Source organism: Lissotriton vulgaris, chromosome 11 (assembly GCF_964263255.1).
Source record: "Lissotriton vulgaris chromosome 11, aLisVul1.2, whole genome shotgun sequence".
NCBI lineage: Eukaryota > Metazoa > Chordata > Amphibia > Caudata > Salamandridae > Lissotriton > Lissotriton vulgaris.
This window is the reverse complement of record NC_141699.1, coordinates 1,063,392,231-1,063,680,588: the sequence shown is the minus strand read 5'-3', so window position 1 is coordinate 1,063,680,588 and position 288,358 is coordinate 1,063,392,231. Positions and strand designations below refer to the sequence as shown.

General features: G+C 44.4%; 1 protein-coding gene across 2 annotated transcripts; it reads left to right on the top strand.

Annotated features, from left to right (window-relative positions):
* Positions 1–118,130: 118,130 nt before the first annotated feature.
* Positions 118,131–270,968, top strand: LOC147684077 (dehydrogenase/reductase SDR family member 4-like). 2 transcript variants are annotated; one of them, XM_086944944.1, is made up of 9 exons: positions 118,131–118,321; positions 130,434–130,613; positions 174,096–174,273; positions 193,155–193,256; positions 216,779–216,849; positions 217,274–217,325; positions 238,255–238,389; positions 253,320–253,375; positions 270,088–270,968. In XM_086944944.1, the coding sequence occupies exons 2-9, from the start codon at positions 130,438–130,440 to the stop codon at positions 270,200–270,202; spliced, it is 885 nt and encodes a 294-aa protein (XP_086801070.1). In that variant the 5' UTR covers positions 118,131–118,321; positions 130,434–130,437; the 3' UTR covers positions 270,203–270,968. The 2 variants fall into 2 exon arrangements, with proteins under 2 accessions (XP_086801070.1, XP_086801071.1); XM_086944945.1 differs by lacking the exon at positions 193,155–193,256.
* The last annotated feature ends 17,390 nt before the right edge of the window (positions 270,969–288,358 follow it).

Below are 288,358 nucleotides of genomic sequence, written 5' to 3'. Positions count from 1 at the left end.
GCATGGATCTGCTCCGGGGTCAGGGCAGGGTCTAGACAGGGAGCAAAGGAATAGGGAACCGGGTGACTGTCTCCGACCAGGACAGGACGGGGTCCCTCCCATTTCTTCAGATGGTTCACGTGGTAGATCTGGGCCGTATCTTTAGTGGGGTCGAGCTCGATCTCATAAGTGACTGGGGTCACCTGCCGTAGGACGGCGTAGGGTCCTTGCCACTGTCCGAGGAGTTTGTGGTCGGATGAGGGCATCATTAGGAGGACCAGGTCTCCAACGGAAAATGTCCTAGTTTTGGTGCCCTTATCGTACTGCCTTTTCTGGTTGTCTTGCGCTTTTTCCAGGTTTTGTTTAACTATGTCTCGGATCTGGGCTAGATGGGTCTTCAAGTTGTTGACATACTCAGGCAAAGGGCGGGTGCGGTCTGGGTCAGCCTCCCAGGCTTCCTGTGCCATCTCCAGCAGGGTACGAGGGGGCCTTCCATATAGCAACTCGTATGGGGAGTAGCCAGTACTGCTCTGGGGTTTACACCGGATGGCAAAAAGAGCCAGCGGGAGGAGCTCCTCCCACCGCTTAGCCTCCAGTCCCAACATCTTCTTTAGGGTCTGCTTTAAGGTGGCATTGTAGCGTTCGACCAAGCCGTCTGTCTGGGGGTGGTAGGCTGAAGTTCTGATTTGCTTGATCCCTAGCCTTGAGCAGACTTGCTTCATCAGGGCAGAAACGAAGGGTGTGCCCTGATCCGTAAGGATCTCACGGGGGAAGCCTACACGGGAAAATAGAGTGATAAGCGCCTTGGCGATGTTTTGGGCTGTGGGCTGGCGTAGCGGAAAGGCTTCCGGGAAGCGCGTGGCATAGTCCACGATGACAAGGGCGTATCGGCAACCACTGCGGGAGGGCAATAGGGGCCCTATAATGTCCATTCCCACCCGACTGAATGGTATGTCTATGAGAGGTAAGGGACACAGGGGTACCCTGGGAGGTCTGTACCGACTGTTCTTTTGACAAATAGCGCACTCACGGCAATAGGTTTTTATGTGCTGATGTATACCTGGCCAATAAAAACGGTCAAGGACGGTTTGGCTGGGGGCGTGGCTAGCCGAGCAGCGAGATGGCCGCTCTCTGAGTGAGCTCCGCCGGCTACTACGATTAATCCTTACATGATCCTGTTCCTGGCGACTGCAGACCCCCATTCCTTCGAGGTTCTGCTCCTAAGACCCGGGTGATCCTCCAGCCCGAGTTTGGAGCGCGGGGGCGGCTGTCCTCGGAAGCGGGACCGGACTCCATTCTCGCCGGCCGGCGGGCCGGTCCTGTCCCCAACCGGAAGTGCCTATTACTGGGAGCCGCGAGACACTGTGAGCCGCGGCTGCAAAGGCCCCAGCAGATCGAGCAAATATTACGGAGGAAGCTTGTCACGCCACTACCAAAGGCACTGCCGGAGGCGTCTTGCAGCTGTTCCCCCACTGCAGCCGACGACGATTCCACCTGGCGTGAGGCTACGGGGAGATAGCGGAGACCGGCGCGGCTAGGTAGGAGCTACCGCGCCGCAGAGGAGTGATCCTGCGTCCGCCGGAGGCGGCGCTGACATAAGTGGAGCCCGGTGGGGGACGGAGAAGACGCGCCTGCACCATCTGCAACATTGCGGTGACTGGAGCGGAGGTGAGCGGGTGCTACGGCGGAGCCGGGGTTTTTAAAGGTGGAACATACAGTTGAATAGATGCGCCTGGCCCTCCCACTGCTCTAAGACTCGGCAAGGCTCAGCACCACACGCTTGGAGGGACACCTTGCCGCCCTGATCCCCTGGAACCCTTGAGCTGCACTTTCTCAGAGGTGCGGGTGGGTCCCCAACTACACTGCAGGCGCCCGCCATTTTGAACCACGAGAAGGCCCTGGCCGCGCGCGGCAGCCTGAGACCCTCGCTGGGCACCAAGAGCAGTCCTTGAAGCGGATTACATTCCATGCTGAGTTGGCATAGTCACGTCTAGCGCGCACTGGCACCGCCTGGGCAGCCACGAGCAAGCAGGGCACTTGGTAGCTGTGGCGCAGTAAGGTGCTGCCCCATTACGTGACCGGTGGATTACTCTAATCGCGAAGATGGGGAAAAATGACGCCAAACAATCCAAACTGAGCTTTGACAATAGAAAACCACCGAAGACCACGACGATGGAGTCGGATGGGGGCGCAGCGTCATCGCAAGGTGATGCCCCGGACATAGATTTTGGGGCCCTCATCATGGAGGTGAGAACCAGCTTGAAGAGCATAGATGCCAAGCTTGATAATATGGCGGCGCAACTCGAAACCGTGAAGACGAAAGTGGACACCCACGAGAAGAGGCTGGACTGTCTCGAAAATAGACAAACTGAATGTTGTGAATTCCAGCAACAGGCCAAGAGACACATCACGACGCTGGAGCGGGAAATTGACAACTTGCGCGCCAAATCGGACGATTTGGAAGCACGTTCCAGAAGATCCAACGTTCGCATTACGGGCGTTCCAGAAACTACAAACACAGGGAAGATGGAATCGTTTGTGTCAAACCTCCTCCATGAACTGTTCGATCCGGATCTGTCCCCGGTTTTCACGGTGGAGAGGGCGCACAGATCCCTTGGGAAAAAGCCCCCGGTGGGCGCCCCACCGCGCCCAATTCTGGCTAAACTGCTCAACTACCAGGATAGAGACGTCATTCTACGCTTGGCGAGAGAGAAGGGTAAAATCACGCATCAGGGAAATCACATTTCCTTCTACCCGGATTTCACCCCCCTGGTGCAAGCGGCCCGTAAGGAATTCCTACCAGCAAAGAAGATCCTACTGCAAGCTGGAGTGCCCTACTCTCTCCTATACCCGGCGAAGTTGAAAGTTCATCACGAAAACACCTCTCACTTCTTCACTGACGCCAAATCTGCCCTCAAGTTCGCCAAACACATATGTGCTGGAGCCAGGAGAAAATCGCCAAGACTTGAGGAAGCCTCGGAGCAACTCAGTGACAATGACTGAAACCTCTACAACGCTTACCCTGCACGGTGGCCAATATACTTTTTGCATTGGGGTTGGAAGGCCTAGACAGGTCTCTCGCAAAGGTATGCTCCTACTGAACTGACTCATTTGGGGTAAGTCATTGAGTCGCCTTTGCGCTCACTTCTGCTGCAGCCTCCGCGCCTCCGCTGGGACATTGGTTGCCTTTGGCACTTGTGGATTACGGGGTGGGGGACACTGTCAGGACCCAGGAACTGGAAAGTTTGACTGTAGCCACCCCGTGTACACGGGGGTGTTTGCCGAGCGCACCACGCCTCATGGGGTGCCTCCCTTTGTTGTTGATGTTGGGGTACTTCCACGCATTGCGTGAATGCTTCTGGGATATGTCACAACCTAATTGGGGGGTTGTTGAGGGAGGGGGGTGGATGGGGGATATTCAAAAGTTGCGAGTTTCTGTTTGTATTTGGTGCAATGTACTACTACACATGCCTATGTATTTGCGTGCTGAGTCTGCAACTATGGCGTCTGGGTGCCTGAGGGGCCTTAAAGGGCGGGGATATGTGGTGGGGGCTGGTTACAGTCGAGTACTTTAATGGGAGGTATCAAACTCTGGACTTGGAACATTAGGGGCCTTGGGGACTTCAAGAAGGCCCGTTTACTGCATGGAATGTTGTCCAGACACAATGTAGATGTATGCTTCCTTCAAGAAACCCATCTGAATGTCGCCCCCTCAGCTCGATTGAAAAATTCCAGATGGGCGCATGTTTATTCTTCCATCTATTCAAATTATGCGAGGGGAGTCGCCATACTCATTCGTAGAGGGTTGGATTGGCGGGAGTACTCCCAGGTGCGGGATGAGGAGGGTAGATATGTCCTGCTTCATGGGTCATTACAGGGGCGACCTATTGTCCTAGCTGCAATCTATGGCCCCAATGTGGACGATCCTGATTTTTTCAGAAATGTTTGGGCGAAAATTGTGTTACTGGACTGTCAGTCGGTTGTGTTGGGAGGGGACTTCAACATTGTGTTGAATGATGACATGGATCGCAGAGGCGTAAGCAGGCCGCAGCACACTAGAGCGCGTCAGGCGATATCTGATATCATGAGTGAGGGACTGCTGTCTGATGTGTGGCGAGCTAGAAACCCGGGAGCAAAATTGGGGACCTGTTACACCTACCATAAGGATGCATGGTCGCGGCTAGACTTCTGGTTGGTGTCTCCCGAAGTTGCGACATGGGTATCGAATGTTGATATCATGGCTAGATCATTGTCAGACCATGCTCCATGTATGTTGGAATTGCACCCCCCAGGAGCTACACATAGGGCATTCCAATGGCGCCTGCCTCCACACGTGCTCACAGACCCTGTGTTCGTAGAAGAGATAAGAGAAGACATCAATAACTACTTTGCTGAGAATGCTGGGTCTGCCACATCTGAGGCTATTGTGTGGGATGCCTTTAAGGCTGTCATCAGGGGTCAATGTATAGCACGCAAAGCAGGGGTACTGCGTACCATAAGGGATGAGTTAGCTAAAATTGAGGGGGAACTGAAAGCCCTAGATGTTGCGTTTAGTTCTGACCCGTCGTTGGAGACTGCGGGCGCTCTAAAAACCAAATTGCTGGCCTTTAACGAGGAGGCGGAGCGGGAGGTGAGGTTTCTAGGGAAACAAGCAGAAGTGCGCAGGTATGGGGAAGGAGATAGACCAAGCAGGACCCTTGCCAGACTGATTGCTCCCCGCGCACAATCAAATTATATACACACTATTTATGATACCACCGGACGCCTAGTGATAGGCCAGGAGGCATTGTTGGGCGCCTTCGCAGACTTCTATGCTACCCTGTACACCTCACGACAACCCACTACACCGGCATCACTGCGAGACTTTCTTGACTCCATAGCACTCGTATGGTTCAACAACAACCATAGACAATACATGGACCTCACTGTCACAGTACAAGACATCGCCCAGGTGATTAAGAGTATGCCGGCCAATAAAGCTCCTGGCCCAGATGGCCTGACCACCTCCTTCTATAAAACATACGTTACTGAACTAGCGCCGAGACTACACTCTGTATTTGTCGAGGCTCTCGAATCGAATTCCCTTCCAGACTCCATGCGTGAAGCTCTAATTATCACACTCCTCAAGCCGGATAAAGATGAACAGCAGCTGGACTCCTATAGGCCCCTGTCCCTTATAAATGTTGATGCTAAGATATACGCGAAAGTCATCGCAGATAGGTTACAGCCGATGTTGCCTATGATAGCGCTCCCAGATCAATCAGGCTTCATCCCTGGCCGCGCGACATCACATAATCTCAGAACGATCTTTTCGGTCCTTCATTATTTACACCCGTCAGTACAGGCGGCGGTGGTGTTTCTGGACGCCACCAAAGCCTTCGACTCATTAGAGTGGCCCTACCTCTTCAGTGTATTAAGGCGGATGGGCTTCAGTCAGAACTTCATGACCCTGATAAAGCTCCTTTACATGGAACCAAGAGCCCGGGTGAGCGTTAATGGTCTCGTCTCCAAGCCATTCAGTATTTCACGAGGCACTAGGCAGGGCTGTCCTCTGTCACCGCTCCTTTTTGCGATTGCGATGGAGCCGCTGGCGGCCAGAGTCAGACAACACCACACCGCCAGGGGCATCGGATTTAGTGCTAGAAGCTTACTAATCTCGCTATACGCGGACGATGTCACCTTGTACGTCCTGAATCCTAAAGATAACCTGAGCCCGCTACTCCAGGAATTGGTACGATTTGAGGGCCTGGCGGGGATATCCATTAACTGGACGAAGTCAGTGGCCTTCCCCCTGACGGAGAGCACTGAACGCCCTACCCCTGACTACCCCCTCAGATGGGAAACGGAAGCTGTCAAATATTTGGGCATCTGGATCAGTCGAGATGTGCAGGAGTTGTGGTCGTTGAATTTCGGTAGGGCGGTGGACTGGTTGGAGGGGAAGGTCGAGGTCTGGAATAGACTACCGCTGTCCCTGGTCGCGAGAATTGCATTGGCTAAAATGGTGGTCCTCCCCAAATTCTTGTACTTGTTCGTCAACGTGCCGCTGCCTATGACAGCGTACTTCCACGCCCGGGTCCGCTCACTGCTGCTTAAACTGGTGTGGGCTGGAGGTCAGGCCAGAGTCTCCTGGGACCTACTCACGCTTCCGCTACGACAAGGGGGCCTGGGTGCCCCAGATTTGAAGCTCTACGCACTCTGTGCGCAAGCCCAGTTCCTGCATTTCTGGGCATTCCCTACACCTTACCAGCCACATGTAGCGGTGGAACTAGCCGTGGTCGCCCCCTTGCCATTACGAGTGGCATTGTATGGTAAAGTTACATGCCCGTCGCGTGAGGTGGACACAGTGGAAATGGTCCGCTGGTCCTGGCGCGAACTTCAGAGGCGAGCCGGTCTCTCCCTGCTTTATGCGCCAGCTGTCCCCCTGAGGGGCAATCCGATGCTGCCTTGTCTGACAACAAGAGGTGACGTCCTCACTATCCTTGGGAATCGGCTTCTCACCTTTGCTGACTTATATCCAGATGGCACTTTTTTCGAGATGCCTGCCGATGGAGTCGACCAGCCCTGCACATTTACTGACAAATTGCTATATCATTCCCTTAGGGAGTCTTGCAAGAAGATAGGGCCGTGCTTCCCGGAGGAGCCCTGCACACTTGCCGCCCTCCAAAACTTGCTTTCACGGCCTTCCCCCAAAAAGCTGGTGTCCAGGTTATATAATTGCATGCAGGAACAGGCCCCAGTGACAGTGGCCACGGCCAAAACCGCTTGGACTACGGACCTGGGGGACGAGCTGCCGGACGACGCATGGGAGTATTGCTGTACGCAACTCACAGCCCTGTCCCCAAATTATCGTCTGCGGCTCATCCACTTCAAATTCCTACACAGATATTACCGCACTCCAACACTATTACACCGAATGGGCATCCGTGAGGATGCCTCTTGCTGGAGATGTGGAGGTGAAGAAGCGTCCTTTATCCATATGGCCTGGAACTGCCCCAAGTTGACTACATACTGGTCAGAGGTCTTCACGGCCATTAATCAAATCACCCGAAGGAAGGACTCACCGTCCCCACTGCTGGGTCTGCTGGGGTATGTTAAGGACACTGAGCCCTGCGACAGGAAACTGCATGCATTACTCCTTTTATATGCCAAGCGACAGATCGCACTGCAATGGGGCAGACCGGCCCCCCCCTCTCTTGAGAGCTGGATCAGAGACGTGACTTACGGCCACACGCAATTGACACGTTATTGGGAGACCATGCCCACCGCTTCCAGACCCACTGACATATGGGGCCCGTTTATACAGTGGACCACAGCACGCACGAGCTCAGACACCCCAGGTACCTCACGTGATACGAGTGTTTCAGACGACATGGGCTGAAGGTGCGCAATGCGTAAGTTAATTATGGTGGTCCCGCAGTCCCGCGCTAACACTGACAAGCCCTGCCCGGACGCACGCTATGCGACTGCTGCCCACACTGACCCGGATCGAGTCCCTGGCCCCCCGCGCCCCACTGGCAATCCTGTGTCCTAGTCTTTGACCCTGCCCCCCTCCCCCCCCCCCCGCCCACCCGCCCCTCGCCTATACGTGAACAGACAAGATGACTTTACACTCTCGCCCTGGATATAGCTGGCCCTTTATCTGCATGACCTGAGGCTGGCCCATGTGACCTTTTTGTGGACTGACATGTTGTATGGATGTTTTTTCCATGTACTTGCACCTCTGTTTGTAGTTTTTGGTTTGGCTTGTTGGGGGGTTCTGTTGGGAGAAAAATGGTGCTGACAGACACATCCTTTTCATGAACCGCTGTTGCGGGTGGTTAACCGCTACTTGCTTAGGGGCGGCCTCATTGATTTTCAATATCTTTCAAATGTCGGCGGCACTGTGCGAAAAGTAAGACCGTTTACTTGCTGAAGTTGTACTGCATACACTCAAGATTTTATTGTATTTCATGCTTACATCTGTATGTTTCACCCGGCTGGGTGATGGACTCTAATCTGTTTCTCAGAAATCTCTGTATGTACTTCCTGATAGCGGCCTGCCTCCGGGTTGTTGGCGTGACGCAGTGTGCATCTTCTCTTTCATTTGTTCAAAATAAATGTCTTACACCAAAAAAAAAAAAAAAAAAAAAAAAAGGACGGTTTGGCTAGTCTTTTTATCCCCAAAATGTCCTCCCAATAGGTGGCTGTGGGCCAGGAAAAGGACTTTGTCTCTAAAGGGGCTAGGAATCAACAATTGAGGGTTTTGTTGTGGGCCCCCCTTTCTGTATAGCAAACCCCTTTTCTTAAAGAAATAAGGACCTACTTGTGTAGGGTCTTCGTTTTCCAGGGCCCTTCCCCAGGCTTCCTGTAGGAGCGGATCCTCCTGTTGAGCCCCGCGGAACTCCTGGTCCGTCTGCCATGGGTGTTCGTCCACCTCAACTGGATATGCAGCGGCGTATGACATCTTCTCCTGTCTTTTCTGTCTCCTGCTTTTGTGGGGTTTCGGTTCCGCCGAGCTTCCGGTCGGAGTCTGAGGGTAGGGGACCTCCTTCCACCACTGGGCCAGGGAGTCCGTTGTGTCCTGGAGTAACGTCGGGAGACCTGGGTAATCGCTCCCCAGGATAGCCTGTTCCGGCAAGGCTGGTATGAGTCCAACCGTGAGGTCGGTTCCTGTATCTCCGGGATGCTGCACCCGAACCCTCGTGGTGGGATACCGTTTCGTGTCGCCGTGCACGCACTGAATGGCCACTGCCCCTGTTGGGGTCTTCTGGTGGAGACCCAAGTCCTGTGGACGAAGGAGGCTTTGACGGCACCCTGAGTCTGCGAGGGCCAAAACTTCCTGTCCGTCTATGTGCACGGGACAATGAAACAGAGGGGGAGCAGCCCCGGGGGTGTTGCAGACATAGTTCCGTACCATTCCGATTTCCATCGGTACTTCCTTTTGGGGACACATACGCGCTATGTGGCCGTAGTTCCCACAATGATAGCATTGCGGTCCAGGGTTGGGTGGACGGTGTAGGATCGGGGAGGGCAAGAGAGGAGCAGGTTCTTGTCTTCGGGGTTGAGGTGGCCTGGGGAATCGGTTGGTGTTGGAGGGGTGTGGCCTGTGGTTGGCTTCATCCTTACCACGTTGTAGGTCTTGAGCCCGTCCATACGCACAGGCAATTTCGACAGCGGTCTCCAGGGTGAGCCGGGTGTGTTGCCGTACCCACCTCTGGGTGGCGGGATGAAGGGAGTTTAGGAACTGTTCCAGACATATTTTTTCGATGATGTCCTCTTTTGTGGAAGCCTCTGGTTTAAGCCACCGGTTGACAAGATCTCTGATCCGGAAGGACAGCGCTCGAGGATTTTCTTGGGGCCCTTCCTTGGTCTGTCTGAGCTTCATCCTATATGTATCATCGTCTACGCCCAGACGTTCAAGGATGCACTTCTTTATGTCCGGATACGGGGTGGTGCCTTGGATGTTGGCCTGCTGGTATGCGGCCTGTAGGTCTCCTGTAAGTAGGGGACCCAAATACTGGCCCCATCGATCCACAGGCCAGTTAGCTGCTTGGGACAATCTCTCAAAATTGGTAAAAAAGTAATCGGGGTCCTCACCGGGGACATATTTCTGTAACACCACGGACGGTAGAGAGGTCATGGGTCTGGGTTGTCCCAGGACATCAGTCAATTTCCCCAAAGCTTGTTCCTGCACTGTTCCATGTCCTTTCAGGACATCATGGAGCTGACTCCTGTCGTCTTCGGCAGTTTTCAAGAATTGTTCCATGAGTTTGCTGAGCTGCTCCTGGGACTCGGCCATCCTCTTCATAACGGCCTCCATGCTACCGGCTGATCCCACTTCTGACACCAGATGTGGTCGTGGGGTGCCCGCGGGCCGGTAAATCAGGCGAGGAGGCCGGAGATAGTGTGCTATAGTTAGGGTAGTTTATTCACAGTATAACAGTCATACAAGATGTGACGACAGGGGCTCCTGATGTTCGGATCCGGCGTCTCTGGTATGTAGCTCTCTTCGGAGGGTTCTTTGCCGGGTAGTATGTTGTTGTGGGACGTGGAGAGACCTCGGAGGGCAAGAAGAGAGAAAAGGACCGTTAGTCCGAACCGCGATTCGGCAAATATGCCACTACCAACACCGGGAGGTGAAAGGGCGGAGAGAGAGCTGGTGAGGGAAAGAGGGAAGGGGGAAGAGGGGCGATAGGCCAGGACCAAGATAGCGAATCCGCAAGGGTGTTCGGGACGTGATGGGGAATCGGGCCGTGCACGGTGATAAATGCTATACAATTCGTTACAGTGTTAACTCTAAGTGCTTTGTGCCTACAAAGATAGAGATTATTTACAATATATACAGAGAGCACCTAACGCGCTCCAGGGGCGGTTTACAGGTACTCACGCGGTCTGCCGTAGCTCTCCAGGTGAGCTACGGCCGCTCTTCAGCTTCCTCCTTAAGGGTTCCACCACTCCTCCGACCACTCGTCTGCTTCGGTTGGCTCCTCTCCTCTGTCTCCAGCCTGAGTATCCTGCCACGATTCTCCGACCCTGCTTCCAATATCCGGGATGCTTTTCACTGGTTCCGACGCTCTTTCCGTGGCGGGACTTCCGGGTTCACCGCGTAGTGCTTCCGGCGTTTGCACGTCCGTGATTGGCTCCTGTATTGAAGAGAGAGGTGGGGAACTGTGGGTCAATGTTATTTTTCCGGCTCGGGGGCGGACCCGAGGGATCGGCTGGCCAGAGTTCGTGTGGACGTCCCCGGGATGAGGTAAAGAGCCAGGGGGAAAGAATCCTGGGGGGGGGGGAAGATGCCGGGACTCCGTCACACTTTCTTTCTTCATATAGATGCTCCTTCCAAACGAACAAGGAGGAAGGAGCTGGCTAGAGCGGCCCGGCAACGGAGGATCGATGCCACTGTGGCCGAATATCGGCGGCTGGTGGCCCTGGAGGACGAAGAAAGTGTGCAGTCGACCACAACAACGTCGTCTGCATCGGCCTCCGTGCCCCCACGGGCTGCCACCCAGCACAGTGGTCCACCCAGACTGAGCCGGGCTGCCAAAGCCAAACGCCACCGCCGAGCAGCAAGGACAACAGCTTCCTCTCACAGCCGTTGCACCTGCAAGGCAGTGAAGGCACGCCTGCGCCGCAGTACCCTGATGGCGTCCCGCCTTCAGCAGGAGCTCCACCACTTTTCAAATGTGTTGGAGGGGCTCCGCTTAGAGCACGCCTTGCTCCGCCAGGAGCATGATGCCCTGGCCCACAAAGTAGACAGCATCCACCCACAGTGTCCCTTGCCCCTTTTTTAGAGACTTTTGGGGGGTGGGAATTGGGAGTTGGGTTTTTGGGGACTTTTGAAGGACAATCGTTGGGGTTAGGGAGGGTTTTGCAGGAGATTATTTTGTTAGGGATATAAATATACTTTTTCAAACTTTATCTGAGCATACCTGTTTTTTACTGCTTGCCTGGTGGGTGGGGGTTTAACAGTGACTTTGTTTTCCTGAAAGTTTAGTTCCATTTTCTTCCTTTAAGTGTAAATGCCCAAATGTTTTCAACACTAAGTGCCTCTCACAGAGTAAGTGAAGTGAATTCAAGAGTCCTAGGACTTTAGTAGTACTACCGTCAGTCTCTCGTCTCTCCTCCTAATACTCCATTATACCCCCAAACCACCAAACGCTTATCTTACCTGTAATTTGTTTTTGAAAGTAGGGCTAGACCCAGGGCTGGCTCCACGGGAAACAGCGAATAAGGTTGGCAATCTTGGTCGGATAAAATTTCCTCATAGCGGTGGTACTAGTGGTGTGACACAGTGGCAGTTGCATGCCTATGAAAAAAAAGAAAATTAAATCTGGTTTGTCCTCCTGAGCAATTCAACGGTACAATAGAGAATATAGCAGGTGACAGAAGTACACTAGAACAGTGCCACATTGTAGCCTAACAAATGGTAAAGTATAACTACTAATTCGGTTGAAGTTCTTTGATATTAGCCATGGGTCTTTGTCAAGCAGAGTAAGAATATATCCTCGGATTTCTTCACCAGCCTGTTGCTATCACCTTATCCTCCCCCGCAAGTGTGTGGATTTATTGCTGTAATTTAGTCACACATCAATCAAAACCACACAGCCCGGGGGAAGAGGGTTAGGGTTTGAAAAATGGATGGGTACGGGGGTTTTTGGGAAAGGTTTTGGGAGACAAGAAAAAATAGCACAGCATGGACAAACAATTGTGAACATAAACAAATCTTTGGGTACAAACCTATCCATCAATCTTTGAAAGTGCATGCACTACTGCATGCATGTCAGTGAAAAGTAAGTAGTACTTTCGACAACTGTGGAAGAAAGAATGCGACAGTACAGGGCGTGTGTGGAATTATTGATAACTATATTCAACATAAGGTCTCTGTAGCCAGATACCTGAGAGCCTTGCTGGTCACTATAAATCCATTCACAACACTCAATGGGGTTGGTCTGGAAGGTATAGTAGATAGAAAAGGAAAAATTGCTCTTTTTCTAGGTGTCCCCTCACTCACCAGGGTTGCCCCTTGGTGACATGCTTCATCATTGGGGCCATCCCAGTCCTCTACGGGCTGGGGCGTGCTGCGACTTGCGAATTACGTAGGAGCACTTACAAATGACTATGTGTGGTGCAGATGTGATAGTGGAGTGGACTAAGTGATGTGTTAAGGGATCAATTTAGAAGCAGAGAGAGATCCAAGAAATGCAGTCACAGTCAGAGAAAAAGGCAAGGGATACTGTATCTGTATGTTGTTGTAGTTGTCCTGTTGAAAGTGGTAAGTAAGTTGCCTGCAGAAAAAAAATCCTCTTATTAGCGGCACTCCTCCATTGCAGCCGACGCTTCGTCCATCGATGTTGGTCACCAGAAGACACCCTGTAAAAAAAGCACAGCATGGACAAACAATTGAACATAAACAAATCTTTGGGTACAAACCTATCCATCAATCTTTGAAAGTGCATGCACTACTGCATGCATGTCAGTGAAAAGTAAGTAGTACATTCGACAACTGTGGAAGAAAGAATGCGACAGTACAGGGCGTGTGTGGAAATATTGATAACTATATTCAACATAAGGTCTCTGTAGCCAGATACCTGAGAGCCTTGCTGGTCACTATAAATCCATTCACAACACTCAATGGGGTTGGTCTGGAAGGTATAGTAGATAGAAAAGGAGAAAGTGCTTTTTTTCTAGGTGTCCCCTCACTCACCAGGGTTGCCCCTTGGTGACATGCTTCATCATTGGGGCCATCCCAGTCCTCTACGGGCTGGGGCGTGCTGCGACTTGCGAATTACGTAGGAGCACTAACAAATGACTATGTGTGGTGCAGATGTGATAGTGGAGTGGACTAAGTGATGTGTTAAGGGATCAATTTAGAAGCAGAGAGAGATCCAAGAAATGCAATCACAGTCAGAGAAAAACACTAAGGATACTGTATCTGTATGTTGTTGTAGTTGTCCTGTTGAATTTGGTAAGTAAATTGCATCCAGAAAAAAATTCCTCTCATTAGCGGCACTCCTCCATTGCAGCTGAGGCTTCGTCCATCAATGTTGGTGACCAGAAGACACCCTGTCCACTGCCTGCCTGATGCTGATTTGTGGCTCGCTAATGTGAAGCCTGACTCCATCCTTTTTTCCCCATTGCAGAGACTGAAACCCGGCCTGTAATTATTCAACGAAAAACAGGAAGTGATATAATATTACAACACCACTGATAAATAAATATAAGGTATGTAGGCTGTGGAGTGCAAAAAGTCACACTTTGATTTTCCTAGTAGACAGTACAATATTTTTGAAAGTGCGTACTCCGTCTGAGTCACCTTTTGAAGGATAAATAAGTAGGGGCAAATTAATGTAGCGGATCTTTCCCCTCAAGCTAGGTGTACTGTAAACTGTGTTTTAGAACAAAATTAGATCTTCCCAGCAGTGCTCCGACCCAGACCCTTACTAAAGCCAGTCGCAAAAATGTAGAAGACCCCCAATCAAATCTCAAAAAACGAGGCCTAGCAGAAAACTGGTGACAAAACTTACTTTGAAAGTAAAAGTAGGCCGAAGTACCCCCTTACTAATTACCCCTTACCAACCGTGGATTGCATTCAAACCACTTGCAAGCAACCAAGCAAAAGTATCCATAGCCAGCATCGCTCCAAGACTCGAAAACCCCCCCACCCAAACACATGCAATAGAAATACTGCTAACCCTAACGAACCCTAAGTTAAGATTAGTGGCAAAGGCTTTCTTTAACTATGCCAAATCCCCCCTTTCCCACCATGGATTTTCTTCAAATGACTTGCAACCAAAATTACACATTCTCACGAGTGCTCTAAGACCCCAGAACTCAGTTGCAAAAATCTAGAACACCCCGAAAGACATGCAATCCTGCTGCTAGGGCTAACCCTAACAAACCCTAAGTTACAAAAAGTGCCAAAAGGCTTTTCCGCGACGATTTTGTCCCAACCACTTCTACCCGGTATTAGACTTTCCCAGGAATGCCCCAAGACCCGCCAACCCACCCGCCAAGAAGCATAACACCCCCAAACAGGCCAAAAGCAAAATCTCATACTTGCAATATTTCTCGGCCTTCGGTCCAAACGCGCTGCGCAGCTAGGCCATAAGTCGGGGTTGCCACCACGGATTTCCTGAAAAGCAAATGCAATCAAGATTAGAGTGTCCCAGCAGTGATCCCAGACCTCGAAACTCACCCACAAACACCAGGAAGCCCCAAAAACAGGCCCCCGAAAACGCTACATTGAGCAAAATGTCAGAAATAGCACAAAAAAAAAACGACGTGGATTTTGTCCCAACCACTTTTACCCGGTATTAGACCTTCCCAGGAATGCCCCAAGACCAGCCAACCCACCCGCCAAGAAGCATAACACCCCCAAACAGGCCAAAAGCAAAATGTCATACTTGCAATATTTCTCGGCCTTCGGTCCAAACGCGCTGCGCAGCTAGGCCATAAGTCGGGGTTGCCACCACGGATTTCCTGAAAAGCAAATGCAATCAAGATTAGAGTGTCCCAGCAGTGCTCCCAGACCCCGAAACTCACCCACAAACACCAGGAAGCCCCACAAACAGGCCCCCGAAAACGCTACATTGAGCAAAATGTCAGAAATAGCAAAAAAAAAATCGGCCTGGATTTTGTCCCAACCACTTCTACCCGGTATTAGACCTTCCCAGGAATGCCCCAAGACCCGCCAACCCACCCGCCAAGAAGCATACCACCCCCAAACAGGCCAAAAGCAAAATCTCATCCTTGCAATATTTCTCGGCCTTCGGTCCAAACGCACTGCGTAGCTAGGCCATAAGTCGGGGTTGCCACCACGGATTTCCTGAAAAGCAAATGCAATCAAGATTAGAGTGTCCCAGCAGTGCTCCCAGACCCCGAAACTCACCCACAAACACCAGGAAGCCCCACAAACAGGCCCCCGAAAACGCTACATTGAGCAAAATGTCAGAAATAGCACCAAAAAAAAATTGGCCTGGATTTTGTCCCAACCACTTCTACCCGGTATTAGACCTTCCCAGGAATGCCCCAAGACCCGCCAACCCACCCGCCAAGAAGCATAACACCCCCAAACAGGCCAAAAGCAAAATCTCATACTTGCAATATTTCTTGGCCTTCGGTCCAAACGCGCTGTGTAGCTAGGCCATAAGTCGGGGTTGCCACCACGGATTTCCTGAAAAGCAAATGCAATCAAGATAAGAGTGTCCCTGCAGTGCTCCCAGACCCCGAAACTCACCCACAAACACCAGGAAGCCCCACAAACAGGCCCCCGAAAACTCTACATTGAGCAAAATGTCAGAAATAGCACACAAAAAAAATCGGCCTGGATTTTGTCCCAACCACTTCTACCCGGTATTAGACCTTCCCAGGAATGCCCCAAGACCCGCCAACCCACCCGCCAAGAAGCATAACACCCCCAAACAGGCAAAAAGCAAAATCTCATACTTGCAATATTTCTCGGCCTTCGGTCCAAACGCGCTGTGTAGCTAGGCCATAAGTCAGGGTTGCCACCACGGATTTCCTGAAAAGCAAATGCAATCAAGATTAGAGTGTCCCAGCAGTGCTCCCAGACCCCGAAACTCACCCACAAACACCAGGAAGCCCCACAAACAGGCCCCCGAAAACGCTACATTGAGCAAAATGTCAGAAATAGCAAAAAAAAATCGGCCTGGATTTTGTCCCAACCACTTCTACCCGGTATTAGACCTTCCCAGGAATGCCCCAAGACCCGCCAACTCACCCGCCAAGAAGCATAACACCCCCAAACAGGCCAAAAGCAAAATCTCATACTTGCAATATTTCTCAGCCTTCGGTCCAAACGCGCTGTGTAGCTAGGCCATAAGTCGGGGTTGCCACTACGGATTTCCTGAAAAGCGAATGCAATCAAGATAAGAGTGTCCCAGCAGTGCTCCCAGACCCCGAAACTCACCCACAAACACCAGAAAGCCCCACAAACAGGCCCCCGAAAACGCTACATTGAGCAAAATGTCAGAAATAGCACAAACAAAAATCGGCCTGGATTTTGTCCCAACCACTTCTACCCGGTATTAGACCTTCCCAGGAATGCCCCAAGACCCGCCAACCAACCCGCCAAGAAGCATAACACCCCCAAACAGGCCAAAAGCAAAATCTCATACTTGCAATATTTCTCGGCCTTCGGTCCAAACGCGCTGCGTAGCTAGGCCATAAGTCGGGGTTGCCACCACGGATTTCCTGAAAAGCAAATGCAATCAAGATTAGAGTGTCCCAGCAGTGCTCTCAGACCCTGAAACTCACCCACAAACACCAGGAAGCCCCACAAACAGGCCCCCGAAAACGCTACATTGAGCAAAATGTCAGAAATAGCAAAAATAAAATCGGCCTGGATTTTGTCCCAACCACTTCTACCCGGTATTAGACCTTCCCAGGAATGCCCCAAGACCCGCCAACCCACCCGCCAAGAAGCATAACACCCCCAAACAGGCCAAAAGCAAAATCTCATACTTGCAATATTTCTCGGCCTTCGGTCCAAACGCGCTGCGTAGCTAGGTCATAAGTCGGGGTTGCCACCACGGATTTCCTGAAAAGCAAATGCAATCAAGATTAGAGTGTCCCAGCAGTGCTCCCAGACCCCGAAACTCACCCACAAACAGACGGAACCCCCCCTAAGAGCACCTCAAAGGCAAGCAAGTCAGCAAAAACACTAAAAAATTTGCGCCTCGGATTTGGTCCAAACCACTTTTATCCGGTATTAGAGCTTCCCAACAATGGTCCCAGAGCCGTCAACTCACCTGCAAAGAGGTAGAACAACACCCCCACAAGTGCTGAGTCTTTCTTCATTGGGCGTAAACCAGCCCTCTGGTTTGATGGAAATAGGAGTCTGAAGGAGGAGGATAGAGGAGCATGTTCTTCTGAACTTGTGAACCTGAGGAATGCAGACTGCGGCAACTTCAAATCAATTAGCAAACCAGTGAAGACAGTTCTGCTGATGGGCTTGTTTTTGTGATTATCTGATTAAAGTTTGAAATATATTAACTGTGCACAACAAAGAAAGACAGACACACAGGAATAAAAGCGAATAAGGACGAAAAAGAAAGTTATTGATTCGTTGTCTCATTTTTTAGGGCTCGGTATCACGGTCCAGGAATGAGAATAAGGCTTCGTCATCATACTCTGCGAATTCAGGCAGGGTGAGCTCAGTGTCACCTGACAGAATAGAAATTCCCTCATCTATGTTGCTGGCCACCTCGTCTTCATCCGGCGCGATTTCTCGTACTCTGAAATCTGGTGGTATGAGGTGCTGATTCATCTTGCTCATTGTTAACCTCTCCACATTTTTGGGCGAGAGGCGGCTCCGTTTGGGAGTTACAATGCCACCAGCAGCACTGAAAACACGTTCAGAAGACACACTTGCGAGTGGGCAAGACAAGTAGTTTAAAGCCAGGTTGGTGAGCTGTGGCCACAATTCTTTTTTCCCATGCCAATACGCCAATGGGTCAGAATTAACATAGACCTCTGTTGAGTCATTCAGATAGTCCTTCACCATCGACTCAAGGTCCTCATCCAAGGTTCCTCCACTTTGCTTAGCTCTTGCTGTGCCTCTGACCTTTTGAGAACCAAACCCACGCAGAGCTAGCCAATCCTCTTCAGCCTCCAATGTTTCTGATGTGTCTGGTGCAGATGATCCGGTTGCCGGTGTCTTTAACGGCTGAGAGGTCACTTGTGCCACAGCCACAGGTGCAGAAGTGGATTGTTTTGACTGGGGATGGCCTGCTGATGTACTGCCATTTCCTTCAATTTTCAGCCGTTCTCTTTCAAACCTCTTGGCTGACAAGGCTAGCCAATGTTTGTACTTTGGAACATGTTCATCATCAAAAGGAAAGAATGCTTGGCCTGCCAGCGCCTTTTTGTAGCGTGGATCCAGAATAGTAGCACAAATGTAATGCTCTTCTGAGTGGATCGTTTTAAGACGTTCATCACCTTGTAGGAGCTCTAATAATTTCTCAGCCAGAACAAAAGAGTCTTGGTTTTTTACACCTTTTTCAAACACAGAACACACCTCCTTCAGTTGGTCCTCCAGCATGTACAACAATGGGATAGCTTTTCCCAAATTACAGTCCTCCTTGCTGACTGCACGCGTGAAGAACTCAAAAGGACGAAGCATGCGTGTCAGGCTTTGAACTATGTTCCATTGCGCCGCACCCATCCTCAGGTCATCCTGAGCTGTACCCTCTGTTAAGAAATATTGATCGAGTACCGTATACTGCTCATACAGACGCTCAAGCATGTAGAAGGTTGAGTTCCAACGTGTTACCACCTCCTGGATGAGTGCTTTCACTGGCATTTTACGTTGATATAGCAGGCTCCTCAGCTGCTTCCGGGCCTTAAAAGAATGGCTGAAATGGTTGCACATTTTTCGGCAGGTGTCCAATACTCTGTACGCTGCACTGCCTTTATTACCCAAGAATTTTTGGACAACCAGGTTTATACAGTGCGCCAAACACGGCACTCTGAAATAGTTACCCTGCCTCATGGCCTTAACTATATTGGCGCCATTGTCCGTGGAAACATAACCAACCTGGCGTTTTAGTGGGGACAGCCAGTTAAGGACCTTTGTGTTAAAGACATCCAAAATGTTTTCTGCTGTGTGACGTTTCTCCAAACCAAACATGGCTAGTGTTGCATGTTTCCGAGCAGCTTTAAAAACAATGTCCGTGTCAACACCTGCGTTTAGCTTTGCTTTAGCCCCTGAAAAAGAGACCCAGTGTGCAGTGATGCACATGTAATCAGCGCCTGCGCCACTGGTCCACATGTCTGTTGTCAGATGTATAGTGTGAACAGCACTCTTCTGCAAAGCTGCCCCAGTCACCTTCAGAACATCTTCATGTAGTGCTGGAACCGCAACTCGGGCAAAATAGAACCGGCTAGGAACCTTCCATTTAGGGCAGAGCGCTGCCACTAATTCTAGAAAACCAACCCCTTCTACAAAAGAAAAAGGGAGAAGGTCCAGAGCTAGCATTTTAGCCAGCTTAGTGTTATACAGACGCGTCAGTGGGTGGTTGCGTTCATATTGCGCTTCTGTAAACAACATCTTTTTAATGTTGCCCTGGACCAAGGATTTACGGGATGATGATGATGATATCTTCGACCCAGTTACGCTCGCTGATGAACTTTTCCGCATTGATGTCTCACTCTCTCCCACACTCTTAGTGTGGCTCACGTGGGGTGTGCTGCTGACAGGGGTACTGGGTGTAAGTGAAGTGTTTGAATCGTCTTCTTCCTCCTCGTCATCATCAGATGAAAAATCAACGTTTTCATTACGTGCAATTCGGGCTTCATTGACCGCCTCTAGGTGCGCAAACCATTGGACAGTGTGCGTTCTCCTAAGATGACCTCTCTGGCCTCCGGTACCATAGTTGGTACCAAACTTACCACGACTAACTCGAAGCTTATAAATGCTACAAATGGCTACGTTTTCCATTCTTGGGCAAACACTAAAGAAGTCCCAAACTGGAGACTTGAAATGTCTTTGGGAGTTGGAGGAGGCGGCGATACTGGTGGTGGTACTGCTGCTAATGCCAGATGAAGTGGAGGATGTGGATTGCCAAACTTCAGTACGTTTTGCACTTTCACCACCACGAATTGAGGTCGAGGTGGATGGACGTTCCTTCTTGCGAGGAAGAAATATGGAAGCGGTAGGTGTTGGTGTACTAGTTAACTCCAAATCTAATGATTGTTGTGTTTCCATTTCCATTGCCTCCTCGTCGACATCATCATCACGCTCAGCAGCTTCTCGGGATAGGGTCAAAATGTCTCTTTGCTGCATGCCCGCTGGGGCTGCAGTGACCTTTATGATGACTGGATCGTCGTCGTGAAGGGCTTCATCAGCAGCAGTATGCGTCACTTCTTGTTGAGCCTCATCACACTCCATAGGTATGAGTTTTTCGACGACCTTCCTTTTACGCTTAGGTATCTTTGTCAGATCATGGTGTGCCTCACTCTCAGGCTGCCGTGGTGGTACCCATTCGTCATCCAGATCATCAGAAGTCGGTGGGCTTGAAGAAGATGTAGACACCAACCTTGATCTTTTCCTTGCTAGGGATGTGGAAGACAATGAATAATCATCAGGAGGAGTGGCTTCCAATAATACCTCGGCTTGATTGTCGATTTCCTGATGTGCCCCTACTTTGGGAGGGACAACTATTGTGGGAACTTGTTGTGACCCTCCATGCACCTCTACTTGCGCATCTCCTTGTGCTGCCTCTCCTTTCACATGTACTTGGCCTTGTACTACTTGCACATGTTGTTGTTGCGGCTGTGGTTGTTCAACACTTGTCAGATGAGTTACAACAACCTGTGTTGATTCAGGGACATTGCTGCTACTTTCTTGCGATGAGCCAACATCACTGGTCGATGGTGATTGGAGAAGTACACTGACTGCCTCTGAAGCACTCAAGGGCTTTCACTTAAGTTGGCGTGGTGGTGGAGGCACTGAACCCAATGGAGCGGGGGTGCTGCTCCCAGCTTGGTCCCCAGCAGATCCTGCTGCTGCAGGCGTACTTTTTTTTTTGCTCCCAAAAAACGTGGCGGTTGGCACACCAGCCTCCTTGGTAACTTGCTTCTTCTGCTCCTTACTAGCAACTTTCTTGCTAGAGGAGCTACGGACACCTTTTTTTGGGGCCATCTTCTTCAGAGCAGGTCAGACAGCAGGCCGCAGTTGCACGAATTGTAGAGTTGTCTGAGGCCAGATGTGACGTCGCGTGACGTTATGCTGCACACACACACCGCTGCAGGACTTCTTCCTGGCACTGGTGGTTCTCTTGAGTCTTGTGCACCTAAAAACAATGGAAGACAGAGGAACATCAGTTCAGTTATACACCCCAAAAAACGAAAATCACTGAAAAATCAGCACAATCCCATTCCATCCATGCCCTCCATGATGTTTAAGTTCAAGACACCCCACAGAAAGACTAGGCCCATGCTAGACTCAAATACCCCTGGTGAAAAGGCCACAAGTACAGCCCCAAAAAACAAAAATCACTGAAAAATCAGCACAATCCCAATCCATCCATGCCCTCCATGATGTTTAAGTTGAAGACAACCCACAGAAAGACTCAGTCCACCCACCACTGAGTACCCCTGAGCAAAAGGCCCCAAAACAGCCTAAAAATCGAAAATTCCAACATTTTAGTTGCAGCAGCTGTAATGCCCCAAACAAACTTACTTGTAAAATTTCTAATCCAACAGTGATCCAAAGAAAGTCAAAAAGGCCTCAAATCCAAATATCCAGCAGCATCCACAAAAAGTAATCCTTCCAGCTCCAGATCCAAATGAATAGTGACCAGGCTGGGAGGAGCCTGCTGGACAGGAACAGGAAGTTGAAGACTGTGGGGCACTTCCTTCCTCCCACCCCTCTCCCCCCTCCCCAAAATGGACTCCTCGCTAAAAAAGTGCAGGCAAATGTCAACCTAAGGAGTTATTCAGATAAAAATCATCATTTCAAGAAGGTTTATGCTGCTTGCTGGTGGATTTCTTGTGCAGAATTGCAAATTTTATATTTTTGCTTGTGCGAGATTGTTGCTGCTCGCCGCATCTCAAATCTCGCAATTGCGAAGTACCGCGAGACGTGATCTCGCCGTACTCGCGTTGACAAACTCTCGCTGTGCAAGTTGGCAAGCCGCGATGACGTAATCGCGCTCGCCAAATTCCCGCGGGATCACACAGCAAGATCCAAAATGGCGCAGCACTCGCAAAATATCGAGAAAAACAACTCGGCAAACGATGATAAACGCCGCGCGCCGCAAAAATTGTATCACCAACGCCGCGCGCTGCAAAAAAAATCCGCTGCGTGCGAATTTGCGGATTTTGCAGGAAATTCACAAATCTCGCGGATTGCGAATTTACCGAAAATCCGCAAAATCCGCGAGCGTAACGGATTTTCCGCCCATGCTTAGTATAGATATTGAATCTTATTAATTTCAATTTAAGGAAGAAACATTATTTCTGAACAAAATCCCTTGTAGGCACCTTGTACTTGATATTATTAATATTGCCCAAGCCTCCAAGGGTTTATTGGGTTCCCCCACTTTATTATTGCACAAATTATTTCAAGTGCTAATGCTGATTGATCCCAAAACTCAGTAGGTATGAGGTTTAATTGCTTAAACTTAATTGATGATGAAGCAGAAAAATAATCGATACAAGCAGCAGTTTTATGTCTAGCTGATAAACAAGTATATTCTTTTTTGCAAGCTGAAAGCAGTCGCTAACACAGCTATTGCCTATTAGCAAGCCTGGATGTGCGATTAAAAATGTTGCGCTAAGCGTATTATCACCAGAACCTAACGCCTGCTCAGACCAAGACTTAACCTGTTTATCCAATGGGAGGTGGATATTCAGGTTAAGTCCCCTTTAGCATTAATGCCTGAATGCCGCTGGATTTCCAGCAATATTCACGCATTGAGCCGCAATCGCCGGATATTTTATCGCATTAGAGAACTTAGCATATCTCGGCGATAATATCCAGCGATAGGCAGCGATAAAAATAAATGCGCCAAGCGCATTTAGTGATAATTATTGCTATTTGTTGCTAATATGCCCCTTAGATCTATGACATTGGAGAAAAAATGCTGGGAGTATCTCGTTAACTCTCATGAGCCCTCCAAATAACACTTCCTCTTGGGATGGTATCAAACGCATTTTAAAATCCCCCAATATTAATATCATACAATTGGGGATAAACTACATCTCTTAGTTTGAGCTCCATCATAAACTTTTTCTCTTGAGTTTATATATAGAATGACAACTATCATGTCCTAACATCTTCTCTATTGTTATGCAGATGGGTCTTAGTAGCATGTCACCGCTTGCTTTTCAAAGGAACCTAGGTGATATTTTTTGCGATGTGGATGGATATTAAGGTAATGAAGCCCCCTGAGTCACGCCCAGAGCTATTCTGTGTTGAGTCTAAATTAATTTGACTGAAACCTGGGAACACAAATTTTTCCCACAAGGTTGAGTGATGTATTGGAATAAAAACCATACGACGAATGCGAAGAAAGCAATTGGTGTTTTGTATAATTTCCTAAATATTCACTGACAAAAGCAATAGTCTTGAATTTGAGGTATTGACTAAGTATAACAAGCATTGATAATGCATCGGTTTCACCTATGCAATACTGTCAGCTACTTCGGAATCCTGCTGGTTCGTTTTACTGGATTGCTAACAGCATTCCGCAACCTTCGAGGTGTTAAATCCAATCTCCTGCAGCACAAGAGCTAAAAGGCTCATTTGGGCAGACCAAGGTCAAGCTCCTAACAGAAGCTATTTTTGTCTAAACAAGAAAGCAAAATATTTGCTAAAATCAGCATACTGAGCGGAAATTACATTATGTGGTAAACCTCCTATCTGGGCTTTTAGCCATGGTGGTGCGTAGTTCCAGGAGCCAGGCAACCAGTAAACTGTCGCCATCTGCTGCAGGAAGAGTTAATAAACAAACGCCCCCAACTCCAGTTTAATTTGAGTAGGTGTTACATCAATATTAACAAAACTGTACCAAACTTCACATCTAGGGCCCCATTAGGATGACGGGCGGACTTTGTCCGCCCGCCACCCTATCGGTATTCTGGACCACCCGCCATAAGGGCGGGGGTCCCTTTGGGGGAATTAGGATGTGCCCGCCACAGTGGCGGGCACATCCTTCATTTTTAGCATTGTGGCGGGCGGTGCACTCTGCACCACCCACCACAATGCAAAAAATGCATATTTGCATTTGCATATACAAAGCGGCAGGCACCGCGCTGTGCCTGCCGCTTTGTATATGCAAATGAAGGGGGGGTACCATAGGTACCCCCCCTGTGCACCCCCACCTCAGCCTTCACCATGGGGGCCCGCAGGGGCCCCCAATAGCAACGACCGCATGCCTTTCATTGGCAGGATCGCCGCCGCGGAAAGGCACCTATACACACGCATGCTAATATGGCTGGCGGTGTCTGATAGACACCGCCACCATATGAACCCTTTTCCGCCCCGGCCGCAAGGCGACCGGGGCGGAAAAGTGGCGGGCGGTGTTTGCCTCCGCTGCGGTCCCCCCCGCCATTGTAATGTGGCGGGGGGAAAAGGTTGGCGGGCGGGCATTTCTGTCGGGCGGATCGCCACCGCCACCATAGCGGTGGCGATCCGCCCGACATCATAATGGAGCCCCTAGTCTTAACAAGTGTTACTTGTACTGGAATGTTACTCATTTGAAAATATTTTCTCTTTACGAAAGGAACAATTGGTACGTTGTAGCAGAGAAGAACACCCATATGAATGCAGGATGCCAAAGGGACTTCTCAGAAATGTATTTACTTAAATTGACTAACTAACTATCTCCTCTCTCCACTGACCAGGTTTGCCAATGTATAGGAGCAGGAAACAATAGCGTGTGATTAACCCGAGTAAACATTCCTAACACAAGCATTGGTAATGCATAGGTTTCCCCTATGTTATGAATAAAGAGCTGTTTTCATCAATCATCGTCCCAGAGAAGGAAAGAGACAGTTAACACAGGAGTGGAGAGGATGTGGTGCAGTGGCCAGAGCTGCTGGCTGGAGCGCTCAGGATCCTGCTTCGTGTCTCGGCGGTGCCATGCAACATCCTGTGATTCTATGCAAACCACTTAATCTCTTCAGGTGATCAATTGTTGTATAAATATGCTGCGTTAGTAAAAGGCAAAACTTTATGAAAATTTTGTTCCACCAAAGCAGTCAATTCAAGGATGAATAAAATATTCAAGCAAAGGGCGTGGAAAACAACCAAAAAAAGTGTTAGGTGGGCATGATGAGGAGCACTTACGAGAGGGATCTACCACTCCACAAAGACGAAAAGAAGATAAATGAAGACGGGAGTAGGAAACAGAGCAGAATGGCCAGGATGGCAGAGGGAAGAAGGAATCATGGGTTGCATGAGATTTAATAGAAAAATCAATTCATGGAAGACCATCACTAAGAAACCATTTTACCTATACCGTGTTATGTAAATTTGTAGGCAGAATGGCAGAAACCAATTCTCAGCATATCTTTTTTTTTCAAATTAACTTTTGCATTCTTATTTTTTGAGGTGTAAATGTAATGGTTGCAGGTCTTACTTTAGTAATGAATGCTGATTATGGAAGACTTGAAAGGTGAGACAATTTGTGTTTATTATTTTTTTTGCACTGTTTACTCCACTACAGTGGGTGTTACTACACCACTTTGTTGTGGTTTAAAAAAAAGAATGTGGCACAAGCTTTCTACAGCATGCAATCTCACCTGCAAGACGCGCTCTTCTTCTCGAGGGATCTTCTGTGATGTCCATGTCTCAAGCTGCTGGTAGATGCCTCTCATCTTGGACGCGCCGTGAGCATACGGTGCCACGCAGATGACATGCCGCCATTTTTAGGTTGGCTGCCTTCATTTTTTTCTTCAATATTCCAACCACGTTGCAACGCTAGTGCGACGTTTGTTTTCACGAACATGTGAAGCATTTCTCATGCTCTGGTAGCACTAGAATCCTACAATCTCTGAACTGTTGGTTAAACGCATGTAGGTCAGTGGACAATGTCTTGAGTTCCGGTGGTGAGTGGCAGTTTGGCTTTGTTCTTCTCTTCGGCTGCTGTCTGGTAACAAAATCGAAATTGATTGGTTGCCATTCTACTCACACTGGTCCTCTCTGTGAAGTTTGTCTGCTTTTGTTCTAAGTAAGTGACACACTATCTTTGTGACAAGCTCACCTTGTACTTTCACTGCCTGTGTTAATGGGGATTTGGCACGCCTGATGTTGTAAGCCACTTTTGCCAATGTTTTTTTGTCTATAGCTGCCTTAATGTCCATTGGTGCTCTGAGTAAGTGGGGGGTGAGAAATGTTTTGGTGGTGAGTCCACCCACTGTCTAGTAGGTCTAGGTCTTGCCTTGCGTGAGGTGTTTATGACTGTGCGTTGTGTGCTACATTTTCTGAGTTTAACTGTGTTAGTGGGAATGTTTTGGGTTTAAAGATACCCTGTGATCGTGTCCAGAGATGGCCAGCACTAATCTGCACCCACCTGGTGAAACACTCTAATGACTTTGCAAGTGTACTCGCTTGTCGGACTGCATCAACCATGATGCTTAGGGGCGACTCTGCTGGGAGGTGAAGCAGTGTGCTCCCACACCTACCTTCTACTTAAAGGCTGCCCTCGAGCCATTGTGGGCTGACGAGCTCGTGGAGAGGCACCTGCGCGCCTGGAGAGATACTACGTTCCAAGGATACGGCAGCCTGCTCAGCAACCCCAAATCATTTTGCCTAATCTCTGCTGAAGACGGATAATAATCCAGAAACACGTGTCCAGAGATGGCCAGCACTAATCTGCACCCACCTGGTGAAACACTCTAATGACTTTGCAAGTGTACTCGCTTGTCGGACTGCATCAACCATGATGCTTAGGGGCGACTCTGCTGGGAGGTGAAGCAGTGTGCTCCCACACTTACCTTCTACTTAAAGGCTGCCCTCGAGCCATTGTGGGCTGACGAGCTCGTGGAGAGGCACCTGCGCGCCTGGAGAGATACTACGTTCCAAGGATACGGCAGCCTGCTCAGCAACCCCAAATCATTTTGCCTAATCTCTGCTGACGACGGATAATAATCCAGAAACACGTGTCCAGAGATGGCCAGCACTAATCTGCACCCACCTGGTGAAACACTCTAATGACTTTGCAAGTGTACTCGCTTGTCGGACTGCATCAACCATGATGCTTAGGGGCGACTCTGCTGGGAGGTGAAGCAGTGTGCTCCCACACCTACCTTCTCTTAAAGGCTGCCCTCCAGCCATTGTGGGCTGACGAGCTCGTGGAGAGGCACCTGCGCGCCTGGAGAGATACTACGTTCCAAGGATACGGCAGCCTGCTCAGCAACCCCAAATCATTTTGCCTAATCTCTGCTGAAGACGGATAATAATCCAGAAACACGTGTCCAGAGATGGCCAGCACTAATCTGCACCCACCTGGTGAAACACTCTAATGACTTTGCAAGTGTACTCGCTTGTCGGACTGCATCAACCATGATGCTTAGGGGCGACTCTGCTGGGAGGTGAAGCAGTGTGCTCCCACACCTACCTTCTACTTAAAGGCTGCCCTCGAGCCATTGTGGGCTGACGAGCTCGTGGAGAGGCACCTGCGCGCCTGGAGAGATACTACGTTCCAAGGATACGGCAGCCTGCTCAGCAACCCCAAATCATTTTGCCTAATCTCTGCTGAAGACGGATAATAATCCAGAAACACGTGTCCAGAGATGGCCAGCACTAATCTGCACCCACCTGGTGAAACACTCTAATGACTTTGCAAGTGTACTCGCTTGTCGGACTGCATCAACCATGATGCTTAGGGGCGACTCTGCTGGGAGGTGAAGCAGTGTGCTCCCACACCTACCTTCTACCCTGTGATTGTGTTGGGTCTAAAGATACCCTGTTATGGTATGGGTTGAGTCAAACCCTGCCGCGAGTTGTGTAATTGCAGTAGAGGGTTTGGAAGTCCGTGGTCCTGCTGTTAGGGTTGTGCCTTGAGTGTGAGGCGTGGTGGTGTTAGATATCCACTGTTTAGGGGTAGTGATGATATCCTCTGTGTATGTGCAGTAGAGGCTTGGAAGGCCCTGGTCCTGCTGTTAGTATTGTGCCTTGAGTGTGTGGCGAAGTGGTGTTAGATATCCTCTGTTTAGGGGTTGTGATGACACCCTGTGTGTATGTGCAGTAGAGGGTTGGAAGTCCCTGGTCCTGCTATTAGTGTTGTGCCTTGAGTGTGAGGCGAGGTGGTTTTGAATATCCACTGTTTGGGGGTTGTGATGATACCTTGTGTGTACGAGCAGTAGAGGGTTTGAAGTCCCTGGTCCTGCTGTTAGTGTCCTGTGCGTAGTTTTGCCTTGGTGTGAGGCAATGTTGGCACCTTGTGGTAGTGAGGTGGTGTGGTACCCGCTGTTTGAGGGGGGAGATATTCTCCGTGCTAAGTTGTGTATGGAGTGTGAGTTAACGTGGGTGAGCACCCACTGTATTAAAGAATGGAACACTTTTACTTGTGTTTTTCCTATTTTCCTTGATTGGATGTGCATGTAATTTCAGATGAAATTATAGGACATGTTGAATGTATGTCTTATCATCTTACATACATTTGATTTTCTATAATCATTATAAGGGGGAGATGTGTTATAATCAACTTGTTGGTTAATGCACCCTCCCTATTGTACTCTGCCTTGCTGCTCAGACAATGGAGAGGTCATCGGAATGTCCTGATGGGGCTTACATTATGGATCTTACCATCATACTGTAACCTACAACTGAAGTAATATTATGAATAAATATATAACCTTTATCTACAAGACTGATCCATGAACCATTAAAACCCCTCACAAAGCCTATACTCCCCTCATCCCTGAACCACACAAACCCTCACCACCTCTAAACAACACCCAACCCTGACCCCCCAAAACCCTCTTCTCAGCACTAAACTCCACCCATCCCTGCATCCTAAATGCCTTTTTTCTAGCCCTAACTCCACCCATCTCTGCACCCTACAAGCCCTCACCACCATAAACTCTAACCATTACTTGATCCTAAAATTCTTTCTGCCCATAAACTCTACCCATTCCCAACCCCCGGATCCCCGAGCATGCCAACACCCCACCCATTCTGGAACCCTAAAACATTTTCACCACCCCTAAACTATGCCAACTATACCAATCATAGCACCGGCCCTAAACTATGTCCATCCATGATCCCTGAAACCCCCCTAAACCCGCACACTCCACCCATTCTGGATCCTAAAAATCCCTTACCAACCCAAAACCCCACTCTTCCATAAACCCTAAAATCTCTTCATCACCCCTAAAATACACCTGAATTAAATGTCATTTTTGATTTTTCTTTAAAATTATCTTTCCTTTAGAATTTTTCCTTTAATTTTCAATGTATTTGTATTTTTATAAAATAGCTTTGCTTTAACATTGTTTGATTTGGTGTCTTCCGATGTGATTTCTTTTTTGTTTTGTTTTCCCATCAATACACATACACCAAGGAAGAAGATATGTTAAATGAGATGGGGGAAAACTTAGGCAGAGATTCGAGCGTCCGGTGCTCCACCCCAAGAGGGAAAGCAACAAGGGGAAAGCACTGACGTTTTGAGAATGACGTTTACTTTCAAAATTTCAAGAAAACAATTTTATAGACAGGCAAACAATGCTGTAAACAAATTTCAAAAGCACAGTTTAATAATTAACATCACATGCAATGAACTTATATGTGTTGTTATTCGTCACTTTTTCACTCTTAATCTCCCTTTTTCATCACTTTGGTAAGGTATTAAAATACTGCAGTGATTTGACGCAACACACTTGGCTGATGTGCAAAGTCAGTGCAAATGACTTTCAGGTACATGCATCAAGGTAGGATTTTGCGAGTCCTTAATTGTGATAATTAAGGAATCGCAATTAAGGACTCTCAAAAGCCTATGCAAGTAGGAATCGCTGTAAAAATAGTGAATCCTACACATTCCTTATTTGCGAGTTGCAAATTGCGACTCGCAAATAAGCAATGGCTTCCCATTCATTCCTATGGGCCTACAGGCCCATAGGAATGAATGGGAAGACATTCTCAATTTGCGATTCTCAATTAGAGTATTGCAAATTGAGAATGCAATTTCAAGGGTGCCAGGGTGTCAAAAGGACACCCTGATGCACCCCTGAAATCTGCATATGGGTACATCTTGCACCCACACATGCCCCAAGGGCATGTGTGTGTAAAATGGAACTTTGAAAAATGCACTTTAGTGCATTTTTCAAAGTTTTTGCAAATTACCATGAAGTTCAACTTCATGGTAATTTGCTTCCCCTATTAGCAAAATCGCTAATTTTTTTACTTTAATGCATTGCATTTAAGGAATCTCAATTTGAGATTCCTTAAATCTAATCACAATTTAAGTAATCACAATTTAGAGATTACTTAAATTGCAATTTTTGCATTTAGGATGATGCATCGCAAATGCAAAAATACCGGTCGCAAAGGGGCAGATTCTGAGAATTTGCCCGTTTGCGACCGTTTTTTTTTTTGATGCATGTGCCTGTTTGTGAATAAAAAGTTTCATTTCACAATGTACAAAGTGGAAAGTTAGAAATGTAGCCACAGTCAGCCGATGTCTTCACTGTGCCTATTTCTGCGAAAGAGCACCACAAAAGCTCTGAAATGTACAGAACAAAGCAAAGTCAGCACTGTGATAACAAGAACAGTTTTCATTAGGCCTACAAGGTGCAACAAGCATTTGCAAAGCCAACATGTTTTTGCCTATGTGAGATCTATTGGCTTTGACAATATTTTTTTTCCATGATGCACTGTAATGAGAGCTGCTATGCAACATGGGTTGAATTTAAATTTTAAAGTGCTATGATGTGGTCGCGTTGACTCTGTTACAGCACAATTTATTACCTATGCTAGACATCACACACATACACTTTCACTATGTTGCAAAGGTGAGCGTGTGGCACTTGAGGCACAGGGTCAGACTGATTTGCATATGGCCATGTTTGAACTGGGGTGGCAGAGTGGGCTAAATAACAGTGATGGATTAAACCCAGATCAGTTGACTGGGGTGAGTGCTTGTATTGTCAACGCTCCGTCCATCATTTCCTTTGATTTTTCTTTGTTCGCCATAAGTTGGCAGGGTATGCTCAGACGTGAGTCCCTTGCTTACTTTGCCACTGGATTCAAGCAAGCCGGGCTGAAGACGGCTGAAATGCCAGAAACCGGTCCTCGGTAGCTTGTTTCCAGTCCAGGGAAGGCATGGCTTGGCAGTTCGGGCTGGACTGTTCCCATGAGGCACAGGGTCAGACTGATTTGCATATGGCCATGTTTGAACTGGGGTGGCAGAGTGGGCTAAAGAACAGTGATGGATTAAACCCAGATCAGTTGACTGGGGGTGAGTGTTTGTATTGTCAACGCTCCGTCCATCATTTCCTTTGGTTTGTCTTTGAGCGTGTGGCACTATGCAGCCAAATTTTGTGCTGGCACTAGGACAAGAGCGGAAGAGTGCTTTATCTTAGTGGAAATGGCACTTTTGTACCCTCTCCCACTCATGCAATGCCGCTCAGCAATTTTGGTCGCTGGCCTGAGTAGCATGTGGTTTTAGTTAATGTACGCCTTTAAGTCTTAACACCCTCGGTACAGGTGGCACGTTTGAGTCCTCATTTTCCTCTAGATGATTCTGTTTATGTCCTGTTGGGGCCGTACCGAGCAGTAAGTCCTCTGGGCTGCAGAAGAAGTTACTCACTGCCAATGTCGGTCAACCCACCACTGTTGTGCCTTAGGGTCTTATTACGAGTTTGGCACCCGACCACCAAAGGACTGCATCAGCCCCCGCCAGCAGCACACGGAGCAGGGGGTCCAAAGACTGCCGTATTACAAATTTAGAACTGTTACTGCTAACAAATATATGGTTGAATGTGTGTGCATTTTGACTGCAGAGGTGTCAGATGCACACATATGCATGATATATGTAGAAAAATATTTATCAAAAAGAGGACAAAGTTCCTAGATCATCCGGCAATCCTCAAAAAAGATCTCCGATAAAGTGACCCTTCGGGGGACCCGTAGGGAATTGCAGCGCCGGCCCTACGAGGAGCAAACGCCCGATGATGAAGCATGACACCCCCCGGGGTGTGTGAGGGCAGCAGAGGATGTAGAATTATTTTCCCCCTCACATTAGGACATTTCCAAACCTAGGATTACTTTAGTCTACCTTTTTTCTTAATCTCTCTGTGTTTTTAAATATGGGTGACTGTTAGCACCCCGATTCATGGGTGACTTTTGCACCCTTGTTAGTGACTTTTTGCACCTTGATACATGGGTGACTTTTGCACCCTTGTTGGTGACTGTTTGCACCTTGAACTATGGGTGACCTTTGCACCCTGATCTAGGAACTTTGTCCTCTTTTTGATAAATAGATTTATATTAGGAGCATGGACACTGGACCTTTATAGCTCCTTGGTCCCCCTTCTTTGTTTAACATATGTAGAAAAATACCATATACCGATAACCGGGTTTCAGCCCATATGTGGGCTGAATCTCTGACAGAATATCGACGGACATAATATCGATCTACAAAACATCGACCCTGGAATATCAAAGGCAAGTGTATCGACACCCTACCTACAACATGGAAAGTACAAAATATCGAAACCAAAATATCGATGTTAAAAATATCGTAATTAAAAATATTGTTTTTTTCTGTAAAAAAAAGAAGTAAAAATAAAGTAAACAATTTTAATAATATTTAAAATTAATAAATAATACATATTGAATAATAAAACTTTAAAAATAAACATAACATATAATATATACTTACTTAATAATACATTTTATTAATTATTTTAATTATAAATGATTAAAATATACAATAAATTACAAAAATATATACACATAAAATAATAACATAAATAAAAATAAACAATTATATTTAATAAATTACAAAAATTGAATATACTTTGAATATTTTTAAACTTAATTAAATACAACAGTATCTAAAATAATACAAAAAATATTAAATACATAAATAAAAAAAACTACTATTTAAAGTCCAAAAAAAACTACAGTAATGAAAACATTGGATAGCGTAGAATGTAAAATTACTATTCCCACTCCAGAAAATTAAAAGGTAGGGAAAGCGTTTAATAGCGTAGGGGTAAAAATTACTATTCCCACTCCAGAGAGTGCAACAGTAGGAAAAACGTTGGATAGCATAGGGGTAAAAATTACTATTCACCCTCCAGAGAGTGCAACAGCAGCAAAAGCGTTGGCTAGCGTAAGTGTAAAAATTACTATTACCCCTCCAGAGAGTGCAACAGTAGGGAAAGCGTTGGATAGCGACGGGGTAAAAACTAACAGTACAACAGTAGGGAAAGCGTTGGATAGCATAAGGGTAAAAATTACTATTCCCCCTCCAGAGAGTGCAACAGTAGGGAAAGCGTTGGATAGCGAAGGGGTAAAAATTACTATTCCCACTCCAGAGAGTGCAACAGTAGGGAAAGCGTTGGATAGCGAAGGGGTAAAAATTACTATTCCAACTCCAGAGTATGTAACAGTAAGGAAAGCGTTGGATAGTGTAGGGGTAAAAATTACTGTTCCCACTCCAGAGAGTGCAGCAGTAGGGAAAGCGTTGGATAGCGTAGGGGTAAAAATTACTATTCCCACTCCAGAGAGTGCAACAGTAGGAAAAGCGTTGGACAGCGGGTGGGTAAAAATTACTATTCCAACTCCATAGAGTGAAACAGTAGGGAAAACGTTGGTTAGAGAAGGGGGAAATATTACTATTCCTACTCCAGAAAGTGCAACAGTAGGGAAAGCGTTGCATAGCATAGGGGTAAAAATTGCTATTCCAACTCCAGAGGGTGCAACAGTAGTGAAAGCGTTGGATAGCATAGGGGTAAAAATTACTATTCCAACTCCAGAGGGTGTAACAGTAGGGAAAGCGCTGGATAGCGTAGGGGTAAAAATTACTATTCCAACTCCAAAGGGTGCAACATTAGGGAAAGCGTTGGATAGCGTATAATTTAAATATAACATACTTATAAATAATTTTTATAATTAAAATAATAGATGAATAAATTTAAAAATCAATTACATTTGAATAATTAACAATAAATTAACATCAAATACCAATAAATATGAATTAATAAATATTACTCACCAAATAATAAATATTAAACAATAAAATAATTTTCATTACAAATTTTTTTTATTTAAAATTAATTCACATTTAAAAATTATTAAACAATAACATTATTTTTATACCAAGTAATACTTTTTATAAAATATTGATTACCAATGAATTACAAATATTTTCCAATTAATAAGAAATAATAACCAATTAAAAATATTAATTGCCATTTAACAACATTATTTACCAATTAAGTAATTTATTACCAATTACAAAAATTATTTCCCAATTACAAACATGAATTACCAATTAAAAAAATTAAATAACAATTAAAAACAGTAATTACCAATTAAAAAAATAAATTATCAATTTAAATAATTCATTGCCAATTAATAATTAATTATAAATAAAATATTTATCCATAACAAAAAAATGATAAATCATTAATTAATTACAAATAAATTACTTCCCACCCAATTCCCCTATAAACCCACAACCCGCTTCAGAAATAAAAACAAAAAATAATTAAAAATATTTTTTATTTTTTATTTTTATTATTTATTTAAAGAGTTTTATATAGCGCTGGCTAGACCCGGAAGTATCGGAGCGCTTTACATGAGAAACAAAAATGTAACAGAAAAAGTTCAACAATAACAATTAATTTATTTTTATTTTTAATATTTGTTTAAAGAGTTTTATATAGCGCTGGCTAGACCCGGAAGTATCGGAGCGCTTTACATGAGAAACAAAAATGTAACAGAAAAAGTTCAACAATAACACAATAAATCCTAAAAATTAGGCAATACAATAAGGAGGGGAGAGAAAGGAGAGAGAAAAGTAGTGAAGGGGGCAGGGGAGGTGAGAGAGGGAGGATAAGGGAAGAGACAATACGAAGTGACGGAAAGAAGTCTGTCTAAAGACCGACAAGGTAGGTGAAAACCAAGGAGGGAATCCACGGCCCATCTCACCTATAGCTAAACCAGGTAGCTCCATCGTGCATCAGACAAAAAAGTTCAGTCTCAATACATTGAGAGAGGGGAGAAGGAGAGACATAAATAGAGGGAGGATGCGGTAGGAGACGACAGAAGGGACGAAAGGAAGTGCAAAAATGTGGTATAACAGTATAACAGAAAAAGATCAACAATTACACATTACGTTAAACCATCAGCAATACATTAGGAGAGGAGCGGGAGGAGAGAGAAAAGAAGTGGGGGATAGGTGAAGTGAGAACGTGAGAATAAGGGAAGAGACTACCGTAGAGACGAGAGGAAGTCTGTCTAAAGATCGACTGGGCAGGTGATGACCAAGGAGGGAATCCACGGTCCATCTCCCCTATAGCTAAACCAGGTAGCTCCATCGGGCATCAGACAAAGTAGATTGGTCTCAAGTGTCGAGGGAAGAGGTTTGCAGAAAAACAGGATGGGAGGGTGAAACGGCAGAAAGACTAAGGAAAATCTGCCCAAAGACCGGCTGGGTAGGTAACGGTTGAGGGGGAAGTCCTAAAACCCATCTCCTTTATAGCTATCAGGTAGCTCCACCGGGCTATGGCCAAATAGCTAGGTCTCAAAGGGAAACATTTAAATAACATGGAGGGCAAAATAAATGGAGCGTAGAAAGTAGGGAACAGCGAAGGTGAGAAAGGGAGGATGTGGGAAGAGACAACAAGGAGAGACGAAATGAAATCTGTCTAAAGGCCAACTGGGTAGGTGACGACCAAGGAGCGAATCCGCGGCCCAGCTCCTCTATAGCTAAACCATGTAGCTCCATTGGGCATCAGACAAAATAGTTCAGTCTCATTACACTGAGAGAGGAGAGAAGTAGAGATATAAATCGAGGGAGGAAGCGGGAAGAGACGACAGGAGAGATGAAAGGAAGTCTGGCTAAAGACCAACTGGGTAGGTGACGTCCATGGAGAGAATCCCCGACCTGTCTCTCCTAGAGCTAAACCAAGTAGCTCCATCGGCATCAGACAAAATAGCTAGCTCTCAAATGGTGCGGGAAATTCACAGGTAAACAAGGTGGGGACTAGGGCAAGGACAGGTGAGGGCAAAGGTTTTATGTAGCGCTGGCTAGACCCGGGGATATCAGAGCGCTTTACATGAGGTTCCACAAATTACAAAATTACATCAGTTACGATTTACATCAGTTGCTAGACACAAATTACAAGAGCATAGAAGACGAGATGAGTGAAGTGTGGATGGGAAGGGGGTAAGGGTAATGGGGTAGGAGGGAGGTACGGTAGAGAGACAAAGGAAAGTCTATTTAAATTACTTCCCACCCTATTCCCCTATAAACCCACAACCCGATACGGTAAAAAAAATAACATTTACTTAAAAATAACATTATTAATATATAATAATAATACACATATAATTTAAAAAAAATTAAATACTCAACAAAAACATATTACACATACATAATTAAATACATTAAAATAATACAAATATCGATATTAGTAACATCGAAATTAGTTACATAGATATATATGCTATTGATATTACTAACTTCCATATTACCTACATCGATATAAATAAATTCGATATTACTTACCTAAGGGTCGATATTCTGTCCAACGATATTCTTGACATCGAAATTCTGTACCTTCGATATTTCCAACTCGATATTTGTGTAGGTCGACAATTAGGAATTAATATTTAGACTGTGTACCATGTGGGCTGTATTGGCAATGGGTATATGGTATGAAAAGGACTCAACTGTATAGTGCTGCAAAAAGGGTCATAATCCTCGGTGTGAAGATCTTGCTGTGAAGGGGGGCCTGGAGAAAGGGTTCTACATCGAAATCTGCCTGGAAGAAGAAGAAAGGGGTGAGTGCACACCCCAAATCCTTTGTCACAGCCACTTTGAAGCAGGCGGTTGAACAGCAGCATTCCGCTGGTGGAACTGGCAACTTGTAATATGGACGGCTGTGCAGCTCCTCTGTACTGCCCTATGGCGGTTGCCTTTCCCCGACTATGAACCCAGCAATTGCCTGTCTACTTGCAGTCTCAGCGATTCAGCAGCAGTCTTCTCAAAGCCGATCTGCCAGACTAGTAATACTGCGGTCAGACCGCCAAGCTCCGGCGCTCGGACCGCCACTGCAGATACAGTGGTCCATGGGACCACCAAACTTGCAATAAGGCCCTTGGTCTGTGGAGCGAATGGTGCAAGCACAGGTGCTGCCCAGGCAGTGGTGGTCTTGAAGGTTTGGAGGGATGCGGCCATCTATACACGTAAAAAAAATTGCAGCCCGTGCCTGACTAACAGTGCTCACAGAAAGACGGTGCAGCCCGACCAGACATATGATAAATTGACAGCCCCCTGCATGTCTCCTTTGGGGGCTGCAGCTAGCCATTAGTCTGCTGGACCACGGAGGAAGTTAAGCACAGGCTGTGCCAGTTAGCGCTCCCATCTGGCCTCAGTCGGTGGAGCCCACAGCACTGGCACAGGTGAGGAGCCGGTTGTAAGGGTCTCAAAGGTTTGTGGTAATGTGCCCCAGTAAGGACTCAGTCAGGTCAATGGTAGTCACCGGAGTTGTGGTTCCAGTCAGACTGGCTGGATGTGCGGCACCCATAGGGCTACGCGGATCACAATAGTTGCATCCTCCATTTGGGCCAATGATGGTCATAGTACTTGTAGCCCCTGCCCGGGACTATGATGATCACAGGAGTTGCAGACCTTGTCCAATCTACAATGACCACGCCATTACAGCCCCCAACTGCACCTTCGATAATCATGGCCGTTGCAACCCCGGACCTGGCTGATGAAGATCACAACTGTTGCAGTTCCCGCCAGTATATGTGCATCTTGGATAAAGAATAAGTTTAATGTACATTTGGAAAAGCAAAAAAGGTTTGGCTTGTGTCTCGTCTTCTGTAGTGGTTGCAGCTCCAGATGACGGCTCTTTATACATAGAGCTCTAAGGTAGTATGGATGTTAGAATTTCAATTACATAGTAAAATTGACTTTAACATCCTTGTTGTCATAAGTCAACATCGCAATAACTTCATGGATGATCCCTACATGATCTTTCAAATATGTTGGCCCTTGGTCCTAGAGTTCCAGCTGGTATAAGGTGCTGGTGGATGACACGTTTCCACCATATTTTAAGGCACGAACCGCAGTTGAGTGTCCAACTACCTCATGGATCACTTTACAGCACCAGCAAATTCTAACCAAAGACAGACAAAATGATTGTGAATTCACTAAAATAAACAGGTTCTCTTTATTTTCCAAGTAGCAATTTGTTGGCTTATTGCATTTTAGTAAATTGCTAATCTGTGACCAAAACCTAACTACGTAGGTTTCAAAGGCAATGGGTTAGTGAATTGCTAAAATTCACTATTTTGGCAAATTCGTAAAGCTATTGGTTCATAAGGCCCTTGGTCTGTGGAGCTAATGGTGCAAGCACTGGTGCTGCCCAGGCAGTGGTGGTCTTGAAGGTTTGGAGGGATGCGGCCATCTATACACGTAAAAAAAATTGCAGCCTGTGCCTCACTAAACAGTGCTCACAAAACGTCGGTGCAGCCCGACCAGACATATGATAAATTGGCAGCCCCCTGCATTTTTCTTTGGGGGCTGCAGCTAGCCATTAGTCTGCTGGACCACGGAGGAAGTTAAGCACAGGCTGTGTCAGTTAGCGCGCCCTTCTGGCCTCAGTTCTGGCCATCTTCAGCTACGTGACACAGATGTCCTAGAGCCAAGAAATCACAGTTCCACTTGAAATAATTATGCCTTCTGCCCCCCATGCTTGTCAGAAGATGAAGCAACAATCACCTTTCTCTTATTGCTTGTCACGTTTGCAAGTGACATAAGCAGAGGTTCACTCCTGTGACTATTAGGGTAATTTCTTGCATTCTGTAGGTAGCGAGATAAGTGCCCTTAAACTGTGACCTGAGTGTCACAAGGTCGAGTAAATCGCTGAAATTCACTATTTTGGAAATTCATAAAGTATTGGTTCCTCAGGCCCACCATCTTCACCTATATGACATGGATGTCATAGAACAAGAAAACACAGTTCTATTTTAGGTTTAAAGTATTTTATTCAGCATGACACACCAAGACAAATACACAATGCACAGTTCTATTTTAAAGAATAATTCCATCGGCCTCCCAGTCTTGTCAGAAGATGGAGCAACAATCACATGTCTCTTATCACTTGTCCACGTGTGCATGTGACATAAGCAGAGAATCACTCCAGTGACTATTTGGTCTCGGCTAAAGGTTGCCCTCTGGGTCATTTCTTGCATTCTCTAGGTAGTGAGATAAGTGTTCGCCAGGATATTTAACTGTGACCTGAGTGTCACAAGGTTGAGTCTTAAGATGATCCACTCACCCTTCAGAGATTGTTATTTACCCTCGACACGCCTATTAAATAGTGAGTCTAGAAAAATAAAATTGCCTGTAGTGATTTAAAACAATCTAATTTGTATAAAGAGGCAAAATAAAATAAGTACTCAATATTGACATGTATTAATAGAAACCCGATGTTTCTTCTTAGGCTTTCTTATTGCCATCTCTACTGCAAACACCTCAGATTTACTTCTAAATTCAGTAAAAAAAAGTGAGCATAAAGGTATATAAAATGTGCTAAAATTGTTGCATGACATTGTAGAACTATTCATTTGTTGTTCTTTGTACGTTATGGAAACCTATTAAGGAAGAGGTTTGCGGAAAGTGCATTTGTTGATTAAAAGCAGAAAAAGTGTTCAGGCAGATATTGCAAAAATGTTCACCCGCGTGAGTAATCCATAGCAAAGTAGAACATGGGTAGCTGCAGATGATGGGCCTCATTTATGAGGTCTTCCTAATGTGCTGCCCTATGTCAATGTGAAAGGGCAGCAATGCACCATGTTTGTGCCTCTCTATCATTTCCCCCTGCCCGGGTGCACTATTTTCTGCTTAGTGCCAATGTAGGCACCCTTGCACCATAGTGCAAGTGGGCCTCTGTTGCAGAGCAGGATTGTTTTTTTGCAAGAAGGGGCACGCTCCGGCACCCAAAGAAAACCTGAGAGGCATTTTCCTCTTTCCATGTGTGCTGGAGAATGCAGCACTCATAGAAAAAGGAAATAACTAGGAGAAACAAAAATATTTCTTTCTGCTCTGGTGAGGAGTAAGGTTTTGGCGCTGCCCCAGGTTTATTTGATCAAGTGAATCTGGGTCAGCGTTAAAATCCATGGGTGCTGAGTGGGAAAACTCAGTGCAATGCACATGGAACGCCTTCCTTTTGCAGACTAAGGCAAGGCAACAACTTGTACTGCTTCGTGTTACTCCGTATCTATAAGGCCATGCAAACCCACACTGAGTGGCTTTGGGTCGCCTCATAGATTTGATTGAGAGGACTGCGCCACTGGAGGTTCAAAAAAAGTGACGCTCTGGTGGTCTAAGAGTCTGATAAATAAGCCCCTGTGTTCCTTTCCCAAAGAAGGGGGATCTTGCACTACTGATGGGTATGCCCAGGTGTGGGCCCATGCTCACTGGTCCACTGAAATCAAGCCGCACCTGGCTAATAATCCCCTAATAAGGGCAAAACCGGTTCTGGGAAGCTTATATTCCGGTTCAGGGAGGACATGACCTGGCAGTTCTGGGTGGACTGTTCCCATGAGAATTAGGGTCAAGTCTGATTTTCGCATGGCTGAGTCCAAACTGAGGTTGCCTGGTGGGCCAAAAATAAATGTTTGGGATTCAGCTTTGAACAATCGCCATTGGTTGAGGTTTATTCAAGGATCCATCTTTTTGGTTTTTCATGCTTGTATGTTTGTATATCAGTTTGCACATGAATTCTGTAAATGTCTTACTCAGTCTGCATATTTGTGCAAATGTCAATCTGGGTTCTCTTATTAAACAAGGAGCAGATCTGTTGGATTTGCCAGTGCTTATTGTTGGGGTGAATAAGTGTCTCACATGGTGATGGTCGCGCACCCCTTCCCTGAGCAGCCCGACTGTAATGATTTGTAGATCCCGTATGTTGATTTGTTGTTGTAATGGACGAGCACAGACCATGCATGTGTGCCATTTCATAGCCATGTCTCACTAACTGTGGTGCTTTTGAACTGGGAAGGGTGCCTAAAGCACTATACTCATAGTGGAGAAAGGCTATAGCCTTTACCCGTAGTTAAGCAGCACATGTGCGGTGGTGGCAGCATACCCTGCAGTGACCAGGAAAGGAAGCAAGGCTTTCTTACATGTGTCACTAGAGTAAACCTACAAGCTGACTCGATTAAAGTTCAGCTTTGGTGAGCTTCCCTTGAGTAATGATGTAATACACATATCACTGTGCCTGACATCCAGGTGTAAACCTCCAGCCAGTCCCTTGGCCTGTGTTGCTGGCTGTTTAGGCCGGGGCGTAGCTCGTGGAGTTTCACTATGTGGTTTTCCGCGGAGTTATCGACTAACTCCATCAGATTCCGCGGAGTTCTGCGAGAGGGTGGAGCATTTTTTCTACTACATGATATGTTTTGTCAAAGACGAGGTGGCTGAGGTATAATGTTTAGGATGCCTATTCGACACTTTGTTATGAATTATATAGTTAATAGCAGTTTATTTTTAAAGACGCTCTTATATTTTATATTTCATGTCACTTTCTTTGGATGAGTTGTGCAAATTTATCCGTGCTTTCAACAGAATTTCGTGTTTCATAGCAATTGCATAAAAGTGAGCAGTGCATAGACTTCCTTGCCTGTTACTATCTGTATAAAGGGAGATTTAGCCACCCTCTATTTGAAGATACATAACGTTTTACCAGTAGCATATATTGCTATTTATATAACGCTTCTTTATTTTACTTATAAAGTCCAAAGACCACATGAAAAGCATGAATAACAGACCATCAGCGAGAATCAATACCCACTTGTTCCTTTTCACATTCGAGGTGTAAGGAGAGATTAAGCCACTAGATGGCGCCATTCCATTATTAATGCAGGCTGGTCCTTGTGAAGGATATAACTGCTAAGGATTGATGACGTTGTGTTTCTGAAAACTGCTTTCACAATTAATTCGAATGGCACTAAACAAAGCCAAGCACACTTCTTGCGTCTATATCGGGCGAACTTCCGTTCAGCAGTGCCTGTCATGGCGGTCACAAAAGAGCAAGTGTTCGTTCGAACGGAAAGCGGTCATTTTACATGGTTTGATGCAACATGGCCCGGAGCTCTAAAGTCAGAAGATACGACAACCTCAGGTGTGGGGATTTGGTTGTAACCTACTGATAATGCTATTGCACATCATAAACGTCTACTTTGATGTTATTGATGCACAGATATATGCACACCGGCACCACCATCCCAGTGCTTCTCAAATGCCCACCCTTATGGCGCCTCTTTTTCCCACCCTTATGGCGCCTCTTTTTCCCACCCTCATGGTGCCTCACATGCCCACTCTCATAGCGCCTCATATTCACACCCTCACGGCGCCTCGCATGTCCAACCTCATAGTGCATCATATTCCCACCCTCACGGGGCCTCGCATGCCCGCACTCATAGCACCTCATATTCCCACCTCATATTCCCACCCTCACGGCACCTTGCATGTCCACCCTCATAGCGCCTCATATTCCCACTCTCACGGCGCCTCGCATCCCCACCCTCATAGTGCCTCATATTCCCACTCTCACGGCGCGTCGCATGCCCACCCTCATAGCGCCCTGCAGGTGAGAGCCAGGCAGCCTCTTTTAACAGTGCAGCCTTAGTTTCCAGCTAAGGGGTGCAAGCCCCTCGCTGCATCCTGACATTTCAGGACTGAGCGATGAGGGTACATCGCGCTGCCCGTACTGTGAGACTCGAGCTCTCCGCTGTTTATTCTTTGCTTAAAAAAACAAAAAAACTAGAATTTAAAGTTAAGTGTCTATGCCTGTGTGTATTTCTGTCTGAGTATGCACTTTGAAGTTTGGAGGTGGGGGGTCTGACTGAACCGATGCTCCCCGACTTTGTGGCTACTCGGGTGGCTGAGACTCAGCCTCGCAGGTAGAGTCAAGTATGTTTGCCTTTTTCCACATCCTTCTTAATGGGTTGACCCCCCCCCCTCCCCCATGTTGGTCTCTGATAAGGTGTGCAGGGCATTGTGTGCGCATCTTTGCCCATCCAGAGAGTAGCTTTACTTCTCATGTGGAGAACATGACACAAATACAAACACCAATGCAAATAACATATTCCTAGGGGATTTTAATCTACACTGGAACGACTGCAAAGACAAACAGGTCAACGCTTTCAAAGACTTTTTAGTGGAGCTAAACCTCTCCCAAGCATGCACACAGCCAACTCACTCGAAAGGAGCTACGTTAAACTGGATAATTTAAAAAAACAATAACACTTCAGTCCTCTCAATGGAGCCATGCGACTGGTCAGATCACCATGCCATAACCTTCCTGATACCTACATGGAGAAAGAACTAGAACACACAACCTAACATGCTCAAAAATTGGATGCGGTACACTAAAGACTCGAATATTGAACTACTATTAGAAAGCTGTGAGAAGGACCTAAATCCGCCTAACTACTTGCATGATCTAATGGACAACTACACTTCATCAATAACGAATACAGTCAACGCCACCATGCCACTAAAACTGAAAAGATTTACAAAGAAGGTTAAAAATCCATGGTTTAATGTTACACTGAATGAGGGAAGACGGAAACTGAGACTGGCGGAAAGAAAATGGAGACAATGCCCATCACCCCCAGAACTGAAATCCCTAAGAAAAATCAGATAAGAATATACCAAAAAAACTCAACTCGAAAAAGGAATTTATTAGATCAGAACTGGATAACGCCAAAAACAGACCATGAAAACTATTCGAGATCTTAAAACAACAATCCAATAAGTTGGCCAAATCGGCCCAAGAAATCACAAAAACACAACCAAGTTGTGAAGAATTCTCAACATTATTCACCGACAAAGCCAACACATTTGAAAGTGAACTCAGGCGAGCAGCCGATAACCTTGACAACCAAACACCCTCAACGAGCAATGCCAACTCTAAAATTAAAACAAGGCACAATGGGATACCTTCAAATGATTGGATCAGAATACCATCACCAAACGCTATTAGATATCAAACCTAATAACCACTATAATGACCCACTCCCATCAAAATGCCTGAAAGAAATCAGCCATATTGTGATCCCTATATGGACGAAAATTATAAATACCTCTCTATCCCAAGGGATCCTTCCAGAATGCCTAAAAACAGGCCAAGTCGTCCGCATCATCAAAAAACCTACAGCGGACCCGGCAGATCCGAATAACTTTTGCCCAGTAACCAACATTCCTGTACTTGCCAAACTAATAGAAAAATGTGTACTAACACAACTGAGCCAACACATAGCCAATATCTTGTTACTGGACGACTGCCAGTCGGGATTCAGAACAAGACACAGCACGGAAACGGCGATCCTACATATTGTCGATGATGCTCTACATGCCCTAGACCAATATCGAACATGTCTACTCATCCTCCTACACCTGTCATCTGCATTTGACACGGTAAATCATGAAAAATTACTAAACAGGCTCCATGACAGGATGGGAATATCGGGTAATGTGCTGAAATGGTTTTAATCCTTCCTCCAGAATAGAACGCAAAGATTTTTGGTCGACAAATCACTTTCAACGTCGTGCCCTAATTCAATTAGATTTACAAAAAGGGGTGGTGAGGGACAGAGTCTCTGAATTAAACAGAAAGCTCTCACCCAGTCAAAAGATCAGGGCTAGATCCAACACCGTTTTTTAGCTCACTGCACCATCCCAGTTTCAGAACCTGACTGTATGCAAATTAGTCTGTTCCTGTCCCAGTGCATGATGGGAACAGGACAAACCAAACTACAGAAGCCAATTCTTACACTGGGAAGGAAACAAGCTCCCGGGGACCGGTTTCTGGCATTACAGCCGTCTTCGGCCCGGTTTGCTTGAATCCTGATGGTGCAATGAGCAAGGGTCTCACATCTGAGAATACCCTTCCACGCTTAGGGTGGACAAAAATATTTACAAAAAGGGGTGGTGAGGGACAGAGTCTCTGAATTAAACAGAAAGCTCTCACCTGAAGGACTGGGTTCTTTGGACCCAGCGGTGCCAGGGCACAACACCTGAAACCTTCGTGGGTAACCTGCTCCGGCGTACAAGTCACAGAGACACGGGACACTTCCTTCGGCGTCAAAGAGTCAAGGTTTATTTACTGCAGGGAACACAGAAGTCACAGGAAGTACATCGAGTGTAGTTCGGGGAGACTGCTTCAAATTGTATTTGTGGATCGCTCCTTTTATACAGTTTTTACCCATAGGATAACATGATACACAATAGTTTACAACCTGGTTCCCACAAGTCGCTCTCAGAGGGGTCGCTTAGATCACTTTGAAACACACAAGATCCGGAACATAAGTGCGGAAACATTTGGCGGTTCCCAACTGTAAAAACCCATCTTCCCACCATTAGCAAATTCCAATCAGCAGTAAAGTAGATCGAAATAGGAACGAAGACAGGTGCAGAGGAAGACGGAGACAGTAGGGAGATCGGAAAGGGTGTAAAAGGGGAGTGTCGAGAAGCACGAGATACAGGCATCAAAGGGACGTGCCTAATGAGATGCACGGCTGAGACAATAAGCCCGTGCGGCAAGATGAGCCTCGAGCGGCGCCATCTGCCTTACAGTAGCATCCCCCTCGTCATAAAGACACTTACAAAGAACATGTGTCTTCCGCCATATCTTGGGAGTCCCAGGGTCGCGAAGCGGACAGCGTCCGTTCGCTGGCTACTTGAGGGCAAGAGACAAAATGGATGCCGTATCTAAGATGGAACCCGTGGGTACAGATGACAAACCCACATAACAAACGAACGGTTTAAGTTAGCACAGCGAAACTGCGCACACTTACAAAACTCGTCATTTGCGGTTCATAGATACTAGACTCGACCATATTCGTGCGAGTTAAAAAACACCACTTACAATTGTCACGGAACCTCAGACGCTCCTTTTGCCCTCATGTAGGCAAGCACTAGTCGGAATCATACTCGATATTCATCAGACCATCAAGATGTCGTTGTAGCATAGCTCTGTCCAACCGAGTCCCCTTGGTAACAGATGGTTGTCTCATACACGTTGTAGCACAGAGGCCACATAAGGCAGGACCACACTGCACACAAAGGCAACACGTGAACAGGAACACTACCACAACCCCGATGATCGTCAGAATCTTCCAACCCCAAGTCGACACCAGGCCCCAAAACCAACCAAGTAGCGTCCAATCCCCTACATCCACGTGTATGGATTCGGAGATCTTGTGCAACTTCGAGATGGCTTGATAGACAGTAGGAGCATTATCTGGAATGAAAATGCAACAGCTCGAATGGATCACTTTACATACCCCACCGCGATCTGCTAGGACAACATCTAAAACCATACGGTTTTGTAATGTCATAAGTCTCTCCGCCTGAAGTTCTGTGGTGATATTACCAAGGGCACTGGCAGTAATGTTAGCTGTCGATTCTACCACTCGAGTCAAATGTCTCAGGTTCCTACTATTAACCATAGGTCCCCAAAACGGGAGGAAACCCTTGAAAAAGTCTCCTGCCTCTTGACCGGCAGTATCCTCTTTGCTAATTACGCCTCGTACAACTCTAGTCTTATGATAATCGGCATCTACAGTGAACGTCGGAGGCAACAGATTTGCAACAAAACATGAGCCCATGAAGTCTGCGGGCAACCATGTATATGCACGATCATGACAGATAAAGTATGTACCCTTGGCAGCCAGAAACACGGGGGACGGGGACATTGGCAGAACGTAACTTTCAGTGCAAGCACTTACTCCAAGTGAGGCTTGCGAACCACGACCCACAAGACAAAGATTACCAGTGTGGGGTACGACCCATATTGGAGACGAGCTTTTAAGCTGCTTTTCATTAGTGAACGTACTATATTCCCCTCTATTCGGTGCCCTATAGGCTTGTACCTCTGCCTTAGGGATGAGAAAAGCATCATAGATCTCATCTTCTAAATCCTGTATTGCCATCGATACCACCCACTGATACGAGGTAGGACCTGGTTTGGGGGACCGTTCTGGAGTGGGGTGGAAACCCAGTGCGCTTCGAAGCATTGTTTGGTATGCTCGAGCTGACCCTTGGGAACTATACGGTAACACCAGATATGGAATTCCCTTACCCGTAGTATGTGGCATCAACCCACACACCCAACAATTAGTAGTGTTAACCACTAACTGATGCTGATGGAGAAGCTGGATAAAGGAATTGTTGCGGAATTCTACACGTCTAGCCTGTTCGTGTTCTGGTAACATATGAAAGGAATGAGGAGAAGCAGTAGAAGTAATGTTAGGGTAAGGAGTAGGAGTAGGGGTAGGAAGTAAGAAGTAAGACATAGTGTAATACACCCCACCCGCCAAAAATGCAGAAGCAGTTAAAAACAAAACAAACAACTGGGATACAAAACATTTCGTACGACTAAGTTTCTGCAGCTTGACTCTATATGCCTGAGCTCCTTCCAAATCGTTCAGCTTCGAAAATGCCATTTCCCTACGACCGTCCGCAACGTTTCTTGACGCACTTCGTTCTGTGCAGCAATGGTCAATCCCCAGGAGTTCCTAGGAACCGACGGCCTTTAACCTAGCGTCAAGACCTACTGTCCAGAAGGAAGTACGCGCGCGGCCCTACGGCCCTCAATACACAATATGTATTTATTTAGCACAATAATTCAGCTGTGGAAGGAAAAAGATACAAGGAAGAAGCTTGATATATATATATATACAAAACAATTTTCAATGATACGAATGTTCAAAGTTGATCATGGGAAACGAAGATATTGCAGTTATCAATTTCAGCAAAGCAAGCAAATTTTTATTTGTCCTTAGTGTGAGATCGCAAAGAATATCGATGTTTCCCGGGACGTGTCTGCACGTCGAACAAAGGATCTGTCGAAGAGACAGCGTCCTGCTGATCAGTTCGTTGGTCTGGTCTTGAGTCTCTTGCTGACAAATGTTCAACAGTGGCTTCCTGCTGCGCTGAGGGTTCTCCAACAAGCTGTGCGTCGCTAAAAGGTACAAACGCCGGCAATGTCGCTGCTTCTGTTGACGCAATGCCTTTCCTCACCCACGGGTCTGCCGGCAAAGGAATAGGGACTCGCTTACAATGGGTAGCATGTACCCAGTTCTTCCGCCCCTCAAGACGAACGGCAGTCCTCGTGGCCAGGAGCACCTGGTAAGGTCCGGTGAAGCGAGGGTCCAGATTGTTTTTTCGTGAAAAATTTCGGGTAACCACCCAATCTCCGGGCTGGAGCTGGTGGCCTGGACCCTCCGTCTGCGTCGGCAAGGCGTCGTAAACCTGTTGATGAATTAACCTCAGTTTAGCAGTCAAGTCATGTAAGTAATCAATCAACATCGGAAACTCAAGATCAGAGAATATTCCTGGCCTAGGAACCCCCCACACATTCGCAGGACGGCCGAACACTATTTCATAGGGACTGAGCCCTATTCGGGAGTGTACAGTCGCCCTAGTTGACAGTAATGCTAGAGGCAAAGCATCAGGCCACGAAAGTCCAGTCGTAGCTTGAATCTTCGCTAATTTTAGTTTAAGGGTGCCATTGTACCCTTCAACCAATCCAGCTGACTGGGGATGATTGGCGCTATGGAATTTCTGATTTATTCCAAGGCCCTTACACACACTCTTCATCACACTTCCAACAAACTCACTTCCGTTATCTGACCACACGACTCTAGGCATTCCATACCGAGGAAAGTATTCCTTCAGTAGGATTTTCGCAGTAGACAAAGCAGTATTGTCTTTGAGGGGATAGGCCTCGATCCATCGGGAGAATGCGCAAACCACAACCAAAACGTATTTCAGGTTATTGCATCGCTCCATATGGATGAAGTCCAATTGGATCACCTCAAAGGGATACAAAGGAGGAGCAAAACTGCCAGGGGGAGTTGGGGTTCCTTTGCCAGGATTGTACATTATACACACCATACAATTCTTCACCAAACGTTCAGCACACTTAGTAATTCCATCATTCTTCCACACATCAGCCAACAACTTGCAAATACCTTTCGCGCTAATATGTGCTAGCCCATGTGCCATTTGCACAACGGCCAGTACATACGCATCAGGCAACATCCATCTTTTCTGATCTGACAAATCAATCCAGCAACCATTCACATCCAACCTTCCCGTACTTTCTTTCCACTTCATCTTTTCAGTGTCGGTGGCCTCATTCTGAATTGCTTTCACACTCTCTATAGTATTCTCACACATACTTGATTCTGTAGGCCACCTAACCGAATTCGTCACATACATTCGAGTGCTAAGGTTCCGGGCAGTCTCCTTAGCAATCTCATCTGCAAACGCATTACCACGACCAACATCATCCGTCACTTTACGATGCGCACTACATTTAACAATTGCAACTTGAGCAGGCAAAGTCAATGCATCCAAAAGATCGTTCACAAGCTGGCCATGCTGTATTTTCGTGCCATGTGACGTCAAGAAACCACGTTCTCGCCACAATCGTCCGAAACTATGCGCTACACCGAAAGCATACTGACTATCGGTGTACACATTCACACGTTTACCTTTTGCTAATACACATGCTCTAGTAAGAGCGATCAGCTCTGCAGCTTGGGCAGAATTCTGATTCAATCTCGCAGTCTCAACAACAGTACTCAATGTCACCACAGCATAAGCAGTAGTCACATCACCATTCGGCAATTTAAAACATGACCCATCCACATACAGGATGCCATCCGGGTCTTCCAATGGGGTGTTTTTAAGGTCCACACGACCTTTTGTTTCCTCCTCTGTCCGCAAGTAACAGTCATGTTCTGTTACTGCATCTGACTCTGCACTAATTGGTAACAAAGTTGCCGGATTTAGGACATTACAACGTTTTATCTGAATGTGGCTTGCCAAGAGCGTCAATTCGTACCCAGATAACCTCGCACTCGTCAAGTGCTGAGTTTTCGTACGGTTCAAAAGAGTATCGACTGCATGCGGAACCATCACCGTAAGCATATTATCCATGACCAATCCTGCTGATTGTCGGATGGAGACCGCAGCTGCCGCAGTTGCTCTCAAACAACTCGGCAATGCTCTAGCTACTGGGTCTAAGGTCGAGGAAAAATATGCACATGGACGTTGCTTACCACCAAAAGGTTGCGTTAAGACGCTTAAAGCACAACCTTCCCTCTCGTGAACATATAACGTGAACGGTTTACTGTAATCAGGGGTACCTAACACAGGAGCCGAACACAATGAATCACGTAATTCAGAAAAACTTTTCTGACATTCTTCCGTCCATGGTAAAGGAGTCGAAACATCCTTGCACGTAAGAGCCACCAATGGTTTCGCTAGCAATGAAAAATTAGGAATCCACTGCCTGCAGTACGATGTGATACCTAGAAAGGCACGCACATCTCTTTGGGTTTGTGGCACAGCCATGCGCGCAATCGCTGCAATTCTCTCTGGGGTCAATCTCCTTCCCTCCTTTGACAATAAGTGACCTAGGTAGGTTACTTCTTGACAACAATATTGGAGTTTAGAAGGTGACACCTTGTGATTTAACTCACAGAGATGTTGCAGCAACGACACTGTAGCAATTTTGCAAATGTCCTGAGTATCAGCAGCCACCAATAAGTCGTCGACGTATTGGATTAAAGCCGCACCAACCGGCAACCTAAACGCATCTAGTTGACCCTTCAAAGCTTGACTGTAAATCGATGGACTTTCACAGTAGCCCTGAGGAGCGCGTTTGAACCGGAAGCTACGTCCACCAAGAGAGAAACCGAAAAGGTCCCTGCTCTCTTCGGCAATCGGGATGCTGAAAAACGCATTTTTCAAATCAATCACCGAAAACCATGAAGCTGTAGCTGGAATCAGAGTCAGTAGCGCCGTAATGTCAGGCACAACAGGGAATTGAGGAACCACAATTTTATTCACCTCCCGTAAATCGATAACAAAACGATAAACAGGCGGTTTGGTAGGATCAGTACGTTTAAGAATGGGCAGTACAGGACTATTGCACACGTTTCCCCGAGTTTCTTCAATGACATCTTTCTCGATCAAATCATAGATGATCGCTAACAAAGCTCGTTCACCATCAAGGGAGATACGATATTGGGGGATACGTGGCAATCGCACATTCGATTTCAACTGAACAACATAAGGGGAGATATCAAGTAGGCCCACGTCATTTGGACCCGTCGCCCACAAAGATGCAGGAAGAGAACTCAATTCCGGTGGAAGCTTATCGAGGGACAAGTACATGGGAGAGACTACCCTCTCTCCTAACGTAAGCTTTACACCCGCAGGAGAACAATACAAAGTCGCATACAAGCGTTTAAGCAAATCCAGACCCAAAAGATTTTCGCCACAACCAGTAGACAAAATCAATGGAGCTTCGAGCTCACGTGGCCCAATTTTAAGGGGCAAAGGGCGCGAAACTGGATTGCTAACGGGGGCGCCAGAGAATCCAACGAAAACATTTGTTAAGCCAGACAAAGGTGCGCCAGGGAATTTCGAATGCATGATAGAACTTTTCGCTGCACCAGTGTCCAACAGAAAAGGCTCAACGACGCCCGATGTAGCAACTGCGACGTAAGGCCCTCTCTGATCAACCGGAACTGATACCACTCCCTCTCCTTGTCTTTGGCTGTCCTAGTAATTACTATCGTCAGGTCCCTGATCGACGTAATAATCGTCTACATTGTACTGCGCAGATCGTCCTTGCGATGATCCACGTTGATCGAAACAATTATTAGAATTTGACGAGTTATCAGAACGGTCGTTCTGAGCACCACGACCTCTACCACGTGATGCATTCTGTGAACCACCACGGCCTCCTCTAGACGAATTACCACTATTACGATCATTTAAAGCAGGACAATCAAATTTAATGTGTCCCTCCTGTCTACAATAAGCACATTGATTGTACCCTAATGAAGATCTCTGAAAAGATGAATCATTACGCGGCTGCGATCGATTCGATTGCGACTGCGATCTATTCTGCTGAGGCGCATTCTGATTAGAACGCGGCGGATATGCTTGTTGTAACAACACTTTAGTTTTCAGCTCTTTCGTCTTTTTATCGGCACGGTCATTTTCCTCTTTTTCTCTATTTTCGTAATATTGTGCCGTAGCCAATATCTGAGCTGAGGTAGAAACGGCCCATGAACTTTCTGAATTTTTCAATTTATGGCTCAAGTCGGGCAATAAGTTCGATACGAATTTATCCACAAACAACCTCTGTCCACCCTCAGTACCCATATCCTGCCCACTATGATCGACGAATGTTTCCTCGAACCTCGTAAAGAAGTCTGAAACACTCTCATCTTTCTTCTGCTTACAGGCTGACAACTTGTCCCAATTTACCCTCATAGCTGGCATAAGCGTTTTCATTAATGTAATGATTCGCTGGGGAAGAAGTTCAATCAACTGATCGGGTTTAGTAGCAGCCACTTGTCCAGCGTCTGCCGCTGTAATGGCAGCCCAATCACCACCTAATTCATTCGCGTGATCTTGGTGACGAATCTTGGCCCATACCGGTTGCGGTACGACATTGCCAAACAACATGTCGATATCGGCCAGATTCATTATCGTAGCGTCTACGAGCTGCGATAATTCTTTGTAATACCCCGCAGGATTTTTGCGAGGATCAGGCAAAGTTTGTTTCACCTGAAGCACTTCCGATCGTTTCCAAGGGAGGTGTATCCACACTCTCTGGAAATGTGCTGGTATTGGAGCATTAGCATTAGTATTATCAGCGGGTACCCAAACTGGCGGAACTTCACGCATAGGATATTGGCCAGACCCATCTCGTTGTTCAATGTCCTCAACGAACAATGCATGAGGAATAGGAGCGGGACGAAGAGATAGCAACCGCTCAATAGCACGTCGGACATTAGTGTCGACTATCAGTCCAGTTGCGAACTGAAGCCGGAGTTCAGACAGGGCGGTCAGCACCTCGTCAGGCGCATTGGCCGCTATCTGATCATGTAAGAACTTGCACATTTCATCAAACACATATCTCTGAGTAGGTATGTTGAATTGATCAAACGTTTCGAGGACAACACGTGGTGGATTTCTAACAGGGTTTATCATCCAACCCATCGCCATATTGTATAGCGCAACACGTTCTCTATTACCAGGAAGCTGGCTACGTCTCTGTGGACCATCAGAACCTGCAGACCCAAAAACAGGTCCGAGCGACTGAAAGAAGTTTGTCGCAAGGGGAGAATCACGATTACGAGTAGAGGGAGAAGAGTAAGACACAGGACTAACAAGAGAAGGAGTAGAGACGTTAGCAGCAACAGGGGTTAACAACACAGGAGCAGTAGCGTGAGCAGTAGCGGGAACAGGAGTATGTGGAAGCGGAGGAGCAGTAGGAATAGAAATAGGCAAAGGAGCAGGAACAGTCGGAAGAGCAGGTGCAGGTTGAGGAACTGGTGGAGGAATAACAGGTGGAAGAACAGGTACGGCAGGGACCACAGGAGCTGCGGTACCCTGTACGTACGGAGGTGGCGACTTCATAAGATAGGACATTAAAGAATCCTCAACTGCCTCTTCCTTCTTATCCGACTCCGTAGACAAAACAGGATAGCATTTGTCTATGGACATACGCTGTAATCTCTCAAACACTTCCTTATCCTTATCCTCCTTATCACGCTGAAACTGCTCAGCTTTCTTCACTATAGTAGCAACAGTATCTCGCTGACTACGTTTATTTTGTCTGATCTCTTTCTGTCGGGCTTCTTTGCGCCAGAACCGAAAGGCATCAAACATGGCCGGCCTTGATTTACGTTCGAACAACTTTATTTCCAAATTATCTAAGATCGACGCTTCGAAGCTACCGTGAGGTGGCCAACGAAGATCGCCGTCTTTCTTTGTATATTTGATCCAATAATCGTTAAAAGCAATCGGGCCTAGCCCATGTTTGCTATATAAGTCATATGTAGGAGTTCCAACCGGAGGTATCGGACACGAGTCCTCCAGCAGGGAATCCGCACCACAAGGTCTAAAGCAACTGAACAAAGTACTGCGACCAGGCATCTTGCACACTAGCCGAGTTTCACAAACTTCAAGGGTTACGGGATTTCGGGATTTACCAAGTCCCAGCAAAGAACTAAACCCTCGGTCTTTGGCGGCTGCAGTCGTCAAACAAATACAACAACAACAAAGTACGCTAGCAAAGTGTCACCGACAAAAACACTCACACAGCGTGTACAACAAAGACACCCGCTAAAGTGTCTACAACAAAAACACTCGCTAAAGTGTTTACAACAAAGAACTCTGGGAGCGACCCACAAATACTTAACTCAAAGATCAATGGCGTCCTCAGGAAGGCCCGTCAATCGTCTCGCTATACCAAGGTCTACGCCAGGCGCCAAAACAGGTCTACAGTCAGGGCAGCAGTCCGTCGCAGCCGTTAGGAGGCGGGAATCTTCGCGGGAAAAGTCTTCGGGCCACTTATTTCGACAACAGGATCGATGAAGCGGGGTGCACCTTCCCTCGGAGATTTCACACGAAGTTCCTCACGATCGTCGGGCTTGGACCGGTACCACTGATGCAGCCCCACGTTGGGCGCCAACTGAAGGACTGGGTTCTTTGGACCCAGCGGTGCCAGGGCACAACACCTGAAACCTTCGTGGGTAACCTGCTCCGGCGTACAAGTCACAGAGACACGGGACACTTCCTTCGGCGTCAAAGAGTCAAGGTTTATTTACTGCAGGGAACACAGAAGTCACAGGAAGTACATCGAGTGTAGTTCGGGGAGACTGCTTCAAATTGTATTTGTGGATCGCTCCTTTTATACAGTTTTTACCCATAGGATAACATGATACACAATAGTTTACAACCTGGTTCCCACAAGTCGCTCTCAGAGGGGTCGCTTAGATCACTTTGAAACACACAAGATCCGGAACATAAGTGCGGAAACATTTGGCGGTTCCCAACTGTAAAAACCCATCTTCCCACCATTAGCAAATTCCAATCAGCAGTAAAGTAGATCGAAATAGGAACGAAGACAGGTGCAGAGGAAGACGGAGACAGTAGGGAGATCGGAAAGGGTGTAAAAGGGGAGTGTCGAGAAGCACGAGATACAGGCATCAAAGGGACGTGCCTAATGAGATGCACGGCTGAGACAATAAGCCCGTGCGGCAAGATGAGCCTCGAGCGGCGCCATCTGCCTTACAGTAGCATCCCCCTCGTCATAAAGACACTTACAAAGAACATGTGTCTTCCGCCATATCTTGGGAGTCCCAGGGTCGCGAAGCGGACAGCGTCCGTTCGCTGGCTACTTGAGGGCAAGAGACAAAATGGATGCCGTATCTAAGATGGAACCCGTGGGTACAGATGACAAACCCACATAACAAACGAACGGTTTAAGTTAGCACAGCGAAACTGCGCACACTTACAAAACTCGTCATTTGCGGTTCATAGATACTAGACTCGACCATATTCGTGCGAGTTAAAAAACACCACTTACAATTGTCACGGAACCTCACACCCAGTCAAAAGATCAGGGCTAGATCCAACACCGTTTTTTAGCTCACTGCACCATCCCAGTTTCAGAACCTGACTGTATGCAAATTAGTCTGTTCCTGTCCCAGTGCATGATGGGAACAGGACAAACCAAACTACAGAAGCCAATTCTTACACTGGGAAGGAAACAAGCTCCCGGGGACCGGTTTCTGGCATTACAGCCGTCTTCGGCCCGGTTTGCTTGAATCCTGATGGTGCAATGAGCAAGGGTCTCACATCTGAGAATACCCTTCCACGCTTAGGGTGGACAAAAATATTTACAAAAAGGGGTGGTGAGGGACAGAGTCTCTGAATTAAACAGAAAGCTCTCACCCAGTCAAAAGATCAGGGCTAGATCCAACACCGTTTTTTAGCTCACTGCACCATCCCAGTTTCAGAACCTGACTGTATGCAAATTAGTCTGTTCCTGTCCCAGTGCATGATGGGAACAGGACAAACCAAACTACAGAAGCCAATTCTTACACTGGGAAGGAAACAAGCTCCCGGGGACCGGTTTCTGGCATTACAGCCGTCTTCGGCCCGGTTTGCTTGAATCCTGATGGTGCAATGAGCAAGGGTCTCACATCTGAGAATACCCTTCCACGCTTAGGGTGGACAAAAATATTTACAAAAATTCAATTAGAGTCCCTCAAGGATCTTCATTATCTCCATCACTGTTTAACCTGTATGTCGAACCTCTTACAGAAATTCTACGAAACTCCAAAATTTCCTTTCACAGGTACGCAGATGACATGCAGATATACATCAAGATCGCATCCCTGGAAGACATCAGGTTAATGAATGAGGCCTTAAAAATGTCATTACAATGGTTAACCAACAATCATCTGACACTAAACGCACAAAAAACAGAATTCCTACTAATCTCACCACCAAAGAACCACACAGAAGTGAAGGAATGGTCCAAAATGATCATGGCGCTTAACTGCACCCCTACCTTAGTTGACTCGGCAAAATCACTAGGAATCACACTCAACGAGAAACTAGACATGAAAGCCAACATTAAATCAATGGCAAAAAGTGCCAGTTTTTATTTTAACTACATTAGAAAAGTGAAACCATTCATCTCTAAGGCGGATCTCAAACGAGCTGTCCAATCACTGGTTATCTCGTGGATTGAATATGGTGGACTACTTTAGAAGGTCTACCAAAAATTTCCACAGCATCACTAAAAGCATGCCTCAATGCATCTGCAAGAATTATCACCAGATCGAGGAAGTTCAACCATATCTCTCCACACCTAAAAGCATTAAACTGGCTACCTTACGAAGCCAGAATTCAGCTAAAAATGGCATGTATCACCCACAAAGCGCTTCACTACAATACACCAAGATACCTTGCCCAGAAAATTGAAGTATCTGGAGGAAATAGACCAGCTAGGAGTGCCAAGGAGCTGGTACTGAGGCCTACCATTTTCCATTTTCCGGAAGAAGAAAACTTATGATAGAGCTTTCTCAGGAGCAGCTCCCAGAATCTGGAACTCACTTCCGCCGAACATTAGAAAAATACCAAACACAGCAACCTTTAAGAGGGAAACTAATATATTTCTAATGAGTAAGTTCCTTCCATAGACAAGACAGTTCATCATTAGCACCATGACATAGTTGTTGACCAAGACATATCAACAAGGGAAGTGAAAAGAAATTCACCAGCTGTTTTGGGGATATTCGCGGTCGGGACTACACAAATCCTGACCCAGGATTGGAGAGTATGGAATACACAGGAAAAGTAATCTAAAACTTTTGAACTTAGGTTTATCCCAAATCTACCTCATATCACTGTATATACTGTGTTAACCTGCTACTTATAGTTTTACAGCTGTATTGGGGTTAGCCGCGATAGGTACTATACTAATCCTTGACCCAGAATTGAAGAAGATAGAATGCACAGGAAAAGACACTTAAAAACTTTGTGCAATCAGGAAGTCCCAGTACACCATATAGATAGTTATATCCCAAATCTACCTTATGTCACTGTATGGGGAACATCACTTACAACGCATTTTTTACAACGCACTACCATTACATCGCAACCATTACAACGCAAACCATTACAACGCATTGCGCTGGGGGGGCGCTCTAGGATAGGGAATATATTTAATTTACTATCCAACACCTTCCCTGCTATCCACGGGGACTGGAGTTGGAATAGTAAATTAAATAATTCACTATCCAGCGCCTAAAAGCATTATGCGTTGTAATGGACTGCGTGGTAAAAACCGCGTTGTAAAGGCATGCGATGTAAAAGCATGCGTTGTAGTGACACCAATCCCACTGTACATACTGCGTTAACCGTTTATTTTGCTTAACCATTTAGGGATGTATACTTACCTACGTCATATCACTGTGAATCGTTATACTTTACAAGATTTGTCTCTATTCTACCTCATGTAATGTAAAGCGCTCTAATACAAAAGGGTCTTGTTCACGCTATACAAAACTCTTTAAATAAAATTAAAATAAAAAACATGCTCTTCTTTCGGCATTGTTACTGTTAGAAATGGGGGTCTCTAGATGGCAGAGGTAAGTACCTTTGACCAAGTAGAGGACCTTGCTTCTAGTCAGGGAAAGGGGGGTACACTCCTAGATAACCCCTGCTCACCCCCTTGGTAGCTTGGCATGAGCAGACAGGCTTATCTCAGAGGCAGTGTGTAAAGCATTTGTGAACACATACAGTAATACAGTGAACACCCTACAAATGGACACCACACCACTGTAGAAAAATAAGTAATCTTTACTAGACTTTACACAAGACCAAACAATAAAAATTCACAATACTGTAATCAAAAATAAGTATTTAAAATGGTATAAATAGCTTAATTCAATGTAGATGGTAAAAGCGACCCTTTACTCTCAACGTACCTCAGTGAGTCTCGCAAAACAAACAAAAGAGTCGCAGGGAAGGTGATGCATTGGTTCCTTGCTTCGGGGGAGGTGATGCATCGGTTCCTTACTGCAGTGCAGGGGAGGCGATGCGTCAGTTTCTTACCGGAGAGGAGGTAATGCATCTCTTTCTTATTGCGTTTCGGTTACGATGCAACAAGATGGCGGCGCGATGCGACTATCCTGTGCAATTTGACAGGGTGGCGTTTTCTATGCAATGCAACAACGTGGAGGCACTGCGTACATGCCAGACAGCAGTGCAGTGAAATCAATGAACTTTAGAGCCACGACAGGCCCTGGGACACTCTCCTCCGGTGTTGCGACAGCACCCTCTGTGGCGGCTGCACACTTTTTCAGTGATGCGACACGCTTCGTCTGCGATGTGATGCGAACAGCTGCGGCGACGGCATGCTTCGGCAATGCAACAGCAACTGCTGCAGCAGTAACATGCTTCTCCTCATTGCCTCGCTATTGTAATATGCTTCTCAGCCTGGATGACTGCATGTAAGAATGTTGGAGTGTGGAATGTTGGAGTGCTTGAGTCAGTTGGTTACGGGCTGAGCAGCATGGAGGCTGCTCCTGGTGGGGATCCTTTCCATGTAACCTAATACTTGAATAAACCTACATGAAAACTACCTCGGCTGGGCCATCCATATTTTTATTATAGTCGTGCTTCCACCTCCCAGCGACACACAGTCTTCTCAGAGGGCCCAAACATCAGCAGGCACCTCTCTGCGGGTAGAATTCCCAGAAAGGGAATTCAGGGGGAGCTGGTGGTTAAGTCTTTGTGTCCTTGAGACTTCAGAACAGGAGACAAGCTCAGTCACAAGCCCTTGGAGATCTGCCTCAAGATAGTAAAAGTTCATTTTTTCCTTTCTTTGGCAATAAAGTAACCACTGCAGGCCAACCCCAAACAGCAACAGCACAGGGGAAGTAATCTTCCTTCAGCTTCTCCAGTTCTTCTCCTTGGCAAAGGGTTCCTCTTGATTCCCAGAAGTGATCTAAAAGTCTGGGCCCCAATATTTATACCACACAATCCTTTGCCCTCTGAAGAAAGAGGTGGCCTGTGGCCAGCCAACACCAGTTCTGTCCTCCCTGGTGCAGCTTCCTGGCAGGAGGTGGAGACAGCATTGTTGAAAGCAGACCTGGCCCAGGTAGCAGAAAGGAAAACTCCTCCTCCTACTCTCTATTCTATGAGTGCTCAGGTCAGTGAAGGGAAATCTCTACCCCTACTCTCTATTCAATGCAGGTCCTATTCAGCCCAGCCCTGACCCATCAGACTGCCAAGGCCCTCTATAGCCCCCTGTCACTTACAAATCAGACATGGACTACAGAAACCTAGCTGAGGCATGCTGGATGGCTAGGCAAGAAAATACCTACTTTCTAAAAGTGGTACACAGAATGTAAAAATTACCCACACTAAAAGATGTATTTTAACATTCTGAGTTCAGGCAAACTAAACTTTATTTTCCTACCTTGTTTCCTGGGTCAGTTATGATTATAAGATGTTATAATCAAACTGCTCATTCTGGCCTATGGGAACAGATAGCCTTGCAATAGTGAAAAACGAAATAGGCTGTAATTCACTATCAGGACATGCCACACACACCAGAGCATGTCCTACACTTCACATACAATGCACCCTGCCCATGGGTACCTTGGGGGTACCTTGGGCCGACCTTAGGGGTGACTAACATGTAGAAAAGGGAAGGATTAGGGACTGGCAAGTGTGTACACTTGCTAAGTCAACATGGGAGTTCCAGACTGCACATAGGCTCTGCAATGGCAGGCCTGAGCCATATTTTATAAGCGGCTTCTGTGGGTGGCACAACCAGTGCTCCAAACCCACCAGCAGCATTTGATTTACAGGCCCTGGGCACACATGGTGCACTGTACTAGGGTCTGACATGTAAATCAAATAATCCAATCATTGAGTCACTAATTCATTACAGCAATTTACAATAGAGAGCACATGCACTTTAGCACTGACCAGCAGTGGAAAAGTGCCCAGAGTCATAAAACCACCAACAACAGGTCAGAGAAAATAGAGGAGGAAGGCAAAAAGTACAGGGATAATCCTGCTGCCAAGTCCAACAGTTACCTATTACAAGAGGCATCACCGGGCAGGTGGTTAGAGAATTAAGGGGTGAGCACCAGTAAACTCTGCCACGCAGTGTAGGCGGAGAGTTTGCCGAACTCTGCGTTACATGCGGAGTAGCAAAACTCCAACCCAGGAGCAGAGTTTACTTCCCAGGCCTAATTTGGAGTCGCTCGAGCTGTGACAGAGTGCTTTCTGGAGGAAGGGCAGGGCAGAGGACACTTCAAAAGGAAGCAGACCCCAATATAAACTTCAAAAACTCATATGCCTGCAGAGAGATTCCACAGAACCGGGTGCGGTTGAGTCCCTTTGAACCTCTATATGGACATCGGTGAGGCGCCCATTCATAATCAGAGAAGGCTGGGAAGGAATTCATAGTTCTCATACAAGAATGTGGTCGACTGTGTGGTTGGCCTCAAGAAGTTGATGGCATAATACATGAGCCACACAAAATAAAACCTTCAGGCCCGGAGCTGATGAAGAAGTTTGGCCAGAAAGTTAGGCTAACTGAGTATCAGTAAGATCAAAAGCTATTATTGCGAAAGCCTGTTTGTGCCAGGACTTTGGAGGACAAATGCAGAGGTGAGCTGAATGTTTCATTCCACCTGCAGAAATGGCATACATTTGGTCACTCCCCCTTACTCTTTAACGCAGAGTTCCAACCAAATTCTGGCTCTCACTGCTTGGCGGAATTTTCTCCAGAAAATGTGAGATTTGGCGATATCCTAGAGTGATTTTCTAATGCGGGCGGTTGCAAAAGGTTGCAATCTACTGGCTGTCGCTTGAGTAGATTTGCTGCCTCACGAGTAGATTTTCTACTAAGGCGGCAGCATAATCAACTCGAATGGCTGCACGCTCTTGTGCAACGCATGGCGCCATTCGTGCAGATTTTTCAGCACTGCTGCCACCACTAAATTGCAGGACATGCTGCATATTTTCGTCCCACCGGCAGAACTTCATGAAATCATGCACAGTTTTTATGTAACGCCGTAGAATTCTTCAGAGTTAATCTCTGCGAGTTCCTGCCACCTCTAGACAAATGGTGTGGGCCATACAAGGTAGTTCAGACGATTTCTGAGGATGACTACTTGGTGGACATAGATTCCGCAAGGGAACCCAAGAGAATATTCCATATGAACAGTATGAAGCCTTACATTGGTAGAGATTAAACAGTGCATGTCATGGCTATTGCAGAGAAAGTAGAGGAAGCCTCTTCCTAATTTCCTGCATAGTGTCATGAGAGATGGCACTGTGGAAGGGGTTCAGCCTGCCCATGAATTAACACCTGAGCAGCAAAGGGAATATGGGCCACATGTACAAGGCTTTTTGCCAGTCGCAAACCAGCCGATTCGCAAAATCAGCCCGTTTCCGAATGCATAAAGGCTTTTTGGTATGTACAAAGTCCAAATAGTGATTCAGTAACTTGTTACAGAATCTCAATTTGGGCTTTGCAATTCAGAATTAGGAAGAGGTGTGCTAAGGGCGTCCCTTCCTAATAGCAACTTGCGTAACAAGATTACAATCGGCTTACTAGAAATGCCATCACACCAGGTCACATCATTACATTCATTCAGAATATTCTTTCCATCCCAAATATAATACAGGAGGGTACACAATTGCAGTAACATTAACACAGACCATCTTATACTAATTAGGTGTTCGCATTCTGCTTTATAACTTAAAGTTAGAAAAGCATTTCGTAGATTTGTATGGACAGGCGTCACCTTTTTGGATATAGGACTTTTTGGTGGGCCCAGAGGCACTTTGCTATTCCAGAAGGGGCCGCAGACACTTGTACATCCCCTTCTGTAATACCGATAATGCTGTTGCGCATAAAGTGCCAGCTCTTCCATCAGAGGGCATTCCCTCATTTGCATGGAAGCTTGGCCCCATGCAAATGAGGGAATCCCTTTGCCTCTGCTGTATATGTGATACGGCCCCTGGCATGTTCTATTGAGCATATTCTTTTATGAATACTGGGCATATTGATGACGCCAATCTGCATAATATTTGGGTTATTATGATGTTTTTATAGTTGATAAGTGTTAGTTACTGTCCATTGTGCTTGATACTTATCAGGAGTATATTATTTTAACTGTTGAACATTATGGGGTCGATTAGGATCGCGGACGGACTTGAGTCCGTCCGCGACCCCAGAGTATGAGGGAACGTCCGCATGGGCTGCGGCGTTCCCTCATGTGCGATTAGGATGTGACCGCCACCCTGGCGGTCACATCCTGGATATTTAACATTGCGGCGGGTGCTGCTTGAAGCAGCACCCGCCGCAATGTTAAAAGTGCATGTGTAACATTTACATGCACAAAGCGGCAGGCACCGCGCGGTGCCTGCCGCATTGTGCATGTAAATGCTGGGGGGTACCATAGGTACCCCCCATGTGCACCCCCACCCACCAACACCCTGGGGGCCCGCAACGGGCCCCCAAAATCAAAAGTACACATGCTTTTCCACGGCGGAAAAACCGCCGCGGAAAAGCATGTTTTCAAATGCTTCCTAATTTGGCCGGCGGTGTCTGATAGACACTGCCAGCCAAATGAGAGGTTTTCCGCCGCGGTTGTAATCCGACCGCGGCGGAAAAGCAGCGGACATAAACCAAGACCCACCAGCCATCGTAATGTGGCGGTGGGTCTTTGGTGAGCCCGCAATGGATTTTCCGCCTCCTCCGGGCCGGAGGTGGCTTCCGCCGGCCTGGAGGAGGCGGAAAATCCTCCATCCTAATCGACCCCTATATCTGTTCCAAGTCCTGGAGCTCTTTAACAAATTATCATTTGTTGACGTATTACTAAACAAGAACAAATATTTCTGGAATATTGTATGGCGCTTCTTACAATCTGCTTTTAATTTGATTCACATTTTTACTGTTATTGTGAATTTTTATGTTATAGTATTTTGTTGTGGACTTATTTACAAAAATACGACATATTTTGTTTTGCTTTTTGTAACTTTGTCTGCATATTTGTCTATCTCCTATACTACTATTATAAACAGAGAACACAAACCTTTGAGCCAGGTAAACTACAAAAGTAATGCACCAATAACTACACCCAATACACCATTTGAAAGGGGAGATATAGCAGAAGGACATAGGCTATAGATGTGTACACCATATACATTAAAAAAGCAATAATAATAATGGTCGTGTGTAAGAACGTGGCCGCGGGCGTCTCAAACCAAAAATGTGGGCGTTCACAGGGACATGCCAACTGCAAAGAACAAACATAGGGCAAGCTTACATTGCACACATAGAGCGCCCCTTACATTGCACACATACAGCGCAAATGCGCTTTCACGGAATTTACAAAGCATTATATGCAGACCGAGAGCGGAAATGCGCTTTCACAGGATTTGAAACCATTTGAAACAAACATTTGCAAATACCAAAAATGCTATCGAGGATTGATTTATGCCTTTTAAAGTAGCTCGGAAATTACCCAAAGCCGTCTTCATAAAGCACGAATCTGTATTTAAATAGCACTGAATTAAACTAGAAGGCAAAAGCGGGCGTGCCTTCCATCGACGATGACTGTAAAATGACGTCACACAGGGGGCAGGGTCAATAACATTGTACACCAATCACAACGCTGCAAATAAAACACACACACGACTTCTGATAAAAAAATATCAACTCTGTAACCATTGGCCAAACACGTCTTAAAGGGGGCAAACAGGGAGTAAACAAGGCCCCATTTGTTCACGGAGAAACGCTATCGACGAAATTACACAAAGCCGTCTTTATATAGCGCAGACCCGTATTTAAATAGCATATGCATGTTTTAGATACCGCGAAAATTACCCAAAGCCGTATTTATGTAGCGCGGACCCATATTTAAATAGCACTGAATTAAAGCCAAAGGCGTCTTTATATAGCGCCAAACTTACCCGAAGGCTTCAGAGCGCATCACAAAAGACACACTCAGGCACAAGAATAAACATTACTTAGCCAAAGGTAGCACTTGTGCAAGTATCACCGCCAAACAAAATGTGAGAGGTAGCATACTGTGTGTTACAAGGGAAAAGTTGTGTGTGCAACTAACAGAACTGAAACATAAGGAGCACATTACACCTGAACAGATTACAAAAGCAGACGTTAAGATACATGAGCGAAAAGTGATAATTGTGACAAAACAAAATACATAAGGTAGCAAAAACGGCCAGGAGGAAACAGTGACAAGTGTTAACGGCTACCCCATTTACCGGAGGAGGAACACCGAACCTGGTGGACATACTGTCACAATGACGGTTAAAGGACAGGAAGTCACTGTCAATAGGTCAGTGGGTTGTTCCATATTCACCACTACTCTGTCACACTTTCAATGCTCACATTAATATTGAATACTGCCAATCTGTTAAAGCTATCAAATATATTTGCAAATATATTAACAAAGGCTCGGATCAAGCAACTGCTGCTATTGAAAACAAACACAATGAAATAGACACATATCTAAATGGAAGGTATATTAGCACTTCCGAAGCAGTGGGGGGTGGGGCTGGCTGCGGCAGCTGCGGCAGCAAGGAGGGTGACTGACAGCAGCGCTCACTAATGCGTAGCTGCAATAGTGCACATGGTCGATTTTGGGCTGGTCAAACATGCGCACTACAGCCACCTCCTAAGGACCAGGAGAGCAAGGGGGGAGTCAGGACCTGAAAGGCCGAGGTTTGCTTCATGCAGCAACCCCGGTCTCTAATGGGCAGAGCGTCTCCGTGCCCTAGCCAATCTTGGCACTGCTAATGCAGTGCCAGGTTTGGTTGCCTGACACACCGCGCAGCCTGAGGGGCCAGGGCTGTTGTTCAGAAGGCGCGGGACCGGCCCAAGACAGAGCAGAACAGAAGGCGCCAAGCAGCCCCCAACGCGGGACCCCGGCACAGGCCAGGAAAAGAGGCGGCACGGACCAGGTAAGTTGTGTTCTTTTTTATTTTACACTCCCCCTCGCGACCCCCACCTGACTCCCTCCTCCCCCCCATATTGCAAGCCCCGACTGTCCAGTAGGTGTGCAGAGGTAAAAGCAGAATATTCAAATGCTCTTTTTGTGGTAGTCTGGGCTTTCAGAGGGTAGTGATTAGCATTTGTTGTCACAAATCGAGTCAATAAATGAGACACCCACTCAAGAATAAATCTGAGACCAATTAGGAAAGATAACATTGTATCTTTATATATATATTTAGAAACCATAAACTTTGTTCAATAGTTAGAAAATGCTTTGTATGTCGATAGCTTAACCAAATGCAGTTCAAGACACAAATGCTTACAGGATTTAGGCAACAGGGGTCAATACCGTCAGGCAGAGACTTTCACGGTCAAGGTGAAGAAAAGCATAGGGTTACATAGCAGAGTACTGCCAACACAGTAACTGTCGCAGTCAATGTACGCAACACTCCACCAAGGAATTTTGGGGGACAACAGCATCCCAGAATTCAGGGGGAAGTTCTTCTCGAGGGGATTCAGAGTTTTAGAAGTCCCCGGGGCTCGGGCACAGTAGGCAGTTTTGGGTTTTCGGTAGCGGGCCTGTAATAGCCGTATTGCCCGCTACGGTGAGCTATAAGGCTATAATATAAAACTAATTTTTTTAACTTTGGAATTAAATACACTGTTCAATCATTAACAATTAAATAACAAGCAACAAATATGAATTTATAAAATAAACATTTTACATAATTACTTCTTAACTATCCTTTAAATAAGCTTAAAAAATCATTATAAATAAACAAACTACAATTAATATTTTCTATAACTTCCCATCCTTATTTGTAACAGACCTCCAAACCTGCTACTATATTGAGAGTTACTAAAAAAACAAAAAGAAAATGTCATTACATTTTTAAAAATCACAACTATACTAAACATAATAAAGTAAGAAACAAAAATTCAATAATTATGATTATTAATTACCGATTAATTATTAATAATTATTGATTATTATAAAAAAAATACATAGTTTAGAAAGACCCTATATTAAATAAAGACCCATTTCCATTAAAATATTGGTAAAAATACTTAATTTATAAACATTAAAACAAATGTATTTCTTTGGTGGGTTCCGGAGCACGTGCATCACAGACTGGTGTGTCTCTATTAAATTGAATTGGGGTTAAAGCAGGACATATATGCAGCACGTGAAACAAGTGTGTCTATTTGACAAAGTTCACCCAGAGGGGACTTCAGAGAGTTGATAACCATTACATTCTTTAAAGGAGCATACCCTACCTAAACTGACATAATAAATGGTCTAACATTGTGTGAGATTCTAAAGGAAAAGTAACGTTGTAAAGTACCAAAGGATATTTCAGAGGGTGAACATGCGAACTATTGGCTTGCGTAGTAACGAGTCATATCCTCAGAGTATACAGACTTATACAGTTTCAGGGATACACAGTGGCCCATAACCAATGAGTCAATTCTATGTACTGAACGGGTTCTGAGAAATAATCATAGATGCCCTAGAGTCCATGTGCTGAGCATACCCAACCTAACACCAAAATACTCTAGAGCTCTGCTGAAATTTCTCTTAAAGAACGTGTGATTACTCAGTTCTTGAGATAACTCTTCCACAAGGAGAGACCTTAGAAATGAGCTGGGCTCATGCAGCAGTTTATACCCCCATCTAATTATGGTTGTGAGGTCTTGAACAAAAACTCTGATCTAAGAAGTTGCACTGAGATCAAAGAGCTAAAAGTGTGAACATTTTCTAAAATCTTTACTTCATAAGTGTTTAAAAATTACCAATATCCAATATGAGTTCATGCAAATGTGTAAATTCATATGGGAGTAATTTAATTTTACATTTTTGTATTAAATACTATAAATGCCTTTCCCACATGGAATTGTAAAGATGATGCAGCGAATTTGCTTAGGCTAAGGCTTTATTGCTAGTAAATTGCAGTTTGTCATTTCATTTGCTAGAAAACAATCTATCTACTAGGGATATTGATTTACTATTTCAAACCTTTTGCTACCCAAAAACCAATTACATTTCAACAGTCTTTTTCTCACTATAAACTAAAATTGTAGCCTTTTTTATGTTTATCTTTAAAAAATGTTTTGTAGCATAACTTATTGGGGTCTGCTCGAACAAGAGTATATCTTCTGCATACATGAGCGTATGCAATGATTGTATCCCAGTTTGGGGGATAGCTCCTCTCTCCCACCACTTTTTGGGGAAAATCTAAAAGACAGAGCTATTTTGAGTCAGAATGGCTTTCAGAAAGACCTATGGTATCCCCAAGACAATTGTGCACCATGTAGATAAGTAAAGGAAACTAATAGCAATAATAGGCTACTCAGGATTGCCAATGATGTCAACTTCAACTGTAAAGTAGGTCTATCTACAGAAGGGAAAGTAGTAGAAAAGTCAATCAAGCTGGATGTCCTAATGACTTCTTTCTTTCTACATAATTATCTGTTATGGACTGCAGTACTGTGATGTTAACTGTGACAGATGATTTTGATCTAAACCTCCATTGTTCTAAGGGAATAATAAAAGTTTTCTGGGCCCAACTTTCTAAGCGCTCTAAAATATTCTTAGCATACATTTTTCCAACCGCAATTAATAATGTGATTTGGTGTTAGTTCCACCGAGCTTGCTTGTTACATTTCTCATGGAGACAGACAACAAAACTGGGAGTCTGCCATAAGCAAAACAATAATGAAAGAGGCGAACCAATATTCTGGTACACATTTCAGGGTTATTGGTAATGACTACAATTGGAATTTTATCAAGCTGCATTGCAGCAGAGGCTCTAGCTTTTTTGGTATGGCCAATTATCTGGTTGATTATCTGGTCACAAGAAGGTGAGTCAGTAGGTTCTTACAATGTAAAACAGAACTCAAAAATATCCGCTCTATTATTTGATTTATAGAGGTCCTTCATATACTTAGCCCAAGTTTCAAACAATATTTTATTAGCTAATGGCCCATTTCCAAGCCAGAGTTTTAGGCTGCAATATGCCAAAAAGACCTCCCGTTTCTCTCAGAAGCCGCTTACGTCAAAATGGGCCAGAGCTGATCTGTCTGTGATTTTGTGCCCTTCGATAACTTTTCCTTTTTTCCTTCTGGAGTTTTATTGCTTTTTTCCATGTCTGAGAGAACAGTTTAGCCGGTTTACAAATTAAAATATTTATTTCCATCAAAAGCTGTTGCTACTTTATCCTTTGTTAAATTTCCTTTGCCAGGTCTCTTTTTATCCTAATTTATTAGTATCTGCGTACTTTGAATATTTACACTCCATAATTAATACCAGAATTGCCTGTTGAAATACTTTCCAGGGAAATTTGGGTTGAAAAAGCCGCCAATTCATTGAGCTTTGTGCTATTACATGGACTCTAGTGTCAGTTCCTATTTTTTGGCTGAATATCTACATCCCCAGGTCCCATTTCCACTGATCAGACTCTGGCTTTTTCTGGAGATAATTCCAGAATGGAAACAACTAGAGCATGTTGACTATACAGTGGATCGAGGACAGAAAATTGTGAAATCAAATCAAGGATCACTTAAGATGAGATCTGCCATGTCTTTTAGGGTAGTTCTCTCATGTATGCCTCCTTTTCATATACAATGTCCCATCCACACAACAATAACGGTTCTGAACAGGTGACCTTTTACCTAGTAGCCTGCTCCTGTCTCTTCGACACCAGGCTCTTATTATTCGACCATAATCCTTGTACCTGACGTAAATAAACATGTCCTCAGGCACGGCATAATTATTCTGTATAAGGTCACTACCTTTTTCATCCTTAGTCAACAGCCCGCTGTGCATGATCGCATTTGTTTTCAAAACATTTATGATTGTTTTCAAAACATATTGATTCTACAAGAAGCCCTGGAGTGACCACTCTAGTATATAAGACCCCTCTTACCCCCAACAAATCAGAGGAGAATTCCTTCCAAGCTGACATGGGGTCCTGCATGCTAAATCTTTGGCCCCCAGCGGTCTGACATCCCTTGCGGGGTGTCCTTCTCGCCGCAGAGACGGATACCTTCATTCTCTCCCATCAGGTGAGGGGGATGGCTCTTCCCTAGGATATTCTTGGCTACATATATGCATAAACATGCAAAACATACAGATGTAGGTCAGGTATATTTAGGCAAATTAGTTAGGACACACGTTTTAGGAGTATGCAAGTGCTGGGGATTCCTAGGAACTACACAACAGATCATGCAACCTATAATCTACAAACCAAAGGGGCATGGCTCATATCCTTAGCTGGGATATTGGGATTTTTCCATCTACTTACAATAACCCAACCTAAAGATTCTAGTTCTTCCAAAAGTAGAATACCTAATCGATCCCACCTGTTTTTTTTTTAATGGAGCCTCTGGGATTTTCCAGCTATCCTTGAGCTCGAGACATTCATATATATCTGACAGGGTATTTGAAATCTAAGCCTTAAAGTCATCTGCAATTAATATCCATGGAGTTTTTTCTGCCTGACTTAGGTTGTATATTAACTAAAATATTTCTTTGAGTTGATGATTGTTCTGAAAGCCCAGAGGGACGTAAGCATTAAAAACTAGGAGGAGCTGAACATGTGATTAGGGCAGGCATGGAATTCTGATCTTTGAAATTTCCAATCAAATTTGGTTGCTAATAGTATTGTACCCCCATTCAGCATGTTCTCAATTCGTGGGAATGGCCTGGCGATTAAAAGTGTAATAAGAGGCAGCTGAGAAATCATCTGGGAACCATGTGTCTTGTAGACATGTTAACGCTGGGCTTTGTTAGAAAGTTTGAGTTCCTTTCATTTAACCCTGTCAAATTCCAAGAGAGTAATTAAATATTCTTGATAAACAACTCAGGAGTTCCAGGCACCCATTTTATTTTGATTGAGCACTCCAGTGACCCACGCCCATGATAATATCTTTCCTAGAATCCTGCTTAGTTGTTGTGGCTCCTGGGTTGATCTGCCAACTGTACTCACTTCCACTTTTACTGACGATGCAAGGTTGTGTGAATGTAGTAGTTGGTCTGGATGCAAAGTCTTTGGATTAAAAGTATCCATACAAAAAGTGTGCTTTGTAATATCACATTTTCCTATATTGACTGTGAACCTATTATAATTGGATATGGGTCATATCCTTTCTTCCTCAAGAAATCAACATTTAAGCAAATATTATCAGGAGCCAACCTAGACCAAAACACTTGTCTCGCATAACTGAGATTGTTCTTGTCAGGAAATGATACCCTTTACATTTCGGTCTAAAATATGCATTTCAGTAGCAGAAACAATGCTTCATATTGCATTTCTTTTCAAAGGTGCTTCTTCTCTCACAAATAAAGAACTTAGGGACTAATTAGCATGGCGTTCAGACTTTTGTCTGACAGCCATCTTATCCTAAATGAGACCGCCCAACAGACTGTAGGTGGTCCTGCCAGAGGCATTAGGATGAGGCTGCTACCATGGCAGTCGCAATACCTATGTTTTGCATTGTGGCGGGTGCTGCTGGCTGCAGCACACGCCGAAATGCAAAAAGAGGACACTTTACATATCCCTGCTCTACGTGGCAGGCACCATAGGGTGACTGTCGCAAGGTGCAGGGATATGTAGAGAGGCACCATAGGTGCACTCCAAAACCCACAGCTTAGGGCCAGGGGGGAAGGAGGGGTGTTCAAAGGCCCCCCAAAGTCCCTTTCCGCGTGCATTTCATGGTGGGTTATTCGCCATGAAAAGACTGGTGGAAAAGGACATTTTAATCCCTTTGGTGGTGCCTGGCAGACACCGCCATCATTGTAGAGATTACAACCCCCTTTGCCACACCGGCGCGCTCAAGGAGCCAGTCAGATGCATGGTGGTCGATCTTTCCGACTGCCAATCATCCGCTCGCCACTGTAATATTGCGGGTAGAGAACCTGGTTCTGAAGGCATGGGACCGCCACTGGTGGGCTTTCGATGGTGGTCCCACCGTCATCGTAATCAACCCCTAAATTCGATTAAGGTGCTGGTTGCTAAAGTAACATAATCTTATACTGAGGAGCTTTTAGTTACCGGAAGGGATTGTTTTGTACTAGAATTACTTTCTTCTCTCCTTAGTTGGGATGGAGAGGGAGACCTGAGCATCTTGCTGGCCAGGGGGTTAAGAATAGATTTTCCACCAGCTTCCCTTAAAACCAAACTCTGGTTCAATCCAGGATTTTCCTGCTGGGGTGTGTGGAACTGCCTAACACAAGCTACATTTCTATAAATGTTATTCGTCATAAGAATCCTAGCCTGTCCTCCTATGCCCAAACATAATGTCCAGCAGTTCTTTTATAGGAACTAACAAATCCAAGTTAGGCCCTGACTTCAACTGTAGTAGTATCTGCTGGTGTTGGATTTACTACAGGGATTATTTCTTATGCTGAACTTGTCAAATGGACAGTGTTGACTCGTATCTGTGACATCTGGGAGGTCTCTTCCGCCTTTCCCAACAATATGTTTGAAGCTAGGGCACCAACCTTTGCTTTTCTTCTGCTTTTTTGTGATTCTCCTGTTATTATTCTGCGTTTTATTCCTTCTCAGTTTTTTTCCTTTCCCACTGATAATCATCGAGGTGGGCTTCTCATTTTACATATTTATTTTCTCAGATGTGTTTCCCAATTTTAAGATTATTATTTTTATATACTTAGCCCTGTGAATTCTTAATATGGGAAATACAGTAGTAGACAATTTCTTACTAGGGAGTGACAATAAACTGTGATCATAGATTGAAGATTTTCTGAAGAGAATAGATGCTATCATGCTGCTTTTCCAACGCCTTAACATTTTTCCTCAGCAGGGGTGTACAGACTTGTATTGTCTTTTGCCCTTGTTGTAACATCCTTCGTTGTCAACCGAGTGCATGACTTAATCTAGGATAGCGAATCCTGCAAAATCAGTTTTAAATGGCGCACCCCTTCCTCTCTTTGAATTGAAGATGATACCATAGTCGTCAGAGAATCTAAGATATGATTGGACTTTAAAGTGGCATTCTCCAAGAGTTTTAAAACTGAGCCCATAATGCCTTGAAAGTTTAAAAAGGCTTCAGATATAATCACATAATATCCAGTCAATGAACACTGGACTTTGGTGGGAGCTGAGGAGTATTTGAGATGTCCCTGAGTGGAAGTGGGCTACTTTTGAGTAGACCAGGTGTCTCCTCTGTAGGAGGAATGAACACTCTGCAAAATTTCTGTATCAGCTTTAGAATGGGGCTGATACTTAAGAGAGTCATTATCTCTGTGTCTGGTAAAGTGAATGCAATCACCTGCAAATGTGACAGAAAAGCGATTCATCTAAGGGTAGAATCAATTTCTGAGGTTTTTTTGGCGTAGTGATGTGTCAACTGAGATTGATGTAAAACCTTGGTAATTAGAGACCCTTAGATTTTCTACCTCTTCTGTTAAAACCAAGAGTTCACAGTCAATTCTTTTGACAAGGAAAGATGGAGTCTGAGGCTTATTGGGTAATGCAAATAGTCTATTTGATGTACCATGTAGTGCTCTTCGCCATACTTTGCGAGTAACATAATGTAAAATATATATTTTTATCAATTATGTCATACTTTTTATATATATATATATGGGTGTATATATATATGTTAGCATGTTTATATAAGCATAATGTATTAAATGTATAACAAATTATATATTTAAATATTCAACATTTACTACTTGAATCTCAATTTATGTTAAAAAAATCAATATTTTTGTATGTTTTAGACAATATGACTTTCAACAATATTTTACAGATACATTGGCACCTACCATTATAAGTGTAGAAGCATGATTACATTATATTTTTGTCAACGATATTGTTTACCCCTATATTGTGTCGGCGATCTGCTCTTCACCTTATGCTGCCAGTATATTTATGATTTAAATGAAGATCAGGGAGAATTCACAATAAAATGTTTTTCTTAACTTTCTAATGCATATTGTCTTAGTTTATATGTTCCACCACATCAGTAGATCACTTTTGCAGAGAGCTGAAGTTACAAAGTTCCCCCTTTGATAGTTTCTTGAGTAGAGATCTATTTAAGCAAGCGACAGGTTTAACAAAATTACTCATCTTCAGGATTACCGCTGATGATGCTACAAGGGTGAGCTGGTTGGTATTATATTTATGCCACAGCGGTTTCTTTAACAGAAGCTGACTATAGTCCTTCGGTTTATTTGTTCAGAAACCCTTTTAACTGCATATTATTGTAGGACCACAAAGCAGATCTCTACAATGATGGCTGCTTTTGAACTGTGGCTGAACTGCTAGCCGCAATATGTACCACCACTGATTGCGCTCAGCACACAGAACACAGGGGGGCAGATTTACAAGAAACGAATGCAGCACAGTGCCACAAGTCATATAGCCGAGATACCCGCCACCCCCTCTCAACACAATCCCCAAAAGGAGTGAAACCGGAAACAGTTCTTGAAGTTTTTGGAAGTGGGATGGAGTGACCATCCCGGCCGTATTTATTAAAACAAAGTTAAAACATTAAACGTTTCATGTTATGTACAATTTCATTACCATATTGCGATGTTTGGCTAACCTTAACAGATTCTCTAATACAGAGGTTCTCCTAGCCGAACTAGCAACCTACAAAACATTTCTTGACATATTGAAATTGTACAACCTAACGTTTAAGGGCCAACGGCAAGGTCATAACCGGTGTCAAGATCCCTAACCGGACTTACCCCTCCCACTTGGGATGGGCGACAGCACGGAGGCGTACCTCAAGTGCAACTACTACCAATTTCCCTTGACTTGACGGGGGCACCTAAAACTCGACGCCAGTTAAAGGTCGTTCGAATACTCGTGTGAGGTATCTAGAAGGTATCGTGGCCCTTATCCCAACCCCACACAACTTACCGCATCTGCCGTCGCAGATGTCACTGGCCCCGGGAAATTCCCCAGGAGGGGGCTGTAACCCCTCCTACAAAGGAAGGGGCCTTGACCGCCTTTCCTTTACTTCCGGCGACCCATCCTTAGAAGGGACCGCCTCCCCATTGAGGGGCCAATGGCCACCTCTCCCGAGCGCTCCCATCCGTGTTGGGTGACGCCCACTCATAGGGATCTACTAATTAGTGCTCACCGATCATGACCTTACCGCCTACCAAAATAAATACGACAGTGCAAATTAACCTAAGAATACATTGGCCACTATGACTGAAAGAGCATACATCAAAATTCGACACTAACTGAATATCTTTAATGGCAAACATACTCAAAACGAACATTCTTTATTAACTCAAAATCAACATGGCACTACAACCTGGAAACGAAAACAAAACAAAATTAATCAACTTTATTATACACAACTGGCTGTCTTCAGGGGCTGGTGGGTGGGTCAAAATTGGCTCTTCGTTCTGTCCCGAGCTCACGTGCAGCGAGGAGGTGCAGCTTCAGAGCACAAGAACAAGAGGATGTCTTCTGGTCTTGCGTCCCTTTTTATCCGTCTTCAGGGCGGGCGTATACCCGCCCCTGCCTGCCCCAGAGGGCGTGGCTGGCTGCGTCGGTGTCTAGGCCAGCCCACTCTAGGGCGGGAACGAGCGCGCCCCAGCTACGCCGCTTCGGGCATACCAGCTGAGACGCGCCTCCCGCCCAAAATGGCTTCCCGGGGGGATCGAGGCACTCGGCCATAAGTTCGGGGGGACCGATTCGGTCGCCCCTTTCCATATAGCCGAGATACCCGCCACCCCCTCTCAACACAATCCCCAAAAGGAGTGAAACCGGAAACAGTTCTTGAAGTTTTTGGAAGTGGGATGGAGTGACCATCCCGGCCGTATTTATTAAAACAAAGTTAAAACATTAAACGTTTCATGTTATGTACAATTTCATTACCATATTGCGATGTTTGGCTAACCTTAACAGATTCTCTAATACAGAGGTTCTCCTAGCCGAACTAGCAACCTACAAAACATTTCTTGACATATTGAAATTGTACAACCTAACGTTTAAGGGCCAACGGCAAGGTCATAACCGGTGTCAAGATCCCTAACCGGACTTACCCCTCCCACTTGGGATGGGCGACAGCACGGAGGCGTACCTCAAGTGCAACTACTACCAATTTCCCTTGACTTGACGGGGGCACCTAAAACTCGACGCCAGTTAAAGGTCGTTCGAATACTCGTGTGAGGTATCTAGAAGGTATCGTGGCCCTTATCCCAACCCCACACAACTTACCGCATCTGCCGTCGCAGATGTCACTGGCCCCGGGAAATTCCCCAGGAGGGGGCTGTAACCCCTCCTACAAAGGAAGGGGCCTTGACCGCCTTTCCTTTACTTCCGGCGACCCATCCTTAGAAGGGACCGCCTCCCCATTGAGGGGCCAATGGCCACCTCTCCCGAGCGCTCCCATCCGTGTTGGGTGACGCCCACTCATAGGGATCTACTAATTAGTGCTCACCGATCATGACCTTACCGCCACAGGCCCGGATAGTTGACCGGCTATCCGGGCCCCCCACCAAAACTCCTAGCTAAGGTCATGTTCCAACGTTTTTAACCATGCTAAGAAGTCTCCTATGAGTAACTCATTTCCCACCCGAGACAAATGCACACCATCCCCCATATACATACTGTCATCATTAATACAACCGTGCGAGATAGAATGCAATGTCCTGGAACGGAACAACCTACTCATTTTGTTATTAAGTTTCCTGACAGAATGGTTCAAAGCAGGGATCGAAATAGCCCCCCGCCACACTTTTCGTGGGATCATATGAGACCACGCAATTATGCACCCCGGAACTTTCCTCGCCAACCAACTTACGGTGGAAAGCATTGCCTCCAGGAGAAGTCGTCTACCGGTGGTGACCAAATCATTGCCCCCTAAATGTACTATGACTATAGACGGCGGTGACCTCACCCGCCCTAACAAACCCTCAAAGTAAGCTTGAAACTGGTCAATACAGAGACCGCCCCTTCCGTAGAAGGACATCCTGTACCCGTATTCCCCAGCTACGTGAATCATGTCACCTGCTTTGAATACGTCTGCGGCACGCCTCACGTATGAGTGGCCCACGACCCACACCTCCTTTCTCACAGCCGGTGATGTCTGACCGCTGGCCCGGTGTTGGGTCGACTGCATAGTCCGCCCCGCCTCGAAGGCTTGCGTAACTGTAAACCAAACAAAAGACAAGAAGCGTGAGTACATTGTTACAGCTTCACAACATGTGCAACCGCACATACCTCTTATAACAATTGGAGGACCAACGCCCCACTCGTTTTACTTGTTCCACATTAAGACCCCTGGCTGCAGCTTCAGTGGCAGCTCCTATCCGAAAGGAATGGGTCCCAAACTCACCCGGGTCCAAGCCTGCTGCGGTAATTGACATCGCGAGCACCCGCTGAAACTGAAACTTTGTCAGTGGGGTGGCGTCCGCGTGTCTCAACATTGTCCCCCCCCATGATGCCACCCTTTGTGCTAGGTAAACCTCTAAACACCTCACCGGACACATGGAGGACCCTGGAATCCTGCGAATGACTATGCAGTCTCCCACCCCACTTTGATCGGTTTTTGACTTGACAAAGGATACCGTCATAGTCTCACCCCTGATCTGAACGTGTTCCCGGCACAAACCCCCCGCCACATCCCGCTTGCTCCTTGCCACCAGCTCACTTATCCTCATAGCCCCGTGAAATGCAAGCGTAAAAGCGGCTCGGAACAAACAGGCCTCGAACTGAGACGAGCATATGTCGGGGAGTGTGGCCAGCAACTGGGACAACCTATCCAGACCTATCGGGCGCCTCTCGTCTACTCTGCGACCCTCAAGGCGTTGCCACCCACGCAGCGCTTTCTGTACAGCAAAAGACGCTGTCGGGTCCTGGATATTATGAGCCCTGGCAACAAAGGAGATGGCAGCACGATGCCTCTGGGCTGTAGCCACCGACTTCCCAGCCTTACGCAAGGACATCAGAAAATGTACTACCCAATCCTCATGCCCCCAAAGTCCCCCTCTCTCAGTCCCCAAAAAGGCCAAATAAGCCCGAAACGCCCCTTCGTATGCCTTCCTCGTCCTTGGTGCTAGACTCTCTCCCACGAGGTAACGAAGTTCGGGGCACCGAGAGACCAGAGAGCTTCGGGAAAGGGTGCTGGCTCGGGGTCCGCTGAGGGAAGGAAACCCGAGAAAGCCTGCATTTGAAAACGAGACAGTGCATCAGCAGCCTGATTCATCACCCCCGGGGCATGTTTTGCTCTGAATACCACGTTCAGTTGCATACACAGTAGGACAATCTCTTTAAGCAGCCTCAAAATCATTTTACAACGTGCTGCCTGACTATTAATGCATTCTACAACGGTCATATTGTCAGACCAAAATATGACAGAATGATTTCTGAATCCTTCGGGCCAGGATCTGAGGGCCACCAAAATAGGAAACAGCTCAAGGAAAGCAATATTACTCGTCAGCCCCTCATCGTGCCACCATGTTGGCCATTTTTGTGCCGACCATCTTGTGCCGAAGATGGCGCCGAAACCCATGCTTCCCGCTGAATCCGTCCATAGACCAAGCTCTTCAGAGGACAAGGCCGGTTTGTTCCAGACGACTCGACCATTGAAATCCGCCAAAAATGCTAACCAAATACGCATGTCTTGGCGGACCTCGGCCGATAACCTCGTGCGATGGTGACCCTCCTTTAGGCCGACCATCGCCTGTGCAATCGAACGGGAGAAGGGGCGGGCCATCGGGATCACCCTTAAGGCAAAATTCAACTTCCCCACCAATTGCTGCAATTGATGCAGCGTAACTTTAGATGCAGTGATACACATTTGCAGGGCTGTCTTGAATTTCGATACTTTGGAAGCTGGTAAACGAAAACAACCCTCACTAGAGTCCAACTCGATCCCGAGGAACTCGAGGCAAGTCGTGGGACCCACAGTTTTACCTGGTGCCAACGGCACGCCAAATTGATTCATTAAAACACAAAATTCAGTCAAGGCCCGGGCACATTCATCATCCCCAGCGGCCCCAAGGAACAGAAAGTCGTCGAGGTAATGCATCACATTCCGAAAACCTGTTTTCTTCGTGTAAACCCATTGCAGAAAACTACTGAATTTCTCGAAATAAGCACAAGATATCGAGCACCCCATTGGCATACACCTGTCCATGTAATACAAACCTTGAAACATGAATCCCAACAAACGTTGGTCATCCGGGTATACCGGGAGCAAACGGAACGCTGACTCGATATCTGATTTCGCCATCAGCGTCCCGGGCCCCAGGCGATTCAAAATGGCTACGGCCTCATCGAATGATGCGTACCGCACCGAACACATTTCTGGATTAATTGCCTCGTTCACAGAAAGGCCATGAGGGGCTGATAAATTGTGAATCAATCGAAACTCACCCGGGTCCTTCTTGGGGACCACCCCTAAAGGAGAACAAACAAAGTTCGGTACCGGGGGGACAGGAAACGGGCCGGCAACCCGACCTCGGGTAACCTCTTTCCGGATCTTATCCTGTACTACAGTAGTATGCTGCAAGACGGAAAGTTGATTTTTGCACGTCCCGACACCCTGAAAGTTACCCACCGGGATGCGGAAACCATATGAAAAACCGTTTCGTAGCACCCCAGCAGAAGTACGATCTGGGTATTCGCTGAGCCAGGGAATCATCGCCAGGGTATCAATTGGGGTTGGTAAGGGCCCCTCGGACTATATTAGACCTGTTTAGCGCCTCCTCTACCCCCATTTTCACCCGATTTGGCTCTGCACGAGGACTCAGGATGGGGTGCCCCACAACCACTACATTCGTGTTTGAACTTACAAGATCCCGGGGGCCTAGTACATTTGCTTCTGTTGAAATTGAAACAGAACCCCCTCTTCCCTGTATTGCCGGCGGGTCTCGGGTAATCGTCTGTACCCGTACCCGACCGAAAGGGTGTCCCCCCATTTTGGCGGGAGGACTCACTAACAGCACTCCCCACCAATGGCACTTTCAACATTCCCGACTCTTTCATCTTATTCCATGTTAAAGAATCGTAACAGTCCCAGGTTAAACTTTTGTTATGCTCCATCGCTTTCCTGAAAAGGTTATCATAACAGAACCATTGGTTACCTTGGTGTGATGTCGAGTACCCCATAATTCGTGACTGATATACTGGAAATTCAGGGAGCAAATCAGGCCTACGTTCCCCCAAAATTGCCGTGAAAATTCCCCAAGCATTCCCCCAGTTACCAATATTTTCATTCACTTTAAAGGCGGCCATTTTTGCGCGCCAAACACTCGGATGCATCAGATCCTTTTGACCCTTAACAGTTTCGACCTCATAGTGATCAACGAGCAGGGAGAAAATGTTAACGTATTCCCCCGCCCAAATCTTTTCCTTTATTGGCAAAGGAACATGTTGCCCCAATCTTTCTCTACGAGAGGGTGTTGACTCATCCCTTGCAATCGGCAATGGCCGCTTACCTGCACCGGACGCTGCTTCCGTCCCTCGTGGCTTGTCTATCGCCGCATCCGGCGCGGGCACCTTGGCTGCATCACGTTTCTCGCGCGACTGCTTTATGAGTGCTTGCGCTTCGGTAGCCATGGCGCCCCCATTACTGTCCCCCAACCATGCTGCTAACTGTGCCGCCAATTCGGGAGGCATATCTTCGGCAGACGTCGGGGTGACTATCACGGGAATCGGATTCCCCTCAACCGGTACCGGGGCCGGTACCGGGGCTGGCGCCTCGAGCGGAGAACAGGGAACCGGGACGTCTCCCCCGACCGGCCCCCTTCTCGGCCTCTTTGGCTTCCCTCCGGCCGGTGGACGCCCCGATCCCTCCTCGCCGTCTCGCTCCGCCAACCGCTTCTTAATTTCGGACATGTCCTTCATGAGTGCCCGAACCAACTGGTCAGTCGACATTCCCTTTGCTCCTTTCTTGGGCATCCTTTCGACGAAGTATCTAAAAGACAAAGAGAGAGATTAGAACGCTCAAAATTGGCTCTTCGTTCTGTCCCGAGCTCACGTGCAGCGAGGAGGTGCAGCTTCAGAGCACAAGAACAAGAGGATGTCTTCTGGTCTTGCGTCCCTTTTTATCCGTCTTCAGGGCGGGCGTATACCCGCCCCTGCCTGCCCCAGAGGGCGTGGCTGGCTGCGTCGGTGTCTAGGCCAGCCCACTCTAGGGCGGGAACGAGCGCGCCCCAGCTACGCCGCTTCGGGCATACCAGCTGAGACGCGCCTCCCGCCCAAAATGGCTTCCCGGGGGGATCGAGGCACTCGGCCATAAGTTCGGGGGGACCGATTCGGTCGCCCCTTTCCATTTTGCTGTGCTGCGTTAGTTTCGAAGCACAGGGATGCAACATAGTTACAACAATATGTGGCATCTTTGTGCTTCCTCCTGTGCTGGCACACAAACTGTAGTGTAGTTCCTATATTCCCAATAATATCTGCGCTATGGAATAATATATCCTATAGATTTGACGTAGGACTGAGGTCTACTAGGTCTCTATTGAAAATACTAGACTCAATTGTGAGTGCCAGCTAGCTCACTGGTCTCTAGAAACTTTCTCGAATTCACAAGAAGGGATTAGTTTCTGACAACCGCTTAAAACATGACAACTTTGTTTTCCCAGAATAAGAAATGTATCTCTAGAGTTGCAGAAACAATAGATAGTTATTTCACTCAGTCAATCGTGCATGCTTCGTTTCACCAGAGGTGCAGAGAAAATAGAGAGACAGGTGTTTGTAGTAAACAAAGAAAGGTAGTTCCATGCAGGTAGAGAGTTGTAGAAGGTAGGTTTATTCGAAGTACAGAGAAGCACAGCAGATCACCATCTGGCCAGACAGCAACTGACACAGCTGGAATTCTTAGGTGGAATCATTACAACAAGAACATGCTAAAACTCCATGTAGGAGACAGTGAAAACAGACTAAATATACAAAATCTATTTACAACATATCTCCATCCCTTAAACCCATAAAGAAAACAAAAACATCTAATGAATATAATCATTAAGATAGATAGGCGGATGGCGAGAACGAACAGTTCTCAGAACACCAGTACCAGAAGAGATAGCAACAGAGGAGGAAGAAGGCGCAGAGGAGGAAACAGCATCACCAGAACAAGAAGGAGTGGAAAAAGAAACATCACACCCAGAGAGGGAAGAAAAAGAAGAAGAGGTATCACCACAACCCACCTCCCCCCTTGAACTGGATGGAGAACAAGAATTGAGGTCAGACTGAGCAGATAACATGTAACCACTGCTAGAAACAGAAAAAGGTAGAGAAGTGGTAATATCCACATCAGAATGACGCGTGTACAAAGCCACACGTCTGAAATTCCACCATTCCCCATTGTCAAGAAGAACACAACGAGAAAGGACACGCTTTACAGCAAAAGGACCTCTGAATTTCGAGCGACCCTTAGAAATTGGCGCACGCTTGCGAGAACTCTCTGTGAAATGTAGTTTTGGCCAGGTGACAGATGAACTCATTCGTGATCAACTAATTGTTCAATGCAACAACCGCAAAATACAAGAACGTTTATGGGCAGCAAAAAACCCATTTGATCGTGATAGTTTAAAGGTTTATGAAATAAAACTCCGCTGTGTGCCGCACGCGTGATCAATGCTCACACGCGTGCAGTACACACAGCGGGGCAGTCTCAAAGTCCCTAAGTAAGCCCAATAGACTATCTTCAACTAGAAGGAAGTCTGGGCGCTTGCTGGTCACCATATAATGGGTGGAGGGAAAGAACCTTGATTCTTAGAAGGACCCTCACTCACCACTAGTTGGTGACATGCTTCATCATCGGGTCCCCGCTGGGGTGACCGAATGTCTCCCCAGCGTGCTACGACGCCTGGTTACAGCGGAGCAGGATGTGGTGAGTGCAACAGTGCCCAAATTAGGAGGTGACTAACTGTGATTGTGCAAATGTGTTTAAAAATTAAAAAATGCAAGGTTGTGCCTTTAGAATTTTTTTTAATAATGGCCAGCCCGCATTGGTTAAAAACAAAGTGAGCGGACTCCCCAGGTTCTTAATTAAGGAACCGGAATCCTAGGTCAAAAACAGAAATTGGTCGACATGTTTCAGCTGTTTAATTGCGTATAGCTCAGCTTTCTTCAGGACCTATATCAAAAGCCCTCCGGTGGTGTGCGCGCGCTAAGGCGCACCCTCCCGAGAGGCTCAAAGTGTGAAAAAAATATATATACAGTGTAAATAAACGGATAATTTCCGTCAACACCACGCTACGCAATTGGTAGGGATGTATAAAAAAGGGACTTCCTAAGGGACACGATTACGCCCCTACGGAAACGACAGCGGGAGACAGCCGCTGACCGTGTAGGTACACGGAGGGGAGCCGCGAGCGTTGAAAGAAACGCCGCGTGAAGTCACCCCACGCTGTCATTTTCGTAGGGGCGTAATCGTGTCCCTTAGGAAGTCCCTTTTTTATACATCCCTACCAATTGTGTAGCATGGTGTTGACGGAAATTTTCCGTTTATTTACACTGTATATATATTTTTTTCACACTTTGAGCCTCTCGGGAGGGTGCGCCTTAGCGCGCGCACACCACCGGAAGACTTTTGATATAGGTCCTGAAGAAAGCTGAGCTATACGCAATTAAACAGCTGAAACATGTCGACCAATTTCTGTTTTTGACCTAGGATTCTGTTTCCTTAATTAAGAACCTGGGGAGTCCGCTCACTTTGTTTTTAACCAATTTTTAACTGGCCATTATTAAAAAATGTTCTAAAGGCACAACCTTGCATTTTTTAATTTTTAAACACATTTGCACAATCACAGTTAGTCACCTCCTAATTTGGGCACTGTTGCACTCACCACATCCTGCTCCGCTGTAACCAGGCGTCGTAGCACGCTGGGGAGACATTCGGTCACCCCAGCGGGGACTCGATGATGAAGCATGTCACCAACTAGTGGTGAGTGAGGGTCCTTCTAAGAATCAAGGTTCTTTCCCTCCACCCATTATATGGTGACCAGCAAGCGCCCAGACTTCCTTCTAGTTGAAGATAGTCTATTGGGCTTACTTAGGGACATTGAGACTGCCCCGCTGTGTGTACTGCACGCGTGTGAGCATTGATCACGCGTGCGGCACACAGCAGAGTTTTATTTCATAAACCTTTAAACTATCACGTTCTTTATCTTTCTTTTGCATCACAGTCACTCCTCTGTTGTTTACAATACATAAAACCGGGGTATAGGAGTGTCTACGCCCTACCTCTCTTGTTGATATTGAACAGCGAAAAACCCAACCTTAAAGATTGCTATTGATCTTGCGAAAATTGTAGAGGAAAGTGAAAAGTGTATGAAAGAACTACAAAAAACTGGTCTTGATCTCAAAGTTGCGGAAATTTCTAACAAAACAGTTGTTTCTAGTGACAATAGTGAAATCCCATCCTCGTCGCCAAAATGTAGTAAACAAAGAAAGGTAGTTCCATGCAGGTAGAGAGTTGTAGAAGGTAGGTTTATTCGCAGTACAGAGAAGCACAGCAGATCACCATCTGGCCAGACAGCAACTGACACAGCTGGAATTCTTAGGTGGAATCATTACAACAAGAACATGCTAAAGCTCCATGTAGGAGACAGTGAAAACAGACTAAATATACAAAAGCTATTTACAACAGCGTTATCAATAAAAAGGATTTATTGAACAGTTTTCTTTCTCATGCAGAGGAAATGAACTGCTACAATCGTAATACTGGTTGCAAAGAACAATGCGTACAGTACGAAGAGTATTATAAAATAATACTTTAAAAGCATGATATGGTTTCTAAGCCATAAAATACATACATCAATACATAATGACTAAAAAGTACTCAACTGGTGCTTCTAAAATACGCCTACCCCGGTGTACCTAACCTAAGTCTAGTACAAGGGAAGAAGTAAGTGAGGTGTAGCTTAGTTTCAGTATTCTTTTGCCAAGAATCTAATCCAAGAATTCTCTTAGGGTCTAATCATCTCCGTACCTTGGTTCTTAGAATGTCGGAGGTCTGGTATCCCTCTACCAGGACACGATTTCCCAGTAACCCGCAAGGGTAGCCTGGAAACACTGGAGCTGGATTTCTAGGCAGGAGAAAGTACTGCGTTTCTCAGTGCATCAGCTGGAGGGTCGGCTACCTTCGGCACTTGCTGCAGCAGGGCGCGTCGAGCAAGTAGATAGTCGAACTGCTCCAAACCACCGTGTTTTTGTTTGGACAAGTGTTGGCATATTTATACCTTGAAGGTGCTGAGTTTGACATAAGATTGGACATAATAACGTCATTAGAAACGTAATTCTCTGAAAACTCCATGAGTTCTTGGATAAATCAATATTCATGCAGTGGGAGGTCCCTGACTGCTGAAGGCGGGGTTTTCCAAGAAATCGTTGTAGATTTTCGGAACTAGTGGAAGTAGCCAAGCCGTATTAGGACTACTTGAGTTATGTCTTAATATGGTTATGATTTCAATGCCTATATAAGGATACAGTATTTTATACCTATATAAGGGCATGAATCGGGAAAATTACACTAGGGTCCTAAAACGCTATACAACAAAACTGCTGCCATGCACTGGTGCAGGAACCCTTGCACCATGTTGAAAGGATGCCTGTGTCGTGGGGGATTGTTTTTGTGCAGAAAGGGGTACATTCCTGCACAAAAACAATCAATTGAGGTGCTTTCCTCTTCCAATGTTTGCTGTAGAATGCAGCAAGCATGGAAAGAGGAAAAAAACACTAGGAGAAATTAAAACATTTCTCCTAGTTGCACCTCGCTACGTCACCCCTAGGGTGGTGTAGCATTCTGACGCATTTCAAGATTTACAATTCTTCGTAAACCTGGAAATGCATCAGTGGACATTGGGTGCTGCATGGAAACACTCACAGCAACACCCATGTCATGTCCCTAACATGCAAAGTGTTGTGCGAAAAGGGGCGATATTTACAAGCACAGGTAAAGTCACGCACGGTGGCTTTACCTGTGCTTGTAAACATCACTCAGTAGGTTGCGCCACCGGTGCGTCACACAACATGACACAACAGCGGCACAAGGGGCTTGTAAATCTGCCCTGAAGTGCATGGCGTATCTTGATCATGCCCCTCCCTCCTTCAAAGTGCAACCCTAGCCCTACCCCAGCCCTACCGTCGGTGTCCCACTGCCCAGGGCACCAATAACCAGTCAAACATGAACCAAAGAGATTGAGTTCGGATCTCCCCATGGCCCAACTTCTGAAACACCAGGGCTGACCTCTCAAACTCACCGTGCCTTGGGTCTTTCCTTCTGACTGGGCGTGTTATGGGATGGATACCAGAGAGGCAATGTGGGGCCAATCGGGGGCTGCGGGCGGACATTGGGATGACATCATAGTAACCACTGCGTGAGAGTGGGCAGGGCTTGGGTACAAGCTTGCACAGCTGCTTTAGTCAATCTTTGCTTAGTCTGGCTCTGACGGAATAGTACTTTAATCTGTCACTCATCCACATACAGCACAGCTTCAGGAAAATCTGATGGGATCCTCCCCCTTCATGGCCCTTTTGGGTGGTGGAACCAGTAGGGAGGGGCAGAGAGGGAGTGGACAGAGGCCTGTTCCAATTTCTTTTTCTAGGTGGCATCACAGTTAGTGACTACTGGGATGAGTAAACGCAATCAGACTAATAAAGATTACTGGTAAGTAACTAGCAGATTAACTGATGGTGTGTGAACAGTGCAATTTGTAGACACATAGGGGCAGATGTATCATCCGTTTTTTTTGTCGCAAACGCTGCGATTCGGAAAATAGCAGCGTTTGCGACAAAAAAAACAGGCTTTGGTATGTATCATGCAAAAAGCCTCGCAATATTAAGGAATCGCTAATTTAGCGATTCCTTAATATTGCGAGGCTTTTAAGAAATAGCAAATTGCGATTTTAGATTTGAAATGTATCAAGCATTTCAGTGTTGCGATTTTTGACTAAAAATTCGCAAATTACCATCAACTTGTAGTTGGTGGTAATTTGCGAATTCTTTTCAAAAAGCACTTTTTTTTCTAAAGGTACCATATGACGCTCATACATGCCCTTAGGGCATGTATGTGCGCCATATGCATGTACATGTCAAATTCAGGGGTGCAGCAGGGTGTCCTTAAGACACCCTTGCACCCTTGAAATTATTCTCAATTTGCGATTAGCTAATTGCTAATCGCAAATTGAGTATAATTTTACATTCATTCCTATGGGCCTCCTGGCCCATAGAAATGAATGGGAAATTATTCCTTAATTGCGATTAGCAATTTGCTAATCGCAATTAAGGAATTCTAAGGAATCGCTAAAAAATAGCGAAATTCTACATACATACCATTTTGCACTTCTCAAATAGCGATTCCTTAACAATCGCTATTTGAGAAGTGCAAAATGGAATCTTGGTACATCTGCCCCATATTTTTTCCTCACTCGTAGAGTAGGCTTTGGCTCCGCTCAGTTCCTCATATACTCTCTCTCTTCACATGCTAGTAGTGACTATTTACTGTATCAGCATTCAGCTCCTATGGAGTGCTTGTACTATTGCGCATGCGCGACAATTTTACATCCCAAAGTGAATTGAATCGTCACTCATTGAATTTCTTAACAGATGCGCAACATATAGAACACGTGTCTGTTCCCTGTGCTGGAGGCTTTCTCAGAAGGTTTTTCTCAGTATTCAGTTTGCAATTTGGACCTTTTGACCTTGCCTGTTACTCTTGGGTAACGTTTTTCTCCTCGCGTTGGCAACATATAATTATCCTGTTCTAGCTGAAACAACATGCCAACTTCAAATGAGTGACAAATATGCCCAGGAGCGAAAAAAAATCACGGGGACACAGGAAAGAATCTGCCTTCCGACACTTTCGGCAATTCTTGAACCGGCGGAGCAACAATCCATTTTCTTGCACTTTTTGTCATCCACCAGGGGGCGCGTGTATGTGCATAAACAGAGATTCATTTGAACGTCTATTAAGTCTTGCCCAGGTGATGTCCTCTGGTGGTTATTTTGCATTCTGTAAACCTCGCCACATTGCGTTTAGCAGTTTATTGTGGGATTTCTGGAAAGATAACGCTGCTTCCTAAACACCCACCCATGATGTTGAGTGTGACCAACAAGCCCTACCCATCAAAAAAGACCCTACAAAACGAATTGAAAGAAATGGAACACAAGTGCTGTTAAAAGTGACAAGCTTTTCACAAAATGAATACATCTGGGGCCAGATGTACGACCCTTTTTTGCGTCCGGAAACGGGAGAACCTCCCATTTGCGGCCCCAAAAAAGGGTAATAGCATGTACAAATGCTATTTTGCAAATCACTGACTCGCAAAATAGCATTTGCAACTCTCGCTATTAGGAAGAGGCGTCCCTTCCTAATAGCGACACACCATGCCATGTACTAGTGTTTTGCGACCGCAAAACATTCGCAGTTTACCACCTACTTCAAGTAGGTGATAAACCACTCGCAAAGGGGTATATGAGTATGTTGGAAAATATTTTTTAACCCCTTCGCTGCGGGGTGTTTTCCCCCCTGTGCGGGGGGGAGGGGGGCCGGGCGCGGCGCCACGGTGCTTGTGACGAGCTCGGCTCGTCATAAGGCACAGTGCAGCTGCACTCATGACGAGCGGAGCTCGTCACAACCGCACCCGTTTTTCGAACGTTCAGCACAGCGGGGTAATTATCCTCGCGTGCGAACATTACAACGGCTGTGACGAGCTCAGCTCGTCATGAGTGCAGCTTAACCGTGCCTCTAGCTCGTCATGAGCATGTTAGAAGTTAAGAGCAGGCAGGGGTCCCAGAGACCACTGCCTGCCCTTATAAAAATTAAACTGAAAAGTTTAATATTCCTTTTTTGGGAAATGACCTTAATAACGAATTTCTAACAACGAGTGAGCTGAACAACGAATACTAAACAACGACCTGTACCTGAACCACGACCTCCTTAACCACTACTTCATTTACAACGAATTTTCAGAGGTAAGTGTATTTATAAGTACAGAAATATGGTAAACGGTTTCAAAAGATCATAATAGTATAATTGGTTTAATTGAGGAAAGAAAACAATATCATGTTTACTAAAATAAGAACATCTTTATAAAGGCAAGCACTACAATTGAAAATTAATGATCCATCGGTATTTATTTAAAGTATGTGACAAGGGTAGGAGGTTAAAAAGTATGTCCAGTTTTCAATACCTTGAATTTAAATCCACTACTTACTGCAAAAAATGAAACTGGACTAATTAAAAGCAGACGTTACTAGATGTAAATGAACAGTACTTGTACAGTAATTTGGGGAATACTGACATCTAGTGGCTAGATGTAACTTGAAACGGCACGGTTAATAATACAAACACATATGTTGACAGCGCACAATTAACAAATATCAATTAGTGACCAGCGGAAGTAATGACACAATTTCCAAGATAAGAGATTTCGGAAAGAGGCAACACAATTACTAATAGTCGTGGCATAAGCATTACTTAGTTTTCTTTGATATGGGCTGATTTGCAGCAATACATTACTTCAGCGTGACTCCCTGGGACAGTCTGGAACAGTAGAGGCACAAGATAATTTATAAAAAATATTTTTTAAAAGAAGTGTTGTTTAAATCATTTGCTTTTTTTTGATCGTGTTTAAAAAATGCGTTATTTTGAACGTAGTGATAGATTCAGAGTATATGTCAATAGATTAATTTTCGTGGTTAAGTAAGTCGTGGTTCAGTACACAGTTGTTTGGCTTTGGTCGTTGTTTAGCCTTCGTGGTTTAGACAGTCGATATTTAAGGGGTAGTTGTTTAATAATACATTCTCCTTTTTTAAATGCATCCTGCTTTAAGGAAAACGGGCTGCATTTTAAAAAAAAAAAGCTGCTTTATTAAAAAGCAGTCCCAGACATGGTGGTCTGTTGAGCCCAGCAGGCCACCATCCCTGGGAGGGCTGGCATTCCCAATGGGCTCGCAAATTGCGAGTGGCTCATTAATATTAATGAGCCTCGCAATTTGCGACCCCATTGGGAATCAAAAACAGTGTGAAATACACTGTTGTACATCGGTGTACATCGGAAATTGCGCCTCGCAAATTGCGACTCGCAAAAGAGTCGCAATTTGTGATGCGCAATTTTCTTGGTCGTACATCTGGCCCCTGGTTTTTCATTTCCATCTTTAGACTATCCTAAGGAGGTAACATAAATGGGATGATGTATGCTGGCATTGCAACAACATGACCACAATATTTCTTGTTATGTGTTTTTATTGCTTTCTCTGCGTAAAGGCCTTCGATTTATACCTAATATGTGTATGAAAGTTGGCCTTGAATGTATATACAAAGTTTCAAAATTGTTGCAGGGTATAGAAAGATACACTATTTATGTGTGATATTAAAGAATTTATGAATTTATGTAGAAGTCTATTGGAAAGGGCATTTGTGTTTTTGAAGAGTAGAACGTGTTGAGGTAGATAATGAATAACTATGTTCCAGCCTGAGTATAACACATAAGGGGTAGCAGTAGTCTGTGTTTATTTGCCAAACATGGGGAATCCTGCAATTCTGATTCACATGGTGGGTGGGTGTGGATGTGTGTGTGTGTTTCTAACTAAAAGGGTTCTAGAGCCAATTAGGGCTGGTAAGCACCACCCAAAGGGGTGCTCCACTGGCATGCAAAACTAGTGTCTCCATGGTCAAGCTTTGACACTACTAAAGGCTGCTGGCAGTTGATGCAAGTACCGAGGTGCAGTGCTTTTTACCTGAACCCCACTTTGGGGAGATTGTGTTCTAATTGTCCCTGATAAGTAGATGATAACAGGACCCCCCATTCTCCCCTAATTTTGTGCATTGTAAGCCAGTACGTATTTGGTATATAAGATGGGAAATCCTGATTGGGTGCCATCCTGTGTATGAAACCTCAAATGTTGTTGGGTGCTTCATAGATTCAGTGGCAGAAGGATGGGGTTGACGTCCTCTTTACTGCATGTTCGTTCTCTCTGCTTTTAGATTTCCCCCTTTTCTCTAGCATCCACAGACAAGCCCTTGACCCTACCAGGCAGGTTGCTCCCCCTCCGCACAGCACCGCCTGTGTCTCCCTGCCCCAGCTGCCGCTGCTGAGGACGTTCGAGGCCCTCCACCACCCACAGGTTACCTCATCCCTGGTGGCCAGTGGTAGGCCGTAGGTAGGTTTGTTCATCCTTCGCTTTATTGCTTTTATTGTATTTCCTGTATTTTCATTGTTGTGTCTGTGACTGCTGTTGTCTGTCTTCCCCCGCTGCCTGTACGTGGTCCATGCCCCTTATTCTTCCCTCTTTTCCCCTCGCTGTCCCCGTGCTTTCTCTGTCCAGTCTTTCTTTCTGTGCCCCTCGCTGCCCCCGTGTCCCTGCCCGGTTTTCCCTTCTGTTCCCCTCGCTACCCCCGTGCCTCTCTGCCGGTTCTGCCTTCTGCTCTCAGCTGCCCCTGTATTTCTGTATTCTGTATTTTGCATCTGTGCCACTCATTTTTCCGGTATTTTTGTGCCCTTTTTGCCTTCTGTGCCACTCGTTTTTCCCTCATTTTTGTACCCCTTTTGCCTTCTGTTCCACTCGTTTTTTGTGCCCGTCTGCCTTCTGTGCCACTCGTATTTCCCTCGTTTTTGTGCCTCTTTTGCCTTCTGTTCCACTCCTTTTTTGTGCCCTTCTGCCCTCTGTTCCACTCGTTTTTTTGTGCCCTTCTGCCCTCTGTGCCACTCGTTTTCCCTCGTTTTTTGTGCCCTTCTGCCTTCTGTTCCACTAGTTTTTTGTGGAATTCTGGCCTCTGTTCCACTCGTTTTTTGTGCCTTTCTGCCCTCTGTGCCACTCGTTTTTCCCTCGTTTTTGTGCCCTTATGTCCTCTGTTCCTCTCGTTTTTTTGTGCCCTTCTGCCCTCTGTGCCACTTGTTTTTCCCTAGTTTCTGTGCCCCTTTTTCCTTCTGCTACCTTTGTTGTCCCTCAACGCCCTTGCTGCTGCATCCTCTGTGGCCCGCACCCCTGACTGCCCACTGCCCATTCGCTCCCCCCGCCTCCCTGCTGCTCCTCCCTCCCACCTCCCCATATATGCCGCCGCTGGCGCGCCAAGGTAAGCCCGTCTGTGCCCGTCCACGCCTGGACCGCGCCTAGCGCCGGAACCCCTGGCCCTCGCACCCGCCATGACGACCGCCACCACTACGGCGCCAGCACTCTACACGCTCTCAACTCCGGACGGAGCCACACCTGCTTTAAGGCCACCACTTCACCTGCCTGAACTGCAGCTACACCAGCCTCAGAGCCGACGAACCACCCGCAAAGAAAGACCCCAACCACCTCCGATGCATACTACTGAACGCCCGCTACGCAAGCAAGCATGCCGTCGAGGTCTTTTAACGTATTTGTTTCCAAGAGTTTTAAAATTGTACCCAATATGGCTTGTAGACAAATAAGGATTGAGCTATGACCTCATATTCTCAAGTTTAATGAACATTGCAGTTTAATGGGGGCTCAGCAGTATTTGAGATGTCCACCTTTATCAACCCCACCACTCATATGGCGGAAGCGAAGCGAAACACAACACTCAGTCCCCGCCATCTTGCAGATGGGAGAAACCTGTTAACCAGAGTGAGCTTTATATGACCCTTCTCCTGGATGGTGGCATAATAGAGGGTGGGCTACTTTTGTGTAGAGCGAGTGTCTCCTTTGTAGGAGTATTGTGAACACTCTGCAAAATCTCTGTATCAGTTTCGGAATAATGCTTATACTTAAAATAGTCAATATCGACGTAACAGATAACTTGAATTCCAACATCTGCACTGTAGACTGAAAAGCTATTTTGGAGTTTTTTTGGGCATCATGATGTGCCCACCGATGTTGATGAGAAAGCAAGGGGGTTAGTACCTTTTATGGGGCTTTGGCCCCCTCTGAGAGCGCACATTCAATTATTTTGGCAAAGAAAGATGGAATCTGGGGTGCATTGCATAATGCTCAAATGGTGTTTGGACAAAAAAATAAAATATAAAAATATTGGAAGACAGAAATATAAGAAATTAAATATTGTTACAGACAAATATCGTGATGCACAAGATTTCCTTGACAAGAATTTTGTTTTTGGAGTGAGTAATATCATTGTGATTATTACTGATGTTTCTTATATTGTTTTCATAATATAATGGTTAAAAATATATATTTAAATGTTTTAATGTGTTTTAATAAATATATTTATTTTATGTGTTACTATTCTTTGTGAAAATTTTATAATTGCTTTAAAAATATGTAGTTTTAAGTGATTCAGAATTATTTATTTTACTTTTAATAGTAATTTCTAGTGTTGTAACTCGTGTTTGGGATTATAGAGGGATAGAGTGAGAAGAAAGATAATTAGGTTATAATTAATCTGGCATTTTTTAATAAATTTTATTTAATTATATTATTGATATTAATTATGTAGCTTGGATAATACTGATTTATTTTCATAATATGTTATTTAGAGGCTCATCTAAAGAGGGATGACTGCAGAGTTCCACGCCTCTGCCTAGTCTCCCGTGACTCGTGACCCATGACCCCGCCTCCGTAATGGTCTTCGTGATCTAGAGACGCTGAGACGCTGGAGGACTGCAGCTACAGGGAAAAAAACGGGAGCCTCTAGCTGAAAAGAAAACACAGACTCACTTGTGTAACACGGTGCGGAGAGAATCAGTAAATCAAGAAGAAATGCGCCGAGAGAGATGATGCCTCGCTGATTTAGTCTGCCTTCCAGTTGGGAGTTCGGTCCGTGTTAGGACATACTGCTCATCTGTGTCTTTTGAAGGTGAGCGCGTTAGTGTTCTTATCAGTGGGCCAGACACAGAGCTTTTCAACAGAGCTGCCTGATGGGTGTTCGGTCCGCTAATCAGCAACGTTTGAGGTGGTTGTAAGCGGACAGATACGGAGCAGATACTGAGCTTATTGAGGCTGTGCTAGCTGACTGATTTTCCGCGGAAGAAAGGAGGAGGTGTAAATCGGATGGTGGCTCCTAGGTGCAGCTAGCAGAGTTTGGATACGATAAACGATCAATATACCTAAAAAAAAAAAAAAAATTCTTTGGTTCTCTGGCACTCTGTGGAGCTGAGTGGAGGCACTCTGAGTTAACTGTTTGGGATCATTGGGGCTGCAACGGATTGCTGAAGATTGCTGAAGCTCATGCATTAAAACCCCCTTTTTTGTTGTTTTTTTCCTAAAAACGAACTCAAAAAAAAAAAAAGCTCTGAGCTAACTGTGGGGATCATTTTGGATCATTTGGGCTGCAACGGATTGCTGGAGATCAAGCGTTAAAAACTTTTTCTATCCTAAAAAACAAACTAAAAAGAAAAAAAAAAAGAAAAAGGGAGTGTACTTCTCTAAAAATGGCCAAACTTTTGAAGGATGACGACACAGTTAAACTCAGCAAAGTGAAAGCGGCTGCCCGACAGAAAGCCAAAACTTGTCTCGCTCTGGCTAAAAAAGCTGCACGCAAAGATGCTTGTGAAAAAAATAAAGACATCAATAGGGAGGGAGTGTGGAGCCCTGTAGCTGTAGCTGATGATACAACACCTGAATCTTCAGATGAAGAACCGCCCTCCTCCTCTACCCCTCTACAGCATAAAGAACAGCATATAGAACAACAAGAACAGCAAGAAGCAGCAACAGAGGGGGACAAGACGAATGATATTAATGCAGCAGATTTACTTGCACAGTCACAGGCAGAAAAGGAAGTCCACCCTCAAACTCTCAACCCCTCACCAGCATTGGTAACAACAGCGCCTCAGGTAGTAGAAGAGAGGAGAAACAGCGGGACGGGAGGAAAGGAGGTGAGAGACTTTCCACTGTTTGCAAAAAGAACAACTCCGAAATCTCTCCTTCCTAATTCATCACAACTCCTTTCGGTCTCCCTCACTTTGGATCCCCCAGCCCCTAACGCTCTATCTAAGGGTCCTGACATGACAGTATCTCCACCTCAAACTCAGCTTTCTACAGTAAATGTAACAAATGAAGCGGCAAGTGATGGGGGGAGTATATATGATACAACTCCTGGGAGCGGGAGCGAAAGAATATTAGGACCCGACTCTAGCCTTCTTGACAAGGAGGCAAGATCTGAGGTGAAATTCCAGCTAGATATTCGTGAGATGCTCAACCTAATTCTCGACGAAATCCGTGAAATTAAAAATAATCAGCGCACGGAACTTGCTGCTATTTACGCCAGAATAGATAAGCTGGAGGAGTTAACACTGGCGCTGCCCAACAGGGTTTTGGAAGCTGAGTCAAGGATTGCTGTCCTGGAAGATCAGATGAATCTGGTATCAGGAGAGACTAAAGAGGCTACAAAGAAGAGGATTATAATGGAGAATAAACTCGAGGAGTTGGAGAACCATTCTCGCAGATCCAACCTGAGGATCGTAGGGGTTCCAGAAGGAACAGAAGGATCTGACACAGTACAATGGGTTAACTCATTTATACAGAAAGTAGTTCTACCAGACTTTGAAGGAGACTTAACGATAACAAGAGCCCACAGAGTACCGGCTCAGCATTTTGCGAACTCTCCATTCCCTAGAACTATCCTACTAAATTTTGCGGATTTCAGGATTAAGGAACGGATACTATCTAAGGCATATGAACAACGCCAGGTTTCTGTTTCCGAAACTACAAAACGCAGGATTTTTTCGGATATGACAGAAACTGCAGCTAAAAGAAGGAAAGAGTTTGTAAAATTGATGCAGTTGTTTAAAGCTAATGGTGCCCAGGCCTCGATTGCGCAGCAATCAAAGCTGAAGGTTCTCGTTGGGGGAAAATTCTTTCTATTTACTGATTTAGAAGAGGCACAGACCCTTCTTAATGAGATATCTACAAGGGCCTAGGCTCAATGGCTTGGCTTAACTGTATGTTAACGGAATGTTAAATATGAGGAATCTAATGTTATAATGTTAATCTAGTTAAAAGGAAAAAAAAGGGAAAAAGAGTATGGAAAAAATTCAGGCGGGTGTTCCTGGGTCAAGGGTCACACTAGGGTGTAACAAGAAGACACCCGTAGAGGAAAGAAGGGGTGGGATGTGGGCACTGTGGACGGGGAGGGGTTTCCCACATTCCTGGGGGGTCCTGGGTGGGGGGGAGTGAAAGCAGAAAAAAATACAAGCTCAGTAGGTTTTCTATTCTTAACATGGGTTGGTACAGAAGAGGTTTTAGAACTTCATAGCTTCGTCAATGAGATTTGACTTGTGCAATATCCTGTCCATTAATGCAAATGGGCTGCTAAATAAACAGAAATACGGAGCTCTTTTGAAATGGGTAATTGCCTTTAAACCCCATGTGGTCTTCCTCCAGGAGACACACCTGAAATCGAACTCTCCAAAGTTGTTTCTACCTAGATATTTTTCCTATGGGTTTTTTTCCTCAGCTGGGGTCGCCCAGAGGGGTGTCGCTATTTATTTCTCTAGGAATTTACCCTGGGAAATTTTGCAAATGCAAAGAGACTCTAAAGGTAGATGGCTTTGGGTTACAGCAAAATTGTTGGGAAAAGTATTCAATTTTGTAAATTATTATGACCCAATTTTTGATGACACCTCGGCCCTGACTGAAATTAGTGAAATACTAAGGGGCACTGCTGGGCAAATTATAATAGGAGGTGATTTCAATTATATCCAGGATTTAAAGAGGGACACCTCAAACAAGAATAAGAAACAACTAAAACCAAAGACTAAAGGGGTGTTAGAGGCTTTTATGTCAGAATATCAATTGCAGGACTCCTGGCGTTCCCTAAACCCCAATCTAGAGTCTTACACGTGCTATTCTAATAGGTTCCATACAGCCTCTAGAATAGATTTCTTTTTATCCTCAAGATCACTCCAAATTTCCAACGCATTGATAGGCTGCAATCCCTTTTCAGATCATGGGAGGATTGAGGTAGAACTAATACTAGAGGGTACGACAGGGGAGCGATCTAGGTGGCAGTTGGATCGTACCCTGTTACAGAACATGACATGGGTTGAGGGTTTTAAAGATTGGATAAGGGAATTTTTTTTAGTAAATAAGGACTCAGCAGAGGGGGGCATTCAAAGCAGCAGCCCGGGGGCAGATTATAGCATTTTCTTGCAATAAAGCAAATGACCGAAAAAGAAAAATTTCTGCCCTTCAGTGTGCTGCTGAGAATGAGTATACATTGAAACTGAATCAAAAACCTAATAACTGGGAACAAGCTAAAGCATTGCTTAGGGACTTCTTCATCCTGGAAGAGATAAATAGCTCAAAAGCCTTTCAACAAAAGCTATATGAAGACAGTCAACTCATGGGTAAGCTGCTGGCAAATTCGATCAGGAAAAACAAGAGTCTTCCATCATTTTAAAAATCCAAGACCCGTCAGGTGGAATAGATACTCGAAGTGAGGGAATTGCGAAAATATTCCTTGATCATTACGAGAGAATATACTCTACTGATATTCAAGTGGAGGAAATATTGATCAGGGAATATTTTGATAATTTAAATATCCCCCAAATTTCCAACTTCAGATCTAATCAAATAGGCTGTGATATAAGTCATCTGGAAATTCAGAATAGCATAAAAGCCACAGCAGGAGCAAAGGCCTCAGGGATAGATGGATTCCCAATCAAATTTTATAAGTTTTTTTTGAAGGAATTGGAAGATCCCTTGAAACATTTATTTAATTATATTAGACTAGGTGGTAGGGTTCCCTCAGAGTTTAAAGAGTCCACAATTATTAGTTTTGTTAAGAAAGGCAAGAATCCGGAGGAAGTAAATTACTATAGACCAATTAGTCTATTAAACTCTGATTATAAGGTTTTCATGAAAATTTGGGCTCAAAGATTTGTGTTGGCAGCCCAGGAGGTAATACATCAAGACCAAACGGGTTTTATAGCCGGTCGTAGTATGGCTGCCAACACAGAATATTTAATACAGTCAATGTCAATGTCAATGGTACTTATAGAGCGCAAACAATCATCCTAAATAGGATATCACGGCGCTGTTATGACAGAAGTGGGTAGTGGCAATTAACAGGGTCATCATTGTAATTTAATCAGATTTGGGGAAAAGGAATGTTTTTAATTGCCTTCTAAAGGACAAATGGCAGTCAATTAATCTAAGTTCCATAGGCAGTTCATTCCAGCTATTTGCCGCCAGGTGGGAAAACGCCCGTCCACCCATCCTGGCTGTTTTCGCACGAGTATTTCTTGCTCTGGCTGCCGTACGGGATCTCAGATTCCTGGAGGGAACGTAAAATCTGATTTTGTTTTTTAGGATGTGAGGGCCCGTTTTGTGCAAAGCTCTGTGCGTTATGCACATCAGCTTAAACGTGTCTCTCTGCCTCATTGGTAGCCAGGCGCTAGATTATTTTAATATTAATTCAATTTCTGCATGCATTCTTATGATTGATGCAGAAAAAGCATTTGATTTAGTCAACTGGCAGCGTTAATTTTTTCTTTGGGTTATTTTGGATTCCCCGCCCCTATTATTAGCATGTTACAAAATATTTATGAAGGGGCATCAGCCCAGGTGATAATAAATGGCAAGCAAGGGAAGATTAAAATAAAACGGGGTACTAGGCAAGGTTGCCCCTTATCACCCCTGCTTTTCACCTTTTTTATCGAACCCCTGGTAATAAAAATAAGAAATAATGAAGCAATATCTTCCCCAATTGCTGGAACGTCAAAGTTAAAATTATTTGCCGACAACATCATCCTTTACATGGCTACTGATAAAGAAACTATCTTACATCTTATGAAAGAGCTTCAGGAATATGAGAAGATAGGAGGCTATAAAATCAACGAGAAAAAAACGGAAGTTCTTATTATAAATTCAAATTTAGATTTCCTTCCGCCAGATCTTCAGTTCCAAGCAGAAAAAGGGGACCCAATAAGATATTTAGGGATTTATGTGACCAGAGACTATCAAGAACTTTTTCAACTGAATTACATAAAAACAAAGAATAAAATTAAGAGCCTTTTAGAACAATGGGATATACTGCCCCTATCATTGATTGGCAGAGTGGCATTGATAAAGATGAACATATTACCTCTGCTTTTATTTTTGTTTAGTAATATTCCAATCAAAGTCAATATGGCCTTTTTTAACGAACTAGAATCCATGATGAGAAAATTTATTTGGAACAAAAAGGCCAAATGAGTCAAACTCGCGGTAATACAACTTCCTGTTAACCAAAGGCGGGCTTGCTCTTCCCATTTTAATACATATTACGAAGCAGCTTTTTTCGATATAATGGCAGGATTATTAAAGGCTAGACAGACAAGAGACAATTTTTTTTTTAAATAGAATGCTTGAGGAATCAGGCTCTCAAATTCCTATCTTCTTAAAAACTGCAAAGCTTCCAAAGAGAACACGATACAAGACACTGATGGGGTATTCATCAAGATTACGGCTGCTATTTGAAAAACATGGTTCAGATGGATCTATTTATTTGAAACTGTCAGAATGTGCTAAAATGGGTCTTAGGATTTCTTCAAGTCATCTGACAGAATGGGAATCGGCCGGATTCTGTGAAATAAGGCATCTTCTTACTCAAAATACGTTAATTAGCTGGCAAATGGTTAGAGATAGAACGCGTCCGAGGCGGCTCATGTTTTTTCAATATTTGCAATTGATTTATTTTATAAGAAAAGAAGTAGGAAGTCTAGATTCAACACCCAATGCTTTGTTAACAACGCTATATGGGGAGAAACATAAGGGTATTGGATTCTGGTATAAAAAGCTACCCCCTTCTGGATCATCTACTATAATAATTAACCACTTGGAGAAAATAAATCTTACATTACAGTGTGTATTGTCAGATAAAGACTGGGAGACAATATGTTATTTAGGAAACAGAGCACTTCGAGCAGCTAACTATAAGCGAATGTCCTTTCTTTCTCGCTGGCTGGCATAATATACCCCAGAGGCCCTACAGAGAATGTTCCCTGAATGTGAGAACAAATGTTTTAGATGCAAAACCAGGGGACAGGGTGGTTGGTATCATATTTTTTTCTCATGTCCAAAGTTAGAACCCTTCTGGAAGGAGATTTTCGCAGATTTGGAAATAGCAACTGGGAAAATTCTTCTTCCAGAAGAGGAAGTGGCCCTTTTTGGCATCAGTAAAGACAGGAATAGGTTCAATGAATCAGAAGAAGTGTTTATTTTTATTTCCGCTGCCGTGGCACGGTCCCCGATTTTGCAAAATTGGAAATCTACGTTGAGTCCATGTCATGTTAAGTGGGTTAATAAAATGAGAAGAACATATAATTTTGAGAGAGCCTATGCAGGTAGAGTGGGTGCAATTGCAAGATTTGAAAGGAATTGGAAACATTTTAACAAGCTTGAACTGTTAAAAGGAAGGTGATTGTTATATTTTAGTTAATTGTAAGTATCCATCTGCCGTGCTATATCAAATTGCTAAACACTTTTATCATATATATTAGTCAAAAAGGAAGAATGAAAGGAAGGAAGGGAGAAGGAAGGAAGGGAAAGAGGGAGAAGAGGGAAAAAAGAAAAAAAGATATATATATATTTTTTTTCCTTTTTTTTTTCTTTTCGTTATTGTATTTGCACTTCATGAAGTGTATTACTATTTGTGTTACTATGCATCGGCACTTTATTGCATTAGTCACTTTATATAGGCCAAATTTAGCACGTAATAACAATAGCACTTTCAAGCGTCGGTCTTTTTCACTTTTGCACTAGCACTTTATGAACGGCATAATAATAATAATCTTGATGCTGCCTATTATCAGTTGTTTATATATTGGGTAACCTAATATGTTTTGGAAGTAATATCTTAAGTACGGTAATACTATTTTTTTTGTGCATTATTGCAGTTTTTGTATTATCGCTGTGGTATTTTTTTGTCTAGGGTTGTCTCTTGGCTATTGTACATTTTTTCTAATGTACGTCTAAGTATGAAGAAATTAATGTACCAATGTATATAACATTTTTTTTCACCTATGGCTTGTAATAAAAAAAAATATTTAAAAAAATGTTATTTAGAGGCTGTTTGTAAGGATATAGCGAGGGAAATGCATTCCTACTCAATTAACAATTAAATATTATTTTTTAAATAATCAGTTGATTTATTTTAATGAAATTCAGTATTTTATGTAACATTTATTTTACTTATGTTTTAGTTGTGGGATATTATGTTTGTAGTAGTACAAGGGTGGGAAGTTAATTTAGTAAATAACTATTCATTATTATTTGTAGACATTATATATTTACAGTTTAAATATATAAATTATGAAATACTTATTTATTTAAATTATATTTTAGTTGTGGGATGCTAGGGTTGTAGGGGTCTAGGCTGGGAAGTTAATTAAGTAGTAATTAACTAACAATTGATTATAATTATTATTATTAGTTAGCATTTCTAGAGTACGTAGCTACCCAGAGGCATCCCAGCGCTAGCGATATAGCAGTGAGGGGGGTTACAGACTGATGTTTTGAAATAGCCACGTTTTCAGGTGCTTTCAGAAGGTGAGAAGATGGGTCTCCGAGCATAGCTGCAAGGGAAGAGCGTTCCATAGCCTGGCTGTGCTATACGAGAAGGAGCTACCCGCACTGCATGTCCTATGAATTATGGGGACGAAGGCCAGACTCCTGTTTGCAGAGCGGAGATGTTTCTTGGGGTGGCCAAAGGTAATGAGGGAGTTAACAATGGTGGGGCCTTTGCCCATCATGGTTTTGTGGGGCATGCAGAGGGACTTTTTTTTTAAAAAGCTTTATTATTTTAGCAATGATAACAAGTGACATCAGGAAGAATGATATAAAATATACAATGCAGATAAAAAGTATAACAATCCTAATGACAAGCTAGAGAACTAAAAGCATTTTATGGTATTTTGAGAGGGAAAAAGGGGGGAGGAGGGAAGGAAAGGGGGGAAGAAGTAAAATAAAACCAAAATATTGTTATAAACCTAACGGTAAATTAAAAAAATCATACAGGTGAATATCAGAGAATATGTGAACATTTTCACAATAAGGGCAATAAAAAGTTTTGAAACATTCAAGGAGGAAAGAGTAAAACAATTCAAGGGGGTTTAAAATTTTTGAAATAAGTAGGTACTGTTTTCTGCTCAGTTAAATGATCAAGATATACAGTAAGAGGTAACCAGTGGAGTTCAACATTACGAGGCGGTTTACAGAAGAAGGCAAAGGAGACATCAAGTCTATGGAAATGGCATAAAGAGTTCTACCACTGTTGTATGGAGACATTTGTAAGAGACTTCCAATTAACAGATATGTGTTGAAAGGCAAGTGCAAGCATAAGGTCGAAGAGACCCAGGGAGTGTGAGGGTAAAATTAGATTATCAGAGAGACTGCCAAGAAAAAGGAAGAGGGGGTGAGTGTGGAAGAGAAAGAGAGAAAATACGGGAGATACAAGACCAAACCTGTTTCCAAAAAGTGAAAACCGTAGGACAAAAAAAGAACATATGCAGAAGATCAGCTTTAGGTGACTTACAAGTCCAACAGGAAGAATCAGAGGAAGCTGAGAAATGAGAAAGAGAAAGAGGAGAAAGATAAAGTCTATGATAAAGAAAAAAGAGAGATTTAGTGAGGAAGCAGAGCGAGAAATCTTCAAGGATTTGGACCATATTTTATCCCAGAGAGAAATGGGCCAAGTACAACCCAAATCGGCCTCCCAGGAAAGTTCCAATTTAGATTTGGGACGTTCCGGATTAGGACAAGAAAATAATTTATAAATAAGAGATGCCTTAGGAAGCGTATGGAGCAGGGTCAAAAGATGAGAAGGGGAAGCAATGGGCGTTGATGAAGGAAGAGAATAATAACGATCAAGAATAACTTCCATAAGAAGAGTGTATTTCTGCAGGAAGGAACGAGGACAATGAAATTGAAGTTGAAATTGCGGGAAAGAACAAGGTAGTACACCATCAAAGAGCTGACAAATCCAGATAATTCCCTTAAGACTCCACGAGGTCCAGTTGATGGGTCTATTATTTACAAGAAGAGGGGAATTATACCATAGGGGTAATTGTTAAAAAGATGTATGCGATATAGATGCAAAAGAGAATAAAGGTTTGAGAAGAGAGGAAGTATGTTTGAACAAAGGGAAAGAATCATAAGGAGATTTAGAAGAGAAACGTATAAGTTTGTCAAATGAAAAGGGCGATAAAAAGGAACGCTCGATAGGAAGCCAAAGAGGAGAGAGGGGAGGAGAATCCAAGGAAAGCCAACGTGAAGCTTGACGAAAAGAAAAGGATTTATGATAGAGACGAAAGTCTGGGAAACTAACACCACCGTTTGATTTAGGTCTATGAAGAGTTAGCAGAGAAATTCTAGATCTTTTATTTTTGCAAATAAATTTAGAGATGGAGGAGTCAATACGTTTGAAATAGAGAGTAGGTATATGTACAGGCAGCATGGAGAGGGTATAGATAAGAATAGGAGCAATCATCATCTTAATAGAGTCTAAACGACCCCACCAAGAAAGAAAGAGAGGATTCCAAGAATAAAATAATTGATCAATTTGGGGGAGAACAGCAGCCATGTTGAGTTTAACAGAAGAAGAACTAGAATTAGAAAACCAAATCCCAAGATATTTAATCTTGGAACTATTCCAGGAAAAATCAGTGGAAGAAAAGAAATGAGGGAGATAAAACTTAGTCAATGGGAGAATTTCAGTTTTATCTGAGTTGAGCTTGTAACCAGATACAAGAGAAAACGCTTCAAATTCGGACAATAAAGAAAAATAGACGCTTCAGGATTTGAAATGAATAAAAGAATGTCATCAGCGTATGCAGACAGTTTTAATTGCTGATCACCATAGGGAAAACTGGAAAATGAAGAATTCTGGCAAATGGAGGACAAAAAGGGTTCAAGGGTTAAAACAAAAAGATGTGGAGAAAGAGGGCAACCTTGACGAACACCTCTTTGCAGAGTGAAAGAAGAAGAAAGATGAGCATTCACAAGAATAGAAGCTTTGGGTGAAGAATATAATAAAGAAATGAGAGAAATACATTTGGAACTAAAGCCATGCCATTTAAGTGCAGCAAATAAAAAAGACCAGTCAACTCTGTCAAAAGCTTTTTCAGCATCAACAGAAATAGCAGCTAAAGGGTGTGAGAAAGAAGGGGATTTACTTAAAATGTTCAGAAAAAGACGAGAGTTATCAGAAGTAAGCCTTCCTTTAATAAAACCACATTGATCTTTATCAATAAGGTGTGGCATAAAGGAATCCAAACGTAAAACAAGTAAATGGCAAAAAGTTTATAATCAACATTAACTAACGAAATGGGATGATAATTTTTACAAAGTTGAGGATCTCAACCCTCTTTTGGGATGAGACAAATGGTGGCATCTTGAAAGGTACCTGCAGCCGTACCAGAAGAGCAAAAGGATTGAAAGAGTAATAAAAGTTTAGGTAATAAAAGGTCAGAAAAGTGAAAATAGAATTCCACCGGGAAGCCATCAGGACCAGGAGTTTTACCCTTAGTAAGAGAAGATAGAGCCGTAGACAATTCATGAAGGGAGAGATCAAGATCGAGGGATGAAAAATTAAGATGAGATGTGGAAGGTTTAGGTAATTTATCAAAGTAAGAACGGAGCATGGAAGACGTAGGAGGGGATTCTGGAGTATAAAGTTGCTGATAAAAGAGTTGAAATTATTCAAGAATCTGCTCATTAGTGTGGAAAAGAATATTGTCAGAGGAAAAAATAGATTCAATGGAGGTACGTTCCTTACGAGATTTGAGCTAATTAGCTAAACGCTTCCCAGATTTGTTGCGACCACCGTAATAACGAGCACTACTACGGAGAATAATTGAGGAGGCATTGTCCGTAGTAAATTTATTAAAGGAAATTTTTGCACGTAAAAGTTCAGGGGACATACATTTCTCAGAAGAGGTGTACAATTGATGTTCTAATTTCTTAATATATGCAAGAGAGGACTTACGTTTTTGGAGAAATTGTTTCTTTTTCCTAAAAACAAAATCAATAATAAATCCTTGTGCAGTAGCTTTAAAAGAGTCCCAGAAAATATGAGGAGCGGCAGGAGTAGAGTTAGTTTGAAAGAAGTCAACAGTAAAAGTACGAAATGAAGAAGAAAAATTAGGATCAGTAAGAAGAGCAGAGTTGAAGCGCCAACGAGAGGGTTTGGATGAGGAGGAAGTAAATCAATATCCGTTATAACAGGAGCGTGATCTGAAATAACAATAGGCTCAATAGAAGAGGATAAGAGATTCTATGTAAGAGATTGGGAGAGAAAGATATAATCTATCCTAGAAGAAGAGGCGTGAGGGTGTGAGAAAAAGGTATAATCTAGAGTATCTGGATGCATGAGCCTCCAAGAGTCGGAGATATTTGTTTGAAAGATAGTGTTCAAAAACTGCTTATGAGGTTTGTGGGGAATGAAACGCACATTGGATTTGCGGTCGAGAAATGGGTCAATAACCTGGTTACAATCACCACCTAAAAGAAAAAGTTCATCCTTGTGTTGAATACATTTGCTAGTGATTAAAGGCCAGAACAAACAATCAGGTTGAGTAGCACCATAAATATTAAAAACAGTTATGGGAATAGAGTCAATTAGCAATTTAACCAAAATCCATCTCCCTTCCGAGTCTTTTTCCTCCAATAACACTTTACATTTTAACTTTTTATGAACTAAAATAGCAACTCCATTTTTCTTAATGGGAGAGGGAGAAAATAAAACTGAACCCACCCAACTCCTTTTTAACTTAAGGGACTCAAGTTCATCAAGGTGGGTTTCTTGTAAAAGAGCAATATCAGGGGTATAGGAGGACAAATGAGAAAGTACTCTCTGCCGCTTAATGGGGTTAACAAAGCCTTTTACATTCCATGAGATAACTCTAAATTCTTAAACAGGGTAAATATGTTAACAATAAAATTTGCAAAAAGATATAAAAACAATAGAACGCCAAAGAGCAAAATGCAGATGAAATAGGCATAAAAACATCAAAAGGTACAAAAATGCAGGCAAACATGAAATAACCGCTAGACGAAAGAAACAAGCTAGGCAAGAAGAAAGACTGAAAACCAAGAAACAGGAAAAAGGGGAAGGAAAGGGGAAGGAAGGAAGGAAAGATAAAATCAGAAAAAGAGACAATACATACCCAAAGGACGACTGAAATTAACATACCTTAAGGAACAAATACAAGGAAGGTGGGGAAATGGCGACACTCAACAAGACGAACCAGGCGAGGGGCTGAAATCCAAACCCGACCAGGACAAGGGAAATGAGAATGCCACAGATATGGATTTAAGAAGGATCATCAAGAACCTATATTGGGAGAGAAAAAGACAAATAATAAATGCGAAGTGACAATATCGATATACAGGGAAAAATACTCTACATGCTAAATCAAATAATTAAATAAAGAACATATGCAGTAAGAAAGAGAACAGGAATGACTAGAAAAGATCAAGAAAGAGAAATTGAAAATGGAACAACCGCAAGTATTCTATAAGGAGGAATCAAACACAGACAAAGCGAGAAAAGAAAAGGAAATGATCAGCCACTAGAAGAGGTCGAAGTATCCATGGCGCCACCTGAGTGAAGAAGAAGAAAGTTTTTAAGTTCTCCAGGCTCTTGAAAGGTCCAAGTCTTGTTTTGGTAAGTAACTTTGAAAATGCAAGGATGAAACAACCCATATCGAGCGCCGAGAGATCGTAGAGGTGCACGAAGATTCAGAAATTCCTTTCTTCTGGATGCAGTAGCATTGGAGACATCTTGAGCTAAGAACACTCTCTGACCCATTCACAAACTTTGTCGTTTGGATCTGGCCGCCGAAAGAACTGAAAGGAGATCTGTAAATTTCAAAAAAAGGATCATCACCTTCCAGAGATTCTGTTAAACCATAAATGTGAAGGTTGTTTCTTCTATTCATATTTTTCAAATCCTCGATGTGACGTTGGAGAGCAAGAACTGACTTTTCCAAAGAAGTGATATGTTCAGAGTTATATTGCACAACCGAAACTTGTTGCTGAACAGAAGTATTTCTGGAGTCCATCAATGACCAATTTTCTTTCAAAATTTGCATGTCTTTATTAGTTTCTTCAACAAAGGGTCGAAGGGCACGAATCTCCTCTAAAAGTAACTCCATGGAGATTGGTGAAGCAGGTTTATCCGGTGAGGGAGGATCTTGCTTTAGACGTTTAGAAGAAGTGGTTGGAGGAGATTTTTTTGATGATGAAGAATATCGATGCAGAGGAAGACTAGCCATTTGACCCACCGTTGCAGAGGAGCCAGAAGAAACCAAAACGGAGGGCTCTCGATGAGATTTAGAGGGGACAAAAACAAACTTCGGCTGCCGCAATTTGCCCATATACAAACAAGTATTGGAATACCTTGTCCGTTAGTGATGTACTGCAAAATACAGAGATATATCCTCCCCGTGGCAGTGAAAGAGAATTTCGTTGATTGGTAAATTCAGAATACATAGTGGAACTACTGTTGATGATGAAGAGAGGAACACACATCTCAGAGTGACAATATGTATGCGCACTGGAATATATTTGTTGCAAAATAGTCATTTGACCTTGAGGAAGTAAGAGAAACAAGAATCCTGGAGCATTAGAAGGTAGAGGCCAATCCCAAACAATGAATTACATATTCGATTCCGTGAGGTGAAAACATTCAGTAAAGGGATGAGGGGACAAGTTGAAAAATAGTCATCACTGGTTGTAAAGTGATAATGCGTTGACAGAAGAACATATTAAAGCAATGGACTGCATTAGAGGAGGTTCACAGGTATTAGAGCTCTGCAGAATGAAGACTTGTGAAAGACGTTGTTCTGAAGCTCTAACAGGAGGTATAATGCAGATGGAGAAAATAAAGCAACAGGAACCTGCCACTATTCAGGGATTTATAGCCATTCTATTACTGGAGACGATGGAGCAGGAATTCACATGTTATTCTCATTAAATGAGGTCACAATAGCGCAGCCATTAATAATGGTGATATGAAAGACCTCCATAACCCTTGAGGGAGACTGCTCAGTTGAAAAAGAGGAAGCAATAAACTTCATTTAAGAACATTCATAGGTATTAAAGTTCTGCAGCATGAAGAATAAAAAAATGCTGTTTTAAGCTGTAGCAGAAAGCAGAAAGCAGATGAAGAAAATACAGCAACAGTAGCCTGTCAATAATCAAGGAATTATAGCCACTCACTTATTGGGGACGGTGTAACAATAATCCACATGCTGTTATCCTGAAAGGAAGGCACAATGGTACAGCCATAAATAATGCTGAAACTACATTACACCATAATCCTGAGGTGAACTGCACCGATGAAATTGAGGCACAGAAATGATTCGGTTTTAAACCAAAAGCAGTTCACAGCTGGAGCTCGCATTTCAAGTGAGGAAAAACATAGGCAATTCTCTTACTGCGCAATGACTGGAGCGCTCGTTCTGTGAGAAGAGAGAGCGCCGTAAAATGGCGGACGCAGGAGGCTCCAATGCCGAGAGGTGCTGGTAATAAATAACGCGCTGACAAAAAGATAATTAGCCTAGTGCGTTAGAAACAGCTCACATTCCGGGGATTCTCCGCTGCATGTAGACTCACGGGGACACTGTGGAAAACTCCAAAAGTCACGAAGGAGAGGTCCGGTGAGGCAGAGGTTCAGCACAACGCGGCCATCTTGCGTGGCGTGGTAGCCACGCCCCTATAACGTTACTTTAACCTTTGTTTTTTCAGTGACTTTCTAACATTTTACTGCTAAACAAAATCTTTTTATCACACCTAACTATAATGTTACATTAACTTAAGCTTTTGTCAGTAAATTTACAGGATGTTTTAATGTAAAGTAATATTTTATTACCATACATAAAACCAACCAGCACACGGCCAAAGCAACAAAGCCATGTGGCAAACCTCCCATAGGCAGCCATCCCCAAGCTTTTTTCACGAACAGAAGGGGGTTGAAAACATCCAGTCAACCTCACTCTGTGCATGGCCTTTTGTCACACATGACGTGTGGTTGGCCATAGCCAGGCCCAGTATCCAAACTCCCCATTAGCAACGGGTTAATCACATGGCTTGGCCTACCACTGGGTTCTCTGGCAAAACCCCCAGTAGGCTGCCAACTTCACATCGTAAACAGCTTTTACACAGGGTTGGACTTTGGGTCCAGGGAAACCCGTTCCTGGGGGCCAAATATAGTAAAAGAGGGGGGCCATCCCCAAGCTTCATTAAGCCCTGGGAACCCATCCACCATGGCCTAAAATATGTTGAAGGGGCGTGGGGTCACGTGGCCCGTCTCCAAAAGCCCACCTCCCAAAGTTGTTTTCAGTCGAGGAGACCCCATCTCCCATGGCCTGCATCATTTCAAGGTGGCTGCCCATCCAAAGCATCAACCATGGTCAGCGTTGGGAGCCACAGGGGGTGCTCCAGCCACGGGGCTCCCTGCGGCCCTTGCTGACTCCCAGCATGCTCCCGGAGCCAGCATTGCTCCCACCCTGCTCCCGGAGCCAGCATTGCTCCCACCCGCAGAGAGCACCTACTTATACCACTCCCTCCAATGCGGTCTGGAAAACAGATCAAAGTCTGCTCCCAACCGTTGGAGCATTTTTAAAAAGTGTGTTTGCTTCCATTTGGAAGGATTTTTGAAAATGCTCCCACCAGGCATGATCAAACACAAGTTCCCCTGCCTGTGCAGGCGGGGAAAATGCTTTGTCCCGGAAATTGGCTCCCCAAGACACAGCAAGTGATTCGGGCCCAGGGGAAGGGGACCCCCGGGCCATAGAAGGCTCAAGGAGAGAAGCCCCAACAACCCCCTCCCCATTTTCAGAAATGTAGGCCTTGGGGGTAGGCTCCCTGGGGCCTATAGGGGCTTGGGAAGGAGCTGCATGCCCCCTCCTTTAATTAAAGAATGCAGCACCAGGGTTGGGCTCCCCAGGGTTTTAATTAGGGAATGCTTTTCTGGTTGACATTTTTTTTCACGATCCCACTGGAGTCTTGCGAGATTGTGGCCACAATTGCTGATTTGCTTTGCATTCTGACCTGGGGGTGTGGAGGGGGGTCCATCTGGGTCCCCCCCGGGGGCTTAGTGGGCAGGGTATCCCTACCCTGCCTCCTTATGTTATTTATTTTTTCATTCAGAGCAGGGGACTAAGGGGCCGGATTATGACTAAGGCGGTCCAATTGACTGCAGTAGTCACAGTGGTGGTGCGGGCAGCACCTTTCATGGCGGTCCAACCGTCCTATTATGAGTTGGGAAGTCAGACTGCCATAAGACAGCTGCTTCCGCCAGGGATCCACCATCCTTGGCAGCCTTGCAGTGGTCTGAGGCTGATGATGCCGCTCAGTCCCTGGAGTCCTTCCTTCGGACCAAGCCTATTACAGTATGGTCACTGGAGAGGCAATGCTGGGGGGCAGTCGCTGGATGCGGGTGGAAATAGGGATGATGTCACAGGCACCACTGCGCTAGTTTGGGCGGGGCGTGGCACAAAAGCGTGCACAGCTGCTTCTGTAGTCAAGTGCAATCTTTTTTTAGTCTGGTGCTGACAATATGGTACGGTACTCTGTCACTAGCCAGAGCGATATGGAGATCTGGTGGGCTGTGACCCTTCAAGGCCCTTGTTGGAGGAGGAACCTATCTGGAGGGGCAGAAAGGGAGTGGACAGAGGTCTGTTCCAAGTTATCTGCAAGGTCACGTGGTTCTCTGGGAGATGCTGGATGCATCTCATTTAGTAAACACTGGGATGAGGAAAAGTAATCGGACTAATAAAGATGACCGGTAAGTAACTGTCACATTAATTGAAGGTGTATGAACAGTGCAATAAATGTGGACACATATTTTTTTCCTCACTCCTTTCTACGTCTGGTTTGACACCACAGCCATATGCACAACCTATTATAAGAAATTCTACACATCGTATTAGAGTAAAATGTAGCTACACTCAGTGCATTATATACTCTCTAGTCACACGCTAGTACCACCTATTCAATGTACCAGATTTAGAATTCTATGAAGGGCTTGCACTATTATGCATGAGCGAGAATTTGACATCTCAAAAGTACACTGAATCATCAAACACTGGATTTTTTAACAGATGCACAGAACACTTTTTTGTTTCCATTGTTGAAGGTTTTCAGAGAATGTTGCCATTGCTGGAGGCTTTCGCAAGATGAGTTTCTTAGTATTCAGAAGTGTATTCTAGACCTTTATGACCTTGTCAATGCTTGTTATGGTTTGGGAACATGTTGTTACCCCTCGTTGGCAACGTGTAATTATCATGTTCTTGCTGAAAAGCAAACACCAACTTCAAGCGAGGTGCAGGAATGCCCTCATAGCCAAGCAAGCTCAGCCGCACAGGAAAGAACCCTGCCTTCCCACACTTACCTTAAACTTAAATCGGCGGAGCAACAATACATTTTATTTTACTGTTTGTCATCCTAGCATGCGTAAAGAGAGATTCTTTCGAGCAGTTTATTAAGTCATGCCCAGATTTTCTCTGGTGCAGTTATTTTGCGTTCCTTAAACCCCATCAACTTACATCTAGCAGTTTGAAGCATATGGATCAAGCTATTTTAGGTCGCAAACACTGAGATTCGCTAAAAAACAGTGCTTGTGATAGCAAAGTAGCCTTCTCCTATGTAGAACAGATTTTCGCAGTGCTAAATAGGTATTGGCAAAATTTGCGAATACCTGTTGTAAATATGGTGCATTCCTGCATTTTGACAATGTCAGAGAGCAACGATGCCATATTTGGTGCAGGTCCGCACTCTGACATTTCCTTGTACATATGCCCCATCCATGTAACCTTTCTGTATGGACGTGTGCAAACGTAATCATGCATTTCTGCTGGCCATGTAGAACCTATTCTGTATTGTGTGTGTGAATGCATTTGTGTGTGAGAATTGTGTTGTGTGCTGCTGCCTTCGGGAAACGTCTTCTATCAATGTAGAGAAAGCACATAGTACCGCTGCCATTACTGTAGATGATCTTTTCTTAAATGAAGAATGCGCCCCCCTGGAACATACTCGAGTCCTTAATTTGAGCCGGTGGTAGCCAATGGTGGTTACCAGCATTCACTTTTGGGAACCAGCACTTATTGTCCCTCCTCAATATATAACTGGGAGCTTTTTAGCCAATCCTCTATACTCTCTTGACCTGGAGATATATCAACACTATAGAGATCGCTCATAAAACCTCGAGCTTCCCGACATATGTCTACATTTGCATAAAGCACTTCCCCTGCCTCTCTACTAATTAGGCTTCTTATTGTGTCTCCGGCCCTATCTGCTTTCACCTTCCAGGCTAGCAATGAACTGCATTTCTCTCCAAAGGAGAAGTGTTGGAGCTTACTCGCTTTCCATCTCTCAAGTAGCTTTTTATCCAGTTGCGCCTGGAATTTAGCCTGCAAATTCTCTAAGTCTTTAACTAAATTCCCCATCTTAGACTAATGTTCCGATTTGTTACCTTTGCCTCAATTTGTAAAGCTCTCTGATATCCTTCAGGATCAAGCTTGCGCTATATAAAACTTTATCTATACTACTATTATAAAGCGAGAACTGGGAACCTTTGAGGCGGGTAAACTCCAGAAGTACTGAAATTACAAAAAGTATGGGAAGGACTTGCACAGCTGGGTAAATTCAAAATTAATCAGTTCTAACGATCTGTAGCGTGCTCCCGGAGATAACGCTGTCTGTGCCAATCAGCGAACAATTACAAAAGACTACTACACAGCTTCCACAGCTTGGTGGAAGATTCTCCGGTGCACAGCGTTCAGGTGACTGTAAAGTCTAAATGTTTAAACACAGTTCATGAATAAAGTAATCTTCACAATGTTAACAGTTTCCATTTGTTTTAATCCAAACTCATTGGGTTCATGAGTACTTGATGTATGATTTAGGATTGTCTTTCATAAATGTATTCCAACAGTATCTCATCCAACATTAACAGTCCCAATGCATTTTGGGCTGAAGACTAGCCCTTCCTCAGGGGATGCTCTACAACATAAAAAAGACATCAATCTGTCACTAAATGGTGTACCGAGACGCCATACTTCACAGTTACATAAGTGGTCTAGGTGAACATTTGCCATCATGCTTGGAACACAACCAAGTGTGCAAACTTAAAACGGGTGAAAACCATATGTAAATAACGGTCGTGTAAATGAGTTATTGCCGCGAAGAATAGAACTAATGAAGGACATCAAAGTGCTGTACAGTAATCATGACATGCCACCAAACTCAACAATCCATAGGGTTTGAAAAGTGTGAAGGATAGTAATCCATGTGCCCCACAAACGTGAAATAAATGTGAGCTCTACTCACGGAAACCAAACCATCCAAGTTACACTCAGGTCACCCGAACCTGAAAAAACATGAAAGCGCGTTTGTAACCAAAATGCTAAATAAACCAGATAATGGCTCCAGCACAACCGTCCCCAGTACAGGTACTTACAATTTAGGCGTGGCGAGTGCTTCCCGGTAAGATAACATGCTAACCCTTGGAGGAGCAATCATTCATGGCATTAAGGGTAGGGGAGGTTATGTCTATGCACTCCGAGAGTGTATTGTGCAGTATCAATTCAATGTCACCTGGGTACAGTAACGCTCTCGGAAACCATTGACACTCATTTATCAATTAACCAATGTAACACCCCTAATCAGTGCAGCTATATATCTATCTTGCATCTGAAGAAATCAACGCTCTGACACAGGTAAGAGTTACCAGTACACCCAGGTCACAAGCGTTACGGGACCTTCACAATTACCGTTTTTGTTTTTCATTCCGGTATGTCTGCTGCTGAAAGTAGCTATTACCGCTATGTGAACGTTTCTAAGAAAACAAGTATGAATCAGCCTGGAAACAGACTCCCGCACCTTATTCCTTTAATACTTATTCATCCTTATTTCTGTTCCCCCTACAACAAAACAGCAATGAAATTGGGCACTTCAAAGCTGTGGTGTCATCGTGTTGGAATCTTAGATTTCAGCTCCTCCATGCAGAGCGGTCGTTTTTGCACATCGCTCCCCGCAGGGAGGTGGGGTTATCCCGGGTCACATCAACCACTGCAGAGCTCTGGTGCCTTTCTCAAGCCCCTAGCTCCCGTCAGTAAAAAGTCCTTGCATATGTCACACTTTAAACTGCTGACATCGTCGGGCTGCCGGTGCATGGTGCACCCCTTCAACAAATCCTCGCGAGACCTAACTTTATGGACATACTACGGAAATACGGCAAAATGTTGTGGGCATAGAAAAGGGACATTCATTACAGGACTACCACACAGGCCGCTGTATTGCATAATGAAATTTACTGCATCGCGTTTAGGGGACAGGGGAAGTGTAGGAAAGTGGGTTTCTGTTGCAGTAACCCCCCCACTTTTTGCCAGACTACTGATGCACTTTTACTTGGTGTGTCCTGGGTCCCTGCCAATCAGGTTCCCAGGGCCTGTGTTCTTTCCCCAAAACAAACCCAATTGGCATCTCTGGCCACAGGTCAGGTAAATGGTACCACAGGTACCCAGGGCACTGTGACCAAAGAAGGCCTCGAAGGGCTGCAGCACTTATTGTGCCATCCTTAGAGGTCATGTACCACTACACTCACACACTGCCTTTGCAGGCTGCGTGTTATGGTGCAGTACAAAGTGATGAGTCGATATGGCACACATCCCTGTGTGCCATGCCTACAACCCACTGCCCTGGCTTAGATCAGTCACCCCTCTAGTTGGGTGCACTATACCAGTGGTGAGGGTGCAGGTGCATGAGCCCTGTACCCCTACAGTGTCTAAGGCATTCTTAGACATTGTAAGTGGAGTGCTGCCAAGAAGAGTATATGGTGCTGGGAGTTTGTCATTACGAACTCCACAGCACCATAATGGTTACATTGAAAACTGAGTAGTTTGGTATCAAACTTCACAGCGCATTAAACCAACATTGATGCCAGTGTGAAAAATGCACACAGAGGGCATCTCAGAGATGCCCACTGAAAATGAAACCACCTCTAGTGACTTGACTGGGTGGCTGCTTAGGCTGCCACCACCAGATATGTTTCTGGACCCCTGGGTCGAGAGCTTGCTGCTCTTGGGGGCCTGAAACAATGCACATCCTGGGACGAGGTGCCAAGCCTCCTCCCCCGGGACGGGCAGGGTTCACGAAGGGGGAAGCTTCAAAGGCTTGCCACCGTTGTGAGCTTCCCCAGACCAATCACTGCTTTCAGCAACTGGTCCCCACTGGTTCTGCCCGCCACTTTCGCCAGGAGAACTGGCGGGAAACACAAGTGAGGAAGAGAGGTTTTCCCACCTCTGCCAACTTCACTCCTCAGGTGGGGAAGCAAGGTGAAGCACAACTCTGAGTCCCCGCCATCTTGAGGATGGGGGGACCCAACCAACCAGGGACAGGCTCATGCCCCCCTCCCACTGGAGGGTAGCATAATAGGGAGTGTACCTACCCCAGCGTAGGGACCCATTGGTCCCTGCCCTCTACCCCCTGTACCGCCCCTACATCTAGTATCTAGGGGGCACCCTGAACATTGCTTCCTCAGATCCAGAAACGACAAGAAGAAAAGAAGAAGGACCGAACAGCCTTGCAGGCCAGCTAACAAGAGGAAGACACCCACTGACTTAGCACCAACCCTACAGGTCTGTCTCCCCTCGAATGTGCTCCTGCAAAATCCTGGTGTGTCCTGCAGCCAGCAACCTCAAGAACCCCGGAGGACCTGATTGCCTTCACTCCCAAAGACTGCTTCTCCGTGAACACCGGATTTGTTCAAAAGGCAACCTCTGGCAGCAGCTGGACGCAGCAAATCCAGCCCACTCTGCACCTGCCGAACCCGGCCTGAGCCCTAGTGGAAAAACACCACGAGGAGGTCCCCCCGGCGATCCTGAACCGAGATACAGCGACCCCTGACCTGCCTCAAGCCTCCAGCCGACGCCTGCAGTCTAAATACAGAAGGCTCCCTAACCGCGACCAGGAGCTGGTAAGAAGATCCAACCCCAAAAGGCAACCCTGCACCCGATCGCCCAAGGCTTTGTGTGCCCAAACTGACGGTGCCTAACCAACCCTTAACTTCCCAACTTACCTCTCTGAGTCGCACCCAGAAGTCCTTCGTCTCCCCTGCCTGCAGTACTTTTGCAAACCGGAGGTTCTCCATTGAAAACAACAGGGCGCCCGATGTCGAAACAGCACTCTGCACCCAGCCGCCTCAGTGCCGCTGAGGGTGCACCTTTTGTGCTACATTGTTTTCCCATTTGCCCTCACCTAAACCCTAGGAGCTTTGCTCCCACAACCCAGGGGAGTAGGGCAGCAGTCACGGGTTCGCAGTGACATCCGAGGGGTAGTTTTAAAGGTAGGCGTAAAAGCATAAATGCAGGTTATGTAGGGGTGAGAGTAGAGTTAATGGATGCGTTATTAGCAGGCACGAAGGCAGTGGTCTGTGTTTGGAGGTGGCCAACTGAGCGGGCTTCGCTTGAAGGTGGGTCATCAAGTAGGAGGATGTGTTTGGTGGGCCGGCTGGAGGCAGTGCTATGTAACTTTGCTGGAGGGCGCAGCAGCAGTATTTACTGATGTATGCAAATCGCCCGATGAAAGGGCGGATGTGACCAATGGAGGAACCAGAATCTTTTTTTTATGGCTGAGGTGAGCCCCTGCAGTATGGCGGGTCACTGACCTGAGAGCTCTTGACTGACACGGACAATGGGAGGCCCCCCTCCATGTATTTTGCAGGGGGGCCCCTTCAAGTTTCATTATGCCCCTGATTAGTATTCCATATTTTACATCATTACAAATACATGTATAAATTAACTAACTAATTAACAATTAATAATGCATTTTTAATTAATTGTTACTTATTTAACTTCCCACCTACACCCATACAAATCTAGCAGCCACACATACAAATGCAAATAAGTAAAATAAATAAACATAAATATTATATTATATCTAGATATAATATAAGTAAATAAATAAATATTCCATAAATTGCATAATTAATAATCAATTAATTAGTGAATAATTAATTGTTGGTTCATTATTACTTCAATAACTTCCCCTCCTATATCCCTCCAAACCTAACAGCCCACAAAAATTACATGAAACAAAAAGACATCAGTATTACATAAATGACTAAATAAAAATCAATCATTTAATTGAAAGAATATTAAAACATTCTTAATTATGTAATACCTAATTTACTTCCCATCCTTATCCCCGTACAAGCCCAACAACCTGCTACACACTATGAATTGCTATCAGAGATTAAGAAATAAATCTAAATCACCTAAAAGTACAAGCTATATTTTAAAAACGTATTAACATCATGTATATAAACAATAGTAAACAAATACAATTATAAAATCAAGCAAAACATATTAAAATATTTACAAACGCATACTTGTATTCAATCTATATGATAAAACGATATCAAAAACATCAATAGCATTTACAACGATATTACTTATATTTGTGCATCACGATATTTGTGTGTCACAAAATTTAAATGTGTGTCTCCTGATATTTTCAAAACTATAGTTTGTCCAAGTACCCACAATGTAAAGCTTGTAGAGTTGTTAGCTGGACAACGAAGGGTACACGTTCCACCAACACTGGCAGGTTTGGCACTTTTGAGGGCTGTTGCCTCAATAATGCACACTGCCAGTGAACCATTAGGCGCTGCATACTTTAAAGTGGTGAAAATAATAAAAGTCTTGAATTAACGCGTTAACAATTAAGCAGCAGCGAAAGCTAAGCCTGAGAGATATTTTCAAAAGTCACCTGGGTCATTCCTAGATCACAAACTTTGAGCAACAGCCCCGTCCACGCTGGCTGCAGGCGGCTAGTGTCACGGGTGACGTAAATCAGATCTCCTCCGTACAGGTTTTTTTTGGTTTGAAGTAAATCTTCGCTTGGGGTCGGATTTTCCCCATAGCTGCTCTAAGTAAGTCTAGCGGCGCGGCGCCCATTCCTCTTGCACTTCAAGGCGCTGTACAAATTCAATAATAAGCAGCAGACCAAGACATTTGAAAAGAGCGAACGGGTGCATTGATTAGGGAATTGTTTGGTACCATTGGCTGAACTCGAGCTGGTGATTGTGCATTGGAGTGCTGACGTTATCCTTCTGCGGCAGAGGAGGCCTACATTGGACGAAAGCCTCGCAAAAAAAAGACAGGTTGCCTAAACAAATTTTAAAATTTCTTTACGTGGGAGATGTGCATAAAGGGTGTTGGGCGGGGTGTTTTTTTGACGGATGACGGTAAAGCATGTGGATGGGACTAGGGGAAAATAACATTAATGCTAATAATAAAATATTAGTGAAATAAAGTGATCCATGCCACACCCCTTGAACCTTCTAACTGCTGAAAATGACAGACACAGTGACACTACAATTACCCAATTGATCACAGACATTTGTCCGGGCCAAAAATGTTAACATTCATTCATCAACAGCCTGTGAATGACATTTACAAACTTGCCTGACCGCCTACAGTTAGTGTTCTTACTCTTTAAGAGTCGGAGTCCAAATGGATGGTTGAAAAGTCACGACATCATCCTTGGGGTGGGACAGAGGGCTCCTGGACCAGTTGGACTAGTCCGTGAGACAGACAAGTGCCAGCCCTCTCTAGGGGCCATGACGGGTACAGTGTTCCTGGCACCTCAGTCTCCAATCCGAATCAGCAGAGAACACACCAGGAAGCCGTCTGCAGAGGGTCACACGCTGCGACCGCTGGAGCTTAAAGTAGGCGTCAGTCTTTGCAGCTGCGACAGTCCATTCTTTCTCTTTCCCAGCTGCTGTCTCTTCCTTTCCCCAATCTGTCTCCTTCGACTCTTGCTGTCAGACGTTCCCTGGTCCCCGAGCCAACGTCTGCTGACCCGGCAAGCACCATCTGCACAGGGGCATCGCTTCCATTGGTACAGCAGGTACAGTAGCACCGAGGACAAGAGGCCTGATTATTGCTGCATTTCCCAATTCACAGAGCGGCCAGGAATGCCATGTTATACCTTGTACTAGGTCCCATGACAAACGAGTTACACCAATGCATGTGCGGAGCTGGCAAGTTTCGAGCATTCATTTGCGTCATTTTTAGGTTTGAACTCTGCCAATGTGAGGTTTTTTGGGGGGTTCTTTTATATAGCGCGAACTCGACCCGAAGGTATTGGAGCGCTTTACATGAGCGCCAGTTACATTATACAAGGACACATTCATTTTTGGTAGGCGCGGGGAGATTAACTGATTTGTCCAGAATCACAGGATGTTGAGCCGACGCCGAGACTGGAGCGTCGTTCTCCAGCTCCATAATCGGCAGCTCTGGCTGTTAGGCCACAGTAGGCCACTCATGATGTGAGGTTAGGGGGTACTGTACTTACCACGGGACAGAAAGCATCCTCCCTACTTCCCATTATTAAGCCTGTGGGTGAGGCACGAAATGGCCAATGCCAATCAACCCTTAGTACCTATCTGAAATATCCGTACATGTCAGCTGGCCAGTGAGACATCCCTTCTTTGGATGAATATGCAAAATAAGGGAAGAGTGACATGTCTAAAACGGCAGCTTAAGAGCCTTTCTCGGCAGAAAAAGAGTTTCTTGATGAATATTAATTCCAGGGTCTTTGAAAACGGACTTAAGTGCCGCTGAGAGAGCCAGCGATGAACAAATTAAAATTACATATAACTACATCACTATTGTTTGAGGATGGGATTATAAATACCGTTTGTGTTTTATTTATTTATGCATTTTTATATAGCAGGAACACTACCTGAAGGTAACAGAGTGCCTTACATTAGACACATGATGTTACATGGATAGTTACAGAGGGTTCGAGGTCGTGAGTGCCAAATTCTGGTTGCGTGTCGCCAGGAGCCCTTTCTTTTTAAATAGCCGGGGAAGGGAGGGTGGTGGGGGCTTAAGAAGCATGCTTCAGAGTGTTATAATGGTCTAGAATCTTTTTCTATCTTGAAATAAAAAATGTGCTAATTGCGCAGAAATGTATTTACCACCCATTTTACCAATTGTTGTCTTGATGGTTATCTCATTGTTTAGTGCACTATGCCTTCTTCATCTCCATCTAGTGCCTTTTGTGCTGGCACCATATGCCTGGTCACTCTCTGCGAGCCCTTTCAGAGTCACTCTACCCTCTTCACATTGTTCTGAACTGTCTAACTCTTTTGTCCTTCCTTTGACTGTGCTCAAGGAACTCTGCCTAACTCTTCACGCCTACAGACACCTCTTTGCTCCACTGGCCATCTCTGCTCGACTATATTTTAGTGACTTCCTCTTCCCTTTGTCCTTTCCACACCACCCCACCGCACTCCTCTCTCCCCCCCCATCCTTTTTGATCAGATACCTCTCCCTATCTACCCCTCTGCCTGTTCATTCCATCCAATCTGTTTCTCAATAGCTTCCAGGTAGTGACACCCTACCTCAGCAGTTTGCACCCTTTTGGCTTGTAGGGACCCCCCCCCCCCACTGAATCATTAATTGTAATGGGAATGTTTGAACTTTTCAAAATGTGATATTATTTTCAAAAGATGAAGTGATATTCTATACTCAAGCTTACCACGTTGTCTTTTTTGTGTGTAATGCATGCTCTCTTTTTGTCCAAGCATACCAGTGCTTTTGTTTACTCTACTTGCACTACATCCACAAATCATGCGAAGCATACTAACTCAATTGTTAGCCTTCAATTTCAAAATCCTTCACATTTACAAAGGGTTTTAATATTTTTAATTTTGCACTTGTCTTTTCGATGTATATTAAGTTACTAATCTTCTATTATGTAAGTTTGTAAGCTGTCGCAGACCCCCTGAGTGGGTTTTGGGGACCCTAGAGTGTCCATAGACCACAGGTTAAGAAACACTGGCCTATCTCCCCAGCCCCATCTGCCACCTTTCAGTAATCAATACACACTACCTGCCTGATTCCTGCTCTTCACTGACCCCAGCCTCACCCACAACGCTCACAGCGGCACTCTACCATCCTCAGTCTTCCTATCTGCCTGCCTTTTGTCTTCTGCCCCTCCCGTGTCTGCCAGCTTCACTGATTCCTGTTTCCCTCTACCCCTGCCCCTCTGTATTGTACCCTTGATACTCTCCCTGCATCCTCCATTTGACAACATGAGGGAGGCTAGGGGGGCATGGGCAATGAGATGCTAAAAATAAAGCAATATGATGCGACAAGCCCTAACTGCATCACAGTGTTTTTTTTCTGGGTGGGTGTGTGGGTGGGGCAAAATAGACAACGGGAGGGTGGGGGTTGTCTGGGAAGTCAAAAGAAGCAAAATGGAAAATGTAAGGGTGGGGTTGAGAGTGGAAAAGCCACACGAACAATGAGGGGTGGGGTGGAAGGAAAGAAGCAACACAGACAACGCAGTGGAGTATGAGGGAGGAAGCAACCAGGGCAAAAGGGGTGGGAGGGGAAGAAGAAGCATGGGCAATTGGGATTGCAAAGGGAAGAAACAACATGGCCAATAGGAGTGGGGGAAGAAGCAACAAAGACAACAGATGCGTAGGAAGAGAAGAAGCATATAGACAATGGAGAAGTTGGGGGAAGGAGAGGAAGATCAATGAAGAGAAAGTGGGAGGGAGGAGGGAGGGAGGAGAAGAAGCAACAAGAATGACAGGAGAAGACGAAAGAAAAATTGTACTTCCATCACAGTGCAAGCAGCAGAAGGACACAAATCAAGATAAAGCAAATAGTACTTGGTCCATGCTCCAGACGAAAGAAGAGGAAGAGAAGCCGGCATACACTGGCCAATTAGGAAGCTCCAAATAAGAGTGCCAATGAAACCAACGAATGGTAAGCCCATGGGCAGGATCCAATTCCCTTGTAGTAAACAATTTCTCTTGCTTGGGAAGGAACATGGCGGCCGCAAGCTAAACGGCCGCGGCTGCGCTCATCTCTTTGATTGCTGAATGACGGTCTGAGGCTCTGGCGGTGGATTTTCCTTTTCCTTCCTTTTCGCCCTGATGTCCTGTTTGTTCCTTTCTGCCTGGAGGTTTGGGGGGCTATGCGAGTGCACGCGGGGGGTTGCAGTGCTGGCGAGGGAGCCGGCTCTCTCTGAAGAGTGCGGCAGACGCGAGTGCACTGACTGGAGGTGGGAGGAGGCTGCGCGGCTTCGGAGAGGTGGTTCTGTGTAAGGCGGAGGTGGGTGGGGAGAGAATTCCAGGTTTTGGACGCTAAGTAGGAGAAGGATCTTCCCCCCATGGTGGATGTATGGATGCGCGGAATTGCGACGAGGGCTTGATTGGACGATCGTAGTTGGTGGGTGGGGGTGTAAAAGGACAGGCGCGTGTTGAGGCATTCGGGTCCTAGGTCATAGAGGGCTTTGTGTGCGTGGGTGAGGAGACAGAACGTTATTCTCTTGTTGACGGGGAGCCAGTGGAGGTCTTTCAGGTGACCGGAAATGAGTCTGGCTGAGGCATTTTGGATGCGTTGGAGTTTTTTCTGTAGTTTGGCTGTGGTTCCGGCGTAAAGGGTATTTCCGTAATCCAGTCGGCTTGTGACCAGTGCATGGGTGACTGTCTTTCTTGTTTCGGTGGGGAGCCAACGGAAGATTTTTTTGAGCATGCGTAGGATGTTGAAGCATGATGATGAGACGGTGTTGACTTGTCTGGTCATCGAGAGGGAGGAGTCCAGGATGAAGCCCAGGTTACGTGCGTGGTCCGTAGGTATGGGTGCGGTTCCCAGGGCCGGAGGCCACCATGAGTCGTCCCAGGCAGAAGGGGATGAACCTAGGATGAGGACTTCAGTTTTGTCCGAGTTCAGTTTTAAACGGCTGTTCTTCATCCACTCGGCTACTTCTTTCATTCCTTCGCGTAAGTTGGTTTTGGCGGTGTTTGGGTCTTTGGTGAGGGAGAGGATTAGCTGGGTGTCGTCTGCGTAGGAGATGATGTTGAGGTTGTGTTGGCGCGCAATGGATGCGAGGGGACTCATGTACACGTTGAAGAGGGTGAGACTGAGTGATGATCCTTGTGGTACGCCGCAGATGACTTCGGAGGCCTCTGATCTGAAAGGGGGGAGGCAGACTCTCTGGGTTCTTCCGGCGAGGAACGAGATGATCCAGTCCAATGCTTTTCCTTGTATTCCGACGTTGCTGAGGCGTTGTATGAGGGTGCTATGACAGACTGTGTCGAAGGCTGCGCAGAGGTCAAGTAGGATGAGGGCAACTGTTTCTCCGTTGTCCAGTAGAGTTCGAATGTCGTCTGTTGCTGAGATGAGGGTGGTTTCGGTGCTGTGTTTGGCTCGGAAGCCGGACTGTGAGGGGTCGAGATATTTGTTGGATTCGAGGAAGGCGGCGAGTTGTCTGTTGACGGCTTTTTCGATGACTTTGGCAGGGAATGGGAGGAGCGCGATGGGGCGGTAGTTCTTAAGTTCAGTGGGGTCTGCTGTGGGTTTCTTCAGAAGGGCGCTGAGTTCAGCATGTTTCCAGCTTTCCGGGAAGGTAGCGGAGTTGAGGGAGCAGTTGATGACTTCTTGGAGATGGGGTGCGATAATGGAGTCTGCTTTGTTGAAAATGTGGTGGGGACATGGGTCGGTTGGTGATCCTGAGTGGATGGAGTTCATCAGGCGGATGGTGTCTTCAGTGGTGATTGGGTTCCAGGCGCAAAGGTTGTAAGAGAGGGGTTTTGGTTCGGAGGTGGGTGGAGTGGACTGGTCTCCGGACTGGTTTTCAAAGCTGTTATGTATGTCGGCCATTTTGTTGTGGAAGAATGAGGCGAGGGAGTCGCAGAGTTCTTGGGAGGGAGTGATGTCGTTGGTGCCGGCGTTGGGATTGGTAAATTCTTTGACGATGTTGAATAGTTCCTTGCTGTTGTGGGCGTTGTTGTCAAGTCGATCCTTGAATGCTGATTTCTTGGTGGATCGGATCAGTTGGTGGTGTTTGCGGGTGGCGTTCTTGAAGGTGGCCAGGTTGTCAGTGGTTGGGTTTTTTCTCCAGGCTTTCTCGAGGGTGCGACAGAACTTCTTGGATTTCTTAAGGTCATCGTTGAACCAGGGTGCTTTTTTTGCTACCTTGCTTTATTTGATGGTTTTTCAAGGGCGCTAGTGCGTCGGAGCTGTGGGTGATCCATTGTGTGAGGTTGGTGGCTGCTTGGTTTGGGTCCGATGATTTGACAGGAGGGTTTTGGTGAAGCAATGTGAAGAGCTGGTGGGTGGTAATTTTGTTCCAGTTTCTTCGGGGAATTGGTTGTGGGTGGTTGTGGGTCGTGGTCTTTTTGTAGTTGAAGTGAACACAGCTGTGGTCCATCCAATGGAGAGCTGTGGTGTGATTGAAGGAGATGTGCTTGCTGGAGGTGAAGATTGGGTCGAGCGTGTGACCGGCATAGTGGGTGGAGGTATCAACAAGTTGTTCGAGTCCGAGGTTGGCCAGGTTGTCCAGAAGGGTGGTGGTGTTGCTGTCGTTTTTCTTTTCCAGGTGGAAGTTGAGGTCTCCCAGTAGAATGTAGTCCTCGGAGGGGAGGGCGTGTGGGCTGATGAAGTCAGTGATGTCTTCGCTGAATTGTGTGCGGGGTCCTGCTGGCCTGTAGATGAGGGTGCCTCTGAGTGTGGTCTTGGGGTCGGTGTGGATCTGGAAGTGAAGGTGTTCGGCAGTAGTGAGGTTATCGTCGGAACTGGTCGTGATGCGGATGGTATTCTTATGGACGATGGCGATGCCTCCTCCTGTTTGGTTGGTGCGGTCCTTTCGGATGATCTTTTAGCCGTCCGGGATGGCTATGGCGATGTCGGGAGCTGATGAGGCGTTCATCCAGGTTTCTGTAAGGAAGGCGACGTCCGGCGATGTGGTGTCGAGTAGGTTCCAAAGGTCAATGGCGTGTCTGTGGACCGAGCGGGTGTTGAGCAGGATGCATTTCAGGTGGTTAGTGTCGGAGCTCTGTTTGGAGTTTGTGGATTTGGTGTGGGTCCTGATGCAGTCGAACTTGCAGGAGTGGCAGGTGAAGGGTCCATGGGTGTGTCCTGGGGTGGCTTGGTAGCAGTTTGGTGGTCGGCCGGGGTTAAGGGCTGAGAGGGTTGTGGCGTCGTACGTTATGCGGGCGGAGTGGGTATTGCGGGGGCCAGGGGGTCCGGCGCTGGGCGCGGTCCAGGCGCGGATGGGCATAGACAGGCTTACCTTTGGCGCACCTTCGGCGCGCATGGGGCACTTCCGCTGCGCGTGACTGCTGCTCGCAAAAGCATCTGTCATAAGTGGATAGTGGAGGGGGTGGGGCGAGGGAGGAGCAGCTGGGAGGCGGGAGCGGGGTGGAGAGCCGGGCAGGGAAGGCACAACAGCAAACAACAAAATGGCAGCAAGCCAAAAGCCACACAGGACGAGACCCCAACAATCGGTATTAAAAGGAAAGCGTCACCGGCACAATCAGGCACAAATAAATCAATCAGCTAAAGGCAGCAATGCACAATCGATTAATAATTAAAGCACAGCTCAGCAGGCAGTATAGCGCTACGATTCAAATACAGTCAGGCACAAATAAGGCACAAATAGTTGCAGGGGCAATGCGAGCAATGGGCAGCTGATTTTAAAGGCAAAGAGCACTAAGCCAGAACTGACCACACTAAAAACAATATTTGCGAGATCATTATAAACAACGGATATAAAGAATTGCCTGCTCTCCCTTCTCTCAGACTTATATAAAGAGAACTTACGTCCCTCAAAACATCAAATACGGACATGGCTGAGCACCAAATCTCTATCTTCCCTCACACAAGCAGGTAAAGATCTCCTGCACTCTTTGATTTCTTTGGAAGAGATAAAAACTCAAATCAGGGTATCCAAAAATAAGAAAACATCTGGTCTGGATGCCCTCCCAAATGAGGTATATAAACATCTGGCCGACGAGGTTACCCCAGTCTTGGGAACTCTATTTCAGTCAATCTATAATTCAACAGGGAAAATCCCCAGTTCATGGAGAGAAGCAACTATCGTCTTAATACCCAAAGCCGGGAAGGACCCCCTGAGAGCAGTCTCCTATCGTCCGATCTCCCTGCTAAATTCCGACTATAAAATCTTCATGGGTATATTAGCAGGGAGACTAGCCAAATTGGCCAAGTTGGCCCCAGGATTGGTCAACTCCGACCAAAAGGGATTCATTAACGGAAATTATATACAGGAGCAAATGCAGGTTCTTAAATGTAATATTGATCTTGCCACAGTAGGAGCAGAACCCTTGGCGGTGATCGCTTTAGATGCCGCCAAGGCATTCAGTAGGGTTTGCTGGTCTCATCTTTGGGAGGTACTAGAAGCAATGGGCTTTGGGCTCGTGTTTATTCACACCTTAAGAGAAATGCTACCAGGGAGCCTCAGCAAAAATCCTGATTAACGGGTCGCTCACTCCTAGCTTTGAGAATCAGAGGGCAACAAGGCAAGGGTGTCCCCTATCTCCCTTGTTGTTTGACCTATATATAGAGCCGTTGGCCCAGGCTACAAGGCTAGATTAACAAATTCTCCCTATCAAATCTCAGTAGCATTCATCAAAAATAGCACTATATGCTGATGATATCATTCTTTATACTAGCAACCCAGTAGTAACTATTCCAAGGGTTGAGACCCTCCTAGGGGAGTTTGGATTAATTTCTGGTTATCTGGCAAACTCCTCCAAGATGGAGGTAATGTGCTGGAATATTGAGCAGTGGAGGGGACAGGCCAGTACGGAATTTAAATATCTAGGCATCACCATAGTTAGAGAACTGGATAAGATTGCTCCTTTGAACTTGGGAAAAGTCACAAAGGAATTAGACCGTCTGTTTGCAAGATGGAAGAATCTCCCCCTAACTATATTCGGTAAGGTAAATCTGGTCAAGATGACTATCCTCCCCAAGCTGACCTATATTTTTAATGCCGTCCCCCTGACATTCCCCCAGCAGGGTATTATGAAAATACAGAGTAAGATCAGGAGTTTTGTATGGGGTGACAAAAGAGTGAGATTGTCATGGAAGAAACTGAGGCGGCGGTTGGTCAAGGGCGGGCTAGCTGTTCCAGGCCTCAGCTGGTATTTGGTAGCATATTCAATTTAAAGCCACCCGGATGCTCCTGGCAAACCCAGCGGCTTCAGCGTGGGGGGCACTGCTTTGTGAGCTGGTCAAGAACGAAGGGGGCGATAGCACAGAAGGGTTTGTCTATAAATATGGGTCATCGATTTTTTTTTTAAAGTATGTTTGAAGGTCCTAAAAAACGCATTAGCAACCTAGGTCAAAGTAAGGAACAGGTGCGGAATAGGTTACTATTCGGACCATGCCCCTGTCTGGGACTCCCCGGGGGCCCCTCTTTGTCTTAAATACGGATTGACTGTACCTATTAGGAGAGCTGGAGTTTCTATTTGGTCAGATCTGGGGGACGTAAATGGTATCCACCCGTGGGAGGTATTAAGAGCTAGGATAGGCCCTGGTATATCCAAATTTAAGTTTTTACAATTAAAATCCTGGTTCGAGGTGGAGAGTGGGGGGGTTAGGGGAGATTGGGACACAGAGCTTCTTTTTTTATCACCACAATTGTTGAGGAAAGAAGTTTCTATTTGGTATAGAAAATTGGTTGAAGCAGATGATAAGAATATTCCAACACAGTCTTCTGCATGGAATCAATCTCCCTTTGAGTCTACAATAGGGGATCTTTTAGAACCTTCTTTAACACTTCTTTATAAATTCACAAAATTAGCTAGTTTAAAGAAGAATATTTTTTTTGTTACCAATAGAGTATACTATACCCCAGCTAAAATCACAAAATTTTCCTCGACCCCGAGCCGAAATGTTCCTTATGCATGGCCCCCAAAGCTAATGACCTCCATGTTTTTTTTTGAGTGCCCGGTGTTGGGATTGTTTTGGAAAGGGGTTGGGAATTTTCTGTCCAGGATTTTTGACTTGAACATTGTGGTAAATGGGTCTTTAGTTTTTTTTGCCGACAATTGTATTTCAACAAAGGACCTGGCATTGAGGGATAAAGGACTACTACTATGTCTTATCTTGCTGGCACACAGAGAAATCTGTGTGAAGTGGAAAGACCCAAGCCCCCCAAGAACGGAGGACTGGCTCAAATCGGCATTTGCAATGGCCCGCCTCAACCTAGCTGGCTCCAGCAGTGCCCGGATTAATCTCTGGCTACCTCTCATCAACATGGGCCAGGATTTAAGACTGTTTAGGTAATCAACAGTGAAGGTACCCGGTCCTATGATGATACCTTAACTCCAGTTTAAGGAGTTGGTCGGGATACCTAAGCAAGTGCAGTTGGCCGGAGGGAGCCCAGAGCCACAATAACGGCTGTAATACTCTGCAATATGCTTATAGGTGAGATGAAGCCAAACAAAAAAAAAAACAATTTCTCTTGCAAGTTACAGTGGATGTGCTAGTGCATAAGCTTTCATAGGAGAGATCTGAAACAATTCTAGTAATTCCCTGAGACAAACCACTAAACATCCTAAAAGGTAGTTTCCCAATGAACATTAAGTTCAAACATAAATGGGTGCAGATTGTGCAGCGCTTCAAGTTCAACAATGTGGTACATATGCTTTAACAAAATTCAATCATTTCAGAATAAACAAAGTATTGGTACAAGTTGCGGCAGTAGAGTTATACACAAAAAGACACCAAGTAAATGGTGGTGTCATTGTATAATGTGTGTGATTTGGTAGCTCATTACCCAGCTAGTTAGAGTAGACATTTCAACACTATGACAAGTAATTTGTGTGTCATCATGAAGACAATTAGAATATTGGGAGCATCTGTGATGAAAAAACTGACAAAGTCAGAGAAAACACAAAAAGGGGTCAGTTATATTCAACAGTAGTGAGAAGGAGAGCCGGACAACTCAAGTAGGAAATTCTAGATCTTATAACGAAGACAGTCCCTAGGGACAAGGAGTTAATAATATTCTGCAAAAATACATAGACTGACTACTGGACCTGAGAAGAGTAATAAAGATATGGCCATGTGTATGTGCCTGCTGCGAAACAGATAGGCGAGGCCTGCCACTTTGAAGAGAAATTCCAAATTTGATATAAGAGAAGAATGAAAGGGACTAAGCATTTAAAAATAATTATGTGTACAACACTTACCTACTCTTGACTTTCAATGATGCATGAAGACAGTTGTAAGGCTGGGCTGTATGAGCCTAAACATTATATAGAGGGGGTCTTTGACAGGGGGGAAGGTGAATGGATAGGACAGAGCTGAGTGCTACCAGATCATTGGAATGAGTAGAGTGCTGTTGGTTGGGATGAACTACTCTGGGTGAAAGAGAAGGGGCTGAAGAAGCATATCCATAACACCTGTAGGGAGAACCGTGCTCAATAAAGCTATGACGTGTGATGAGTTACACTGCTAGACATAGTGGAAGGAATTTCTTGCCTTCCACGAGAGCTGCAGGGATCGAGGAGGCGGTTTGCTGCAGTGTTGCATGGATGTGTTTCTCTTTACTGTACATGTTTAATGTTGTAAGTACTGTGCACACACTTGGGTGGACTGGTGTGTCCTAGAGGTTAGAGGAATAAACAACATGAACAGCCCCAGATATGATGTTTGGTGTTGATTCAGAACGTTGATTGCCCTCTAATCTCAGGGCCTCATTTACTACAAAAGGACGCAGCCGAGCGCCTTAAGCCATTTTGCTGCGCCGAGGGGCATAATTTTAAAAGCAAATGGGTACATTTGAATTAACAACCATACCACCTATCCGTATGGTTTGCCCTGCGATGGAGCACAATCGGCTGCCATGGGCCATTGCAGGCGCCTTTGCTTCCTGTTGCAAGCATGCCTGCGTTGCGGGGATGATTGTTTTTGTGCAGGAATGGACACATTCCTGCACAAAAAAAATCATTGATGGCATTTTCCTCTTTTTATATTTATAAGTAACAAGGACCCCCTGAATATATGAATACAGTAATTCCTAGGTCAGGGAAACACAATTTATGAAATATAACAACCTAGGTAATTCAATACTTGAAACTCATGGGAAAGTGACAAAGGAGAAAAGATTACTAAATATATCCAAAAGATCATCAGTGACATGAATTTTATTAACAAAAAAAGGGATAAAAACCATTAAAAAAGTTGATTCTCAGATTTTTTTTAACAAAAAAACTTCACAAATTAATCAAACCAACATTACATGAAATTACAACACAATTAAAAAATCACAATTAAAATTGAGAAAATAGTATAAAAAGAAAAGGATAGAGGTAGCATAAAGATTTTCCTCTTTTTATGCGTGCTGCATTAGTCATAGAAAAAGGAAAAACTAGGAGAAATAAAAGTAGTTCTAATTGTTGCGTCACTATAGGATTCTGACCATTCTCAGCTTCACAAAACACTGTAAATGTAGGAATGTGTCAGGTTCCATGGATGTTGTGTGGGAACCCCCACAGCAACACCCATGGAACGCCCCTTTTACACAGAGTAATGCGTGAGAGGGGTCCATATTTAAAAGTCCATGAAAAGTCACGCAGGGGGACTTTACGTGACCTAGTAAATATGAGCTGCCCACTGCGCCACCGGTGCGCTATAAAAGGTGAAGCACTGGCTGCTCAATGGGACTTGCAAATGAGGCCCCAGTATTTTGGTTCATATAGGATTCCCCTTATGTAACTAACTAACACTACTGCTAATGGCCTCTTTCCAAGTGATTTGGGTCTTTAAATGGTGCAATGGATTACTCGTTTTGCCAGTGAAATATTGAGGTGAAGAAATAGGAGATTATTGTCTTTTCTATGATGGGTTCCCTTTGGACCATTTACTTATTCCATAAAAAAGATTCCGCCTAACTGCCCTGTTCCACAGAGGGAGGTTAGGTGCATCTACTTTTGTTGCAGGTAAGGCACCAAGTAAATTATTGAGGAGTTTTTAAACTGAGAAAAGAGGGGGCTACGCATTTCTTACGTTTTTTATCTATTGAAAATTTATAGTATAAACACATTTATATATAGTTATCAAAACAACTGAACTACCCGTTACAGACATTAGAATAATACATGAGATAATCTAGTGTGCTGCTAAGTATAACTATAACATATATATTAAACATTCCCTTAATCAATTTTTGTATTTTCATTCTACAGTAAGATGGTGTCTATCATGGGAGCAAGAAGCAGATTCAGTTCTTTTATCACATCTCTTGGAATTCATCGACAGTCAGCGCTGATGAATCTTCGCTCCCTACTGAGGCTAAACAGCAGCACAGTAGTGTGGAGCGCTGTGCATGGTGGGAAAGTGGCGGTTATGACTGCTTCAACCGATGGGTAAAAAACCTTTAACAAATCTAATAATTCTTGGTGAGCTTGTAGATTTATTGATTATACAAATAGCCGTCAACATCGTTTTGCGGGTTCTTTCTTTGACTTTTTTTCTGTAGCCAGTTGTTCTCAATCTATGTGTAGAAATTTGAGAGAGACCCCTTGAACACCAAGCGAATGGGGTACTTTAACAGTATGAAAAAAGATATCCCTAGTGAACCTACGCAAGACAACAAATTGTACTTAATGTAATTAAAGGACCCAAATAGAGGATCGCTCGACTCATTCACTGACTAATCACCTCAACAACAGTCTTGTCGTGTATCATTTATTAGTATAAAAATATATTTGTACAAATACAATTAATTCATTAAAAAGCACTCATTTGAGAGCTAATCCTATAAAAACACTCATAAAAATACACTTGAACAATATATGAAATACAAACTATAAAAACACAAATTTCAAATAGGGCAGTACATTCAATTGGCATTGATAGGACTCAAAGATAAAAGGAAAAAAGATGAAAAGGAAGGATGAAAGCAGAAAAAGGAGAGACATACAAATGACATAAAACTTGTCAATGAGCGTTGCATGTTATGAGGTTACATTAACACCAAATCCTGACAATCTATAATTATTGTTCTGCAAAATTGGTGTTTATTTCCCTTAATCGTGCAGTAGAGCGTCGACGCGTTTCGATGGTCTTATTGATTGGTTACCATCTTTATCAAGACTATTTTAATTAGTCTCTCCCACTAATTTCGGCACTGGATGGTTGCCCTTGCTGTCACAGAACTCCTGCGGATAAACATATTGCCGTCAGTGTCTTACTTGTCATACATTTAAAAGCAGACAGCTTTTCTAGTTTTTGACAATTCTCATCTCAGAACATGTCTATAATGGTCATGGTGCTCAATATCATCACATTTCTCATCTCTATATTTAAACCAGTTTTTTTGGACCAGTGAACTTACAATTTTACAGAACCATATATCCACAGTTACAGAGAGTGAAAGATCTACCTTTCTACTATACACAGAATGAGATATTTTTCACAATTTAACGAGGTTCACAGTCTGATGTACATATTAAATTCCGCCCTTCTTATGTACTTCGCTGTTTTGCCCATTCGGGCAGGATTGTATAAAAAACTATGCTGTTGCTTTATTAATTTTCTAATATCGTTCTGTACCCTCACTGCAACATCGCAATGTTATTATTCTGTATAAATTTATTTTACCTTTCACATGTTACTGGGTCTTATATATATATTCAGCTTAAGTGGTCGGATGTTCTTTCCCCAAGTCATACTCTAAAAAAATGAATACACTGGCATTAGCTCTGTACGTTTAGTCACTCTACTCTCCAAATGTCCCTAGTTAGCTGCATGCTAGTATTACCGTTATAGGTTCTGTTCCTGATCCTGATTTTATTTGTCCTAGGTTCAAAAAATCCCTTTCACTCGTTTTTCATAGGCTCATCCCTGTTGGGTTTTCTGCATTTGAAGATACAAAAGTATGGGCCAGTTTAGTATTACCCATTATTACAGCTGTTTATCACGTTTTCATGGCATTTTGGTATTTTATAATTTACCTTGGATTTATCTTCAGCTTTATTGAGGGGTCAAGTGCTACACTGTTCCCTTTGCGTTTTTCCGTGGGACTTTCCAGTGCGCCAGTCTGTTGGTTTGATTATGTAGAAGAGGGATATATTGTTTATTATTGTTACCTTTATTTTTTTGTTATTATAAATTTGAACCCCTTCATTCCCCTACTTACAGATTAAAAGTCTGTTTTTCCTCTTACGGGGTGGGTATCTTTTCGCTGGCCGTTTCTATAAAAAAAAAAACAGATAGAACTGTTTGTTAATTTTATGTTAGAGTTGCAGGTCGGGGTTCCCTAACTAACTCTGTTAGCCGTCCGCTTGGTAAGAGCTCTTACCTGAGAAAGGCAGAATCTTCGTCTCCCACACCCCTCGTCCTTCACGATCAGTCGGTATCTCTCGCTGCCCGCCGGTCGTCTCACGTCCAATTAAACGAAGAGACCGTTACCCGTTTCTCGTTGTTTTTAAATATCGCGTTCTATTTTGCGATTGGGCAAGGCTCACTGGTTTCAGGTGAGCGCTAAAAGGTGCTTGATTCTGGGAGGCGAGATTTCCTCCTTTGTTTACTTCCGCTTTTACTATGAGTTCCAAGCCTCGTTTTCGTAAGCGGCCATCTTGGATATTCTCGCATGGAATGGGACGCGGTATTTGTTCCATTCACTGCTAACATTCTTGTTATTCCCATTCTCTTGCTTCATACTCTGGTTTATAGTCGCCTAATATCGTTATTCTCATCATTATCATATATCTACTAATACAACAACAATTTATTTCTTTTTGCTTAATAGCCTAATAAATGTTATTGTTTTATTTGTTTATCAACGAGTTACTTCTTATGCTCTAAGTTCAGCAGCTATCTAGTTTAAGTGCCTTATGCTCTGGGTATACCTAGATTTTACATGCACTTATCTAAAGGGTGCATCCAAATAGATTTTAAAGGGCATCAGTTGTTGTAGATGTATAATGTTCCCTGTCTTACATGTGTAAGGTGGCATAGTATCCAGAAACACGACCAGGCTTAAATCTAATCATTGATTTGCCACGATTCTCATCCAGTCCTCTCTGGAATTTAATCCTTTGTTTATCGTGTCCAAGTATATCATGAACCACTGTTCTCGTGATTTACGTATCATTTCAACATTGCCACCTCTTCTGCTTACGCTCACCTTTTCCAGGATATACCATGTGAATTCATTGCATCCATGTTTCTTCATTTTGTAATGGTCTGTTAGGGGGGCGTTTTCTTTTAGATTTTTAATTGCTGATCTGTGTTCCAGTAGTCTAGTCCGGAGTTCCCTCCCTGTCTCGCCTACGTAGCCGTGGCCACATGGGCAGATTAAGAGGTACACTACACTCTTACTTCTGCATTTATTTAGACTCTGAGGGTTCAATATTTTTCCATTGAAGTTGAATGTTTTACATTCAATGCAGTTTGGGAAAATGGAACATGATCCGCATTTATAATTGCCTTGTGCCTTCTTATTGCCTGTCAAAGTGCTTTGGGATGGACCCCTGGAGTTTTTATAAGTATGTACCAATGCGTTTTTAATTGTCTTATTCCTCCTGAAGGAAAACAGAGGTTTTGGCATTGGTGTCGACAATTCGCTGTTCAGAATTTTCCAGTTTCGGTTCACAATATTTTTTAATTTGTTACTTAGACCTGAGTATTGGCTGACAAAAACTATTCTATTTGCTGTCTTATCTGTTTTCGTACAGTTCCGCCTTAAACCCTTTGGGGAATTTCTGAGTTTAAGGCGGAACTGTACGAACCTAGATGACTTTTATCATCATGCAGAGATCACAGAGAAGAAATTGCTAGATAGAGGCTATCCAAAAAAACGAATTATATCATCCCTGAAAAGGGCTAGATTTTATAATAGGGAGGCCCTCTTAGACATGAACAAAGAGAAAACAGATAAGACAGCAAATAGAATAGTTTTTGTCAGCCAATACTCAGGTCTAAGTAACAAATTAAAAAATATCGTGAACCGAAACTGGAAAATTCTGAACAGCGAATTGTCGACACCAATGCCAAAACCTCTATTTTCCTTCAGGAGGAATAAGACAATTAAAAACGCATTGGTACATACTTATAAAAACTCCAGGGGTCCATCCCAAAGCACTTTGACAGGCAATAAGAAGGCACAAGGCAATTATAAATGCGGATCATGTTCCATTTGCCCAAACTGCATTGAATGTAAAACATTCAACTTCAATGGAAAAATATTGAACCCTCAGAGTCTAAATAACTGCAGAAGTAAGAGTGTAGTGTACCTCTTAATCTGCCCATGTGGCCACGGCTACGTAGGCGAGACAGGGAGGGAACTCCGGACTAGACTACTGGAACACAGATCAGCAATTAAAAATCTAAAAGAAAACGCTCCCCTAACAGACCATTACAAAATGAAGAAACATGGATGCAATGAATTCACATGGTATATCCTGGAAAAGGTGAGCGTGAGCAGAAGAGGTGGCAATGTTGAAATGATACGTAAATCACAAGAACAGTGGTTCATGATATACTTGGACACGATAAACAAAGGATTAAATTCCAGAGAGGACTGGATGAGAATCGTGGCAAATCAATGATTAGATTTAAGCCTGGTCGTGTTTCTGGATACTATGCCACCTTACACATGTAAGACAGGGAACATTATACATCTACAACAACTGATGCCCTTTAAAATCTATTTGGATGCACCCTTTAGATAAGTGTATGTAAAATCTAGGTATACCCAGAGCATAAGGCACTTAAACTAGATAGCTGCTGAACTTAGAGCATAAGAAGTGACTCGTTGATAAACAAATAAAACAATAACATTTATTAGGCTATTAAGCAAAAAGAAATAAATTGTTGTTGTATTAGTAGATATATGATAATGATGAGAATAACGATATTAGGCGACTATAAACCAGAGTATGAAGCAAGAGAATGGGAATAACAAGAATGTTAGCAGTGAATGGAACAAATAAGGCGTCCCATTTCATGCGAGAATATCAAAGATGGCCGCTTACGAAAACGAGGCTTGGAACTCATAGTAAAAGCGGAAGTAAACAAAGGAGGAAATCTCGCCGCCCAGAATCAAGCACCTTTTAGCGCTCACCTGAAACCAGTGAGCCTTGCCCAATCGCAAAATAGAACGCGATATTTAAAAACAACCAGAAACGGGTAACGGTCTCTTCGTTTAATTGGACGTGAGACGACCGGCGGGCAGCGAGAGATACCGACTGATCGTGAAGGACGAGGGGTGTGGGAGACGAAGATTCTGCCTTTCTCAGGTAAGAGCTCTTACCAAGCGGACGGCTAACAGAGTTAGTTAGGGAACCCCGACCTGCAACTCTAACATAAAATTAACAAACAGTTCTATCTGTTTTTTTTTTAATAGAAACGGCCAGCGAAAAGATACCCACCCCGTAAGAGGAAAAACAGACTTTTAATCTGTAAGTAGGGGAATGAAGGGGTTCAAATTTATAATAACAAAAAAATAAAGGTAACAATAATAAACAATATAGCCCTCTTCTACATAATCAAACCAACAGACTGGCGCACTGGAAAGTCCCACGGAAAAACGCAAAGGGAACAGTGTAGCACTTGACCCCTCAATAAAGCTGAAGATAAATCCAAGGTAAATTATAAAATACCAAAATGCCATGAAAACATGATAAACAGCTGTAATAATGAGTAATACTAAACTGGCCCATACTTTTATATCTTCAAATGCAGAAAACCCAACAGGGATGAGCCTATGAAAAACGAGTGAAAGGGATTTTTTGAACCTAGGACAAATAAAATCAGGATCAGGAACAGAACCTATAACGGTAATACTAGCATGCAGCTAACTAGGGACATTTGGAGAGTAGAGTGACTAAACGTACAGAGCTAATGCCAGTGTATTCATTTTTTTAGAGTATGACTTGGGGAAAGAACATCCGACCACTTAAGCTGAATATATATATAAGACCCAGTAACATGTGAAAGGTAAAATAAATTTATACAGAATAATAACATTGCGATGTTGCAGTGAGGGTACAGAATGATATTAGAAAATAATAAAGCAACAGCATAGTTTTTTATACAATCCTGCCCGAATGGGCAAAACAGCGAAGTACATAAGAAGGGCGGAATTTAATATGTACATCAGACTGTGAACCTCGTTAAATTGTGAAAAATATCTCATTCTGTGTATAGTAGAAAGGTAGATCTTTCACTCTCTGTAACTGTGGATATATGGTTCTGTAAAATTGTAAGTTCACTGGTCCAAAAAAACTGGTTTAAATATAGAGATGAGAAATGTGATGATATTGAGCACCTTGACCATTATAGACATGTTCTGAGATGAGAATTGTCAAAAACTAGAAAAGCTGTCTGCTTTTAAATGTATGACAAGTAAGACACTGACGGCAATATGTTTATCCGCAGGAGTTCTGTGACAGCAAGGGCAACCATCCAGTGCCGAACTTAGTGGGAGAGACTAATTAAAATAGTCTTGATAAAGATGGTAACCAATCAATAAGACCATCGAAACGCGTCAACGCTCTACTGCACGATTAAGGGAAATAAACACCAATTTTGCAGAACAATAATTATAGATTGTCAGGATTTGGTGTTAATGTAACCTCATAACGTGCAACGCTCATTGACAAGTTTTATGTCATTTGTATGTCTCTCCTTTTTCTGCTTTCATCCTTTCTTTTCATCTTTTTTCCTTTTATCTTTGAGTCCTATCAATGCCAATGGAATGTACTGCCCTATTTGAAATTTGTGTTTTTATAGTTTGTATTTCATATATTGTTCAAGTGTATTTTTATGAGTGTTTTTATAGGATTAGCTCTCAAATGAGTGCTTTTTAATGAATTAATTGTATTTGTACAAATATATTTTTATACTAATAAATGATACACGACAAGACTGTTGTTGAGGTGATTAGTCAGTGAATGAGTGGAGCGATCCTCTATTTGGGTCCTTTAATTACATTAAGTACAATTTGTTGTCTTGCATAGGTTCACTAGGGATATCTTTTTTCGTTCTCAATCTATGAACAGCAGTTGCTTGCTCTAAGTGTCTTATTTGGGTAAGGATAGAGTAGTTTTTTTATTGCTACATTCAATACAGTTCCGCTTAATCACGTACCTGCCAATATACCCAAATCAGGCAGAAAACTTGCTATTTTTAAAGCAAAAAAAGTTTTATTTTGGCTTTCTTCCACCTGAAATTCCCTCTATTTCATTAGAAGTCAGTGGGTGAAATACATTCTCTCGATTAAGTTTTTTGAAATATCCCACTTTCCCCTTCTAAAATGTTGGCATGATTGTAATCAGCACTGAATGGAGAGGGTTTGGTGAGCACTGAGTTGATTTAGAGAGGGAGAGAAAACTAGGAGAAATAGCTTCACATCTCTAGGTTCTTAAAGATTGGTTGGACTGGAGGAAAATCACATGTAAGGAGGACGTCGCCTAGCCCCAGATCTACTAGATTTTTTAAGATGTGTCAATTGGCTCATCATTTTCACATTAGCCAGTTAAATTAGCCAGTCAATATAACCTGTTAATGGAATAGGGTAATATTTGTGCCACCACGAAAATATTGGGATCACAATCAGCAGATTTTCTAAACCCCAAAAGGAAACTGCAACATTTCATAAAAAATAAGTAAACTGGAGGGTGTCTCTCACCACCCCCTCTGAGTTATGCTTATATCAGTGAATCTCTTTATCTGCAAGTGGTGTACTGAAACCGCACACTGAACATTGAGATAACCACACACAGAAATTCTAGTATGTGTATATACGGCCGAAACGCGTTGGTCTCTTGCCTGCACTGCTGGTGGAATTATATAAACAAGCATTAGAAATGCAATCGGTCTCGCATTTCTTTGAGTTAAAGCTATTGGCATTGTAAACGTGCAAGACGACCTACAATGCATGCAGCACTTTGTAATTCTATTTTTATGTAGCGCTTACTAGCCATGTTGAGGCACTAAAACGCTAGCAGCATGCTTTATATATAGCTCAACTAGATTTCCCCCTCCTGTGTTTTTTTTTCTCCATTGGACACTGATGGGTTCCTCACTTTGAGTGGCGTAAGAACCGCATAAAATACAAGTACAACACTAGAAAACTCAGGAATATACAAAGCAAGTTTTGCTGATAATAAATGTGATTGGGTCGTGACTGAGTATAGAGCCACCCCCAGATAAAACAAACGTGTACAAATACCTACTATGCATGCAGCACTTTGGACTTGTATTTATATAGCGCTTACTACCTATCACGAGGCATTGAAGCATGAGCAGCATGCTTTATATATAGATTTAACCAAAGTGTAACTAAAAATAAGACAGTAACTGTAAAAGAGTAGTTTAATTCACAAGCATTCAGGGCTGTACCTTAGAAAAAGACCTGTACTTTGCTGAGCTCTGAACAAATGGTGGGGAGTGGGGCATGCAGACTCTGTGGCAGAACCAGGTGCCTGCAGTAACAGCTTTGCAGCTTCAAAGACCCTCCGCCCCTTGACACCCAAAGAAAGATGCAGTGGGATCGACAGCGCAAGCAACAAATAGAAAAAAATATATTTCTTTCCTTTTTGAACAATTGTGGCACCCGCGCTTTACTTTAGTGAAGCGCAGGTGCCGCGATTGTTGAAAAAGCAAAGAAATAGATTTTTTTATATTTATTTAGTTTTTTAACAATCGCAGCACCCGCGCTTTAACTGTAGCCATGTTAAAGTAAAGCGCGGGTGCCGCAATTGTAGCACATGTAAACAAAGAGGTTGGTTCCATCCTGTCAATAAACGGAGTCCTTTAATGTTCCAACCACTGGCCTTTCTTTTGGGGGGGGAGGGGGGTGCTTTAGTCCGGGAAGGGAGATTTTTGCTCCTTTTTGCATTGGTCACCCTGGGTGGAGGGGCATGAGTGCAGCCGCCGGGGGGCTTCAGGAGGTTTGAAGGGATAGTGTCGCCAAAGCGATGCCCAGGCACAGTGTGGGATGGGTTGAAGGAGGAGAATACAGAGGCGCCGGCTGCTGGTGGATGGGCAGGTTGCAGAGCTTTAGGTGAAAGGTGGAAGGATGGGGGGACGAGAATGCTGGGGAATGATGGGGTGTATCGCCTTCACAGTGACCTGCCTGAAAACATTGAACAGTAAGCAAAGATGAGCAACCTAAAAACAGAACCTCTATGTCCCCCTAAGTAAGGCATCTTGCTATGGACCCTGGAACTCTAACTATTAAACGTAGGCTAAACAACCAATGCCCAACTACATATAATCCCAAAATTAATAAAAGAAATTCACTCAATGTGAAAGCCGACCTTTCCGTTTCTGTACCTCCTGTGTTTTGCTACTGTTGCGGTCCACCATAAAAAACTCACAATAAAGCCGCCGGTTTGTGAAATAAAAACCGGACCTGTACGTGCAGCTAAGTGCACGATATTGCTATTGGCCCGGAAAAGAAATATTAAAGGCACAGCAATGTTAAACTCCCACGCCCAGCCACATTAAATACCCCAATGAACAAAGCTAATTAACATCTGTAAAAGTGTAGTTTTCTGTTTCCATACCTGTGCTACTGTGTTACTATTTTGGCTGTAGAAATACCCACAATAATAAGAGCGAATTAGCAAGATAAAAACACAACATGTACGTACTCATAAACATATAAGAGAAAACACCGGACGTCCAGCTACACTTAATCCCATAAAACCATAAGTCGTCATTTTACTAACTTTGCTGCGCAACTATCAGGCAAGCGTGATAATATAAGCAATAATATAATGTGCTCCAAAAAGGGTTTGGTATATTAGCAATGCTTGATAAAAGCTCCATAATAAATTCTAGCAAAAAGAGCATTTTTTGTTTTATTTTAAAAAGTATGGAAGCAAGCATTAAAACTGCAAAAGTACAAGATGTAGCTTGTATTGTAACTTACCGTATATGTCAGCAACGGTAGTATTGAAGCTTCCAGCTTTGGCAATGTATAGGTAAGGCTTTGGCTCAAGAAATGATTGCTAAAACGCGTTCTGTCCCATTTAAGTACCCTGAAAGGTAATAAACAAGGGAGTGCGCCTCGCGCTAAAAGTTAAAAAAAACGTGTCAGCAAAAGTGAAAGCGTTTCCCTTATGGGAGCGAGCAGCACCAGAAGCGATAATTGCTAACACATGCCGCCAGAGCTTGCTCCAGCAAGGGAATCGCCAAACATGCACGCGTTGCCATTGAAAGCAATACAACGCGTGCACGTTTTTAGGGCGAAAAGTAAATCGATTCCAAAAGGTCTTTTTCCCATGTAGCGTATGCGCACTGCGTGGGCGAGACCTAATAAAAAAAGACTTACAAGCTTGATGGTGCCTGTGCGGGTGAAAGCATGTGGTGGCAAAAGCCTCCCAATATTATTATGCAAAATCTAGCCTAGCGTATGAAGGAATGCAGCACACCAATCCATTTATTGTGCAATAACAAAACAACAACATACCCAACACCACGCCCCAGAAATACGTTTGTTGTCATCATGGACTGAGAAGAAAGACATTGTTGACATAGGGGGCGTTGGGTATTACACGCCAATTTGACAAAGACACTTGTGCACTGCATTGCTGTGCCGCAAAAAACTCCAATTGTTTTTATATATATATATATATATATCAAGCTGCACTCGTTCAGCGAAAACCAGCAAACCCCAATGTCCCGGGGGACCGCCGATCCAGACAAACGAAAGCTGACCCAGTCATCAGGTGAAGAAAGTTTTTTTTATTTAATTTTGATGCATCGCCACCAGCATAACGTTTAGGCCTGCTCAGAAGCCTTGGTCACATGACGCTAGGGGTGGGACAAGCTGTTTTTAAAGTGCAAGTGCAAACTCTTGGGGACACATGATTGGTTGTGCTATCTTTCTTAGTAGTAAACATGGAAAACATTTCAATGACCACACATTATATATATATATATATATATATATATATATATATATATATATATATATATATATATATATTCAGCTCCGTGGGGTTGTCCAAAAAGGACAACCCCACGGAGCGGAATATATATATAAATATATATATATATATATATATATATATATATATATATATATATATATATATATATATATATATATATATATATATATATATATATATATATATTGACCATCCTCTACTGTTTGTAATCTGCACTATGTTTGAATAAAGCACTTTTTTGGATTGACAAACCTTCTGACGTGGTGCTGTGATCCTTCGCCGTACAAAGAGGCTTGCAGAGGAGCGAGAAGGAATCTTGGATATATATATATATATATATATATATATATATATATATATATATCTACTACTCCTCCTTCTCCAGAAGAAATATATATATATATATATAAGGAGAATCCTTTTCAACGAAAAAGAACAGAGGCCACCAGGGGAGAACAGGGTGGACACCGCTTTATTTCACAAGGTTCCAGCTCTGGCGGATGCATTTCGGCAAGTAGCCTTCCTCAGCGTCTTCAGCTGCAAAGAACACATCCCTAATATTCTCGTCCTGTTTGAAATATCCGCCGGCACCTAATCCCCTCCTCCTTAAGCTGTCTGCGCACCAATCAGAGTTCGTGTGTGGTGAGACGAACTCCAAGTCCCAGCATGCCTCGTATTATGGTGGTGTGGGGGAGTAAGTGTTTGATGATTGCGGTGCGGGCTTCAGGTGAATCGGGCGGGTCATGGAGCAAAATGAAACAGGATGAGTCCTTTCTGTGTCCCCTTGCATACTGCAGCCTCCAGTTATATATATATATATATATATATATATATATATATATATATATATATATATATATATATATATATATATATATATATATATATATATATATATATATATGTTGCAAGAGCTCGTCCTGGCCTCCACGAAACCAAACAGCCACACCAGCAAAAGACGAGGTAGACCCGAATGAGTGCTTCTTTTTTTAATCAGTTATTAAAGTGCAACCACATCAGCCACGACGCGTTTCGGCAGATCCCTGCCTTGATCACATGACATATATATATATCCACAAATTCCTCCTTGTTTCAACAAAAGGACGACAAGCCACACCAGCCAGGTACGATTCAGATATTTATTCGGGCACAAACAGACGCGATTCTAGCTCACAGGCTCTTGGTCACATGACCACCATTTCAGTTAATCCGTAGTTATAGCAAGTAAACAATAGAAAAGGAAGAAAGCCTCCGTGTTTACAATTTCACACGGAAGTTTTAACAGTGCAATTAATAAATTAAAACATTAATAAAATAACTAGTGCACGTCTTCCAAGTGTTTGGTGTAAAACAGTATTTGGTTTTTGTAATAACACAAAATTAGAAGCGAAGCTCGCATAATGGTATAGGACCTATTTTTACAATGTGGAGGAAAGATGTTAAAAGGAACAAGTAAGAAGGTGAGAAACCGGGCAGAAAAAGAATATCTAAGATAGAGATATGAGAGGGGAGAAAGAGAATGGAAGAAGAGAGAGGAGGATTAAAGGGTGATTTGGGTATAGTACCCCAATTTATAGGTTAGAAAAACCTATATATCAATATTGTCCCCAATATATTCATATTCTGATTTGATTTCCCACCCCATATATCCATTCTTATTACTATATGAAAAAAGTTTATGAGTTCTAACTTGTCTAAAAAAGTTTTATTTCCAAAAATATTCAAAAAGAAATCAAGTAAATTCATTCTCATCATCCCTTATTGCTGGTTCATTCAAAAAATGCTATCCCGTGCTCTTAGTCGTAATTTGTAAGTTTTCGTGGAATAGTGGTGCTCGTAACATTATTCTCTATTTGTGGTTTGTATTACTCCTTCGGCGACAGCACAGTTTCTAGAGAGATGAAAAGGGAAAGAGTTGCGATTAGATTCATAAATATAGACAAGTAATTATGAAAAACAACTTAGTCATGCCCTGTTCTCTGTTAACCTTATCATACGATATGATTTCCTCATTACATTTGGTTAACCAAACTTAGTAGAACATCAACAAAACACCAAGGATTTCAGTATAAATAATAATAAACAGTTTAAAATCAGATTTGTCATGGAATCTGAGTATCAAGAAGGGGATTTAGAAGGTCTCGGTCAGATAATTCATAAGTGTACGTACATCTCCTCATCAATGTTCATCCCAAAAGGTACGATACAGTCTGCCTGTAAAATGAACCTGGATTCTGCTCTGCGTAATGCTGTTAAACGGTCTCCTCCTCTTACATGTTTCAGAATTGAATCAAGGGCGAAAAACTTCACCTTAGTCCAATCCCCATCATGGTGTTGGTGGAAATGTTTAGCCGTGCTGTAAGCGAAATTCTTTCTTCGTGATTGCACGCCAGTGCTCAAGGATTCACTTTTAACAGGGAAGGTAGTTGAACCAATGTACCATTTGCCACAAGGGCAAGTTACCTCATAAAAAACATGGTCTGTGGTACATTGGATGTTCTTATTGATTTTTCATTTTTTCTTCACTCTCTTGAGTTCTACCTCCCTCACATTCGAACTGTGGCTACAGGCTTTGCATTTTCCACACTTGAAAAATCCTCCCTTTGCTGCAAGCCATGTTTTCTTCTTTTCTATGTGACTTTGCACTATAAGGTCTTTGATGGATCTACCTTTCCTGTAAGTTATTGACGGGTGTGGATCTAATCTATCCTTTAAAACTTTATCCTGTAAGAGGATGTCCCATCTCTTTCTCACTATCCGGCTGAATGCGGAGGATTGGGTGTTGTAAGTTGTTATTAGTCTTATAGGAGCTGTAGATGTTGAATGTTTGGATTCTGATGTTTTAAACAATGCATCCTTACGATCGATTAGGGCCACTCTCTCTTCTCCTTTCTTGAGCATGTTCGGGTGGTATCCTCTCATAGTGAACCTTTCATGCATTTTCTTTTTGTGTTTCATGAACGTTTCATTAGTACTGCAATTTCTCTTGGCCCGTAGAAACTCGCCAAAAGGAATTGCCCATCTAAAGCTGGGGGGGTGACAACTATTGGAGTGGAGTACAGAATTTCCAGCTGTTTCTTTCCTTAAAATTTCTGTCTCGATCTTATTCTCGACAATTTTAAGTTTAATGTCAAGGAAATCAATGGTCTATTGACTGTCTTGCATAGTAAATCTCAGATTTAGACAGTTCAAATTGAGTGCATCCACAAACTTCAATAGTTCTTGTTCTCTCCCCTCCCATACAAAAAAAACGTCATCGATATAGCGGAGCCAAACATTTATGCAGGTGGTCCAGTGTTCCAGGTCATCACTTCTGAGCACCTGCTCCTCCCACCAGCCTACCAATAAATTGGCATAGCTGGGGGCAAAGCAGGTGCCCATCGAAGTGCCCTGGATTTGCTTAAACAATGACCCATTAAACAAAAAAACATTTTCCTCCAAACATAGTTCTATCATTTGGAGTAACATTTTTGAGTGTGCTTCCAGATGTCTACTCCTTGTTCTTAGAAAGTACTCGCATGCCCTCAAACCATCCCTGTGTCGGATGGATGTGTATAAGCTCTCCACATCTAAACACACTAACCAAAAATGAGACTCCCAATTTATATTCTCTACTTTTTGTAGGAAGTCTTTGGTGTCTTCTAGGTGTGAGGTGAGATCTTCGACATAGTTCTTAAGGAAATAGTCCACGTAATGCAAAACATTTTCTAAAAGGCTATTGATAGAGGACACTATGGGTCTCCCCGGTGGTTGTGTCTGGTTCTAATGTACCTTTGGTAAAAGGTAAAATGTAGGAGTAGTAGGATTTTCATTGATAAGAAATTTAGTCTCATCCCAACTCAGCAACTTCTCACTCGCCCACTCACGAATGTTTTGATGTACCCTGTTCTGTAGTTTAATCAAATAGGTATGGTCCACTCTAGTGTAGCATATGGTGTCAGATAGCTGCCGCATTGCTTCATTGATATACATTTTCTTATCCCACAAAACTACATTTCCTCCCTTATCAGAGGGCTTTATGACGATTAAGTCGTCATTCTTTAATTCCATTAGTGCCGCCCTCATTTCTGGTGTAATGTTTTGTTTACCCAAAGGTCTGTTAAGAAGTTTAAGCATGTCATTGTTAACCATGTCATGGAACAGATCTATATTATCCCGTGATAACTGTGGTCTGTATCTAGATTTAGGTCTGAAGGGTGTGGTCACGGTAATGGTATTAGTTACCTGAGGGTGTTTGCTGAGGGAGACCTTCTTCACACTGCACTCTATAGAAAGGAGACTGCTGGCAATTCAACACTCTTTGCCAGCAGCAGCCACCCTCCCCAACTTGTGAGGAGCATTCCTTACGGGGAACTCTTGAGGCTCTGAAGGAATGGCTCGAGAGACTCAGATTTCGAGGCGGCTGCCTCGGAATGCTTAGCTTGCTTTGCAATCAGGGGTTATGGTGAGGAATTGTTACAAAACACACTCAGGAAGGTGAGAAAGATTCCGAGGGGGACTCTACTCACCGCCATAACCCAAGGAGGTGGCCGTGAGAAGAATGCAGCTACCAACAAGGGGAAATTTAGGTTGATCACTCCCTACTCATCTGGTGCTAATGATCTCAGAGCCATGCTAAAATCGAACTGGCATATCTTGCAAACAGACAGCGTATTGAAGGAAGACCTACCGGCATGTCCTCTGTTGACATTCAGTAAAGCGAGGTCTATAGGAGACATGCTAGTTTCCAGTCACTTGGGGAAACCCATATCCAAAGCGAAGACTCTTAAAGAGATAAAAGGATTCTTTCCCTGTGGGCGCTGCAAGGCCTGTGCTGGCAGCAAAAGAGTCCTGTCCTACACGATACCAGATACAGGAAGAACAATGGCCATCAAAAAGTTCATAACCTGCAGTTCTCAATTTGCGGTATACTGCTTACTCTGCCCTTGTGGCCTCCGCTACATCGGAAGTACAATCAAGGAACTGAAATTGAGGATACTAGAGCATTTGCGGGCAATCAAAAAGGGGGATCCCGCCTACCCGGTGGCCCGGCATTTTGCCGAAGTACACGGTAGGGATCGAGACAAACTTCAATTCTTTGGGTTGGACATCATCCCACCCAACGTCAGGGGAGGTGATCGCCTGAGAAGACTCCGCAGGTTGGAGTCGAGGTACATCTTAGATCTCTCCACCAAACATCCCAGAGGGCTCAATAGTGGAGAAGAGATGGCGTTTCATTTAGGAAAGTGATGTTACATCTTTCACGTATATACACCATCCCTGAAGGGACCACCCAAACATACAGTGACAATCCACTACCAATCTGCTAACCCCGACACTAATGAATCTCATAGCTTTGTTTGTGAATAAGATATGGAACAATGTGTTTTTATACACATTCACATATATACAGAATAATAATTTTTTGTTTTTTCTTTGGGTTTTTGGTCTTTTCTTTGGTCTGATTTGCATTCATTTATCTATCTAGTTGTTATCAGGTTGGCGAAAACATCACATAAGCCATGTGGTTACTGTTATCCTAATTGGACCTCATGAATGAAATCTTTTAAATGAGTAAATTGTATTTACTAATTGAACCAATTTTCTACATGTATCATCAATGTATTTTGCAACTGCCTGTGCAATTTGATTAGTTTATATTTTGGATTTGATGAACTAATGTATTATTCTCGGTACGTTTTAAATGTATTATAATCATGATGGGACAATCTTAACATAGGACATTAGCCGATCCACGGCTTTATTCTCTGTCGTTATCTTTTGACATATGCAATGAATTGACCCTCCAACCATGAACACGCAGTCCATCAGTGGACGCTAAGAGTCTTTCATATATGTAATATGGCTTTGGAAACACATTCCAATATGGCGCTCATGATGTTGTTTGAGGGGTTAGTCCTATGTTTGTGTCCATGATTGAGTTAAACTTTATTAACATGCTGATTGTTTGGTGCAATTGACACACTGACGAAGGCAGCATGCCGAAACGCGTCTGTGCAGTTTCCCTAAATAAACCTTTCTGTGGTTTCTACAACCCTCCTTGAGTGCTGTGCCTTTTCTGTAAAGATACGAAAAGTTTGAGCGCAATATATATATATATATATATATATATATATATATATATATATATATATATATATATATATATATATATATTTTGCTCACCAAGGCAATCATCCCTGTACAGAAGGCACGCTATCACACAGCTGGTGCGAGTTGCAGGGACGGGCTTCCCCTGACAATTAATTCACCACCAAGAAATTATACTCGCACTCCTCCAGGAAATGATTTCAGCAGGTTTTATTTATCGTTGTGCCATTACAGCACACATCACTTCAACCTACGCGTTTCGATCTCATGATCTTGCTCACGGTTACAAACATTTGTCCTACTTTACTTTCAGTCTTTTATACCAGTTAGTCATATCTGCACTGTTATGATGCATTATGGGTCTGGTAGTTGTTATTCATAATAAAATTATTTTTACTTTTCTAATACATAGTTTCAGTTATTAGCTTTTCACGTGACATTCTTATGTGCATAGGTTAACGTTGAATAGTCTCTGGCAATGTTTACAAGGATGTGTATTTGCCATAACCCAATCTATTTTTATCATCAACTTAGTTCGTTGTGATCGCAGCGCTTGATTCTCCACATTTAAATAATCTCTTAGTGAGTCGAATGGAAGCTCATTGATTTTCACTTCTTACAGCATTATTTGTATCATTGCATTTATGAACCCACTTTTTAAAAAAAAACTTTAAGGGCATTTTACTATTGAGTTCCCTTAGTTAGATGGAGTCAACTATTGCGTACTTATTTTCTTGTTTAGGGACTTAGTGCCCAGGGTATGTGTCCGTTACACGTTTCCTCGTAAGTTCTCTGTTGTCTGTTGGTCAAAATTAGCCAGTTCTTTTAATATGGAGGGTAGATATGCTCAAAGGTGCACATAAAGTTCCTCATCCCCGTTCAATCCATAGGGGATCTTTGTTTTAAAGCGAATGATTAATCTAGATTCAAGATGACGCAGTGTCATCAGTCTTTTGCCACCTCTTTCTTTTATTGGCACTGTTGCCATCCCACTGTAGGTTATATTTTTCCATGACTTTTTTTCATGGGTCAACATGTGTTTGGCCATTGCATAACTTTGGTCGCGATTTTCTATTTCTCCTATTAGTTCCAGTATTCGTTTATTCAATTAGCAAATCGTGCTTCCGATGTATCTTTTACCACAGAAGCATTATAATATATACACCACATGCATTGTTTTGCAGGTGATCGTGCTCTCCACATTAAAAATCTTTCCCTTGGGATCCTTTAGTTTTGTTAAATTTCGTACCACTTGACACGCCTTACATTGGCTGCATTTTGTGAAACCATTTTGTCTTTCTTGCAGCCAATTGTTTGATTTTTTCTTTTTCTCAAAATGGCTTTTAACCAATTTGTCCGACAAAGATGGCGCTTTCCTAAATGTCATCTGTGGATGTTGACCAAGTTCTTTGACAATATCAGGGTCCTTTTGCAAGACGTGCCAATATTTTTTCAATATCTTACGTATTTTGTGGCTCTCTTTACTGTATGTAAGTATCATTCTGATTGGTTCCCTTATGGTTGAGTCTTGGTGTGATTCTTTTTTTGGGATCAATGTTTCATTTCGACTTTTTTCTCCCGCTCTCTTTTCACCTCGTTGAATGTCACTTTGTTTATACCCTCTTTTACTGAACCTGGCAGCTGTTTCTTTGAACTTGATATTCATTTCTCCTTGATTTGAACAATTCCTTTTCATCCTGATGAATTCACCATAGGGTATGTTCTTTTTCAGCACCTCAGGATGAAAACTCTTTCCATGAAGGATACTATTGGTAGCAGTAGCTTTTCTGTGGACTGTTGTTTCCAGCTGGCCATTGTTCACATAGACTTTCGTGTCCAAGAATATTATCTCACTGGTGCTTATGGAGTGTGTAAATTTCAATCCAACATCGTTATTGTTAAGGATTTCCATATACTCCAGGAACTCAGCGTTTGATCCGTTCCATATGATAAATAGATCGTCTATAAAACGCAGCCAGAGAACCACTCTGGCTACGTAGTGGTCATTTCCTTCTCTCCAAGCTACCATTTTCTCCCACCAACCCATCACTAGGTTGGCGTAGCTTGGAGAGAAGGAAACTCCCATTGCTGTACCACAGCTTGGAGAATAATGCACTGTATTGAAAAGAAATACATTATTTCTAAGGCACATCTCTATAATTTCAACTAGCATACTGCAGTGTTTCAATTGTTCAATGGGTTTTTGTTTAAGGAAATATTGTATTGCTGTTAGGCCCAGTTCATGATTTATCGAGGTGTAAAGAGATATTACATCGATGGTCACCAGCCGGTAACCATCCATCCATCCAATGTCCATCAGTTGTCTGAGGAAATCCCCCGTGTCCTTTATATACGAGGGTAAGGTAGGTACAATTGGGGCTAGGAAGTGGTCCACATAGTTTGCGACATTCTCATAAAGAGACCCACAACTAGAGATAATGGGTCTCCCTGGAGGTTTGTTCAATGTCTTATGGACTTTCGGGAGAAAGTATAACGTCGGAGTAATGGGGTTTTGGTTACTGAGGAATTGTACTTCATTGTCACTTAAAAGGCCTGATTCTTGCAACTTTTTAAGACGATTATCTAGATCTAATATCATGTCATTGATTGGATTTCTGCTCAACTTCTTGTAATTGTCGGTGTCACTTAGCTGACGCATCGCTTCTTTTATATAATACTCTTTGTAAGCAGTGCCACTAGTCAAGGAGCAAGAAACGAAAAGACAGGAGATGGGGCAAACGCAAAGCAACAAAAACCAAAAAAACGAAAATACAGAAAATGCAACAAACGATAATGGAAGCACAAAGTGAAGAAAACAACACAGTCATTAATTTATTAAATATGGCTTTGACAACAAAAGAAGAAAAAACATTGACACTTGGCCTATCGTACTGTAAAAGGACAAACTTTGAGTACACACAAACCCGCATAGTTCTACACCAATTCATACAAAAATTGAAGCTGAGAAAATTATTTTGTAACGCACAAGACAAAAGCAGCAATTCAAATGAGGACATATCAACTAATGATGCGCAAAACAACTGGAATATAGCCGACATGGACTTTATAAGAGACATGGCAGAATTGGATAACGAAGAGGAAACAAGGAATATGGGGGCGGTAGATGCAGCAATCCATGCAGGCATCAACATAAACAAAACCCATCAAACCAATTTCAAACCTAGGTCCACATTTTGCCCTGTTATGCCGAAAGACAATGTTGACATCTTTTCAGATAAAGTGATCAAAGAACTTAAGGAACTGTCATTGGAAAGCAGCAATAATTTCTTAAAAACACAACACAAAGAAAGAATGGAATATGACAAAGGTATGAAAAAAATTAAAGAGAGACCAGACATTGTGGTATGCTGGTCGGACAAAGGGGGCAATGTGGTCCTATGGCCGAAAGAAATGTACAACAAAGAGGCATTAACACAACTGTCTGATAGAAGTTGCTACACAAGGATCAGTGCGACCAACATTGCAAACATACAAGAAAGATATCATGCAAGCTTGTATGACTGGAAAAGTACAGGACTCATCAGCAAACAAGAATTTGACTTTCTGAAGAACAATTACCCAGTAACCCCGCACCTCTATCTTATACCGAAGATCCATAAAAACGACCTGCTGCCTCCAGAAGCGGATCGCTCCCCCTGCTCCTCCCGTGGTATCGTACCTGCTTGCTGCATACTGCCTCGCTATTAATTATATTTGATCACCTAGCTACGCCGCGCTCTGCACAGCGGCTGTGCCTTGCTATCCATTTTAATTTGATTATAACTGTGGTGTGCTCCGTAATTTTGCCTGCACAGAGCTTAGTAGCTTGAATCTTGTATAGCGCTTTCCTCTGCTGTCCTGCACTATTCTTGCCCTCATAGAGCTCCAGTTTCAGTATTGACCCCATTGTTGGGAACCCTCGCAGCATTTGTTGACCAGAGCGCCATTTGGTGTATATTTTCGGCCCGTCCCAGACCCTCCCTGCACCTCGCTCCCGCCTCCCACCCGCCCCTCCCACCCACAGAGTTACAGGCTGCGCTCGCCCTCGGGGAGAGCTGTGACCGCCCTGCTGCCTCCAGAAGCGGATCGCTCCCCCTGCTCCTCCCGTGGTATCGTACCTGCTTGCTGCATACTGCCTCGCTATTAATTATATTTGATCACCTAGCTACGCCGCGCTCTGCACAGCGGCTGTGCCTTGCTATCCATTTTAATTTGATTATAACTGTGGTGTGCTCCGTAATTTTGCCTGCACAGAGCTTAGTAGCTTGAATCTTGTATAGCGCTTTCCTCTGCTGTCCTGCACTATTCTTGCCCTCATAGCGCTCCAGTTTCAGTATTGACCCCATTGTTGGGAACCCTCGCAGCATTTGTTGACCAGAGCGCCATTTGGTGTATATTTTCGGCCCGTCCCAGACCCTCCCTGCACCTCGCTCCCGCCTCCCACCCGCCCCTCCCACCCACAGAGTTACAGGCTGCGCTCGCCCTCGGGGAGAGCTGTGACCGCCCTGCTGCCTCCAGAAGCGGATCGCTCCCCCTGCTCCTCCCGTGGTATCGTACCTGCTTGCTGCATACTGCCTCGCTATTAATTATATTTGATCACCTAGCTACGCCGCGCTCTGCACAGCGGCTGTGCCTTGCTATCCATTTTAATTTGATTATAACTGTGGTGTGCTCCGTAATTTTGCCTGCACAGAGCTTAGTAGCTTGAATCTTGTATAGCGCTTTCCTCTGCTGTCCTGCACTATTCTTGCCCTCATAGTGCTCCAGTTTCAGTATTGACCCCATTGTTGGGAACCCTCGCAGCATTTGTTGACCAGAGCGCCATTTGGTGTATATTTTCGGCCCGTCCCAGACCCTCCCTGCACCTCGCTCCCGCCTCCCACCCGCCCCTCCCACCCACAGAGTTACAGGCTGCGCTCGCCCTCGGGGAGAGCTGTGACCGCCCTGCTGCCTCCAGAAGCGGATCGCTCCCCCTGCTCCTCCCGTGGTATCGTACCTGCTTGCTGCATACTGCCTCGCTATTAATTATATTTGATCACCTAGCTACGCCATGCTCTGCACAGCGGCTGTGCCTTGCTATCCATTTTAATTTGATTATAACTGTGGTGTGCTCCGTAATTTTGCCTGCACAGAGCTTAGTAGCTTGAATCTTGTATAGCTGTCCTGCACTATTCTTGCCCTCATAGCGCTCCAGTTTCAGTATTGACCCCATTGTTGGGAACCCTCGCAGCATTTGTTGACCAGAGCGCCATTTGGTGTATATTTTCGGCCCGTCCCAGACCCTCCCTGCACCTCGCTCCCGCCTCCCACCCGCCCCTCCCACGCTCCGCCCCCTCCACTATCCATTTATGGACAGATGGACCCACGCGCAGCGTCCACGCGCTACGGCCACGCCGAAGGTGCGCCAAAGGTAAGCCCGTCTACGCCCGTCCGCGCCTGGACCGCGCCCAGCGCCAGACCCCCTGGTCCTCGAAATGTCCACCCCTCCCGCATTACTTACGACGCCTCCACCCTCCTAGCCCTTAACCCCGGCCGTTCCCCCAACTGCGTCCAAGCCGCTCCTGGACACACCCATGGACCCTTTTCCTGCAACTCATGCAAGTTCGACGGCACCAAGAACAACTCCTCATCTACGAACACACAACAATTACCCGACCCCAACCACCTACAATGCATCCTGCTCAACACCCGCTCGGTCCACAGGCACGCCATTGACCTCTGGAATCTACTAGACACCATCTCGCCGGACGTCGCCTTCTTAACAGAAACATGGATGAACGCCTCTTCAGCCCCAGACATCACCATTGCCATCCCGGAAGACTATAAGATCATTCGCAAGGACCGTACCGGCCACACAGGAGGAGGCATCGCTATCGTCCATAAGAAATCCATCCGCATCTCAACTAGCTCAGACGTCAATCTCGCCAACTCTGAACACCTTCACTTCCAGATCCACATCGACCCCAAGACCACACTTAGAGGCACCCTCCTTTACAGGCCACCAGGACCCCGCGCACAATTTAGTGAAGACATCACGGACTTCATCACTCCACACGCGCTCCCCTCCGAGAATTACATCCTTTTGGGAGACCTCAACTTTCACCTTGAAAAGATTAACGACCACAACACCACCACCCTTCTGGACAACCTCGCCAACCTCGGACTTAAACAACTTGTCACTACCCCCACCCACATCGCAGGTCACACACTCGACCCTATCTTCACCTCCAGCAAACATGTCTCCTTCAGCCACACCACAGCTCTCCTTTGGACTGACCACAGCTGCGTTCATTTTACCTACAACAAGCCCACATCCAACAACCACCCCCAACCCACTCTGCAAAGAAACTGGAACAGAGTCACCATCGACCAGATCTCCTCATCGCTTCGTCTAAACCCCCCAGCCCACTCCCCAAACCCAGACCAAGCAGCCACCAACCTCACCCAATGGTTATCCAACAGCGCCGACATCCTAGCACCACTGAAAAAACGACAAATCAAACTAGGCAGCAAGAGGACCTCCTGGTTCAACGAGGATCTTAAGAAATCCAAGAAACTCTGTCGATCCCTTGAGAAGGCCTGGAAAAAAGACCCAACCACCAACACCAAGGACGCCTTCAAAAAAGACACCCGATTACACCACCAACTGATCCGGAATGCCAAGAAAACCGCTTTCAAGGATCGACTAGATAACAACGCCAACAACAGCAAGGAATTATTCAACATCGTCAAGGAATTCACCAACCCCACGGCTAACTCCAACGACATCACCCCCTCCCAAGCCCTCTGCGACTCCCTAGCCTCATTCTTCCACAACAAAATCGCAGACATTCACAACAGCTTCGACAACCAACCCGAAGACCAACCCACCCAACCCCCTGCAGGACCCCCACCTCCCTTGAACACCCTCAACGACTGGACCCAATCTCCACTGAGGACACCATCCGCTTGATGAACTCCATCCACTCAGGATCCCCAACCGACCCATGCCCTCACCACATCTTCAACAAAGCAGACTCCATCATAGCACCTCACCTTCGAGATGTCATCAACTGCTCCCTCAACTCCGCCACCTTCCCGGAAAGCTGGAAACATGCCGAACTCAGCGCCCTCCTGAAGAAACCCACAGCTGACCCCACCAAACTCAAAAACTACCGCCCCATCTCGCTCCTTCCATTCCCGGCCAAAGTCATCGAGAAAGCGGTCAACAACCAGCTCGCCGCCTTCCTTGAAACAAACAAATCCCTCGACTCCTCACAATCCGGCTTCCGAGCCAAACACAGCACTGAAACCGCCCTCATCGCAGCAACAGACGACATTCGAACTCTCCTGGACAATGGAGACACAGTCGCCCTCATCCTCCTTGACCTCTCCGCAGCCTTCGACACAGTCTGCCATAGCACCCTTCTACAGCGCCTCAAAAACATCGGAATACAAGGAAAAGCATTGGAGTGGATCACCTCGTTCCTCACCGGAAGAACCCAGAGAGTCCGCCTCCCACCATTCATCTCAGAGGCCACCGAAGTCATCTGCGGCGTACCCCAAGGATCCTCACTCAGTCCCACCCTCTTCAACGTATACATGAGCCCCCTCGCGGCCATCGCACGCCAACACAACCTCAACATCATCTCCTACGCGGATGACACTCAACTGATCCTTTCACTCACCAACGACCCTAGCACCGCAAAAACTAACCTACACGAAGGAATGAAAGAAGTAGCCGAATGGATGAAACACAGCCGTCTGAAACTGAACTCAGATAAAACAGAAGTCCTTATCTTAGGCACCTCCCCCTCTGCCTGGGACGACTCTTGGTGGCCAGAAGCCCTTGGAAAAGCACCCATCCCGACGAACCACGCACGGAACCTGGGCGTCATCCTGGATTCCTCACTTTCAATGAATAGACAAGTCAACGCCGTCTCTTCATCCTGCTTCAACATTCTTCGCATGCTCAAAAAAACATTTCGTTGGATCCCCACCGAAACTAGGAAAACGGTCACCCACGCTCTGGTCACGAGCCGACTGGACTACGGAAACACCCTATACGCCGGTACTACCGCTAAACTCCAGAAAAAACTCCAACGAATCCAGAACGCTTCAGCCAGGCTCATATTAGACATCCCACGCAAAGAACACATCTCTGGTCACCTGAAAAACCTCCACTGGCTCCCCGTCAATAAGAGGATCACTTTCCGGCTCCTAACCCACACACACAAAGCACTCTACGAAATCGGACCAGAATGCCTCAAAACTCGACTGTCCTTCTACACCCCCTTACGCCAGCTACGATCATCCAACCAAGCCCTGGCCACTGTACCTCGAATCAACAAAACCACCATGGGAGGTAGATCCTTTTCCTACCTGACAGCTAAAACCTGGAACTCACTTCCCACTCACCTTCGCCTTACTCAGAACCACCTAGCATTCAGAAAGCAACTTAAAACGTGGATATTTGACCAGTAATTCCCCACCCCTCTTCAAGCGCCTTGAGACCCTCTGGGTATGTAGCGCGCTATATAAATTCTCTGACTTGACTTGACTTGACTTGACTAGTGTCCCCCAGGAAGACCGATAATTCCAGCAATCGGAGGATTGCTCGAAAATACAAGCAAATTCATAGACCATTTCTTGCAACCGCACGTACAAACTTTACCATCATACACCAAAGACAGTGGTTATTTTTTAAAGAAAATCTATGATGTCACATGGGATAGCGACCTTATATTCATGACACTAGATGTACAGAGTTTATACACTAGTATACGGCATGCAGACGGACTAAACGCTACTAAGCATTACCTGGAAAGCAGAAGCATTGAATATTACCAACACACACAAATGTTGCTACTAATGATGGAGTTGTGTCTGGACAATAATACCTTTATGTTTGATAACATGTTGTACAAACAGACACAGGGGACTGCCATGGGTACTTGCTTCGCCCCCAGCTATGCTAATTTGCATATGGGCTGGTGGGAGGAGCAAGTACTCATGGCAGAATTTGTCACGCAAATGTCTGAAAATGTGAAGTATTACAGTCGCTACATTGATGACATTTTTATGTTATGGAGAGGAAGCGAAGAAAGTGCTGTCAAATTTGCTGAAGAACTAAATGAAAATTCTTTGAACTTAAAATTTACTTACACAACCAGCATAACATCTATTGTGTTCTTAGACTTAGAACTATTTGTTTCTGGCAATAAAATACAGTCCAAAACATACAGGAAGCCCACGGCAGGCAACACCATATTGCACGCTAACAGCTTCCACCCGACCAGTCTCGTAAACAGCATTCCCTATGCAGAATGCCTAAGAAAGAGACGCAACTGCAGCACACCAGACAGTTTTGCAGAATCTAAACAAAACATTTTTGGTAGGCTACGCAGCAGGGGTTACAAACAACACACTCAACAAAGCCGAGCAGAAATGTGAAACAAAGAGCAGGGAGAGCCTAATTTTCAAAGCCCCGGCAAGCCAATCCCCGAAACAATCTCCAGGTACCCCCAGACTAATCACAGGTTATAATGCATACCCTAACCAGCTTCCCAAAATACTTTACAAGCATTGGCCACTAGTACAAAGCGATCCCACTATTGGGAGCTCTTGTGCTAAGCGTCCTCAACTAACTTTCAGGAGGGCGAAATCCATGAAGGAAGAACTAGTGCACAACATACCACAGAAAAAGAAGGACACAAATTGGCTTAAGAGTGCAAAAGGCTTTTTCAAATGCACTAAGTGCAAAGCCTGCAGATACGGGGTAAACACAAACAGAGTCCAGCTCCCCCTAAGAAAAACACCACTGGACATAAGAAACAACTATGTGTGCAAAACAGATTTTGCGATATATGTCCTGCAGTGCACCTGTAACAAAAGGTACGTAGGCCGCACAATCCATCCTGTCCATCTTAGGATATTGCAACACTTACGGGCAATCAACAATGATGACCCAGCCTACCCAGTAGCAAGGCCCATAAATACACACCATAAAGGGAGAGCAGAAGATTTAACATACTTCGTAATAGACAGTGTGCCTAAGAATGACAGGGGAGGAAACAGACAACTTGCACTCAGGAGACTAGAGTCAAGATACATTAGTCTTCTAGACTCCAAGACCCCCAATGGCCTGAATTCAGATGAAGCCATGAGTGTCCACCTATGACAGAAGGTTCCCTTCAAATCAATGCAAATTCCACACGTCTCTGACCTAAGTCCTTATTTTACATTTTGTACACATCTATACTACTATTATAAAGAGAGAACTTGCACCTTTTGGCCACGTAAACTCGGGAACCACAGCGCCAATCTGCACACCTGATACATCTATGAAAATGTCAGGGTGTGTAGATGGACATAGGCTATATAAATAAAAAAAAAAAGTAAATAAAAAAAATTATCTATCTACTATTATTAAGCATGGGCGAATGTTGCGAATTCGCGAACCGCGAATTTGCGGATTTGCGAATTCGCGATCCGCAAAATTCGCGAATTTGTGTAAATTTGCAGATTTTTGTTTTTTTGCGTGTTCGCGGCGTTTTTGCGTGTTCGCGGGGTTTTTTCCGTGTTTGCGGGGCTTTTTGCGTCTTCGTGAGCCGCTTGCATAGCGAAGTTACCCATGCAGTCGTTTATGGGAGAGGAAGGGAGAGAGAGATAGATAGATAGATAGATAGATAGATAGATAGATAGAAAGAGAGAGAAAGAGAGGGAAAGAGAGAGGGAGAGAGAGAACGAGAGAAGAAAGAGAGACCGGATCTCTGAAGGGCCAGATTCCTGAGTTGCCCCTACAGAACATACAGCTTTTTATTTTTTGCAAAATGCATATGAAAATTGTGCTGTAAAGGTCTCTTTTAGTTTAACCCCTCCTGACAACTCAAAATGGGTGTATTTGCCATCCTCTCCCTTCTTCCTGTTTTTTATATCTGTAAGAGCTTCCTGATGAGGTTTAATTCCTTGGACAGGTGCCTCGTTGCCTACTTGTAACTATTCTCTGACCCTGCTTCAAGGGTCAGAGCAGGGTCAGAGAATAGTTGCAAGTAGGCAACGAGGCGCCAGGATGCAATTAGCAGCAGGTGTCCAAGTTGAAGTTAATTTGTTTGTAACCCTTTTGTAAAAGGTTACAAAGAAATTAGGTTCAACTTTTGCACCTGCTGCTGTAACCCTTGCTTGGCTGAAAATTCGTCCCCGCTGATTCGCGGATTTTACCGCAATTTCACGAGAGTCGCGGATCGCGAAATCGCGGAAAATCCGCAAAATTGCCCGCGAAACGGATTTTACGCCCACCCTTAACTATTATAAAGAGAGAACTTGCATCTTTTGGCCAGGTAAACTCGGGAACCACAGCGCCAATCTACACACCCGATACATCTATGAAAATGTCAGGGTGTGTAGATGGACATAGGCTATATAAAAAAAAAAAAAAAAGTAAATTAAAAAAATTACGTTTGTAAACAAAGTAGTCCCCTGAAAGTAGCGCCGTCCGGGACCTAGCGCTGGCCGCTACGCGACGTACGTGATGATGCAGGAGGAGGGCGGTGCAGTGACGAGCGGCTGTGCAGTGAGGAGCGGTGGCACAGGTAAGGAAAGGGAAAGTGAGACTGTGTGATGCAAATGCAAATGTCGGAGCGCGAGTGAGTAGGGGCGGAAGGGGGCGCGAGTGACTCGGGGCGGGAGGGGGGTGCGAGTGAGTCGGGGTGGGAGTGGGGCGTGAGTGAGTCGGGGCGGGAGGGAGTCGGTGCGGGAGGGGGTCGGGCGGGAGCGGGTGTACTGCCCCCAGCCCCTTTCTGCCCCAGGCATAGCTGGGGCGGGCTGCTAGTTTAATATATTCAAATATATCCTGATTTATTCACATAATCACAGCTTAGTGGCACACACATAATTTTTATTTAGACCTTAATTTCACTTCTACATTCTAAAGGGGAAACCTAGCAAGAATGCACCGCAAACAGTACATGCTTGGGCCGACCAGAAGAATCCAATTGGGTATTTCCTCCACCCCACTTTATTAACATCCAGCCCACATGGGCATAATCCGGCCATAACGTAGAATGGGCACTGGCCCTAAATGCAGAGAGATTAACACTAGACCTTGAATTTTCCAAGACATTGACACAAAACTCAGGGGGACATAGAATTAACGCTCATATAGGGGTAATTGCATGAAAGCATGGGCAAGAACAGTAGGGTCCCCACAGCACTCTATTGTAAATAATACACTGATCACACTTTCGTAAAAACATCACAGTTTGCCAGGATGTGATAACTCCCATCTAGCTGATGTTTCCAACAAACCCGAGTATGTGACAAATCGACATCAATTGATAATAAAATGTTCTATATGCAGTAATGAATTTACAATGTGTTCTTCAAGTAAGCGCTTTAAAATTGTTTGCTTAAATGATAATGGAAAAAGAAAGAAAGACTACATAACCGTGACTTAACAAAATGTCATACTTTTTCCATGACTATTACACAAGGGAGTCTCCAAGGTAACACACACACGCCACAAGTAAGCCAATCACAGAAGCACAAACACATATATATTACCCATTCACTCACTGTCAAAATGTTGTGAGCAAGGCGGCTCTGCCGCCGAAATGCGTCAAGCTGATCGTTGTTGAATAAAAGAACTTTTCTTTGACTTGATCCCACGGTGTCAGCGCCTTATTCCAGATGAAAGGAACCAGGATTGGAAATTATATATTATGACCTGCGAACAAGCTGTGAGGTTAACAGCGAAACGCGTTGGGCACCCGTTAGTAAAATAAACACAGTTTTTGAATTGAGACCGCGGCACCAGCGAGTTATTTGATTCACGTTACTGGATGTGTTGGTGTATTTGGGAGTGGCGACCTTGCCGCGCTGCCCGCTGTGTAAGCGGCTCGGAATTTGCCGAGTTGTAAATTTGGATATATATATATATATATATATATATATATATATATATATAAATATATATATATATATATAAATATATATATATATATATATATATATATATATATATATATATATATATATATATATATATATATATATATATATATATATATATATATATATATATATATCTTACTAGCAGTCGCCAGTAGGTAGTCATAGTTAGGACCTTGGTTCTATATAAAAAACCTTTTTTGCTTTTCCCAATAACTTTGGAGCTGGCTGACAAATCTTCGCAAAATATTTCAAAACTAGTGGGGTGCTCCGGTCAGCGCCTATCTTGAAAGTTTTGGGGCAATTCAGCAAGCGGGGTCGAGAAAAAAGGTGGGTCCCAAAACATGTTTTCTCCATGTTAATTCCAATAGGAAACTTTAGACAAGGCTACAGCCCGAACTGCTGAACGGAATTACACCAAACTTTGCAAAAAAGGTAGCCTTTGTTTCAGAAAGAACTTTTTGTTAAATGGTGTAAATCAGTTCAGTAATTCCTGAGAAATTCAAGAAAAAGAGGTGAAAAAATCAATTTCCCATAGGAAACTTTAGACATGGCTACAGCTCGAACTGCTAAACCGAATTACACCAAATTTGGCAAAAAGGCAGTGCTTGGTTCAGAAAGCACTCATTTTTTAAATGGTGTAAATCCATTTTGAAGTTGCTGAGAAAATCAAAATTTAAAATTATCGAAATATAGAGGCACGGAGGATCAGCGCACCCTGCCGATCACGAGCTGCATGCTAATTGGCTGTCAACATTTCAAACCAGGAAGTGCTAACAGCCATCTTGTGCCTCGGTAGAACAGAGGCACAAGAAACCAGGGAAACAAACATGTAAAACAAGATAAGGGGGCAGGGTAGAAACACCCTGACCCCCATGGCCTGATAAGGGGGACCCTCAAGGACCTACAGGGCCCAAAAAAGCATTTTTATTTGTAAAACGTGGCGACATGCATGGCCAATCAGCAGATCCTGCTGCGAAGAAAAAAAAAACAAAGCGCGGACTCCTGTTATTAATTAGTTCCCAGATGGGCCAAGTCCCGGGGCAATGTTTATAATATAATCGGGGGCCCAGAGGGAGCCCCCTGCACCGGGGACCGGCTTTTGATAAATATTTGCGGGGGCTCACGGCCCCTCGCAGCCCCGGGGACTGCCACCTCCCTGGGGCTTCTTTCATTTTGTTTAAATGTACCTCTCTGGGGGGGGCTCAAGTCCCTCCACACACCCGGAGACCGCCACAGTTATACTACAGCAGCTAGTATCCTACAGCGCTCAGAGCCCATCACTTTACAGCATTCACCTCGGTGTGATCCCCAAGTCTTCACACCGGTGGGCATGAGTACTTCGCTTTCCGCTTCTACAGATCCTAGCGGTGGCAGGCTGCTCACGCGCTCCCACGCTATTTGAACCCTGATTTTATGCATTTTACTTCGCTCAGCTCGCTGACTGATAGCGGTGCTGTGTACTTGGCATATTTTAAATAACTTGAATGAGACTATAGCGCTGCGCGCTCGCGTGTGCATTTATGCAGGCTAATTCGAACACCTCTTCATGCTGATTGCGAGCATGGTGCCTTCATTGATATTTTGCAGTTGAGGAACCTACCTCCATCTTCTCGCTCTTGACCCCGGTCCGCCCCGGCTGTGTGCCGTTTAAGCGGAGGGTCAGCCCACGAGCGACACTTCCTGCCTGGTCCTGCTCCACTTCCGCCCTGCCTCTCCACCGTGCAGGTCAGCGGTCTAGTGGCTCACGGCAACCAGTTATATATGGCAACCTGGAGCAAGCGCAGCGGACGAGCGCAGCGGGAGCGCCGACTTCGCGCCGAAGTCGCGCATAAGTCAAGCCCGTCTGCGCCCGTCCGCGGCCGGCCGGGGCTAGGGGCACGTCATTCTGCCCTTTTGCTCACCTACTCCCCAGTAGACCTCTGTAGTCTACAGGGCCCTTGGCCTTTACCCGCCTCCATCAGTTCTCGTATATCCTCACTTGGCTTGTCCCCGTCACATGCTTTCTCTCCCCCTTACCATACCCCTATTAACCCTCTGATGGTTACTACCAATTTGGTACCCACCAAAACTCTCAAAGCTTTTTATCTTAATACCCGATCCGCTGTAGCACACTCGCATGAGTTATCAGTGCTGCTGGACCTTCATGCCCCAGACTTGCTGTTTTTCACAGAAACTTGGTTTCGTGATGATTCCCTCCCCGCCCTCTTAGCCACCCTGCCTGCTTCATATTACGCCCTACGCTCGGACCGTCTTAACGGTAGGGCTGGGGGAGGAGTAGCGCTTATTGCCCGAGCTGATCTTCCTTTTCAAATTCTCCCTCTGCCTGATATTGCTACGACCGAGTACCTGGCCATTCGGACCACCTCTATTTCTCCTCCTCTTACTTGTTTACTTATTTACCGTTCCCCCCAATCACCTTCATCGTTCCTTCCGTCCTTTCTGGAAGTACTAGCTACAGTTGCTATTAACAACTCTTCCATCCTGCTCCTGGGCGATTTTAATTTTTGGCCGTCGGATCCGGCCGAGTGTACTTCCTCTAAGGAATTTTCTGAAACCCTCTGTTCTTTTAACTTTACACCTCACATCCACTCCCCCACCCATGTTAAAGGACATGTGCTTGACCAGATCTGGTCTTTGAACTGCCCTGTAAATTCTGTTTCTATTTTACCCTGCTCCTGGTCGGACCATCACTCGATTTCTTTTACCCTTTCCATATATCCCCCGGTCAAACCTTCACTTCCTAAAAATGTGTGGGTCCGGGCTTGGGGACGAGTAGATCTAGACAACCTCTCCGACTCACTTATGACCTCCCACCCCTCACTACAGGGGTTATCCACCCTCTCCCAAGCCGCTTCCATCAATCAGTGGCTCACTTCTGGGTGTGACTCTATTGCTCCACTCAAGCGGGTCACATCTAAGCGGGAGAAGGATGCCAACCTGTGGTTTAATGAGGATCTTAAGACTGCCAAATTAGCGGTACGCAGAGCTGAGCGTGCCTGGAGGAGAAATTACTGTCCCCTACTAAGACTGGAGTTTATCAACATCTTAGCCCAGTATAAGCAGGCCATCTTAGGGGCTAAAACAGCTTATTTCTCCTCCAAAATCCTCGCCGCAGAGAATCAATCGAAAGTAATTTTTTCGATTGTGAACAACTTGGCATTCTCTGACAGAACTACATTGAAACCCACCCCCTCACCTGAACTCTGTCACTCCCTCAATAATTTTTTTATTCAGAAAATTTCTATTATCAAGGCCAACATTCCCCCTCCCTCTCCTACGTTTGTGGACCCTCGATGTCCCCCCCCTAAGGGTCATCTTGACGCTTTTCCTCCGCTGACTAAGGAATGTTTCATTTCAATAATTCCCTTGGTCAAATCTGGCTCCCCTCTTGATCCCTGTCCCTCCCACATCCTCCGTCACATTTTTTCTTCATGTTCTGATCCCCCTCTTCACCTCCTCAACAGTTCACTTTCCCAGGGTGTGGTGCCCACCCCTCTGAAAACTGCTATCATCGTTCCCATTCTCATGAAACCTGGTGCGGACCCCTCGGTCCCAGCCAACTACTGCCCCATCTCCCTTTTGCCATTCTTAGCAAAGGTGCTCGAGCGCCACGTTACTCGCACCCTGAGCACTTTTGTGGAGATGCATGGGGTCTTAGCCCCCCGCCAGGCCGGTTTCCGCCCCGCACACTCTACGGAGTCCGTGGTACTCTCGGTCCTTGACAACCTCAGGGAGGGAATGGATACCAATAAGACCCAGGCCTTGGTACTGCTCGATCTCTCAGCCGCCTTTGACACGGTTGATCATACCATCTTACTCTCCCGTGTCAGGGCGGCGGGGATCGGAGGTACTGCACTGGTCTGGTTATCCTCCTTCCTGAGGGACCGCACCCAGGCTGTTCGCCTGGGTGATTTTACCGTGGATTTCCGGAAAGTTCAGTGCGGGGTCCCCCAGGGCTCTTCTCTTTCTCCCCTCCTATTCAATCTTTACATTGCCCCGCTCATCTTTTCTCTTCAGCAGATGGAGGTCGCAGTATATAACTATGCTGACGACCTCCAACTTGTTTTTGATCTTTCTTCTTCTCTGTCTTCTATTTCTAACTTCCAATCTACTATGACCCATATTCGCGACTGGATGAACCACAACCATCTAAAACTTAACCCAGATAAGACCGAACTGGTGTTAACAGGTGGTTCATCCAGCCCCTGGTCTTCTCTGTTCTGGCCCCCTTCTCTCGGTTCCCCACCTGTCCCTTCTTCCTCAGTAAAAACTTTAGGTATTAAGCTCAATTCACAACTCACTCTTCACTCCCAGGTCAGTTCCGTGGTGTCCTCTTCCTTTCTCTCACTGCGTACTATACGCAAGGTGTCCCGTTTCTTTTCTTTTTAAGCCCTTAAACTGATCACCTTGGCGATGGTCATCTCCCGCCTGCATTACGGCAACGCCCTGTATGCCAGTATACCTGCATATAGTCTTAGGCGGTTGCAACAGATCCAAAACCAGGCGGCCCGCCTGGTGTTCAAATTACCCAAATTTCACCATGTCACCCCCCTCCTTAAATCTTTACACTGGCTCCCCGTTCGCGAGCGTGTCCAGTTCAAGCTGGCTTCCATCACTTTTCAAGCGAGACTGGGCACGGCTCCAGCTTTCATCTCTTCTGAGATTACCCCCTACGTCCCCACTAGAGACCTCCGTTCATCCACCCAGGCCCTTCTTACGGTCCCGCGTTTTCGGAGGAAGAAATGGGGCGGCTCGAAATTTGCGACCCTTGCCCCTCTCCTCTGGAATTCCCTCCCCCTTGAGCTTAGGACCCTGACTCTTTACCCCCAGTTCAGAAAGCAACTCAAGACCCTTTTGTTTTCTAAAGCCTTTAATGAAACTATTCCCCCCATAATCTGAATTATTTATCCTGTATGGGCTAGCCCACCCTGTTTCTGTTTGTTGTAGCGCCATGAAGCCGCTGGCGAACGTGCGCTTTAAAAGTAATTTCAAATTCAAATTCAAATTCAAATTCTGGTATAGTATAAACTCACAAAATTGGTCAGTAGTTCGCTTCCCACTCCCTGTGTGGTATAAACGCCTACTAACACTACTTGCACACGTATGCTACAAAGACCAGAGAACGTCATTTTACAGCAATGAGCTCATGGTTTCATACCTGAGTGGAGCAGCATATCATCTCATCACCATGTCACTCTGAGCAACACCGTACTTTCAGACCGGTAGGAGTGACTACTTCGCTTCACACTCCTCCACAGCACTTACAGTGCTCCTACCCTCCTTTCCTACTTTTTTCGCCCTTTTTTCCCCTTACTTGCTTCAACAGAATTACAAAATGTCAGCCAACACTTCCTAGTTGCAACCGCTCGCAGCGCTCGCAACCAATAAGCAGCAAGCTCCTGCATGTATAAGTGTCTGGATGAAGGATTTAGAAGGTGCGTGACTGACTGTATGAGTGAGTGATTAAATGTGTCTTACTGAATGCATGGGTTAGTGACTAAACTGTCGGAATGTGTGCATCATTATGTCTGTTGTTGTGTAAGCTGTTGCATGTGTTGATCAGTAGCTATATGAGTGGCTATATGGGTTATTGATTGGTTGCCCAAGTATTTGTATGCGAGGCTGAGTGTGTGTGTGGGTGCCTGGGAGGTGTGTGACTCTGTGCATAGATGTGTGAGCAGTTGATTCACTTGGTGTATGAGTTCAAGAGTGCATGTGGAAACAGCTGTATGGGCGGTTGACTGTGTGCATGGGTGTGTTGGTAAGTGAATGGATATCTCTGTACTACATGTCCAAGTAAATACATATGTAAAACATAGTGCTTGGGAGAGTTGGCACATGTAAATGACTATACATGGGAGCGTGTGATTGCGTAAGTGGCTGTATGGATCAATGTGTACTTGTATCAGTGATTGTAAAAGAGAGTAAGTATGTGTTAGTATATGTTTGAATAAGTAAGGTTTAGTGTGTATAACTGTGTAGATGAGGAAATAGGAGTGTGATTGATTCTTTGCATAACTGACTAGGTGTGTGAGTAACTCCGTGGATGAGTGGCAGTATATGAGTGTCTGTATAGGTGTATGAGTGGATATGATAGTGTTGTATTGAAGAGTGACTGTATGTATGAGTGATTGTATGGGTGAATGAGGGGATGTGTGTGTTGTCTTAGGAATCATTGAGTGCGTATGTAGTAACTGATATTGGTGTGTCAATGGTTTCAAGAATGGTAGTCTGTATTTAACACTGGGTGTATCAAAGGTTAGATTAGAGTGTGAGGAGGTGCATCGTATAATTACACGAATGATGTCATCAGTGATGTCATCAGTGATGTCATCAGTGATGTCACTGACCATGTCATGAATGATGTAATATATGACATCATCAGCAGTGGATTGCGGGCGCTTCCGTTATCGTGAGTCCAACTAACTATAACGTGGGAATTCCAATTGTTTTGTATGAGTAAAATGTTCGGCTAACTATAACTGGTGTGAAACCTATGGTTTTTTCAGTGAATTTCAAAGGTTTTTTAAATGCTAATTCCTAACTATAACAAGTGTTAAACCTATGGTTTTTTCAGTGAATTTCAAAGGTTTTTTAAAAGCTAATTCCTAACTGTAACGAGTTTGTAACCCATGGTTTTTAAAGTGAATTATTAAGTTTTTTAATAGCTATTTTTTATTGCTATTAATTATTATAATTTTTATTAAATTATTTAAATGATGTATATTTTTCAAACAATAATTAGTCAATGTATTTTTCCTGTGTTTTAAAAAAAATCTCTTTACCCTGGAGCGCTCAGGGTACGTGCACCCGTAAACGCACCCGTAAACGTGGCGAGAGCGCTATTCTCGCTTGCGAAAAAAAATATAATCATGTATTTAAAGTAAATAATAATGCAAGACATTCAGTAGCATACTCATAAAAGTAGTATTTTTTACATTTAAAAAGCGTATTTTGACTCTAAACATATTTCCGAAAATCAAGTAAAACATCATTGTGACGCGCCGCGTAAGCGCCCCCGGAAGTGCCCGGAGTGCGTAGCGTAAGCGCGTCAAGCCATGTGACCTTAAAAGAACACTTTTTATTGGTTCATAATAGTTTCTTTTCCAAATATTGTATGCCCCCACGCATTTCCCTCACAATCATTTTGAACTTGGAGAGAGCAAGAGGGGTTCTTTGGATCATCAGCAGCATCTCTACAATTTCAAAACAATGGCTCGAAGACAACCATCCTCCAGTGACTCTGAAGATGTTTTTTTGCCTGAGAACCCTCCTCGGCGCAAAGTCAAGGAGCATTTCATTTGGAAATTTTTTACCTTCCCTGAAGGAGAAAAGAAGGTAAATGCGGCAAAGGTGTGCTGCAAGATTTGAGTCACCGCCTTATCAAGAGGGAATCCAAACAAAAAAAAACAGTTTTGGGAATGCCACTTTAATCAGGCATGTGGAGAGGAGGCACCCCAATAACTTTGCGAGGGAGAGTGTCAGGGACCTCGCACGCAATCCCCCAGCAGATGGCGGCAGCACCTCGACTGGTGGAGCAACACCTTCGGGAAGTCAAGCTGCAAGATTGATCCCGAATATACAGCCGGTCTTTGCATGCATCAAAATTCTCTGCATGGACTGCGATGAACTGCTTTGTTATGGGGAGCAGAGCATGGAACTCATTGCTTGTAAAAGACAAGATCACCGCTGCTCCACCCACCATTAACTTTTCCCTTTTTTATTTGCTCCTGTTGAGCAGTTTTGCATTCCCTAGTTTTGTTTTTGTTCAGGAAAAAATACAAAAATGTTTTTAAAACGTTTGTAAAAATTTAAAAAAAAAAAAAAAAAAAAGAAGAAAAAATTAAAGTTTTTTTTAGAACTACCTCCAATTCTCCGAAAAGAGCTATATTCTTTATATTTTTTGGTATTTTTTTAAAAAAAACGAATGTATGTGAAGGGGAGAAAGAGACTGAAGGAACAAATGACAGAAGGGGAGTGAGTAAGGGTGAATTGATGACGGAGAATGAGGATGTGACAGGACAGAGGGAGTGAGAGAAGCAGTGAGTGAAGTGGAGTAAGATGAGTGAGGGAAGGGGAATGAGTGAGGGAGCGAAGAAGAGAAGAGAGGGGAAGGGAAGTGAAGTAGGGGGACTGAAAGAAGGTGACTGTGGGAGGTGGGTGAGGGGAAGGAGAGTGAACATGGGGAATGAGGATAAGTGAGGAAAGCGGAGTAAATGAACGGGGGTGAGGAAGCGTAAGAAAAGAGCAGTGTGGTTGAGTAAAGATTGGTGATAGAGGGTGGATAAAGGCAAGTGAGCGTGAGACAAGGGGAGTGAGGGAGTGAGGAGACAGAGGGAGTGAAGGAAAGAGTGAGAGAAGGGGACTGAGTGAGGGAGCATAGAAAGGTAAGTGAGGTAGTGTAGGTGAGTTAAAGGGAGTGAGCATGAGGGAAGGGGACTGAGAGAATGAGGGACGGAGGTAGTGAGGCTAAGAGAGAGGGAGTGAGGAAAGGACAATGAGGATGTGACAGGACAGTGGCAGTGAGAGAAGGAGTGAGTTAAGTGGAGTAAAGTGAGTTAGGGAAGGGGAATGAGTGAGGGAGTGAAGGAAGAGAAGAGAGGGGAAGGGAAGTGAAGCAGGGGTACTGAAAGAAGGTGAGTGTGGGAGGTGAGTTAGGGGAAGGGAAGTGAACATGGGGAATGAGGATAAGTGAGGAAAGCGGAGTAAAGGAACGGGGTGAGGAAGGGAAAGAGAAGAGCAGTGATCTTGAGGAAAGAGGGGTGATAGAGAGTGGATAATGGCAAGTGAGCGTGAGACAAGGGGAGATAGGAAGTGAGGAGACAGAGGGAGTGAAAGAAATAGTGAGAGAAGGGGACTGAGTGAGGGAGCATAGAAAGGTAAGTGAGGGACTGTAGGTGAGTTAAAGGGAGTAAGCATGAGGGAAGGGTACTGAGAAAGTGAGGGGACAGAGGGAGTGAGGCTAGGAGAGAGGGAGTGAGGGAAGGAGAGTGAGGATGTGATCAATCAATCAATCATAACACTTGTATAGCGCACTACTCACCCGGAAGGGTCTCAAGGCGCTTGGGGGAAGGGGTCCGCTACTGCACGAACAGCCAGGTCTTGAGTTGTCTCCTGAAGGCGAGATGGTCCTGGGTCAGCCGAAGGTGGATGGGGAGGGAGTTCCATGTCTTGGCCGCCAGGTAGGAGAAGGATCTGCCTCCGGCGGTGGGTCTTCGGATGCGTGGTACGGCGGCGAGGGCGAGGCTAGTAGACCGTAGCTGGCGGGTGGGCGTGTAGAAGGTCAGGCGGTCGTTGAGGTACTTGGGGTCCAGGTCGTGGAGAGACTTGTGTGCGCGGGTGAGGAGCCTGAACGTGATCCTCTTGTTGACGGGGAGCCAGTGCAGGTCCCTCAGGTGGCTGGAGATGTGGCTGCGTCGGGGGTTGTCCAGGATGAGTCGGGTCAGAGGCGTTCTGGATGCGTTGGAGTCTTTTCTGTAGCTTGGCTGTGGTTCCAGCGTAGAGGATGTTTCCGTAGTCCAGTCGGCTGGTGACGAGGGCCTGGGTGACCATCTTCCTGGTTTTGGTCGGGATCCATCAGAAGATCTTGCGAAGCATGCGTAGGGTGTGAAAGCATGATGAGGAGACGGCGTTGACTTGTCTGGTCATCGAGAGGGAGGAGTCCAGGATGAAGCCCAGGTTGCGTGCGTGGTCTGTTGGCTTGGGAGCGGTGCCCAGGGCTGGGGGCCACCAGGAGTCGTCCCAGGCGGAGGGCGATGGTCCCAGGATGAGGACTTTCGTCTTGTCTGAGTTCAGTTTCAGGCGGCTGTTCTTCATCCACTCTGCGACGTCTTTCATCCCTTCGTGTAGGCTGGTTCTGGCGGTGTCGGGGTCTCTGGTGAGGGAGAGGATCAGCTGGGTGTCATCGGCATAGTAGATGATGTTGAGGTTGTGTTGGCGTGTGATGGCAGCCAGAGGTCTCATGTAGACGTTGAAGAGGGTGGGGCTGAGTGATGATCCTTGTGGAACGCCGCAGATGGCTTCGGTGGCCTCGGATTGAAACGGGGGGAGGCGGACTCTCTGTGTTCTTCCAGCGAGGAACGAGATGATCCACTCCAGTGCCTTCTCTTGGATGCCGATGTTGCTGAGGCGTTGAACTAGGGTGCGGTGGCAGACAGTGTCGAACGCTGCAGAGAGGTTCAGGAGGATGAGTGCCGCTGTTTCCCCGTTGTCGAGCAGGGCTTGGATGTCGTCGGTGGCTGCGATGAGGGCGGTCTCGGTGCTGTGGTTGGCTCTGAAACCGGACTGCGAGGGGTCAAGGGATCTGTTCATCTCGAGGAAGGCGGCAAGGAAAAGGGAGGAGTGAGATGGGGCGGAAGATTTTGAGGTCGGTGGGGTCTGCTGTTGGTTTCTTCAGTAGGGCGCTGAGCTCGGCATGCTTCCAGCTCTCTGGGAAGGTGGCGGGGTTGAAGGAGGTGTTGATGACGTCCTAGAGTTGGGGTGCGATGGTGGAGTCGGCCTTGTTGAAGACGTGGTGGGGGCAGGGGTCGGTCGGAGATTCGGAGTGGATGGTGTTCCTCATGTGGGCTGTGTCTTCGGTGGTCACCGTGGTCCAGGTGCGGAGGGTGGCGGTGGGGGGCGTTGGTTCGACAGTTGGGTGCGTGGATGGTGCGCCGAAACTGTTGTGGATGTCGGCAATCTTGCGGTGGAAGAACGAGCCGAGAGAGTCGCAGAGATCTTGTGAGGGAGTGATGGCGTTGTTGCCGGTGCTGGGGTTGGAGAACTCCTTGACGATGCTGAAGAGTTTCTTGCTGTTGTGGGCGTTGTTGTCCAGTCGTTCCTTCAGTGATTTCTTCTTGGTGGTGCGGATGAGCTGGTGGTGCTTGCGGGTGGCGTGTTTGAGGGCGGTCATGTTGTTAGTGGTCTGGTCGAGGAGCCAGGCTTTCTCGAGGGTGCTTCAGGTCTTCTTGTAGTCCTTGAGTTCGTCGGTGAACCAGGAGGCCTTCTTGCTTCTGGGTCTGCTGGGAGGGTTCTTCAGTGGTGCGAGGTCATCGGCGCAGGCGGTCAGCCACTGCATGAAGTTGCGGGCTGCTTCGTTGGGGTCTGTTGTGCTGGCGGGTGGGTTCTGGCTGAGGGAGGTGGTGAGCTGGTCGGAGAGGACAGAGGGAGTGACAGAAGGAGTGAGTGAAGTGGAGTAAGATGAGTTAGGGAAGGGGAATGAGTGAGGGAGCGAAGGAAGGGAAAAGAGGGGAAGAGGACTGAAGCAAAGGTACTGAGAGAAGGTGAGTGGGGGATGAAAGTAAAGGGAAGGGGAGTGAAGGATAGAGAATGAGGGATAGTGAGGGAATTGGAGTAAGGGCATGGGGGTGAGGGAGGGTGAGAGAAGGGCAGTAAGCGTGAGTAAGGAGGGGTGAAAGAAGGGGGAATAAAAGTGAGTGAGGGTAAGACAAGGGGAGTAAGGGAGTGAGGGGACAGAGGGAGTGAAGGAATTAGTGACAGAAAGGGACTGAGTGAGGGAGCAAAGAAAGGTAAGTGAGGGAGTGTGGGTGAGTTATAGGGAGTGAGCGTGACGGAAGAGGAGTGAGAGAGTGAGAGGACGGAGCGAGTGAGACTAAGAGTCTTTCTCTTGAATTTTAGACTCAGCATCGGTACCTACTTGTAGGTACTTAAATCACCCACATAACACAACAGCTCTTTTTAGAGCTACCATATCTCTAAGCGATCCAAATTCTTATTTTACACTATTTTCTTTCACTGTTTTTCCCTGTGGTACGCTCTGGGTACGCGTACATGGGAGCGCGCCCAGTACTTACCCCGTGAAAATTTCCACAAAAAAAATAGTTTTTTTTCACCACAGGGTCCTTCTAGGCCCCCCTCAGAAAGCCTAAGGGGTCAGGGGGTGTCTACCCTGCCCCCTTATAATCATTTCCCCTTTTTTTTCACCTCTTGTGTCTCGATTCTACCGAGACAGAAGATGGCGGACACTCCAGACTGTTTGGAATGTTGACAGACACCCGAGAGCCAATCAGCTTTCCGCTCGCGCACTTGCGTGTCGCGCCGGGTGCGCTCCTTGGTACGCGTAACTGTAAGCGCTCGAAGCGCGCATATAGATATATATGTGTTTTTTAAGTTAATTTTCGTACAAACCACTGGAGCAATGTTCACCAAATATAGAAAAGGTACTTCTGCGTACCAGTCCCTACAATTTTGCCACGTTTGGTGTAATTCCATTCAGCCGTTCGGGCTGTAGCCGTGTCTAATAGTCCTATGGAAATTAACATGGGGAAAACACGTGTTGGGACCCCCCCTTTTTTCTCAGCCCCCGCATGATGATTCCCCCAAAAACTTCCAGGGAAGGAGCGGAGCAGAGCTGGCCTAAATTTTGGAAAATTACACGCAAATTCTTCAACCGGCGCCAAAGTTATTCCCAATAGAATGTTGCAGATTTCCTATGGTAGCTAGGTCCTAACTATAACTACCTACTGGTGACCGCCAGTAGGTAACATATATATATACATATACATACATATATGTATATATATATATATATATATATATATATATATATATATATATATATATATATATATATATATATATATATATATATATATATATATATATATATATATATATATATATCCTGCTCCCTCTGCACTTTAAAATGTCAATCCCGTTAGGAGGAGCACTCTGCCAGTCTTTCACTCCTGCCGCTAAGTCTCCAAGCGGGTGAGGCCACCTTTGTCCCACATGCACCCAAAGTTTGTGAGCGCAGCGGGCCCGCATAGACAGCGCTGGGGCTTTCTCGCGGCCGGACCAGCCGCATATTATCCAAAAACACAAGGTTGCCCCCATGAGAAAGCCACACACAAAGGAGTACAGCACAACACTCCGCAAGCAGCAGCGTTCGATCAGACTGCGTGTGCTTCATCTGGCCATACGCGTTTCGAGCTCCCTTGAGCCCTTGATCACTGGCGGCATGAAGAGGGAAACAGGTAAGTAAGAACAAACTGCTTTTATTCAAACTTGAAGTCCCGCCCATGTGGGCGTACAAGGCATGCTGGTCATGGTAGTTCCAAATAGTGCCTAAAGGGCTTCTGCGTTCTCTAACCAAGTGGATCCTGCTCCCTCTGCACTTTAAAATGTCAATCCCGTTAGGAGGAGGACTCTGCCAGTCTTTCACTCCCGCCGCTAAGTCTCCAAGCGGGTGAGGCCACCTTTGTCCCACATGCACCCAAAGTTTGTGTGCGCAGCGGGCCCGCATAGACAGCGCTGGGGCTTTCTCGCGGCCGGACCAGCCGCATATTATCCAAAAACACAAGGTTGCCCCCATGGTCTTTGTGCAGGAACTTAATTAACCATGATGCCTTGCAACAGCCCACATGGGCGGGACTGATTTACTTCCAATAAAATGCAGGTGTGGAACAGAAGTCTTGTCTCCCATTTGTGCAGCCATTGAGAAAGGGCGGCAGACACGCCCGAAACGCGTCTGGCAAGCTGAAAGGGATAGCGTGGAGCAGACTGTCACAGCGCCACGGGCAGCATTTGTGTTTCAACCCTCCCGAGTGTGGCTTCCCTACCAAGGGCAACTTGTGTGTGGCAATATATATATATATATATATATATATGTGTGTGTGGGTGTGGGTGTGTGTGTGCACGTGTGCCACATTCTGGGTATAGAAGCATCAAGCACGAACCCTGGCTGCAGAGGAGAAAAATGGGAAAACACATCCACACATCCATTGGATTGTACCATATCCACACTCCCCCGAGGCAAAAAAGCAAAATGCCACAAATATATGTGAAACCTGTAAGCATGGCTATTTGGTTCCATATCAAAGGACCTTATTTTATAGGGTCGGGGGGGGGGGGTGAAATATGAATAGGGAAATAGTTATTATAACAGTCTGCCAGCTGTTGACCTGTTATCTCTTGCAGGATTGGTCTTGCAGTTGCCCGTCGCCTGGCACAACAGGGGGCCCATGTGGTTGTGAGCAGCCGGAAGCAGGAGAACGTGGACAAAGCAATCAATAAGCTCAAGTCAGAGAACCTCTCTGTTTCAGGAGCCGTCTGCAATGTCACAGACAAGGACCACAGGAAGAATCTTGTCGAACTGGTGAGTGGAAATGTTACCAAAACCCAATACAATCTAAGAAACGCAATGAATGATTCCTTCTGGGAGAGGGGGCAGCAATTCAAAGTAATGGGTACATTTTTAACATTGTTAGTTTCTGAAAAAGTCAAACACAGAATACAATTCAAATGTTTTTTCTCTGTATTTCAAACATTTGAGAATGAAATTAGCACATTTTTAGGAACGGATCAAGCACTTTTCATAGCAAGTACAAACATGAAAGAAAAGTGAGAAATTGTGTTTCTGTATCTTACAATGTTCTATTAAAGATAATCAATTGGTTACTCTAATAAAAGGGGTACTATTTGAGGGGGGTAACTACCTCCCTAATGTAATAATCAGAGTCTTTGTCAGGGTGACACCACTAAAGTCACTAAATTAATACCTATGGTACAGAGCAAACGGGCTTACTTAGAAGCAATGCATAACGTATTAATGCAGTAACAAAACAGTAATAAAGTTCAAACAAAACTAAATAAAAATCACAAACCACTTTAGAAAAATAGAGTAAATTCCAAAAAATGAAAAATGAAAACAAAAAGAGAAAAGTCCAATAGGGGGAACCAGAGATATGCATTTTTAGAAATGTAAAGTTAAAAATAGCTGCAAAAAGTGTTATGCGTCAACTATGGTCAACTGGTCATGGTAGATCAGAATCTAGGGGTGATTTGAGGCTGATTGCAATGGAGCATGGGTCTGCTACAGAAATCAGGTTCTACCCAATCAAAGGTTTCACCTTTGGACTAGGGGCCAGATGTACGACTGTGTTAGCAGTTGCAAATGGGAAATCGGTCAGTGATTGCCTCCTTAAAAGGGTTGTAGTATGTACCAAACCTATTTTGAGAGTTAGTAACCTGTAACCCACTTGCAAGATAGGTTTTGCGAGTCACTATTTGGAAGGGGCGTGCCAATGGCGCCCCTTCCTAATGGCAAGTCGCAGGGGGATGTAAGATTGTTTTATGACCGCAAATGCGGTGACAAAACAATTGCAGATACCATCAATTTCAAAATGGTGGCAAGCCAGTCGCAAACGGGAAAGGGTCCCCAGTGGATCCCTTTGTGATTGCCATCGAAAACGTTTTTTAAGAGCACCCCATCTGCTGACCCTAATGGGTGGAAAAATGCAATCTGCGTCATGAATATTAATGAGGCAGGTCCTTTGAGACCCATTTGGGAATCACAAACAGTTTCTCAGACACTGTTATACATTAGAGAATGAAACTCTCAATTTGCGAGTCGCTAAAATTTGCAAATTCTGAGTTGCAATCTCTAATGGTCATATATCTGGCCTTTAGTCTCTGGGATGAAAATCCTAAATCTTCAGTGGGGCAAGACGGCAGGCTCTGGCTAGAAAGGGCTTCATGAGATCGGTCTGCCGTTGGACCATTTCCCAGTGAATCGGTTGACTTTTGGCAGGAAAGCTCAGAGCGGGCCGTAATTACATTTTGTGACCATGGACAGTCCCTCACAAGCCAGATACTTTTGTTGTCTTCGACTGGTGAAGACTTCTAGATTCATGCTTAGGACCTTGTTATGAGTTTGACGATCTGACTGCCCTAGGACCGGTATGTAAGCAGTGCGCTGAGGGGCTTACGTTGCATGATTTTAATACTGCCTAAAACTACTGATAGATGATTTTTCATTTAATTTGTTTTTAACTAGTTACCTTCTTTTACTGTTTCTGCACGTTACACTTTACTTGCTTCTGCTGGTCCCTGTCAGCCACTGCACTTCCTGCCGCTTGAGCGGATGGACATGGCTCCTCCTCCTGGCTCTCTCATTTTCGGCTAATACAGCTGACACACTATAAAACCGGCATGTGTGCACAGACACACAGTGGTATGTAAGCAGCGCTCCAAGGGGGTTACGGTGCATGATTTTAATACTGCCTAAAACTACTGATTGTTGATTGTTCTTTTTAAAAATTTGAACTAGTTACCTGCCTTTACAGTTTCTGCACTTTGCACTTTACTTGCTTCTGCTGGTCCCCAGTGATTACATTTCCATATGTATCAATGCCTGTGTGTGTACATTGTGATTGCATATGCCTCCAATGCACACATATGCATGATACATGTGGAAAAATACAACCTACGCATTGCCGGAGTCGGGTCCATATGTGGCCCGTCCAAGGAATGGGTATGTGGTACAAAGACGACTTACCTGTAAATCACCACAAACAGGGTCATCATCTACGAGGTGAAGATGTTGCTGTGAAGGGGGGACCCGTAAAACGAGATCCAAGTTGAACACTGCCTGGAAGAAGGGTCAGTATGCACCCAACATCCTTTGATACGGCTGCTTCAAAGCTGACGGTCATACTGTCGTGGTAGGATAGTCGGAAAGCGAACTCTTAACATGAATAGTGGTGGAGCTTTTCAGGCCCGCTATATGGCAGCCACCCTTCCCCGACCGTGAACCCAGCAGTTGGTGGTGTGGTGGCGGTCTCGGTGGTTCAGTTGCAGTCTTTGAAAACACAATCTGCCCAACTCCTAATACGGTGGTCAGACTGCCGAGCTCACTGCTGTCCGACTACCACTGCTGGTACAGCCGTCCACAGACCGACACATTAGTACTAAGGACCTTAGTCACTTTTAAGAAGCTCAGATTCTTTCAGCGAGCAAAGGCTGCAGGTTGTAGCCGAATAGGGCTCAACAAGGCCAGATACCTTCTCTGCTAGGTCCCCCTGAATTGGATTTGCCGCTGACCCAGCACTGGAGTGTCAAGACCTACTTCAGCAGAAGCCACCAGCAGGGTTCAGGGTGGGTTCTGTTTGATTTGATTTGATTTGAAAAAGATTTGTAAAGCGCGGCTAACACCATTAGGTTTCTTGGCGCTGTGCTGGGGCGTGCTGAAAAAAAGATGTGAAACAGGATCTAAGGGTATGAGATAGTGAAGAGGAAAGTTTTAAGAAGTGATCTGAAGCCAGAGTATGAAGGTGCAAGTCTAAGGGAGAGTGGAAGGGAGTTCCAGAGGGATGGAGCCAGAAGAGAAAACCTCAGGCCCCCGTGTTTTTTCCTCTTGAACCTGGGGACGGATAGCAGGGCCATTTGGGATGAACGTAAGTTGCGGGACGGGGTATAAGAATGGAGAAGGGAAGAAATAAAAGAGGGACCTAAACCAGAGAGGGACTTGAAGATAGTGCAGCCCAACTTAAATTTGCAGCGGGCGGATACCGGCAGCCAATGAAGACTCTTTAAAAGTGGGCGGACATGCTGATCTTTTGGCTGGTGGAAAATCAGGCGGGCAGCCTGATTTTGTATCAGCTGGAGTCTTCTCTGTTGATACTCAGGGATGCCGACGTACAACGCGTTAGCATAGTCGAGTCGACTGATCACTAACGCCAGGAGTGCTAACGTGAGCGCTTCGGTAGTAAGTAGGCGAGATATTTTCCGGAGTTTCCTGAGTTGGAAATGGCTGGCGGACACCACTGCACTAATCTGGGGAGTCATAGAGAGTTCATTACTAATAATGACACCCAGACTTTTGGCAGAGTTGACTGGAGAGGGAGGGCTTCCAAGGCTGGCAGGCCAGATGGAAGGTTGCCAGGGGTTGGAGGCTCCCCCGACAAGAATCAGTTCAGTCTTGTCGGGGTTAAGCTTCAGATGGTTTAGGCTCATCCAGTCACTGATAAAGCAGAGTGTGTTTTGGAAAGTAGAGATGGAGTCCTCGGAAGAGTCAATATTGAAAATCAATTGAATATCGTCCGCATAGTTGAACGCAGTAACGCTCAACCCGCGGAGAGCACGGAGTAACGGGGCTAAATACAAATTAAAGAGGAGAGGGGATAGTGAAGAGCCCTGGGGGACACCACAGGACAACTCAACCTGGGTGGCGGAGAACTGAGACAGCCTGACAGCTTGTTGTCGTTCTGTCAGGAAGGACTGAACCCAGTCAAGAGCGGTCCCTCGGATGCCGGCCTCTCCGACACGGTCGACCAGGATCCCATGGTCAACCGTGTCGAAGGCGGCCGATAGGTCCAGAATGACAAGGGCTTGTCGGGTGTTAACATCAGCCCCTCTGCGCAGTTCGTCCAACACGGAGAGAATGACAGCCTCCGTGGAATGCGCAGGTCTAAAGCCTGCCTGCTTAGAATCTAAAACACACGAGTCCTCGATGAAGGAACTGAGTGTGTGGGTAACGTGCGATTCCAGGACTTTGCTGAGGAAGGGAAGAAGGGATATAGGGCGGTAATTGCTCAAGATGGAGGGATCTGCCGAAGGTTTTTTTAAAATGGCAACCACCTCGGCCTGTTTAAAGGAACACGGAACTACCCCGGTGGCCAAAGAGTTGTTAATGAGGGCCAGGGGGGGCTCGGGCAGGAGATGAAGGCTGCTCGAAGGACCGAGGGAGGGCAGCAATCACGAGGAGAACCAGAGGAAATTTTGTGCAGAAGCGAGGAGAAAATGACCGTCGAGATGGGAGGGATAGTAGTGAGAGTGTGAGAATTGGAGTATTTAGAGAGCTCAGTAGTTAGGGGGTGAACAGGCGAAGTTTGGGCAGCAATACTGGATTGAATTTTTGCTATTTTTTCGATAAAAAATTCATTCAGGGAGTCGCACAGGGCTTGGGAGGGGAGTGGCCCTGGTGTAAGTCTGGCTGGGTTGGATAGTTCTTCTACAATAGCAAATATGTCCTTTGACTTATTTGTGGAGTCCATAATTTTATTTGAAAAATAAGTAGATTTGGCCAGGGCTATAGCGGTTTTATAGTTTTTGAGTAAAGAGGAAAATACCTCCTTGTTCTCAAGGGAGTACCCTCGGCACCATCGTCGTTCTGCTTGGCGGAGGCCTAATTTAAGAGCTCTTAGGTCCTCGGTGAACCACCTTTGAGCGTCATGGCAGCGTCTGGCTCTGACTAGTTTTAAGGGAGCTACTACGTCGGCAGCAGAAGTAAGCCAACGGGTAAGGTTTAATGACTGAGTGTCAATAGAGACAGGTGGATCAGAGGTAGAGGGGACTGAGGAGCTAAGAATAGAGCGAAAAGTGTTTAGGTCTGACCTATTCCAGTTGCGGGCCAGGAAGTTTGTCTCTCGAGGCTTGGTGGTAGGCCTGGGTGTCCCTAATGTAAATGTGATTAAAAAATGGTCTGACCATAAACATGGCAGGACGAGAATGGCGGATATGTCCAAACCGGATGTCCACACCTGATCTAAGATGTGCCCTTTTATATGCGTGGGCGAATGAATATGCTGAATGCAATTCAGGCCTGACATGAGGTCTGAGAAGGCCAGTGAACTGGGGGATTCGTTGGTGTCCAAAGGCCAATAATTAAAATCGCCCAAAACCAAAATATTAGAATTGTTGATGGTGAGCTGAGAAATGAGGTCACCAAACTGGACAGGAAAGTTGGGCATAGATAGAGGGGGACGGTAGGTCAGAACACATATAAGGGAGGACCCTGACAGTTCCAATCTGAGTACCAGACAGTCTATCAGAGGAATGCTGGTAGTAGGCACTATGGAGAAGCGGATCGGGTGCTTGAAGACAGCGGCAACTCCCCCTCCGACTTTGCCGGAGGCACGATTAGCTTGTAGTATATGATAACCGGGGGGGATGGCGGCCAGGATATCGGGAGCAGAATCATCTGTTAACCAGGTCTCGGTCAAAAATAAGATGTCAGGTTGTTCTGACTCCAGAAGATGGAAAATATCTAGTTGGTGACTGACCAGAGACCGAGTATTGAGGTAGGAAACCGAGAGGGAGTGGTGGGAGGGTTTTGTCGATAAGTGGGTACCAGGTCTGGGCTCCGTGACCAGGGGCCTTGGAGTAGAGCATGGCCTTATTATTTCGGGAAATGAGTTGCGGGTGGTGAGCAAACCTAAGGAGACCAGCCTGGGGACAGACTCAGGTGGGGGAAGCGCGGGATTATGACATAACATGAGAGATAAAGGAACAACACAATTGCCAGTACTGGACAATATTATGAATATTTACACTGACCTGAACATAAATAAAACATAGAGGTCCATAAACTGATTATGTCACTAGTTTATTCGTCACTTTAGTCACTAGTGGAGTAATTTTTTTCAATACTTCTGTTTTTTTTAAATTTGCATATGTACAGATATAATACATTTAAACAAAGTGAATACAAAATACAATATACAAATATACATATTTACATCACATCCAACTCTCAAACTCATACACCCACAGTCATACAAAATGAAGAAGAAAAGTGCACTTCGAACCTAAATGTCAATAATAAATTCTCAAAACATGTCACTGATAACAATTTTTTCTAACCCAATTATTTTTGCGAGTATCAAAAGTTCTTTTTTCGAAGTGATCAGAAGTTCATGTCACTAAAAGTCGGTATTTTCAATTGACATAAAGGAAAATAAACATGGTCGACGCGTTTCGAACCCCCCACTGCGGGGTTCTCTTCAGGACCAATATGTTCTAAAAAGAATAAACAAAAAAGTTGTCAGGACTAAATTGTGATAGTCTTTACAAAAACCTCAGTGCCACCGCCTGGCAAAACCACCATCCTACCTTGGTCACTTATGGAGTAATCCAGGTCCGAATAAATCAAGGAATGGAGTGCTCTGAATAAAGAGAGACAACAACACCGTCTAAAACATAAAGTCTAACGAATATCGTGGAATTTAAAATCACGGGTGGAGGGTAAAGGCTTACCTAAGTTGCTGAGGCACAGCTGCAACCTGGGAAATGGGGAGAGAGGTGTCTTAAGTTGGGGCATGTGTTTGTGAGGGAGTCCAGAAACATGGCGTCTCTGTAGGTCAGGTTCTTACCTATATCGTGGGTAGTCCTGCCTTCATATAGCATCCTGTGTCACCATTTGGGTCCCGGAGGGATAATGTGCCGATCCGGTCACTGGCTGGGGAGATAGAAAACCGCGGTTAGAAGGGCCGGCGTTGTTGTGTTATCCTTCGTTAGGCTGGGCTGGGCTGGGGGTTGGAAGTTACCTTCTCGCAGCTCGATCCGCGTCTCAAACAGTCTCGGAATCTGAGAGTCAGTTCCGGGTTCAGATGTGCTCGTCTATGAGTGGCGGGCGCAGGGGTCACGTGGTGCGACATCCATCTAAGCTTCCCCTAATCCTTAAAGTGATAGTCTCCTGCTGCTGTCAGTAGCGAGATAAAATTCGTCTGACAGACGTCCAGGGTTTAACGCACTGTGGCAATTACAAAAAACCTCCCAAGTCTCTAATTGGGATGTCTAGCGCGGGGATGGCCAGCAAGGAGGAACGTGCTTTAACCGAAATTGAAGGGCCCTTCTTGGTGACGAGAGTTGCCTTACTGATTGATTTTATAAATTTCCGACATCTCATTAAGCCCTGTGGTTGCCGTGTTATATTTCATAATAAGCAACGCCTCGCGTTGATTCAGTGTACCTTCTATATCTCCTCCACGAGGGTCTTTTTGGACTTTTGAAATAATTGTCCACCTTAGGTCATCTTCCTTATGCTTGTTTGTAATCCAGTGGAGTACCAAAGGGGCGTTAGGTGTTTCTTTGCGTATTCTAGACTTGTGTTGCGTCACTCTGTGTCTAACCTCCTGAGTGGTCTTCCCTATATACAGTTTTGGGCACGGGCATATGATCCCATATACCACGTTTTTTGTTAAACAGTTCGTAAACACTTCATGTTTCCAATGGATGCCATTGAAAGAAAACACAGTACCTTCGTTTGTTTGACCACAGCAGGAGCAATTGCCACATTTATGGTGGCCAACTACCGGAGGTAGTCCAAGCATTCCTCTTATTGTTGTTTTGGGAACAGGGGGTAATGCTGCCCTGACAATGTGTTGTGCCACACTTTTCTCTTTTTTAAAAGCGAATAGTGGTGGGTCTTTTAAGTCATCATGTAAGTCTTTGACTAAATGCCAGTTCTGTTTAACCAGCTTCTGTAGTTGACTGGCCTTGGGGCTGAATGTCATTACACATACAGTGCGTTTCTGTTCCATGTGTGTTTTCTTTTGGAGTAAGGTTTCCTGAGGGATCCACCAGACTCGTTTTAGTGTGTTTTTTAGGAGTTTACTTGGATATCCACGGTCGATGAGACGCTGTGAAAGTTCGTTGGCAACAGGAAACACCTAACGCCCCTTTGGTACTCCACTGGATTACAAACAAGCATAAGGAAGATGACCTAAGGTGGACAATTATTTCAAAAGTCCAAAAAGACCCTCGTGGAGGAGATATAGAAGGTACACTGAATCAACGCGAGGCGTTGCTTATTATGAAATATAACACGGCAACCACAGGGCTTAATGAGATGTCGGAAATTTATAAAATCAATCAGTAAGGCAACTCTCGTCACCAAGAAGGGCCCTTCAATTTCGGTTAAAGCACGTTCCTCCTTGCTGGCCATCCCCGCGCTAGACATCCCAATTAGAGACTTGGGAGGTTTTTTGTAATTGCCACAGTGCGTTAAACCCTGGACGTCTGTCAGACGAATTTTATCTCGCTACTGACAGCAGCAGGGGACTATCACTTTAAGGATTAGGGGAAGCTTAGATGGATGTCGCACCACGTGACCCCTGCGCCCGCCACTCATAGACGAGCACATCTGAACCCGGAACTGACTCTCAGATTCCGAGACTGTTTGAGACGCGGATCGAGCTGCGAGAAGGTAACTTCCAACCCCCAGCCCAGCCCAGCCTAACGAAGGATAACACAACAACGCCGGCCCTTCTAACCGCGGTTTTCTATCTCCCCAGCCAGTGACCGGATCGGCACATTATCCCTCCGGGACCCAAATGGTGACACAGGATGCTATATGAAGGCAGGACTACCCACGATATAGGTAAGAACCTGACCTACAGAGACGCCATGTTTCTGGACTCCCTCACAAACACATGCCCCAACTTAAGACACCTCTCTCCCCATTTCCCAGGTTGCAGCTGTGCCTCAGCAACTTAGGTAAGCCTTTACCCTCCACCCGTGATTTTAAATTCCACGATATTCGTTAGACTTTATGTTTTAGACGGTGTTGTTGTCTCTCTTTATTCAGAGCACTCCATTCCTTGATTTATTCGGACCTGGATTACTCCATAAGTGACCAAGGTAGGATGGTGGTTTTGCCAGGCGGTGGCACTGAGGTTTTTGTAAAGACTATCACAATTTAGTCCTGACAACTTTTTTGTTTATTCTTTTTAGAACATATTGGTCCTGAAGAGAACCCCGCAGTGGGGGGTTCGAAACGCGTCGACCATGTTTATTTTCCTTTATGTCAATTGAAAATACCGACTTTTAGTGACATGAACTTCTGATCACTTCGAAAAAAGAACTTTTGATACTCGCAAAAATAATTGGGTTAGAAAAAATTGTTATCAGTGACATGTTTTGAGAATTTATTATTGACATTTAGGTTCGAAGTGCACTTTTCTTCTTCATTTTGTATGACTGTGGGTGTATGAGTTTGAGAGTTGGATGTGATGTAAATATGTATATTTGTATATTGTATTTTGTATTCACTTTGTTTAAATGTATTATATCTGTACATATGCAAATTTAAAAAAAACAGAAGTATTGAAAAAAATTACTCCACTAGTGACTAAAGTGACGAATAAACTAGTGACATAATCAGTTTATGGACCTCTATGTTTTATTTATGTTCAGGTCAGTGTAAATATTCATAATATTGTCCAGTACTGGCAATTGTGTTGTTCCTTTATCTGATTTGGCTTAGCCTTGCTGGCTTTCTGAGCCACGACCCTGTGTAGTTTTGAGATAACATGAGAGAGGCACGGGTGTACGTGAGGAGAGGGACGGAGTAACAAGCCCCTAGCCCCGGTCGGCCGCGGACGGGCGCAGACGGGCTTAACTCAGGCGCAACTCCGGCGCGCCTACGACGCGCCCGCTGCGCTCGTCCGCTGCGCTGACACATGGGGGCCGTTGAAATAGGAGGATGGCGAGGGGGTGTGGCGAGGCTCTAGCTCGCGGCCAACCTGTTTCAAGATGGCGCCCGCGGCCGCTGGGGAGCCCGTTAAGCGGACCAACCACAGCAGGCGGCCAGGCACCACGCGGGAGGCGATGCAGTCGGGAGAAGAGCGTCCCCGCTTGTACTCAGCTGATGAGGTAGGATGTTTTAAAAGTAAAGGTTGCTGCTTGCAATCAGCAGGACCAGGGTAGATTAAAATAGCTGCTCGTAGTCAGCAGAAGTCAGGTAAAACAACAAATGGCAGCGCACCAGCAGTTGCGTGTCAGCCCCCTGCCACAGGGCTGCTTAGCAATCACAGGGGAGCGGAAGGGAGGATCCTAAAATAGGAGGATGGCGAGGGGGTGTGGCGAGGCTCTAGCTCGCGGCCAACCCGTTTCAAGATGGCGGCCGCGGCCGCTGGGGAGCCCGTTAGGCGGACCAACCACAGCAGGCGGCCAGGCACCACGCGGGCGGCGATGCAGTCGGGAGAAGAGCGTCCCCGCTTGTACTCAGCGGATGAGGTAGGATGTTTTAAAAGTAAAGGTTGCTGCTTGCAATCAGCAGGACCAGGGTAGATTAACATAGCTGCTCGTAGTCAGCAGAAGTCAGGTAAAACAACAAATGGCAGCGCACCAGCAGTTGCGTGTCAGCCCCCTGCCACAGGGTTGCTACTGGTACTACTTTATTGGCAGTCAACATGATAGCCTGGCATGTCCTGTCCTTTCTAAAGTACAAGCCTGTCCAGATGTGTATGTTATTTGATAATTTAGAAAAAAAATATTTTGAGGGAACAAAAAATGATTTTCTTCCAAAATAATTCTTAACATTTTTTTTAAAGATCGGTCCAGCTCATGTTACATGATGCATATCATTTCTACAGGTCCACAATTATCCTTATCACATGCTGTGTTCAAATGAAACTGAGAATACATATATTCTGATGGAGGAGGCACTAAACTCATTACTCTGTTGTGATTATAAGTGATATGGAATAAAGCATGATTTGTATACTGAAGACACACCTGAGTTGCATTGTAAAACAGAATGTGATAAGGATAATTGTGGCCCTGAAAAAGCTATTGAAGCTTATTCACTGTAGAGCCATATTTAACAATACATTTCTACGGTGAGCAGCCTTTACAACTCGGGCATTACCACGCGCTGCCATTATCACGCTGCTTTTACAACGCAAGTCGTTACAAAGACTTGCACTGGAGGGCGCTGTTGGATAGGGAATAGTTTAATTTTCTATTCCAACACCTTCCCTACTGTAACGTGGGCTGGAGTTGGAATAGAAAATTAAACTATTCCACTATCCAGCGCTTACAGCGCAAGTCGTTGTAACGACTTGCGTTGTAAAAACAGCGTTGTAATGGCACACGTGGTAATAGCCCACGTTGTAGTGTCATACAACCCATTTCTACACACCTTACTTTAAAAACCAACACCTAGCCGTAATGGCAGTAAGGCCTACTTAGTGGTAACTTATTATTATTTAAAAGGTACATTTATCTGTCAAAGGGTTACTTTTGATAGATCGAATTGCAGTTTAAAAGTGACTTTAGTCAGGCAACAATGGTCATCCTGAAGTCATGATTTACACTGTCACTGTAGTCGGCACAAGGAGTGCTGCAGTCAACTAATGACATTTACCCTAGAGGCAGTGAAGACTTTTTGTACCATGTACTAGGACTTACAAGTAAGTTAAGTATGCCAATGAGGAGTAGTTCTACAGTAATAAAAATAGTCAGGGCAAAGATCTGGAGGTACACCATGCAAAAGATAATCATTTGCTACAGCTGTACATTGCGTCATATTAACCTAATGCTAAAATGCAATCAGAAAGTGAAATTAGCAGCTTCTTTGTAAGATATGATGATTTGCATCAAATGGCTCCAGATTTAGACAAATTGGAGACTGTACAGCCGATGTAAGCAAGCCTCAGCTAGGCCTGTCAGTGCAAGGGTTTCGCCCTTCTCTGCACAAAGTCCTCAGACCATAAGAAGATGTTGGCACAGAAACTGGAAAATACAAAAGCATAGTTTATTAAACCTTTAAAGGTGGTACTATAGTCCACACAACACCCTTCAGTATTGCATAGAGTAGCACACCGGACAAAGAAAGCATGGTCCTTTTATACCCACGCAGGGGCTCAAAGAATGCGGTACAAAATACAAGAGTACGTTTTATGTACATATAAGGGCATATTGGAAGGCACAATCGATGAGTAGGCGGAGTTAACAGTTTTCAGAAACCAGTAAACACATTCCTATCTGGAACTAATTAGTAACAGCTGCACAGCTGCAGACCCTACTGAGCATGCCTGGGCATGCTAAAAGTGGGGGATGCTAAATATAGCCTGTTGCTGGACAGATTTCAGGCGCAGTTAACAAGGAGGTAGGACAAAGCATATGATGAGCACATGGCAACATGTGGCAGACAAAATGGCTGCCACAAATACAAAATGGAGTCTGCACGATGTTACGATAGTTGCTGAATACAGCATGTCGTCTGCAATTGCTTAATCTAGTCGCTACCAAATTACAACACAGCTGCTTTAAAATGATAAAATAAAATAAGAACACTTTATATGGACCAATTCTTCCGTGGCCAGGGTAGAAAGCACCAAAATCTACAGAAAAGGAGAAATTTGCAAAGTTGAGTTGTAGTTAGGTAGAAATATTTAGGGCCCAATCACAATGTCAGGCAGAACAACATCCAATAGCCAGTGGGAGGCTTTCCACCTGACATCAATGGTTTCCATCCGACTGCTGTTCGCCATACTAGCGGTAGGAGGGAAACCCACAGGGGGTTTCTGCTGTGCTTCCGACAGGCTCACAGAGCCCGCCGGGGCTGTGGGTGGAATGATTATCGCATAATGACATTTGAGCCAGCCTTGGCTCCGCCATCGGGATTACGATGCCGCTTTCAAGCTGCCCTTTCATGGGGTCACCCACCTTGAAAAGGCGAGCGGAAAGTGACTTTGGGGGACCCTAGAATTGCCCCCTTCCTCCCTGGCCCTCTGCTATGAGGCTGAGGGCAACTATACTGCCCCCAAAACATCCCTACACAGTGTGGCTGGCACTGCATTGTGCCTGACACACGGTACAGGCAGTTTGAAAACATCCATTTTACAATTGTAGCTTGTGTTTCCGCCTTTTCCACCCAGCCGCACAAACTGCAACTGCAAAATAGATGTTTCAGACTGCCCATAGGCCAGTCGCATCCAAATACAGCAGGTGGAACCGCCGACCTTTGGTCGGGCAATTCCATTCTGCAATGGTGTTGGTTGGACACAAATCTGACCAACATCGTAATGAGGCCCTTAGTTGTTTGAAAATGTTGCTTTGGCGAAATCTGCTAGAAAAATACTAGGTCAGTTGAAAAACAGATCCTGAGCTACTGAGCTGGGAAAGTGGTTCAAAGAGTTAAATGTTAGCTGATGACATTTGCTGTGAACTTTAGGTCTCGGTTTTGATTATTGATAAGGCCAGCTCAGCAATCTATCCTTGTGATGTCAGTATAAAGCACTGTAAAATTAACCAAGCCATTATTATTGATATTATTATGGCAATGCATATTGTGATTTTTATTATTGATTTTATTTAAAAAAGCATTTTTTTATTGTAATGCAGCCCATTTTCCTTAAGAAAAAGTGCCTAATTCCAAAAATAAAAATGAAAGATTTTTTAAGAGTGGGCAGTGGTCTGTGTGCCCGTTGCCTGCTCTTACAAATGTAGACACCCACATTCACAAAGGGAAACGGGTCCCTTTGGGGACCCCTTCCCGTTTGTGAATGGGTTACCGCCTCTTTTATGGAGTGGGTTAATTATGATTATTTTACAACCGCTTTCTGATCGCGGAACATTCATACATTCTAGTGCAAGTCATTATTAGGAAGGGATGTATAAATGTGTTACTTCCTAATACAGACTCACAAAAGCAAAATGCGACTCTGTAACAAGTTAAGGAGGAAGACATTTTAAGACCTTGGTAGTGTACGACACTACATTGTGCACCACTCCTTTGCACACTATTCCACTGTGTGCTGTTCAAGCGTTCAACACTCCAGTCTATGCCACTCCACTGTAAGCTACTACACTGTACACCAATACAGTCAACACTATTTCACTGTTCCCTTTTCCACTGTAATGCACTTCACTCTCTGCTATTCCACTATATGTCACTCCCCTCTACGCACTCTAATATGCACTTTCCACTGTATGCCACTACACTCTAAGCCACTCTAGTCTTTGCCACTACATGCTATGCCACTCCACTCTGTATCACTACAGTTTACACTACTGCACTGCATGCCACTATACCCGCTCCATCGTATGACAATGCCTGTACACCCTTACACTGTGCAGCACTCCATTCTACACCACTCCACTGTACAACTTTTAACTCTACGCCAGTCCATTCTATCCTACTACACTTTACTCTATTGCGCTGTACAATACTTGATTCTACGCCACTCTACTGTACACTAATCCACTAGATACCACTCCATTTTCTGTCACTACATAGTATGCTAGTAACAACCTTATTCCAGTCTACACCACTACACTGTCCATTACTCCACTCTATGCCACTACCATCTACCACACTACCCTGTACCCTGCTCTACTCTACAACATTCCATTCAACGGCAACAAAGTGCACAACACTCCCCTCTACATCACTCCAGCCTATGCTATTCTATTGTGTGCCAGTACACTGTACCTCGCGCTACTCTACAGTATGTTATGTCACTGTGTGCCACTACACGGTTTCTCAATCCGCCCATCCACTTTACTCCACTCTACCCCACTGTAGGGTACACAATCCCACTCTATGACACTTCAGGGTACACATAATGCCACTCTACACCACTCTATACCTAGCCACTGTACGTCACACCACTGTACTCCACTCTACCACCACTCCACTGTACAACACTCTACTCTATGCCACTCCACTGTACGCCACTGTATGCTATTCCACTTTATGACACGCCCCTTTAACCAATTGCACTATATACTACTCCACTCTATGCCGTTCTAATATATGCTATTCCACTGTACGCTACTCCACTGTACGCCACTCTTATCTACCCCACTCCACTCTACACCCACCACTTCACTCTATCCCACTCCTCTCTACATCATTCCATTCGATACCAATCCAGTCTATGTCACTGCACTGAGTACCCCTACACTGCACACCACTCCACACTACTACAAGCCACTGCACACCATTACACTACATCAGTCAATTCTATGCCACTCCACTGTTTGCCACTTCACTCTACGCAAATCCGCTCTGCCCCACTATAATCTACCCTATTCCACTGCATGATACTCCATTCTAGGCCATTCTACTGTACGCTATCCCACTATAGGCCACTTCACTCTACGTCACTACACTGCATGCCAGTAACATCTAACTTCATACCCCACAAAAAATTCACAAATTGGTCTAAGCCCCATAAAATAGCCAAAGTTGCCTTTTCAATTACTGAGTATCTTCCTTCACTTGACGCAAATGCTACAGTAAACTCTTTCCCTTCACCTTCCTTCTGACTGAACACCACTCCTATGTCTCTATTACTGGCATCCATAGTCAGAATACATTTCAATTTTGGATCAAACCCATGCAGAATTCCAGCCATACAAATGCTTTTCGTGATGCATTCAAAATCGTTTTACAGTTCACCTGACCACAAGAATTTTACCTTCTTTTTTTAGCAATTGACGTAAACTGTACATTTTCTCTGGAATTTTTGCACAAACTTGGCATAAAACTCGGCCAACCTTAGAAATTACCTAAGTTCATCTCTACATATGGAAGTAGGTGCTTCACTAACAGCCCACAAAAGCTCCTCCTTTGGTTTCACCCCTTCATTTGTAACTTCACGTCCCAAGTAGCTCAAGCTTTTCACCGTAAATTTTCATTTAGAAACTTTGGCAGTCAAGCCATTGTCCTTCAAAATACGTAGAATCTTGTTCACTCTCACATCATGCAGCTCCTTACTCTGACCCATGAACTGAATGCCATCCTGTAAGAAAATTATGTCAGCCTGGTCCTTAAACAATTTATGCATTAGTTTCTGAAATACGGCTGCCACCGAAGTTAGGCCAAATGGCATACGTACATATTTGAAACACCTAGAAGGTGTCATAAATACTATCAAATCCTTACTATCCTCATGCAGTTTAATTTGGTGGTACACAGAAGATAAGTCTATAGACAAAAAACACTTCCTCCCTTTAGTATGTGCTAGCATCTCATTTATTTTTGGTACGGGAAGTCTTTCTGCCACAATATTATTGTTAAGATTCCTCAAGTCCACACATAAGCAGATCTTCCCATTGGCTCTTCTAGCAACCACAATCAGTGCAATCTACCGTGCAGCCTCAACTGCTTCTATAACTCCTTCCTTTAGTAGCCTCTCGATTTCTTGCTCAACTTCCTTTCTTACAATCCAGGGAATATTAGTTATTTTGTGTATCTTGGGGACAGTATCTTGCTTAAGTACAATTTTATGTGAGTTTCATACCAAAGTTAAAATCTTCCTTGAAAACAATTGAGGAAAGTTCATCATATTTTCAGTCACCCCTTTGTCACCACCCTCAGAGACCGAAACCTGCTCCTGGCTGATGATGTTCAATATAATATCTAATGCTCTCTGTTCCACCCACCCTAAAACAGATGGTCCATTCTATTCCACATACAGCTTGCTGACTGTTTTCCATCCCTTGAACTCAAACGATAACCTACGGTACTCCACCATAGGAATGGCTTCCGGTGTAGAAATCATAGGAGTCACATCTGACGGTCTTAAAGAATTCCCCAGGACACCAGAAATGTATCATCCCACACAGTTTTATCAAGAATGGCGTATGGAGAATCAGAGTCTGCAGCTATCAGAATTTCAACCCGCCTAGTTTGATGGTACACACTGTTTATTCTGCTTATTCTTATTCTTAAAGCAATCTGTTAAACTAACAGTTCCCTCTGTGGAGACTGTGTAGAAGGCCTAATAAAATATCAAAGTTATGAGAATTCTATTGTGCAGCAGTGGAAATAAATTTTCACTGCAGTCTTCTTTCCGACAATCAGGAGTACTTGAGAGTAAATGTTCAGTTCTTACTTTTGGATCACCTATGCTGTGACTTCCAAAGAAGATGATAACAGGAGCCTACTCATTAACCCTGAAAAGAAATTTTAGGAGGTATCATTCATTCGAAGGTGAAGGCCAGTGGTCCTTTACCTCTGTATCACAAGTCCTTCAATGCTTGATTGGTGCAAATAAAAGGTTCTGCACTGAGTTGCTGATTTCAAATAACCCTGCATTATTACAAATTCTGGTTCCATGTTTGGTAATGCCTCTGTACAGGGGTGGGAACAGGGGGTGTAGAAGGAACGGAGTCAGAAACCTTGAGTAACGATTTTAAGGAGGGTTTTATTTTCATATAAGCTTTTCTTCTTCTACTAGAGAGTCTTATTCTGGCAAACTAGTCCGGCTCCGTTCTTACACCCTTGGGGAAAGCTGGGGGTTCCAGGATGGTTCGGCCACGCAGGGGAGATGTTTCACCCAGACCGGTGTTTTCTGCACAATCCTCCACAGGTGATTCCCTCCGTATGCGTCGGGACCGTAAAGAAAGGAAAAGAAATGCAATCACTGGGATGTCCGGAGCAGGGTATTCGGGGCCGGGAGTGAGGGAAACCAAGTGCGCAGTGTATATACAACAGCTGGTACAGCTCGTGAGGGAAAAGGTACTGGGAGACTGTACATGTATTTACACAGGCTTTCAGTCGGTAGCCTGGCCACTCCGTCCCACCCAACCCGCAACTCTGCCCCGTACCTTTGTTAGCCACGCTCCTCCAGCGGGAGCGTGGCGGGGCGATTCGCAGAGACGTTGGCCTCCTGGCTTGATGTCCACAGCTGGGCTCGTCGGGGCTTCCTCTTCTTCTCCGCGACTCTTCGATTCCGCTCTTCCTCTCCACTCCGTAATACCTTCTTCCTCCAGGGAATGCCGTCCGTCCTCCTCCTTTTGGCTCCGTGACGTTCCAGATGGACGGAGCTATGTCGTTCTGAAAGGCGGAATTAAAGGCGCCTTGTTCTATTTCGTCCTCGTAATTCCAACGGTGTTCGGTGTCTGACAGTAGCCACTCCTCTGGGTTAGGGTAGTTAGGCTGTTGAAAGGGAACAGAAAGGAGTGTCAAGGGAACAGCTGACCACCAATCTTGGGAATTACCATGTTCTTCACAGGAGCGTCCCGCCCCGTCACAGCCTCATTGACTAAATGTGTCTGCATTGTTTTAGCACATTCACAATCTAGAATTTAGTTTTGGGACTGAGAGCTGATGCAGCATTGCGAGTGCCCTCAAAGAAGCACACTGATTCCTGTGTGATGTCGTCACTCAGTCAAATCATATAAACATAGGAGGTACCAAATATATTTTTAATTCAGTTCAGACTAAACATCTTCAACCACAAAATGTCTTCTTGTTTTCCCTTGTTCAAGTATCTCTAATTAAAACCTTTTGATACACAAACGCTTCTTCAGGGCTATGTCATATTGGCCCCTGGTCCTAGCAAATGGCGGCATTTAATTAGGGCCCACAGAATTTATATGTTTAGCAAATGTAGTATTTGAGATAATATTTTTACATGCAGATGTGTTTTGCATTCACTTTTCACAATAACCATCAAACTGTTCGGATATTGTAGTTCTATCCAAAGTTCCATTGTAGATCCAAATTTTCAGCATAACCACTAATGCATTAGGGTTCAATTATGCAAATATATCCATGGAGAATAGCTTGAACATATAAGATGTTTCTTGCCTTCATGGGTCCATGTTGCACACCTCTGTTATTTGTGACTATGAAACATTTTCTATAGTGTCAGCCTAAATGTTCAGTGCAATGACATACAATCACATGGTTACTGCATCATGGTCCTCTAATTTGCTGAATTTGCTTTGGATAAGGCTTTGAAAGAACATGGAAAAATTGACTATCTATTCTCGAATGCAGCCATAGTGATTGACTCCAAGAACATCTTTGACACCACCGAAGAGGAGTGGACTGAGGTAAGAAGACTGCATGGTTCTGAAAGGATCCTCTTTTGGAGATTCTCACTTTGGTTCACTTTGCCATCTGTAGTTCAGACAACTCTCCCGTCTTTTCCACATCTTAAGTTTTTCCTGTGCTAATGTTTGTTTGATTCTGGGCAGAATTATTAATGTTTGTGATAATGACATCAATGACCATTAATTCAATTCATATACATCCCTGTCAGTTGAGAAGATGAGATAGCATTGATTTCAATGAAGTTGAATGTGGTGATCAAATCTGTGGGGTTTGGTGTATGAGCACTAACCAAAACAAAAATCCTTTAATACAACAGTAATCTACATCAATATTCATAATAATCTATATGGAACTTCAAAACAATCTTCTGTTGGGCACTGGAGTCATGAGGCTGCCTACCCAATTTTAGCACAAGCTAATCTCCCCTCGAATGCTTCTAGCATTCTAAGAATCCTTCAATATGCCAGCTGTGCAGCATTACAATTTTTGCCACCCAGCGACGCATTTCAGGAGTGTCAATATTGTGGGGTGTTGTATGGTGTGGTGGTGCAACCCAACACGTAACACACTCAAAAAACTGTCTGGGGACCAGTCAGGCCCATTTGTAAAGCCTTTTGATCAATCCTGGGTAGCTGTGGCTTTAGCTGTAAGGCTTAAATAAAGGAACTAGCATAAAGCAGTTAGAAACACCACACAACAGAATAAGAAAATCCCACAACACGAAAGAAATCCAACAATAATTAATATGAATTGATATATTTACACATTTTTATACACCCAGATGAGCAGAATCCACAAGAGGGGTCCAAAGATATAGGTTTTTAAAGAAAATTTAACTCTCACTCTTTTAGTCCACAGTGCGAACAAGCAGTGGTAACTGTAAAGTATGGAGACTTTTGAAAAGTTTTGAAGAGTTGAGGTTAGCTACTCCGGCCCAGACTGGGTGTTAGAACCGGAGGTCTCTGGTTGGCACAGGTATGCACTTGTGACAAGCAAGGACCCTCAGCTCTACGTCAGGGCGAGGGAACTACTCCTTTGAATAACCCCTGCTCACCCTCTAGGTAGTGTGGCGCGAGCAGACAAGGCTAATCCTCAGGGCGATAGTAAGTTAAGCATTCATGATCACACACAGTAAACCCACTGACCCACCACAAAGGGACACCAGTCGTATGGTTGTATCAAAAATATGTATGCTTTATATAAAAGATAGATTCAAGCAGGATTATCCCAAGACTAGAATAACGTTTACTAAATTGAGGTCACCAGATTACAATAGGCAAACTTAGTCTTTCAATGTTCGTTGTCCAACAAGGTACGATGACAGGGAAATAAGAACGTTGCGGACCCTGGATCCGATATGAACTCAGGACGGAGTTCACGTGTACCTTGCGGGTGGAAGTCTGAGGCGTTTCAGGCGCGCCTACTTGTGAGGGCGTACCCTGAACGAAGCCGACGGTTCTCCAGAGGATCTCTCCGGCTCAATCCCCCTCGAGGAGCAAGGTGAAGGAGCTAGACTGTGGAGGGTTGCGGCGATCCGGGATCGGTGCAGCTCAGGGAACGAGGCGCCATTCAGGCCTGCGGGGCATACTACTTCTTAGCACGCAGGGTCTGACTCATGGATCTGCGAGGGGCGTCGAGTTCTCGGGGAGACGGGTGCAGCACCAGGCTTCCGGTACCACAGTACGGGGAGGCCTTTCTTGAGGTGCGGCACAAGCCTTGGTATGCAGGAGCGCAAAGCGAGACAGTCGGGTACGTTACGACGTATGGACCATCCGAGGCTATGAGATGCTCTCCGTGCAGATTCTGGCTGGAGAAGATGAGAGGTGCGAAGCTCGCTCCGTAAGCGGCGAGGTGACAGGAGAGCAGGCGGCCCGGCACTGAAGCAGAGAGCGGCTCAGGGATGAGCGGAACTCTCTACGGCGGGGCGACCAAGCTCCGAGCTGTCACGGCCTGGGAGAGGGCAAAGGCACCCGAGTCACAACTCTGGCGAGGGAATAAGAACTGAGGCCCAACAGCAAACGGGCACAAGCAGATAGAACCCAATGGCCCTGGGGTTCCGTTCAGGGGGCAAGCTCTCGATCAAGCCATTGGAGATCGTTTCAGGCACAAGTCTACGAAGTCCTATCTGGTCCTTTCCTCTCTGTTCTCAGCAAGGCACCACTGCAGGCCAGTCTTACAGGATACAGACTGGTTTCCATCCTTCAGCTTCTCTTGGTCCTTCTAGTCAGGCAGAGGTTCATCGTGGTCAAAACTGGATCTGATTTGTAAGGAGCAGAGCTCCTATATTTATACTGCATTTCTTTTGTCTTCGCAGGCCAGGGGGCCTGAGCCTGGTTCAACCCGGTTCTGAAGTACTTTGTTGACAGGACGCTGTCATCTTCTTTCAGGGTGCAGGGCAGAGACATCAGACGCTCCGCAGGAGGTGGAGCCAGCATTGTGGTGGTGGAGCACAACCCTATTCAGAGTCAAGGACTACTCCGCCCACCCATCCTGGTGTAAGCATCTCATTCACCCTCTTGAGCACCCGACTATCCCCCGGGAATCTCCCAGCCCTGTCACTCACACAAACCCAGACAGCAGATACACATCCTGGCAGAGGCGGGCTGAACAGTTAGGCGAGCAAAGGCTAACTTTCTAAAAGTAGCATTTGCAAACACAGGATATTAAAATAAACCTCACTAAAGGAAGTATTTTATGAATCTGAGTTCAGGCATACTAAACTCGACCTGCTACCGTGTTCCCTGAGCCTGCCGGCACTATAGCGTGTAATAGCTCCGACAGCTCATCTGGCCTAAGAGAACCGGTAGCCCTTCAATAGTGAAGAACGAGAAAGGGCGGTAATTCACTACTAGAATAGGCCACACTCTAGGCCTGTCCTACCTTACGCTTACAATGCACCCTGCCCGTAGGCCTACCATAGGGGTGACTGATATGAAGGTGAGGGAAGGTTCTGGGACTGGCAAGTGTGGGCACTTGCACAGTCAGCGTGACAGTGCGGGACTGCGCGCGGTGTCAGCAATGGCGGACCCGAGACATATCTTACGAGCCGCTTCTGTGGGTGGCGCAACCAGCGCTGCAGGCCCACTAGCGGTATTTGCATCTACAAGCCCCGGCACGCCTCGTGCACTTTACTGGGGACTGACAGTGAACCAAATAATCCAATCGTGGAAATCAATTGTACATACACTTTACATTGGGAGCACTTGCACTGCGGCATGGATCGGCCGTGGCGCAGTGCCCTGAGCATCGAACACCAGCAAAACATCTGAGGCACATCAACGAAAAGTGAAAGGGAGACTCACGCCAAGGTGCCAGGTCTAACACTGGGCGACCAATTCCAACAAAGAAAAAATCAGGGAGGTCAATAGGAAATGTTAGGACAGTTACTTGGTTGACAAAGCAGTCCCAAGTCAAGCTCCACACTTTACATCAGAGCTGCCTTAGACTTCAATGGAATGGTCCTGATACTGAGCACATAGGATGCTGAGGATGCTGAAAGATGCTCTGGATGCTGTGCATTAGACAGGGGTCTCCTTGTGGTTATTTCTTAGTCTGCAGGAAAGGTGTGGTGACTTTGGCCACAGGGGTGGAGGTCTCTTGATGTACTCTTGGGCCAGAAGAAGTCCAACAGTAACTGGGCTACTGCCGTCTGGTGATAGCGGGTCCAGCAGTTTCCTTTGGTGAGTGCTAGTGTCCGTCCATGCTGAACAACCCGCACGCTGATGACTCTCCTGGGTCCATCAGACACAGGTGCAACTTTTGAGTCCTGATGGAAGGTCTTCTTGACTCCATATCGATGGTGATTCCTTGCAGATGTGTACTGACTAGCCAGGATGGGCTACTTCAGCTTTCATGGCCCTGGCTTGGAACAGGGGGTAAGCCAACTGGCCCTTAGATTTCACCATTTCGGTCTGGGGCTATGGAGAGATTTTTCCAAGAGCCAGGCACCAAAAGTAGAGTCTTCCCTTTACTAGCCCAAGGAGCAGCAGGAGCAGTACAGTGGTTAGTGCAGACTCTCTTGTCAGGTCAAGGGGTCCAAAAGGGCAGTTCTTTTTGGTCATTTCTCTAGTCCAGATGTTACCTAAGGTACAGGGTAGTGCCATATTTATGCCCAGAAAGTGCTTTGGGGCAATGATGTGGTCACTAGCCAATGGATTACTAGGATCCCTCCTGCCTTATGATAACTTTCAGCTATGTATGGATCTAGCAATCTTACAGTTCACTATTCTGCCAACTATTAAATGTCTGAACCCTTTCCTGGTTGCTAGGAGCTTGGAAGCCCACCCCAAAGGCGTGGCTACCTATAGGCTACATGCCAGTGGTAAAGGTTGTCGGACAGAATATCGAGAAAACAAATATCGTGTGAATAGAATATTGCGCCAAAAATATTGAGGTCCAAAATACTGAGACAGTAAGTGCAATGAGGAAAGTAAAGATTTACTATTCTTAACTCCACATCTTTATACCCTAAAGATATATATATATATATATATATATATATATATATATCTATATATATATATATATATATATATATATATATATATATATATATATATATATATATATATCTATATATATATATATATATATATATATATATATATATATATATATATATATATATATATTGTCATGGTACATATATGAGGAGTTAAGTAAAGTTAAAGATTGCTTACACGTAAAACTAACCTTCATAATATATTTGTCCTCAATATTCTTGAAATTATATTTTGTCCACATAATATTTTTCACCAATATTTTGAACAGACACCCATGGAAAAACCAGATTGGCAACTGGTTTTCCCACTTGGTTACCGCCGCCGGACAATCTACCTGAATGAAGGAACAGCCCTTCTCGATTGTGATCAAAATTTACCCACCAAAGGTGGCTTCACTTTTGAAGACAGTCTTTTAGGCCAGCACCTTGTGTGGCTCCCGCAAGGGGAAGGTAACATCTCCCTCTGTGGCAGGCCTCTATTTTTCCTAAACCTGGGAGTGGTTCACACCACTCCTAGCCCTGGCCCTGGCCCCTTGATATACCTCCATAAATTAATTGTTGTCCAGAGATTTCCAATTTTGATTTGCGTTTTTGTATCATTAAAAAAGTCATCGCCAATCCGAGCCAAATTCTTCTGGACAACATTTTTTAAAATGGCTGATGTGTTGCAGTGATGATATAATATTTCAGGAACCATGAGACCTATATACTTCTTTTTGGTGTTATAACATAGGTTTTGGGTGTCAGGTCGCCCTTGAAGCGACACTTCAACCATTTTCCAAAATAGCAGCTCTAAAATGATGTTTTTTAGACATCATATTGGTAATTTGTTTTAATATTGTTTTTGTTTCAGGTTTTCCGTTGTTTTCAAGTCATATTAATGAGCCAAGCAGGGGATAGCAGATGATCTTTACCTCCTTGAGTGTTGCTAACTACAAAATCTGAGGACTGCTTCAACAAAAAAAAATGTGTCATATGGTATACTAATTGAAAAGAAAAGCTAACATCAAATGCAGCGAGACAGAAGAAAGTTCAAGATACAGCAGAAACATGGCAAGATGAAGTTCATAAAAGATTGAAACTGTTTGAAGAAGAGGATCAAATATTTTATCTTTGTAACAACAATTGCTACAAGCCATATACAATGGAAAGCCTGAAAAGAATTAGTAGAAATAATAGCAGAAACCAGTGAATCACTACAAGAATCTGAGTCTTCTGAGAAAGCGATGACAACTAATCCCAATGCTCATCCACTTAGAAGATCGATGGCTACCCCTCATCAACCTCCAACAACTGATTAGAAAGCAGAGGCTCTTCAATGTGTTATCTGTGGTTTAGCCAGAACAAGGGAAAGAGGATTGATGAAAGAACAAAGTACAGAGTATGAGAGTCTCAAAGGGCAAATATGTTTTTATTATAGCTAGTTTCTTCCACGATGAAGTTTCCAGCTGAGTAGCTGATCTAAACAGCGAGGTGAATGCATTTGCCGTTGATTTGTATGCCTACCCGAACTGCAGGTGTACTTACATTAGAAAATATGAATGTACAATGAGCTCCCAGCAGCAACGTAACCGCCAGCCTACAGTTAAGTTTGCACCGTTTGAAAAAGAAAATGTTTAAAGCCACTCTTGAGTGCTGGCTACGGGATCACACTCAAGGAGATCAGAGAAATAATTGTCAACATTGATGAAACTGTATTGATCTATTAGGATTTTTATGGTGAGAATGTACAATGGCAGAATTAGCTTTTGTCAGTTTAACAAAAAGAATGAGCTGCTTATGATGTTCTCAGCTGGTTTGACAGCTGAAGTTCTTGCTGTCAGAATAAGATCACAGGATGCTTCAAAATCAGCAGGAACCATTTTTAGAAACATTCTGAAAGATTTAGATTTTGGACTTAGTGACACGTTTTGTGAAGCTCCAGAGCTCTGCAAATCATGGGAGTCAACAGGAATGCCTGATGTTGTTTTACATTTTTGTACATCATTGTTTAATATCAGCAAAATAAAATTGTTACAAACTAAAGTTTGAGAGTTTAGAACAGAAGCCAACAACACTGATGATGGTTTTAGCGAAGAAGTGGAAGACAATCAGATTAACCGACAAGCTTATGATGTGCAAATGTACTGTCTTTTCCAAATCATGTTTTATGAATTCAATCACAGCAAAAAGAAAACTCCGCTACACATGTTGACTGCCTAGGCAATCAAGGGCAAGTGCAAAAGCAGAGAGCTAATCACTTCAATGAATTGGATTGGTGTATAAACAAGTTACAATAACATTGTACGAAGCAGGAACTTTTTAGCAGTTCATGCTGTAAAATATTGTGATTCCAACAGCACACCACTTCCAAGCCACTTTACCAGGATATGATTTACAATTGCTGCTCTTAATAATTTGTATTTAAAAGACAGCTCTTCTTTGCCTAGAACATATAGCACACATGATACTGCCAGGATGCTTCTTCAATACTGTACTAATTAAGTTGCTGTTAAATAACTTGCTGTGTCTAGTGAATGTGTGCAAAAACACTACAAGCCAGCAACACATCCCAGTCTACCAGAAAGTTTCAAAGTGGCTAAGGATATGGATCTTCTACTACCTGATGCTCTGGTCCACAAAGATGGTTTGACTGAATTTATAATATGGCTTATTTGGTGGGGACTGAAAGATGACGAAAAGCCAGTTCCTCTCTATGCTGGAATTCATGCTCTGATCTCTCAGAATACCATCCCATTGAAGAAGGTTGGGTTTTTACCAGTAATACCATCTGGAGTCACATACCATGCCTCAGTATACACAGCTCTAAAAAATATCCAAAGTGTGTGTGGTCAGCTTGAAGACCAGCCTATCCTGCCAATTATCTGAGATGAAGGTGTTTTTCATATTATACCTGACATTTTTGTGAGCAATCAGGTAGAATTTAATGATCTTTATACATTCATGGGTATTTTCCACATGACAAAAGTTGTGTTGCAGTGTGCAGGAAGTTATTTTAGTGAATGTTGCATAGACGATGCACTTATTGAGGCTGAAATCTTTGGATGCACAACTGTCCAGTCAGTATTGAGAATCGCTCATCATCGTCGTTCGTTACAAGGTATGCTCATCATATCTGAGGATATTGAAACATTGCTTTGGAATGCTTTCTGAAACAAAAACGTCAAATTAGGTATTGTATATCTTATCTCAGAAGTGAACAAGGCACAGGGTACACTTCATTCAAAAGACAACATGCAAAGCCAGATAATGTTCAAAACAATCATTTCAAAATCAGAATGCCTGAAAACCAAGTTCATAGAGTTTGTCAAAGAATGTGAAGAAAAATCAGAACTTTGCAAGTCCTGTGGACATTATTTACACATGATAGCTCTAGTGTAAATACTTGATACATGCCGATCGGGAAGGTGATTGGGAACTGCACATAAAGACTGTGGCGTCACTGATTACTGTGCTTTGTGAATTCAATTGCATAAACTACCTGAGATATGGATCCTAATACTTGGAAAAAGGGAAGAAGCTAGAGTTGAAAAGCCATACCCCTACAGAAAATAATCAAAAGACATTTTGTGGTGAAAGACAGAAAGGGAATTTTTAATGATGTGGCTCCAGATACGAAACTGGAACAGATGATCCAGAGATCACAGAAAAGCACCAATGGAATTGTTGGTCAGACACATAAAAGTGAATATGTTACTCAATGGCAGCTAGTTTGACTTGAAGTCCTTTCAATTTGAAATTTTTCTGAAAGATGGCAAATTAAAAATTAATGGACCATTGTGAAACTGTTCTCACCGCGAACTTGTGGGAAAGAGATGGGAATGTTTTAGTAAACATGTTGACAGCTTTCTTAATTTCATGCAGCAGCCACGAAACCCCTTTGAAATGACTGAGCCTGTGCAACTGCTCAACTTTGTGATCAAACAATATGTTGGATAACGAGTTAAGACATGTCTACTAGATGTCATGGAACATGGATCGCCAATATACACAGAACTGAAGCAGGAGAGATTTGTATTGAAAGGGAAACAGCTGTTTGAAATAATCACTAAAGCTAAACTTCCACGCTTTAATTGCCATAGTGAGTTTTTTCCAACCAGCCCCTACAAAACAGATTGCAAAAAAACAACTTTCGCATGAACATAGAGAAATGGATGTAGAAAAAGAAAGGGGTGGATTTATCAAGGATGTTCTGTTTCATGATCATCTTCCAACAAACAGAATATTTGATGGAGATGCTGCAACAAAACCAATGAAGCACAAACTCGTACAAGAGCTAAAAAAAAAATGTCACCATAAGAAATTTTATTCAAAAAGTTGTCCTCATTGAAAACTGATGTTGTTGTGGACAATATGTCACAATTGAGAATGGTCAAGATTTCATCCATTCAAAACTTCGGAGAGATCGTTTGTGCACCTTACAAGAACTGCACATTGTCTTTGACAGTTATCTTGAACTATTTGTCAAGGAATGTGAGTGAGACAGATGATTGTCTACAAGTGGAAAAGTTGACCTTGCCTGCCTCAAAAATTCAACACCTATACCTGTACAACTTGATAAATTCTGGTCATCAACATCAAACAAGATGAACTTGGGAATGTTAACTTGCCAAAACATTGCTGATGCTTCAGTGAATACTGGATTTCCGATTATTGCAGGTGGAACGATTGTCAATGAGAAGTTGGTGCCTGTAGAGTTATATTCAAAAGGTACAGGTCATATTGTTCAAGAACTTATCAGCAAATTGGAGGAAGCTGACGTTTGTGTTGTGCCACATGTTGAGTGGCGTTTTCAAAATGGTTCCAATCGAGTTATTGTACTGTCAAATGATGCTGATGTTATTATTGTGCTTTGTTGCAATGTTCATAAGTCAAGGACTAATTGTCAATGAAATTTTCCCCTTTGGGCAGACTTACAAAAAGTCAACACTTATACCAGGACTGTCAGAGTTATGGATACGTTGTTGAGCAGGAGAGAAAAGACACTTAATCCCACTTCATATTCTGAACAAGAAACTTGATCCAGAGATGCCCATTGTTCTTATTAAGGCAAATATTCTTACTGGTCATGACACTATGAGCAAAAACTGGAACAAAGCTTGGATCATTAACTGCTGAACCTGTGAAGTTTCTAAAAGGCTTTGCTAAGACAGAAGAAGAATGTGACTTAAAAGACGAAGAAAAATACCTTGTATGTGTGAGGAAAACGAGTTCTGACTGTCAAATAATTGCTAATCTTCAGTACAGTTAGTTCAAGATATCAGTCCCACTAAGCGACCTTCCAGGGACGTCATATTCTATGCATGAATACATTAAAAGAGCGCTCTACCTGATCAGAAGATGTGTATATATTTTGGATCATGCATATGTTGAGAAAAATCATTGTTGGGAAGAAATTGATGAGGTGCTAAAACTTATGACATTTTCAAAGCTGCTTCCCACAGAACTTACACGTACATGTACTTGTAAAACATATGCGCACAAAAAGATGTCCCTGTCAATATGCTCTTCTCAAATGTTCAACATTCTACAAATGTTCCGTGAGCAATTAGCGAAACAAACAAATAAAGTGAACTATGAAAATGTATCTAAAACATGTAAATGTATTTGAGCTTATATAGCGCACAGCTACCCGCAGTGGGTTTCCCGGCGCTTGCTTAGGGAACCCGTCCTGGTATTCCCCTGTGAGATAGCCCCGGCAGGGTATCCACAAGGTGAAAGCCAGGCATCCCGCCGCGAGGGGCCGTTGTGGAGATTAAGCAAGCTATTGCCCAGAGTCGCAGAGTGTGAACCCGTGAGTCGAGAAGGCACCGGAGCGAGAATTATCGAGTCCGTGGAATTTTTAGCCCAAGACCCGCCGAGGCGGGGAATTGAACCCTGGTCCAGGGCCGATCTCAGCTTCCGGGTCTGCCGCCTCTAACCCCTGAGCCACACTTCTCCACATGAGTTATAAAAACATTCTTTGTCAGTTTCTGTTCATAAACATTGTTTGGTTTATACATAAAAGGATTTTTATATATTTATTTTTATTAAATAAAACAAGCAAGGCAAACACAATATACATAGCGCTTCGTTCACATGAGGTCAGGTATACAGTATATCAAATAATAAGCAATCATTGTAGGGAAGGAGGAGCACAGGGGAGAGACAAAAAGCAGACGAAATTATAAACAGTGAATGTGGGGTCAGGGGGAAAATGGGATATTGATGTCATCCTCTGCAGGTGGTGTACACATGTCACCTCGAAACCTATTCCATTGCCCCCAGATTTTTCCCCATTACGGGGGCGGCCCTGGGCCAGATACACCGTTTTTTCCCGAAACATGCACCAATCTATGTTTTCCTTCCACATCTCAACCGTAGGCGGTCTTTGGGACCCCCACAGTTGTGCGATATCACGTTTAGCAATCATGGCCCCCAGGGTCGCCCACTGGGTCTGGGCCACGTTATAATCTGTGGGTTCCTTAACATTTAGCAAACAGCGTCTGGCCTCCGGTAGGAGAGGGACACCCGTAACTTCTTCCATTACATCATACACCCCATTCCAATAAGCCATCACATCAGGACATTCCCAGATAATATGCAGAAATGTCCCTACCAGACCACATCCCCGCTTACACAAACCCTCATCGGAGAAGCCCATGTGAACCAGACGGGGGCCCGTGACGTACACCCTATGAAGGATCTTAAGCTGGACCAGCCGAAGTCTCGCTGGGATCGCAACCTCCTTGGGAGAGGAAATCACTGATTGCCAGTCTTCATCATCTAACTAAAGACCGTCCCGGATCAAGAGATCACGCAAAGGCAACAGAAGATCCGATCTATCATTAATCAGCTTTTTATATACAAGGGAGATTGTACTATCCGGAACATGGCCATCTAGCAATCTATCTTCCAGCGGGGAAGACTCGGGTTTGGCCCCCCAACCGAGAAGACAGACAGCAAAGCATGGCAGACCTGAACATAGCGGAAATATTCAGAGTTCCCCAATTCAAACTCCTTCTTTAACGTATCAAACGACTTCACTTGTCCTTTGACCCATAGGTGTCCCACCTTGCTAATGCCAATGAGGTCCCATCTATCGAACCCTTTTGTCTTCCACAGAGTACCAAGCCTATCTGAGTCAAAAAGTGGGGTCGCTAAAGTCAGGAGGTCCTTCCAACCCATAGAAGCAGTTGCATCGTGCCATACAGGAACCGCCGTCCTAGTAGGCCCGGACAATGACCTGACCGCTGATTTCGAGTACAGTGCCCTATAGTAGTTGCCCCCCGGCAACAACCATTTGTCGACAGCAAACGCGGGATTCAGTTCAGGACCATACATACCATGGTTAATGGCCCCAACTGAGATGCCCCATAATATCGCTTGATGTCCGGGAGGGCGATAGCCCATCGTACCATGGGAGCGTTAGTTCGGACAGTGCAATGGGAGGTCGACCGTCCCATTTCAACTTCCTCTGGAGACCCTCGATGTTTCGAAAATAACTGGCGGGGACTATGTTGAGCGTGTTTTGGAGGGCGTATAAGAAGCGAGGCAAAGACATCATCTTAAAAAGGGCCGCGCGTCCCAACGGCGAGAGTGGAAGCCTACGCCATCCCGCGACATCCTGCGCAATCGAGTTAACAGTGGGAGAAGATTAAGCTCATACCGGGCTACAGGGTCTATGGAGACCCAAATACCCAGGTATTTAAATCCCGTTTGTGACACCTGTATGGGGCAATTACGCGGGAGGAGGGGGGCATCGCCAGAAAGAACATATAAATAGGATTTTGCCCAATTGATAATTAAACCCGAATTTCTACCGAAGGAGGCGAGGACATCACAGAAAACCATGAACGATTTACTGGGCGAGGTGAGATATAGCAATATGTCGTCAGCATAGAGCGAAATGCGATCTTCATAATCATTGGACCACCGAATACCCCTTATCGAGGGCTCCCAGCAGATCCAGGCGGCAGGGGGCTCCAGGGCCAGGGCAAACAGAAGGGTGATAGGGGGCATCCCTGATGGGTACCACACCCGAGACTAAACGGTACCGAAACTCTACCATTGACTACGATTTGAGGAAGTGGGTCTTCATAAAGAAGCCGGACCCAACCGATAAAGCCGGGACCGAAACCAAATTTAGCTAATGCAGCCCACAAATAAGGCCACTCAATGGTGTCAAAAGCCATCGTGGCATCCAAGGACGCCAAGATGGCCGGCTCGCGCAACGTCCCAGCCCTCGCGAGAACTCCATGCAGATGCCTGAGATTCAACGCAGTGTTACGAAGGGGAATAAAACCAGACTTTTCCGGATGGACCAGGTCATTAATGACAGTGATCAAGCGATTGGCCAGCACCTTTGCGAGAATCTTAGGCTCAGCGTGCAAAAGAGATATAGGACGATACGACCCACACTTGTCCCTTGGTTTCCCTTCTTTGTGTATAACAACAATCGTCACAAGTCGCTGGTCTCGGGGGAGAGAACCACACTCGCGAGACTCCAAAAACATATCTCTCAAATAGGGGGCTATCTTGTCGGGTCGCAACTTGTATAGCTCTATCGGCAGCCCATTAGGACCCATGACCTTACCAGACCGCAAGGAGCGTATCGCAAGGGCAACCTCATCGGCGGTTAGAGCGCTGTCCATTCGCTCTCTATCAACGTCCGAGAGACACGGCAGTGCAATGTCACGTAGCAACAAATGAGAGTCCTCCTCCGGCCTATCCGACACGGGGGAGTATACCGTCCGAAAGTGATCAGCAAAGCACTCAACAATCTCTACCGGGTCTGAGACCCTCACACCACTCACCCTCTCAATCTCAGGCACGACCCGACTAGCCCTGTCCTTCTTGTCCAACCATGCTATCAATTTACCTGCTTTGTCTCCCACGTCATACAGACGACCCTGTTGCTCTCGACTCATGGCCTTAGCAGCATCTGTAACTAGAGCCTTATATTCCAACTGTTTCAATCTTAACATATGTGTCTTCGCACGGGTTACCTCCTGTTTCAGGTCTAACTCAAGGTCCGCTATTTCAGTTGCAACATTCACCACCGCCTCATTGTTCAGTTTTTTAACGCCAGCAATCAAAGACAGGGCTTGATCCCTGAGAACTGTTTAAAGGCCTCTCAAAGCGACACTGCAGACGAGACAGAGCCCTCATTTTCTGGAAAATATAGATCAAGTGACTTTATCAAATTGTTACGAGTTTTAGGATTACGAAGATACCAAGGGTTGATAGGGGCAACCCGCCCCTCGGTCCCCGAAGATATTTCAATTCGAAGCCACAGAGGAGAGTGATCAGAAATTCCTCGGGCCATATATTTAACCTCAGCGACAGAAGCCACCTGTGCAGCAGGCACCAGAACGTAATCAATCCTCGAAAGGCTACCGTGGGCACCGGAGTGGAACGTGTATTGCCGCTGAGTGGGATGCAACAATCTCCAACAGTCTACAAGGCCTAAGGTATCGATGACACCACAAAGCCAGTTCTGCGCCCCCTTAAGGTCTCTAGGTGGATGTCTATCAAAAATACCAGAAACAACCGCATTAAAATCACCACCCAATATCAATGACCCCTCGGGAGAGTCAGGAGAACCCGCCCCAGATCTGCAAAGGTAGTGGACTGCAGACCGGGAGGGACATATACAGATACCAGGGACAGGGTCCTACCCTTCCAACGACCAGTAAGGACGACATAGCGCCCTCTATCATCGAGAACCGTTGCATCTACCTCCAACGGGAGAGAATTCTTAATAAGAATACCCACCCCTCGGGAACCTGAGGAAAACCCTGCATGAGCGGCCAAACGATACCCCCTTATTCATATTCATAGCATAGCATGTATTTCCTATCAAGTGAGTTTCCTGTTGTACGACCACATCAGGGGAATGACGTTTTAACTGCTGCAGTACCACCCCACGCTTTATCCTATCCCCCAGCCCATTCACATTCCAGCTCAGAAGTCTCAATCCCCTACCCCCATCCCACACAAGAAAAAAATTCCAACCCCAAGAGGAACCCAGCACTCTAATCAGAAAGTCTCGCAATACATTGCCTTGCAGAAACTGAAAAACTGAAAAAACAACACAACCCCCCTCCTCCCCACCAAACATCCCGTTACAACACCCCCCACCCTGCACCCCTGCATAAGACTAGAAAGCCACCCCAACTTGCAGTGTGCCTGTCGCCCCAACATCTAAACTAATCTACAGAAAGTCAAGGAGAGGAGGAAAATTACCCCCAAATAGCCCCGCAACCCCCGAGATGCCTCGTAAAATCAGATTACACAACTAGTGCGCCGCAGTTCGAAGCTTCCAGAATACCCCAGGAACCAGTCATTGATAAAGCTTATTCCTGGTCCATCAATTCGCCCTCCGCGCCACCACTCTGCCCGTCCTGCGGATGATGGGCCGGAAGAGTATCAAGCCAGTCGGACACTACGTCTGGTCTGTCGAAAAAATAAGTCCGCTCTGCATGTTCGATACGCAGCTTGGCCGGAAAAAGCATGGCGTATTTGAGGCCCATCTCTCGGAGTCTCCTTTTCACCCCAAGAAAACCAAGTCTCTGTTTCTGCACGGCTTGGGTAAAGTCTGGATAAAAACTGATGGTAGTGTTCTCAAACTTTGTGGGACCGCCTGTACGCGAAGCCTGCAGGATTAGCGTCTCTGTCGCGGAAATTGAAAATGCGTGCTATTATAGGCCGTGGCGGGGCACCCGTCTTGGGTTGTCCACCCGGAACTCTGTGAGCTCGTTCCACCGTGAAGAAATTGCTCAGTCCCTTGGATGTAAGGTGATTCATGATCAGGTTCTCCACAAAAAGATCAGTTGTTGAATCCTCCGCCTTCTCCGGAACTCCTATAATACGGACGTTATTCCGCCTAGACCGTCCTTCAAAATCCTCCAGCCGACGTGCAAGGAGGTCATTGGAAGCCCTTAAGTTGCGAACCTCCATCTGTATCTCGACAGCGTCATCCTTCAGGCTAGTAGTCTTAATATCCAGCGATTTAACCTTTTCGTTGGTTTTCGCTAGGTCCGTGCGGATCAAATTCACATCAATCGCCACAGTGTCAAGTTTATGGGCAAGAATCTCCATTTATCCCCCGAGGGACGATCTTATCCCATCAATAGCGGCCATGACGTCTTGTAGGGTGGCTCCGTCGCTGAGGTCAGTGGATCTTTCGCTCCCTCCAGCGACCTACCCGGTCCACTGGGCGACACCTTAGCCTGGGCATAGCGGTCCAAGATGTTGGTTTGGGTATAACTGCCCCGCCGACTAGCCTTTGATCTCTGCTTGTCCACCTCCGGCTTCCCCGCCATTGTAGAGACAGTGAAAATGAGTCCAAACTGGGGCGGGGGGATAAAAGCGCAATCAAGAGGCTAAGTGGTCGACCTTGGCAGAATCCGCAGTATTTGGTCTGCCCAACAGACAAAAAACGAAAGTGAAAGTAGGTCGGGCCGGTCGCCTCCGCCCCCTCAGGCCGATGTTGTTCAACTACAACTTGGGCACCATGCCAACTCCACAGTCGGGCATCACGGAGGCGCAGGCCGCGATCTTCAAATCATCATAACTCCGGCACCCGGGGCCGATCCGGATTCTGGTTGGTTGCAGTAATCGCCTCACCAGCGGTTTTCGTTTTCACGGGGACATATATGAAAGTCAGGATAAGCTACACAATATATGCGGGAGGCTGCGAGGGTCTCGGGAGCCCTGTGCTCATGCGGCCATCTTGGTTGCGCGCGAAGCTCCTCCTCCTAAAAACCATTATTATTTGTTTCATATCTAGATATGTCTCATCTTCCTTTATTATAGCCACCATTTTGGAAAATGGCAGAAGTGTTGCTCTGAGGAGCTATTTTCTGTCTTTATAAGACTACCTGACCCTCAAAACCTATGTTTAGACACCAAAATGAAGTATGTAGGTCTCATGGTTCCTGAAATGTTACAGCGTTATTGAAACACATCCACCATTTCTAAAAATGCAGTCTAGATAAGCAATCTCTAACCAAGCTAAATATCTTCTCTAATGATCCAAAAACACAAATCAAAAATGAAAATCTCTGGACAACAATTTTTTGGAGGAGGTATATTGGGGGGTAATCCCCAGGAGGGCAGAAGGCTGTCTGGCGGACAGCAAATGTGACTAGCCACTGGGCAACAGAGTGTCAACTTTCTGAAAGTTGCTTTCCTTAAAAGTGACATTAAATCTGACTATGGGATAAAGCCAGGGATAATGCCATGATTCATTTGATTCTTCGGAGTAACCATTAGTCCCATGCAGAAGTTTGCACAACTGAGATGTCAGCTTGTAACTTGTGACTTTTCCACAGTAAAACAACAAATTGAAAGTTTTACTGTTAGGACATACTAAAGAGCATAACCTACTTAATAATATACAGCTCTCTACCTTAGGCTTGACAGGCTTTCTTTAGTGAACAAGGGTGCAGGTAGGCGGCCGAACCGCGTCATGTTGACCATGTCATTTGAATAAATTAACTTACTTCACTTTACCTGGTGTGTGTGCCCAAGCCGTGAATATATATATAAATATATATATATATATATATATATATATATATATATATATATATAATATTACCTACTGGCGGTCGCCAGTAGGTATATATAGTTAGGATTTTTTCTCTATGGGATTTTTGAAAATTCTATGTCTAATAACTTTGGCGTTTGTGGACGGAATTGGCTGAAATTTTCAGGAAAATTGAACATTTTGTTTCTGAGCAGCCCCTGACAATTTGGGGGGGTTTCATCAAGGGGGGGCCGAGAAAAAAGGGGGGTCCCAAAACGCGTTTTTCCCATGTTAATTTCCATAGGGCGGTTGGCCTCACTTTTAGCTCGAACGGCTGAATGGATTTGCAGGAAACTTGGCAAAATTGTAGGGACTGTTAGCCCAATGTGCCTTTGCTAGGTCTCAATATATGTGCTCCAGTGGATTTTGAGTAATTTAGGTTAAAAAAAAGATATATATCTGGGCGGAGCCTAACCACACATCTGATCTGATTGGCTGTCAGCACTTCATCCAAGAAGTATTGGCAGCCATCTTGGGACCAATATACATGATTGCACCTCATTAAAAAGCATTGTAGTTAATAGAGGGTTTTAGGACTTTAGTTACATTATAAATCATTTGTTGATGGTACCATACTCGTTTTAGGAATTGTGGTGGGTTCTAAGGTTATTTTACCATGTGAAAAAACCTTCTGCTGTGATATCATGAATATTGTTTGAAAGAAAACTAATATCTCATGATTTTCCCACAGTGGTTTGGAAGGGGATCTATAAGCTAAACTGAAAGCATATTTTCTGTAAATTCACATTATCTTTCTCAGTCATGTGAAAATGAAGTCTGACATTCTCAGTAAAACATGTACATCCAACAAGGACAGAGACTGTCAGTTGATTCCTTTGTGTTCTACTGCAGCCTCCTAGAGTGTTCTAAAGAACAACTAGAGCGCTAACAGTCCTACTTATTACAAAGGTATGGCACACCTGAAGCCATCTTGATTGGAATAAAGTGGTAACTCTTAAAACATTTAATTTAAAAAGAAACAACATGAGGGGGTATATTTTGCCATAGAAAGTATGATTAGTGCTGCAGAATGAAAAATTAGGGCACATTTTGAGTGACTTCTCAAATACTTTTCTATTTCATTAAAACATTCTGACATGCAGTCTCCCAAAATGGCCACCAGAGACAAAAGAGCCCAAATGTAGCCCAAATATCACCCAGATGTAGCCCAAGTATAGCCCAATGACAGAATGTCCCAGAGTGTTCTAAAGAACAACTAGAGCGCTAACAGTCCTACTTATTACAAAGGTATGGCACACCTGAAGCCATCTTGATTGGAATAAAGTGGTAACTCTTAAAACATTTAATTTAAAAAGAAACAACATGAGGGGGTATATTTTGCCATAGAAAGTATGATTAGTGCTGCAGAATGAAAAATTAGGGCACATTTTGAGTGACTTCTCAAATCCTTTTCTATTTCATTAAAACATTCTGACATGCAGTCTCCCAAAATGGCCACCAGAGACAAAAGAGCCCAAATGTAGCCCAAATATCACCCAGATGTAGCCCAAGTATAGCCCAATGACAGAATGTCCCAGAGTGTTCTAAAGAACAACTAGAGCGCTAACAGTCCTACTTATTACAAAGGTATGGCACACCTGAAGCCATCTTGATTGGAATAAAGTGGTAACTCTTAAAACATTTAATTTAAAAAGGAACAAAATGAGGGGGTATATTTTGCCATATGAATTATGATTAGTGCTGCAGAAAGAAAAATTAGGGCACATTTTGAGTGACTTCTCAAACCCTCTTCAATTTCATTAAAAAATTCTGACATACAGTCTCCCAAGATGGCCACCAGAGACAAAAGAGCCTAAATGTAGCCCAAATATCACCCAGATGTACCCCAAGTATAGCCCAATGACAGAATTTCCCAGAGTGTTCTAAAGAACAACTAGAGCGCTAACAGTCTTACTTATGACAAAAGTATGGCACACCAGAAGCCATCTTGATTGGAATGAAGTGGTAAGTCTGAAAACACTCAATTTAAAAAGGAACAACATGAGGGGGTTAATTTTGCCATAGAAAGTATGATTAGTGCTTCAGAAAGAAAAATTAGGGATCATTTTGAGTGACTTCTCAAATCCTCTTCTATTTCATTAAAAAAATTCTGACATGCAGACTGAAACATGCACTTTGAATACCAGCAGCAGACGTCCCTGGTGAGCAGTAGCTTTACTACAGTGATCTAATGTGCAACTAGAGTGCTAACATTCAGAATTTATGGCAAATGTGTGACACATCTGAATGCCTTCTTGATGGAACCAAAGTAAACAAGCATTGAAAATGCAATAGATCTCGCCCTCGTTTAAGTTAAAGCCATTCTGTTTGTAATGAGGTGGCTTTTTAGCTTTGCTTTTATTAGTGTTTTTTCAACTTTCATGTAAATAACATGCATCTGTATGCATATAAGTATATGTATGCATGCATTTATGTTTGTATTTATATAGATATACAGATGATATATGTTTATATATGTATGTATATATATATATTCACTGAAAAAACGATAGGTTATAGACCATATATAGTTAGGAATTAGCATTTACAAAACCTTGAAAATTCACTGAAAAAACCATAGGTTATAGACCATATATAGTTAGGAATTAGCATTTACAAAACCTTGAAAATTCACTGAAAAAACCATAGGTTCACTGATGACATCTCAAATGACATCACTGATGACATCACTGATGACATCTCATTTGACATTACTGATCACATCACTGATGATATCATTCATGTGATAATACGATGAACCTCTTCAGACTCTAATATAACCTTAGATACAATCAGTGTAAACAGACACTCACAGACTGTCACTCATCCATGGAGTTACTCACACACCTAGTCAGTCATGCAAAGAATCAATCACACCTCCATTTCCTCAACTATACAGTTATACAAACTTTACTTATTCAAACATATACTAACACATATTTACTCTCTTATACAATCCCTGATACAAGTTCACAATGATCCATACAGCCACTCACACATTCACTGGCTCTTATGCACAGTTATTTATATATGTCAACTCTCACATGTACTGTGTTTTACATATGTACTTACTTTGACATGTAGCACTGAGATATCCATTCACTCACCAATACACTCATGCACACAGTCAACCGCCCATACAGCTGTTTCCACATGCACTTTTGAAACCATACATCTAGTGAATCAACTGCTCACACATCTATGCACAGAGTCATACACCTCCCAGCCACCCACACACACACTCAGTCTCCCATACAAATACTTGGGCAACCAATCAATAACCCATATAGTTACTCATATAGCTACTTATCAACACATGCAACAGTTTACAGAACAAGAGACATAATGATGCACAAATTAAGACAGTTTAGTCACTAACCCATGCACTCAGTGAGACACATTTAATCACTCACTCATACAGTCAGTCATGCACCTACTAAATCCTTCATCCAGACACTTATACATCCACTCATTCTTCAATATGTAAGACATATTTTAACTTTACAGAAACATACAGTCACTGGATGTTGTCATCAGTGATGTCATTTGAGATGTCATCAGTGATGTCATCAGTGATGTCACTGACCATGTCATGAATGATGTAATATGTGACATCATCAGCAGTGGATTGTGGGTGCGCGATATATAGTTAGTGCAACTAACTATATATGGAATTTCAATGGTTTTGTGTGAGTAAAATAAGGTTTTGTAAATGCGAATTCCTAACTATATATGGTCTATAACCTATGGTTTTTTCAGTGAATATATATATATATATAGAGAGAGAGAGATATATATATAGATATATGTATATACATATATATACACACATATATATATGTATGTATATATATATATATGTATGTGTATATATATATATATATATATATATATATATATATATATATATATATATATATATATATATATATATATATATATATATATATATATATATATATATATATATATATATATAGTTAAAGAAAGTGTAGGCTTTGCCATTGGTTTAAATAGCAAAGGAAAACTGGAATCGGGCAGCTAAACCTGCTCTTCAAGGCTGCAGTGGCAAGCTGGGAGCCATTTTGTACTTTGTCACACTCAAGGTGGTCCAATCAGTGCTGCAGCCCTGAAAAGACACTCCAATGTACATGCCTTCGGTTCCCTTGGTACCATATACTAGTGACTTATAAGTAAGTAGGTGGAGAAGTGTGGCTCACCGGTTAGAGGAGGCAGACCCAGAAGCAGAGGTCGGCCCGGGACCAGGGTTCAATTCCCGACGCGGCAGGGTTTGGAGCCCAAATGTCCACGGACCTGATAATTCTCGCTTCGGTGCCTACTTGAATCAGGGGTTCACGCTCTGCAACTCTGGGCAATAGCTTGCTCAATCTCCACTACGGCCCCCGCGGCGGGATGCCTGGCTTTCACCTTGGGGGTGCCCAGCTGGGCTATCCCACAGGGAAAAACCAGGACGGGTTCCCAAAGCAAGCGCCGAGATACCCTTTGTGGTGATACGTGCGCTATATAAGAAACTACATTACCATTAAGTAAGCATATGCCGATTGGGGGTAGCCATGTCAACATACATTTTGTAAGGGGTTAGAACACTGGCACTGAGGTCTGGTAAGCAGGACTCAGAGCACCCTTGGAGTTGAAAAACCAGCAGCATCAAGCCAAAACTTTGGGGGTGAACATGTAAAAAGAGGCATTTCCATGCAAGGAGTACATTGAATTACTAGGAGGCTCGATAAAACATATATGGGCAAAGACAGCTGGGGTAAAACTGGCTATGAAACTGGATTCAAGACCCACAAAATTGATACAATGAACCAATTGTGGTCCTTCTACCTTTTTCCAATCAAAAGTTACAACTAAAGCCATTTTAGACATAAAGAGCACAATGTGAAAAATACTACAGAAAATACTCTTTATACCAAAGTAAATGCGCATTCTCATTTTACTAAGATATAAAGGCATGGTGTTTCAGGACAAGTACACTTTGACTCGGTGCTGGCTGCCAGAAGTAAGATTTATGTGCAGACAACAGTCTTCCATACGTGTCATGCAAAAGCTACCCAGAGCCCCCACCTGAGCTGTTTACAGGCAGAAGATATTATAATAAATGTGAGTCACTGAAGGTTGTAGCTCACATCATTTTCCTGGATCACTACAGTGAGTGAAAATACATTTGGGATTCTCACACCACAGCAAAGGTAAAACAGAGATGCTCAAAAGTGTAATCAACAGGTAATTTTGACATAAAAGAATCTAAATACCTATAAATAGCATATCAGGAAAAGGAAGGGCTTTAGTTCACCCAAACATCACTATTTAACCAACTGCTACATCACCATGCTGCTTCCAAGCAGACAGCAGACAATGAGGAGAGAATCTAGCTTCCCACCCTCTCACCAGCTCAAATACAGACCATACCAGGGACATAAAGGGCTGCATATTGCATCAGGTACCAATAGAAACAGGAAGGGCATCAGATGGCCCCAGATGTTACCACAGCACCAAGGAGCACATGACTTACTTTTCATCCTCTACTACCTAAAATAAAATCATTTAGGAACAGACTTGCTGACAGATCCCCTCATATGCCTCTTTGAAACAAAGGTTTATATGAGCCCCTGAGCACCAACAGCCAGTGAGCAAAGGAGATCACGTTGCTTCCACTGATAACATTTAAGGATAAACTTGCTATTGACTTATTTGAGCTTATGTGTTCAACTTCTTTGCAAAACGATTTAATCAGTCAATGCACTTGGCATTGCTATGTTAACAATACATTGATAAAGAGATCCATTATCAGTTATTTTGTCCAGCACTAGAATTCATATGTTGAAGTAGTCATTTGTGCATTTTATCTTTCAAAATATGTATTCCACTGTTACTAAATCCTTATGAGTATGCTTTGCAAAGCATTTCACACTTACAACAGGACCCTCATTTGGAAAAGCAATGGTAATGGGAGGAGCTGAATAGAAGCCTGGTATTCCACTTTCTGTTTATTTCTTGGGGTCAATAACACAAATAAATATGTTTGTTACCACCAGGAAGGGCTTCGGTAATACCAGGAGGTAAAACAATAATGGAGTCATTCTCCTAGCATTTTTTAAAAATGTCTCACTAAGTTGCAGGGTTACCAGTGCAAATTATGTTACTGTCAGTTTTTGCAAACTGAAAAGTGCATAGAGCTGTTTATATTGTATTTGCAGGTGCACTTCAACATTGGAGTGATGATATATTTTGTGTGGTACAAAAAAAAGCCCAGGGCAAAAGCATAATGAATTCCTCAACTCATTCTAAAATTAATTTGCAAGCAGTAATCTCCAATCAACCAATTGAGAAGGGCTAGTGATTTGACCCATGACCCTATTTAAAAAAATACACATTCAAAATCTGTATTTGTTCCCCTTTCATTGTTTCCTTTGTGGTTGTAGAGTTTGCACACAAATTTAACCACGATGTTCCTGTTGGTGAAGCAGGTCCTTCCTCACATGCAGAAGATTGGGTAAGGTTCACAAAAGCTGGTGAATGAAGAAACAAAATCTGATAATGAGGTGTCACAATGTTGTCGCTCAGCGGTATGATTATTTTAAGTCTGAGGGTTTCTAGAGGAAAAGTTGAAGAAGAAAAATATAAAATATATAGATAAATCATGGGAGTCATTATTTACAGATATATAAATATAAAGAAAGCAGGTGAATTTGAAACTTGTAATGTAATGATGTAGACACAATTTATATGAATTTAAATAAGTGTTTTGGAAGTCTCCCTCAAAATATTTGAGCACATGTCAATAAATTAAAGAAAGAAAGACGCATAGGTGCACACACGCACACGCGCAATCACACAACCAATCACACATAAACACACACACAAATACACACAAACACATCACAGACCTGACCATCATGCACTTCTTTTTTTTGCAGGAGTGGATCCATTGTGCTAACTTCATCAACAGTTGCCTATTCATATGTCCCAGTAAGTATGTTTCAGTGTAATTTAGTGGCTACGGGTTTAGAAGGGCAGGAAAGGGAACTATTTACTTTAAAGAACAAAAGCGTAGTGGGGTTGAAGCTATTTTGTTTTATGTCCCATTCTTAAGTATCTCTACAGATAACATTGCAACTAATAATGCATTCTTAGGTACTGATTAAGAGTTTGGCAGATGGGATACTCCATCATAAATGCAATAGATATCCCGCCCACCGTATTACAAGGGTCATAAAATATGGTGCACTTATAGTATGCTGTATGGGATAACTGTGACAGTGGATCCCATTCACCAAACTCTAAATAGGGCTGTTAGGCCCTGCTTATGAGGGGGTTAGTGTTTTCTGACAACTATGCAAAATCCTTTTTGCGTAGGGGTCAAAATTCTGAGTTGTGCCTCACCCTTAATTACATGTTTGCAGTTCAAACCAGTTGGGATTGTAAAGGGGAAAAGTTTACGGTATTTACCATAACATTATATTCCCAAAAAACTAGGAATATGTGATAATTGAGACATCTGATAAATTCCGAACACCTTAGTGTTGGATTTTTATTGGATTCAACAATTATCACATCTGACTCAGGCCACTTGTGATCATGCTCTTAATAGTGGGATTTGCCTACAAAATGTTGGCATTATGATTCCTCCAATTATATGTTAACAACAGTGATTATAATTTATAAGCCCTCAGGACTTTCTCCAGGATGTAGTGCTGTCTTGGCAATACACACTCACACCATCTAACAAGTACTCTTACAAATTAACATAACTGCATTAGGGTTTGATAAGAAGACCATATGCTTGGTAACCCAATCTATATGCTTCCTTCAGGAGCACCCTAAATATTGATAAGCACATTCCCTCATTGCACATCTATTTAAAACCATCATATATCTTGCCATTCATTATCTATCTTCATTCATACCACAAAATCTTTGGAAACTGTCTCCTCTTTCCATATGACTCATATGAGCACTTCAAGGAACAGTCATAACTCCTGCAAAGGTAAATTCTTACAGGCACTAAAATAATCTGAGCTCAAGTCCCATTAACAATGACCCAGAGCAAACAAGTTTAACTTAGGACAATGTGTAAATTATTTATGTAGTACAAAAACATTAATAAAGTTCAAATACCAAGCAATATAAGTCCCAAACTAAATTATGAAAATGACATCAGCACAACAAAAATGCAACATAGACAGTCAGGGATGTGAATTTTTAAAGATTTAAGTGAAATTAGCAGCAAAAAGCACAAAAAGCCAATGGTAGCAAATGATCACAGTACATCAGGATCAAGACGAAATTTAAGGCCAACCGTGATGGAGCCCAGGGACAATAAACAATGTGACTAAGTAAAATTCAATGCCCTAATCCAAAAAGGATATTTGTCATTTTTTTGAAGAAAATGCTGTCTCTCCATGGGAAGAAATTTAAATTGTATCCGCAGCTGAGTGACTATTAGCGGATAACTGCCACAGATTAGCCCCATTGACAATGGGGAGCTTTTTACATTTTTGCTTGAAAAATTTCCAGTTACCTAAACAGAATGTTAAGCTGCAGCCTTTCAGAGGGGGTGAATCTGATGCAAACAAACAGTTTCCACAAAAGTTTTCAAACATATCCACAAAAGTTTTCAAACATTTCCACAAAAGTTTCAAAACTTTTTCCAGGTGCCCAAGCAACCACAGGAGACTTCTAAGCCCCAGAGGACCTATTAGGATGTGTTGAGGGACACCAAAAGACTCTGAGTATACCAGGAAAAGGCAACAAGCAAAGGGTATTTGGGCAAAATATAGAGTTGTAAACTTTGGGAGATAGAAATATCGGGGAAAAATATTGTGATGCAGAAATATCATATTTAAGTATATAATTTTTTTCGTGTAAAGAATATCATTGTTAAGAACATCAGTGTTGTTAATGTCATTCTCAATAATACAGTCTTAGAAAAAATATCATTTTTTATTATCTTAATGTGTTTTAGATTGTGTATTAATGTTATGTGTTATTATTCTTCGTATAACTGTTAATAATATATTTGAATATACTTTGTAATTTTAAGTGATTTTTAATTTATTTGCTAATAATAATTTATAGTGGTGTAGTGGTTGCTAGGTTTGTAGGGTTATTGGGTGGGAAGATAGTTTAGTAATTTTTCATTAAAAAATAACAATTAATGTAGTATTATTAATTGAATTGATTATGAATTATGTAAATTGTGTAATAAGTATATTTTTAGTTATATTTTATTTGAACCTGCTGGGTTTGTAGGGATATAGGGCCTGATTACGATGGCGGTCGGACTGCACACCAAAAGGCCATCAGTGGTGGTCCGACAGCCCTACGGTCCTACCGCCGGATTACAATTCCAGCAGGCAGAGCCACAGCGGTCAGAGAGAAAACCACCGCCTGCCTCTGAAAGTATCTGAGATTCCGCCGGGGCAGTGCTCGGAGTCCTGTCCCTGAACTGCGGCAGTGCAGAGGCAGGCACTGCCATCGGGATTACGATATCCCTTTGCAACAGCCTTTTAAAGATGGGAAGACTGCCATGAAGAGGCTGTCAGCAAGGGACATGGGGGCCCCCAAACAGGGCACCTCTCCATCATGTTTCACATGTAGTGTCCCCACTCACATTCATGCACCGTGTGCCATGCACGACATGGTGCATGGCATACGGACCATGGACATGCAGGGTGTGCTCAGTATCATGGTGGTTTCTGCTGTGTCCCTTTCGTTGACCGCAGCACAAGCCACCATGATATGGAGTACTTCCCAACCACCAGCAAGGCGGTCATCTCGAAATGCGGCAGTCAGACCGTGGCATGCTTGTCTCCTGACCGCTGCAACAAGGTATGGCGGTCCAACCGACGGCAATCGTAATCAGCCCCATAGGGTGGGAAGTTAAGTAATAATGAATTAGTTCCTTCATTATTAAATACTTAATTGTGTACATTATGTAATACTGATTGATTTGAGTAATATTTTAGTTGTGAGTAGCTAACTTTTTAGGGATATAGGGTGGGACATCAAATAAAAAGTAATAATTAATAAATAAATAATAATTGTTAAATAGTTAGTTTATTGATCATCAATTTTGTAAATTGTGCCATACTTCTTTTTTTAGATATATGTTAAATGTGGGCTGATAGATTTGTAGGGGCACAGTGTGGGAAGTTAATTGATAAATAAATACCTTTTTAAATTGATAGTTATTACATTGTTTAATAATCATGTAAATTGATTAATTGTAACATATATATGGTCAATGAAACAAAATTATTGAACAGTAAAACACAAAACATGAAGGCAAGATATACTAGAAAGGAGAAAAAATATTGATTACTTATTACTAAGTTACAAAGCAATAAAGACATAGTAATACGTAACTCTGATAAAGGGGGCAACATTGTACTACAAACCAAGGAGAACTATTTGAAGGAGGTTTATTCCCAATTAAACGATCGAACCTGCTATACAAAATGCAACACTGTAACACTAAAGGCTATGTATGAGAAACATCACAGAAATTTAACAAGATGGAAAATAGAGGGTTTATTAACTCAAGAGGAACATGATTTGCTCAAAACCCAGAACCCACTATCTATTTCATACCGAAGATACATCAGGACCCAGTCAACCCTATGGGAAGACCCTTAATATCGGCAATAGGTGGCATGTTAGTACACATGTCCCAATACATAGACTACTATCTTCAGGATTTGGTTAAAACCCTGCCCTTATATGTGAGGGATACCAGTGACTTTCTTTTGAAACTATCTGGATTTAAATGGGAACCGGGGTACTTATTAATTGCCATTGATGTTTGTTCATTATATACCTGCCTAAGACATGAAGATGGTCTAAACGCACTATCTTTTTATTTGACCAAAAGAACATCAAATACAGTGAACCACAATGAAATGCTAATTGAAATGGTTCAATTTTGTCTATCAAACAATATTTTTATGTTTAACAGTATTCTGTACCAACAAATGCAGGGTGTTGCCATGGGGGCCAGTTTCTCCCCCAGCTATGCCTGTTTATTAATGGGCTGGTGGGAGGAACTGGTCCTCATGGAACAACACAGATTAAGCATTACCAGAAATGTTCGAATATGGTTGAGGTATATTGATGATTTGATGGTGGTATGGAATGGGAGTCAGGAGGAGGCAACCAATTTCATTAATGATATCAATCAGAATAATCTGAATTTGCAATTCACAGCAACAATCAGTCCAACAGATGTAAGTTTCTTAGACACATTGGTTTACATAGAGCATGACAAGATTAAAAGCAAACTCGTTAGGAAGGCCACAGCAGGCAACTCTGCACTGAACGCTAACAGCTCACATCCCCATCATCTCATAAACAACATACCCTATGGGGAAATGCTGAGTCTACTACGCATACATAGTGAGGACGGTGATTTGCTTGTGGCACAGATAGCCTGTAAAGAAAGGTTCCTAAGTAGGGGCTACTCTGAAAAAACTGTAAACAGTGCCATCAATAAATCCATGAGATGTTCCCGTAGCCAATTGCTAAACAAAGAACCTAAGACTAACACCAGCAAGGACACAACACTAACCTGTGAATTCAGGATTATTACAAAATACAATAAACACAGACAGATTAAGAGTATCATTGAGAAAAACGGGCCCCTTGTGACCAGTGATACTGTAATAGGACCGTCTCTTAATTCTAAACCTTCCATCACGTACAGTAGGGGACCCTCTATGCGTGACGAGCTAGTAAAAACAAGCCCTGAAGTAATAGAAGGCACATCATGGCTACAAACTCATAGAAGATTCTATAAGTGCAAAATCTGTAAAGCCTGCCAACTTGGTGTCAATACCTTTACTTATACGCCATCGGTTAGCTCCAAACAACACACGGTCACCAAACTCCTTACCTGCAAAACGGAATATGCAATCAGCTCGCCTTGAGGTTTCCAGCGTTTCCAGCGTTCTACTTGCCAACCGCTACAGGAGTAGCTTGTCATCTTCCCAGCTCTTTGTGCCTACGGAGGGAGGAGAGAATCATCTGCGAGGCCGCAGAGGAGGCGAGAGGCGCGGCCCCGGGACTGCGAGGTACAGCGTCAATACCACCAGCTGTTTCCTCTTCCCGCGTGAGCCGCGCCCCCTCCCAGTGCCACGCCCCCACCAAGGTGTTCATAACCTCTTGCGGCCCCCGCTTCGCGGGAGCCGCTCGCCTTGAGGTTTCCAGCGTTTCCAGCGTTCTATTTGCCAACCGCTACAGGAGTAGCTTGTCATCTTCCCAGCTCTTTGTGCCTACGGAGGGAGGAGATAATCATCTGCGAGGCCGCAGAGGAGGCGAGAGGCGCGGCCCCGGGACTGCGAGCTACAGCGTCAATACCACCAGCTGTTTCCTCTTCCCGCGTGAGCCGCGCCCCCTCCCAGTGCCACGCCCCCTCTCACCCTACAGAGTCTTAAGCAAGGTCATTAACGCGCATCGCGGGACGCGCACGGGTCGCAGCCCGGGGCGAAGCCCGGGCAAAGGGCGGTCCCGTTTAAGCCCGTTCAAGCCTGTGCAAGTCTGGTCTGGGCCTACCCTTTTTATCTTGCCTTCCGACTTCCCTCCTCCACCCTGGTAGTTCCTCTGCTATCACCTTCATTCCTACTTACCTACATGTAACTATAGCGACACCATGACCACAAGGGGTAGTAGGAGCAAGACGGCTCAAGGCTTGGGTCAGGTCACCGGTCCAATTGACCAATTCATCACGAAAGCTAATGATGCAATCAACCAGGGGATTGTACTCTTAGAAAGACGTGTTTTCCAGGACCTCGCCGCGGCGCGAAGATCTTCAATGGGCCTCCTGGCTCTAGCCAAAACACCTATCCAACAAGGAACAAACGCCCCACTATTGCATGAAGCTCCTGCAGACATACATACCATCCCTATGAGTGTTGACTTATCTGCCACTCGTCTATCTCTAGGCAAAGTCACCTTGGAAGACTTGGAGAAAACACCAACTTTGGTGATTAGTCCCACCCAAACGGCCCGCAAACCTTGATAGAGTCGCAAACGTTAGCAATTTCCCTAACCATAACTGACAAGGGGACAAGGGAGGGAGCAATTCCTAAACAGAATAGCACCAGGCCAATAGATAAGACTAAACAGAACTGCCCACCAAAGCATAAAAGGTCTAGAAAATCTCCCCGTACCAATCATAAAAATAATTCTACTAACTCCCTACCTGTTAACATGGATGACCTCTCTGCAACAGCCGCATCTTCGGTTGCTGCTGAGAGGGGATACGCTGCTGGCAATATAAACCCCCTAGAGCTTAATGCGCAAGTGGTAGCTACAATCAAGGATCTCATAAAGTCCCAACTAATACCAATCGAACGATCCTTAATTAACATCGAGAAACAAATTGCCAGACTTATCAACCTTACAAGTCACCAAAAACCTACTAGCAGCACTCTAGCTCCCCCAGCTTCCACTAATGCTAATAACATCAAGGCAGTCACTGTACAGAAACCTGCACCTCCACCTTTAATACCTAAAACTCCGTCACTTACAGGCAAAACTCCCACGATTCCTACCAACACACAAGTGATTCCAATAGAGACCAAGGGTACTACCCAGCAAGCACAGGGAAAGACAGTAACATCCGCCGACCCTCCCAAAACTAAACCGAAGCCTCTTCCCCCCAAAATTTTAGACGTCTAACAGGCTGGTGATACTACAAAAAAACCAGTTAGACCAAAGAGGCCTATCCACCTCCCCCCAGAGGCAAGCCCCTACACTGTGATCCTCACGGGGGTCCCAGAATTAGAGGAAAACATGAGTGAATCTACCTGGTCCTTAAAAAACAAAGTCATGCAATGGCTTAACATCAATAGACCCCTTCCTTCAAACTGCAATAGTAGACTCTCCATGGTACGTAGGGTCCCTTGGATCGGGGATACAAGAAAAAGAATACAGGGGGACTGCATCATTATCAACTTTGATGATCCAGAGACAGTTAGATACATATGTTCTTGGACAACTTTGGAGAGAAAGGGAGGTATAGACACTAACTGTCTGTCCTTTTTTTATCCCCCAAGGTTTCCTTATGAACAAGACTACCCCCTTAGTTGGAACCAATCTCCAGGGTGGAGCTGGTCCCTAGTAGATACACGTAGCAGAAGAAGGGACTGGGAACATTACCCTTGGAATCCAAGAAGAGAGCAACCCTATGTAGAGGGCTGGAGAGGGGCACCGACCAGTAATCATTTTTCAGTCTTAGAAATGGTTGATTGACCATCAAGCAACCAAACATCTTCTAAGAATAAGACTAAAACTCCTTTGCCTCCTATAAGCTCAGGGTCATTCCCAAGTCAAGCTAGGGAACTTTTTATGGAACCATCCACTGTGGCCCTTACTAACAAGTTCATTTCTTGGTCCACGAACGCTCAACCTGATGGATCTCTGGCTCCCCTTCCGCACTCAGTCCCCGATCAAACCCACTCCAACTCCCCATCAAACTACTCTGATTCTAACCAACATATGTCCCTCCTAACCTGGAACATCGCTGGTCTTTCTAATAAAGCAAATGACCCAACCTTCCTGAACTTCATAAACACCTTTGATATAATAGCGCTTCAGGAATGCTGGGATCTGTCACCCACTAACCTGGACGGCTATAGCACACACTTTACTCCAGCCATTCAGTCTAGTAGAGGCAGACCTTCGGGAGGTCTTTGCTTATACGTCTCAAATAGGCTCAATGTATCTCTAGAATGTGTAGAGCTCGCCTCATCTGATCCCAGATTAAATAATATTGGTCTCTCCCTACAGGCCTTCAGAATGACTGGGAAAGAGGTTGTTAGTTCTCTCATCATTAACCTATACAACAATACATCAAGAGACGACCAATCAAAATTTACAGAGTTTCTGTCTGAACTTATAAAGAAGGGCATGGGAGGGTCCTGTTCAGATAGACGTATAGTGATCCTAGGAGATTTTAACTGCCATCTATGCCCACACAGTGGAACTAGGGTCTGTGATCTAAGAGCCCCTAACGGCGAATATACCACCCACTTCGAGCACACAACCGTGGGATCCCAATTGAACAACCTACTACACGAATGGGATCTGGGCTTCTTTAATGACCTAACTGTGCCCTCGACTGACTTCCTACCTACATTTCACGGAAGGGGGTCGCTCACGACAATAGACTTCATCCTGTTGTCCAATAGTCATCATGGCGACGCTCGAGAAACCAGGAGAGAAGACCTAGTCATGAGCGATCACTATCAAATTAGTGCCAAAATATATACTCCTTCCAGAGGTAACAAATCCGGGAGCATAACAGGAAATCTCTACTCACACTCTATATCCCTTTCATCGAGAAACGGTTACACCATAAAATGGGCTAAAGTTGACACAATTAAATTCCTGGAAAAACTGATTATGTTTGACCCTGATTTATTCCAGACTTGCCTTGAATACCCTCCCAACCCACAAGCAATTATTCTTGCATTTGATCAAATCGCAATACAAATCAGGAAAAACTTGACCAGAAAACACAACAAAAGTAATGTGCCCAAGAGCACTGGTTGGTTTGATCATGAATGTTAAAACACACATAACATTCTAAAGGCTACACTCAACAAATCCCCAAAAAACCTGCTGGAAATAAGATCCGCTCGTGCTGCTTACAAACAGGCAATCAAAAACAGGAAAAAGGAACTGAAAATTGCCGCCTGGGAGGCATTGTTAAAAGCAAGCACCTTAAGGGACAACACGGCCTTTTGGAGGGAGGTCAACGCCCCTTTTTTTAACGATGGGTCGACTGACCTCATAGAAATCGCCATTACGGAGGAATCCTGGATAGATTACTTCACTGAACTGTACAAATTAGACGAGCAGATTGAACCACTCGACCTTGAAACATTACCAATGGAGAGAAATGAGACTCAAAGAAACCATACAGAGTCCTTTCCACTTTCCATTCACTTTAATTATACAGAAGTGGAATTGGCCATTCTTGAAAGCTCCAATGCCAAAGCTCCTGGTCCGGACGGAATTCCTATTGATTTATTTAAAGATAACATTCAACTGTGGGCACCAATTATTACAAATGTTCTCAACTCATATGCCCTCAAAGGATTCCCCGTAACATGGCAAGAAGCTATAATAATACCTATTTTTAAAAAAGGTGAAAGAATGGACCCAAAATGCTATAGACCAATTTCCTTACTGGATTCTATGATGAAGGTGGCTGGGAGAGTCCTGCTGAACCAACTACAAGCATGGGCTCAGGAAAATGACATTTTGTCTAAATTCCAATATGGTTTTGTCTCTGGCCTTGGGACAGTGGAACAATGTCTCAACTTAGCCTTGATCACCGACAAATATTTAATGGCAAAGAAGAGCAATATATACATGACCTTCGTGGACTTAAGCTCTGCTTTTGATTGTCTTAACCATAGTATTCTCTGGTCTACCCTCACTGACCTGGGAGTCGATCCTAACATACTCGCTTTTATAACGGAACTGTACCGAGGAGCCGGGGCCAAGGTTCGCTATGGAAAGGACGGAACCTGTACGAATAAATTTCCCATCAGAAAGGGGGTCAGGCAGGGCTGCATCCTCGCCCCCTTTCTTTTTAACCTTTATATTAACAGCGTTGCTGACTGCCTGGCGAAACTGGACGTTGATTATCCTAAAATAAATGGCCATGCAGTCCCAATTCTTTTATACGCGGACGACGCTGTTATTATGTCCAGGACCCAACTAGGACTACAAAAAGCGCTGTCAGCTTTTTCAACATTCATGGGCATGAGAGGCCTTAAGATTAACGTAAGCAAAACTTTTACTATGTGCTGCAGCAAAAAAAAGAACACTTCATGTAACACGTTTATTAATGCAACCAAGATTAGTCTCACGAAAACTTTCAGCTATCTGGGCGTACATTTTAATAGTAAAGGGTCATGGAACACTGCCATTCATACTCGCAACCTGGCTTTTATCAGGCAAATTGGAGCCCTAAAGAAATTTGCTACAAAACTAGGTGGGAAACCGGTTGGGATTTTGCTGGACATATATGCAGCTAAATGTGTTTCCACTGCAACATATGGTGCTGGAATCTGGGGTGTGGCGGACTGTCGAGAGATACAAACCAGCGAGAACGCTTTCCTGAGATACCTGCTGGCTGTCCCCCAATCCATCTCTACTACAGTCTGTCACAGTGAGCTTGCCCGGGTACATATCTCGGACATAATCAAAGCCACACCAATTCTGCTATGGCACAAAATATGGTCCTCGGAAAAGACAGTCCTTAACCGAGATGTGATCAAGGACTGTATGGCTTTAGCTGACTCAAGAAAAATACCTTGGCTTGCCTACGTCAATACATTTTTAACATCACTGGATTTAGCTGATCTGTATGATAACCCGACTCTGTGCCTAACAATCTCTAAAAAGGACCTCAAGGCCCGCTGTTTAGGTCTACTTGAAGACAGGCGTTCCTACTTTGAAGGAAATAAATCATCGATTGCCCACCATAACCTCTTACTCCACGATGCAGGCATTCCCTCTTATCTTTCCCCGACTCTCTCAACCTATACGAGAATGTTGCTAACAAGGATGAGGACGGATTGCTTTTACCGTCTACTAACATTCCCCACCATAAACGACTGGTCTACTAACCTGGTGGTCTGTCCTTGCGACAACGTCTCCAAGCAATCCAACATACATGTCCTTTTGTTTTGCAAATTTTATGACTGGGGAAGAAAGAAACATCTACTCCCACTCCTGAAGCTGTGGGGTTTAAGACAGTGCAGGCCAGCCTTACTCAAGCTATACATGCTCGAGGATGAACTCACAACTACTGCAGCTGCTAGTTTTTTGAAATTTGCAGTAAGGTGCAGAGCGTCCATGAACTGATTGTTTTCTGATTTCTGATAGCTACGTTTTGAACAGCCTAAAAGATTCTTTTAACTTCTCCCTTCTACGTTTTACGTTTTGAGCTCTGAACTCAATTTTATGCTGTATTAAATGTGCTTTTATGATTTTCTTTTGCAAAAATCGAATAAAGCTATTTTTGAATTGAATTGAAATTGCAATCAGCATCTTATATTGTCCATGCAATCTTCGTTATGTAGGTAGCACGAAATTACCCGTCCATAAAAGGATACTTCAACACATACGGGCAATAACAAACCAAGATAATACCTACCCTGTGGCCCGTCACTTTTGTGAGAAACATAATGCCGACAAAAAACACCTTAGGTATTATGTAATAGATTCTGTGTCAGCAAGCAGCCTACATTTATATTGGAGCTAGATTCAAAACATCCCAAAGGTCTAAATAGCACGTAAGATTTGCATACTTACTTAAGTTAAGGAGGTGCAAACCTAAGATACACTAGATCTACTACCAGAGATAGGATAAAGAAAAATAGCCTTAAAAATTGTTGAAAGTATACCATATATGAGACTATTTGCATCGTTAAGCTTTGCAGCATACAATGCATAACATGAAAGGTTTAAATTTCTATCTTTACACATAATATATAATCTTTTTTCAAACCAAAACATGGTTCAATGAGTGATCTTAATAACTATATATTTATTGATCTATTTATTTATTTATTTATTTATTTATTTATTTATTTACTGAGTCATGTTTACAGTATGCATTTCACAGGTGGTATATTTCTCTGGTATCAATTCTATAAAATCCATGTACCCTGTGATAGTAATCGTCTAAGTTTTTAGTGGGACAAATATTTGATCCATGTTCGGCAACAAAGTATATACATTAAACCATGATTTGCACTATGAGATGAGAATATATTTCTTAAAAACTGGTATTTAGACCGCAATTTTGATCCCAACCAAAATGCAAAAGTCAATAATGTATCGTATCTAGGGCTCTAGATCACACCACACACATATTATGTGGTTTATAAACAAGCGCATTTTATCAAATTTCAAGCCATACAGGTTTTTTCTTAAATATTTATTCAAAAACCTTAAATTTTGAACTTGATCCAAAGATAGAATAAAGGATTGCGAATTTTGCACAAACAATAATTTTGCACAAGCACAGAACACACTGGGTTTGCACTAGCACTTTCTTTTTAGACTAACCCCCAGATGCATCAAGCATCCATTTTGCGATTCCTTCTTAGCGAAAAATAAGGAATCGCAAAATGCTATGCAAGAAGAAATCACTTTAAAAATAGCGATTTCTTAAAATTCCTTAATTTTGACTCGCAAATTGTGAGTTGCAATAAGGAATATCCCGACATCGCCATCGCCATCCCAGAGGGCTACAAGATCGTCCGGAGGGACCGAAACGCCAACCAGATGGGAGGAGGCATCGCCATCATCCACAGGAGCACCATCCGTCTCACGACCAGCACCGACAACACTCTGACCAGCGCCGAACACCTGCATTTCCAGATCCGCACCAACCCGAACACCACCCTCAGAGGCACCCTGATCTACCGACCCCCTGGACCACGCACGCAATTCAGCGAGGACATCGCCGACTTCGTCAGCCCGCATGCCCTCCCCTCCGCTGACTACATCCTCCTGGGAGACCTCAACTTCCATCTGGAGAACAACAACGACCGCAACACCAGCACCCTGCTCGACAACCTCGCCAACCTGGGACTCAAGCAACTGGTGTCCACCCCCACCCACCTCGCCGGACACACACTCGACGCAGTCTTCTCTTCCAGCACAGACATCGACTTCAGCCACGCCACAGAGCTTCAATGGACGGACCACAGCTGCGTCCACTTCACCTTCAAGAGAACAACGACCCACCAACACCAGCAACAGGCCGCCCGCAGAAGCTGGAACAAGATCACAGCAGACCAGCTCGCCACCTCCCTGAGCCAGCACCCTCCTGCCAGCTCAGCGAACCCCAGCCAGGCCGCCGACAACCTCACGAAGTGGATCAGCAACTGCGCGGACGAACTCGCCCCACTGAGGACCCCGCCTAGCAGACCCGGCAGCAAGAAGGCCCCATGGTTCACCGACGAACTCAAGAGCTCCAAGAAGAACTGCCGAGCCCTCGAGAAAGTCTGGAGAAGGGAACCGACACCAGACAACAGGACCTCCTTCAAACTTGCCACCCGGAAACACCACCAGCTGATCCGCGCCGCCAAGAAAACAGCATTCAAGGACCGGTTGGACAACAACGCACACAACTGCAAGGAACTCTTCAACATCGTGAAAGAGCTTTCCAACCCCAGTGCAGGAAACAACGACATCACCCCATCGCAAGACCTCTGCAACTCCCTCGCTTCATACTTCCACAACAAGATCGCGGACATACACAACAGCTTCAACAACCAACCAACGCACACCATGACCGAACAACCACCCCCCACCACCACCCTCCACGCCTGGACCCCGATCAGCACCGAAGACACCATCCGCACAATGAACTCTATCCACTCCGGATCACCGACCGACCCCTGCCCTCACCACGTCTTCAACAAGGCCGACGCTGTCATCGCACCCCACCTGCGAGACATCATCAACACATCCTTCGACACCACCATCTTCCCTGAGAGCTGGAAACACGCCGAACTCAGCGCTCTTCTCAAGAAACCAACAGCGGACCCCACCGACCTCAAGAATTACCGCCCCATCTCGCTCCTCCCGTTCCCAGCCAAAGTCATCGAGAAGACCGTCAACAAGCAGATGGCCGCCTTCCTCGAGACGAACGGATCCCTCGACCCTTCACAGTCCGGCTTCCGAGCCAACCACAGCACCGAGACCGCCCTCATCGCCGCCACCGATGACATCCGAGCCCTGATGGACAATGGAGAAACAGCGGCCCTCATCCTCCTAGACCTCTCCGCGGCATTCGACACGGTCTGCCACCGCACCCTAGTACGGCGCCTCAGCAACATCGGAATCCAGGACAAGGCGCTGGAATGGATCATCTCCTTCCTCGACGGAAGAACACAGAGAGTCCGCCTACCACCGTACAAGTCAGAGGCCTCCGAAGTCATCTGCGGCGTCCCCCAAGGATCATCTCTGAGCCCCACCCTCTTCAACGTCTACATGAGCCCCCTCGCGGCCATCGTACGCAAACACAACCTCAGCATAATCTCCTACGCCGACGATACCCAGCTGATCCTCTCCCTGACCAACGACCCCGCCGCCACCAGAGCCAACCTGCACGAAGGGATGAAAGAGGTAGCCGAGTGGATGACGACCAGCCGCCTGAAACTGAACTCGGACAAGACGGAGGTCCTCATCCTGGGCTCCTCACCCTCCGCCTGGGACGACTCCTGGTGGCCTCCTGCCCTGGGCACCGCACCCAAACCGACAGACCATGCACGCAACCTGGGCTTCATCCTGGACTCCTCCCTCTCCATGACCAGGCAAGTCAACAACGTCTCCTCGGCGTGCTTCAACATCCTACGCATGCTACGGAAGATCTTCTGGTGGATCCCCACCGAGACCAGGAAGACCGTCACCCAGGCCCTCGTCACCAGCCGACTGGACTACGGCAACGCCCTCTACGCCGGGACCACCGCCAAGCTCCAGAAGAGACTCCAGCGGATCCAGAACGCCTCAGCCAGACTCATCCTCGACATCCCACGAACCAGCCACATCTCCGGACATCTGAGAGACCTTCACTGGCTCCCCGTCAACAAAAGAATCACCTTCCGCCTCCTCACCCACGCACACAAAGCCCTACACGACCAAGGCCCGAGCTACCTCAACAGCCGAGTCAACTTCTACGCTCCCAAACGCCACCTCCGATCAGCCAACCACGCCCTCGCCGCCGTCCCCCGCATCCGAAGAGCGACTACAGGAGGAAGGTCCTTCTCCTACCTGGCCGCCAAGACCTGGAACTCCCTCCCGACCGACCTGCGCCTGACCCAAGACCACCTCTCCTTCAGGAAGAAGCTGAAGACCTGGCTGTTCGAGCAGTAGCGGCACCCCCCCCCCCCCCCCAGCGCCTTGAGACCCTACGGGTATGTAGCGCGCTTTATAAGTGTCAATGATTGATTGATTGATTGAATACCTCCCCATTCATTCCTATGGGCCTAGAGGCCCATAGGAATGAATGGGAAGACATTCTTAATTTGCGAATCGCAATTAGCGAATCGCAAAATGAGAATGCGATTTCAAGGGTGCACGGTGTCCAAAGAACACCCTGTTGCACCCCTGAAATTGATCTGTGCACATATGTTGCGCACACACATGCCCTTAGGGCATGTGTGTGCGCAACATGAAACTTTAGTGCATTTTTCAACGTTTTTGCAAATTACCATATAGTTGAACTTCATGGTAATTTGCAAGCCCTGTTAGCGAAATCGCTATTTTTTAAATTATCATGGATTGAATTTAAGGAATCTCAATTTGAGATTCCTTAAATGCAAGCAATCGCAATTTAGCGAATTCTTAATTTGCGATTTTTGCATTTGAGATGATGCATCCCAAATACAAAAATACTGGTCGAACTGCACCCTTTGCGAGCGGTTTTTAGCTTAATGCATCTGGGCAATGGAGTTTAGAACTGCCACGAAATGCATCTTACCTGTATGTACCTCAATGCTCATGTAATTTGAAATATGTCATACAAACAATGAATAAATGACTAACTTTGACTATTCATAGGATTTTAGATAGCAGAGTATGCAATAGTGCTTCGTGAAAGACTCGATGCATCAGCATGTCTAATGTAAAGTTTTGGAAATAATTTAAACCATTGGGTTTGTATTTTCATTATCTGGATGATTGAGGAGATTTTCAATCATTTGTTTCAATACTTTGCTTCAATATCCATTTGTTTTAAATCTGAATTTTAACTTAAAATTTTTAATTCAATTTATAATTTATGACGCACTGTATTTATACATTCATAATTTCGTTTTTTTACATGCAATGAGGTTGTATTTATAGATATATGTGGCAGGTATCATGTTTTCTATGTCTATGGCAAAGATTGCACATGTGACAGTAATCAATGAGCACCTCTCACTTTAAATAACGGAAACTACGCGTATGGTATGTCATGTGATCAAGGCCTGTAGTGGGCTGAAACACGTAATGGCGAGATTCTGCACCCTGATGAAATAAAGAAGCGTAAGGCACATTACCGTGGTCCGTTTAGTTTTTCTTGCCAAAAGGACGAGTGGCGGAGTTTTGAAATATATATATAAAATCAAGTACATTGATACATTTTTATATCTATTATATATATATATGAATGAACCGTATTTCCATCATCATTCTTTAGCTCACTACACCACCCCAGTTCAGACATGGTCGTATGCAAATCAGTCTGACCGTGTGCCTCATGGGAACAGTCCAGTCCGAACTGCCAAGCCATGTCTTCCCTGGACGGGAAACAAGCATCCTGGGACCGGTTTCAGCCTTTCAGCCCTCATCAGCCAGGATTGCTTGATTCCAGTGGCATGGAGAGCATGGGACTCACGTCTGAAAATACCCGTTGCACTTGGGTTGACAAATGCAAAAACAACAGTTGATGGACAGAATGCAGAACAAGGTCATACATTCACCCCAGTACAGATATCTGGGCCTAAATCGATCATTTTGTTGCTCACCATGCCATTCCAGTTTGAACCCAGTCATATGCAAATCAGTCTTGACCCTGTGCTCCATGGGAACAGTCCAGCCCGTACTGCCAAGCCAGGTCCTCTCTGGACTGGAAATAAGCATCCTAGGACTGGTTTTGGGCTTTCAGCCAGGATAGCCATATCCAAGAAGTGGAAGAAGAATTCAAGATACCGCCATTATCAAAAATCAAAAACTTAGAAGAAATAACAACATCTTCCTACACTAAAGCCCACCTTAGAAATACACCTAAGAATTTTAAAAACATATTCATATTATTGGTCACGTATAACCGAGCTGGGTGGTTTTACATACTGCAAGGTAAAGAGCTGCATCTCAAAGAGAAAGTACCAGTATAACTCTTCACAAGGAAAGTAAGCTGTTTGATGCAGATTGTAACACAGTGACTGCAGGACTGACGATTAATTTGAATATTGCTAAGTCACAAGCACAAATCAGTTGAAGAAGCAGGAGATGGAAACCAACCTTCAACAGTGGTTATTCCCTGTAATATTGAATGTAATATTACAGAGGCAAAGACACTGGGAATCATATTATTGTCTGCAATTATTTCATCTGCTTTTATATTGCCAGGTAAGTATTAGGGTCATTCTTAGGTAACCATTACGGGTAGGCTGAGGGCTTGGCCAAAGTTAGTCTAGGATTAGGGTTAGGGCTAGGGAAAGCGTTAGAGATATGGTTAAAATGTAGGCTATGTTAGCATTCGAGGTAGGGTTACGACTATGAATAGGGTTAGGGTTAGAGCTAGGCTTATCATTAGAGAAAATGTTAGGTTTTGGGGCTAGATTTATGGCTATGGTTAATATTAGAGATAGGGATAAGTTTATGGCCAGACATAGGGCTAAATTTAGGAGCATGGCAGGATTAGGGCTACGGTCAGCTTTAGAGCTGTGGGTAAGATTAGGGCTAGAGTTAGAGTTAGTGCTAGGGTTAGTACTATGATTATGCTTAGGGTGGGGACCTCACGTACATTATATACAATTATTTTGTCTACACCTAAATTGTAAGTACATGCCAAAAAAGCATATAGTGAAATAGAAATATAAAAGTAGATGATATAACGGTAATATACATTACTCCTTACGAATGAGGATTTATATCTTATCCATTGTTCTGGATTTAATATACATACAGTATTATGGTACCACATATAATAACATACATTCCCTCCAATATATACCTGAGCCACACAGAAATTGTACAGGAGTAGAAGACAAGCATGAATACTAGAATAAGTATGCCCTGGATGCTGCAGGTGGTATATTATGTTATGTAATGCAGATACGTAGAGCTCACTATCACTCGGGAGGGTATCCTGGGGCTGAATAGGTGTGACTCTAGGGACAGTCAGTGCCTAGTAGGACTATTCAAAATACTGGGTCTCAGATTTTTTTGGATTTCTGCATAGCGGCAGATCATTCCATACTTTAGGAGGGATATAGAGAAATGCTTGATTGACAGCTCCGGTTTTACGAATGCGTGACTTTTCTGGAAGTAGGAGTCCACATGAGAGGTATCTGGAAGGTTGAAGAACTCAGACATGATTGCTATGATTTGCCAGGCCAATGTTATGTAGTGCCTCAGAAAGGGAGTGAGGTGTTTAAATGTTGCTTATTTGTGAATGGGGGCCAGTGGAGCTCCTTCAGGTGTCGTGTAAAGTGAGTGTGGCATGGGAGGTTGAGAGTGATTCTGGCCACTGAGTTCAGAATGGTCTGCAGACTTCTGGTGAGTTTTTTGTTGATCCCTGCATAGAGGATGTTTCCTTAGTCCAGCTTGCTTGTGACCAGGGCATACGCGACGGGTTTCTGTGTGCTGATAGGGAGCCACTTCAAAATTATCTTCAGGGTAGGGAAGCATCAGGCGGTGACGGCATTGACTTGGGTGATTATGTTGTTTGCTGTCAATGATGATCCAGGTGGAGCCTCACTGTATTGTGCTCTTCCTGAAGATCATGAGTACGGTCTTGTCGGTGTCCAGCTTTTGACAGTTCCTCTTCATCCAGTGGGCAATTTCAGTCATGCTGGCACTGAACTTGATCTGGGTACTGGGTGTTTTGTCCAGAAGGGCGAGACTGAGCTTCTTGTTGTTGGCATAGGAAAGGACATTGATGTTGTAAGAGTGGAAGATGTTCGCTAGAGGGATCATGTATGTTTCGAAGAGGGTCAGGCTCTCAGAGGATCCTTGCAGAACTTCATAGAAAAGGTTGCAGAATCCAAGGTGTACAGTTCCAGGCTGACCGATTGGGTCCTTCAAGTCTGGAAGGAGCATGTCCTTGGATTCCAATGTTATGTAGGCCTTCGATGAGGATGGGGCGGAAACTGAGTCAAATGCTGTAGAAGGTCCAGGAGGATGAGGGATGTTGTGTCTCTTCTTTCCAGAATCAACCTTATGTCATTTGTGGCAGGAATGAGGTCAGTTTTCAAGCTGTGGTTGGTTTTGAAACCAGACTGAGTGGTGTTGAGAAGTTGATGGTCACTGAGGTATTCAGTGAGGTGTCTGCTGATGATTTTCTCTAAGACTTTGGTCAGGAATGGTGGCAGGGAGATTGGTCTGTAATTTGCAAGTGTTGAAGGGTCCCCAGAGAGTTTCAATTTCAGTCATGCTGGCACTGAACTTGATCTGGGTACTGGGTGTCTTGTACAGAAGGGAGAGAGAGAGAGCTGCTTGTTGTTGGCATAGGAAAATACATTGATATTGTAAGAATGGAAGATGTTGGCTAGAGGGATCACGCATGTGTTGAAGAGGGTCAGGCTCACAGAGGATCCTTGCAGAACTTCGTAGATAAGGTTGCAGCATCCAAGGTGTACAGTTCCAGGCTGACTGATTGGGTCCTTCCAGTCTGGAAGGAGCATATCCAACATAGTGCATGTCCTTGGATTCCGATGTTGTGCAAGCCTTCGATGAGGATGGGGTGGAGTCAAATGCTATAGAAGGTCCAGGAAGATGAGGGATGTTGTATCTCTTCTGTCCAGAATGAACCTTGTGCCATTTGTGGCAGGAATGAGGTCAGTTTTCATGCTGTGATTGGTTTTGAAACCAGACTGAGTGGTATTGAGAAGTTGGTGGTCACTGAGGTATTCGGTGAGGTGTCTGCTGATGATTTTCTCTAAGACTTTGGTCAGGAATGGTGGCAGGGGGATTGGTCTGTAATTGGCAAGTGCTGAAGGGTCCCCAGAGAGTTTCTTCAGCAAAGGGAAGACAGTTGTGTGTGATTTTAAGCCATCTGGGAAGGTTGCAGAAGAGGTGGGGCCATTCAGAATGGGTGTGAGGAAGGTGCTGATGGGTTGCAGTCCTTTGGTTTAGGCATAGTCTGGAAAGGGGTCTGATGGGGCCCCTAAGTGGATGGACTTTATGGTGGCAGCCATTTCTTCTGAGGTGTGACAGGCCATGTGATTAGCATCGGGAGGTGTTTGGCGAGGTCTGTTGGCTCAGTTGTGGGCTGGACTTGCTGTAAATGGCGGTGATCTTGTTGCTCAAGAATTGAAAGCGAATGTTGCATAGATCCTGTGAGGGAGTGATTGAATTAGAGGGGGCCGATAGTGAGGTGAAATCTTCTGAAATTAAAAGATTTATTTGCTTATGCTGGTGCTAACTTTGATGCAGAACACCAGAATGGCACATTTGGTGGTCCGGATCAGTAGTGTCACAGGGTGGATTTGGATGTATTCCTGTGTACATTGTCCTGGCTCATTCTCCATTTGGGCTCCATTTGTTTGCCATGCCATTTCATCAATCTGAGTTTCATTCTATGTACCAACTGGCCTGGGGTCTGGAATTTGTTGTTCTTTTTTGTTTGAGGGTGGCCAGGGAGTTAGTGCAGGAGGTGATGAAATTGTTGAAATTCTTGATGGTTATGGAGAGGCTGTTGCTGTGTTTGGGTCCATAGGTGTTAAGAGTGGTGTACCAGCATTTGTCAGCCATGCTGTTCCAGTTTCAGCTGGCTGGTCCGCTGGTGGTGCATATGTGCTGGACCGGACAGAGACGTAGAGTTGCTGGAAGAAGTCCAATACCTCAACTGGCTAAACTAGAAGGGGGACCACAAGTCTGACAGTGCAGGAGCTCTGTCACTTCATGCAGGGGTTCTTCTCCACCAAACTCTACCTTCAGTGAGTCAGTAATATCTATTTTTAGTTTCAAGGGACCTTATTCACAAAGTATCTTGTTACATAGACCCAATATATATGTTTCCCCTTCTATTACTTTGATATATATATATATTTCAGAACGGAAATCCTGACTCTGTGCAGCTGGATGTTTCATTATTGTGTAGAAATCACATCTTGTGATTTGAAATTGGGCTTCTTTTTTGTTTTTCCTGTAACAGACGCTTGGACCCTATTGTGTCAGTAAGACTGCCCTTACTGGATTGACCAAGATTTTGGCATCGGAATTATCCCCAATGAATATTCGACTAAACTCACTGGCACCCGGACTTACGCGGACCAACATTAGCGCTCCTGTAAGTAAAATCAGAAATGGGATTATACAACTGGGGAAGGAGAGATACATATTCTTGTATATGCAGACGAAGCACAGATCTGTTTAAAAATCTCCTCTATTGAGGACACCTTTTCTCTAAAAAAATGCCTCTCGAACTTGCATAATTGTATATGCTCAAACCTTCTCTAAATTAATTGAATTTGGAGGAAACTGAAATTAGCTGCTTCCGCAGATAAATTTTTACTGAAGTAATAGAGAAAGGTCTCAAAATCACCATAAGCAAGTTGTAGTTCTCAAACCTTGTCTCAGTACACACAACAATAATATGTGTGCGCTGGATGCAAGTATTGACACCTACAGAGTAACTCTTTGGTCTAGAGGGGTGCATTCAGGTACACCTTCTTTTCAAAGTGTGACGCTCCTTCTGCTCGTCGAACCGCATGGTCCTAACAGTGGTGGTAGTGAAAAGACTACAATAGGGGGGGTAATTTTTTGTCTTTTGAATGCTAGTGAGAGTTTCCTTCTGGCCTCTCTCATGTTTTTAAAAGTTGTTCTGTCATTCCTCTACAACAGAGTACTTCACCCACCTCTGAGGAACATGGATAAAGGGGTTTGTTCCTTACTTTTGTAGGTAAAGGATACATGTGGATCTTATATGAAACTTGTGGCTGTAACCACAGTGCACTCTATTGTTGTGCTTACCATAAACGAGTGGGGGGAGAGCACTGATAGCAGATGTGAACTACGCAGCTTTCCCCAAAACAGTCTAGGGTTCATTGGTAGTGGTTGTGACTGAGCTCTAATAAGGAGAGGAGACAGTGGGTTCATTTTAAGTTAGGGAGCTTCCCTCTGACCTTGCCTGGCCCATTGACCTCTGGAAAGGTTAGCCTCACTTGCTTTTGTGCTCTTGTTCTAAGTTGTTCCTTACAGGAAGCTCTCAGCTTCACCCCACTTTCCTGTTTCCGCTGCATGACAAACACTTCCGCTAGACCAGTCTAAGTGGAATAAGCAAAATAGCATTATTGCTCACACCAAACTCAGAAGTCACAGTTGCATGCACAACTGCCTTGTACAATTTTGGTTTAAAGACAGGACAATAATGTCAAGCGAGTGTCGAAGATTTTTTAGGGAATCCAGAGTTCGTGCACCAATGGTATCTATGAAGCACTATGATCTCCAGGTTTGGGGTAACTTTTGCGTACTCGCTCTGCCAGGTTTGGGACTAATTACATGGAAACTTTAATCAAAGACTGCCACAAGCAGCTTCTTGGACCCTGCATCCAGGGAAACAGTTAACTGACTGCTCAGGGTGGGCATTGGAGGAATCCAAACATGAGAAAGTGCTGCTCAGGCGGAGAGGGGCAGTGAAGAAGACAAAGTGGGAAGAGCCAAAGAAGTCCACTACCATCTCAGGAAGGACCTGTTCCATTATGCAAGCGTGAAACCCAGGGATCACAAATTGCTCCTGCAGTGAAATCAAACTGGGCACTCGTGTGCATTGAAGTTACTGGAAACTATACCATGCTGAGTTCCTGAACTAAAAAGCATAAGAAACCAGAAGACTGAAAAAAGCTTGGATTGGCAACCATGGTCTACCACAGAAAGAATCAAGTCTGCTAGATGTTAGCCAGATCTACAAAGGGGCTTACACCAGGAACTAAGGACTCACCACAACAATGAAGGCTACACACCTAGTTGGCAGGTCCGGAATAATGTAGCGACACCTCTAAGAGGGGTCATAGGCAAAAACATGTCAACCTACTCATATGCAGACATAGGCCCACATGCATCAATATCGGCTTTTGCGATTTCTAAATTGCGAAAAATAGCGATTCGCAATTTAGAAATCGCAAAAGCCTATGCATGAATATTTTTTAACTTTTTATGCAATTCGGTAAAAATCGCTATTTTTACCGAATCGCATAAAAAATGCAATTTTCAAAGTGCGAACTCGCAATTCCCATTCAATTCCCATTCATTCCTATGGGCCAAAAGACCCATAGGGATCAATGGGAATTGCGAATTCGCACTTTGAAAATCGCAAATCCTGATTGCATTTCAAGGGTGGTGAGGGGGGTTCAAATGAACCCCCCCTGCACCCATGAAATGTTGTTTTCGCATCATGTTTCACACACACATGTCCTAAGGACATGTGTCAAGTCAAGTCAAAAAGTTTATTTGCTTTGGTACTCAACTGAGGACCACAAATTTACGAAAAATTACAGAACATAAGCATAATCAATATAATTTTAAAAAGGACTTTAAAAATTTATAAAAATTATAACAAACCCATTCGTCAGTTGGATATTTACATAATGCTAGTAAACTGTTTACTGTAGTAATATTACATTTTTGGTATATCGGCTTAAGATATCTAGCTCGTGCTTTAACTACACTTTCGTGCGGACAAACAAATAAAATATGCACAATATCTTGATCACCACCAAAACAGAGTTTACAGATGGGGGAATCTCCTGGTGACCATTTAGATGTAACAATGGAGACTGGGAGAATGCCTAAGCGCAACATAGTTATGGACCTTCTTGCTCCATGGGTGAGGCAAAGGCCCAGGTATGGACGTAATTGCTTATATTCCAAAGACTCTATATAGGCTTTATATGTAGATAACTTACTACAATGCATAAGGTCTAAATCATAACTTAGTCTTGGAGTAAAGCATTTCAGAAACAGTTTTAACTGGGGTTTTGTCCATGTTATCAGAATATCTTCAGTCAGGTTCGCTATTTTGAACGCTTCAAACATGTTTTTTGAGAAGTGGAGTTGTCGCGAATCTGTTTTAAATATCTCAATCTTCAGCAGGAATCTCAATGTTCCTTTCTTAGCATGCAGAATGTTGTACGCCCATCGAATAACATTTGCTATTGCTGTTGCGTATGAACTTGTCAGAGCGAATTCCAATCTGAGGGCCTGTACAGATGTTGATGTGGAAACCTTTAATAATCTTTTCAAGATCTTTCCTTCGGTCATATCCATGAAAGACCATTGTTTTATAGGTAGGTGTTCAGTTGCATAGGACAAGACCGAGGGTATTTTTACTTTATACACCTTGAGTAAAGAGGAAAAATGCCTACTTCCTGTGGCAGTATACATTCTAGAGAGTGCCCCCGCATGAATTTCAGATTTTTTCTTTAGATTGTTTATATGTTTAAGATTTTGTAGATTTTTGGTAAAGATCCTGCCGAGGTAAGTATATTCATCTACTTCCTCTACTCTTGTCCCATCAAGGTTCCAATGATATTTAGCACTTTTCTTCCAACCAGAAAACGCCACTACTTTTGTTTTAGTTAGATTAGGGATTAGAAAATGTTCCTTCGAGTAAACATTTAAAGAATCCAATAAATTTTGGAGACCAAAAGGGGTGAGGTCTAACATAACTATATCATCTGCGTAAAGTAGCGCGTGTATGCTCTGTAGAGCAATCTTTGGTGGCAGGCTCGAGCATTTTTGTAAGTGAGATGGTAAATCGCTCAGATATAGTGAAAAAAGAATTGGCGCAAGGAGACATCCTTGTTTAAGACCATTTGAAGTATTAATTGGTTTCGTCAGACCTTTTTCACTTCCCATTTGTACCTGGGACCAGGTGTTCGTATGTAATGTGATTATAATTTGCAATAGATTTTCAGAAATCCCCAATCTTCTCAGTTTTTTCCATAGCGTTGGTCTATCTACGCGATCAAACGCTGTGGAATAATCTATGAAGGCAGCATACACTGGTTGTGATTTCCTCCCAATGTATTTATCGAGAATAGTCTGAAGTATTGAGATATTATCTGTTACTGAATGGTGGGGGCGGAAGCCAGCTTGAAACTTAGGTATTATTCCATTCGATAAGCACCAGTTTTTTAATCTGTCCAATACCTCAGCTGCGAATATTTTACCAGTGGCGTCCATTAGTGCAATTTGGCGGTAATTACTAGCAACATTTCGATTCCCTTTTTTATAAATGGGGATTATTGTACTTCCTTGCCATGATTTAGGAATTCTCCTGATACAGAAGATAAGATTAAAAAGTGATGTTAACATCAGACTCCATTCCTTAGGATTTGACTGTAGAACTTTAACCGGTATCAGGTCAGGACCTGACGCTGAAGTGTTCCTGGCATTTCTTATGTGATTTTCAATAGAGTGTGCTGTAATTTTTTCTGTTGGTGTTAGGATACTCTCCAGACTAGTTTCAGAGGTATTATTGCCAGTCTTAATTGGGTTCTCTTTATATAGATCAGTTAAATAGACTTCCCATTCCTGGGGTGGTACTGGTATAGCATATAATTTCTTTTGTGTTCCAGTTATTTTGGCTATCAGAGACCAATATTTTCTTTGGTTGTATTGTTTCGCTGCCTCTTGAATGTCCACCCAGTTTTTGTCTTGTTGCATTCTTTTATTTCTCATCTTCTCCCTTCTAAGCTGATTTTTTAACTTATTTATCTCTTGCTGTGTAACAGGTGAGTAATCTAAGAATTGTCCTCGTATAAGTTTATTTAATTTCCTCCTGTGTAAATTTTCATTAGCATTCTTATAGACTTTGTTTTTGCGTGGTTTCTCTCCGTTAAGTAGAAATCTTTTAAGGATTGTCATTATACATTCGAAGTTAATTATTTGGTCTTCCGAGTGTATTGTGGTTAAGATGTTATTTTGTAGAATCTTTCCATTTATATAGTCTAATGTCCCTGAATTCCAGAAGATTCGTCTCTGCTTTTTGTCAATTTCAATATTCCCCTTATGGTACATAATCGGAATACAAGGAGCAGTTTTTATCGACCAACCAGTGTGTAGGCATAAAAGCGCATGGTCGCTTTCTTCTGTAAAGATTACTTTTAAGTGATGGAATGTGTCCGAAATCTCTATACTGCATATTAAGTAATCGATGATAGAAGAGGATCCATTTCCACGCCTTGTGTAGGATGCCGGTCTATCACCTTCTACGTTACCATTCAAGATTAGACCGTTTATATTTGGTAATGATGCTAATAGCATTTTCCCTCTTTTATCAGCTACTTTTCCTTTTGGGAATATTGGAATAGGTAGATCTATTGACTCATCTTCATATATTTTTGCCCATTTGCCAATTTCATTATTAGAAAGTTTCCCGTTCACATCACCCACAATTAAGTACGGAGTATTGACTCGTTCTTCAATTATCTTGGATATTAAATCTATGGTTTCCATAAAAAATGCATCCTGTGTAGTGCCTGGAGGATTGTACATGTTAAAAAACAAGAGGGCTTTTTTTTGGTCGGAAATATTTGTTTTTAATATGATCTTGATACATTGAAAGTTGTCAGATTTCGAGTCAATTATTTCTTGTGACCATTGATGCTCCTCGCTTAAAAGAATAGCCAGACCTCCCTTGGCATGACCTCTGCTGGTTGTTGTAGCTGGGGTAGCATAAACATAGTAACCTTTCTGTTTAAATGAATTTATTGCCCATGTTTCCTGTATGGCTAGGATATCAGGGTTATCTCTTAGTGCTGTAGTCATTTTGTTGGATAATTTTCCGGCCATATTCCACGAGATAATCTTTAAGCAACTGTTAAACAGTGTATTGTGGTTGATGTACTTGTTTGTTGCTATTTAAGGCCTCTGATATCCAGGCCCAAGATTCTGTTGTTTTTCTGGCCTCTTTTTCCTCACGATATTGAGTCCATACATTCCTTTGGCCATTATTGACCTGAATTTTTAGAATATCCTTCCTAGAGGTAGTTCGCCCCATTTCAACATGATCAGAGGTATTTGTGGTCCAGTTGTTTGAGTAAGTATTGGTAATAAAGTTTTGGGAACAGGTCAATTTGGTTACAAAGTTCTTTGGTGGAAATATTTCAATAACATCGTATCCATATTTATGCAATATTTCTTTTTCCCTTACAATTATCCCAGGGACGACAGTTGACCAAAAAGCGACTTTCGCGATTTTTTGATTTTCTTTTATAGGAAATGTAACTAAATCTATTTCTTTACTAGTGATGGATTGTAGCGTATAGATTTGTTGCAACAAATTAATTATCCTTTCTCGATTTAACGATAGGTCATCAGTAGGAAAAAGTTCTTCAAATTGTAAGTATTTGGTTGAGGGTTGATCACCACCTTGAAGTTGCAACTTATTAGTTCTACTTTCTCTATTTGTTTGATCTATACTGTTTCTGAGAGGAACATATTCAGGTGCTTTATGATTCAGATGTTTTGTGGTCAGTGTATTTGTGGTTTCATTTTGTTCCACTACCATAGTTTGATTAGTTGTTACTTTTTCCAATCCTTCCTCAATATTTTGATCAATACTTTCGTTTTCAAATCTGATCTTACTAGTTTTCTTTTTGGTGATTCTTCTTTGCGACCTCCTCTTGCTCATTTTTCTTTTTTCCCTTCTGTGACCCTTCTTTTGATAGGATTTTCCTTTTCCAGCCTCATCTAGTACAGGTGTTGGAGTAGTTAGTTCATTTCCTTCAATGGTATCTTTTATCATTTTGGTATTTTTAATCGAGAAGATCGGATATTCTTTGACTATTGATGGAGGTTCCTCTCTAAACAATTTCTTTAGAGAATATATTCGGTCCCCATTAGGATTTTTCTGGGTCGTAGTGTTAGCTAAACATACTGATTTTTGATCGGTGGTTTGAGTACTATTATCACATTTATTTAGAGGTTTAGGAGTTGGAATTTTTGTTAGAAGGAACGATTCAGAGAGATCTTTTGTTTCCTCTTGTGTTTGTATATTTTTTGTTAATTGACTATGCTCTTTTTTCCTCTTTTCTTCTACCAAGAATTTCAGAATGCCGATTTGTACATCCAGAGTTTGGTCTGAATTTTCTAAGATGTTACTTAAAAAGGAGAGGACAGATTCTAGTATTTCCTGTAAAGTATGTAGAGATTTTGAAATAGGTGTCGCCATGTTAGTAGAGTTCATATTATCTGGCAGAAATGTATCTATTGATGCTTCCAAGTCTATTTTATGATCAGATATTTGATTGCGAAATTCCGTTTGCGGGTCAGCTGAGTTGGTTGATATCTCAGAGATATTCTCTATCGGTTTTATTCCGTTTAAGTAGGGATCCTTGATGTCAAAGAGGTGATTTATTTGTTTTACCGGTGTGTTAGGGATTATTTTAGGAGAGTCAGATATGAATATTTGAGGTTCCTGTGTTGAGCAAAATATCTGAGGTTTTGATTGGGACCCTTGATCACTTGAGATTGAGATAGACTGTGCATCCATAATAGGCAACTCAGAAGTCTCTTTAGCTGGGGTATTTTCCATTGTTATAGGCAATTCACAATCAAGTAGGCAAGATTGATTTTTTGAAGTAGGAGCTAAGAAATAATTACTGATAGCTGGTGTACCAATTAACCGACTCTTTTTCACTGCTTTTACGGAACTTTGTCTTACGGCTTCCTCTGTACCCATTCTCTTCATAAAGATGGTACGCGATCTTAGTTTTTTATATGCCATAAATAATTATCACGATCAGATAAAGTATATTGTAAATAATTACCGTGATGATATAGGATATGTTGTTTATCAGCGTCGGGAGTCGGTGACAAGGACTGTTGAGTAAAGGAGCTTGTCCACGGTTCCGCAGATTTCTCTTGTTGGCAGGGACTATACGTCTATCAAAAATTTTTTAAATCCAAGTATTAGAATCACTGCGGATAATCAGAAGATGGAATAAGGGGGGGTGGCCCGTCCTGTCCTTGAGCGTCCTTGGACGGCCTAAGACGGCCCGCCCTTTGTCCGGGCTTCGTTCCGGGCTTGGTCCCGCGCGCGTCCCGCGTCGCGGGAGGCAACTCGTTTTTCTACGTTTCGTCAGGGGCGTGTCCGTGGGCGTGTTGCCTGGGGGAAGAGGTACCAGCTGACCCCAGCAGGGAGTTCTGGTCCTCGCAGTCCCCCAGGTTAGGCGCTCTGTGTTTTTTTCCTCCTTGCCTCTACCCTTCAGACTCCAGCTGGGAGCGGTGGACAGAGCATGCAGATTGCAGCTCACGCTCACACCAGCGAGTCGAGGGGAGGCACAACGCGGAGAGATGATCGATGGAACGTCTGCTCTGGCGCTGCAAAAACGGGACACAATCAGCAAATTGGGATTAAGATCCCTCGCCAAACACAGATGAGCAACAGTTTTCAAATCCTGATAGCGGTGAGTGGCGCCCGCGAAGCGGGTGTCACGAAGCTTTGAACTGCCTCGTCAGGGGCGTGTCCGTGGGCGTGTTGCCTGGAGGAAGAGGTACCAGCTGACCCCAGCAGGGAGTTCTGGTCCTCGCAGTCCCCCAGGTTAGGCGCTCTGTGTTTTTTTCCTCCTTGCCTCTACCCTTCAGACTCCAGCTGGGAGCGGTGGACAGAGCATGCAGATTGCAGCTCACGCTCACACCAGCGAGTCGAGGGGAGGCACAACACGGAGAGATGATCGATGGAACGTCTGCTCTGGCGCTGCAAAAACGGGACACAATCAGCAAATTGGGATTAAGATCCCTCGCCAAACACAGATGAGCAACAGTTTTCAAATCCTGATAGCGGTGAGTGGGACATGTGTGTCCGTAACATGAATGTTAAAAAAATGCTTTTGCTGCGTTTTTAACACTATTTGCAAATTTACCGAGTGGTTCAACCACTCGGTAAATTTGACACCCTAATTGCGAATTCGCAATTTTAAAACTAATCATGCATTGCTTTTAAGAAATCGCAAATTTGCGATTTCTTAAAAGCAATCGCAATTTTAGAAATCGCAAAAATGTTGCGATTTCTAAAATTGCTTGATGCATCTCAAAAAGCATTTTTGGAATCGCAAACGGACGATTTTAAGGAATCGCACCGTTTGCGACTCCAAAAATGCTTGATGCATGTGGGCCATTATCACAACCATCTAGCCAGACGTATGAATAAAGTGTATTGTGTACTTTAGATCAGTTTTAAATCACATATTTCTCACTCACACCCTGCTTTCTCTCTTTGTGCTCATTAGTAAGGTATTTATTATAACTCTGAAAACATCCCTGATCTCCTCCCTTTAGAGAGGGGGTTGCAGCCCACACAGTGACTAGGCATCACAGTGTGAGGAGGTTCCCATTGATGAAGCATGCCATCTCTGGTGGGTGAGGGAATTCATCCAGAAAAGGGAACATCCCAATTTTGAGTATACCATCCACTTCTTTCTTTTCCTTTTTGACCTATTAGACCCAGGATCACTTGTACGACTGCCAGATTTTGCGACTTGCAAATTGCGACTTTTAGCGACTCGCAATAAGAAAGTCAAAAATTCTGAAGTACGGTCAAATGAGGCCCCAAAATAGCAATTCGTTAACAAGTTGTATTGCAACTACTGAAGTAAATTCCTTTCTGTTTCAGGTGAAGGACCTCAAAGACAGGAGAGAGCATCCAGAGTGCAGTGGGTAGTCCTGTAGCACATGCATACAGAGCAAATGAGCCCAAAGAACATCCAGACAATCCTTATAAATGTCTAACAGTGTCTGAGAAGGTAGCAGGGCATACAAGGAGGAAACTAAAGGTCTCTGAAAAGTAACTTTTATTCTTAACTGAGGAACGTTATAAAAACCACGACCAGCTATTCGGTTGTGTCGCCATGAAAGTGCCTGAGTCAGGAAAAAGGAAGATATGGAAGAACATGCAACAGAGTATCAGTGTTGTTAGAAATAGGATCTCTAGTTGGCAGTAGTTTGCACCACGTCCAAGTAGGGACCCTCATTCTAGTCAAGATAAGGGAGTTTCACGGCTAAGATAACTCCTGCTCCCCCATGGTAGCTTGATAAAATTTGTCCACATCCGTTCAGAAAACAGCCAATATTTATCTGAATAAGACAAGGCCAAAACAACACAAATCCAACATTAACAAGTAAAGATATCACTTTTCAAAGTTTAAATTAATTCTGTTTATAGACATTTAAGGATGCATTTCTTTTAGCACAAAGTACCTTGTATGTGTCAAGATTGAAGGACAAAACAGGCACAGGGGCGGTGAGCCGCCAGAAAAGCAAAGCAATGTGTCAGTTCCTTACTCCCTGGGGAGGTAATGCCTTGGTTCCAAAGTGCCAAGGGAGGAAATGCATAGGTTCCTTACTATCAGGGGAGGTTATGCGTCGGTTCCTTACTGGAAGGGGAGGTGATGCATCGATCTTGACATCAGTGAAGGAGTTGGTGTCCATGGGTGATGCATCATAAATCCAGATGTGCTGCGACGATTCCACAGCGATGAAGCAGGTTCAGCAGCAGAGTTGGACCTGTGCGACAGAGACTTTGTTGATGCAGTGCTCGAAATTCATGCTGCAGCGGTTCTTGTGATGTACTGCAGTGGAAAGCTGGGGCCTGCGGTGAAAGCCGTGGTTGATGCGTTGATCAGGAATCACGCACCGGTGCTGCAGCAGTGATGCTTCGAAGTTTGAAGCGATGTGTCGATAAAAACAGACTCTGGAAGTCGATGCATGGATTTTCTCCTTCACTTCAAAATATTCTACTTCCAAGGGTCCAGGAACTTGGCAAGTCAGGAATCTCAGCAGAAGTACTCAGGCATGTCCATTGTTAGGTGAAGTCTATGATGGACCTGAGACTTCTTAACAAAAAGCAGGCACCCACAAGCCCTTGGAGAACCTTGGAAGCAGGATACGGAAAGCAAAGTCCAGTCCTTTCACTCCCAGGACAGAAGCAGCAAGCAGTAGGCCCGCACAACAAAGCAACAGGCAGAGTGGCAGCTCCTCCTACAGCATCCAGCTCTTCTTCCTGGCAGAATGTCCTTAGTCCAGAAGTGTTCTGATTTTGGAGTGTCAGAGGTCTAATACCTATAACCGTTTCTGCCTTTGAAGGAGGCAAACTTCATAGGAAAGTCTTTGTAGTGTGTAAGACCTTGCCTTTCCCTGCCATGGAACCAGACACACTACAGAGGGGTTCAGACAGCTTTATGTGAGGACAGGCACAGTCCTATGCAGGTGTCAGGGAAATCTCCTCCCACCACTCTAGCTCTGTAAGGTCCATCAGCCGGGTGATGGCCCATCAGGATATGCAAGGCACACCTCAGCTCCCTTTGTTTGACTATCTAGAGTGAATACACAAGAGCCCAATTGTTATACTATCCCAGAAATGGATTCTACAGATAGTCAGAAACACAGAATGGTTGAGCAAGAAAATGACCACTTTCTAAAAGTGGCATTTTCAAACATGCAATTTAAAAATCAACTGCACCTAAGGATGTAATTTTAAAATGTGAGTTCAGAGACCCCAAACGCCAAATCTCTACCAGCCGCCAATGGGAAGTTTCACATATTTCAAGGCAATCCCCGTGTTACCCTATGGGAGAGATAGTGAAAAATGAAATTAGTGGTATTTCACAATTAGGACAAGTAAAACACAACAGTACATGTGCTACCTGTTAAATGCACGCCACCTTGCCCATAGGAACGCCTTGACCTACTGTAGGGGTGACTTGCATGTAGGAAAAGGGAAGGTGCTCCCACTTGCCAGGTCAAAATAGCAGTTTAGAATTGAACACACCGAAGCTACAGTGGCAGGTCTAAGACATGTTTACAGGGCTACTGAAGTGGGTGGCACAATCTGTGCTGCGGGCCCACTAGTAGCATTTGATTTCCAGGCCCTGAGGACATCTAATGCACTTTACCAGAGACTTACTATTAAATCAAATATGCCAATATTAGATAAACCAATCATCATTACAAATTGCAGCATACACTCTTTGGTACTGCTCTGCAGTGGTAAAGTGCCCAGAATCATAAAACCAACAAAAACAGGTCAGAATAAAATAGGAGGAAGAAGGCAAAACATTTGGAGAGAACCCTGCAAAAAGCGCCAGGTCCAACAAAAGTCCTGCAAGTGTCGACCGCTCTGTAGAGGAAATCAAGAAGCGCTAGGATGACATGCGGTCTTGTGCCATAGAGAGGGTGGCAACATGCCTGTGGGACTCTCAGGCAACAGGAGGTGGTCCCACAAATGTACCCCAACAATGGTGATAATGGTTAAGACAACCCTTGAGCATGAGGCAGTCACTGGATTTGAGAACCTGGACACATCTGCCCCTCCACCAGATAAGTGCAATACTACTACAATGCCAATATTACAGCCCTTAAACATGGTGTCTACATGCATGCAACACACCTTTACCCAGACATATATGGATGGCCTATGTAGATGATCAACAAATCACACATGGTGCATTATGGGAAATGTAGTCGGATAGATAAACAGTGCCGTTAGTGTCAGACATTTGCTGAATAATGGTATATAACCAATGAGAAAGTGTGTCGAACGTAACATGTTATTGATCTCCCTATTTCACACATTGAGACACCTGTGGAGATACAGGAATGGGCTGCAGACGAGGGAGAAGACCTGGGCCAGATGGAGAAAGAACAGAGTGAGGAGCCTGTAAATCTGCCAACCGCATCACATGGCCAGTCCAGCACTATGTCCATCTCTTCACAGCCAGCTTTAGAGAGGTGCAGGATAGCCAAGAGTCACCCACTCCTAGACGTAATTCAGTCACCAGTGTCCAGCAGCAAAACTCCACACAACAGCATATAGGCACCATAGGCAAGGCATGCATCTCGGTCCCAGGTGACATCCAACAAACAGGTAGTGCATGGTGGACTGGAGGAGGTAATGCCTCAGGTTCAGTGACTGCAGCAGAAACACATGTGGTTAATTAACTGACACCAGACTTCAACACTTTGACCCAGAAGCTGGCTGACAATCAGTCCCAGAAGGACACCAAAAGGGATGCACTTACAGGTGCCATTGGCCAACTGTGCACTGAGCTGGCTGAGGACAGAAGCCTGCAAAGGTGAAGAGAGAGAAAAGCAGAGGCATGACAAGGGCCAGATAGAGTCTTGCACAGGCAAGGGGCATACAACACACCAAAAGGGCCCTGCTCCTTTATCCCACTGAGAGGTGGCTACAATTTGATTGGCCCTTTTGGGGCATTTAATCTGGAAAGAACTCCCGCAGAGCAGCACGTGCCCGGGCTGCACCTGGCCGAAGCAACGGAGGGAAAACCACGCCATGCCATACATCTGACGACTCATGTGAAGACTCGGGGGTGGATCGACAGGGTGGCCCTTTCTCCCTTTCCGAACTCAGTGCAACTGGACTTGAAACAACGTCGGGGATTCTTATCGGCACAGATGGGACCCAGTGACAATGAGACTGAAAATGCCCAGTTGTTTCCGGTTCGCTCCTGTGTGCAGCCGAACGAATACCTCCGGTCCTTTGAATCTTTCAAGTTGGCGGCTGTTTGGCTGGAGAACATTTGTGTGCCTGATCGAACGGGCCAAGGCGTAGAACGGCTTATCGTTTCAAGACATTTCTTTAAGTGGAGGCTGTGCGGGACTCACTTTATAATGTTGGTACCGGGAGGAGATGTAGGCGAGTAATGAATCGCCCAATTTTGCTCGATTGTCTAATCGATAATATATCTGTAACAAGGGGAGGCTTAGAATTAGCAGGGGGGAGAGGCCAGGAGCCTGTACGAAGGCCCTCCTCCGTTTATTATTTTTAGTATTTGTAGTTTAGATGGGGCCACAGGCACACTGCTAGTTGGGGTTTGGCGTAAGCTACATGCAGGGGTGCAGGGTGGGGTGTTGCGCACGTTGTGTTTTTTAAATTTTATTTTCCTTTTTATTTACCAATTATCCTGATTCCGTTTTCAGTATTAAGGTGCAAATGTGAGCTTTATTATTCTGAATTCTCTATTTTCTACATAAAATATATGTAATTTATCCTGTTCCGGATCTTGGTATCGAGGGGCATAACGAGCGTATATATCCTGATTTTGTGGGTGGCGGGACCGGTGGGCTGCACGCTTTTGTATAGGGTGAACTCCCTTAGTTTAAATAATCCTGATTGGCTAAGAATGTTGGAGTCTCAGTGTCCTGCTTAAAGTGGCACAAGTATTCCGATCTCCCAATTGATTGAATATTTGTATGTATTTGATTGCATTGCACCTGATATGCTCTTATTGCTTTTGTTTTTAAAATTAATAAAAAGATTTTAAAAAAAAAAGATAATAGAGGATTCTGGAAAACCGAGCAATCAGGGAAATTGGCTCTGGGAAGGAACTGGAATATTTTGTACAGCCCCAGGACCGGGTGATTCATTTCATTAACTTGTATTCTTGTACCGAGGACTCCTCATGGGTTAGCATTGGTTCCTTGCTGGCTGCTAAATTAAGGAATCATACCACTCTGGAATTTGAGATCTGGGATTCTGTGAAGGCTCTCAGGACTAGGCTCAGGAGTTGGTGAGACAACATTAGGATCGTGGATATGACTGAATTTAAGGTATGATGTATGACGGTGTTCCTGGTTTCCTGGAACCCAGATGATATCCATCTTTAGCCTTCCATACTGGATAAGGTGTAGAACACATACTACTTGATGTAGAGTTGATTGGTAATAGAAAACTATCATATTTTTAAATGAAAATCCAAATTTGTCATGAAGTTCGCTGAGTAAGGGCCTGATATAGATCCCGGCAGATGGATTACCCCAACACAACAGTGATGAATAATCTGTCTACCAAAATATAAATCCCACTGTATACTATGGGAATTATATTTCGGCAGATGGGTTAACTGTCATTCCTTGTGATGAAGTAATCAGTCCGACGCGACCTAAATCAGGCCCAAAAGTTCCTCCACTACGCTACTCCTAGGTGAAGAGATTTCACAGGTGGAATCTCTTAATTTAACATTTTCTCTAGTAAGCGCAGGATTTTCAATGATCGTCCAAATTTTGATCAAGTACTTAGAAAGTTGGATTTTTTAATATTGAGTCTGGTTCAGTGTATGAATGAAGGATCAGATGCAGAACATGACCTGTACTGTTCTGTAATGCAGGGCTCCAGATTATAAATGACAGAAATTGTGTGAAACTGTGCAAACCTGTAAACAACCCTGGAAATTCATTTTATTCTGCCCTTTCTTGAAACAGGTGTGGACTAATGAATCTCTTTTGAACAACATGAAGGCACTGTATGGATTTCAAAGGTAATATATGTGCTTTTTTCTTTAGAATAACATTGGTCTCATCACAGTCATGCTTCAAGCCGACTGAGGTAAATCTCCTCCCTCAATATGAACCTCAAGTGTGGTCAATCAGTTTCATGCATTTGCTACCTGGAGTAAAATATAGCCTTTTGCTTACCTGTAACATTATTCCTTTCACTGCAGTATGGTTCATTGAAAAGACATACACAGCTTTTGTGTGCTCTTTGCATTCTTTGAAGTCACTTTCTGAGTCCTTCTGAGCTTTTACCATTACTTATAGATTCATTGAGTAAAGGATTGCTAAATTTATGCTGTATTTGCTTACCATTTTACCCACACCAATGTTGGGTGTTGTTACTAATCAACATAACAGCACCCTCCCTCCATTCATATTATGATTGCTCCGTGAAACCTGTCTTGCTTCTTAGTTTTGATATCTCAAAAAGTTGATAAATTCACACAGTTCACAGAGACATTCCAGGAGTAGTTCTGTGAAGCTTGCCAGCCACACATTCCATGTTTTGCTGGTGGACTGATTTCAATGTATCAATATGATCTCCAAAAGGCAGTTAGTACTTAGTAACTGTCCCTTTCATTTAGGAAAAACATTTCTCTGTTTGAGAAACACCTCCCATTCACTCCCAGTTTTTTTGGGGCTGCCCTTCCCCTCCATTCACACAAGGGATAAATATTTACTACTAGAACAAATCTCCACATATATCCAGGGCAGGTCTATGCAAGCCAAACATTTCTGAATGCCCTTAAACTTGCATGTCTGGATGTGTTTACCTATTAAGAAAGACATCCTCATCCCTGAAAGCTCATAGCACTCTCCTTGGAGCCGATTTTCTTGAAATTTAATATTTACAGCATCCTGTTGTAATATCTATGTTAGAAAATATATTTGTTAGTGTAAAGTCATGTTTTTTAGTACAAAACAAATGTTTGCACTTGCAAATTGAGGTATTTGTGCTACTATGTTAAACTGCTATTTAGATAAGAAAATGCCTTTGAGAAAATGCTTTTGATAAATTGTCTATTTTGAAAATGTATTACTGTCTTTATTCTGTTCTTTGTAAGAATTCCGAGATGCCTTGGCACGATAACTACGTCAGAAAGCCTAATGTGGGATATCGGCTTAAACAAAGTTACGTTTTCCTTTGCAAACTTTTCCAATATATTTTGAAAACGTTATATGTTTCAGCAAGTTTATGAAGTTTGAAAACTAATTGACAGAACACAGAAAAGCATTATTTTCAAACATAGGCAATCTTTTTTGAACTTCGTGTAGATGCAGTTTCCATCTTCACTAAACTTGATAACAAAAATTTAAAGTGTGCACAATACTAGTGTGAGTATTTACTCTTGCACTCTCATTCTACTTGGCACGGAGACCAAGACATGGTCAAAATGGGCGAATGCGTTTGGAGCTTATTTACCAAACAAAGAAAATTATTGAAAAAGTGCATTTCCCATGTTAATTCTCGTGTGTGTGTGCATATACACATACATATATTACCTACTGGCGGTCGCCAGTAGGTAGTTATAGTTAGGACCTTGTTTCTATTCAAAAAGCATTTTTTCTTTTCCCAATAACTTTGGCGCCGGTTGACGAATCTTCGCAAAATTTTCAAAACTTATGACCTGCTCCGGTAGAACCGAGGCACAAGAAAACAGAAAAAGAAAGGCGCAAAACAAGAAAAAAGAGCAGGGTAGAAACACCCTGACCACCTAGGCCTGCTCAGGGAGTCCCACAAGGACCACCAGGGTCCCCTAAGCAGAGATCGGCCTCGGTAGGGAGGCCAAGTGGCCCGTTACATTAAAAAAATTAAAAAGGGGTCAGGCCCTGGGGGATGGGGTCCATAAAATAGATAAGGAAGGGGGGCCACACAGCCTCTTAAAAAAACAAAAACAAAATAAGACCTGATCTGCCTGAGGCCCCGTCCCCTCTCAGCAAAACTCTGCAAATGTGCCCTGTGGCGCATTTTAAGTTGGGAAATTAATTCCCCTTCAATACTGGGGGTCCCTGGGGGCCAACTAGACCACCAGGTACCTCCAGTATGTGCCACGGCACTGCGTTTCAGAGAGGTGGTCCAGGCCATGCGCATTTTCTCTGCAATGCAGCTCTGCGGTGCTTACTGGAGGCCCTTGGTGGGCTAGTTGGACCCCAGGGAGCCTCAGGATTCAAGGGGACTTAATCCCCTAACTTAAAACGCGCCACTGGGCTTGTTTTTGGCGGTAGTTTTAATCCCCCTGCCCTATTATGTACTAGGGCCTTATAGAGGAGGTCACAGGTGTACCCCAACGCATAGTGTTCCCTAGTGTATGTAGGTGTTTTCACTGTATTCTAAGTGTCTTTTAGCATAGCACTGGCTCTAGGCCCGGTAAGTCAGAGCCATTTACCACCAGTACCCATCTGAAAAAGTTGTGGGCACAGGATGATTTTGGAACAAAGTCTCTTTCTGCTCCTCTGTTGGTTCTTTCTGCTCATTGCTGGCTTCTTCCTGCACGTTTCTTCGTCTTTGTGGACTTCTGTTGCTTCCTTCTGCATTTCTTTTGCTTCTTTCTGTGCTTTTTTTCTTCTTTCTTCACGTCCTACCTCTGTAGGCTAATTAGAAACTAGCATTTGAAAAGCCTTTGAAATTCACTGAAAAAAACATAGGTTTCAGGCACGTTATAGTTAGAAATTAGCATTTAAAAAACCTTTGAAATTCACTGAAAAAACCATAGGTTTCAGGCACATTATAGTTAGAAATTAGCATTTAAAAAACCTTGGAAATTCACTGAAAAAAACATAGGTTTAATGGGTGTCATAGTTAGCGGAGTCCCAAAAGAAAACGTGAGTAAAGAAAAGGGGACAGGATCGGAAATCACTGACCCCCAAGCCCTGGTCTTGGGGTCCAGAAACTGGCTCCATAAAAGAACCCCCTAAAAGCCTGATAAAAGCAGCACTGCTTAACTGCAGATCTCTCAGTAAACACTGCATCCAAATTTATCATCTACTCGAGGATGAAGCACTCGATATTTTGCTATTAACTGAAACCTGGCTTGGCGAACACTCTGACCCAGACATTATAGAGGCGTTGCCTCCTGGCTATTCACTCTCCAGGCTTGACAGGCAGGACGGTAGGGGCGGAGGAATAGCTATCGCTGTTAGAGCTCCACTGGAATGCTCCTTATCTCCCCTGACAATTGACCACTACGAAGCTGCTTCATTCACTATCACACTGGGGCCTCAACACTCCCTATCAGGTATTCTTATATACAGACCCCCAGGCAGACTGTTTGATTTTACAGCTAGCCTAGTAGAGGCTACAGCACACCTCGCCTTGAGGAAATCTAGACTCTTGGTGCTTGGCGACATGAACATTCATTTTGACGATGTCCTTGACAAAGATGCCTCCTGCATAAAAGCAGAATTACTTTCCCTGCAGCTAGCTCTTAAAAACCAGGACCCTACTCACAGACAAGGTCACCTGCTCGACCCTATATTTGGTAACTGGAATGGAGTGGAAGCGCTCCCTCCAATACCTGTTCCCTGGTCTGACCACTTTGTCATTCCCTTACAAATATGGGTGTCTGAGTCTGAAACTAGGAACGATAGCACGCAGATTTACCAATGTCGAAAGTGGAAAAACTTTAACTTAGACACCTTCATCGACAAACTTGAAGCGGCAGGACCTCCTGAAGGGTCCGATTGTGAGACCGCCTATACATGCCTTAAGAACTGTGTCCTAACTGCCCTAGACAATACTGCTCCCGTTCGTAGGTCAGTAATTAACAAGAAGATGAGAAAACCCTCCCCGTGGTTTACATCAGAACTTCAGGCTGCCAAATCTGCATGCAAAAAACTGGAACGCGAATGGCGCACTAACTTTTGCCCCACAGCTAAAAACCATTATAAAAAAGCGCAAGCGAGCTACTATGAACTAATTCGTTCCGCTAAAGCACTTCATTATAAGACCCGCATTGGAGAGGCTGAGAACTCCTCAAAGGAGCTTTTTAAAATTTTTAAAGAAATCTCTGTGGTAACTAATGATAACATAGCCCAGAATGACTCTGTTGAAACGTGCAATAATATTGCTAAATACTTTGCCAGTAAAATTACCAACATCTACGCAAACTTCTCTAATGATTTGCCCTCGGGCTCTGACTTTACTGAGAACTTGGAGATCACTCATGCTAAGACATGCCTAAACTGCTTCTCAGTCCCTTCTACTACAACTTTAACAAGTATCTGTAAAAGCATCAAATCAGGCTCCCCTCGGGATCCTGCCCCTCCCAAGATACTAGCAGCTAGCCTTAAAGTCTTAGAACCACACTTTAGACACATTCTCCAACTCTCCTTTTCTACGGCCACCCTCCCTGCGGAGTGGAAGAAAGCCATTGTACTTCCGATAAAGAAAAAACCGAACATAAGTCAGGACATCCTAGAAAACCTGCGGCCCATCTCGTTGCTACCTTATCTGGCGAAGGTGGCCGAAAAAATAGCTAACAGCCAACTCATGGCCCATCTAGAGTCAAATAATGCCTTCCACAGTTCTCAATCAGGGTTTAGGTCAGGATACTCCACTGAGACCGCCCTTCTGAGAGCGACCGAAACCTTACGGGCAAGCGCTGATGAGGGCCAGACCATGGCATTGATTATGCTTGACCTTAGTGCCGCGTTCGACACTGTGGCACATTCCATCTTGCTGCAGTGTCTGAACAAAGCCGGGGTCACCCAGGAAGCACTGGGCTGGCTGAAAGCTTTCCTCACCAACCGCTGCTTCCAGGTTCAGAGAGGCATGTACCTCTCTGATAGCATAGCCTTAGAACAGGGGGTACCTCAGGGCTCTGCCCTGAGCCCCACCCTGTTCAATCTTTACATGGCCCCCCTGGCTGAAGTGGTTCAATCGTTCGGCATTGAATTAGTTTCATATGCCGACGATACCCAACTTCTCATCTCCCTGTCCCAAGCCCCCTCCATTGCTGCAGACAACTTTAAAACCTGCATGCAGGCTCTGGCAGGATGGATGACCCAACACTGCCTGAAGCTAAATGGTTCAAAAACGGAGGTTCTGGTAATTGGAGGCAGGGATACGAGCTGGACCACGGAGTGGTGGCCATCATGTCTGGGGCCGTTACCCACTCCCTGCAAAGTAGCCAAGAACCTGGGGATCTGGGTTGATCCCAGACTCTCCTATGACAGCCATGTGCACAAAGTGGTAGGGAAATGCTTCGGGGTTATGAAGACCCTGAACCGTACCCTAGACCTCCTCCCTCTTGAAGCCAGGCGCACTATGACCCAAGCTCTAGTGACCTCGAGGATAGACTATGGCAATGTGCTTCTGCTCGGAACAACGCAAAAAAACATCAGGAGACTCCAAGTACTCCAAAATACGGCAGCACGCCTAGTCCTTAGACTCCCAAAAAGAGCAGCCTCTAAACCAGCCCTAGCCACTCTGCATTGGCTTCCCATAAAAAAGAGAGTCCTATTTAAAGCACTTCTAATGTGCTACAGGATCGTCTCACACAAAGCTCCCCCCTACATGACTGATCTGGCTATCCCCTACGAGCCTAACAGAACTCGCCGCTCTGGGGGAACTGGATTGCTTAAAATTCCCCGCATCAAGAAAGCCAGAATGGGTGGTTGCTCTTTTCGTGTAATGGCTGCCAAAGAATGGAACTCTCTCCCCATGAGCATCAGACTAGCGGATTCAGAGACCATGTTCAGAAAACGTCTGAAAACCCATCTGTTTTCCCTTTAATTTCCTCTCCTGGCCCTGACCTTTCTCCACAGCGCGGGGACACGCCGGGATGGCGTCACCATGCGCTTTATAAGCCCCTTTATTATTATTATTATTATTATTATTATTCTAGCAGGGCAAAAAGCATTTTTTGTTTAAATTTTTGCTGCAAATGCGAAGCAAAGATGTGAAAAAAGTGTGGGCTCCCTTGCTTGTTCTGAAAAGGGCCCCAGGGTGAGCCTGGTCCCAGGGGCATTTTCTAAAAAAAGGAGGGGGCATTCGACTTCCCTCATGAGGCTATTTGAGCCTCGGCGACCACCATGCATATTATTAATATAAAAGGGGGCCATGTGCCCCCCCTTCATGGGCACAAATGAGTCATTGGGACAGCCACCACCCCGAGCTTTATTTAATTAACCCTTTCCCTGCTAGGCCTCGTTCCCCCCCCCCCCCCCCCCCGCGCTAAGCCTTTTTTTGTGGCTATTTGGAGTAGTTCACGCATAGGCCCTCTAACCGTTTGACCACATAATGTATCCATGCCAAATTTGAGCCCTTTTTTCCAACATCATAGGGATTTTAAAGGTACCCAGGGTTTGTGGTTCCCCTGGAGGGGAACCAGAAATTAGCCAAAATACAGCAACAATTTAGGTTTTTTGGGAAAATGGGGAAAAAGTGCTGCAGAAGAAAGCATCTGGGTCTTCCCTTGCATATAATATCAAAAAAGGGTTTGTGGTGCTGAAATCATCATTTTCCGTTCCTTTAGAGTCAAGCAGACTTTGGTCAGAAAACCAAAGTTTTCACACAGTGTTGGCATTTTACTGGGACATAGCCTATTTTTGATACTTTTTGTGCTTTCAATCTCCTTCCACTTAGTGGTAGAAATAGTTATGCTAGCAATAATAGATCCCAGAAAGCTATACATTTCAGGAAAGTACACAAAATTCTGAATTCAGCAAGGGGTCATTTGTGTAGATCCTTCAAGGTTTTTTAATAGAAACTAACAGTTGCAAATCAGAAAAATTGAAAATGAGTTGAACAAAACAGCCATTTCTGCCAACGTTTTCACCTGTAACTTCTTCTAAATATGACAGATGTTTGAAAGCAGTATACTGTTACATCCGATGAACCCTTCTGATTGTGGGATATATAGTACGTGTAGGTTCCCCAAGAACCCGAGGAACCTAGAGCCAATAACTGAGCAACGTCTTGCAGTGGTTCTTTCATTGTGTACCGGGTATATAGCAATTAATTTTCTAAAATATAAGGAGTGAAACACAGGTATCAAAGACACCTATGTATGTCCGAAATGGGAGCAAAATGTAGAGTTTAGAAACAGTAGCTATTTGCACATCTCCAAAATTGTGTTTACCCATAATAGCATGTGAATTGTAGTACATTTTTCCAAGTGACTTCTTTTTTACACATTGTCTTACTTTAGGATGACAGAAATGCTTAGAAAGTCACTAGATAATAACAGCTGCACTACAATTCTGAATTCCCCTAAGTCTCCCGATAACAATGGTACCTCACTTGTGTGGGTAGGCCTAGTGCCCGTGACAGGAAACGGCCCAAAATGCAACGTGGACCCACCAAATTTGCACTGTGAAAACTGATCCTATTTTTGCAAAGTGCCTAGCCGTGGATTTTGAACCTTAGCTCTGCTGTCACCCAGGGAAACCTCGAAAACCTATATATTTTTGAAAACTAGATACCCAGAGGAATTCAAGAAGGGGTCCCTTGTGTGGCTTTCACTAGGTTCTGTTGCCCAGAATCCCTTGCAAACCTCAAACTTTGAAAAAAAAACACAATTCCTCACATTTCTGTGATGGAAACTTCTGGAATCTGCGTGGGTCCACAAAATGCTACTTACCCAAAGTCTTCCAATAAAATTGGGTAGGTCTAGTGCCTGCGACAGGAAACGGCCCAAAACACAACCTGGACACACCACATTTTTATAGTGAAAACTGACCCTTTTTCCCCAAAGTGCCTAGCTGTAGATTTTGAACCCTAGCTTTGCCGGCACCTAGGGAAACCTACCAAACCTATACATTTTTTAAAACTAGACACCCAGGCAGGAGACTGCAGTCGTGGGTGGCTTGTGTTGCTCTCACCAGGTTATGTTACCCAGAATCCCCTGCAAACCTCAAACTTCGAAAAGGAAAACACATTTTCCTCACATTCTTTTGATGGAAAGTTCTAGAAACTGGGTAAATCCACTACATTCCACCCTCCCTGTGTTCCTCCAAGTCTTCCAATAAAAATGGTACCTCACTTGTGTTGGTAGGCCCAGTGCCCGCGAGAGGAACCTAGCCCAAAACACAACGTGGACACACCACATTTTTACAGTAAAAACGGACCCTTTTTTGGCAAAGTGCTTAGCTGAAGATTTTGAACCCTAGCTCTGCCGGCACCTAGGGAAGCCTAACAAACCTATACATTTTTGAAAACTAGACACTCAGGGGAATCCAGGAGGGGTGACTTGTGTGGCTCTCATGAACTTCTGGTACCCAGACTCTCCTGCAAACCTCAAACTTTGCAACACATTTCTGTGACGGAAAGTCATGCAAACTGTATGGGTCCACAAAATTCCAGACACCCAAAGTCTTCTGATAAAAATGATACCTCACTCGTGTAGGTGAGCCAAGTACCAGTGACAGGCCAAGGCCCAAAACATATTGAGGAGACATCAAAATGACATATCACAAAACAACCTGGTTTTGCATGGGGGGTCACCTGTGTTGTGGCCCCGGCCTCTGCAGCCATCTAGGGAAACCACAAAACCCACACATTTCTGAAAAGTAGACACCCAGGGAAGTCCAGGGAGGTATGTCTTGCGTGGAACCCCCCCCCACCCCCAACGTTTTCCTAACCAGAATCCCTAGCAAACCACAAATTTAGCTGAAAAAAATCATGTTTGTCACAAATTTCTTTGTGGGAAAGTTGTGGGATTACCGGGCTGACACAAATTTCCTAACACCCAGCGTTCCCCGATGTCTTCCGATAAAAATGGTACCTCACTTGAGTGGGTGGCCAAGGTACCCACGACAGGCAAGGGCCTAAAATGTATTGAGGAGACATCAAAGTTGCCTATCACAAAACAACCTAGTTTTGCAAGGAGGGGGTTACCTGGGTTTTCGGCCTAGGGAAACCTACCAAACCCAAACTTTTCTGAAAACTAGACATCTGGGGAAGTACAGGGAGGTATGGCTTGCGTGGACCCTCCCAACCAAAGGAAATTTGTGTTAGCCTGTTGATACCACAGCTTTCCCACACAGAAATTTGAGACATAAGTGATTTTTTTTCAGCTTAATTTGAGGTTTGCAGGGGATTCTGGGTAGGAAAACGTTAGGGGGTCCATCAAGCCATACCTCCTTGGACTCCCCCGGGTGTTTAGCTTGCAGAAATGTGTGGGTTTGGTAGGTTTCCCTAGATGGCCGCTGAGCCCGGGCCCAAAAACCCAGGTGACCCTCTTTGGAAAACCCGGTCATTTTGTAATAGGTCATTTTGATGTCTCCTCAATAAGTTTTGGGCCCTTGTCTGTCGCTGGTTCTTGGCCCACCCACGTGAGTGAGGTACCATTTTTATATGGAGACCTGGGAACATTGGGTGGTAGGAAATTTGTGTCAGACCATTGATCCCACAACTTTCCCACACAGAAAATGTAGAAAAAAGTGTTTTTTTAAGTTAGATGTGAGGTTTGCAGGGGATTCTGGGTATGAAAACGTTGGGGGGTCCACGCAAGCCATACCTCCCTGGACTGCCCAGGCTGTCAAGTTCTCAGAAATGTGTGGGTTTGGTAGGTTTTTCTAGATGGCCGGCAAGCCCGGGGCCAAAAACCCAGGTGACACCCTTGCAAAACTAGGTTGTTTTGTGATAGCTAATTTTGAAGTCTCCTCAAAATGTTTTGGGCCCTTGCCTTTCGTGGGCACTTGGGCCACCCACACAAATGAGGTCAGAACTGTTTCTACTCTCACTGCCTGAACCATTATAGATGGTGGGAGAGATAGTAATCTTTTTAGGCACCTCCCTTCTTCAAGGTCCCAATTATTTTTTATCTCCGATGTCAACCACCTTGGCACTATGCTGGAACTGCAGCTTTATTATACACTGATAGGTTACCAGCACCGGTTGTAGAGAGGGGCCTCATAGTGATGATCAAATTTCTTCAGGTCCTGCACGGATGAAAGTGCCTTAGTCTTTATGGAAGCTAGGTGATCCTCCCATTGTATGGCATGAGAGAACCACATCCCTAAGTACTGATATTTTCTGACTGTCTCGATTTTACCTTTATCTATGGCCCAGGCCAACCATGCCTTCTTTTTCCCTATTGGAAGCAGTTTGGTCTTTTCCATATTAACTTTTAAGTTTGTTTCTTCATACAGTAGTCCAAAAATACATCTAGTTTTCTCAGAAGGCCAATGTCTCTCAAATCAAAAATTACTAAATCATCCAAGTACAAGAGACGGCTTATATGCATGCCATTCATTTTAGGGATAAAACTGTTTGATTGAGTATTTTAGGGAGGTCAGCCAGGAATAGGGAAAATGGGTTCAGGGCCAGAACACAACCCTGTCTCAGGCCATTTATTATATCAATCCTTTTGGAGAGAGATACCACAAGATCTTGTTCTACTTGGGCCCAGTTATCTCCATGGAGGTTTTGCAAAATTAAGAGTAGATTGTTGGGGATTCCATAGATCTTTAATGCCTCCCATAACAAAACCCAATCAACTGAATCAAATGCAGAACTATAATCTACAAAACAACACTACAGTCCTCCACACTGCTGTACTGATTTCTTAGCAATGGCCCATATAATAAAACAGTGTTCAATCATCGAATGCCCTCTCCATAAAACCTCCTTGCTCTTGTGGGATGATTGTATTTGTTTCTGCCCAGTTCTTCAACATATCCAAAAAGGATTTTTGAGAAGACGTTTCCACTTTCCACTTGCAGGTTTATTTGCCAGTAGTTACTTGGGAGGGAATGCTCGCCTTTTTCATATATGGGTTTGATTGCTGCTCCCTTCCAACTAGACAGAAATTTTCCTGTCAGAAGGATTTCCAGGAAAAGGAGATAGAACAAGCTAGGCAACCAGGCAATATTTGTTTTTATTATTACTGGCGTTAGGTTATCTGGTGCTGTTGGGCTTGTGAGCTTTAGACTTTCGATTGTTTTCTTAATTGTTATTGCAGAAAACCTCTCCTTTGTTTCTTTATTAACAAGAAATGTGATTGGGACTTGGGTGATTGTAATGTTTTTGTTATAGACCTCCTCTATGATTTCTACCCAAGCATCCTCTCCCACTGAGCTGGTCAGTTTCCTAAGGACTTTTCCTACCCAGCCCTGTACCGGACTTGAGAATTTCCATATATTAATTGACTCTATTGTCTCGAGCATTACTGCCCAACATTCTGCTTTTAATGCCCACTTCATGCTTGCCACCAGGTTTTTCAAATATTTACATAACATGCCCTTTTTGTAAGGGCATATGTCTTTCAAGCTTCCTTGAAATATATTTTGCAGTTGTTAATTTCATTTTGTTATTAAAATAGTTCATTTTAACAATTCTCTTTGAAAATAGCAATTTTTGTTGTTTTTTCAAATATTTGCAAAGTTTTTATAAATTACAAATATATATATATATTTAAGCATTCACATTTTGTTAAGTTTTTAATAACTTCCTAGACACCCTCGTTCTGGCCCATTTGTAAGCTATCCTGCCCGGCTCTCTGGGAGAAGACAACTTAGAATCCACCAAATGCTGATGCAACTTCTCTGTGGTACAATTAGTTAACATGGGCTCCTTCATAATTAAATTAAGTCCATCATAAGTGTCCACCTCATTGCCTTTTATCCAGCCTTATAGTGCTTTGACTGAAGAGTCTACAATGTCCACACATGACTGGTTTTGACCCTTATGGGTGTACCTAAACTTCAATCTGTATTCCTTGGGAGTGAGTCCAAATCATTTATTAAGGTCTCCTTCATATGCTGATAGGGCTCAGCTGCTTCCTCATTAAGAATCAGAAGTCTATCTCTGCCCATCACTGAGAATAACTCCCAAAGTATAGAGCCCCCGTGCTGGTGTGCTATCATCCTTATTTTGCTGGCCCTCTCAAAGACTTTAAACCAGTTGTCAATATCATCACCATCACTAAACTTAGGAACAATCCCTTTTGGGATCTCAGGGTCAAAGGATTCCTTCCTCTCCCTGGTACTATTGTTGCTGCCACCATCATTGGTCCAAAGGCCCAACTTAACCCTTCTTAACTCAAGGGCTACTCTCTTCATGTTCAAGCTTTTTCTCCTCCATGGAGAGTACTCCAAGCTCATCCTACCACCTTACCATTGGGGGGAGGGGGTCTACTAGAGTGACTTCTGTCACTTCCCACTGGTGAAGGGGGTCTGAGAAAGGTTGGAGAGTTGAGGTCTTCACCTTCTTCCCCATAGTTATCAATTTGGGCTAGGGCTTTATCCTAACCTTCTTCAAGTTCATCTTCTGAGGAATGGCCCTCCCTCTCTAGTCTTTCTTTCTCATAGGAGCTGAGGAGCTTACCAAGTTCCTCATTTATAGTTGTCCGTTAGTAGCGAACATCCCTTGCTTTGCATAACCCCCTCCATGATCCTCAGGGCTGGGATGACTGCCAGGTCAAAACTATGACCAGCCTCCATTGTGCCTAACTTTTACTTAGTAGTTGTGACCTTTTTAAAAATGTAGAACTTTGAACCATTTCCTAACTTACCTTAGCCTTTTTAGATGTACTATTGAAATGGGAGTCTACATAGGGCCCTAACAAATCAATTAAAAAATCAAAACAATTCTGAAAAAATTGTTTTAGATGCTAAAGTCAATTAAGTGGATTTTTGGTGCAAAATCACCTATGGCCACGTGGTACTACAAAACGCAGGTTCAGGATTCCTACTGCTGTAACACCAATGTAGGAAAGTGGAAAATTATGTGGTGTGTGAGTTAATCCTCACCATGCAATATTATCATGATATTCCAAAGATGGTCCTTGGATTCACACTAATCAATCCTTAGCTCGGTCATGGGAGAGTGGCAAAGAGCATTCCAGTTTTACTAGCATTTCAGAATACCAACATGGACGATAAGGGATTGACACAACTCAAGAGAAATCCAACATCAATTAATAAAAATAAAGTGTATTTTTATCTTCATTTAGACACCAAAATGAACAGAATTGCATACATACAACCGGAGTTAGAGTTTAGAAGTAATATAAAATCAATGTAAAATAATATAGTTAAAATGTAACATTGCGTTCAGTAGAAAAAAACACTAGAGACAATCGGTCATGTGCAGGTCGAGTTAAATTGTAATCTTTCAGGGCAAAGGTGAGATCGGTCCTAGGGTCCAAGCCACGACAATCAGTTTAATCTTGCCTGCCAGTGGAGCCTGGGTGCAGAGTTGTCCTGGCTGTTTCTGGTGCGGAACGGGAGCAGCAGGAGAGCGGCTTTTACCACTGTAACAGTGCTGTAGGGGAAAAAGATACAAAAAAGACAACAAGTCTGAGAGTAGTTGCTAACGTCGGTCGAAGGTTGGATGGAACTCCCTCTTAATGCAGTGTTGAGTAAAGGGGTCGGTTACAGGACTGGTGACCAACAAGCCTTTGCATCTGTAAATGAAGCAGAAAGTAACTTCAACATCGGTGGTCCAACGGAACCCGGTGGCTGCCTGTACCTTTGTGAAAAGCAGGACTAAAGTTCCCAGAATGCACTAGATCATCTGGATTTCGGCGATCCCTCGGAGGGCCGGATGGCTAGTGATTCTTCTGATCCGTAGCGTTAGTTTACCTGCAGTTTACAGGGGACTAGTGCCGCTAGTAAAGGGAGTCTGAGGGTGCTTTAGGCTTCCACGGGGGTCCCTCTGCCAGAGAGTGCCTAGTTTTAGCCAAGGACAAGGCTCAATCAAACAGGGACAAAGTATCCCTCTTTTGCTTTTTATGCTGTGGCTAAACTCCTGTTGTCGCCATCATAGGTTTCCTCTTGGCCCTACCTTGATGCAAGTTATTCAGATCTGAGGTTCTGGTGTCAGGGGGGGGGGGTCCCTTAAATCCTAGCTGTATGGGAGATAGGTATGTGGGGGCTAGTAGCCAACGGGCAGTTATTCCCTCCAGCTGGTACGCACCTAAGGTAACCAATACGGGGTGTAGATTGCCTTTTCTACCGAGAAGCCTCTATTCTGTCACTTCTAAAAATGGACATGGAAGTGTGACCTCCTTCCTGCCCAAGCCTTTGTTCCTGACTTTTGGGAGTGATCACACTGCCTGGCAGGAGGTAAGAACCCTGTCTTGGCGGCAGCAGGTTCAGGAAACGCAGGCTCGCCAGCAAGAGCACAGAGAAGCTGGGGCAACCTGGTGGGCAACTTCTAAGGTAGCCACCTGGGTGAACCCAGAGCGCGAGATTCATGTCAGGGGTGAGAAGGCATGTTGTTTGATACAAAACATTACATATTTCAGCTGTAGCATAATGGAGCTGCCAACCTCGAGAATGCTCAGTTGGCAGTCAATGTTATTCTCTGGACCGCTGACACTTATAGCGGTTTTCAATGGGGGAGTACCACTATAGGGACATATAGGCTTGCCCTTATATGTCCCCATCTTTATCATACTGCACCCTGCCTCCTGGGCTGAGGAGGCCTACTTTAGGGGTGTATATCATATATTATATCTAGTGTATTTGACTGTGCCATACATGGTGAGGGCACAGTTGAGATCGAGCAGTATGTACTGCTCATGTAGTCTGCAATCACAGGCCTGCTGTCAGTAGTTTACTTGAGTCAATCAGGGTGACACAAAACCGAGCTGCAGCCCTGGGGACCCCTTTATCACCTATGCAGGGTTTTCCCCTGGTAACATATATTAGAGACGTACTAAAGAGGTAAGGTTTGTGATAATTTGGGATTACCATGTTGAATATACCAGTTTTGGGAGAGAACACAGGCACTGGGGTCTGGGTAGCAGACAACAGTGCACTATCAGATTCTTATCCATCAGCATTTAGAGAAATATGTAGGGGTGTGATCCTACATAAAGCCCACTTTTCTACAACCAGCATGCAGCAAACCCCAACACAACCCTCTTGCTGTTTGCTGCTGAACATCTCTGTTGTCTCACACAGACACTGGACTCTGACTGAAGGGGCAGGCTGGATCGGGGATGGTCCATAGTCCAAAACAAAGATTAACTTCAGTAACAAGACCCTGGCCTGGCTGCCTGAACAATCAGTATCTTCCTAAAATAAAGCAATAACTTGTTACTTACATTTCTGCAGAGCAGTGACAGTCTGCCAGAATGTCGGTATTGAGAGCACAGCTTTTTGCATGATATTAGAACAATCCAACAAAATGGCTTAGGAGGCACGGGGTCTACTACACCAAGGGAAGGAAGGGGTTGGACAGTGGGTTATGCCCTCTGCGTGCCCGCAAACACATATACACACACACACAGGGCCTGAATAACTTAGAGCCTGATTTGGCACCCGTTGTGGCGGTGGTCCGTCCGCCGCATTATGACTTTAAAAGTCACTGTGGCGGAAGGCCACAGAGAGCGTCAGGGAACAGTAGTTCCCTGGCGGTGGTGGTGGCGGAACTGCACCACATTGTTACGAGTTCCTGCACTGCCAGTGATTTCATGGCGGGAGATGCCCATGAAAAGGCTGGCAGTGCAGGAACAAAAGGGGACCACCGGGGCCTCCATGCGCCTCCCGCCATGGCTATACATTCAGGGGGGAACAACATATGCTCCCCTGTTTGTATTCTCCCAAAGTTCCAGCACGGCATGGACGTCACCTTCCATGCCGTGCTGGAACTTTTTTGCCGTTCCCATTGCAGTGTCTGTTTTCCAGGCACCGCCTTGGGAAAGGCAAAGGACTGTCCGCCTTATACAAGTTCAACTTGTAATAAGGCGGGCATTCTTTGCACAGCTTTGGCGCAGCTGTGCTGACGGAGAGCCGGTGCAACTGTGCTAAAGTTGTAATCGGGTCCTAACGTACTTACATGTAGTAAAGTAACGCGTTTGGAGTCTCTGCATGTGTGGCAGAATCTCTGCATGGCACAGTGTGCCTTTCAGATTCAGCCCCATGTGCAGGGTTTTCTATTTCTATATCTTTACAGCATGGTATTGAGATTTGTTTACCTTAACCTTACTGCTAACTTGTAATAAACCTTCTGAACTATAGTCGCTGACTCCTGGTCCTTATTGTGTAGCCAAATGGGTTACAGTGTTAATTGAATTGATTGATTAAATGCTAACTCCCTTTACCTTTCAGTCGGCGAAAAAAAAGATCCACTGGATAACAATGGTAAGTTGGTTGGACCAGCACTGGATCAGCACCATTGCGCAATGCCATCTTGGGATGGTTCTCTTTTGTTTTACGAAATATTATTCAAGGGTGAGTGCCACACATGTGTGCACAAGCATGATAGACATCATTGAATGATTTCTCTTAAAATGAAAAAAAGAATCCCACGATGAGTGCTGCACTGCAGGTACAGGGATGACAACAATTGGGAGAAAGACCTAGCAAAGCAAATATGTGTCTTGTGTGAGACCTACTGGCTTTGCCAATACATGTTTTAATTTTTATGTATTTTTACCTTCTAGTAATTATAGTTTAAAGGTCACCTTTTTATAATTTTGTGCGACCCCATAGATAAAATGTCCATATAGCCGAAATAAATTCATTATTTGCTTATTTTTGGATTTTGCAACAGAACATTACGGGGCGGGGGAAAGAAGTAGCATTTTTCAATTATCACAATAAATGGGCTATTATATTTGTTAGTAAGATAAACAAGATTTTATTATAAAACCACAAGGTACTGAAACTAGTTCCGTACTTATGAACAGTTTGAAAATAAGCTTGGTGAAATATGCAAACGCTACAAAATAAATAAAGTAGTTTTGTACCTTAGATTTGCCTCCTTTTTTAATAATCCTAATTTTTTTTTGTTTCTTAGACTTGCAGAACCTGAGGAATATGCTGGGATTGTGTCTTTTCTCTTCTCATCAGATGCCTCTTACCTTACTGGAGAGACAGTAGTGGTCGGCGGAGGTTTCAAGACGAGACTCTAAAAAAATTACAACATTCACCTTTCACCCTTGTATACATAAGAAGTAATCATACTTACGTTTGCACAGATTTCCCACAGCTAATCCCCTTTCTTGCACACTTCAGTTGAACTGCATTATGTACACATCCTTCATACCTATTGTCAGCATGGTTTAAATTTAAAAAAGCATTTATTTGTGCAGCCCCGGATTTTTCCTGCATGTCTATCAAAATGTCAAATGTACATTGTCATTTCTGGAGGATTCAGATTTTTTAATAATCGCTCTGGCACATAATGTTAAAAAATACACTTACAAAAAGCAGGGCGCCTGAGAGGGCCTAAAGGAGCAGGTGAAAGGGAGACGAATAGTAGGTGTCCTAAGTGTAAGAAAACACAGTAAATTGTAAAATAACAGAGGCAGAGAGTGTGTGTATTTTTGTCTGTATGTATGTAAACAATTCTTTGGGAAATCCAACAAACACCTCACCATACCGGATTGAAAGCAACTGTACCCAACTATTTTCAAGAAAATACATTTATTAGTGGGTTATACCTCCCCCCAAAGTTATGCCCCTGCATATGTGTAAGAGATTCTGTATATGTGAATGCGTGCTGTCTTCCGCAGCCATCTCTGGTAAGTGCGGGACACTTACGGTAGTACTGCAGTTCAAGGTGATTGTCCAAAACCTGTGTTTTATATGATAAAGTACTATATTTACAGTTTATCACAATGTATTTGATGCTGTTATTCCTCTCCAAATGATTTTTATTAAAAATCTAAGATTTCATTTTCCAAATGTTACTTGTTTAATGCCTGCATATACTTTGCACTTACATATATTCGTTGGAATCATACTTTCTTAGCACACCCTACAATTTGAATATTTATTAGAACATTGGAATGTTGAGAACACCATTGCGGACAATGAATTGAGCAACTCAGGGTCAATTTTAGATGGAATAGGCCTTTGCTCCAATATTCCGTTGCTTTCCTATTCCTCCCTATTTATTTTAGAACATTCTACCCTCAGTGGGTGGAATGTTCTAATAGCTTTATAGCCTTTATACCCCGGGCTATACCGGTTGTTAAAGCCCTCTTACCTTGTGATAGTCCCTTTCCTGCGATTTAGGACTATAACTCAGGAAGATGCTCTTCATCAACCATCACAGCTGGAGGTAAAAGGACAATAATGCTATAATATTGACCTGGTTGACTGGGCCTTGCCCCAGATGCTTAATGGAACGGATAGCATTTTGACAACAGTTTTAAGCAATCTAACAAAGACAATTTAGAATGTTCTGTTAATTTGCGTGTACAATATATTTTTTACTTTTACATTGTACATCTAATGCCACTCAAATTCCATCATTTGGTGTCACACTGAGTAAAGGTCACTGCAGCTCATATGAAAAGAATAAAGAAACTTTCCTATTGTAAATTGCACGATTAGAAAAATACAATACCAACAAAATGACCTGAGCGTGCATAACAGGAAAATATCACAAGTCCTGGACTTTAATCGGTGGGGCTTGTGCTTTATCAAGCTGTTTCAGACAAGCAGGTAGTCAAGTCAAGTTGTTATTTATTGGGGCAATAAACTAATCAAATCAGTGTATACAAGGTTGAGTAAACAGCTCTTTCAACACATTTAGAGTCACAAATATGATCGATAAGACATTTCCTTTATCTCTAAACCAGTAGCGGTTGCTACCAGGCATCAGTGGTGAGGCGGGGTTAAAAAAGAAAAACTGAAAAATGCAATAGAAAATAATCTTACCTACTGGTGGCTGCCTCTCCTCTATCCTTCTCCTACGATGAAGGAACAGGAAGCATCCAGGCTTCCAGACTCCTCTAGCCAATCACCACACAGCTATGCAGTGTCGTGATTTATCTGAGTGCCGCGGCTTGATACTCAGATGGGGGAATCGGAGCCTGGGCATGTTCCTCACCAGGCTGTGCATTACAGCCTGGTGGGGAACATGCACAGTGCGCATGACTCTGTAGCCGGCCCAAGGCGGCTGGCCAAACCTTCATGCGCACTTGGGGAGTGCCTACCACTCCTCCCCTGCTCTTTGGGCAGCCAAGCCCAGCCCTACCCCACACCTGGAGATCCACTAGAGGAAAATAAAATATAATAACCTGGCGTTATTATCATTTTATTTTCCTTGTGGGGCAACACTGCTCCACCTTAGTGAAGGAACCGCCACTGTAATAATCTACATTCTTTTGCATGCAAACCCTTCCCACTCCATTCCTTCCTATAATTTTTCCCCTGGTAGTATAGCGGGTAAGAAAAAAAAACAATCTGGCTTTGAGGGGGAGATGTTGGGGGAGGGAATGGCCCAGAAAGACTGCGTGATCCCATGTTAGATGGAGGAGTATTAATACATGTCGTGTGATAATTTCTCACTCCCTCAATTGGTCTAGTGGAGTGGATTCCTGGGTATTGCTCTCCTGCAGCAATATCCAGGAAGCAATAACTTAGGAAGAGGTACCACGAGAAAGGGATTTATACCTCTCCTATTGAGTTTGGTCCTTCATGGGTTTACCTGTACCCTGGAGCACCAATCTAAGGGCTAAATGTAGAAGCACTGGTTGCAAAATGCTGGTAACAACTCGCAACACGCATTTTTGCGGCAAGTGCTGTCACCATTTACCACTCAGTAGGAATCGTAGTCCTTATAGGGATGGTGAACTTATATGGTCAGCAGTTTACAATGTCTGTGATTGTTTGAAAATTAAAGTTATTTCTTTTTTTTCCAAATACACCAGTTTTCGCTAAACATAAATAGGATGTGTTTAAAAAAAATCCAACTAACATTCTTCGAGATTGGAAGTGGTTTATGGGACCTCTGCCTGTTCGCAAAAAATTATTTTTTCCCTCATTCTCAGAGGGTAAGTGATCTCTTGTGGATTGCTTACCGGTTGCAAATGGCTTACCACTACATGTTTATAGTCAGTAAAGTATTAATGTTTTGTGACTGGATTTCGATCTCAAAAGATAAATACATACCAGGTTTTTGTTATTGTTTTGCGCCTTAAGAAATTTGGCATTTGGAAGGGGCACCCTTAACACACCTCTTCCAAATACCGATTTGTATTGGGTTGCAAACCAGAATTGCTGTTCGGTAATGTTTTGCTGAATCACAATTATTTTGTACATACCGAGAAGGCCTTTTTACAAACAGAAAGGCCTTCATACATCTGCCTCACAGTTAGAGCAGTCAGAGCCTTTAGACACCAGCCAGTTGATGGTAGGCTGATTATCATTCAGATTTAAAAAAAACATATCTTTGGATGCAGGGGAAGCTCTTCTCTTTCAGAAACCGAGAAGGGATTCTCTTGGAAGGTAATAACATATTTTCACATTAACATCATTGTTATTATGAATTTGACCAGCATGAAGTGATTGGAGGAAATTTGCAACAAAATGCATAGCAGAACCTGCATATTCAAATATAAATACACACAACATGTAAACAGGCAAGTCCAGTATGTTTGGCACTGGCAAGCATGCAAGCTATTTTTTCATTTCTTGCGATATCCTTTCTTGTACGTAATGTAATACAGTGCTTAATTCGAGCCTGTGGTTTCCGGTACTCAGCATTGGCACTAGTTTGTGGTTTTGAGAGATGAGCACAACAACAGTTGTTTATTAATTCAATATACATTCAAATGACTAATACCAGCCACCCATGACATTCTTATAGCTATGGGGGCCTGGAATAGTCTGTAGCACCACACTTGACGAAGTGTGATGTTCGTATGTCTGTTTGTACTGTCACCGGCAGCGCTGACCAGTGCACTGGGTGGTGCAAGCTGCAGAGACTTCCTGGCGATGGCCCTGGTACCTATTTGTTTACCTGAATCTGACATGTTTCGGCTTCAAATTGCCCTATTCATAAATACACAATCACGTGTCCCCAAGTGGCCTCAGCTGTGGTAAATAGACTCACTCACCCAAAATGCACAATCATTAGATATTCAACAACTTCTGGACTGCATTGCAAAATATATTCACAATTCAGTCAAAATTACATTGCAGCCTTCGATATAAAATAAAGTCTAACGAAATACTTGTGCCTTGTGATTGTACAAGATGCAGCCACACTTTTTTCTAAAATAATTATCAGTGCGTCCTGAGTTTGCAAAAGGTGGGCCAATGCTTCTTTCGCCTCCCTTGCTCACCACTGTTAATCCATGAGTCTCTTGTTGGGTAAAAAAACCATGGGGCAAGGAAGTCATGCATGCTCCCAGAATATTTCAATGTAGCACCAATATCCCTGGCGCCGTTTGACGAATCGTTGCAAAATTTTCAAAACTGATGGGGCGCCCCGGTAAGCTCCTGTCTTGAAAGTTTCTGGATGATTCATTAAGCAGGGGCCAAGAAAAAAGGGGGGTCCCAAAACACGCTTTCCATAAGAATTTTGAAACAGGTTACAGCCCGAACTGCTGAACAGAATTACACCAAATTTGACAAAAAGGTAGGCCTTGGTCCAGAAAGCGACCATTTTTTTTTTAAGTGGTGTAAATCCGTTCAGTAGTTCCTGAGAAATTAAAAAAAGAAAAATATCGATATCTGACCACCGAGAAGAGTTCGCAAACCCACCAGGGCACGAGCTTCACTCTGATTGGCTCTCAACACCCTCCGAACCAGGAAGTGTTGGCAGCCATCTTGTGACTCTGTAACCAAGTCAGAAATAAAGAGTAAAAAAAGAAAAAGGTGAAAAACAAGAAGAGTGGGCAGGGTACAAACATCCTGACTCCCTAGGCCTGCTCAGGGACCCCCAGGGCTATAGAAAGCATTTTTTTTTTAATCGGCCAAATTCGCCCTGGGTGCACGAATATGGCTGACAAAATTTTGAAAAACAAAGCACGTATTTGAGCCCCTGGGTGGGTCAAATCCCAGGAGGAATGCCAAATTATGTGGGGGCCCCCCAGCCTCGGGGACAGCCACCTCCCCAGGCCTTCATTTATGAAGTGCGGGAGCGCGGCACCCAGCAGCCCAGGGGACCGCCACCTCCCCGGGGAATAATGAAATAAGGGTGGGAGGCCCACGCGGGCCCCCCCAAGCCCCAGGGAGCGGGCCCCCCCAAGCCCCAGGGACCGCCACCTCTCCAAGGCATTGATTATGGTAATATGGAGATCTGCTACGCCCCCTTGGGACCACCACCTCCCTGGGGCTATGTAAATGAAGGGAGGGGGAGTGCGGCCCCCCTCCTGGAGCCCTTGATGGTCCAGGGGACGGCCACCACCCAGGGCAGGCTCCTGTAATGTTCTGGGATGCCCACCCCAGGACATTGTTGTTTGCTATGAAAGGGCGGGAGCACATCTCCTGTCCTGTCGAAGCAAATTCTGCTTTGGTTTTTAAAACCGAGAGCAGGAAACCTGCTCTCGCTTCCAAAAACAAAAGCAGAATTGCTTTTGCACTAGGGGAGCTGCATGTCAGCAGCTCCCCTTGTGCAAAAGCAATGCTGGCTACCGCAAGAGGCGGGAAGCCGGCGGTACCGTGGGGGCATTGGGGCTCCCCCCACGTTCCCCAACGGAGAGGCCAGGCCCCGGGGAATAGGGTCACTGGGGCCAGAAGTGACCCGGGAGGGTGGCCACACCGCCCTCTCCGGATAAGAAAATATTAATTAACTGTGTGTGCCCTTGGAGATGGGGTCCCCAGGGTCATATTTGGCCTCTAGAGGGGGGGCCACTAAGCTCCCCTCTAAAAAAAACAACAAGGGTGGTCAGACCCCGGGAGATGGTGTCCCCAGGGCCATAATTGGCCTCAGGATGGGGACCGCATGGCCCCTTTCTCTTTTTTTTTTTTTAATATGTCAGACCCTGGGGGATAGGGTCCCCAGGGCCCAAAAAAAGATTGAAAGGGGGGCCACACAAACCCCTTCTAACAAAAAAAAGGAAAGAAAGCTGCATTTCTCCGGTGGTCCAGCCCCATCCCTGCACCACTCTGCAAACATGCCCCTTCGTGTTCTAAACTGGGGAATTAAGTCCCCTTGAATACTGAGGGTCCCTGGGGGCTAAGTAGCCCAACAGGTACCTCTAAAAAGCGCCACAGAGCTGGATTGCAGAGAGGTGGTCTGAGGCAATTTCCCTTTTTACACCACTCTGTAAACGCGCCTCTAGGCGCACTGCTGGTGGGCGATGAGGTCCTCTCCTCAGGACAAAAGTGGACTTCATCCACCTCTGTTGCTTCTTTCTGCACTTCTCTTCCTTATTTCTGCACTCCTTGTGCCTCCTTCTGCACCCCTGTTGCTTCTTTCTGCACTTCTCTTGGTTCTATCTGCACTGCTGTTGCCGCTTACTGTATTCCTCTTGCCTCTTAGAGCACCACTTTTCATTCTTTTTGCACTTCTCTCACCTTTTTCTGCACCCCTATTGCCTCTCTGTGCACCTCTGATGCTTGTTTCTAAACTTCTATTGCCTCTTTTTGCATCTGCCTTGCTTCTTTCTGCAGCTGACTTGCTTCTTTCTGCAGCTGACTTGCCTCTTTCAGCCCCTGTTACTTTTTACTGCAGATCTCTTGCCTCTTTCTGCACCTCACTTGCCTGTTTCAGCACCTCTGTTGCTTTTTCTACACCCCTCGTCACTCCTTCTGCACCTCTGTTGGTTCTTTCTGCACCTCTGTTCCCTCTTTCTGCAGCTCTCATGACCCTTTCTGTACCTCTGTTGCCTCTTTCTGCACTTCTTTTCTTTCTTTCTGCACCCCTCGTCACTCTTTGTGCACCTCTGTTGGTTCTTTCTGCACTGCTATTGCTTCTTTCTGCACCTCACTTGCTTCTTTCTGCACTTCTCTTGCTTCTTTTTAAACCTCTGTTGCTTCTTTCAGCAATTCTCTTGCCTCTTTCTGCACTTCTCTTGCTTCTTTCTGCACCTTTGTTGCTTCTTTCTGCACCCCTCCTGCCTCTTTCTGAACCCCTCTTCCCTATTTGTGCAACTCTCAAGCCTCTTTATACACCTCTCTACACTTTCTGCACCACTCCTGCCTCTTTCTGTACCTCTGTTGCTTCTTTCTGCACTCCTCTTACCTCCTTCTGCACCTGTTGCCTCTTTCTGCACTTCTCTTGCCTCTTTCTGAACCCTTAGTGTGTCTTTTATCACTTCTGTTGCTTCATTCTGCACTTCCCTTCCTTCTTTCTGTACCCCTTGTGTCTCAGCACCTCTATTGCCTCTTTCTGTACCTCTGTTGGTTCTTTCTGCACTGCTCTTGCTTCTTTCTGAACCTCACTTGCCTCTTTCTGCACTTCTCTTGCTTTTTTCTACACATCTGTTGCTTCTTTCAGCAATTCTCTTGCCTCTTTCTGCACTTCTATTTCTTTGTTGATAACTTTGGATGAAGTCTGCCAATCACAAATGAACTTAAGTGGTCTGAACACATCGGGTAGCTGACATTGACAAAGATCAAGGCGCCAAAACACGTTTGTAAGCAGAGGGTTATACAAATGAATTTGAAATAAACTATGAAGTCCGGAGTTCAGTTCCTGAGTGATTTGGAGCTTGAGCAGCAAGATCGATGATGAACAATTTTCATAGTTCCAAGGGACTATATGAGAAGAACTTTCTCAGGGTTCTATTAATAGGGAAATAGGTGCTCGTGGTACGGCTGACCTGAGTATTAAAGCTCAAGGTTTATGGCTGACTTGACAGGAATGGGAAGGGGTCCACAGTCCTCCGGCCACAAAATGTTGGATCAGATGGACTCCTGACTACCAAACACCAAAACGTAAGTCTTATCTGCATTGAGTTTTAAGGCATTGTCCTTTCTCCATCCACTGATGCTGGACATGCATAGATTGAACTTCTCAGCAACAGATGTCAGGTCGCTAGAGATTGGCACGATAATCTGGGCGTCATCATTATACGACAGCACATGGAATCCTAAGGAGTGCACCAATTCAGACAGTGGGGCCACATATATATTATAGTTGGTTGGGTCGGGGACGAGCCCTGGGGCACCCAACAGGTGCGACTGAAGGCTTATGCCGTGAAAGCCCAACAGCTGACAATCTACTGGTTAAAAAAGTATGGAGGAGCCTCAGGGTGGTCCCACAGACACCAGCTTGCTACAGACATTGGACCTTCTGAAAGGGCGAGATGATGTCAAATCTTGCAGAGAAATCAGACACTACCAAAATGGCCACCCCCTCCTGGTTAACCTGGCAATTGATAATATCTGCAGCCACAATGAGGGCAGATTTTGTACTGGGGTTACTCCTGAAACCATTCTGTGATGGGTCCAGGATGTTGTGTGTATCAATAAATTCAACCAATTCCTGGTTGATACATCTTTCATGTATCTTGGTCAGAGCTGGTAGCAGGGATATTGGGGGGAGGTTCTTCAGATCTTCAGGATCTGCATTGGTTTTTTAAGAAGTGGAGTTAAGATTGCTTCCTTCCAGGGGGTAGGGAAGATTCCTGATTGCAGTGTGAGAGCAAAAATGTTCTGCAAAAAGTCAGAAACTAAGTCTGGGGCCAACTGGAGAGGGCTGGGTGGACTGGGATCCGACATAGATCCCTGGTTTGCTGCATGGAGATGGGGGTGAATTCAGAGAGCTGATAGGGATAAGACTTATAGGTAGCTGTTTCGGGGAGAGACTCACTTTCCATAGGTAGATTGAAACCCGAGAAATATTCAAACCTTTATCCCAGGAATAAAGTGCAACCTTGTCACAAAGGTCTTGAGATGACTTCAGAGCACTCTGGGAAGGGGGGGACAGTTCGTTCACAACTTTGAAAGAAGCTCAGAGGAATTGTTGGCAGCCCTAATTTTCTCTGAGAAGAAACACCATTTGTTCAATTTGATGGTATGTTTCTAGAAGAATAAGAGGGCTTTATGCTTCTCTTTTTCATGTGGGTCTGAATTAGCCTTCCACTTCCTCCCTTGAGTATGGCAGTTTTGTTGGGGGCTCTTAAGTACTTCAGAGAACCAGAGCACAAATGGTTATGTCTGGTAACCTTTTTAACCTTAAGGGGGGGTGGTAGTATTTAGAGCAGTGTTGGCCTGGCCTTGGACGCCTTCGGTAGAATATACAGAGGGGTCGTCTGGTCTGTGTTCTTTTACTGTTTGGGGCTGAGTCTGCTGTAGTCCTTTAGTGCATTTTCTTATATTATTTTCCACATTTTCACTGCTCCTGTACTAGAGACTTATTTTATTATTTCAGGGGCTTGTCAGTTGCCTTATATTTATGCCAAATATAGGAGATGTTTTTGCCTGCCTATGCCTATTGGTGGTTGGGCCGAGTCTAGTCAGGGTTGGTCAGCTATGTTCATGCCACATTTTTTGTTGCCAATGTGGTGGCCACCATTTTGGAATGAGTCTGAATTTCAGATTATTAACCAGTGCATTCCATATGTTTTTCCTTTTACATTTATTTGGTGTTTGTGGGTGACTGTAGTAGTCTATAATACACCGTTGCTGATTCTAATGAACTTAATTTATTTTTGCCTGCCTTCTCCTGACTCTCATATACTGGCTCCATGAGCCCTAGAAGAGCACAAACGATAATAAATAATGTATTTGATTTGTGCCTGCTCCTTGGCTCCCATGTGGGCAACATGGGCCCTGGAGAAACACCAGAAAGATGGTATTAATGTAATCAGTTTATGTAATATAGTGATGATGATCACTATTATTGCATTGACAACAATTCCCATGTCGCACTCTTTTCCTTTTTATTGACTGCGGGTGCACAGTTACAAAAGGATAATGAGATTAACAAAAGTCTGTGAATTAGCTTTCAGCAGAGTTCAGAAGCCTCTCTGCTAAGTGATTCTGTTGGTGTCGCTCACCAACAGCAGAATAAAAGACGATTGCCCAAGAAATAGGCTCCTGCCAAGAAATTGATTGGCATCAAGCTCTCCTCCTTTTTCTGGCAACTTAGAATACTTGCTTCACCATCTTCTGAACAGTAAGATAATGGAAGGAGGATCAACTAGGTTCAAAAATAGGCCCATCGGCTACCACTGAAACAGAAGCTGATGTCTCTCAGCACTGCAATGACTGCAGTCATGACAGAAAGCATTGAATCCGAAATTACATTTTCCAAGCAGCAAATCCAATCTTCACAAGAAACTCAACAGCAACTAGTGTCACCCGATCTTTTGAAAGTAGAAGCAGAGCAGGAAGTTGAGCTTGCTTAAGAGATGATTGACAGAATTTTGACCATTAATCCGCCAATCTCTAAATTGGGAGGATGGATCTCTATTGCGGCAGAGAGGAGAAAATACATTTTTGATGCTCTGTCCACCTCTGCCAAACTCCAAGTCAGGCATTTTCGTTTTTTGTAATTATGCTGAATCATTAGTTTGTAAACCATTCCTGAACCTGAGCTTGTGGACTGTACCCATATTAAAAAACACATAAGCAAGTCTTATTAAATGAGGGAGTTTTTTCTCCCATCATCTATTTTAAAGTGCACATGACAGAACATGGTTAGGGCACCCTGAGTCCTATGCCAATATGTGTAGTCTCAAAGTAATGCCCCAGCTGTTTGTTTAAAAAATGGAAAAAGTAACTTTTACTGCAGCGTCTGTAATCCTGGAGCACAGTCCATAGTTTGAGGATCCAGCTCCCAGTCCCAGACCCGGTGTGAGGATGATGGAACCTTTGTGGGTTCCCATGTATTTAGATTTGCGACCTAATGGCTGGGTCTGCAACCCTATAAGTGCTTGTTTACCTTGGTTAGACCTCCTGAGTCACTTAGGGTTCTGTCGACCAAAAACAAATGTTGAAAACAACATAGCTAATGCTCTGCAGTACAGGAGGTTTGGAAATATAAGACTAGATGCATAAAGGCTGGCAAGTGCCTGCAAGGGGATGTCTGGGGAGGGGGGGGGGGGCTCCATGGGACACTCTTTCCCCCTCAAGAGGGCTGCAATCAAGGGGTGCACCTTTTAGGTGACTCACTGTCAGTGCACCTCCTGAAACCTTCTTTACCTCTGCGTCTGTATTAGGACAAGGGTGCAGAGGCAAAGGGATTCCCCATGCAAATGAGGGAACGCCCTTTTGAGGAAGTGCTGGTGCTGTATGTGCGCCAATGCTTTCAGTTTTACAGAAGGGAACGCACAAGCGTCTGCGGCCCCTTCTGTAATAACAAAGAGACCCGGGGGCACGCAAACCGGGCGTAAACATGCATTGTGCACCCGAGAAACTTCCAGAATACAATCCCTGTCCCATTCCTGTAGGAAGGGGATATCTGACTATATGGTTACCCCAACTTTTTTTTTGCTGGTTTTCGACTTAGTTGGCCTGGGATCCTGCTATTCAGGGCCCAAGACTATCTGCTCTCCCTATAAAATTGGCTCCATGTACTTTAGGTACATACCTGATTGGGTATTGGGTCACCTCTGTGAGCCCCAGTATAGTGTACCATAGGTACCCAGGGCATAGGTGCATCCTAGGCCTACCAGGGGCTGCAGCATGTACTATGCCACCCCTGGCTGGCTATCCTAACTGACACCACAGGCTGATCACTCAGATTGGGTAAGGTGGTGTAATCACCCCTTACTTAGATATAGTATATCTACCTTATATATAGACACATAGTAACCTATAAGTCACTCCTATGGCAGGCCTTAACAATCCTGGAGGCAGAAAGCTTAGTTTTATGTGAGAGGGTGCCCTAGCATGAGGTGAGCCCTTCTGCAGCTTTCGGAACCATCTCCTTATAGCTGTTCTATGATATAGCCATAACATATACTCTTAAGTGCATTATAATCCTCGCGGTTAATGCTAACTTTGGTTTGGCTTTATCAAAACATGTTGTGTAAGATGTCAAACACTTTGGAATACTACCCCCCTGCCAATTCTGGCAGCAGGGGTAGCATTCCACCCTTCTAGATGGAAAAGACATGTATGTTACTGCTTTACCCGGTTAAAGTTAAACAGAGCCTCAGCATCACAAAATGGATGCTGCTGCCACAGACACGAGTCTGACCTCCTGCTGCTGGGCGAAACTCCAGCAAGGGAGGCCTGGGCAATAGATTTCCTGTCGAGAGAGGTGCTAGCACCTCCCCAGACAGCCTGTAGTGTATTGGGGCAGGGTGGGATGAATGGAAAGATGCTTTTCCAGACACTGCCTGGGGCACACAAGGTGCTCCATGCATAGCCCGGTTCAAACCAGTTGCTGGGGCACTCCAGCCCCACTCTGGCGCGAAACTGGACAAAGGGAAAGGGGTGTAACCACCGCCGTCCCAGGCTCACCCATAGGAGGGACCTAGTAGGTAATCAAGCCCATTTTCTTAGTATAAAGATAGGTGCTGTATACCTAGGACTTTAGATTATCCCGGAATGAAACTCTGAAATGAAACTCTTGGACCTTCGACGTTCTATTTCGACTAGAAGACTGAAGACTTCTCCATTGTGGTCAAGGAGGGACCACCCTGTGCAAACAGGCACCACCCGTAACTTGCCGGTCTGCTTGGTTGACGCTCGCGCCGGAACCCGAAGACTCAGCGACACAGGAACTGGACTCTCAGACTTCTCTGACTCCGACCCACATCCACAGCAAAGCTGAGACACGTGGCGGACATAAGAGACGTGGGACCGGACACCCTGGACATCCTGCATTTTGCTAACAGTGCAACTACAGAGGCACCCTCGCAGTTGTGCATTGGGGTACGATAAGCCCCAGACCCGAGCGCCATTTGCACCGAAGCTCAGCCCTCCACACTCCATGAGTGCCGCGTGGGGCCCGCTCTTGCATTTCAGCTCAATGCATCTTCCCGGTTGCTAGCCCACAGGCTAGTGAGCCCCCTGAAGACAAACCTTTGAAACAAAACTGCTTTCCTGGTTGCTCCAGATTCCCTGCAAAGGAGAAGCTCCTCAGACCCTGCTGGTCTGTTCCGAAGCCAATCTTCCCTTCCTGCGTGGATTGCGTTTGCCAAGGCTTGTTGGGTCCAATCCGGATACCGACACCGCAGTCAACTAGATCCTTCGTGGGACAGCTCGAATCCAGCTCCTGGTCATTGTCGACGCCTCCTGGTCCTCGTGGCTGCAGAGACAAGCTTCACCTCTTCACCTGAAATCATCGCGACATCGCCTGGTTCCTTCCTGGTCGCTGGCTAGTGATCCAGAATCTGTCCCCTCTGCTTTCAGGTTCTTCACTTCTTCGAACCACCCTTGGATCCACCCGGACACTCTTCCACTGGCCGCCTGCAGCCCTTCTTTTGCAGATCTCCATTGAAAGCATCAACAAAACCCGAATCGAAAAAACACCTATGCACCCGGCTTCCCTGAGTGAGGTAACTAGAGCACTCCGGTGCTCCTGTGGGTATTGACTCTTCAAGTGTCCTAGGTTAAAGGGGTTTTGTCGTAGTCCATCCGGAAGTGCCCTAAAACAGTAACTTTGTACCTTCTTCATTCTCCATTATAAGTCAATGGTAACTCGCGACTGTGTTTAGACACTGCATGCGTCTCCCGCGGGTCTCCTACTTCCTGACCTTTGGTTGTTTAGTGTAGCCCCAGCGATTCCCTAGGCCCTAGGCCTACTCACTATTTATGAAGTGGTTCTTATACCACTTACTTAGTATATGGTTTGTGAGGTCCCTAGGGCAAAACTGTATTTGTGCAACTTATCGTATGCTAATTGAGTAACTTGTAATGTACTTCGATCTCTGACCTCATAAAGAATGCAGAGGGGTTGGGTTCGAAATAAATACATATATATTTGATATATACCTTTTGTGGTGTCCTTTCATTTGGTATTCAAGGGATTATAATTGGTAAAACAGCTTGCTTCACATGCTCTCTGAAGTCTTAGCCTATGACTGCTGGTCCATGCTACCACTAGGATAGCTTGTCTATAAGGTTGACTTTACAACCACCATCAATACGGGTCGTTTAGACTGGTGCAGGGTGCCCACTAGAATAGTGGACATCATATGCCAGGCTAACTTCTCACAATTTCAGCTTACGTTCACTCGCCAAGAATGGACAAGTAGGTCCTATAAGTAGCTGGACCTAGGGAGTGGGGGAGTAGATTTTTCGAGGCCTGGAAAGGCAGGAATGGAATGCACTGGCAAAGCTGTATGTTGTTCCTCGGAACATTCTGGGTGTACTCCTGCTTTGGAATAGCAGGGCAAGATCAGAAGAGATGTGGTCTAGTGGCTAAGCTATCAACTTTGGAGCCTGGGGTATTGATTCTAATGTTTGCCTCAGCTATTGACCTAAAGGTCCTGTGATTCTGAGCACATCACGCTGTGTTTTAAAAATATAATTATGTGAATGCAGTTGTAAATTGCATTTCAATTGTACGTTTCGAAAATGTAAATTCCCTACTTGCTATACACGATGTTATATTGGCTCACAACATCCCCCCATATTGTATAGTTCTCTGTTGTTCCTCAGCTAGGACAGGATAAGGGTGTGTTCGCTCTATATTTGAATGATAGTTGGTGTCACAGAATGAGATGCATTGGTGAAGACGAGAGAAAAGTGACTTGTAGGTCTGGCTGCCAGACGGCGTTAGTTGTCTGCCACTACCTCATATTAGCGCAACATAAAATACACAGCAACTCACAATATAACATAAATAAGGGGCTTTGGATCAGTATTTTTCTGCAATTGATCTGCTTGGCTATGCTCCCTTCAGTAATTGGCCTTATGGACTGCCCATCATGTTTTGTATCCATAATGTCATTACGTGGGTGGTTAAATGTTTGGTGTACAATTTTCATCCGAAATGCAGAGTAGCACAGCGCCGAAACACGGAGCTCAGACCAATCACAATGCCCGCTATAGGGAGCCTGTGTGCTTCCTAGTACGGCCCAACACAGAGGAGAGATGGAGGCGAAATGCGGAGATCAAGTATGTTTATTTTTTATTTTTTTACACCCCCTTACCTCCACCCCATCACCCCTTATTCATGCTGGCCGCAACTGCACAGCAGCATCTCCGGGGGCAAGGGGATTCTATGCACCGCCTGGGGTGTATTAAAAAACTGAAGCTCACTGCAGGTTGCAAGCAATGGCACTTCTCGGGAAAGCTCCAGTCTTGGGCATTTTATTGCAGCAAATCATGTGGAAGGCCATGCTTACTGTGGCATGTACTTGAAAGTCAAGTACGATTGGGCCTGCCCCATGCAGGGATATGTGAATGAGGGATTCTGCATTCCCCGTCCATGGCGCCTCATGTCTTTGATCTTTCCACACAGAAATGTAACCACAGGGCATGGTGGCCTTAAATTTGATTTGACAAGTGAAGAGCATAGATTGTGATATGTTTCGCTCAAGGCTGAATATAGCTTGAAGTAAGGGCTATGTTTGAGTGAAGTGGGGTATATTGGAGTGGGGTAGACTGGGAAGATTAGAGTACAGCAGGTTTAGTGGAGTGGAGTGGAATTGAGTGGGGTAGTCTGGAGTTGATTGGGATATTGTGGAGTAGGTTATATTGGAATGGGGATTGGTGTCAGTACAACGCGAAATATTACATCGCATTCCGTTACAACGGAATTTTTACAACGCAGGATCCATTACATCGGATGCCATTACAACGCATGGCATTACATAGCAGATGGTATTACAACGCATGGCATTACATCGTAAGTATAGGTAAGTATACCTTTTTTTAAAAATGTTATTAAGTTAATTTAATTAATTTAATTTAATTAAATTAAATAAAATACATATTAAAATAGCCATTAATTTAATTTAATAAAATAATATCTATTTAATAAATGTAATTTTAATTAAAAATGGGAATAATTTAATTTAATTTAAATAATAAAATTAACTTAATGTAAATATTTTTAAAATTGATATGAAATTTAATTAATTGAAATAATGTATTTAATTTAATTAATTTAATTTAAAAATGTAATTAATGAAATAAAATTAATTTAATTTATTAAACATATTTTAATTAATTTAAAAATGGTAAATATAATTTAAGTAACCCAAAACACAAACCCCTGTACCCCAAAATCCAAATCCTGCCCTAAAACCTAAAAACACCCCTGTACCCCAAAACCCAAACCTTGCCCTAAAACCTAAAAACACCCCTGTACCCCAAAACGCAAACCCTGCCCTAAAACCTAAAAACACCCCTGTACCCCAAAACCCAAACCCTGCCCTAAAACCTAAAAACACCCCTGTACCCCAAAACCCAAACCTTGCCCTAAAACCTAAAAACACCCCTGTACCCCAAAACCCAAACCCTGCCCTAAAACCTAAAAACACCCCTGTACCCCAAAACCCAAACCCTGCCCTAAAACCTAAAAACACCCCTGTACCCCAAAACCCAAACCCTGCCCTAAAACCTAAAAACACCCCTGTACCCCAAAACCCAAACCCTGCCCTAAAACCTAAAAACACCCATGTACCCCAAAACCCAAACCCTGCCCTAAAACCTAAAAACACCCCTGTACCCCAAAACCCAAACCCTGCCCTAAAACCTAAAAACACCCCTGTACCCTAAAACCCAAACCTTGCCCTAAAACCTAAAAACACCCCTGTACCCCAAAACCCAAACCCTGCCCTAAAACCTAAAAACACCCCTGTACCCCAAAACCCAAACCCTGCCCTAAAACCTAAAAACACCCCTGTACCCCAAAACCCAAACCTTGCCCTAAAACCTAAAAACACCCCTGTACCCCAAAACCCAAACCTTGCCCTAAAACCTAAAAACACCCCTGTACCCCAAAACCCAAACCCTGCCCTAAAACCTAAAAACACCCCTGTACCCCAAAACCCAAACCCTGCCCAAAAACCTAAAAATACCCAAACACCCCAAAACATATACATCAGTACCCCAAAACATATACTCCTATACTCATACTTATTTAAAAAATTACTTAAATTAATATATTCAATTTATAATATTTAAAAACGAAATAAATATTTTTATTTATAATTAATAATAATTAAATCAATTATAAAATATTAAATAAAATAAAAAATAAAAAATACTTACCAATACTTACGATGTAATGGTATGCGTTGTAATACCATCTGCTATGTAATGCCATGCGTTGTAATGGCATGCATTGTAATGGTATTTGCGTTGTAATAGCTGCGTTGTAACAGCATTACGTTGTAATAGTTGCGTTGTAAGAGTAACACACCTGGAATGGGGAAGATTGGAGTGGAGTGGGGTAGAGTGGAGTGGTTTGGATTGAGGTAGATTGGTGTGTAGTAGATTGGGGTGGGGTAGAATGGAGTGGATTGGGGTAGGTTGGTGTGGGGTAGATTGGAGTGGAATTAGGTAGATTTGAGGGGGTAGATTGAAGTAGAATGGGGTAGATTGGGTGGAGTGGGGTAGATTGGAGGAGAACAGATTGGGGTAGATTGTAGAGGAGTAGGTTGTGGCAGAGTGGGTAGATTGGAGTTAAATGGGGTAGAGTGGAGTGGGGTGAGTGGAGTGGTGTGACGTGTAGTAGAGTGACTTAGAGTGGAGTGTCGTAGAATGGATTGGCATGGCGAAGAGTGGAAGTGCGGAGCTGTGCAGAGTGCTGTAGAGTGGAGCAGTGTAAAATAGAGTGGCATAGTGTGGAGTATGCATGGTGTGGTGGGGCAGTTGCATTACAGACAACACACCTCCAATCGAAACGACCATTACATTTGCACAGGCATACAGTTTTACAGCACACAAACAATAATATGTGGAAATGTCATCACCTAGTATATAGATGTGCTTTGATCCTATTAAAATATTAGTTTCCACCACACTACACAATCACAAATAAAATGTTCTTCATTTCTACTTTCCTAATTCTGATGTATTCTGAAATATCAGAAGTTAATTTTTGTTGTGCGCTAGAAAAAATATCCTACAGCCTGTCTCGCATAGATACTCAGCAGGATGGACTCTCACATAAATTCTCTCACTTTGAAGTCAGCGAAAGAAAGGTAAACACCAAGCTCCCTTTGAATAAACAGCTGTGATTTGACCTCTATCTGTGAATGCACAGCAAACAAGACAAGATAAGAACAAGATGTAAAGGTCTGTTTACAGAAAACGAGTACTCAAAAGAATACAGTAAACAATCAATGCTCATAGGTCGGATGAACTCAGATTGGACAGCCATCTGAGGATGGCCCACTAGGTTTGGGAATATCATGGATATTGAACGTGAAACAAAGAATCATCAGAATCACAGCAAGGGTGTTCTGGATGCTGAAACACTGGTAACACGTAACAGCAACTCCTCTGGAGTGCTTAGAGGCTCAATGGTG

Coding starts and splice junctions, on each gene's coding strand:
- LOC147684077 (XM_086944944.1), top strand. CDS start 130,438: ATGGTGTCTATCATGGGAGCAAGAAGCAGATTCAGTTCTTTTATCACA. Junction 238,390..253,319: donor GGACCAACATTAGCGCTCCT/GTAAGTAAAATC, acceptor TTCTTGAAACAG/GTGTGGACTAATGAATCTCT. Junction 253,376..270,087: donor GCACTGTATGGATTTCAAAG/GTAATATATGTG, acceptor TTTGTTTCTTAG/ACTTGCAGAACCTGAGGAAT.